Raw genomic sequence first — 237500 nt, 5'->3', positions numbered from 1 at the left:
TGATTGTAGAATGGCATTCTGAAAGAATTAACTCCAATTCTTATTGGTTTTGTTGAAAATAAGGTTATTTACTTGGACAAGAGTCATTTTGGAATTGTTTTATGGATAAGGGCGATTTTGGAACTGTTTGAAATGGACAAGGGGCATTTTGTACTTGCAACATTTTATTAGTGACAGAAAAGAACATAATGTTTAATACTAGTAATAATAATAATAATAATAATAATAATAATAATAATAATAATAATAATAATAATAATAATAATAATAATAATAATATTAAATAATCTATGTTATCTTGTTTAATGTATAAATACTGAAAAATAAAAACAATTTAGAAGCCTAAATAACAGAAATGTATACTTTGGTCACCTCCACTAAGGCAAAGAAGAAATGCCATCAACAAAATTAACACAAAATTAACGAAAAATGAATTTATCTATCTATCTATCTATCTATCTATCTATCTATCTATCTATCTATCTATCTATCTATCTATCTATCTATCTATCTATCTATCTATCTATCTATCTATCTATCTATCTATCTATCTATCTATCTATCTATCTATCTATCTGTCTGTCTGTCTGTCTGTCTGTCTGTCTGTCTGTCTGTCTGTCTGTCTGTCTGTCTGTCTGTCTGTCTGTCTGTCTGTCTGTCTGTCTGTCTGTCTGTCTGTTTATTTATTTGTTTACTTATTCTGGTGTAGTTAAGGCCATCAGACCTTCTCTTCCACAACACCAGGAATACAAATACAATAATAGAAATAAACAGAAGAAAAATACACTTACGAAGTAAAGCTACACAAGAAATAAAGAGAGAGAGAGAGAAAAAAAGCACTATAAACAAAGTAAAGCCACACAAAAATATACACAGGTTGCAGTCACACAAACTTTAAATGAGTGATTAAGTACCGTAATTAATTGTATCCTAACTAATTAAGTAACATAAACAAGAAAACTTGCAATTTTAATCTAGTTTAAAAAAAAAGAAAAAAGAAGATATATCAATACTTTTAGCAATACCTGAAAAACATTAACTAATACAAAAGTTTCCAATTTAATTTTGAATTGTGATAAAGTCCGGCAGTCCCTGACGTCATTACGTAACGAATTCCAGAGGCGAGGTATTTCTACAGTATAGGAAGATGAGTATAAAGAATGGAATACAATTCAGAATTTTGAGGGAGGTGGGATATGATGGTAGAGACTGGATTAATCTTGCTCAGGATAGGGACCAATGGCGGGCTTATGTGAGGGCGGTAATGAACCTCCGGGTTCCTTAAAAGCCAGTAAGTAAGTAAGCATAGTTATCTATTAATAGCAAAATAGCAAATAGCATTTGCATTGTCTCTAGCCATTGACAGTTTCAAGATCTCCCATGAAACCCCCCTCATTTTCATCTTCAGATAGCAACTCAACTTGAACATCACTGATAGTCTTAAGTTGTTTGTAAAATTTCAACTATTGCAAGTTAGCCCAGGCCTCTCCAAAGTGCAGGCTCACTAAGCGATGGACCCTTTCCCTTAAGCGATGGTGTCACTGCACCAGATACTCGCCTAGCCTCACTCTCAAAACTTGTAGATGGCTGCTATCGTTAATGCATATTCTTGATAAAAGCTATGAAAAACATAATAATTAATGCAATGATTAAACTGAAAATATGGGAACATGGGGCAGGACGGGGTAGTTAATGTTTGAATGTTTTTATCTAGTATCAAATAATGTAAATGTATGTGTTTTATGACATATATGCTTTTATTACACTGTAAACAAGTAAAAAAAAAATGCACTTCGAGTGAAATCCGGTAATTATAACCTTAAAATAAATTAGTTTTTCGAATGTGTGTTTTGCCTCGTTCTGCCCTACGTATGGGGCAAAATGGGGTATCTATTTTTTTTTATAATTAAATGGCAAAAGTGACAAAAATTATATACTGAAAGTGTGAATACTACAACATTTTACAAGTTTACTTGAGAAAAAGTCATTCGCAAAATACGCAAATGTGCGTGGCTTCCTCGTCTTCACTGTCTACTCCTGCGCAACAATTGTGAGCCCATTTCAGACATGATACGCATCTAATCCAACCTTCTTCTGACAAACAACAGAGCGAACAACCCATTACAGGAGGTGAAATTTAATTAAATATGACGTGGGGCAGGACGGGTACTGCCCTGTTATGTCCCACAGTCACAATTTCTAAGTTATGAGGTATTGACAGGAAAAATAACGCACGAAATTTAATAAAGTTTCGAAATTAAAAGCCAGGTAAGCACTCTATAATATGACATTAAAATAGATTATCTAAATGAATCTCATTTCTACTTACGTGTGACAAGAGAACACTTTAAAGTTGCAAATGAATGATACAATATGATGCAGCAACCGAATAACACACAACAGATGCAAAGAATGGCAGTAAGTGTTCTGTGATGATATACAGTATTTACATGAGTTAACGAAGTTCTAAAAAAAATTCGGTAGATTGCACTACTTGTTGGGAAGATAGAGGCTATAGCCCGTCCTGCCCCATATTCCCCTATGTGAGTAAAAATAAAGTACGGTAAGATAATTTTACTCTCTTATACTATAAATTACTATTTTGTACATTTATATAAATTCCTGTCCTTTTCTGCCACATTTAGTATTTCCTCGTCACAATTTAAAATCTAGGGAAAAACTGTCAACCAAAGCTGTTGTGTTATAAAAGGGTACGCTTTGCATTAATTTTAATTAAATTTTGAATTTTAAATTTTAACACAAACTTATAGAAGATCTTATATAGGATTAGTGCCTAAATACCTCGCATTAACCACATGTATTAAAAATCTTAAGATAAAATAACAGAGTACAAAAGGAAGCCTGTAATTCAGTTGCAGAAGTTATAAATTTTGTACCATTTCACAAGTATCATCCTCTGACTGGAATACTTAAGCAGATAACTAGCCATGATCAATTTGTAGCATCGCGATACTTTATAACATACTAATCTGATATTCACACGAATCCCTATAATCAGATATCAGGAGTGGGAATCCTTCACATGTCGAACAACACGAACTCTATGACATGTTGACCGTATTGACCTTTTGACGTTTATATTGTGACGCAGGCCTTTGAGTCGTTTTCTGAAGCTTATCTTGAGACGGGGCCTCCTGGAAGCGGAATTGAAGAATAATGAACAAGGAGTCTAAAAAGAGGTATAGAATGAAGATTGGAGAATGCTGGGTTTGCAGTGAAAGACCCGCCATTTGGCAGAACAATATATATATATATATATATATATATATATATATATATATATATATATATATACAGGGACACCATTTTATTTTTACCAACATTTCTAATATCAATGTGGCTATACCTTTGGATCAACGATTAAGAACCTGAAACACCGTTTGCTACCCCCTTCCACGACTGGAGTTCGATGATACTGGCGTAATATACCAACAAATCACTTTACTACGTATAGGAGGGAAGAAAAATTGTTCATCCATTTACATAAACTAGAAACTATCGCAATTTTGAGTCTGATAATTTTCATTAGGTTTTTGTTTAATCAAAATACAGTATAGTATTAACAATGAGTGTTTTTACTCACTAACTGAGCTTTCCATGCGGACGTATTCATTATGCAGTGTATATTATACTGTCTACAGCACATTAGCGTACAATATAGAGAATGAAGTTAAATTGAAAAATAATCATAATATGGATATTTAAACACATTTTTGAAAATGGTGGCCGTTCATTTCGATACAGGCTTCAGTTCTAATGTGCATATTATCGCACTATAGACTATTGTACGTAATTCAAATTACCAGGTTCGTACTTCGTATCAGTAACTCATGTTGAAATAATTCTGTACCTATTCTATAAAAGAGATCTTACGTACTGTAAATTCAATCTTCACTTCTGCCCGATCCGAAAAGATGAAATTACTCAGACATGCTACCTACTGTCCGTCCAAGTGGTTACTCGCAGCGTCGTAGAAAGGAAGGAAATCACGGGACAGTTAATTACTTAACGAGGCCGTTTTATTTAAGTAATTTTAAACAATTGTATGGGTATAATATTACGTAGACGTCCAATTCCTAACAGAAATTAATGTTCTCAGAAAAGAGCTACGACAGCTCAGCACTAGCATTTACAGAGAGGCGAGTACAAGCAGGTGGGGAAAATGGAAAATTATGCAATATTGAAAGCTCTTTGGTCACTGGAAAACGCGAACATATTTTTGGAACGTACTGTTTACTATGACCGTAAGGCTACTATGACTGCATATGCGCGGTCTTGGATCTGTGTGGAGGACGGTTGAACTTCATTAGTAGAAGGGGTGGGAGTGAACTGCATTAAAAAACTCAGGTACAATAAAAATTTAAGTGAAAATTAAATGATGTCCCTGTATATAGTATGTATATATATATATATATATATATATATATATATATATATATATATATATATATATATATATAGACTATATATGTATGTTTGTACGTACGTAAGTAATGTTGCAAAGAATTTATGGCCATTTTGTATAAAAAGTAAGGCGAATGGCAAAATCCCCAAGCCGCACTTTACAGGGTCACTTTTACGAATGAGTCCTGCTTGATATGTCTGAAAATCTGATCACCCTAGTCTGTGTGCGTGTCTCCGTGTGTATCTATTATCTATCAGCCTTTATTTATCTATCTTTATCTACCAACCTATCTGTCTATCTCTCTGTCTTTATGCCTATCAGAGGTCTGCATCGGACGTTTCCGCTCGAGCGCCAAGTAGTTCATAGCATAATCGATAGGTAGCTCACATGCATATGGGTAAAATTGTCGCGAGCGATAAATCCTCGAACGATATAAACCGAGCGTTAGACATTCGTTCTTGTTACAGTGATGAACTGTGTAGTAACATCATAGATGTTTATCATTTCAGAACTTTGCAGTGTTTAACTAACCTCTCCATACTACAACTACAAAACTTGCTTTAAAATGTAATATAAATGTTGTAGGTAAATGTCCTCCCCCCCTCCCCCCACAGGAGTGATTTTGTTTTTGCCATATATGATAGATGTTATTGGATGTAAATGTAATTATTATAAACGGAGAACGCAATCACGATAATGCAAGAAATGTATCAAGTTTTCTAGTAATAATAATAGCAATGTCTAATATAATTAGTGTATCAATCTTTGCGTCTGTAACAGTTGTGCAGCATGATTATTCGTTTTATTATATTTTCTGTGACGTTATCTCTGTACTAATATTGTTATTAATTTACTGCTATAAAATAATATTTTGTAAAACGTTTCTACATTGTCGCAGTATATAGGCGGAACACTATTTATAAAGAATATAATAAAGAATATAATTACAAAATAAACAAGAGAAATAGAAATAAAATAATACAAGCAATATAAAAAGAAGATACAGTAGTATTAACAAAATTTGAGACCGAATGAGCAGCGCTCGTGCTCGGTCGCAGTTCAGATGTAATATTAAAATAAAAAGAATAATAATAATAATAATAATAATAATAACAATAATAAAAATAAATAATTAAAATAAAATAGGAACTAAAATATAATGAAATGTATGGACCTATCACATTAGTATATGTGGTAAATCAAATATTGAATAATCATTAATTAGGAATAATAACTGTATATCGAAGTTTTTCATACTATTTTATTTATAACTTCATGTTACTGTTTGGTACGTTCCATTAGACGCTTGTCATAAACGCAGAAAATAAAGCCTTATTTTTACCGTGTGAGCAAAACATGTGTATCTTATCTGTCGCCTTCCATACAAGATGACCTTGTACTGTGCTTCTATTTATTACGAGCGTATCACGACCGATCTTACCTCATTCGAGCGTGCGACATTCGACCGAATTCAAGCGCGCGATGTAACTCCAATGCAGCACTCTGATGCCTATCTATCTACCAGTAATTGTTTTCTCTCTTCCTTCCTCTCGACCTTTCTTCTCCCCTCCCGTTGTGCCCTACTCGTGAGCCCTATGCCGCAGGATGGAGTCGCTGTCCCTGAACCTGCGGCTCCTGGAGCTGTCGGGCATCGTGGAGCCTCCCTTCGTCGCAGGCCACCGCTGGCGCAGGTCATTGTTTTCGCTCTACATGGCGACCTCTGTGCTCATTTTCGTGCCCGTGCTGCTGGGCGAGCTCCTGGCCTTCTACCACTTCTGGGGCGACCTCGTCGTCATCACCAACAACATGTTCACCATCGTCGGCAACCTCACCTTTTACGGCGAGGCCCTGTACATCATCGCGAGAAGAGCGGAGTTCATGCGTCTGGCGGGGCAGTTGCAGCACATGCTGGACAACATGCCCAGGTGTGGCACCCGCCCGGTTGTAGTAAAACTGCCTCTTTTCTGTAGACCAGGCAAGAGGAAAAGTGCCTCAATGTCCGCTCTCCTCTCCGCCCTTGTTCTATTTCCATCCACCATTTAGTAGTTAGATATTACTTATCTGTACTACGCTCGAACAAGTCCATCGTTCAAAGTTAATTATATCAGTGTCGGAATTGTGTCGTACGATAAGCCAGAAAAATACAACGATTGAGAACTTAAGTATATACTGTATTATGTTACCGTTAAAACCCGAAATCCGTCAAAACCAGTTTCAACTAGTAAAAACTAATTTAAAAAATGATAGATAGATAGATAGATAGATAGATAGATAGATAGATAGATAGATAGATAGATAGATAGATAGATAGATAGATAGATAGATGGATGGATGGATGGATGGATGGATGGATGGATGGATGGATGGATGGATGGATGGATGGATGGATGGATGGATGGATGGATGGATGGATGGATGGATGGATGGATGGATGGATGGATGGATGGATGGATAGATAGATAGATAGATAGATAGATAGATAGATAGATAGATAGATAGATAGATAGATAGATAGATAGATAGATAGATAGATAGATAGATAGATAGATAGATAGATAGATAGATAGATAGATAGATAGGTGGGTGGGTGGGTGGGTGGATGGATGGATGGATGGATGGATGGATGGATGGATGGATGGATGGATAGCGAGTTTTCGTGAGATTTAGAATCAATGATAGGTTAGGTTTGGTTTGTTTAGATTTTTAGTTTGTTTAGTGCTTTTAGCAAACAAAAACCTAAACAACCCAAACCTAACCTATCATTGATTCTAGATCTTACGAAAACTCGCTACCTACCTACCTACTTACATTTGCTTGAACTAGTTTTTACTAGTTGAAACTGGTTTTGACGGACTTCGGGTTTTAACGGGGAGCAAATTTTCGAAGCTGCCTTTCAAGCTGTAATCAAATAGGAATTATCGTATTTATTCGCTTATTACACCCCTCCCATATAAGACCTCCCCTCTACTTAAAGAGCAAAATTTAATATTACATATACAGCGTGATTGACGAGGATTTACCGCCACATACAGAGCTTATTTCAGATGACATTCTGAACAAAAAAGTCATGTAAACATGTGTCCTAATCTCAGTATTTTCAGAGTTTGTAAAATACCATTAGTCTTTAGTTGTAAGGGTAAAAGAATATTACAAATAGAGAATGAACTATTCAAAAGTACCATTTATTTAATTAGCCAGTATTCTGAAGCTAAAATGTGTTGCGAACTCCATAGTTGCTTCGTACAGATTTTTTTTTTTCGATTTTTAACTAGAAAATTACATTTTTCTTATGCATTTATTACAACAATTGTTGACTGTACATTAGAATGCAGAATTAAACTGTAAAATATCAAGTTCCTGAAGTCATATGATTTGTAACAATTGTTATAAGTGCGTAAGAATTATGCAATTTCTATTTAAAAATTGAACAACAAAATCTGTAGAAAGCAATAATTATTAACAACACAATTTTAGCTTCAGAACACTAGAAAATTAAATAAATTATACTTCTGAATAGTTCATTCTCTGTTTGTAATATTCTTTTGCCCTTAAAAAAAAGGTATTTTACAAACAACTTCAAATTTGTGTAACTCTGAAAATATTGAGATTAGGACACATGTTTATATAACATTTTTTGCTCAGAATATCTTTGAAAATAAGTTCCGTAAATGATGATAAATCCTCGTGAATCACCCTGTGTATACAGAATGAACCGTAAGTAATATAATAAAATTCATGAGATTATTCTTTGAGATATTTCAAACAAAAAGGTTTAAAACGATATCGCTTGTTTTTGTTTCATTTTCGAGATTTTTTTTTTCTTTTTTTGCTGTTATTTATACTCTCATTAAAATCTCTGGTTATATCGCGAGTTAATATTTTGGGTGAAATCCGTAGGCCTGTGTACTATTATTGACTACTAATTCTATTGTTGTGAACTAGTTGGCGTCTGTAGATGTATTACTAATTTGTTATGAATGTGCTTTCGGTGATGAATGAAGCATGTGATATTCAGGAATGTTGTGGCCCGAATTTCCTGGAATTTGCCTTACGGTTGAGGGAAAACCCTGAAAAACCTCAACCAGAAAATTCAACCCGACCGGAATCGAACCCGGGCCCTCTGCGTAAGAGACCATCATGCTGACTCCTACATCACATAGATGGTCAAAAATAATTTTATATGGAATATTTCATAGCGTGTTTTGTGAAAGCCATTGATTTAATTCCCAATATGCTCAGTCAATTTAAGAGAGCAGTGTATTATGATAATAAATGATTCAAAGAATTTTAATTTCGTCCTTTAAGGGGAGAGGATGGTATTTTTTGGTGAAAAATGAGTAAATTAAAAAAAAAATCTTTAAAATGCTCTGTGATATGTGTGAAATGCATAGCATAATATTTTGTGCGTATTTGTGACCTTATCAGATGCTGAGACGCCATTTTTAAAGTTCCTGCGTTATGGATTATTAAATCACTCGCCCCCTTTTATTGTTGTTTCCGGTAAATTCAATTTTCAAAATATATATATATATTTTTTTTCTTTAAAATTCTCTTTGATATGTGTGGAATGCATTGCATAACATTTCGTGAGTATTTGTGCCCTTATCGGATGTTGAGACGCCAAGTTTAAAAAACTTCCTGCGCTATGGATTTTTAAATCACTCGCCCCCTTTTATCGGTTTACGGTAACTTCATATTTTTGCTACATTGCCAGACAAAAATGGATATAACTTCTGAACTATTAAAGATAGATGCATGAAATTTATAACACACGTTCTTTAGACTATTAGGAAACTTTTCTCTTTAACATAATTTTGTTAATTGATTTCATTTTAAAAATACGTCCATTTGTTTGCAGGAAAGGAAATCAGAAAAGTGTTATTATATTTTAATTGTTTATTTTACAAACGTAGGGACTAATATCAAAATTCTCTTACAGACAGTTTGTAGAGCATGCTTTTGCAAGTACATTGCAAAAAACTGGATGAATCTATATTTAAAAATGGTTTAGATATATCACTTTTAGTAAAATCGTGCATTTTTTTTTCAAATCTGGGCCCCCAAATAATTTTTTTCTTTTTCAAAATATTTATTTTTGGTTGAGTTGCTACAGCTATGAGCTCTCTACATACAAAACATTAATATTTTACACCAAATAGGAAAAAAATTAAAAAAAATACCATCCTCTCCCCTTAAATGTGGAGAAATTTGAACCGAACAAATGTAACTTTTCGTTCTGCAAAGGAATTTTACAGTGCTCTGTATAAGTCCCTGTAGTACCCTGAGTTGATGTGAACCCCTGGTCATGATTCTTAAGACTTCCACCTCTCCAGGGCCGGTGCAAAGCAGATAGAAATAGTTGGGGCGGCCATGAGGCGCAGCAGGACCCTGACGTGGAGCATGGTCGTGGCGGTGTACATGGTGCCGTTCAGCTGGAGCGTGGCGCCGCTCTTCAGCATGCTGCTGTCCGGGGACGAAGACGTGCCGCAGGAGACACCGCTGGAGGCCGAGGACGACGTCGAGGAGTTCTGGAAGAGCCTCATCTCCATCATGTGGCTGCCCATCGACGCCACCAAGTCGCCAGTGAAGGAGCTGGTGTACGCGGGCCAGGCCTTCGTGTTCCTCATCACGGCCAGCTACTACACGTCCGTCAACACGGTGTTCGTGTCCTTCATCGTGCAAGTCACCGGCCAGTTCGAGGCCCTGCTCACGACCATCTCGGACATGGATCAGGCGGTGAGGGCCCAGATGGACGGTACTACTCGGGGCGTGGCTCTCAAATGGCTCGGCCGGAGCGAAGACCGCGACCCTCACGAGCTGCACCCGTATTTCGTGGACGTGATACGTCATCACCAGGCGATTATCACGTAAGTTTCTTAAATTTTGCTGATACAGCTACATATCCATAATCATTTTATTAATGTTTATGACTAGGAATATTATTTGATTACTCATACTTAGGGCCTGGATTTTAACCCTTAAATTGACAAAACTTCATTCCTCACACTAGTTTATTAAACCGTGTCGGACTGTAAACAAAACAACTATCGCAATATCCATATTTTTTATGTTGTGAAATATTATAGGTCAGTGGCGTAGCATGAAATTTTGAGCAGGGGAAGCTAACTCAAGTTGTCTTTCATGCAATATGAGAAAACGTATTACAAATATATATTCTTAAAATAAATAAATAGTAGTCAATGTCAAGTCAGCAGTCGAAGATTGGTTGGAACCTCGTAACACTAATAAGGCATGATCTCAAATGGTACGTACCATAGTAAAATATGATTCACGGTTTACACATATCTCTAACAAATAGACACGTGTCCACACCTGTGGAGTAACGGTCAGCGCGTCTGGCCGTGAAACTAGGTGGCCCGGGTTCGATTCCCGGTCGGGACAAGTTACCTGGTTGAGGTTTTTTCCGGGGTTTTCCCTCAACCCAATATGAGCAAATGCTGGGTAACTTTCGGTGCTGGACCCCGGACTCATTTCACCGGCATTGTCACCTTCATCTCATTCAGACGCTAAATAACCAAAGATGTTGATAAAGCGTCGTAAAATAACCTACTAAAGTAAAAAAAATAAATAGACACGTATACGTATAACATTAGCTCACTCCCTGTCATACACAATCACAATCACAACATTAACGGTCAATAGATACAGGATTAGTATCATTACGTAAGTATGCGTCTGTCTTTTGGTTGTGTCCTTCATTGACAGCAAGGGAGTCAGTCATTTGTTTTTTAGATCACACTTTTGTTCATAAGTCAGTCTTGATAATAGAATTGTCCTAAAAAATTCAAATAAATTGGTGTCAGGAATTGTTATTTCACTCATTATTTATTATATCAGCCACAATGCACATTAACACTTCAACTGAACACAACTGACGAAAAGGGATAACTCGGAAACTACTTATTTTCAATGTCAAAGCTAGCTTCTTGCGAGCCTTGCGACCAGGATAGTTTAGTTAGAAAGGGATGGAAAATCTGCGGGGTGGGTTACACAGAAGAATGAGTGTAAGAAACCAGTCTGCTTGAAAGCTGGTGTGTGCAGCCTTCTTGTTTACTGCTGCATCACAAATCATCCTGAGCTGCCGCATCACAATATTTAACGCGTAAATATAAATTCCATTAAAATTAATACATAATTTTATCCATAAACTCAGGTTTATTATGAAATTATTATTAACTGGAGAAGCTGAGCTTTTTAGCTTACATTGACGCTACGCCACTGTTATAGGTAGTAGTGCGAAATTTTAATTTTGCTACCAATTTTTTTCTCTTGTTCTATTAAAATTATAGCATATAGCCTTAACCTGTTGTATCCTATAGGATACCTAGAAATACAGAGTGGGTTAAAAGTAGCTTTCCCCAAACACTTTCTTGCATTTAATTTACATTTGACTACACATTCCTTTACAGATTCTGTTCAAAATGGAGGCCCTGTTTCTCGACACACAATTATCAACATTTATACACTGATTTACAGATGGCAGAACATAACTCACGATTTTCATTGATTTTCACGAATGACTGTTCGATCGGCTGTTGCAACTGATGTAGATCTTGCGGTATCTAAGCAAAACATCATTCTGCAAGATATCTCTCAGCGAAAAATCACATTTTGTCAGGTCGCATGATCTGGGTGGCCATTTTGTTATGCCACGACGGCCAATCCATTTATGGAATTATTGATTCAAGGAGTCCCTCACTCCTACACCAAAATGAGGTGGTGCTCCATCCTGTTTGTCATATCAACTGCATATCGGCAAAATGAGGGCTGTTTTAAAGACATGACAATGAAAAAAACAGTTGATGCACGAACATGATTGCCAACTCACCACTTGTTACACCAGCTATTCGTTTGTTCAAATTGTGATATTTGTATATGTGTACAAGTATGAAACCTAAGAACGAATATTGAGGAAAGCGACTTTTGACCCACCTTGTATTTAAAAAATGACCTAAAAGATGACTTTATGATCTTGAAATCAATGAAAAATGATACCTATAAAAAGAAACAAAATGACTCAAAATTACCTTTATTTTTAATTTTTTTTATTTTAGTACGTTATTTTACGACGCTTTATCAACAGCTTAGGTTATTTAGCGTCTGAATGAGATGAAGGTGATAATGCCGGGGTCCAACACCGAAAGTTACCCAGCATTTGCTCATATTGGAAAAAACCTCAACCAGGTAACTTGCCCCGACCGGGAATCGAACCCGGGCCACCTGGTTTCGCGACTAGACGCGCTAACCGTTACTCCACAGGTGTGGACGCTTTATTTTCATCTTCGTACATATTGATTTACATGTTGGTCGATGATGAATCTCTTTTCTGCTGCCACTTCCACATCACAAATTTTGCAGTACAGAATACTACGTTACTTGAAAATACAGTGTCACCGTACTCCGAAACAAACTGTTTTAATTTCGCGGAAGTACAGTATGCGCCAAAATAAACAGTAGGCCTACCTACTGAAATTCTCGCACTGATACTGCGCATGTACGTATCGTACCCATGGTGAAGTTTACAACACATTTTTAAAAAATGTCGCCGTCCGCTTGAATACACTTGGCCGCACGCTTGTGAACGGCACTCGTCGCTCTACAGCTACGGTTTGGCTACGGCGATCTTCGCCGACGATCATCGCTGGCGATCTTCGCTGGGATTCTGTCCCGTTGATTTGAATGTGCATGGTTTCTTTACGGCGATGAACGTCAACGAACGTCGCTGGGCTCGACGAACATCGTCGGCGTTTGCCTTGGAGGCAAAAACCTGGCGATCATCGCCGAGAAACCAATTGTAAAATTACAGTAGGTTATGAATTAAATCATTTAATAACATGTGATTTATAAGTACATCATACATACCATAATGGCGGTAAAACGGAAATCTTTCTGCAATTTCTTCGCTAATGAGGACGATATATTAATTGATTAAACACAAATCCCTGTTCGACATGAGCCAAAAAGAAGAATCAATGTAAACAATAACAAATCTATATTTTGCAATAACCAGAACTGTTAATATAATTGAGTAAAGTGATTCATAATTGAAGGACACACACGATGCGGCAGATTTAGCTTCTGAAGCAAAGTTTGAGTGTGAAATAGTAAGTGAAGTGGAATTCCGAGCAAAGGAAAGAAATAAAACAACCTCCTTCTCACATTATTTTTTTATTTGTAACATTATTTCCTAAATAAATGCTCCTAAATAAAAAAAATAACGCTGTAAAAAGTAAAAATAAAGTTTTTATATAATTGGTTTTTACCTTAAAGTTATGCTTATCTTTCAGCTGGGCTGATTGGTTTGTGAATAAATTTTGTGGGTAATTTTACAACATCATTTTCAATTGAACTTAAAACAAAATGAAATTGTTCGGGAGAAAGTCTGAAATATTCCTTAAAATTGGTGGGTTCATTTTCAAGTATTTATAAACATGACATTAACTACTTTAAAGATCCGTACTTGTTTTTCAAGGCAAAACTTATATTATAACGTTATCATATTGTCATCCACATATCAGCTGATCAGACATGGTCAACTATATAAAACAATAAACTATCCACCTACGAAGTTCGCCGATAAAGAAACCACTCTCTGACGATGACCGCTGGCGATATCAGTCGTCAGCGAAGTTCGTTCGACGAAGATCGTCGTAGCGAAACCGTAGCTTACGTAACTGCATCTTTGATTTCCGTAGCGCTCGCGCTGGCTGCTGACTGCACGCTGACCAAGATCACGCGTTCACAGCAATGCGTTCCAATAACGAAACGTAGGCCTAACTCTGTAAATATTGAGAATAGGACTCATGTTTATATGACATTTTTGCTCAGAATGTCTTCGGAAATAAGCTCCGTAAGGGACGGTAAATCTTCGTGAATTCATTCATTCATTCATTCATTCATTCATTCATTCATTCATTTTATTCCATAGATCTTACATGAGCAATGAAGCTTTAAGATGTGGAACAAGCCAACATTTTACAATATTAAAATTACAATTTTTACAAATTTTTATAGTTTTACAGGCGGCCGGGTAGCTCAGTTGGTAGAGCAGCTGGCTACGGACTGGAAGGTCCAGGGTTCGATCCCAGGTGGTGACAGGATTTTTTCTCGTTGCCAAACTTTCAGAACGGCCCCAAGGTTCACTCAGCCTTCTATAAAATTGAGTACCAAGTCTTTCCCGGGGGTAAAAGGCGGTCAGAGCGTGGTGCCGACCACACCACCTCATTCTAGTGCCGAGGTCATGGAAAGCATGGGGCTCTACCTCCATGCCCCCCCAAGTGCCTTCATGGCATGTTACGGGGATACCTTTACCTTTTTTTTTTTATAGTTTTACAATTTAGTAATTTTCTACAATTTTTGCAATTTTGTGTTTTTTTTTTTTTTTTGCGAGATGTAGTGAGATGAGATGAGGTCCGAGGATTCGCCAAAATATTACCCGGCATTTGCCTTTTGGTGGGGGGAAACCTCGGAAAAACCCAACCAGGTAATCAAATCAAAGGGGTTGATGCCAAGGACTCGCCATAGACCATCCGGCTTCAGTCCCACGGCTGTGGAAAACCTCGGAAGAAACCAAAGACCAAAGGGGGATCCAACCCAAGCCCGAACGCAGCTCCGGATCAGCAGCCCAGCGAGTCTGCCGACTGAGCTACATCGATGGCTCTACTAAAAGTGTACAATACATAGCCAATCAGATTAGTAAATTTACAAACGCAAATGATCATTCATAAGTTGAGCTACATGTATAATACAAAACAAGTTAATTAAATTTAAGGCATAAACAATTCAACCAGTTGTGATATACAGAAATTGATAATACATATCATGCAAACTACTTCAAATTACAAACACAAATAATTTATCAGTAGAGCTATATAGATTACTATTCAATTTAAAGCATATACAATTCATCGGCCAAAACTATACAAATATATACAATACAAAGTAGCATACGTTCATTAAGCTATACAAATTTGTGCAATTAATATCAAGTAGATTAATTCAATTTATAATCATAAACAATTCATCAGTTGAGCTATACATATTACCATTCAATTTACAGTAGGTCTATATACAATTCATCAGTAGAGCTACACACCCTGTATACCACTTACAATTAGTTCACTGAAGTCTTTTTCACTACACCTGAAATATAATAGACCTGATAATAATTTTTATTGTACAAATTACGCTTTCAGGAATAACTCCCTGTAAAGTTAATTTGAATAATTTTTCCCTCGAAATTATTCAAATTAACTTTACAGGGAGTTATTCTTGAAAGCATAATTTGCATAATACACGTCACTGTACGTAACAGAAAACCACAATTTAAAGTCACACAGAGTTAGTGTGCACTCAAATGTTGGTTGCTTGACTGTTGTCAGCCCACTTTGAGATCTGTGGATATAGAGGGATCGGTGTCGGGTAGAGTTCCCGGGTAGCTCAGTGGGACAGCGTTGGTACGTTTAACCAAAGGTCCCGGGTTCGATACCCGACCCCGGAACAATTTTTCCCTCGAAATTATTCACAATTTTTATTGTCATGTTATTGAAGTGTGGACTTTCCACCTTGCACAGGTTCTCTCGCCAGCTGAATGACGTGCTCAGTCCTCTTCTTCTCTTCTACTTCTTCAGCGCTCAGATCATGATGTGCGTCATGGCTTTCCAGATGGTGCTTGTGAGTCAAAGTATATTGCTATGCTGATAATTGTGTTCACAGAAATATATATAAAAATCATCATTAGTGCTATTATACAGGGTGTTTCAAAAATACGGGGCATAATTTCAGGTATGTATTTCCCACATGTAGACAATCAAAATAGTTCATTACAACATTTGTCCGGAAATGCTTCATTTCCGAGTTATGGCCTTCACAACATTGAAATTCACCGGAACGTTTTTCTTTCCGCAGGTCGTTGTCATTACAGAAGATGTTCAAAGTGTCCACCTCCTGCTTGAATACAGACCTCACATCGATGTCTCATTGACCTGCGAACACGATCCCAAACTCCAGGAGTATTGCGTATGTCCTCAGAACATACCACAATTCGATTCCGAAGGGATTCCAAATCAGACACAGGAGACGAATAAACCAATGATTTTAAATTGCCCCACAAGTAGAAATCGAGAGGGTTCAGATCAGGTGAGCGTGGAGGCCAAGCAGTTGGGCCACCTCTACCTATCCATCGATCAGGAAACCTTCGATCCAAGTACCGGCGAGCCGTACGGCTGAAGTGTGCAGGAGCGCCATCATGCAAGTACTGAATGTGTTGACGATTGATCAGTGGAGCGTCTTCTAAAACATGAGGTATGGTGTTTTCCAGGAAGTTTGTGTACGCCTGCCCCGTAAGTCTGTTTACAAGTAGACTACATGGGGTCCAACTAATCGATCACCAATGATACTGGCCCACATGTTGAGGGAGAACCGCACCTGGTGATGAGATGGAACAGTTGCACGTGGGTTTTCATACGCCCATACATGCTGATTGTGGAAATTTGTTATGCCATCTCGTGTGAACTGTGCTTCATACTAAGGCAGGAAAGTTCGGATTTACACCACACTGCTGCAAGAACCACTGACAGAACCTAACTCGTGCAGGGTAATCTGCTGGTGACAGGGCCTGTACACGTTGCAAATGATAAGGATACAATTGATACTCTTTCAACAGTCTCCAGACAATCGTATGAGGAACATTGACTTGCAACGCTACCTTTCGTGTGCTGATAGAAGGAGTAATGTTCACAGCCTCCAGAATCTCCTCCTGTACTTCCGGAGTTGTAGATCTTGGTCGTCCTGTCCCCTTCCCAAACCAGGAGAGTTAAATTTTCCATACTCGCACAGACGGTAATGGAGACGTACAAATGTCTTCCGATCTGGACATTGTCGCTGTGGGTACCTCTCCTGGTACAAACTACGAGCCAGCGCAGCATTGCCATCCGCCTTACCGTACATGAAGTGTATCTCTGCCACCTCTTGATTTGAATACATAACGCACAGTCTAACGCCTACACAACACTGAATGTAATCTTCGCCTCGGAATGAACTGTCAGAGTGCCCTCTTAATGTCTCCTTTGACGGCAACGACCTGCGGAAAGAAAAACGTTCCGGTGAATTTCAATGTTGTGAAGGCCATAACGCGGAAATAAAGCATTTCCGGACACATGTTGTAATGAACTATTTTGATTGTCTACATGTGGGAAATACATACCTGAAATTATGCCCCGTATTTTTTAAACATCCTGTATATATAAAAAAATCATCATTAGTGCTATTATATACAAGAAGTAGCTTACTTCTCAATTCTTACGAATTAGGTACCTATATATTTTATAGATGGGCCTAGTAATACAAATTTTGTCTACTATGACCGCAAACCTATTGTTATATACAGGTATAAACCGAGTTGTATACATTTTTCATCATTTAGCCCCTAATCGCAGTGAAGTTAGTGCTGTGTTTGTATACATTATACAGGGGAAAGATTATTAGGTAAGCTATAATAATAATAATAATAATAATAATAATAATAATAATAATAATAATAATAATAATAGGCCTAACAATAATAATAATTCTTTATTTATACTGGCAGAGTTAAGATCATAAGGCCTTCTCTTACACTCTACCAGGTCACAAAGTATACAAGCAGTTAAAATTTAACAAAAAGTTAAAGAACAGAATACTAACATATTACAAAAAAAATAATAATAGCATAATAAAATCGACACTAAACAACATGAAAATAATACAATAATAATAAAAAAATAAAGTAAAATAGAATGGAATATATAGTCCCGTCACTCTAATTTCCGGCAGCCAGTCACGTTGCAGATCGGCTACATTTAAACGTGTGCGTCTTGTGATTCGCTGATGAAGACGTTAAGCATTTCCTAAGGCTGGATAAATAATATAATCGCCCGCCATTTTGGCTCTTTCCTTGGCGTTCGCAGAAAGCACACGAGGAAGTTATTTGCCGTTCAATTAGTTGCTGAATTATAGTGCGTTTGATTTATTATCATAGGAGCTACGACATTATAATGTTTAACGGTGTGGCAAATAGATTCCTCGTCTGGTAGCTAGGCAACGAAAGAACCAGAATGGCGAAAGATACTACCTACTAGACTTTATAGAGCCTTCACTTGCGTAAGCAAAGAGGAGGAGTCACTCCGGCAATAACAGCGTCGCGACTATAGCAAAAGCAACTAATTTAGTACAAATGGTTAAAATGGAAAACGTAAGGTAGAATATAACAAAATGGAATGTAATAAAATAATAATAAAAAAGAAAAGAAATACGAATATTAAATAAAATTCACAATAAAAAAGGTTATGATAATAAATTCATCGGCTGATAAAGAGAAAAAAAGGGGAAAGGAAGGAAAGAAATATATAGCCTATATTTTTACAAAACTATCGCAGAGAAAAGGGCTTATAACTGAAAGGAATGTGAATTGAAAAAGTGCAATTTTAATTTATTTTTGAAACTAGACTATAGGCCTACTATAAAAATCTCGACTAGTGGCTCAAAGGAAGGGTTAGCTTAGCATCAGCCGAACATTGATTTCAGCGAGCAGACTTTATCTTTCTGTACTAAAATAGTTGTTATTCTTTTGCAGACATGGGGAGAACAAAACAACTTCCTCAAGTTTTTCTTCGGATTGCTCTGCGTTCTGATTGGTCCCTTCTTCTTCTGCTGGCAGGGCAACATCTTCATTGAAAAGGTCAGTAGGGACAGTAGTTCTGTTATGTCTCTTCAGTATTGGACACCACTGTCGTTATTTTCAGTTCTGAAATTAATTTTTATTAGTCGTAGCCTACTACGACTGAAGTTGGATTTGTGAACATACGTTGTGCAATCACAAAGTAATTTTAATCGAAGTGTACGAACTGCTGTCTAGCTTTTCGTTCCTACCAATGATTTCTGCAACCCATGAACGTTAAAATAGCGGAATTCTGTCTCAGTGAAATTTGGTGGTATTCCCAGAGCCTGAATGTGCAGAAGGCGGTGTACAACTGCGAGTGGTATGAGCGCTCGCAGGGCTTCAAGAAGTTGGTGTTGATGGTCATAACCAGGACTCAGCGCCCCGTCCAGTTCACAGCCGGGAAGCTCTACCTCGCCTCGCTCGAATCCTTTGCAAAGGTAAGCAGGAGAGCAGAATTTCTAAAGCTACTGTTGGCGAACCACTGTAAGCTTTAGTATGCAATTTGAAAGACATGTTGGTTCAGAAAAGTGTGAATACAATTAATAATTATATATAATAATAAATTTTCAGTCAAATACACTTTTCAATTTGTGAGGTCAGATAATCTGTTACATCACAATATTTAGTACGAAGTCACTAATATTTTCGACTTTAAAAAGTCATCTTCAGGTGCATGAGATGCAAACAATATTTAAAATAGGTGATAAGTTGATCTAGCAATTAATGACATGGTAAGTAATGCACGTACTGGCATTTACAATTATATAAATTTCGTGCCTCTTGAGGTAAACTGTATATGGTAAAGCTGAACACTGATGCTAGATTTTCGTATGTATATAAGACAAGGAGAAGGCACAGCATGATATTAACCTTATACAATATTAAGGCTAAGTATTTTCATTAGATCGTATCATTAAAATTAAATTTGTACAGTTTGATATTAACTATGTTAAAATGTTAAATATAATGTATAAATTTAAAGGAGATGGAGAAGCTGTGATGCAAATGCTGTTGGTGGGAGAGCACGCAGTCTAATTCGTCGTGGTGAATGCCATAGTTGTATAGTTGTTCAGTTGTTTGCATCCAGACAAGGAGGCGTGTTTCACCCGACATTGTATTATATATAATTATTAATTGTATTCACACTTTTCTGAACCGACATGTAACGTCGGGTGAAACACGCCTCCTTGTCTGGATGCAAACAACTGAACAACTATACAACTATGGCATTCACCACGACGAATTAGACTGCGTGCTCTCCCACCAACAGCATTTGCATCACAGCTTCTCCATCTCTTTTAAATTTATACATTATATTTAACATTTTAACATAGTTAATATCAAACTGTACAAATTTAATTTTAATGATACGATCTAATGAAAATATTTAGCCTTAATATTGTATAGGGGAGACTGTTGTACCTTTATTTTTATTTTTTATTTTTTTTTTTGGTAGGTTATTTTACGACGCTTTATCAACAGCTTAGGTTATTTAGCGTCTGAATGAGATGAAGGTGATAATGCCGGTGAAATGAGCCCGGGGTCCAGCACCGAACGTTACCCAGCATTTGCTCATATTGGGTTGAGGGAAAACCCCGGAAAAAACCTCAACCAGGTAACTTGCCCCGACCGGGAATCGAACCCGGGCCACCTGGTTTCGCGGCCAGACGTGCTATTGTACCTTTAAACACTTTTCACATTTTACTTTTTTTAATTTTGGGAAATGAAATTTTTAAATGAAAAAATGCTTGAAATAATTATTGAAGATTCCTTTACAACTTCCTGTATGTATTTTCCTGCTTTACAGATCTATTAAGGATGGAAAAAATAAAATGAAGAGAGATGTATTGTGTTCAAAGGTACAACAGGATCATGCACCTTGGAACATACCCTCTTGTAAGTTGGAACACATGCAATATAGGTGGGAATATAGCTGTAAAAACTGACAATCATATTTAAAATGTATTTTCATTCATAAACCAGAGCAGGCTTCTCTGATTGAGATTTTATTTCCTGGAGAAGCAATAACTGCTTCAACAGCTTTCTTCAAGGCTTCCGGATCAATTGGGGACCTCTTTAATTCCAGACTTACTTCGTGACATGACCTTAAAATAAAAGAAAAACAAAAACCGATACTATCGTGTAATTTGGAACATGTTCCATGGTACAAGATGTTTTGTGTTCAAAGGTACAACAGGGTGCACGTTTAAACAAATACGGCTCCGAAAACTAGAGAGTCAAATAAATCATGGAAATTAAAATATGTTATTACTCACCAGATGATAGGGAACACACCATACTTGAAAGATATTAACAAATGCAATCTGGTTTTGTGTTAAAAAACATACATCAATGAACGAAATGTTTACTTTTGGTACTAAAAAAACTTCTTTTCTCCACGGAACTCACACTTTGCAATAAATCAAACTGAAACTACGACCAGAGCTACTTAGCGGCTTTCTCTACAATCTACTTCAGTTTGAGTCCTCTAGGTAGCAGCAAAAATTAAAAAAACAAAAAATGTTCAAAAGTACACTATGCTAAAGGTACAACAGTCTCCCCTAAGGTTAATATGCTGTGCCTTCTCCTTGTCTTATATACACACGAAAATCTAGCATCAGTGTTCAGCTTTACCATGTACAGTTTACCTCAAGAGGCACGAAATTTATATAATTGTAAATGCCAGTACGTGCATTACTTACCATGTCATTAATTGCTAGATCAACTTATCACCTATTTTAAATATTGTTTGCATCTCATGCACTTGAAGATGACTTTTTAAAGTCGAAAATATTAGTGACTTCGTACTAAATATTGTGATGTAACAGATTATCTGACCTCACAAATTGAAAAATGTATTTGACTGAAAATTTATTATTATATATAATTATTAATTTAGTATGAAAATCAACGTTTACGTGAAAGTTATGTTTTATGTAGCGCCTATAGACATTCATTATGCGATTTATCTTTTTATAATATGGATGAGAAAGAATTGGGACAAGCCTGAACATTTTCTAGAGAGAGTTCATTGAGTTCACTTTATGTGGCAGTGAGTTCGCGAGATACAAGTTTCTTTTTTAAAAGCATGCGCATAAAATAGTTGCTAACCGCAGTTTTCGAGGCATGTTTTGCCCACCCGTCTCACCGCTCTTGAGGATCCAACTGATTTCGTGCTATATTTTTCGTATCGCTATTTTTGTTTGTTCAGAAGTTATAAGCGATCCTAAAAAGATTTTTTATATATTTTTATCGAGCAGTTGGTAACTTTCTGTGCCAAGTGCAAAGACGTAGTTCGACGTCAAGAAGGTTTTACAGGTGTTCACAAGTTATCATGCAATAGTTGTAACGACTGCTACATCGGAGAAACTGGGAGATCTTTTTTTAAAAACGATACAACGATCACATTACAGCTATAATCAAATCACACAATATATCCATTATTTATAACGATGATATCGTGCTTAGCACATCTGCTTTGTAATCGAGGTTTGAGGCTTGCACACGATTTCAAGTGTTGGCTGTTTGACAGGTTTTTCGTGGTTTCCCAAGTCCTCCAGGCAAATGTCGAGGTAGTACCCACCAATTATTACAAGGAGACAATAGGCGCCGACTTGTAAAATTTATTGGGGGTGCTCATTGAGAAAAGGAAAACCACATTCAAGTTTAATGTAATTTTGAACATAGTAATTCATTTCCCTTAGGAAACACGATATTTTATTTCTGTTTCAGATGCTGAATTCCGTTTACTACTACTTTGCAGTGTTGAAACAACTTCATGAGGAATGAAATCTCTGCTGCTAGTTAACATTACTCTAGTTCTTGTACTGGTGGCACATTACTAAAGAGCAACAGTATAGTTCCCGCAAATGTTCTTGGCGGATGTAAAATATACGAGAATATTATTTTAACAAATAAAGTAATAAATTATAAACCAGTTCATATGACTTATCCTAACCAATGTAATACTAAAATAGTTTACATGACATACATTTATTGTGTAAACGTTTTCACCTTTGAGGCATCTTCAGACATTGAGTAATACGATATCAAATAAAATGCATAAATATACACTGGAACATACAATGTTGCTGAAGTTATATAATCTAAAATATGTTGTATTATGTAGTTACAAATTAATCACAAATAAGTTCAAAGTGTTCAGTGCCAAACTGCATAAAATACTTACATAAATACACTTAAATTCTGTTTGTTTAAATTAATTGTAAAAACAATCGCTGTGTGTACACTTAATATTAAATACTAGCTGAAATCACCCGTCGTTGCCTGTGTTTTCCTTTCTGCTTCTATTTTTAATTAAACTGGTTGTTAGGCTTTTCGGAAATCTCGGAAATCCAACTACAGACAACCAAAACGAATTGTCTTTACTAAGCTTTCCTCATCCCTAAAAGATGAATCTTTCTATAGCGTTCACGTACTTGAAATAATGAGCTTCTTAGCCAAATGCCTGCCAGGGTTAACTCAATTTAATCACCTGTAGATCAGACATCGAAAAGAAAACATTTCGTCATGTGCCTTACGTTCAACTGCTTTTAATATATGTTTATTTATTTATTTATTTATTTATCTATTTATTTATATTCTGACGTAGTTAAGGCCATTAGGCCTTCTTCCACACTGCCAGAAATATGAATAAAATAATAGAAAATCAAATTATAAACAAAATAAAACCAAACGAAAATATAATACAGGCTACAGTCACACAACCTAGATTGTATAGATTTTGGCCTTCATGATGTATCAACAATTTTATTTCATGTCGTGTTATTTTTCCATGGCCTCATGGAAATCGATGTTGAATACAACAGACAATAATAAAGACTGTATAAGATTGCACTTTAATATTATACATCAATGTTTCATCTGTATTTATTTTTATTTTTTATCTTTCTAATTAATTTAACGTCCATTTGTCCGATTTTAATGTAGCCTATGTTCTTCTCCTGGTTACGAAGGTTAAATGTGGAAACTTAGACAAAACGGTCAAAGCGTGTAGATTTGTATAGAGTACATACATATATACATACATACATAGCCACATTGACTTTTATATATAAGATAATTATAAATGTAAAATATTAGATTAACTTCATTATGGCAACAACTACAAAATCATGAAAATATATTCTGACAATTAATATAATCGATTTAGGTTACGTCATAATTTTCTGTCCTCCTTCTACATACAACAGCATTTCTGTTTCTACTGATGTTTGAAACTATTGACCAATATGTAACGATATTTATAGTATGTATTTGTATAAAAGAGTACATTTTTAATCCATTGGCTTGCAGACTGAAGCATACCCATACAGTAAATCTAAGGGCCAAGAACTCTTGCGGAACACTATATCTTAAATTATGACCAATGGAGGTTCTTGAATTGTCAACTTTATAATGTTAGGCCAGTGTAGCAATGTATATGTTAAAGATTAAAAATAATATATAGTTAACAATCATCATTAGAATATGTAGCCTATCCATTGATCTATTTCAGCTTCGACGCCATTCCTTAAACTGTTCCTTCCAACTTGTATCTGGACGACCTACACGAGTGACCTACACGAGTGTGTTCAAGTAGCAGCAGCAGCAGTAGTAGTTCTCCACCTCAGCTGGTGTCTCAAGCCAGACAGAGAAACTAGAGGGGGTGAATTGCAGGAGACGCTATTCTGGTGTTACAAAGGAGTAATGCTTCCATATGGCTTCCATTCCTGGAATAGCTTTTGACTTCCTATTTTCAGTGAGCCGTGACCTGCAGGGTGCGAATTAAAGGGGAGGATGGGGAGGGGATTTCCCCCCTGTTGGAAAGTTATCACACAGACTGCTCAATATACCAATGAACCAACATGATTACAAAGAAGTGCTAAACACAATCAAATACATAGCACAAGAAAACTGATACAACCCCAACATAATAGATAACATAATACGAAAGACAAAACATAAGAATACAACACAAACACAAGAGCACAAAAAATATATCACACTAAAGCCCGGTTCAGACGGTGATGGATTCCAAGGTGGCTGCGTGGTCACTCACCGGAAGTAATGCGCTCTGGTGGCTCCGTGGATGGCTAGCTTGCAGGATTTCGAGGGTAGGTTCCTTGCTATTTTTCGTGATGGTTTGCAGGCTGGAAACCAAAGATGATCATATAATATCACCACTGAAACCATGTCGCCATGTTCGTTGTTTTCCAACTAAACCTGTTTTTTTTCTATATTCTTTAGTTTCTAAGAAACAATTAAATATCGGACTTTAGCTGTTTTGCACTTATGGCTTAATTATTTTATTACGACATTTACTACTGTTAATGTAGGACTTTGGTTGTTTTTCACTCACGGTTTAATTTCTTTTTGACCATGAGTGTTGGCAACAGATGAAGCAGCAGATGATTTTCCAATTTGAACTGTGAAAAGAGCCAGCTCCGTGGGAACAACTACCATGAATGAATGAATGAAATGAAATGCGCACAATGTGCATAGGACTTGTAGGTTAGTCTTTGCAGAAGTTTGTGAGCGAGGTTTTCCTTTCTCGGCAGTTTTCAACGTGATATCGTCCACATGGCTTCTGACACAGTGCACATACACATTCGTCGTTGGGTTCGTGGTATCTCTTGGTGGTACAGATCTTATGGTGAAAACCATGTACTGAGTAACGGGTCACTATGTGTCTCAGTTCGTAGTTTGTGTTTGCCCAGTCTCTGGTTATCATGGCGTCTGTTATGTAGAACTCGCTCCAGATGGCGTTCTTCTTTCCTCTGAGTACTTCCAGGGCTTTCTCGTATGCTGGGGTGTTCGGCATGCAGAGTTGTGTTCTAATATCTTCAATGAAGAAGCGTTCCTTCATTAGTTCGTATGTTAGTCTCGAGAGAGTTGTTCTTCCTACTCCTAGTACTCTTTTCATGAAGGATGAACAACTACCATCACCGTAGGCAACACGGGAGCCAGCCAGTCAGCACGCAGGCTACCAGAGCCTTCTGTAACTAAAGAAGGCTCTGAGGCTACCCATCCGCGGAGCCACCTTGGAATCCATCACAGAAACACCCACAGTCTGAACCAGGCTTTACATACGAAAACAAAAAACACACACAAGATTGCAACTTCATTCAAGAAACTAAATTACAACATTGCATACAGAACAAGTAATACTCTACAAAAACTTCTCAACACACAAACAAACAAGTACAACCACACAGGCGTATACAAACTCAAATGTAACACCTGCAACAACTTCTACATAGGACAGACAGGCAGATCATTTCAAACACGTTACAAATAACACATAACAGCCATTAAAAAATTGCAAAACACTTCCACATATGCAGAACACGTCACAAATGCTAAGCACACCTACAGAGACATCAACACAAACATGGAAATACTGCACATCCAACCAAAAAGCCAGAAACTCAACACACTAGAACAATATGAAATATACAGACACACAAAAAACACATCCAAATGAAATTCTCAACACACAACTCAATTTCAGAACACACACTTTTTGACTCCACATTACACTACACAAACACACCCCCACAGGAAACAAAACAAAAGGCGCCAAGACCAGCAATAACCAATTCTGAAGAAGGCCAATAGCAGGCCGAAACATGTTAACCAGGTACAGTTAAATTTACCACGAGAAAGACATATAATACTGTGAATTTTATTCGTAACAACAATGTAATTTATTCGTAACAACAATAATTCCTTTCTACAATTCACTTTAAACGCTCTCGTCAACAATAGGTTTTTCACTCAACACAGGATTCGTGATAGCACTCCACTGACGGCAATGACAATTTACTTGGACTATTACGAACAACAATGAACTGTTAATCTTAACTAATATTTACAAAGCACTATTTACAAATCAGAACTATCAGTTCTCAGTTCACAGTTCTTCTATCTCAGTCACTCGAGTTCACAGTATCTCGAACCACAGACCTTCAGAGACAGTTCACTGTACTCGAACTCAGGTCCCTCCAACTGCGGTCCACTGCACTCGAACTCAGGCCTTCGGATGCTGACGCAGTTGCGGACGCACACTCGAGTCGAACTCCGGTACACAAGACTGGCTTGCTTGCTCTGGCTTTCTCACTGACTGGCTGACTAATCAACTGAAAAACTGCTGTCGTTCCTTCGCGACCGTAATTTATAAGCGACGTAGCCTCGAAAGTTCGAATTCGCGAGTCTTCCACTTCGACGGATTTCTCGGCCTCTCTAGGCAAGCAGAAGATGCGCGCGCAAACTCCCTCTCCACTCTCTCGCCGCGCGCCGTCCCAAAGTGCTCCGCGCGATCTTCTCTCTTGCGGGACGCTGGTCGTGAGTTCGAATCTCACGTCGCTGTCACAATACATATTCCGAAATATTAATATCTGTGACCAGGATCGTATACAGGAGAGGATAGCAATGGCAAATGAAGCTTTTAACAGAAAAAGGCGCATCTTTTGCGGACTTCTGCAGAAAGGGCTTAAGAGAATAATGAAGTGCTTTGTGTGGTGTGTGGCGGCAGAAACATGGACACTACGACGAAGTGAAGAGAAACGACTAGAAGTGTTTGAAATGTGGATATAAAGAAGAATAGAACGTGTGAAATGGACAGACAGAATAAGAAATAGAAAAAATGGGCGAAGAAAGAATAATGCTCAATCATCAGGAAGAGAAATTTAAATTGGTTAGGTCACTGACCAAAAAGAAATTGCCTACTGAAGGATGAATTGGAATGGAAGGTATGATAAACGGAAGAAAAGTTCGGAGCAGAAGATATAAGATGATTCAGATAGGCTACCGTACTTTAGATAGCTACGATATAATTATGTAGTAGGTATGGATTGTATGCAGAGATGAGAAAGTGGAAAATAGGAAAGTTAGAATGTTTGCCGTGTATTGTGGGTCCCTATCACCACGGCATGGCGCGTCCTCAGGTTGCGGATAGAGGAGACGGCCTCCTGAGATTATATATATACCTTGGGGATTTAATTGAAGTGAATTTTTATGGCAGGCAGAGTATCTCATGCCCCCATGTTTTAAATTGCTATCAGTGCACTTCATTAGAACCAAGTACCCAGCCTCCTGATATGGAGGATAGTTGCGAATATATTGAATAAGCAGTCGTGGACAGCTGGTAAGGGATGGTCCTCCAGCTTGGGGGTTGGGCGAAGGGCTAACAACTCATCACCGCAAAAAACAGCTTGTTACGAATCCATACAATAAGATGGGCAGGGTATGTAGCACGTATGGGTGAATTCAGAAATGCATATAGAGTGTTAGTTGGGAGACCGAATAGAAAAAGACCTTTGGGGATGCCGAGACGTAAATGGGAGGATAATATTAAAATGGATTTGAGGGAAATGGGATATGATGATAGAGAGTGGATTAATCTTGCACAGAATGTTGGGTATGGAGTGAAAGACCTTTACTTAGGCAAAAACTATGAGTGAAATAAAAGTATTTCATATTTTCCTTTCTTCGAAAAAAATTGTTCCATCAGTGGGCGGTTACACCCATCTCGATATTTATGTTCTCTGATATAACTTTACGCCATCTAGTGAGATTACTTTTTAACAATGTGGCATCTGGTGACCAAATTTAGTACTATGTTGGGATATACACGGAAGTGTTCATTTTGGAGTGTAGTATCTTTACTTTTTCAAACACTCCACAGGTTTGTTGTGACGTAAAATCATCCGATGTTATACTTGCATTTCATTGGTTCCTTGTGCGTATGGTGATCAGTTACGAATTATCATGGCGGACCCAGGAGGGTGGTCAATAAACCAACAGCAAGAAATGTCGGATTTTGACAGCGCGAGTAATTTTACAGCGGGAGATGGATTTAATATCAGTGAACTTAGTGGTTTGGATGGTATGTAAGAGATTTTTTAGTCATATTTGTGTAGTATTAGTAAATTTATTTTGGCGTACGCCCACTCTTATGGATCGTCTGCTTATAATGCAGACCTATATGTGTAGCAATTTATGTAAACATGCATATGTATTCGTATTATTTTTTGTGAAAATAATATTGGGGTGTTAAGTACATTGTTCATTGATAATCCGTAACATATTATCTGGGGCACATATTTTTTTTGTTGGATTTCATAACCTATCGGTTGATGTAATGTCAAAATAATGTTTCGAAGCTCTCTCAATTCAGATTTTGAACCTATTATGCACGAATAACCGGGTTAGAAGATTTTAAATTGCATAATACTAATGAGTTTTAGTATTTTTGTTTTTTTAGATTCAATGATTCTGTACCAACTGCTCTGGTTGTGAATTTTTTTTTGTGTGTAATGGCTAAGCTATGACAATGAAGGCCACTTCCTAAAACAACCACCTGAAATTTTGTCAGGTTTGTCTCAGCCTAATTCGGAATGTAATTCTGTATGTATTTTGGGGAGGAGGTACGCTCTTATGACTATCGCTCTCAAACTCTCACTAGCTCTTAATGAAAACAATGAAATGCACAGGGACAAGTGATTGTAGGCTACTTCCATTGTGGTTAAATTAGTGGAACAAAATGAATCTGTGAAAGGTAAAATTTGAATGTATAAGTTAAATCATTAATTTATTGATTTAATAAATAGAACTACCTGTGCGCTAGTTTCTACGCGCTTATATAAAATAATATTATTTGCCACATACATTAACTTAATCCACTGATGACAGCTATCATATAAATAATCTCTACAAATGCATTTAATTAATATTATAACACCAGATAAACTACGGAATTTGTGAAGGACTGAAGTGTCCAGTGTATGGAAAATCACCATTAAAACCGAAGAAATTTACACCCCAGTCTCTGACAAAAACACGTCGTAAATCTGAGATAGTAAACACGAATAAGGTATGTACAAAACAGACATAACTTATGACTCAGTGGTTCTTTATGGATAATACCAAAATGAGTAGTGGTACGTCAGTGTCGAATCTAGATTATACTGATACTTGATGTAGATCAGTGTTTCCAATATTTTTAGCCTAATGCCCACTTGTGAGAATTGGAAGTTGTCCTTCTCCATGTAATAAACATGCTGAAATCGGCGATAATAACCTTAAAAGGATGTTATATTACATTATTTTATGGGCTTATTAATATAAACGAAGTACAATACAAGAATATAAAAAATACTAAATTTGCCCATACTTCTGATCAACTTACCTTCTCACATATCGCTGAAATGCTAAGTTGCCAGATTGATAATAGGTCTGTACCTTGTTTGAAATAAGAAATGATTACTAAATAACTGCACGTTTTAGTAGCTTAGCTTACAATTCTTATGAATTAAATTAAAAGATATTTAATGTGTATAAAAATAAGTCTAATTAAACGTAGGTACTGTAAAGTATTAAAATAAATTTAAGACCAGTTTGTTAAATATTTTGTTGTCTATATTGTTAGCATAAAGTTACCATTGTAACATCCATAAGGAAATCTAAGCATCCTTTTACCGTTCCCATAAGATTTTCACCCCCCTGTCCCGAAAAAAGAAAACTCCTCCTGGGATGAGGTTGGCCTACTACCCAGGTTAGGAAAGCCATTGAATTCTTATAGAACTTTGTGAAAATGGTAATGTAAGCGTTATTTACAGGAAATTCATGATATAAGTTGAATTTTTCTTTTTCCTTCCCCCCCCCCCCCCAATTCTCTAATTTCATTAACCCAGCAATATTCGAAGTGAGTATAATTTTGTTAGAATTTAGAAATAATTAATTCTTGATGAGTTAGCAGAAACTGTTGAGACGGCATTTAGTGTTAGTTGGTAGTAACGCCTTTCTGCCTTAAGGGGTTAGGTACAGCTTACAGCAGTAAAATTTTTGGAAATATTCAACATTTTTTCCCTCCATTATTGTATCTTGTACAGTAATGAAAAATAGTAGGGATGTGTAAAACACTGTCCTTCTGCTATATGAAAATATTTTTACGATTTAAAAAAATTATATATACCTCTATATATATATATATATATTTTTTTTTTTTCAAAATTCAAAATGGTAGCAGTTCACTGTGCAGTGAAGAAGCATTTCCCTCATAACTCATAAACTTGTTAACTTTTTCATGTTCTCTCTCTTTCATTTTATTGCTGAAACTCATGTTTACAATATCATACTGTTTCAACTACATTCATTAATAAATAATATATTTTTTTTTTATTTTGTGTTAGAAGAAATTTGACCATTTTATGAAATGAATTTATTTTTTATCAGACAATCCATCAAAGATAGAGAAGTGATCTTGCATCATATTGTAGATACGACATACATTAATACACACAAGAAATTTCATCACAGAATGTTGGGATAGTTTTTGAGTTATGTGGGAAACTCTTCATCATTACACAGTGAACTGAATTTTGGGGGGGGGGGATAATAATTCATTCATTCATTTATTTTATTCCATAGATCTTACATGAGCACTGAAGCTTTAAGATGTGGAACAAGTAAAAATTTTACAATTTTTACAAATGTTTACAGTTTTACAATTTAGTAATTTTCTACAATTTTTTACAATATTTTGGCGAGATGTAATGAGATGAGGTGAGGTCCGAGGATTCGCCAAAATATTACCCGGCATTTGTTTTTAAATCGTAAATATATATATATATATATATATATATATATATATATATATATATATATATATATATTTTTTTCGTGTAGCAGGACAGTGTTTTACACATATTAATTTTCATTATTGTACAAGATACAGTAATGGAGGAAAAAAATGTTGAATATTTTCAAAATTTTACTGCTGTAAGCTATACCTAACCCCTTAAGAGTACTGTGCCGAAACATCATTCAGAGCATTGTGAAGAATGTCGGGTAACGCAACCATGTGGACTTTGAGCCAATAAGAATCTCACCTCATTCCAATATGATTCTGTTTGTGTGTGTTGTCAGAACAGCATACCAGCTATGTCTAACCTAAAAGCAATGTTTGGGGTTTGAAACCTCCAGCCATAGTCATTAACTCCCACGACAGTTATCTGTTCAGTAAGTAATACACTATATGACCGGAGGTGGGAGGTACTTGTGCAAACCACGCAGATTACAAAAAAAAAATAATAATAATAATTGTAAATATGTGCACTTACGTTTGTATTGGTCTTTATTATGACAATATTTCAAGTTTGTCTACCTTCTGTACAGTACTTAATGTATTTAGTTTTGTCCTTTGCCATTACGAATACAACACTGCTACAAAATATAAGTTAAGTGTTCCACTCAACTAGAGGGTAAAGACTAATGTAATTTTTATCCTTTTTTTAGTACTGCTTATACTTTATAGTTTTATTCTTATAGACAACATAGGCCTAGTTTGTTAAACTTTTATTTTATTTTATCGACTTATTAATTAATTATTAGGCTACTATTTAAATATTTTATTGTAACAGCCTGTATACCTACTAAGTACACTAATTAGGCAGTTTAACATTTCCATAGCGCATACTGTAAGAACACCGATCGAAGACAGTTTTCAGTTTATAATACCCTTTAAACAATCGAGATGACTGATTGTCGACTGTGATACTTCATTGGGTGTTTGCTTTCTGCGGAGTCAGGACACGTGGCAGCCAGCCTGCTATGTATAGAACGGAGCGAGCGAGCGCGTCTATATCGTGACTCTCGATCAGTCATTCTTAATGAAATGCAGAGCTCTAATTCAGAGTCCAAAGAAGTCGTCACGTAAATTGGGAGAACTGAGAATCCTAACACTGTGCATCAACAGCCACTATATGGCTAAAAAATCGATATATTTACTCTTTACTGACCAGCACTACTTTTCGTGTGCCATTCTGTAGCCTACGTTATAATAAAATAAATACTGTCTGCGTGAAGTTAAATTTGCTGTACTTTACAAAATAGATGAATGACGTGCAGTGTTTTATGACATGGTTTATGTCCAGTACAGTTACTTCATTAATTAGCAACTGACAAGGGGGGATATACAGGTTTGAGCACTAAAAAATTAGGGAAATTAATTTTTTTTCTCAGCAACTAATGACTCTTTCACCATGCAATTTGTCATGCTCAGTATTCACTGCTTCTGCAATTATAGACTATTTTCATATTTACTCAAAATTTCATCATTATGCATACTTATCAAAACAAAAAAGTGGCCGTCATTGTGCACTGCTGTGCCGTTTTTATGGTGATGTCCACAAATATGAATATTTCTGAGCCATTCTTTTTTCTATTAATTTATTCCTGAATGTTGTTGTTGTTTTCTAATGCCAGGCGTTTGATATTAAAGTCATTTGACCTTTTACACTCCAATATTTTTCAAAGATATTATCATGGCCAGCCACTGAAGCACAGATTTTGAGGTGTTCCGAATCCATTTCTTGGTTTGAGTTGCACAATGGGCAGTTAGGGGACTGATATATTCCAATTCTATGTAGGAATTCATATTGGAGTGAAAATGGCAAGTTGTAGCCGATTTAAGTGAACACCATATTTTAACGTTTTGGTGGCTACTTCATTCACACACAACCCCCAGAATGTCTGGAGGACCACACCTGCTGTTGGTCGACGGGTCCACTGGACCTAGCTGGGAGATCTTGTTGATCACCAGCTTTCCCTCCTTAAGCCACTGAAGGACGATTTTAGTGCCATAGCAGGTCAGCACTAGGAACAGAAAAGTAGAAAGAGGAGGAAGGAAAGTGAAATGAACCCCTAGGCCTCGAATGCTCTAATGCCGTCGGGGTCGAAGAAAGTAAGAGTTCAGTCAGAGGCCTGGATAGGAAAGGGTAAAATTAGGTATTGGTTAGAGGAAAATTATACCAAATTCTGTCATTAACTCATCAAGCTGACCAGTGCTAATTGATGAGTAGCCCCTCCCTTTAGTTCAGCTTGTAAAATTATGCATACTAACAGCTGCACCACGGGAAGGTAGGGATGGGACATTGGGTATTTGTCCAGGTTGGTTCCTTAAAACCTTTAATGGGAAGGATTAATGGCTCTCCCCCCCTGTATCTGACAGATACCCTTTTGCAGCCATTCCTGAATGTCAAATGAACAATATGAACTACAATAGAAGTATTTTTTTTTTTTAATTTCTTATGAGAAGTTAAATTTTTTATGGTTTTAGGTAAAAAAAAGTTTTTAAATAAACTATAAATGTCACAACAATAATTGTAGTTCAGCTTGTTCACAAGTATATGAAAGACAGTTGCATGGAAAATTTTACTGCGGTCTTAAAGTCTTACCGAGTTATCACAAAAACGATTTTGAAAAATACAAGTTGCGGAAAATGAGCTTTAAATATGCCTTATGTGTGGAGAGCTAAATAAATGCACGCTTGCACGTTTATGGTCATATCTACCAAAATATTGCATATATTTTAAAAATTTCTTCACTGACATGAAGATAAATGTCCAATCTTTATATTAAAAGATTAATTGAAAAATTGCTTTTTTTTTTTTTTTTTTTACCCACAAACCTGTTTATCCTCAGTATCGATGTTACCTGATTCTTTTGTGCACACAAGTATTCTCATGGCTGCTTTTGCAAACTGTTATTGATATATTTGATTACATATAACTTTCTTTACATTCCAGATTTGATCACAAACTGCGAAAATGAGTTGTTTGCCAAAAACACTCATTTGTTCAATGACGAAGCCCTCCTCTCTCAGCTGGCAGATGACCCATTGGAAATTGAAGATGACGTTTCGTTTGACTTCCTTAATTTACCCAATACGCTGGAGTGCATGTCACAGCCACAGCAACCACCGCCTCCTCCTATACAACAACAGCAGCAGCAGCGCCATCATCAACAGCAGAATCACAAACAGGTCTTATCCAACCACTTTCTCACAAACTCTAATTCTGTTCAGCAAGTACCTCAGAAACCACCTATTGTACTGCAGTCACAGAAGCTTATTCAGACACTTCCCGCTCAGACTGTGCCGGCCTCTCTGACATCTCCTCAGAACACTCAAGAAAGTAATGTGCTGCCCTCTCCCATACAGCAGAGGGTCGCGGCACCTGTGGGCACAGTTGCTTCAAGCCCCACGACAATTCTGTTGCATTCGACGGGTTTGGCCCAGCCAGCACAACAGCACAACCAGAAAGCATCGGTAACGTTTGGAAATATTCAGACAACAGTAGGCGGTCAACAACAGATCAACCTGCAGGCCGCTCCTGCTACAGCAACCCTGCAGAATTCTCATGTACAGCTGCAGTTGCAGACCCTGAAACAGCGGCAGCAGGCTGTCAAACAGGCGCCTGTACAGAAGATACAGCAGCAGCAAAATCAGCTACTGACGTTGCAGAGCATGGGGCAGCTGCCAGCAGATAACATGCAGCAGGTAAAGTTCATCAAGTCATATCGATGACCAAGAAGTGACACCTCATATCTAAGAAAATGATCATTTATTATGTTCACAAAATTGGACAGTTAACCAATATTGTGTCCTAGAGTAATAGTAATGTATGTTACAAGAGCGGTATGTTGACGTTTTCATGTTCGAGGAAAAGATTAAAAAAGCTCAACTACGTTTCGCTTTTTCAATCTTTTCCTCGAACATGAAAACAAACATACCGCTCGTGTATCGTACATTATTTTGTGCGAAGATCGTTTATTACATACCTGAAAGACGAATTTCTAATTAGTTGCAATGAAATCTCCATCTTGGTTTCTGTTTAATGACGGCAACTTTAGAAAACAATAATATCTATACTCCAGCAGGCCGTGATACACGTCTATCTTTTTTTTCCCCCAGTCTATAAATGCAAACTTAAAACAAACGGTAAGGTTATGTAATGATTTATTTTTCATTTTAATATTTTAACAGTATTATTTATATAACATATTGCAGTAATAACATTGGCATCAGGAGTCTTGTTGATTTTTTCACGGCTTCCTTAATGTTACTTGTATCAGGAATACAATAGTTTTCGTGGAGTAGTAGACTTTACTTAATTTTCGCAAATATTTAAAAACAATAATTATTAACAGTGCAATTTAGGTGAAATTGCAGTGGTAAGTTTCCAATTTATAATTATTACTATGTTAAACGTCTCCAAAAATAATGTGTTAAAAGCCTAAAGCAGTAAAATGAATGTCGCACTTAAGCAGTAAGAAGAGGGAAATTGTTATGTGTGTTACGTTGGGAATACTGAATGTGGCATTTCACGCTTACCGCGTATTGGTTCTGTGCGGAAACAAGCAAATACGCACGATCTCTCACAAAAGATTTTGCAAAGCAGAAACAAATTCAAAGAGTTTTTGAGAAATTAATTTTTAAACCAGTTGTTTGGTTCACTTACAAATTTACAGGTACGAGGTTCTCTGAAATTCGCCTGTTTCTGTGAAAAAGTACATTTCCTGTTACATTTTCCTTGCCTGCCAGAATGCTAAAAACTTTTTTCTTGACCTTTCAGATGCAAATTTACTTAAGATTATCTATCCACAGTAATTAATTATTGATCTTTATATAAACACGTGTGCCGCCATGGTGGTCTATTGGCTAGAGCAGCCGCGGCGAAAATGCGACTCACGAGCACATTGTGGCTCGCAGTGCATTTCCCTTGCTTCCTACCTACAACTCCCACCCTTTCACTCACTGGAGTCAAACTCCATTCCATGTATATTTGTCTCTGACCTGCGAGTGGCGTATCGTCGCAATGTCTCTTTCGAAACCATTTACCTCTATAAAACAAAAGTTTCAAGTAGGATGGGAGGACGCATTTTTTGCTGACAATATAATGAGAATATTAAATGTATAATTTATTCACAAGTATTACTAGGAAAACGGTTGTGTAACATAAAACGGCATTATAAGTTACTACATGTTACTGATGAAACATTAAAAGGTTAAGTGTTGTTGTTATTATTATTATTATTATTATTATTATTATTATTATTATTATTATTATTATCATCATCATCGCTGTACGTCGATCCTTTTTCAGCAGATGTACGAATAATGCGGTTAGATCTTCAATTTAAATTCACATATTTACAGTGTGATGTTAAATGAAAGCTAGATGTAAGGACTTGACAAATATTGAACTTTTCAAATCTTTGGCAAAAAATAAATATTTGAAGCTTCGTTCTTTCGCTTGCTCTGTTGAAGCTATGTTCGCTACAACTTACGTTTGTGAAAAATTATTTTCAACAATGAAAATAGTAAAAATCAAATTTAGATCACGACTGACAGACAAATACCTTCGTGATCAACTACGACTGGCAGTAAGCGACATAATTCCTGATTTTGAAACTCTGCCGCAGAGACATTCTGAAGACAATTCATTTTAGGTTGTGATAATGTGTCCTATGTTTTTTTGTTCATTTCTTTCTTCGTTACACATACTAAACATTAGTTTGTAGCCTTGTACTGTATATAATTTTATTTAAGTGCTTGACGTAAGGAAAATGAAAATCCGTTAATAAGTCAGACAGTTGCTTCAATTCCCCTTTGGGTGTCCGCCTCCCTCCATAGGTGCTATGCACGTTGCAGCTTACACAGTGGCTCAGCGCACGATAGCATTTTCGCCACCGCTGGGCTAGAGTGTTGGACTTATAATCCTGTGGACCTGGGTTCTATCCCCAGTATATCTCCTTTTCATAACTTGTGGACTGGCTTTGATCCCCAGCATACTCTCTATTTATATCTAGTGTTGGGCAAGCCTCTGGGAGCTTCGGTTCTTCTGTGGCATCCCAACAAATCTACATCCTCATCCCATCTCATGTTTAGTGTAGATCAGCCTCTTATGGCACACTCTGGGCAATGACTGCTGGTAAATTGGTCTACACAACTGACTTCATATGAGTGAATGACCTAAAGTGAAATAGTCATTGCAGAAAGAATAATAATAACAATAATAGTAATAAACGCGCTTTTCACAGTTAATCCTGCTTGTTTTCTGGTCTAAGCTCAACTATTGCTTGTCAGATTGTCTTTAAATAAATAATTTCACTGAACTTTATTTATTTATTTTTTTTGGTGGTTTATTTACGACTATGGTTATCTAGCTTCTGAATGATATGAAGGTTATAATACCAACGAAATGAGTCCAGGATCCACTGCCGAAAGTTACCCAGCATTTGCTCTTAATGAGTTGAGGGAAAACACCAGGAAAAACCTCAACCAGGTAACTTGTCTCAACCAGGATTTGAACCCAGGCCCGCTGGTTTCATAGCCAGACTGCTAACCATTACTTCATTGCAGTAGACTCCACTGAAGTTAAATTAATTTCTTCCAGTTCTTCATTTTCTTAAAATAAATAGTCAATTGAGCCTGTGGTAAAGGATGGGGAGGGCCCATGTAAAACAATTGGTGTAATGGTACACATGGAAGCTGACGGGGTTTCAGTTGACTTCAGTTGAAATGATTTTGCTCCTTTTAAAGAAAAAATAAACAAACATTACAATATAAAAGCCATGTTGAATCTTTTGTACACTACTTTTAACACTTGAATATAAATAATTGATTAAATGGCGATCTTACTCGTGTTAATTATGTAAGCATGTGCGGCTTACAGCTGTTTCGGTGCTATTCGACACCATCCTCAGAGCCTAGGATGGCCAAATGACCAAAATTTCACCCGTACCTCCCCTGAAGTTATTTTGGAGGGTGAGGAATTACATACAAGACAAATTGCATAGAAATTAACTCTGGTAGATAACAGTATGGAAGGTCTGGAATTACAAAGACATTGAAAGATGCCTACAAGGAATGTCACTGAAAACATGGGCACTGGATTAGTCTAGTTAGTCGTCCTTGTAGTTAAAAAAAAAATGATTAAGAAAAGGTTAGTCTTCTGTTACTTTATATGAAAACAAATATATTGCCATGGTTTAAGAATTCACTTTGATCGTAGATTGCTGTTTGATCCTTCAGGTTCTAGTGCAAGCTCAGCTAATTAAATCAGAGCCTCAGCTGAGCCCTGCTACTGTGATGTACACAACTGCACCAGTGACAGGCGTGACGGCAACATCAAGTGGGAACCCAAACCCTGCACCACCTTCCATTCACACTCTTGTGAACACTGCTCATGGAGCAATATTGGCAACAGGTGAGAAAGAGCCAGGCTATATGTTGTGGCTAAACATAGTAAAAAAAAAATATGGAGTGCTCCTTTGAGGTCTTAAGACCCATTCAGAATGAAAATTAAACATAACCATAACATAAACACAGAAGTTTGCGCCCAGGCTACCAAGTGGGATCATTCACAATGATTCACACAAGCATTGACATAAACATTACTGTAACAACAGGTGAGAAAGAGCCAGGCTATATGTTGTGGGCTAAACATAGTAAAAAAAAATATGGAGTGCTCCTTTGAGGTCTTAAGACCCATTCAGAATGAAAATTAAACATAACCATAACATAAACACAGAAGTTTGCGCCCAGGCTACCAAGTGGGATCATTCACAATGATTCACACAAGCATTGACATAAACATTACTGTAAAACGCTAACATGAAAGATTGCAAACTCCAAACTTTCATGCTTATGCTTACATGATTTGCAAACAGAACACAATCGTGGAGCGCTGAAGTATACGACAGAATATGAGGAAATGGCGTCGTTATGTTTCCATGGTTACCAAGTATGTTTGCTGTTGTGTTTATGTTCCCATCATGAATGATGGTATGACTTCTTGATTTTACTGTAATGTTAAGTTAATGCTTACATTATGTTTAATTTTCATTGTGAATGAGCCTTTATATTTTATATTACTGATGCCGTTTGAATTGAAAGTTTGGTTAACTCCTCAGGCCACTTTGCCATATGCATATACACAGCTGTGTATAATCTTTTCGTTATAAGAATAATCCTACAGTAAACAATGCAGGCACGTGACTGAAGTGAGGCTTGATTGGCTGCAGCTTGGCACCAGTGATTCTCAGTAAGTGATTCTGCCCACTGTTACCTGCTAGACATTATGGAATGAAGTATAGGTAGACATGGCAGGCAACACTGAAAAGACTTCCACTGGATTCGAAAGAATGAGCAAAGGTGGAATATACTGTAAATCGCTTATTTTGCTTTGACTTCTCGAATTCATTGATGCCACAAATTCAGTGACTAAATTGAAAATTGAAAATTTTACTTCTTCTTGGGAATTGTGGATTGCTGGTGGAATAGGTGGCTTGGGTTTTTCAAGTGTTTTCTGGAAAACATATCTCCTTGTCTGGAAAGCTGGTTCAGTGGTCGTTAGAAAAAATTATTGGAGAGGAAAAAAAAGAAGATTTTTATGAAATATGAAAATTTCTTTGATGTTAATTTCATTCTACACATTATGAGAGAGGGAGGGAGAGAGAAAGAGAGATTTTTTTCTTGGCCAACATCAGCTTTCTCATTACCATATATTCCATAATGGGCTGGAATCCATTGGAGAACACCATGAATTGTTAAACTTCTTGTTCCCATACTGCTGGCACGAATGATTTAGAATATGAAATTTCATATTTTATGAGTTATTACTGATAGTATAAAGCTACGGTTTGTTTAGGGCAATCACAAGCCCTGGCGATGATCGTTAGTAAGTGGTTTCTTTGTCAGCATACGTCGCTGTCAATTCTCATTTGTTTTGCTGCCATAACTCGATTAATATTTCTACATGGCCTTCTCTAAATATCGATTATTGAACGTGCATGCGACAATGTGCGTCCTGAATTTGTTTCAGGGGCAACCTCCAGTGATCTGTGTCGCGTCGAACGATCTACATTTGCGATCATCGCTGTAAAGAAACCATGCACATTCATTTTATCTGCTAGCAACTCCAGGCAACAATCGCCAGTGATATGTGACCAGCGATGATCGGCGTAAACAAATCATGCTTAAAGTTGCTATAGTCCACTGTTCATTTAGGGATTCTTCCAACAAATTATTGAGAGAAATTCAAGTCAATCAAATGAATTCTGTAAAGATAGTAATAAATGGTGAACACAAAGAATTTGACTATGTTGTGAACACTGACTTCTATCCAACAATGGAATATAAATACATGGTCCCTGAGAATCAAATGTTGAATATAAAAGGAAGAAAACCTTTTATTCTTCGTTTTATTTTATTCATAAAAATAAATAATTCAAATCTATCCAGCTTATTTGTAAATATTGTAACTTTTAATACAAAACAATAATGTAACTTTTATTCAAAACAACAATAATTACTTCCTATAATTGAATGTAAACACTTCCGTCAACAACAGGATTTCCGCTCCACACAGTAACACAGTATTCGTTATTGCACTCCACAGACGACAATGACAATTTGCTTGGATTATTGAGAACAACAATGAACTGTGAATCTTAACTAATGTTCACAGAGCACTATTTACAAATCAGAACTGTCAGTTCTCAGTTCACAGTTCGTTTGCCTTGGCTAATTCTTCTAGCTCAGTCACTCGAGTTTACAGTATCTCGAACCCCAGACCTTCAGAGACAGTCCACTGAACTTCGAACTCAGGTCCCCCAACTGCGGTCCACTGCACTCAAACTCAGGACTTCGGACGCTCACATAGCTGCGGACACACTCAAGTCGAACTCCGGTCTCGAAGCTGGCTTCACTGCTACATAAGACTGGTTGGCTTGCTGTGCACCGACTATAACAACAACTGCTCAAGTTCACTCGCGTGTTGTAATTTATAACCAAACCATAGTTACGAGAAAGTACGATGCTCGAAATTTCTACTTCTACAGACTTCTGGACGATTCTGTTCGGGAGGGTTCGTCCCCCCCCCCCTTCACCTCGCACAGCGAAGCACCACCAGATTTGCGTCCTCCCTTTGCCTCGCGAAGTAGTGCACCTCCCCTTGCCCTCTTGGCATGCAGACTTCCCCTTACGTCTGCCACACCGAAGCGACCAACGTTTCGTCTCCCGCGCACCCTGTCGGACACGCGTTCGAATCCCGATGCAGCTGTCACAATATGATATTGCATATTAAAATATCACACACATACCTGCGTGCACACACGCAGTTTGTAAGGAGAGTGGGAGAAATGAACTATAAAAGATGATAAAAAAAATTGCCAACTTTCTAAGTGATAAGTGAACGATGTGAAAACATTGTTCTTGTCTCTTGTTATACTGTCCATTTTAATCAGAATAACTTGTTTAATATTAATCCCTATTACTCTCTCCTTGAATTATATTTGCATTGCAAGTTTACTTACTTCGTTGTATATGTAAATGACATTGTTCGTTTTCCAGGCATTCCTCTTGTGTTGGACGCAGATAAGCTGCCTATAAACAGGATTACTGCCATCACACCGCACACCAGAGAGCCCAAGGTGAAAGAAGGGAAGCGAAGTGCGCACAATGCAATTGAACGTCGCTATAGGACAAGCATCAATGATAAGATTGTTGAACTTAAGAACATGATAGTTGGAATTGATGCCAAGGTGTGTGTATTATGCTTTGTTGCTGTAGCATTTAGTGTTTTCGTAATGGAAGATAGGGATTATAAGATGTCTGTAGTTTGTAGCTGAGTAAGCCGTGACATCTGACAGATTTTACGAACTTTTTATTGTTTGGTTAAGTTTCCCCTATGACTTGTTTTCCCTTGTAATTATTTAAAGACATGGGGTGATATGCATAAAGTTTAGTATTACCTTTTACTTCGAGTGCACAAGATATGAAGTAGAAGTATATATTTCGTTTTGTATGCATAAACCTGATATTACTAATACTATGAAGTGTGTACTACATGGCTGTAGTATAAACTATCATGAGTATTCTATTATATTGATTATCGACAGTAATTCGAGTTCATCTGCGAGGATTCATTAATTTTCGCCTTCCATACATTTATGTTAATTTCTTGATGGGGAAAATTGATTTTCGTCCTTAAAATGTAATTAGTTTAACAAGAAAATGGGCAATTACAACGAAGTGGGAAATATAAAGAGAGCAAAGGAGAACAATTGCTGTTTCTTAAGCTACTAAAAGAATACCCAGCATTATTAAACAAGTTGCAAACTCCTGCAACCAGAAGTGATAAAGAAAAAGCCATCCAGGCTATGAAAGTTGAGGTGGAAGTTTACAGAGGAAAAAAAATTGACAAAAAGCAAATTATGAATAAAATAAATAACCTGGAAAGTAAAATAAAGTCGTAATCAGACGGGCCCAAAATGTTTTCTATATGTAAATTAAATATATTGTAAATACTTATAAGAATCATTTCACTAAAAATATAATATTTTAATAACCATAATAAAAATTAACTAACAGATAGAATTTCAGTTATCTCAAAATTATCATTTGAGCAGTCCATTACAAAAATTGATCATATGACATTTTTTATTTATTAAACCTAAATAATTTCTTATAATTACATTCTTTTTTTTTCTTTTGTATTCTTTCCCCATCAAGTATTAGGCTTAAAAGTCTGTTACATCTCTTAACAGTTGATCAGTCCAGCATTTTCTCGACCTACTAATTTATTTTCCTCCCCATTAGATGTTTTGGAGTAAATTTAGGACTCGTACTGCCATCCAATTTGTTAAAATGATTTACCCGTTTCTTTACACGCTTTTGTTTATTTCCCACTGCCAAAAACTGCTTACAAGAACAGACTATTTTACTAACAACTGAAAAATGTATTAAGATTTCTCATTGTTGTATATTTTTTGATACTGATTTCCAGTTAGGCATGGGAAACTATTTTAAGATGTCATCTGTGCTTTTTGCTTTCTATTGTCCATATGTTGTTATTTAGTCAATTGTCCGAAAACTGGTCTGGACCTCATAAGTGACACCATAAGACATTACTCATGAGACAACTAAGCCAGGAGAAAATGGAGTAGGGTGCCCAGTTCCTTTCCCCCTTCATTGCATACATCGCTGACTAGTAACATATTACAGTACGATTATTTAGTCCTGAAAGTCGCCAGCAATGTGTGCCTGGGTCAGGCGAGTCCATTTAGCAATGCCAAGGGGTGTTTGGGTTAGTCAGTCTCTTGCCTTCAGAGCGATCGGATGTCATGCATGCGGTAGAGTGGTATGTTTCTAGTACAGTTAAGCTGTAGTGTATTCCTTTACCGACCGCTCGCTTTTATCTCTACTCCGGAGCTCTCCCCACTACTCCTATTACTCTTTCGCGTCATCGAGCTATCAGGACTAAACAATCGGGCTGTACAACAATCAGACTTCAGATGTATAGTTTGGTTAGAATTAAGGTCAAACTAGTTTCTTGAGTGAAGTTATAATGTAATTTCTTCAATTAGTATGTAATCTTATTTTGTGTTTAACACTTTGTTTTAGAATTTCAATTCGATAAATTTTGCACAGTATTATTATCATTATTATTATTATTATTATTATTATTATTATTATTATTATTATTATTATTATTATTATTATTGAAATATAAGAATTGGAAATTTATCTTTTGAAGAGGTGGAGAAGTTCAAATATCTTGGAGCAAAAGTAACAAATATAAATGATACTCTGGAGGAAATTAAACACAGATTAAATATGGGAAATGCGTGTTATTATTCGGTTGAAAAGCTTTTATCATCCAGTCTGCTGTCAAAAAATCTGAAAGTTAGAATTTATAAAACAGTTACATTTCCGGTTGTTCTTTATGGTTGTGAAACTTGGACTCTCACTTTGAGAGAGGAACATAGGTTAAGGGTGTTTGAGAATAAGGTGCTTAGGAAAATATTTGGGGCTAAGAGGGATGAAGTTACAGGAGAATGGAGGAAGTTACACAACACATAACTGCACGCATTGTATTCTTCACCTGACATAATTAGGAACATTAAATCCAGACGTTTGAGATGGGCAGGGCATGTAGCACGTATGGGCGAATCCAGAAATGCATATAAAGTGTTAGTTGGGAGGCCGGAGGGAAAAAGACCTTTAGGGAGGCCGAGACGTAGATGGGAGGATAATATTAAAATGGATTTGAGGGAGGTGAGATATGATGATAGAGAATGGATTAATCTTGTTCAGGATAGGGACCAATGGCGGGCTTATGTGAGGGCGGCAATGAACCTCCGGGTTCCTTAAAAGCCAGTAAGTAAGTATTATTATTATTATTATTATTATTATTATTATTATTATTATTATTATGTTACTTACTTTTGTCTCAGATGTTTGAATTTGCGTTCTTGACAGCCCATTATGCCTATAGAGTATGATTTGAAGTTTTTATATCATATAGATTAATGCTTTTGTGAAAAGAAAATTTTTGATCATTATATCCATATTTAGGAACATTTTTTGTGATATTGTAGACCGTTTTCATAATTATAATTATGATGCTAGCAGTAAAAATTTAAAAATTTATTTGGTTATTGTTTCATTAATTACATTATAGCTATATTATAATGATGTGATAGACATTGACATTACTCTTTGATGCCACTGCCCTTTATTGGCGTTCCACTGGGGCTGATGTTCAGTATAGGTAGATTTGTTTGCATTTCATTACAGTCGTTTGAAATAAAGGTGACTGACAAGATTTTTTTATATATATATGTAGTGCTCACACTAAATTTTCTCATTTCAGCTTAATAAATCTGCAATCTTACGTAAAGCAATTGATTACATTCGCTACCTGCAGAATTCCAATGCAAAACTGAAACAGGAAAATATGACCTTAAAGATGGCAGCACAAAAGCCTCTAAAGGAACTTCTGACAGAACCGATGACAACAGAAGATATTCTGAAGCATGAGTGCTCAGGTCCCATTACTCCACCTCATTCTGATGAATCCTCCCCATCCTTGTCTCCACCACACTCAGATAGTTCGCTGCCACCATCGCCTGAAGATGCTTATTCAGAGGTGAGTTATTAATTAGTTCTAATTGGATTGTGTATTTTGTTTTTCTACTCTTGTCATGTCGTTTCACCTCTTAATTTTAAAGTTTTGCATAATGTAGATTTTGTTGTCTCAGCTTATATTTTCGTAAACCATCATTAAGTGCTTTGCTGTTATCAGAGAAACATTTGGTTTCCCACCTACAAAACTGCAAGAGAGCAACGTTGAAATACCGAGTGTGCGCTTAAAATGTTTACCATAAAGACAACGTGCCTTCTCTGCGTGACCTCGCTGTACCTTATGGCTAGTATTGGTCGTCTTGAGGCGGTGACTCACTCGTATCGATATGTATCAGTCTGTCTCTTCATTATAGATCGCTAAACGTGAAATATCTTGTGTGCATGCTTCATAATTCGACACTGTCTTCCGCTATGGCTCAATTGATATCTTTTCTGCGGATTCAGGTTCGATTCCCAGTAGGAATGTGATGTTAACATGGCGTTTACAGTGCCACAAAGGGTATTTATAAATAATGCATTTGTGAAATATTCATCTTGGAGAAGGTGTCGTCACAAATTTGTAAGACAGTTTCCAGGAGTTCATCCTCCAAGTAAACGTACAATTTATAAAATTGCTAAGAAATTTCGCGAAACCTGAAAAAAAAACGCCGTATTCTAACAGAGGAGAAATTAGACGAAACCGGTGCTCGATTAGAGGCTAGCCCTAGAAAATCTTTAAGACGTCTTGCTGCACAGTGTGGAATATCTAAAACAGCAGCTCATACTGCAACCAAACTGTTAAAATTAAAGCCTTATAAAATTAGGAATGTGCACAATTTAGAACCTCCAGACAGTCAAGCAAGAAAAGAATTTTGCAGGTGGTTTCAACAATCAGTTCATGACGGTTCTCTCGATCCAGGACTTAAATTTTTTACAGATGAAGCTTGGTTCACGTTACAAGGGCATGTAAATAGTAAAACAATAGGTATTGGAGTCAAGAAAATCCACACGATTTTCATGAACTTCCTCTACATGACAGTAAAATCGGAGTGTGGTGTGCGGTCAGTGCGAACAGAATTGTAGGACCAATCTTTTACGAAGAAACAATTAATTCAGACCGGTATGTTCGACTAATTTTAGAGATTTTACGCTGTGATAATGTGCCAAACCAAACCATTCTCTCCATTTATAATTTATATCAACAAAATGAAATTGCCATAAGAACTGAACGTGGAACTACTAGCTGGACTTCCATCAACCAAGGTGTTAGACAAGGGTGCGGTCTTTCCCCTCTGTTGTTTATTATATATATGAACCATATTTTATACATTTGGACGCAAAATCATCATGCTGGAATTCAAATTAATCGAAACACAGTTCTCGATACACTGTTTGCCGACGATCAGGTTATTATCGCTAAAACAGAGGATGCTTTACAAAGAGCCATTTATAATTTGCAAATAATCGCCTCAGATTTCAATATGGAAATCTCAAAAAAGAAAACAAAAGTCATGGCATTTTCGGGAGAGAACCCAATTCCAAGTAAGATCATGATAAATATTACTTTAATTGAACGTGTTAATTCATTTAACTATTTAGGTTATAACCTCTCTTACATCACTGATGAAGACATGTCGAACAAAATATCTAAATTTATAAAAATCACTGGCGTCATTAACGCCGTCTTCAAATCCTCCCATGCTCAGAAACATACAAGGCTAAAGGTATATAAAACACTAGCTCGACCGGTCCTCACTTACGGTAGCGAGGCATGGACAATCAGAAAAGCTGATGAGCAAAGGCTCACGACAGCGGAAATGAGGTTCATGAGACGAACAGCGGGATGCTCTTTGCTGGAACACCGTAAAAATGTGGACATATTGCAGGAACTAAAAATGGATCCTATAGTTAATTTTGTTCAACAATATCGACTTCAGTGGAAAAAACATGTCGAAAGGATGGATCGCACTAGATGGCCTAAAGAGATTCTTACTTATGTACCAAGAGGAAAGAGGAAATTGGGAAGACCACGAAAGCGCTGGCATGAGACCATAACAGATCCTGTAGGGTCTAATATGTGAAGGATATGATGATGATGATGATGATGATGATGATGATGATGATGTTCGACTAATCCTGACACCATTCTTCGAGCAACTGACTAAAGAAGAGAAATTACACGGACATTTCATGCAGGATAATGCCACGGCCCATACCGCCAACAATTCTATGGACGCATTTGCTGAAATCTTTGTTGAACGGGTCATTAGTCGAGGATTATGGCCTGCTCGTTCACCCGACTTAAATCCGTGTGATTTTTACTTATGGGGCATGTTAAAAGACAGGGTGTATGTGAACACCCCCCCCCCCCCCACTTTCAATGCACTGAAGGAGAATATTCGTGGAGAAATTAATGTCATTACGAGGGAGGATCTACAGCGAGTGTCCAACAACTTCTTCTCAAGGTGTTAGGCTTGTATTCGCACCAAGGGACAACACTTCGAAAACTAAGGTAGGTGCTTATAGCATCAAACACACATGAAATTTCCCAGAGAGTGTTGGTTATCTCCCGCATCCCGCTTCCATGCTAGCGCCGGAAAACTTGCTGAGTGAAGACCCTGTAGTATACTGTCGTGCCGGAGGGGGAGGGAGGCATTCGCTCGTGCGTGCACGCGATTTTTTAAGGGGAAAAAAGAAAACAAGCTGAAGAAAGAACTTCAAGATGTCATCAGCATAATAAAATTTTCTGTAGCGATATTTCGCCAGCATCTTTATGGAGTACACTCAATTTAAATTTTACTAGAGCTCTTTTTTTTTTTTACGGCCTAATCTCTTTTATTTTAATGTACCGAAGTACATACAATATTTCCATGCAGATATTCTGTGTCATCATACGATGAAAGAGTAATGGAATGGAGAAAAATTCTCTCCAGCACCGGGATTTGAACCCGGGTTTTCAGCTCTACGTGCTGTTGCTTTATCCACTAAGCCACACTTGATACCCACCCCGGCGTCGGACAGAATCGTCTCAGATTAAGTTCCAACTCTTGGGTTCCCTCTAGTGGCCGCCCTCTGCACTATGTCATAGATGTCTATGAACGTAGGACTGAAGTCCACACATGTGCTGAGGTGCACTCGTTATGAGTGACTAGTTGGCCGGGATTCGACGGAATAAGCACTGTCTTAAATCACGAAGTGATTTACGCATATCATATATATTATTTTAATGTACCGAAGTGCATATGATATTTCCATGCATATATTCTGCGTCATCATACGATGAAAGAGTAATGGAATGGAGAAAAATTCTCTCCAGCACCGGGATTTGAACCCGGGTTTTCAGCTCTACGTGCTGATGTTTTATCCACTAAGCCACACCGGATACCCACCCTGGCGTCGGACAGAATCGTCTCAGATTAAGTTCCAACTCTTGGGTTCCCTCTAGTGGCCGCCCTCTGCACTACGTCATAGATGTCTATGAACATAGGACTGAAGTCCACACATGTGCTGAGGTGCTGGAGAGAATTTTTCTCCGTTCCATTACTCTTCCATCCTAATCTCTTTTGTTTGAAACCTGTTCATATAATTTTTTATTTTAAATTTTATTGTGGACTATTCTTTGTCTCAAGGGAAACCCAAATTGTAGGGTCAGACTAATAAATGAAATAGTAGAACAAAGTTCTTTTCTTTGTTTTCGAAATCATAGTAATGAAATTTCATTCAACTGGTTTTCCTTTTTATACAAATTCGCTATGATAAAAATTTAACTATGTTCTCCAGCAGGGTAATATGTATTTTAATGGACATTATAAATAGTTGATTGCTTATCTTTCCAGATGAGAGATATAAAAGAGGAAGATGAGGACATGATGAGACTGAGTGTTGCCCAGAAAGGAATGGTGGACCACTCGAGACTGATGGTGTGCATCTTCATGTTTGCTGTGCTTGCGTTCAATCCTCTTGGAATAATTCTAAACAAATCTCTGGACACCGGTGGAGACTACTCAGCATCAGTTGTGGAAGGAAGAACTCTGCAACATGTAGACAGTGAGTACAAACACAAAGAATAGAGAATACACAGTCACTTATAACCATGTTATGTAACTGAGGGAGAAGGGAGGAGAAGCAAATTATTAGCCCACATAAAATAGAAGACTTGGAGGTATCTGCTTTGATTACTGCAGGGTTCTTTAATTAATTCGATTTAGAATTTTTTTGGTGATTGGTCTAGTGGTCAGAGTTTCTGGCTACAGTTAATAAGATCTTGGGTTCGATTTCCGATGAGAGCACGAGGATTTTTCCTTAAATATTGTTCTTGGTCTGAAATTTAGGTTAAGTCTAGATTTAAGACCTCTCCTGGCGCCTCATAATCATAATCATCCTGTCATATCAGGGCAGTGAAACTCTGCTTTTCGAGCACCCCCCAATGTTTTAAAAATTTTACACCAGCTTTTGTTTACAGACTTTGTTTTAGTGAACTTTTATCACAGTGTCCAAATTACTCATAAGTTTTTACTAACGGATCCCGAGTAAGTGATTGTGTTGGTTGTTCCTTTATTGCGAATGGACAGATATTTAAATATAAATTGAGCCAGTACACCAGTGTTTTTACCGCAGAATTATATGCTTTTTATAGAGTTTTATTGTTTTTAATTAGGCAACCCCGGGGTAGATTCCTTATCTGCTCCGACTCTCTAAGCGCCATTGAGTCCCTGCAGCGTCTGAATCCTGATGATCCGCTTGTGTTGAGAACCCAGGAACTTTTCCACGCTCTCCTAACCTCTGATTATGAGATTGGAGTAGTGTGGACTCCAGGTCATGTTGGCATTCCTGGAAACGAGGCAGCGGATGCTGCAGCAAGGGACGGTGCTATAAATGGGTCTGAGGTGTACTGGCGTGAGAGGTGGCAAGATATTAATAATTATTTGAAACATTCGTTATGGTGGCAATGAGAAGGCGAATGGTCTGCACAAGAGGGAAATAAATTACGAAGAATAAAGAATACTGTTCGCGTTTGGGATTCATCCACAAGAGTGTCACGACATGAAGTTTTACTCACCCGGTTGAGGATTGGCCACTGTCATCTGACGCATGGCCATCTCCTACGTGGCGAGCCTCAGCCGGAGTGTGATCTATGCCATGTTCCACTGATTGTGGAACATTTTTATTACAGTGTCGAAAATAAGACCGTGCCCGTCAGCAGTACGGAATTCGGCCGACGCTACGTGACGCTCTTGGAAATGATTTTAATTGTACAAGTGCAGTTCTGAGAGTTTTATCGAATACAGGACTTGACAAGGTGTTGTAGTTTTTAATGACCCATTTTACCTATCCTCCGGACTCTTTACATCCGGAGGTTACATTTTTTAGTGTACGATTTTAACAAATTTGACATTCGGACCTTTTACATCCGGGCATTTTATAAATGCGCCAGATAATTTATCTCTGGTGGCATTTGTTTTATTGTTTTGTTGTTTCTTTTTAAATACTACACAGGGTCTAAGAACTTCTCACTTTTATGGTTTTTATGCTTCACCTTGTTGAAACTGCATTTGTTTGCCTCGTTTTAACCGTGACAACGCTTTTTAGTTCTTTTAAGCATTCTGGTTATTGTATTGTGTTTGTGTTTAGTGAAAGATTTTAGACAAGGGCGCAAACAGCCATAGTAGCTGACGCATCCTTTTTAAACCCAACTAACTAACTCTAGCTCCCCAGCCTCAGAAGTGAGTTACACATAAGCCACTGCCAGGAGAGAAGACCAGTAATGTCTATAGACAACCTGGTGGAATTGGGCAGAGGATTACATATTTTTCTTTTACTTATTTCTCGCTTAACTATATTTATGGCTAGGTTAGGAGCTAATTTTGAATATGATTTAAAAAAGATTGTTGCCTGGTCTACTCTTAGACAGTTTGCTTTAGTAATAAATATTTTGTATATAATTTGTGTTCTTCTATTTTAGCCTTTTTCCTTTTATTAACTCCTGCATTGTTTAAGGCATTATTATTTATGTGTGCCAGTATTCATGGTAAATATGTGAGAATATTCGTTATTGTCTTGTTCTTTATAAAAATCACAACAAAAATGTTAAAAAATAAATATAATAATTATCTAATTGCATCATAATTACAAATAAATCATTTAATAAAAATTCCAATAAGATATTTAAATAATAAAAATACAAACCAGTCAAAATAAAATTTTAACAGACAAATTTATAGTTTATTTTAACCCTAACACAAACAAATAAAATAATTGAAATTACAAAAATATATTGAAGAGCTTATCCTGTTCATACAAAATAACAGCTTCAACAAGCAGATCTCGTGAACATAAAGATTCTGGACAGCAAAGAAATAGATGGCAAGACCGTCAGTAAACTGGACAGCTGTTAATTGACAAAACTAAAAGGAGGGGGGGAATTTTTTTGTTTCCTGACTTGCTGATTTACCGTTTGTCGAGGTTGTTTTAACTATAGTAGTTGAAACACAGTTAATTTGAATTTGTATGTTATGTTTTATATTTTATTAGAGCTTATCGTATTTATAATACAGTATACTCCCTATTATCCGTGTGTGGTTTATCTGGTTTGTGGATTACCCGTGCATGGCTTATGCTTGAACATAATTTATTACTTATTAGTATAAAGTGACAAGAAATCATTAAAAAATTATACTGGGCTTCAAATTCAAACAGTTAATGGTTTCCTGTTGGCAAAAGTAAATTTGTTTTCTACAGTCTTAAATTATAAATGAATTTTAATCTTAGTGTAAAATTATATATACCTATTGTATGTATTACAGTAAATATGAAGTTGAATATTTATTTTAAAGTATTTATTCACCTAATAGGTCTATATACTACTTGATACATGCAAAATAAACTTTCGTATTATCCATTTTTTCGCATTGTACGGGTACTTCTTCCTGATATTATTAACCCTGATAATCGAGAGTATACTGTATATGAAAGTTGTTTCTGAGTTTGACCCAAATTTACATGTAATGATGTTGACAGGTTCAGAATCCTATGGTGTTTGGCAGTGGGCAGGCTCCTCAGTATTTCTATGGATATTCAATTTCATAATTCTCGGTGGTTGCCTCATCAAAATGTTAGTGTATGGTGACCCGATAGTACCATCGAGATCAAAAGAATCTGTTGCGTTTTGGAGACACAGGAAACAAGCTGACTTCGATTTGTCCAAGGTACGACATAATTAATATATATTTCTGTAATTTTCCTTTGCGACCTGGATTTTTCTATATATTAAGTATTGTTACCTTCAACTGACGTTATTTTAGGGTGATCTTGCTGCTGGAAACCAAGAATTGAGGCGATGTCTGCAAGCATTTGGCCGGCCTTTGCCAGCATCAAAATTTGAATTGTTCTCAGCTACTGTTTGGCAGATAATACGCCAAACCTTACACAGGCTGTGGTTTGGGAAATGGTTGGCAAAACATACTGGAGGTTTTTTTGTTGATAGGTTGGTATAAAATTTTAAATGTGTTAATAAAGTGTTTTTTTTTTTTCCTCTCTTATATATTTCAAAGAAATTCGTTTTTCAATATTTTTTGAAGCATGACAAGGAGGGAAGCAATGATTTCAACAAAGGAGCTGTCACTTGTGTACCACCGTTTGCACCAGCTGCACCTGGTAAATGGTTCAACAGATGGACATTTCACTGGTCTGATGTTGGCATTCAGTGCAGTGAACATGGCTGAGGCTTCCACTCATCTCCTGTCAGCTGAGCAGCTTGCTGACATCTATGTGGCTGCAGCTTTACGTGTCAAAGAGTCCTGTCCATCATTTCTGCAGTTTTTTAACAGGTAACAAGACAGTTCTCAGTATTATTGAATAATTATTGTTGTTGACCAATGCTAAAGATCTTGTGGAATGATTTCTAATCTCTTATTATGTTTCCAATTTCTTCACTGTTTTTCTTATTTCTTTCGCTAGTCATTTTCCCTATTTTTTCTTTTCAATAACCAATTTCTGAAATTCACCGAAGTATGAAACACTTACAGTCTCTCTTCACAAAACAATAGTTTTGCAAGGGATTCTTTCACACTGTGAAATTCTTGGTAATGAGATAGCAGATTTCTTAGCAAAAAGGGCATAACGATCCAACAAGCGGTCAGCGCGTCTGGCTGCGAAACCAGGTGGCCCAGGTTCGATTCCCGGTCGGGGCAAGTTACCTGGTTGAGGTTTTTTCTGGGGTTTTCCCTCAACCCAAGATGAGTAAATGCTGGGTAACTTTCGGTGCTGGACCCCGGACTCATTTCACTGGCATTATCACCTTCATCTCATTCAGACGCTAAATAACCTAAGCTGTTGGTAAAGCGTCGTAAAATAACCTACTAAAAAAAATGATCCAACAAATTATAAATTCATGTTTATCGTTTCAGTCCTCAAAATTAATGATTAAGAAATTATCCAACAAGAAATACATGAGAGTGTAAATAAGCAATAGTATAGTTTATTAAACAATAAAAATGTAATTCCAGACTGTCCACAAATGAAAACTCTCGCAATTTTTCGATTACATACGGGACATGATTGTTTGGCTGCCCATCTATATAAAATAAATATTTTTCCTACTGCTAATTGTTTACTTTGTAAAGAGGATTATACTATAATGGATATGACACACCCCAAGAACTGTACAAATTTAACAGCTACATATCTGTCATTACAATACTGGGAAGCAAAAAGGCAAATGGAAGAACTCCAATATGCCGAGCATTAGCAACCAACCAACCTTTTTATGTTATCACATTCCATTGCTAATGATTCTCTATTGACTTCGCCCAGAAATCGTATTATTCTTTCTTGACAGCTTTTGCAACTTTTACAACACTTATAAATATCGTATTTCCTTCTCGTATTTAGGAAAACAGCTAATTTTCCATTGAGACTTCGAAGATACATAATAGATTATGCTTTCAGACATAGAACTAATTAATGTCACGTACTAGGTGCCATAAAGAGGTTATTTGTTCTGCAGCCATTTAGGAAGAGCTTGAGACGCATGCATTTGTTTACATGTGGAGTCTTCTTATACAAAATGAAGATGAAATTTAATATTTTAGTAGTCATAAAGCTAATATTGAATAGGCATGTACTGTCTGTCATTTGGATGGAGTTTCAGGGTCAAATGAGTCCGCATGGAAGTTGTGGTAGATAAAGATAATGTTGGAACAGATTTTCTGGAGCATTTCCACTTTCCTTGCTATTTACTATAGTCTACTTACTTACAAATGGCTTTTAAGGAACCCGCAGGTTCATTGCCGCCCTCACATAAGCCTGCAATCGGTCGCTATCATGCGCAAGATTAATCCAGTGTCTATCTTCATATCCAACCTCCCTCATATCCATTTTAATATTATCCTCCCATCTACGTCTCGGCCTCCCCAAAGGCCTTTTTCCCCTCTGGTCTCTCAACTAACACACTATATACATTTCTGGATTCGCCCATACGTGCTACATGCCGTGCCCATCTCAAACATCTGGATTTAATGTGAAGACTGTAGTCTACCTGTATTCAATTAGTATTTAATATAACAAAGTAATCTTGTCTATGCAGATGACGTGAATATGTTAGGAGAAAATACACAAACGGTTAGGGAAAACACACTGAAATTTTACTTGAAGCAAGTAAAGCGATCGGTTTGGAAGTAAATCCCGAAAAGACAAAGTATATGATTATGTCTCGTGACCAGAATATTGTACGAAATGGAAATATAAAAATTGGAGATTTATCCTTCGAAGAGGTGGAAAAATTCAAATATCTTGGAGCAACAGTAACAAATATAAATGACACTCGGGAGGAAATTAAACGCAGAATAAATATGGAAAATGCCTGTTATTATTCGGTTGAGAAGCTCTTATCATCCAGTCTGCTGTCAAAAAGTCTGAAAGTTAGAATTTATAAAACAGTTATATTACCGGTTCTTCTGTATGGTTGTGAAACTTGGACTCTCACTCTGAGAGAGGAACATAGGTTAAGGGTGTTTGAGAATAAGGTGCTTAGGAAAATATTTGGGGCTAAGCGGGATGAAGTTAAAGGAGAATGGAGAAAGTTACACAACGCAGAACTGCACGCATTGTATTCTTCACCTGACATAATTAGAAACTTAAAATCCAGACGTTTGAGATGGGCAGGGCATGTAGCACATATGGGCGAATTCAGAAATGCATATAGAGTGTTAGTTGGGAGACCGGAGGGAAAAAGACCTTTAGGGAGGCCGAGACGTAGATGGGAGGATAATATTAAAGTGGATTTGAGGGAGGTGGGATATGATGATAGAGACTGGATTAATCTTGCACAGGATAGGGACCGATGGCGGGCTTATGTAAGGGCAGCAATGAACCTTCGGGTTCCTTAAAAGCCATTTGTAAGTAAGTAAGTAATCTATAACTTAGGTGTGTAACCTTTCATTGGGAAAAACAAATGCATATAGATAATGAAACTATTTATCTTAAAATTGGTTGTGAATTAATCGAACAAGGTGCAAAAATTTCCTTTAAATGTTAAAGTAAAAATTGAGAAGCACAGTTTCATCTTTTGACATAGCGTACTCTCATTACAGGTTCTACTTGAGTCTTGCTCGGCACGTCTGTTTCAAAGGCTGCAGCCCAGTGCCCATGCGTTTGCAGTGGCTCTTCACTGCTTACGGACACCGGTTCTTTGTCTCTCATCGCTGGTCATACGGGTCTGTAACCCCATCTCTGTTCAGCAGTCTGGGTAGTCGGGCCGACCCTCTGTCCTACGTTATGCGTTGCTACCGCGAGCACTTGCTTGAGAGGGCCTTGCAGACTCTTGTTGCACCTGGTGGAAAACTGGACATCTACGATGAAGACCCTCTCAGAAGGACTCAGACCTCTGATGTGCTCACATATGTCCAGTTGCTCATGGAGAATGCTATTGCAACAGGAAATCAGAGTGAAGCATCACCAGCCTTGACGTCGACAAATATTCAAGTGGCAAGTAAGTGTGTGCATCTTATCTTTCTCCTACCAGTTAATTTTTTCTCTTCTACCATTGCTCGTAGTACGTCCACATATAATCGTCATTTTCATCTCCGGTTTATTGTGCCGTGTCTTTTTATAAAACAGGAATTGTAAGTTCAGCCTGCTTGTAAGGGATCACCATGTAAGATAGTGTTGGTGATATTATCGTGATAGTGGAGAATAACAAATAAGCGGAGTCTGTACATCGAATTTTGACAAAAAAATGAAATTTGGTTTTTATCGTTTTCCGATAGTTTAATGTGTGTAAAATGATATGATTTTATTTCTTCTTTTTGCTCTATCTTCAGGAAAAATAAAAATATAATTTGTAGTAATTCTTACTTACTTACTTACTTACAAATGGCTTTTAAGGATCCCGAAGGTTCATTGCCACCCTCACATAAGCCCGCCATCAGTCCCTATCCTGTGCAAGATTAATCCAGTCTCTATCATCATATCCCACCTCCCTCAAATCCATTTTAATATTATCCTCCCATCTACGTCTCGGCCTCCCTAAAGGTCTTTTTCCCTCCGGTCTCCCAACTAACACTCTATATGCATTTCTGGATTCGCCCATACGTGCTACATGCCCTGCCCATCTCAAATGTCTGGATTTTAAGTTCCTAATTATGTCAGGTGAAGAATACAATGCGTGCAGTTCTGTGTTGTGTAACTTTCTCCATTCTCCTGTAACGTCATCCCGTTTAGCCTCAAATATTTTCCTAAGCACCTTATTCTCAAACACCCTTAACCTATATTCCTCTCTCAGAGTGAGAGTCCAAGTTTCACAACCATACAGAAGAACCGGTAATATAACTGTTTTATAAATTCTAATTTTCAGATTTTTGGACAGCAGACTGGATGATAAGAGCTTCTCAGCCGAATAATAACATGCCCTATCTTTTTCTATATTTGTATCTTTTATAACTTATGAGATAAGTGTACCCGAAATTGAGGAATTTAACATTGTAAGATATGAAAACTATGATATACTCACCTCCTCATGATGTACCCTGGAAAAGTTTATAACAAACGGCTAAGTAGTCTATCACCTAAGCAGAAGCTTGTGCAGCTCTTTCATCTGTCAGCTTTGTGGATAGATACTGCGAGGCCAGAGAAAGAATGCAGCAGCAGTGTGACATCCTCTCCTTCGTAGTTTCACTTGCACATTGTTCACTTTATTTCGTTTTCTTTCATTTTAGTTTCTATCGCCATTGTACGTCCAATGACTCTAGTCAAGTGCCACTGCATTGAATAAAAAAAAAAGATATGAAAACTTTGACACCTTTTTTCTGCACTTATTTTTTGTGACATTTTTGCACTTTTCTCAAAAGGTATTGCATCCAGAAAGGTGAAATTAATATACATTATCAATGTGATGACATTTTACATAGTAGGCTAAAAAATTAATATTATTTCCTTCTTCAGGAAAAATAAGAATATAATTTGTAGCAATTCTTAATGCAAAAAAGTTACAAAATTTTTTTTTTTTTTTTCCGACCGCTCAGTGGAATTTTAAATTTATTAAACCAGTTGTATACATAAAGGTACGTTACATATGCCCTATTTTTTCTACATTTGTATCTGTTATAACTTCTGAGAAAAATGCATCCAAAATTGAGGAATTTAACATTGTAAGATATGGAAGTACACTCCCCTTAAATTTAAATTTAACTTAAATTGTTATTGTGCACTATCACGATAATATCATCGTCATTATCTTAATCATTCTTCTCTCTTCTGCAAACAAAAACACTTCTGAAGTCCACATTTTCTCCGAGCTTCGATTTATAATCAATTTCTTAATTAGTTTTGAAACTTTTATCATCGTGTTCTTGGTCCCATTTTTTTTTTTTCTTATTTTTTCATTTCGAAAACTAATTTGGCATGACACTTTTTTTGGAACAGTTATGTTTTCCCCTTGTAGTATCAATTCTGATACTTTTTTCCTTGTAATTTACTCACTTCAGTTCCTTGCATTCTTCTTAAATCACTTTGTGACGTCTTTTTTATGCTTTTTTTCCATGTAATTGAGGACCGGTTTTGCAAAACTTGCTAACTGCAAAATTTGCAAAATTGAGATTTTAATGGATTCGTTAACATTAGGCAGGCCTCTATATGATGTTCAAAGCGTCTTAGTAAAATTGGGTTATTTCTCTTCATTGTAGTGTGTCAAAGTGTGATCGTTTTTTCAAAACTTGCTTTCTGCTATAAGTGAGACATAAAGCAAAACTTGCTTACTATAGTGTTTTGTCTCTCCTGTAAAATTTAGTTTTTCAGTTAGCAAGTTTTGCAAAAACGGTCCTCAATTACTCAAGTTGCTTGCATTCTTCTTAAATCGTTTGTTGATGTAGTCTTTTTTTTTTTTTTTTTTCTTTCCTTGTAATTACTCCTCAAGTTGCTTGCATTCTTCTTAAATCTCTTGTTGACATAGTCTATTTTTCTGTTCTCTTTGTTAAAATTGTGGTAGTGTAGCAAGGTTTTAAATCTTTTCTTTTGTAATTGATTGTTTTGCACAGGTTCGGAGGATGAGCTGGCACATTGGTGGTCTGCAGTTGTGGGCGTGGCAGCTTACTGGTTGCTGGGAGAAGATACACAAGCAGAGCGTCTGTATCCGCGGGTGGAAACTCTTCCTGAGACTCTGAACAAACTGACGGATCCTCTCCCGCGTGCTGTGCTTGCAGCATTTAGGAGCAGGAGGGCTTCTCTCAGCTTGAGTAGACAGCGACCTGGGAACACTACCAGTAGCAAGGCTGTCCTGCGGCTGTGCAACACAGCAGGGCAGTATCTGGACGACAGTCTCACGTTCAGTAGCTGTAAGCAAGCCAGCAGCATGGTTCTGGTGAGTGTGTACATTTTCTTACTTTACGCAAAAAGGGACAGTAAATGAAATATCAGATTAGAAAGACCCATTTCCTTGTTGACTTAAATCCATTGTCATTAATAAATATTTCGAACTAAATTGTAACTTTGCTTATGTGCTTGCTTGTGTAGGAAGAGTACACAGGAAAAACAATCAGTCACAATTCTCTTGAGGGTGATGTCATCATCTAATTCAGTATATTATTGCATTGCTGTTTCTAATGAAAACTTAGGAAAGAATGACTATCCGTGGTGATAAATTCTCCTTTACCAGTTTTGATAAAAGAAGCACTGAAGTTTTCAGCCTTCTAGCCCATGGCCACAAGCAGTTCATTAGCTGGGAATCGCAAGCGCGTGCATGCCTCCGGAAAATAAATTGTTACAAATGTATGTGTGCAGATCTCACATTTCTAAATGCAGTAGTTTACAGATAATACATCAGGGAACAAGCCTATATTTTTTTCAGATTTTTAACTTGGCTATATAATATAGTAATTTTGCTTTGAAAAATAAATGATTAAAAAATTAGGCCAAATTTTTTATTTATTTGTGATAAGCCTAAAGTAATAAAAAGTGTTGTATTTAGTCTTTCAAATGCGCCAAACCGCAAATCTCAATTATATGTGGACACAGAGTTCCAAGTGAGTTTATGTAACAGTGCGCGCATAATTTGCGTAATTTCAAATAGTCATAACTACACAAATAATTAATAATTGTGAAAATAAAACAATACGGGTCTCCTTATTTGATGTCTGGAATTCATGAAAAAAAAATTCGACCATTTACGAGAAGGTCGTGTTTTATTGCTGTGCAATTTGACGTGGAATGACTCATTAGCTCTATGAGAGCTCTATAGTGTTTCTTTTCACCCTGTGACTCTCTATAGGGCTTTAATTTAATTTTTATTATTTTAATCGGGGTTTTTATTTCTTTTTTGTATTTATATGTGCTATCTGGTAGGATGGAAGAGAAGGCCTTATGGCCTTAATCCTGTGAGATTAAATAAATAAATAATATACTGAATTAGAGGATATCAGCCTTAAGAGAATTGTGTCTCTGATTGTTTTTGCTGTGTTGTCTTCATATGTATACTACCATACTCAAATATATAGAAATCATCACTTCTGAGCAATCCTGTTGTTACTGGCCCTGTATATATATTTGCTGTATAGATTATTGAAACTGAGCTTCTGTAAGGAAGACATTGGTGTACTGCACGAGGAGAATCTCTTGAAAGTGATCTTATTTTTAAGGAAATTTCATTTTAACATTTCAGGATTTCAATGTTATTGCCAATTTGTAATGTTATTTTGAGAGAGTAGCTCATGCATGACGAGGGGATGCTGTATTTTAATAAAACCAACACCATATTACAGCCCAACTTTTCATTTCAGCAGACCAACCAACTACAACACCAAATTACAACCTAACATTTCATTTCTGTAAAATCACATGCATATTCACTGTGTATTGTATTGTAGTGTATTGTATTTGATTGCCAACATTTACATCCATGTAATGTGGATCTCACAATTTTTGTATCCAGTGCCACAATTACGTTTATTACAGATATACCTTTTGCAGACTCTCTTATAATTTGACTTTATACCCCATTTAAATTGATCATTATTCCCACCTTTAAAAAACCTAACAACTTTATTTAGATCATTCATAATTGCCATTTTTACGACTTTGTTCTTGATTTTCAGTACACTTATATCGAACACACACTGTTTCTAATAATACTTGTTACTAAAACATACTATCCCATTGTCCAATAAGTTCATTATTATGTCTGTTTGTTGTGTGCATTTCATTTTTCAGATCTCACTAATTTTCTACATATTATACTTATTATCCTAGCTAGCCTCCTTCGCCAGACTCCTCACCTATTTTCAATTATCTCTATCTTTTACTTAACTTCCTATTACACTTCTCTAATTCATTCAGAATTGACACTTTTATCACTCTGTTCTTGATTTTCAGATCACTTAGACTATATCGAACACACACTGTTTCTAATAATACTTGATACTAAAACATATTACACCGTTGTCCAATATGCTCGTTATTGTGTCTGTTTCATGTGTACCTTTCATTTTCCGATCTCACTAATTTTCTACATCTTATACTTCGCCATCCTAGCTAGCCTCCTCCCCCATACTTCTTACCTATTTTATTACCTCTATAAAACTGCTCATCATTAGCAGAATGTCGTCTTTTGTAGTCAGATTACTTGATGACTCTTCTCCTGTTCTGGGTCCTGGATTAAACTCGTCATTCTTATTCTTCACTTCTCACCATTTCAGCTCTTGCACTCACAGGAACACTTTCACTTCTCCTCTCGGCACTGACCTTCCTTCCCACTAATCATATTCACTGTGTAGACTAAGGTTTATGCACAGTCTACTATATACAGTCGCGAAGCTTGAGGTGATTTTTTGCAAATCTCGCGATAAAGCGCTCCAAGCGGTTAGCAACCAGAAACAATAGACTGTCCACGGTCGACTTTGGACTGTGTCGTATTTCCATCGAGTGCTAGCTCGTTGTGTATTTCACATTGATGCTTGTGAAATGTTCGTTATTGGTTGTAATGGAAATGTTAATGGCTAAAATACAATAATTGGAATAATAATATTTTACTAGAGACATGGAAAAATTAAGTTTGTTTTAATGAAATGTATTGATCACGTTTTATTTTCAATTCTGGTGGGATTATTATTTCTTAGGCCTACTTTTTTTTTTTTTCAAAGGGTATGTTTTTAATTATAACTGTTAATTTTGTTGTTATTTTTATTTGTTGCTTTACTAGAGACGTAGAAAAAGTCTGTTACAATAAAAGATATTGATCACGTTTTATTTCCAATTCTGGTGTGATTATTTTTGCTTAACCTCATCCCACTTTGTTAACTACGTAAGCCTACACTACAAGTACCGGTACACGTAAGTTACTCCATTAATTCATACTTCCATTATTATTGTTGTAAAGGGAAATGAAAATTAATATTTATTGGTTTCATACTTAATTATCGCCGTAATCTTGAATGAGTGAAACGATTATAGTAAATTTCAGTTCGTTTTGCACAAACAAAAATTATATTAACCTATTTCTTGCAGGTATCTTCGAGTTTATGGTGGAATTTAATATACTTCATTAAAATAATAAATTAACTTTATGCATTTAATATTTCAATAATGGAAGGAAGCTGTTAATTTTTCCAAAAGAACACAACGAAAGTGTAACATATTTTGTCGTCTACTAGGAGACAGATCTGCGATGATGAGGCGATTGTAGCGATCCTAGTGGTGGGCAACTACCCATGTTTGCATTTTTACTACATATTGAGCTTCGTGACTGTATATAGTAGACTGTGGTTTATGGATACAATGAAGAAATCTTCTATAATTCGTGCATGGAAACAATTTCTACTCAGCCGCAATCTCATACCAGATAATCTAATGAATTCTGCTGTAGCAAATTTCCGTCTTCTGAAAGGACATGACTGTCTGGTAAAACACCTGCATAATGCATAAGATTGGCATTACTTCATCACCAAATTGTGTTCAGTGTGGAAGAGTTGAAGCCATGGACAGAAACAATCTAGTTAACTGTAAGGCTCTTTCGAACACTCCTAACATCTACAAAAAATTATTGGACTGCAAGACAGCTGATGGCCCCATTGCTAAGATAGCTGAGCATTGGATAACAACAATATCATCATCGTTTGTCTCAGAGTAAGCTGGTTACTGGGGTGCATTGTAGTTGCATTGCATGTGTTTGGGAAAATGCAATACTTCTGCAGTGCAACACCAGAGGTCAGTCCATGCAACTTCACGCAGCATTTGTGAGTGAAATGCCTTACGACTTAAAACTGTATAAAATATAGTATAAGATTTCATGCTGTTTAGACTAATGATAGTGCCTATTTACACTTGTAATGACTGTATTTTTGTTTTTTCAAAATAAATTTAGGATAAACATATTACACACCAACATTAAAAATAAAGATTAACAGAACATGAAATATTACATTATGTACCCATATAACTCTCCACAGATACACATCATGTACAGCATGGCCCACCGAAGTGGTGTGCAACTAGAAAATGGGTCACAGTCCTGACATCTATCCGCAATATGCGGAACCTGAATCACATAAAGTGAAGTGGGTAGGCATTAGACACATAAGACATAAATAGGTGTTTTAGAGTGCTATAAAACTCTTACTAACATTCATGTTTTCCATGAAACATGGACATATTTTAAAGTTTTTTAATTAATGCTTCAGGAACAAAACAGGCAATTATTCTAACATTCCAGGTCTGCTTATTAAATGGGTTGCCTGGATTCTTATATTAGGGGAGGTTCTTTTATGTGTCAGAAATCTAGGGCGTTTGCCTCCAGCTTTACTTCCATCCTGAAGGCAGCCATATGAAGGATTACTTCACATCCATTGCCCTCGGCTGGGTTTGAGCCTGTGAACCTTAGATTCAGGGGTTAGCATGGTACTTATTAGACGCCTAACACGCCACCCATTTTTTGCGTCGTGATGACTCCTGCAATATTTTTACCGATTTTAACTATGTTATCTTCATACTTTTATGCTGCACACAGGTTCTTTTAACCTTTTATTATATGCATAGATTCTGTATTTTAACATTTAGACTCTATATGAAGTTTAATCACTACAACCACTACGTCCTTAAGTGATTATTATCACATTATTCTGTGTTTGTACATTTATTCATGTAATACTGTTTTTAATTAATCTCCTACAATTTCATATCGTGCAATTCACCATATTTTATTATCTTGCCATTTATTTATGCTCAAAGCATTATTATATGCTAATAGACCTGAAGATGCCATTAATTGGCAAAAGTGCTAGTCATACTTAATTGTGTAATGACCTAATGTAATTCTTGTATTATTTCTTAGGTTAATAAGACAGTTATTGAAGGGTTATTATACTTATTTCATTTACTTATTAGACCACCATTGGTGACTCCCTTTGAATACCTATCACAAAAGAAACTGGGGTTGTCATGTGTTTTGTGGTTGACAAAGCAACAGTTTAGCAAGTTTCCTCTATCTATTTCAGTTCCATTATGGCTTTCATATCTCGTTAACTCTGAATTTCCATATTAATTGATGAATAACGTTAAATAACATCTACTCACTGACATCAATCTTTTTTTCCCCCTTTTACTTTTCTCCATTTTCTTCCTTTACCATTTGTAATTTTTTATTTACAGATTTTTTAGATATTGTAAATAGTTTCTTATAATAGTAATTAATTTTAAAAAAATATATGCCATATAATTTCACTAATATCACAAAGATTTCAAATTAAAATTTAAAAAGATACTGTTACAACATCTGATGCAAATTGCAGACTCCTTTATATAGTAGATGACAATAAAAAGAATCGTGAAGTGAGACGAATTTAACATTACAGGGATAGTGCATTTGAAACTCCTTCACCTAAATTTGTTGTATTTAAGTTTGTTATTGTTTCCGTTTCATTTTTAGACACTTGCAGAGGCTTTTATTACTGTACCTTTCTACTTGCATACATTGAAAGCAAAATGCTCTAGTGTGTCGTGTTTCTTATAACATTGCTGTACTGTGAGTGTGACGTGTTTTGCAGTTGGTGCAGCTTCTTGTGTGTGACTGGCTGTTGGAGACTAGAACTGCCATATGGGAGGAAGACTCGCAAGAGAATGATGGCTCAAGTCCTATTCCAGTCCCAAATGGCGTGCTGACTGGTTTCCAGCGTGATCTTTCATCGCTCAGACGTCTCACACAATATGTTTCAGTAAGATATCTTTGCTTTCTTGTGTACTAATGAACACTAACAACAGTGTCGTATGAAATGTTGTTTGTCAGATAATTGTAGCTTCCAAAGATATGAAAGTGAAAGCTTAATTTCTTCTGTAAAGATATCTGTGTTTTCGAAGTTACAATTATCTTGCTGAATTGAGTTACTTTGTAAATGAGACAGCAGAACTGGTTAAAAGTGTAGCTCAGTCGGCTAAGATGCTTGCCTGCCAATCCAGAGTTGCTCTCGGGCGCGAGTTCGATTCCCACTTGGCCTGATTACCTAGTTGGATTTTTTCCGAGGTTTTCCCCAACTGTAAGGCGAATGTCAGGTAATCTATGGCGAATCCTCGGCCTCATCTGGCGAAATATCTCGCTATCACCAATCCCATTGATGCTAAATAACCTAGTAGTTTATAGAGCGTTTTTAAATAACCAAGTTAAAGAAATTATTTTGGTTTATTTAAAAACGCTCAGTTAAAAGTTTTATACATAAAATTCCACAATAAAATAAAAAAGTTAAAAATAATATTTGTATTACCTAATAATGTTTGTTGTCAAAAATGGACACGATAGTACGAATGAAAAGTGCGAAATAGACGAGAAAATACGATTTGTATTACCTAATAATGTTTGTTGTCGAAAATGGACACGATATTACGAATGAAAAGTGCGAAATAGACGAGAAAACACGATTTATATTACCCAATAATGTTTGTTGTCAAAAATGGACATGATATTACGAATGAAAAGTACGAAATAGACGAGAAAACACGATTTGTATTACCTAATAATGTTTGTTGTCAAAAATGGACACGATATTACGAATGAAAAGTGCGAAATAGACGAGAAAACACGATTTGTATTACCTAATAATGTTTCGATTTGTATTACCTAATAATGTTTGTTGTCAAAAAGTGCGAAATAGACGAGAAAACACGATTTGTATTACCTAATAATGTTTGTTGTCAAAAAAGGACACGATATTACGAATGAAAAGTGCGAAATAGACGAATTAAAATTGCGAAATAGACGAGAAAACACGATTTGCATTACCTAATAATGTTTGTTGTCAAAAATGGACACGATATTACGAATGAAAAGTGCGAAATAGACGAGAGAACACGACTTGTATTACCTAATAATGTTTGTTGTCAAAAAAGGACACGATATTACGAATGAAAAGTGCGAAATAGACGAGGGAACACGATTTGTATTACCTAATAATGTTTGTTGTCAAAAAAGGACACGATATTACGAATGAAAAGTGCGAAATAGATGCGAAAACACGATTTGCATTACCTAATAATGTTTGTTGTCAAAAATGGACACGATATTACGAATGAAAAGTGCGAAATAGATGAGAAAACACGATTTGTATTACCTAATAATGTTTGTTGTCAAAAATGGACACGATATTACGAATGAAAATTGCGAAATAGACGAGAAAACACGATTTGTATTACCTAATAATGAATTTAAATACTATTATAGTCACAATCATGCCGTGGTATGAAAGAAAAATTTCTCAACTTCGAGCTGGAATCGAACCTGCGACTTCCTGTACTCCGGTCAGGCGCTCTACCACTGAGCTATCTACTGGGTGTTCATTTCAAAGTGTGTCATGACGTCACTGTTGTTGGGTCACCGATTTGAAGCGAGTTTCAGCTTATATGTTAGAGAAGTTGCCTATTATTTAAGGCATTCTTCAATCTGAACTTGAGAACATGTACGGTATAACTTGAACGTCGTAGCAACAGATGGCGGTCTGTACGGTCTGTGTGCTACCATAACCTCTTTCGAACTGTGTTTTGCGCCGGCAAGTCGTACGCAGGGTATTTGTTATCATCGGTTGCGTACGGTAACATTCCACAACACAAATCAAATGCTCCGTGTCCATGTTGACCGTCGAAGTTAATGTCAACAAATACGTAAGTAATCGTCTTAACCCTCTCCCCTTATCCCAACAGTACGTATTTCCAAACAGTTCACATTCCTGCCACTACCGGCGTTACCGTACGTATCGGCACGTACTCTTCAGAATGAACGCCGTACTTGCTAGCCAACTTCTCTGCCTCTTAGATGATACACCTGAGCTGCGGAAGTGTAGGAAGATTGAATTCTCTAGGCTCATCAGCTAGCCACATGACGGCATACAGCGAGCCAAGACACATTTTGAACTGAACACCCAGTAGTTCGTCTCACGCCAAAGGCTTGGAATTATCCTTTCATACTGGCGACCTAATAATGTTTGTTGTCAAAAATGGACACGATATTACGAATGAGAAGTGCGAAATAGACGAGAAAACACGAACCCGCAGTGATTGTTTCTGTCATATCTCGTAACATAAATATAGCATTAATTTAAATTTCTTTGAGTCTGGGTGTTTGCGTGCAAATAATGCACTGTAACATACAGTATAATGTACACCTCATTTTTAAGACGACATTTTGTCAAAAAGACGCGTAATAATCGCGTAAATACAGAATTGTATAAGCATAAAAAAACGTATAAACGAAAAACATATACTAACTGAAATAACTTAACATGGAAAGTATGGGAATGGTAAAGTCACCATCATTCTGCAGTAGCAGTTAAAACTGTTAAACCTGAATAGTAGATTGACATCAAATTGGACCTTCTTGCTTGTTTGTTTTACTTTCGAATTTTTGTTTGAAAACTGTACATTGTATTGATTTCTTGCAGTCTGCCCTACCGCGAGTGTTCTTGTATGAAGCTACAGCTCGTATGATGGCAGGAGCAGCCCCTGGGCGCACTCAGCAGCTGCTGGATCGTAGCTTGCGACACAGGCACAGCCGAACATCTCTTATCTGTGGAAAAGGTACTCTTACTAAAACCTAGTTTAGTTTCCTGGTTGAGGTTTTTTCTGAGTTTTCCCTCAACCCATAAAGAACAAATGGGTGACTTTCGGCAGTGGACCTCTGACTCATTTCGCTGGCATTATCACTTTCATTTCATTCAGACGCTAGATAACCTCAGCAGTTTATAAAGCATCGTAAAATAACCAATTAAAAATAGTATTTAGGCCCAGTTGCAGAAACACCGATCAAAATATGATTGGCAATCAAGGAGAGTTTGACTGGCCATCAGTTCTATTTCTGTTGCAGAAAGAACAATCAGTGTTTGATCGGAGATCAGTCTTCCATCAGATTTGATCAACAGATTTTTGCTGGTTAAGTCGCTGATCATCGATCAAGTAGGCTATTTATGTTGTTCTGTGTATAATGCAGTTACTGTAATGTATATAGTAAATAGTTATAGCATAACAATATTGTTTTCGACATAATGGATTCTTCTGATGAAGAAATTTTAGAATGAAAAAAATATTATTAAGAAGAAGGCGTTTCCGTGATAGACATGAATTGGTTTTCTGTGTAATGATAGAGAATTTGAGCAAAAATTTAGGTTAAGTAAGGATTCGTGTGTTTTGTTACTTTAAAAAATTGAAACAAATATATGCAGACAGACAAATCGAAACCTTCCACTTTCTCTTATGAACCAAGTTCTAATAATGCTGAGATTTTATGCTGTTGGAATTTTTCAGGCGGTCTTGGGTTATCTTTTTAGGGTCCACAAATCAACTAGCCTATTTGCCGAGTAGTTATGAATGTTACGTATGAAATTGCTTTGTTATGGCAGGGTCTCATAAATCCCCAAACTTCAAGCAGGGAACGATTTGAAATCCAGAGAGAATTTTCAGCCATGTCAGGATTTCCAAGAGTAGCCTAATATTGGTTGTATAGACTGCTCACATCCCCATCCAATCACCTGGTTGAAATGATGCCGAACTTTATCGAAATAGAAAAGGTTTCTTTTCTGTGAATATACAGGCAATATGTAGTCTACACTATCATTAAAATTCTGGAATGTTGTAGCCCGTTGGCAGGGTTCTACACACGACAACACAATATTTTTAATGAGTAGGTTACGAGCTCCATTTGTAAACAGAGAGATGGGAAATGGAATTATTTTGGGCTATGGAGGCTATGCATATTCCAATTTCTTGTCGACTCCCCTAGCAAATCCCACAACAGAAGCCCCCTCACGTTTTTTTTTTTTTTTTGCTTCATTTTTTTCACTATATTGTAGTCTATATACAAATAGAATCCGCCTGTTTCTACAAAAAAGCAACAAAACAGCAAAACATTCACTTGTTTCCCTAGTCACCGCCCACTTGATGCATTCGTTTCACGACTTTTAAAGAGCATCAAATTGGCTGTGGTTGCTAAATAGCGCTGTTGTCAAATGTATTTCTTTCTCAAATCAGCAATTAGTAAATTGAGACAAGTTGATTGGAGATTCACGTTTGTGCAACGCAATGAACAATCAAATAAATCAGACATCAACTGATTGGCGATCAGGGACTGATTTGATTTGCGTTTCTGCAACCGGGCCTTAGTATTTATTTATTTAACCTGGTAGAGATAAGGCTGTCAGGCCTTCTCTGCCCCTGTACCAGGGGATTATAACTATAATATGAAAAATACAATTACAATACAAATGAAAGTACGACAAGATTACCTGATTAATGAAAGCTAGACATTTTATCATAGAAGTTAAAAACAAAGAATATTTTTGTATTTACTGAATTACAAATTAAACCTACAATAACAAAATTCTATAGTGATGAAATTACCGGTTATTGAAATATTTTGTGATAGATTAAGAGAACTATTGTAGGACCATCGGATCTATGCCCCTTCAGCGCTGTCGTCGTCCTTGGAAAAGTTGACGCCTCTACTCACCCCATTCCTCCCGTTTCTCTCCCACTACGTCAAACAGCAGACCACGAACCTTGCCGAATAGGGATGTTGCCAAACTTCCGTCAAACAGTGTCATGTCTCTTGAATATTGCTTATAATAGTGTAAGGTTAATTATTACTTATTCATAATTTAATTTAAGTAGATCTAATGACGCTGATTGACTTATGCAAAATGCTATTACTTGCTTAATAATATTTCTTTCACCATTCCGTGCTACAGTATTCATGTTGAGTTGACAACACTGGACTGCAAGTGCAAATAAACTGTCCCGCAAGAAGGCTCAAAATTGTGAGTAGTGGGGGAGAGAAAGAGAGAGGGATAGAAAAGAGAAATAGGAATACAGGGAGAGAAATGAATTGCCGAGGGTGAAAAGGAATTAAGGTGCAGTTCGCATACCTTACTGGGGCACAGATCCGATGGTCGGACTGTATTTACAAGAAACCATGTCTGAACGAGTCTCAATTACTGACCAAGTGCCTAGTAAGTTTGCGTTTGAATTCAACTTTATTTCGACAGTCCCTGATGCTAGCAGGTAACGAATTCCAGAGTCTTGGCAGGGCTATTGTGAAAGAGGATGAGTATGAGGAGGTGCGATGGGATGGTATTGTTAGTATTGTTTCATGGCGAGAGCGTGTGTTCAGATCGTGGTGGGAAGAAAGGTAAGTGAAGCGAGACGACAGGTACGAAGGAATAGAAGAGTTCAAGATTTCGAAGAGAAGGAGAAGTAAATTTAAATTTCTTTTCTTATCTAGTTTAAGCCAACCTATTGTTTCCAGAGATGGGGTAATATGATCATACTTACGAACATTGCTTACAAAACGTACACACAAATTGCGAGCACGTTGAAGTTTCGTTTTGTTGTCGCTGGAAAGGTCAGTCAGTAAAATGTCAGCATAGTCAAAATAGGGAAATACAAGCGTCTGCACAAGGGACTTTTTTAAGCAAGAGGAAAGATAAACATTTATCCTTTTTAGCACATGGATAATAGAATATGCTTTTCTGCAGGTTTCTGTGATTTGCATGTCCCAGTTGAGTTTATTATCCATGTGAATGCCAAGATTTTATACCGAAGAACTGAAAGGGATATGCACTGTACTTACTTTAACGGGGGAAATGTCGAGGTGCTTTACAGCGTCGGTTTGCCGTTTGTGTCCTAATATAATTGCTTGTGTCTTTCCAGGATTGATATTAAGATGGAATTTCTTTGTCCATGTCATAATCGAGTCAATGTCTTCATTCAATTTGTCTATAGCGTCATTTATTCGGTCTAGGTGGGAAGAGATGTAGCATTGAAGGTCGTCAGCATACAAGTGATAGTTACAATGCTTTACAAGAGATGTAATATCATTGACATATATTGTGAACAACAGTGGTCCGAGTACCGAACCCTGTGGTATACCTGGTGTTATGTTAAGCCAGGAAGAGCTTCGATTCCCGGATACAACACATTGTTGCCACACCGGAAATATAATATAAGCACTGATCAAATAGCAGGTGTAATAATAAAGAAGCATTCGTGTGTGCAGCTGTTTTATTTACTTTTCAGACTGTACAAGCAATGATGCAAACCCTCTGCATGTTCCAGATAAAAACCAACAAGAAACTGGAGGCGAGAGAGAGCATGCCGCAGCCCTGTACATGGCATGCCGTCACCTGCCCACTCCACTGCTCTCCTCACCTGGCGAGCGTGTTGGCATGCTGGCAGAGGCTGCTAAAACCCTGGAGCGCATTGGTGATAGAAAACGACTTCAAGACTGCTACCGCCTCATGAAGTCCCTGGGAAGCAGTTCTGTTACAAACTGATATAACAAGAGTGAAGTTAGTTAGCATTGCAACGCTTCTCTTTGATAATAAAGAGATTTGAGAAAAGTACAGGGTGTGGCACACCAAAACAGTAGTAGGAGCAAGATCTTGCTTCCTAATTTTAGCTAGTCGACACTAAAAGTGTACATACATTATTGTATGCATTACAATAGGCATTTAGGATATCACGTAGAGGTGTAAGTCATCTCGAAACGAAATGTGGAAGGTGGTTGAAATATTCACGTTATGTGTAATTTAGATATTTCATCAAGTTGTAAAATTTGAATTTTTACTTTCATAAAAGAAAAACTTTTTTCTTTTGTTGTTTGTCTTTTATTAATTATACAGTCTTCCTTGGTGGTGTAGCAGCTGTTGTGCTGCCCCTGGTTCCAGTGTTCGTAGATTTCATCCTGGCTTATAGGTTTTATTCAGAACAAATTATAATAATGTGGGCTTCCTGGAAAAGTTGGTAACTCCATAGGAAAGCAACGATACTTGCCAACTTTTTCTTTATAAGTCCACAATAAAATGATTTCAAAGATTATAAAAATTGTAGAGAGATTAATATTAGTTTGCTGAATTCATTATATTAGATATATGCCCGAATAATAAATAAAAGAATCAGAACTATTTCTGAAAATCTACTAGAAGAAGAACAAAGCAGATTCTGTGTTTGTAGATATATAAACAGGTGTTCCAAAAAGGACAAGAATTTAACTAGAAGACGCATGTTGCATTCTTAGAATTTGAAGAGGCATTTGACAGAGTAAATATTGATAAGATATGAATGAACAAGGTTACCTACATCTGAAAGAAACGATAAAAAAACTTGTACAAAAATTCTAAAATAAGAAATACTATGGCGGGAATTAAAACAATATGTAATTATAAATAGGGGACAATGGTGGTGTTGGAGATTACCCACTCTTTGTAATATATAATTAATTACATTAAAATGGAAGGAAAATTTAAATGTAGAAATAAGTTAAACCAGCAAAGAATTTGTAATTTTATTGTTCAAGGCATACTTTTGATACAGAAATTGAAGATATACAACACCTCATATATGTCAGCAACTAAGTTATATTTGTGAAAAATACGGTATCAACATTTCTTTCAAAACAGTAATAGTTCGGGTACTGAATTTTTAGCATATACTTTCATCAAAATTAACATCTATTTTTTCTTAAATTTGCATCTACCTTTTTTTTCCCCCCCCCCTCTCCAAATTAGCACGTTTTTTCTCTCCCCCCCCCCCCCCCCCCAAAGGAAACTTTGTGCATTCTAGCTTTCACTTCTCAGAAGATAACATTGTGAATAGTTCAGTGTTTTTCTCCTTCATATTACATCGTCGTCTGAAACAACAGCACCATACTGCGATGAAACACATACTCTGTCAAAATTGTTGTTGTTCACAATACCTTGTAAACAACATTCTGAAAATGCTTTATTCTTCAACGTGGCAATTGCAGAATTTACAAAAAAAAAAAAAAACTGTCTTAGCATCTGAAGCATACAGTCCTGGAATGGAATATTGCTGAGCTCTTTCATAAGCAGTTAAAGTTATTCGCTCCATTTTACGAAGGAGCACGTGTCTCACAAGTTCAACCAACTCTGCCAATATAACTACAATAACTATCCAACTCTGCTGAGCTCTAAAAGCAAATGGCCGAGTAACTAATACGACACATTTTAGCCAAGCCCATATCGAATATAGAACTTGATAATCGATATTATGATATGTATATCAATTATCTGATCTTCATTATCAATATATGAAGTCTGTCAAATCAAGCGGACAATAGTAATTAATAATAAACTAAAACTCTAACATAATTTTTATTGATAATGAAAGTTTTAACATAAAACATTAATTTTAGTGCTGTGCATTTGTGGATTTTCAAACACCATGCATACATTTTAGCTTTCCATGCACCGCCACATCCACTCTACATCTGCGAACGTAGAAAGATAAAATGTATGCACTACAGAAGAGGATAGTTCTTCGTGGTTTTAAGCCATAATAATATTACCAATAAAATAAGAGTACATTGCTTTATTGAACTAAAAGTTACGAAGATGGTTTGTGTTAACTTGTGAAGTATTATTTATGTTTTTTTCTTTCAATATTTTTACAATGCTCTTTTGGAAAGAGAAGATGTACAGTAAGTGATTAATCAAATCTTTGTGTGGAAATGAATAATGTGTTCTCTCCATTGTATATATTTTAATACGTGGACTTTTCCTTCTTATATGTTGACATATTTATCACTTTGATTTTACTATACTGATACTAATTAAGAAATTAAGAACTTCATTGTGTATTCCCATCTGTCATTCCGGTCTAAGTAATGCTATGATAACATACTGATCATTTAATTTTTAATATCTGAATTACACACATTGATTATTTCTTAGAAGTGTACTTATAACGAAGAAAGGTAGAGTTGTATAAAGTTAATTTAAGTTTCATATCCAGTGCCTTTCAATTTGTGGTTCTGTGAACCAATAATATGATTCCAGTAAGGATTTAAATGTGTTGTTTTGTTTATGGAATTGTTAATATTTATATAGAACCTCTGTTCTTTGATTGTCAATTCCAAACACTATGCCTACATTTAAGAATATCTGACTTTGTTATTATTTTGTATGAATAAAATGTGCTCTCATATGCTTACTTACATCTTGTTTTGTTACTGCTTACATCTATTTGAAGAATGTATTTATACAGGGTGTATCTAAATTCAATACTCAAACTTACAGGGTGTTACAAGAGACCAAAACAAACTTCTTTTGCTGTGATCATGCCAGAGAATCAGTCCCATTCTGAGGCTTATTGTGTGGTTTCGTAACAAGCTGTTTTTTTACAGTGATGGGTTGTTAACCCTTCGCCCAACCCCCAAGCTGGAGGACCACCCCTTATCAGCTGTCCACAACTGCTTATTTAATATATTCGCAGCTACCCTCCATATCTGGAGGCCGTCTCCTTTATCCACAACCTGAAGACGTGCACATGTCTTGGTGATAGGAACCCACAATACATGGTTAAAAATTATTACTATTGTAACTTTTATTCAAAACAATAATGTAACTTTATTGTTTCAACAATAATCATTTTCTATAATTGAGTTTAAACATTCCGTCAACAATGGGATTTCCACTCCACACAGCAACACAGCATTCGTTGTTACACTCCACAGGCGACAATGACAATTCACTTGGATTATTGAGAACAACAGTGTACTGCTAATCGTAACTAATGTTCACAAAGCACTATTTACAAAACAGAATTGTCAGTTCTCAGTTCGTTGCCTTGGCTAGTTCTTCTAGCTCATTCACTCAAGTTCACAGTATATCAAACTCAAGCCTTCTAGAGACAGTCCACTGCACTCGAACTCAGGACTTCCGGGGACAGTCCACTGCACTCGAACTCAAGTCTTCCAGCTGCGTTGCTTCCGCCTGGACCCTCGCACAGTTGCGGATGCACACTAAAGTTGAACTCCGGTCTCGAAGCTGGTTTCACTGCTACACAAGACTGACTGGCTTGCTGACCAAAAACTGAACTGGCTCACTCCTTCTTCGCGTCTCCTATTTATCACTAAACCATAGTTTCGAGAAAGTACGATTTCGCGAGCAATCTACTGATGCCGAGAGGACGGCGCTTCCCGAAACTTCAATGGATTTCTCCCCGACTTCGCAGCTGCTTTACTTCCCCCTCTCTGCCGCGGCCCAGCGTGCCGTTGTTCCCCTTACGTCGCGCCACACCGCAGCGATCAACGTTTCGTCTCCCGCGCGCCCTGTCGGACGCGCGTTCGAATCCCGACGCAGCTCTCACACTATTAATTTATAATTAAATTCAACTGAAGGCCAGTGCTATATCAATTACGACCTTTCTGGTGTATATTTTAAAAGTTCGATAATCATAACATATGCTCCTGAAGACCTTCTATTTTTTAATGTTTCAAGGCCACCAATAGTATCCAATTCAGTTATCGTATGTAGTGCATAGTTAATATGTCTTTTCTACATTTGCATATAAATTTTATGATGTACCCTATAAGCCACTGTGCTAGGCTATTGTTGCTGTACTTCCGTCGAATTTAAATATTCCATTATCTAGCAGGCAAAATATTTTAGATCCATGAAAGTCATGTTTGATAGTGCTTATGTAATTGTGCCAGCTCGTATGTTTTAACTTTCTAACTTCTATTTTTTAAATGACGCTCTTGTGCTTATTCTGTATTTTATCCGCATCAGAGTTTGAAGTTATGGTTCTCTTAATATTTATAATTTCCTGGATTTCTTTGTTTCACTTTTGTGTACCTTATTTAGTTTTATTAATCCTCTAAAACTTCTCCCATTACTTTTAATAGTAAACTTTAAAGTCATAATATTTCTTATTTACATCCGTACTTATAGTTCTGTGATCGAAATACATTTTTTTTAAACAGGCTTGAAGAACTGGGCGACAATTGTGGCATTGCGTCACTCATCAGATACGTCACTCACCCCTTCCTTCCATCCCTGGGTCATTGACTTGGTAGGGGAGGGGATTTGTATTCTGTGTCTTATGTGATTGCGTATGGGCCACAGATACGTGATTCAATGCCAGTGGACTGTGGATGGGGAGCCAATGCTTTCCACCCTTCTCTCGCCAGTTCTGTATCCCTGGTTTAAATCATAATCAGCATAATCTTCCTTTAGTCTCCTGTTGTAGCAGGTGCATTTAAAACTTATTTTTGTAGCAGATGCATTTAAAACTTATTTTAGTTTCTAAAAGAATCCTTTTTTGTATACCCATTTACTTGATACTGGTATATTTATTAGAAAGCACCATAAAATAACAACTAACATTTTACAGCTTCTGTATACATGTGTGCTATTCACCTATGTGGACAGATTCGTAGAGGTGAGAATATATTGAGTTTTTAAACTCTTTTCTCTCGCTGTCCGGTTATTGTTGGGAATATTTTTATGGTGGAGATGAATATTGGTGATTCTAAATTTATTGGAATTAATACAATTCGTCGGAGATGTGCGTATCAGTTTTAAAATTGATTCTGGATTATCACATATCAGATTTTCCATTATTTGTTGTCCAACACAGGCATTTGTGCAGTGATGTATTCAGATACTGACCAGTAAAAGGTATCGGTAAGCAAATCATTCAAATTACGCACTTATATTTATTACCTATGTACTGTACTTTGTATTGAATGGCAGAAGTAACTCTGAAATGAACCATGGTAATGCAGTTCACTTCTATACCATGTAATGTGTCAAAACGTTGAAGTGAAGTTCCAACTTTATGGAGGAGTGTTTCCCCCCCCCCCTCCCCCCAGTACGTAGTACATAATTTTCGTGCTTTGTTTTAATAGATTTTTACAGGACACTGTTGTGTATGAATGAGGTGTGTAAGAGAAAATTTATATAATGATAATAATGCTTAATTTTTCTAGCAGAGTTAAGGCTGTGAGGCCTTCTCTTCCACGCAACCAGAGGATAAAAAGGAAATACATGATAATATGTTAGTACAACATAAAGTTAAAGGTATACCTAAATTCCAAGAGCTGATAGTGTCTAATGTAATATACAAAGAATAGTATGTAGTAACATACCACAGTAGAATTAATCTTTTTTTTTCTCCTCCATTGTATGATATGATTTTAATCTTCGAGCAATTTATCGGCGGGTGGGGGGGGGGGAAGTAATTTTGCTATGACAGGTTTTTCAGTACACAGTAGTTTGAACTTACGATCAGAGTCATGGTTTTTTATTTTATGACACTTTTTAAATTTCCCATAATTTAGTTTTGCAGTTACATGTAATTAAATACATGAGGTATTTTAGTGAAAGCAATTTTAAAATTTGTCCACAAGCATGAGATTCACAAATTGAAAAATCTGTGTCAATTAGCCCAAGATTCGTTAAAAAGCGGGAGATTGCATGTCAGGTGCTCTGAATTAGAAACAAATAATTTTTTATTCTAATGGACACATCGCATGTCACGAGAGAAAGTATCGAAATAGGATGCAGCGAGGATTGTCGTGAATGCAAATACGTTATACATATTTTTTTCTTCGAAGATGGTAATGATTTATGAGATGTAACCAGTTCTGATCTTCGTTACTTTTATGATCCTGAGAATTAAACTCGGAACCTGTATTATAATGGCTGAATATTAATAGGAATCTCTAGCAAATGTGTTACTATATTATATTTTTAATTCCGATTACACAAATTTAATGGACTCATATTATCCAATCGCGTCTCGAATGTACGTCAGCATTTTTATGTACAGTAGATAAAAATAATTTTTGTACATGCTTTCGTTATGTATTACAGTGCAATGTTCTAAGTTTATTTATAAGGATGGTTACGTCTATATGTTTAGACGGTTCATAAAGCACAATCTAAATGTTCCGTGCATAAAGGTAAAAATTAATGCAAAGCATTTTGATGACATGGCTAACTTGCTCTAAATATATGCAATGATCACACCATAATGCTTAACGTCACATCATTTCTGTCATCATGTTGTGTATACTGTTCCGTGCAGAGTAACCAACGTCATAGAAATGAATTATATTATAGAAAAATTAATAATCAAACATATATATGATAAGAGAGTCAACGAATATTAAAGTTTCAGAGTATATTTTAATTTCACTTCATTAAAGTTTAATTCTTAACATTTATTTATTATGTTTTGTGGCATATTTGAATGTATATATTAGCAGCAGTGGTACGATGTCAGAGACATCTTGCGAGTTACGTGGCAGCAAAATAAATGTTATCGGGTGCTATGTGCCGATGTTGTCAAATCGGGGTATCAATGGAGAAAAATCGTAGCAGTATATGTATCTGAAATCATCTGTGTTAATTTGATAGGATTTAATTTATTTTTTGTTAGTATGTCGTCGGTATATATTTTACTTGTTATCTGCGTTATTGTTGGTGTAAACAGCGATGAACATACTCATATAGTAAGTCTGACAATTTCTCAATGTTTGTTCATAAGAGGGCGTTTACAAAACTAGTTTTATATATTTTGCATGTAGTTTTTATTGTTTGTTACATTTTAATATGTAGTACTTTGGGTATTTGTTGTGTAGTATCCCCTTTGTTTGTTTTTTGCCGTCACTTCGGTGATACAATCTTCTGCCACATAAGTCGATATGAAGGGTTGACTGTCGTCAAGGGTGGACACGGTTTGACGTTACAGAAAGGGGCGTTTAGTTCTTAAATATGCTTATACATAATTTCATCGTATGCTGCGTACTCTTGTCCAGTCCAAGCTATGCCGTATTGCCCACCTACTTCAGAAATTAAGTACGTAAATTCTGAAAGAACACACAATTCTAGAGCTGCAGAGTGTGGGAAGTTTGTAATCTCAAAAACGTATATCAAATAAAAACTGTTTGATTAATCAATTTTCCAAAGGAATAAATGTGAGGAAAATGCAATTAAAGGTTATCTACGTCAACTTTGCATATAATATTCCTCATAGGCCTACGTGTTAAATATAAGCGAATTACAAACATAAATTGGGGTGATGCCTTGATAGGTCTAACAAGAGATTTGAGAATTTGTCATTTTACAGAATTAAGTGTATGATTTTCGATACCATTTTCAACTGGTAATGTCATCACACTTGACTTTTGATTTCTGTCAGTCTCAATTATTTTTCAGTTGATTGAGATTGTGGGAGTTTGATGGTCTTTCCCTGACGTATAAGATAGGGTGAAATTAATGAAAGTAAATGTATGAAAAACGCATAATAGTAAGTTAAATGGTACATTATTTTGATCTTTTTTTTTAAATAGGTCTACTACAGCATAGGTCTAAAATAATGTAGCTTGGGATTTTAGGGCAGTTATAAGACAGTTCTCCTGTTACGTTACCTGTTGTTACAAAGTAAGCAGAGTGAAACAAGTATGACATCATCATCAGTCATGTAGGCTACTTTATTGTCTTAGATAAAGAGATGCAGTTAATATAACTTACTTATACATTTTTCTAGGTTAGGTAAAGTGGGGCGTGTTCGGTTTAGGTTAGAGCTTTAGTTGGTACATAAAACACCTTTACGTTTCTTTTTTTTTTTTTTTTTTTTTTTTTTTTTTTTTTTTTTTTTTTGTTTATGTGTGTGTGTGTGTGTGTGCGTGCGTTTTTCTTTTTCTTTTTTAAAGTGCAATCCTTGCAGAAATTACAGGTGAAGAAACGTGATTTAAGGATATTTTGTGTGGATGCAGATCTTTTCCACCTACAGAATGAGATGCTCATAATTACATTGAAAAACTTGGCAATTGTTGTTGGTCCAATACCTAGACACTTGACAATGAAGTTGTTCGACATTTTACAGTATTTTTGTACGATGTTATCTTCTTGTAACAGTGCATCTTTTAATGTGTTCCATGTCAATCTCTTCATTTGCATCACGCAATACATAGTTGGATGTAGGGGAAATTCCTGTCTGTGCAAGTGCTTGCCAAACAATCATGATCTGTTATCAACCTGAACATTGCAACAGCAGATTTACATGGCTGTTGGGGGTTTATTCGGGGTTAGACAATTAAATTTCTCAGATTTTATCTTTTGTTCCATCCGAATTTTGTTGTTTCTGGGCAGATATGAATTTACTTTTGATTAGTTGTTTGATTATTTTACAAAAAAAAAAAAACTAGACCAAAAGAGGCGTAATTTTTTTTCAACAGTTGCATAGGCCTACTACGAATAGTATAGAGTAAACTAAGTACGTGGTTTTACCAGCGAATAGAGATTATAAAGAATGGACACTCCGCGTCGGTACCTTTGATGTAGACGGACTGATTTCAATGACCTTCAACCCAGCTAAAGCGTGAGATTCTGCTTTCTCCCTAGAGTTGGCGCTGACATCACACCAGCTAGCAGTCGACACAGCGGAAATATAACACATATAATTAATACATCTAGGTACATTATGTACTCAAATAAAATAAATTGGATCCATAAAATAATAAATCCTTCATTAACTTTATAATGGGAGTTGAGACGTTGACCCCAACAACAATTAACATATGTAATGATTTCATAGCACTGAAAATGGAAAAAAAAAAAAACTCTTACGAGAAGTAAAACAATATACCTATATTATATTATATACAACTATTAAACGAATTCGATACTTAATTTTATAATGTATTATATTATTTTATAATTCTATTCTCAATTATTATCTTAGCGTATGCTCGATTACACTACCTCTAGCGCTTGAAAGTGGAACTAACCGCTGGCGCACAGAGAAACAAAACACAGGAAAATTCGCTCAGTGTCCATTCTTTATAATCTCTATTCGCTGGTTTTACTTTCTGCCATCAATACTTTCCACAGAATGGCCTAGAACAATTCGCCTGTTGTGCATAGTAATGAATAGGTAAATATTGCTGCTATAATGGCATGTGTTGAATAGTCTTATAATGTAAGTATTTTAGTTTGTTCGAGAGGTCCAGATGCAAATTTCTGGACAGTGGGTGTTTGGGGGCCTGGACCACACCAGCAAGAAAGCATTTTTAGTGTCAGTGGTGATGGAGATTATTGTTTTATATTTAAATGTTGATCTGTTCACTTGTGGGTATGATGTCACAATATGATGGCGATACATGCATTAATTACTGCATACAAAAAGTGAGTAATTCTAGATTATTCTGTTGAAAGTGTTGGATGCTGGGAAGTAAAACCACATTTTTATTACTTTATTTGTAATACCGGTACATAATTGTTAAAGAAAAATGGTGCCTCCTTTATTCTAGCTCTTCTGTAGAATTACCAGTTGTTTTACAGAATAAATGGAAGTCTGTGATTAGATGGTTGTAAAATTTCAATGCCTTTTTCAGCCAAAACGTCAACTGTTCCATTTCCCTTTATATCACAATGGGAAGGAATCCACTTTAAACTGAATTTTTGCCTGTAGTTTGGTTAGATAATAGATCATTTTCTTACAATCTTGAATTTCAATTCCTTTTGTACTGCCTTCTGAGTGTTTATGTTGCAGAATTGTAAAAATGGGGGAAATCACATGACAATTGCTTAACAGTCCTTTTTTAAAATTATTTTATACAGTTGTATAATATTATGCAGACTTTCAATTCGCAAATATTTTCAGGAAAGAGTCCGGTCACTAGCCTTTACAGAGGGGCCAGCAGAAACGTGTAAGGGAAACTGGGATGTGACATAACCACTCGGATGGACAGTAGTAGTACAGTTGTGAAGTTATAGACCCTTGATCTGATAGTATGAGAGTATTTTGGAATTTATTTAATCTATATAAAGAGGTTTTGCAAAGATAGCAGCCACTTAGTCACTTGTAATGAGTGCACCTCTGCACATGTGTGGACATTGTGCCACTGTCATACATCTGTGACGCAGCGCATGAGGGTAGGCCACTAGAGGGAACCCAAGAGGTGGAACTTAAACTGAGAGGATTCGATCTGACATCGGAATGGGAATCCGGTGTGGCTTGATGGATATAGCATCAGCAAGTAGAGCTGAATACCCGGGTTCAAATCCTGGTGCCGGAGAGAATTTTTCTCCGTTCCACTCATCTTTCATCATATGATGACGCAGAATTTCTGCACGGAAATATCATATGTACTTCAGTACATCGTAATAATATATGATATGCGAAAAATAGTGATTTGAGACAGCACTTATTCCGTTGGATCCTGGCCACTTAGTCACTCGTAATGAGTGCACCTCTGCACATGTGTGGACATTGTGCCACTGTCATACATCTATGACGCAGTGCATAAGGGTAGGCCACTAGAGGGAACCCAAGTGGTGGAACTTAAACTGAGAGGATTCGATCCGACATCGGGATGGGAATCTGGTGGGGCTTGGTGGATATAGCGTCAGCATGTAGAGCTGAATACTCGGCTTCAAATCCTGGTGCCGGAGAGAATTTTTCTCCGTTCCACTCATCTTTCATCTTATGATGACGCTGAATTTCTGCACGGAAATATCATATATACTTCAGTACATCGTAATAATATATGATATGCGAAAAATAGTGATTTGAGACGGTGCTTATTCCGTCGGATCCTGGCCACTTAGTCACTCATAACGAGTGCACCTCTAAACATGTGTGGACATTGTCCCACTGTCATACATCTATGACGCAGTGCATGAGGGTAGGCCACTAGAGGGAACCCAGGTGGTGGAACTTAAACTGAGAGGATTCGATCCGACATCGGGATGGGAATCCGGTGTGGCTTAGTGGATAGTGTCAGCACATAGAGCTGAAATGAAGTACAGTGAAACCTCTCATTTACGGACATCGAAGGGACATAACAATCTGTCCGGATCTGGGAGGTGTCCTTTATTGGGAGGGAGACTCCCCATTTTAACAGAAAATTTATAATATTCGTTATGTATCCCTTCATGCTTTAAATGAAATGTATTACTGTAGTTTAATTCTAAATACAGTCTACTGTACTACAGTAAATTCTTTGCAACTTTGAACTACAGTAGATAAGACCGAAAAAGGAAAATACAGTACTGTGCCATGCAATTTTATTCTAGATCTACAGTTATGCATTACTGTAATTTACAGTTTTCAACTTAACCTTTACGCTCAGGTGCCAAGTCTCTTGAAACAGAAAAACTGATTGAAGTGAAGATAATAATCCTACTAATGCCATCATGTGTCGAATACAATTTCACGATCGCGGAAACCTTGAACCCATCAGACAGGTTAAATTTTATGATTCTGTTTATCCACCCGCTTCCAGCTAACAAGGGGTAGCTGGCTGGGCTAGTGGTAGCCTACGAAACTCTTATTGTCTTCTTTCATGTTAAGGAATTTAATTCTCAAAACTAAATTTTCCATTTTTGTAACACATTAGATCTTGAAATTCAAGTTCTGTCCGCAGTCAGGAGATAAAGCAAGCTTTAGGACTGTCAAACAGCTGTCCCTGTCCGTGTCTGAGAGTGTCCGTAAACGAGAGTTAAGTTTATCATTATTTCTATATTATTTCAGTTGGGACATAAAAATCTGTCCGTATATGAGGAGTGTCCGTATCTTGGGGGTGTCCGTAAGGAGAGGTTTCACTGTACTTGATTGAAGATCAGCACAGACATGACACTGTATCTGGATTACTCAGATGTCGGAATCAGTTACAAAAATTTCTTTAGTTATTTTCTTCATATAAAATTTGCAGTGTGAAACTTATGAGGTGCAATAGTTTCCCATTACAACTTGATGATTAGAATGATACTGTAGTTACGAATAAGTTACGGAAGTATGGAAGGAGAAATTAATATACTCTGAGAAAACTTCTGTTTTGCAACAAATTTCACCAGGAATTGGAGTATTATAACTAGAGACCGAATTTTAAAGGGAAAATTTTTCATCAGAAAAGGACAAAAAAAGGGGGGGGGAGTTATAGCCAAAAAAAAAAAGACTCGAAAAAGACTAGCTTATATTACTCCCCAAAAAACACTTCAGCACATTCATGGATATACATGGCACACACAATCTTACATTTATCTCTTCACAACATAAGGAAAGTGTTGTATTTGATATAGTCAAAAAAGGACTCTATTACTCCCTCAAAAGGGTGCTATTTTAATTGAATCACACTTCAGCACATTCATGTGTAGACATAGCACACACAAGCTATACTTATCACTTCACAACATAAGGAAAGTGTTGTGTTTGATCACATTAAACATTTCTATATGATTCTGCCTCTCTGAATGCAGAATGTCTTTATAAACAGAAAATGACAGCTCAGCATCAACTGAAACCAGATATTATTACGATGTACCGAAGTACATATGATATTTCCGTGCAGATATTCTGCGTCATCATATGATGAAGAATGAGCGGAAGGGAGAAAAATTCTCTCTGGCACCGGGATTTGAACCCGGGTTTTCAGCTCTACGTGCTGATGCCTGGAATCAGAAGAATAACGATATTTATTTTCGCTTGCTGAGGAAGTTATAGGCCTATCGGAAAAATATAGGAAAATTATCTAAATGTTTGCGATATTTTGTCAAAAAAGAACCAAAATAAGAGATGTTTTTAAAAAGGGAAGTCAAAACCACATAATTTGGTCGGTGGAAGATAGTTTTGAACATCGTAATTAATTATTTCATGTTTTGTGTTGAAATAAGAAAAAAGGGATTCACTTTATAAAATCCCGCCTCTAATTATAACACATTAATATTTAAGCAGACCAAGCTAGACTTGAGCTGTTCTGATTACTGGTTACAATTCAGTTATTTTGCGTGAAATCTTAATTGGCTAGTTTCGTTAGCCGAATCGTTGAGGTGTCCTTAAGTGCCAACATGACTTATTTATTATGTTCCTGAAAGATTTCTGCTATCATACTGTCTTGACAGCATAGTTAATGTATTCCGAGTTACGGCACAGTGACCTTCATTATACTTTTGTTACTATTGCCAGCTAAGCACATCGAAAGGAAACTGTAGATAAGGTGTACCAATGTAAAAACTGTGCTTGAAGATAAATCTGCCACATCAACATTAATTTCTATCAGTACATCATACTGCCCTATTTCTCATTTTTATTTTATGGAAGAGAGAAGTTCTAGAAACACGGAACCAGTTTGTTGTTTCTGCTTTTGATTAAGACTGCATAACACTCCATCTGTGAATGTTACTTGACAATTCAAATGACGTATAAAGAACATATCAAGAGAGACGGTGACTATATTTTGTCGTGTACTGAGGTGGCCAGGTACTTCATTTAACAACTTATAAACTGAATAGTATAGAGATTATTCACAATGGCTAGAGTTGAGAAGGTGGGAAGTTATATCCTATCCATCTAAATATAAAATAAATGTATGTTAATGAGATGTTTTTATTTTATTTTGTAATAATTTCGCAACCCCCTCAGCTCTTTACACAGCCCCCAGGCTTATTATTCATAAGAGTTTCTTTAGACTCATGGCTGGCTTCACCAAGCTTCAGTAAATCAATCCAAATGAAACATCAACTAGTGAACATTAATATATTTAACAATTCACTAAAATGCGAGCTGTTCACCAACCGAATTTTCTTAACATTTAGTGAACAGTAAGTAATGCTTCATTACGGATGAATGTGCCCAATGAATTTTTCATAACTATATCGCAACATTTTTATGAAACTACAGCCTCTTAGTTAGGAACCGAAGGAAAAAAGACCCTTGGGGAGGCCGAGACGTAGATGAGAGGATACTATTAAAGTGGATTTGAGGGAGGTGGGATATGATTGTAGAGACTGGATTATTCTTGCTCAGGTTAGTGACCAATGGCGGGCTTATGAGAGGGCGGCAATAAACCTCCGGGCTCCTTGAAAGCCATTTGTAAGTAAATACAGCCTACTATATCGCAAATCGTATAGAGCCCGATCGTAAACTCGTGGCACCAACATGCGCGAGCTTCTTTCTGAGGCTTCGGTTGTGTGCGGGCGACTGCTTTACTCATAGAGCGTACTGTTCAAACACACCCTCAGTATAGGTCGCGCCAGGGATTTTGGCAGATGGATTTTCTTAATGTGAACTGGAGAGCGGGTTCTCACCGCTGCAAGATCGGCTGTTATCTCTGTCGCAGTGGAATGGGTAGGACATAAGAGTAAACATGCACGCCCGAGTATTTGTGCACTCTGGACTGTCACCTCCAAAAACTAAACAAATATTACAGTAGTCTATATGTGTCTTTGGGATTCCCAAGAAACTTGTTCGATTAATTAAAATGTGTCTCAATGAAACTTACAGCACAGTCCGTATAGGCCAGTTTCTATCTGATGCTTTTCCAATTCACTGCGGGCTAAAGCAAGGAGATGCACTATCACCTTTACTTTTTAACTATATATATATATATATATATATATATATATATATATATATATATATATATATATATATATATATATGCGCAATGAAATGCTTTTTCCTTTTAATTAAGAATTAATTTAATTTAGAAAATGTAGGAGACGTATTGTAAAATCATTGCGAACGGAAGTCATTTACATTGATTAAAGGTATTCTTTGAGTAGGACTGTACCGTGGTGTGTTTCATAATAAGGATAATTGATATGAGCTGCTGTTATGAAAATATGAACGACTTCAGAATGTTATCGCATCTTTTTCTCGCAGCTTACACAAACAATATTGGCTCGCTTACTGGAAATGTCATCGAGGTCATCTGCCAAAATCGGTGCCTCCGACTTATAAGCCTCGTTCACACTTTTCAAGTAACTTGAATTCAAGTCACTTGATTCAACGAACTTGATAAGTATGTAAAGATTTAATATTACTAACAATAATATTTATGTACCATCAATTTTATATATATATAAAGGACACTTGAAACAACTTGAAGAGAGTTAACATCACTTGATAACTTGAATTGAAGGATAAAAGCGCGGTAATTTAAATTAACAGCTGTTTTAAGTTTTAAGAGCGTTAAATTAACAGCTTATTGTTTTTCCGTTTCACAAAACGTAAAAATAATAGGAAACAGCAGTAAGTGAAATAATGACCAAATATTTGAGTTTCTGAAGTTGTATAAAACTCACGAAGGCCTGTGATAGAAACTGCAGTTTCGTGACAGAAATGCAACGGAAACTGCGAAGGAAGAAAGAATTTATTGAAAAATTGAACAGCAGAGATTTCAACGTGGACACAGATGAGATATGAAAGAAAATTAAAAACCATTAAACTGTAGATAGAGAAGAAGTGAGGAAGATAAGAGGGATTAAGAAGAGTGTTGCTTGAAGAGATGACATTTATCGGTCGAAACTGGTATAGTTCAATGTGGATGATACATTTTTTTTTTTTTTTTTTGGGAACTGTGCTTCAAGATAATCATTTTCAATTTTAGTAAATCAGACCTGCTTGTATTTTATTACATTTACATGAAGAATTATTAAATTTGCTTGAAGATTTCACTTATTCTATTTGTAATGGTCAATGGCAGAACCATCTTCAGTTACAAGCCGGAGCATGGGTAGGTTTGGCAATGCTGAGTGGAGGCGGGCGGAGGCGAAATAAAGGCATGACGTTTGACGTTTTAGTGCTTTGATTTCGTTGTCATATGCACATTTTCGACATTAATTGATACAATACTAAGTGCATATGATCAAGTTTCAGTGTATTGATGTAGCCTACGTAATTTATTACGGAATCCGAAATGGTATTTTATTTGAGTTTCAGAATACCGCGCAAGTACTTGCATACAACAACTTATAACTTAAAAAAATTAAGGGAACGAATAGGTGAAATTACTAAATCTTACAGTTTTCATTTTTTTTCTCAAAGACCAAGGACACCAGAATAAAATTATGTGACACGTTTCCTTATTAAGATGAAATAAATGGCAGGAATTTTTCATCTTAATAAGGAAACGTGTCACATAATTTTATTCTAGTGTCCTTGGTATTTGAGAAAAAAAAATGAAAACTGTAAGATTTAGTAATTTCACCTATTCCTTCCCTTAAAAGCATACGTGTTTTTTATTGATGGTACAAGGGAAAATAAATACTTAAAGAAATGTTACTTGTACCAAAAATAAATAACATAACGACGTACTTTCGCAGTATCCTATTCTAATCAATAAACCATTATGTTGGTAGTAAATTGACAATGTTGTGCCGCTTTATGTTGTTATACCTCTGACGTAAAAAGGTCTAGGATATCATATACATTTTAATTTCATGTGATTACCTGTCGTGCTTTTCTATAAATATTTCAGATGCCCAGGAAGCCAGTTTTAGTTTTAATCTCGCCAGTCGCCATAACAATACTGGTATCTGTTATCCTAAACTGTTACAAATTTTCTAAAATACAATTTTAAATAGGCCAAGGCCAAGTATAAAGATCTATGAAAAAAATGAAGAAACATACCTTCAACATACGTAACAAAACACATCATTATCTATTAAGTATGTGCCAATTAGCGTAAACTCGGTGAATTTTAAATCTTGTAAATACGAATGAAAATAAATAATAATTTACTACAAAAGAAATAATATTAATAAACAAACCTTGAAAACCAACAAAGTGAGAGTATGCATCTACAAATATAGACAGTTCTGACGCTTAGCAGGCATTCCGAATCTTCAACAAAACTGCAACATTTATGGGATCACAAAACAGCTGTTTACAATGAACTTGAAAATCAATGCCGTAACTTTGATATAGCAGGCGAGACCCAACAATTTGGTTAGAATTCTGATTCACCACAAGTAAGAATATAAAAATGTAATTTATATAATATTTAATATTTAGAAGAATAAATTGTTCAATCATTTTGCCATTAATAATAATCGTAAAAATTGCCAAAGACTGCAGCCATATTTTCATATATTGTCTTGTTTTTATCGCCAACACACAGTTTATAATACATTAACAATTAACGTTTGTAGGATGGGTATTTTTCGGGCTAGAGGGCCGTGGTCTGTCTGTGTTACAACCAAACATTTCGCCGTGAAAGCCTATATTCTAAAATTAACGTTTGGTACGACCGCGAACATAATTCCATCGACACACACATATTGTAGCGTTAATTTACATTGAAAACAGGCATTAGCATAAACACGTGTTCTGGATAGTAGGCCTCCGTTTGACAGTTAATTACAGTGTTGCCGACGTATGGCTCCGGCTTGTAACTGAAGAAGGCTCTGTCAATGGTCGTGTATTTCGCTTACTAATCCAATTTCTAACCCATACTGAATAACGTGTCTTCCATTTCTTCAATATATTTATCATTTCCCTGGCACGGAGGCTTGCTACTATAGAAATTCCTAATTGCACAACATCCATCGTCGCCATTTTATCCTACATTAAAACAAAATAACTTGAATATGTCTGAACTGCGACTTGAATTCGAGTTACTTGAAAAGTATGAACGAGGCGTAAGACTTTCGGGGAGCTACTGGCGTAGCTCTGTCGGCTAAGGCGCTTGCCTGCCGATCTGGAGTTGCATTCGGGTGCCGGGTTGGATTCCCGCTTCGGCTGATTACCTGGTTGGGTTTTTTCCTCGGTCTCATCTCGCCATCACCAATCCCATCGACGCTAAATAATCTTGTAGTTGGTACAGCGTCGTTAAATAACCAAGTAAAAAAAAAAAAAGACTCTTGGGCGAGTCCATGTAAGTGGATGCCAATTCGTCTTTCGCGCAGGTGCCAGGAGTTTGCTATCGGGCTGTACCTGCTATATCATTTGCATGCAGCCCAACAATGAAACAGCGTGGTTACAAAATGTAGAAAATGGAGGGAAAAGTACTATGCTGCTGCTGCTGCTGATCAACAATGCTGCTACTACTGCTGCTATAGTCGCGACGCTGTTATTCCCGGCGTGACTCCTCCTCTTTGCTTACGTCTTAGGAAGTGAAGGCTCTATAAAGTCTAGGAGGTAGTATCGTTCGCCATTTTTGTTCTTTCGTTGCCGAGCTACCATACGAGGAATCTATTTGCCACACCGTTAAACATTATCATGTCGTAGCTCTTATGATAATAAATCAAACACACTGCAATTCAGCAAATAATTGAGCGGCAAATAACGTCTCAGTGTGCTTTCTGCGAACGCCAACGAAAGAGTCAAAATGGCGGGCGATTATATTAAGTATTTATCGAGCCTTAAGAAATGAATAACGTCTTCATAAGCGAATCACAAGACGCAAACGTTTAAATGTAGCCGACCTGCAACGCGATTGGCTGCCGGAAATTAGAGCGACGGGACTATAGCTATAATTATGGTGTTGTAATTATTGAATTCCTGATTCCAGTGGTCACCTCAGTTGAAGGAGGATGATACATGCAATAACTGCAATTTAGGTAGCCTATAGATAATATTCTAGAAACCTATTATCCAGAATGAAAAAAATTAAAGACTTATGAATTTACTGTACTGTGAAGTATAGCTGCAGAGCTGAAAGAAAGTAGACACTTGATACCTAATATGCTGTGTTAAATAACTATTTTCAAGGTAGATGTTCAGTGTGTGCGTGAATTTAATTCTAATAAATGGAAATTAATAAGCTTACATCAGTTAAGTTTTGTTATGTTTGAATGTACATTGTGCATTAATTTACTAATATTTCTTAGGTATGTAGTTACAATAACCACTTTCATGTGTTAAAATAAAACTAAGTTGTATATTACCTATTGACTAGTTTCAGCCGTTCTGATGATATTGTAATCTGTTATCAGTTAATTCTAAAATTTTGAGTACCACAATCTTCGTGACGCAGTATCTTTCGTAAAATTTTGTGTCATACAAATTTTTTAAATTATCGTTTATTAAGTTGTTATTGTCAGTTGCTCGTAACACAGTTTATTTTGGGTAATTTCCTATATTTAATTAATTACATTTATTAAATTGAATGTTCAAAATGTGTTCCATTGTTGGCTAGACAGTAATACATCTTTTTCGGAACTCCTCTGCATAGCATTGCCATAATATCAAAATCATACATAAATAACGTAAATCTAAACTTCGGCTTTTATTATCCTCTATCTTGTTTTACATTTTTAATTGCTTTATAATGCACAACCATAATATTCCTTAATATCTGGTGTTAAGGCCCATTCACAATGAAAATTAAACATAACGTAAACATTAACATAAGCACATAAACATATGCCACAAACTTAAGTAGCCAAGGCCCATTCACAATGAAAATTAAACATAACGTAAACATAACACGTGTGTGGAAACAAACATACCGAATCAACAAAACTACAGAATCTATTACATAAAAATGGAGAATTGCACAATGACTGACGATGTAGCTATTCAATTTATGTTTCTAATAACTACAATGGCATCAGTATATGGCTTTCAATACTTGAAATCAAAGAAACGGAGATGTAAAATAATCAACTTTTCGTCATATGATTCCATGTTGCGCGCCTAGCTATCATCACGGCCAATAGATCAAAATATTGCCTGTAGGCAAAGCCCATGAGATGTTAAACAAAAAGTGAAAACACGCTTTCCGCTTGTGTACTGTTTCCAAATCGCATAAACATAAGCATGAAAGTTTGGAGTTTGCAAACTTTCATGTTAACGTCTTATGATTAAGATTAAGTTTATGCTTATGTAATTCATTGTGAATGCTTTCATTAAATAACATGGACACAAGGTTTTATGCTTACGTTATGTTTATGTTTAATTTTCATTGTGAATGGGCCTTTACTATTACTGAAACAACCCGTAAACAACAACAGTCTTTGTAATGTTATTCTCTTCAGCGCTAATCAACAATAACAACAATCCAGGTTGCCAGGTGACGATAGAAAACAAAAGATGTGAGAAGAAATGAATGAGATGTATAAACAATTTAATACTCCTTTAAATTTGTTGTTGTTTTCTAATGCCAGGCGTTTGACAATAAAGTCATTTGACCTCTTGCACTCCAATATTTTTCAAAGATATTATCGTAGTCAGCCACTGAAGCACAGATTTTGAGGTGTTCCGAATCCATTTCTTGGTTTGAGTTGCACAATGGGCAGTTAGGGGACTGATATATTCCAATTCTATGCAGGTGTTTGGCCAAACAATCATGGCCTGTTGCCATTCTAAATGCACCTACAGACGATTTGTGTGGTAAATCGGGAATTAACTGTGGATTATGATGCAGAGAGTTCCATTTTTCCCTTGTAATTGTGTTATCAAATCCTGTTGTTTGAAGTCTAAGTATATAGATTTAATAAATCTTTTCACAGACTCTTTCAAATTTAAGTATCATTATAATGGTGCTATTTGAAATTTCAAAGATAGGATGAGGGGGTGAAACCTAAAATGCAATTACCACTGGTTTTAAACTTCCCCTTTAATGCCTAAATTAACGTGTTTTTTGTTTAAATTTAATTTAATTGAAATAATTATTTAGACTGGGAAGTTTTTAAATAAAACCCCTGTGTGTTAAATGTTCGCAGGTTTTGCTTCATTCGGCCTGTGGCCTTGTTTTGTACACACACCTACGCACATAAATGCCATTTTTAACACTTTAACACAAAGAACTGACGTAATTCTACAATCTACATTATTATACGTATGCAGTGTTATCATAATTTGATATTTAAAGAATGTGTTTTATTCATGGATCTTGTCATAGTTTTGCGATTAAGTAGGCTAATTATTCATACCCATTACATATACTTAGTTTTAAAGTTTCACTTTTAAAACGTACTTAATTTTTTCATTAATGTTACGTTTTAAGGTTGGAACAGTGTACAGTTTCTAAGCATTTATGGGGAAGTGGCCCATTTATTTGTTAAAGAAATATTCTCATTCGATTGGTAATCCTTCAGACAAATAAATCGTACCTCTTACAATAAATTATAATGAAGTTTTTAATAATAAGTTTGCAACACGAAGAAGATATAGGCCTATTATTTAAACCTATTAATTATTATTTTACATGGTGCAAAAAATGTGGGAGAAATGCTGAAAAATGCTGTAGATAGGAGATTGCAATAAAATAAGGGAAAATACTGCAAATCATGGGATATAAAGGAGAGTTGGTAACTCTATGTCTGATTAGCATTTCTAATGTACCTACGTGGATAGTTGGTCTTACTGACGTAAGCATTTGTTGTAAACTCTGCAATCAGCAAGTGATGTTAAAAGCGGATGACAGAAGATGATAATTATTACACATCTTCAAGGATGAATTTCCTGTAATAAGCAGTAGAAGATACAGTGTACTTGGATCATTATTCTGGGATTGGCTTTTTGTTCCTTGAAGATAAGAGCAGGCATTTAGTGCCACTGATATGTCAATAAATATTAGTTGTCAAGATAAAGTGGACAGTCAGTCATACAGCTCAAAGTCTTGCCACAAAATGTGAGTTGCAGTTGAGTGTGGTACCGTTTCATTTGGCCACTTTTATATTATGATTTATATATACATACATGTATACATAGTGTTTTGCCAAATGGCAGGTCTTTCACTGCAATCCCAGTATTCTCCAATCTTTCCTATTTTTGCCTTCCTTTTAGTCTCTGCATAATATGATCCATATATATCTTAATGTCATCAATCATCTAATATCTTCTTCTCTTGTTCACCATTCCTTCCAGTGCATCCTTCAGTAGGCAGTTTTTTCTCAGCTATATCCGAAATCTTTTACCATGGAAAAACTCATGCCATGTTTGCAGTTTTTCTTGGGAAAGATAAATGCAATAGCTTCCTATTTCTTTCCACACACTACTCTCGCTTTCGTATCTTAAAAGGTCCCAGGGGGCCCCAGCATGGAGGTGAGCAGAGTGGATTTGACTTGACTGAAATTCACAAGGGTTAAAGCCAATATCAGTTCTATCAGGGTTTTTAACCCAACAGAGATCGGGAAATGCATTATTTTTTTTAGACATCAATCATTAGACCTATAATTTAAGCTTATTTTCTTCCAAAACAACTCCAGTCTTTTTCTAAAAGTTTGTGTTATTGTGTATGTCATTTGAAAACTCGCTCAGTCTGTAGACCGGGGGATAGAAAAAGCTTGCTCAGTCCTTTCATAAAAATGGACTGAAAGTGTTTTGGGATCACACTCTTCAATTGTTGACTACGTGTATCAAATATGATTTTTATTTTTTCGCTATTCAGAGTTTCGGCACACCATTAGCCTAATGACTAGAGCTAGCTCTCCATGCTGGTAACCCAGATTCGAATCCTGGCAGGTCCAAATGGAATTTGTAGTGGAAAAGATGGTGCTTTGTGTTAGGTTTTTGCCGGATATTCCTGTTTCCCGTACCATCATTCCACCATTGCTCCATTAATGATGCGGTGCTGTGTAGTTTGCCTCCCAGGTGCACTAAGAGTAATGCCTATTGCAAAAAAGACTACAGCTTCGGCTCACTGTCTATAGATGGGGACACTTGGGTGAATGATATAAAGTTGGGCCTAAGTAATAAAGGTAAAGGTATCCCCGTAACATGCCATGAAGGCACTTGGGGGGGCATGGAGGTAGAGCCCCATGTTTTCCATGACCTCGGCACTAGAAGTTAGGCCTAAGTATCATTGGATTAAAAAACCTCTACAAATTTTCTAGAAGGAATAGTGATTGGGCATACAGAAACGTTCAGTTGTGAGAATTTTACAGAAATATACGTTTTCTGTTTGCTTGATACTGAAAAACCTTTTCACCATGCTGATTGCCCTTCTGTCCATCTAGCAATCTGTATATAGAAGGTTTCAAAATAAGTTTAATGTGTTGAGAGTAAGTAATATTCATCAAAAAAGTCTAATTAACATGGGCCCTAAAATTAATATTTTTGAAGAAACAAGTACTGTGAAATTGGTATTGTAACAGCAGCATATGTTCTTGTAATGTGAGCTCTTGCTCGTTTCTTTTGCAGTACAGTAAACAAAGGTCATTCATCATTCATTGAACCCATCATTCTGGAATTGGAACATAGGTACCCCCTAGTGGAGGTTTCTATACCTATAAGGAATTTAGTTACACTTACTTGCCACCAAGGGACAGAGGGAGTGAGTTCAAATGCCGCCTAGTATGCAACTAAGGTATTAGTAGGACGCGAGAGGAGAGAAATTTTGTCCAGAGGCTTGGAGGCCTTTAACATGCTGGAAAATTTCGACATGGAACACACAGTATAAAGACCCTCCCAGAGGACTTGCGCTCTGAATTTTTGTGTCCTGAACCAGCTTGCATCTAGAGGAGAGCACTTTACTCCTAGATCATTGAGGGAGACAAACTGTCGTGTTGGCGTGCCTGGGAGAAACCCAGGTGGGGAAAAAGGGATCGTATCATTCAAGGTTTTTGGTTGCCTCTAACAATAGTACTTATAAGAAAAGCCATCATGAACATAACAATTTAATAAAGTACAAACAAAGTAGAGAGAAAAGGAGTTACAAATATTATGTAAGTTAAGAGCTGTGAATACATAAGAATAACCCCAAGTAAGGGGATGGGGATGATAAAAAGATATTGAAAACTAAATTCTAATAACGGCATAAATTGCCGAAAGAGAGAGAAGAAATAACTAACATGGAATAAGAAGTGAAAAGATGGTAATATACACTAGGAGTGATCAAACACCCACAAGAAAGTACAGTTCCCCGTGGCACACAGGCTCTGATAAATCCAATAAAGTTCAACACTCCAACCTTTAGTTGAATGCCGGTACAAGTCTGTGTAGAATACACCGTCTCTGACTCACCAACTATCACCATTAATACCACCATAGACTCGAAGAAACTTCACTGCCGTATTAAGGATGTTAACCATCCGACACTGTCTTGAATATTGTAATTAACAGAGCTGGCCAGTGCTCTATTAGAGATGAAGCAGACCGTCACCGGGTCTATGCAACTGCAATCTGAAAAAGATGTTCTACTGATGATGCATCCCACGCATAACCAGAGTCGTTCCGATTCAACCAGGTGGGTCGACTCAACCCCGATGATGGTGAAGTGCAAACAACCGAGGAATCCTCCAGTAGAGGTTGGAGACTGGTCGTCCTCTCTCTGGCTCACTGTGAACAAGAGTCCCTCTCTCGAGGCCGCTGCCTAGCTCCTCTAGCAGACAGCACCAGGATAAAGAATAAAAGGAACAATGTAGCCACCATTATAACATAGAAATCCCCCGCAGCATGAACTACACTACAAAACGAAAGAGTAAATAGGCAGATATGAAAATACTGGTATTGAAAATTGAAATGGTATTCTTGTTTCTAGATGGCCTACCAGTTCTTTGATAGTCCTGATCGACTGTTCTGCATTGAATTGACAACACCACTTTGCCACATCTTTACTTCGCCACAAACATAATTTGCTGATTAATATAAGTTTGGGTTTCTCCTTTTGTATTTAGAAATCGAACGACAGAACGCACTTCAGACTTGGCAGAATTTGAAATCAACATGTTCATGTTATATGCACAAAGCAGACAAACAGGTCTAAAGATCGCAGTAAAGTGAGTGGAAGTATGGCTTAGCTTGGCTTTTCGAGTGCCAGATCCGGGACAAATGCTTACACTTAGGTTTACTTTGGCTCATTGTAGGTCCTATCTTATGTGATGATTGTTCCATTCCGACAGATTGCCTTGGTGACATTAGTGAATCCGATGCTCACAGGTGGGCCATCCCATCTTTACAGAGCAAGGTCCCATCTTCAGATGGGTACCTAGGCACAGAGCCCCAAGCCTTTCCTATATCAACATCAGAAACCCATATTATCCCCAAGAATTTACCCCAGCTTATTTTTAACTATTGTTGTTGTTTTCTAATGCCAGGCGTTTGACAATAAAGTCATTTGACCTCTTGCACTCCAATATTTTTCAAAGATATTATCATGGTCAGCCACTGAAGCACAGATTTTGAGGTGTTCCGAATCCATTTCTTGGTTTGAGTTGCACAATGGGCAGTTAGGGGACTGATATATTCCAATTCTATGTAGGTGTTTGGCCAAACAATCATGGCCTGTTGCCAATCTAAATGCAGCTACAGACGATTTTCGTGGTAAATTGGGAATCAACTGTGGATTATGATGCAGAGTGTTCCATTTTTTCCCTTCTGATTGTGTTATCAAATTTTGTTTGTTGAAGTCTAAGTATGTAGATTTAATAAATCTTTTCACAGAATAATATATAGATTTAGTAACAGGTCTGTAAGTAGCAGTGCTGCCCTTCTTTGCTAAAGCATCCACATTCTCGTTTCCCAGGATTCCACAATGGGATGGTATCCATTGGAATACAATTCTTTTATTGAGTGATATTAATTGAGAGAGCATTTTAGTTATTTCTGCTGTTTGAGATGAAGGTGTGTGTTTAGAGACTATTGTTTTTTAACTATTGTAGATGAATCTGTGTTTCACTGACTGATCATGATAATATCTTTGAAAAATATTGGAGTGCAAGAGGTCAAATGACTTTATTGTCAAATGCCTGGCATTAGAAAACAACAACAACTATTGTAGATGATAGGCTTAGATGAAATAAGGGTGAGGCAGAGAATATTAATAGTATGATAGAGGGAAATGTGATTACTCTGAGCAAGCCTTTCACAATGCCTGGTTTATGATAAAGTCCATCCTGGGGATCGAACCTCGGGTGCCGAAGATCCTGTGTGCTAGTGCTCGAATCTCAGTCACGGGTGCAAGTATGGCAGATGTGATAGTGTTGATTTTCTTTCCCCTCCCACCCAGGTTGTGTCCGTCATTTCTGGATATTCCTTGTATATTAGTAATTCTTTGCTTTCTAGTTGGATGTTGTCGATTGAAAGAAAGTGATATGCTGAATGTCTTTTTTGTTCCAGTATGAAGATGGTGAAGAAGTTGTGTTGTGGATGAACACAGTTGGGCCCTATCACAATCGTCAGGAAACGTATGCATACTTCTCTCTGCCATTCTGTGTGGGGACGAAGGAGAGCATCGGACATTACCATGAGACGCTCAGTGAGGCCCTCCAGGGAGTGGAGCTGGAGTTCAGTGGCTTGGATATCGAATTCAAAGGTGATAGACACATAGATTATTCATTTTTAGAGAAAATATTTCTCTCTTCCATACTTCAAGCTTTAGATTAATTATGGCCATTCACGTGTATTCTTCCAGTTTACTTTTGAATGGTGTTGACTTCTTTCCCTCATGGTTGTCAAACTCTTACTGTGTTGTTTTTCTCCACATATTTGATAGCATTAATAGCTACTTGATTTACAAGTTTTATTCAAACTGTTCATAATTCAGTTTCTAATTTGTTTTTGATTTTATCATATAGTGTTTTGATATTTTTAACATGAAACGTTTTTGCTCTAGTGGCAAATGAATAATATGTTAGAAAAATTTCAAAATATGACGACTCTTTCTTAGCAATGGATCATTCAGAAGAAACTCAGTAATTCCATTGTAAATATTTGTACAGATATATTGAATAAAGATATAAAGAAAAACAATCTTTAATAATATAACACAAAAATTACATTAAATTTATTTCTGTGTCGTATTAATAAAATATAAATGACACTCGGGAGGAAATTGAACCCAGAATAAATATGGGAAATGCCTGTTATTATTAGGTTGAGAAGCTTTTGTCATCTAGTCTGCTTTCAAAAAAGCTGAAAGTTAGAATTTTTAAAACAGTATATTACTGCTTGTTCTGTTTGGTTGTGAAACTTGGACTCTCACTTCGAGAGAGGAACAGAGATTAAGAGTGTTTGAGAATAAGGTTCTTAGGAAAATATTTGGGGCTAAGAGGGGTGAAGTTACAGGAGAATGGAGAAAGTTACACAACACAGAACTGCACATATTGTATTCTTCACATGACATAATTAGGAACATTAAATCCAGACGTTTGAGATGGGCAGGACATTTAACATGTATGGGCGAATCCAGAAATGCATATAGAGTGTTAGTTGGGAGGCAGAAGGGAAAGAGACCTTTGGGGAGGCCGAGACATAGATGGGAGTATAATATTAAAATGTATTCGAGGGAAGTGGGATATGATGATAGAGACTGGATTAATCTTGCTCAGGATAGGGACCAATGGCGGGCTTATGTGAGGGCGGGATTGAACCTCCGGGTTCCTTAAAAGCCATTAAGTAATTAGGTCATATTCATAATCCTTGTAAATAAGAATCTACTCGTAATTGTTAAAAATCTGAATGTCACTGTAACACATGTGTGTTTCACATTTACAGTGCTGAATAATTTATTATTGTATGTATGGTAATGTATTTATTTATAATTTGTCTTATGAAAATAATTAGTGGTGTCAGCTTTTTCGAACACGATTTCCAGCTTATTGCAGAATTTTAACTTGACAGCCCTGAATGTTGTATGGTGACATTAGGTGCCCTTGATTTTAAAAGTGGTTTGAAATGAATCTATGTTATAGCCCTGATCACAGATAAAAGATTGGTCACCCTAATTCACTTTCAAGACAATTTTCATCAGTTTCACTATGCTGCCATCTAGCAACTGCAACAGAAGTCACGTTCTAACCCTGATGGAATTACGTGGAGTAATAGTTTACAGCAGTACTTAGATCTAGCGGTTGTTGCAAAAAAATTCATTTTCGACAATGGACATCTGAGTGGTTATTCTCTTTTATCGCGTATGTTGCCATTTCATAACATGGGAATAGCCAATCTGATATATACGTGATCAGTAATAATTTCCATTTTGTAACTAATTTATTGGGTTCAGTTCTATAAGAATCACTCTGTATTATTTTTGTATTAAGTCAGCCATTCATTTACTTTCCTACTTGAAATTTAACGACCATTTAAAAATTCTTTTAGTGTTATGTTTTTCATATTCATATACATAGTAATTGCAATGTATATAACTTTATTGCAGCTGACATATCAAGCGCACCTTACTGTGAAATACAGTTGACTGAGGAAAAGCAGAAAGCTTTCACTTATGCAGTGAAAAATCATTATTGGTATCAGATGTACTTGGACGACCTTCCTGTTTGGGGTAAGCCATACAACTCTTATTTTTTAATTTTTTAATATTCTTACTGCAGAATTGAAGGGTACACGGGAATAACGATCAAGGTCCATTTTAGAAAGTTTCGAGAAAAACGAATTTTAAAGTTTAAGCACTTAATACTTTGTTATGTGTGTATCTAATAGAAATTGACGTAGTGGAATGTCAAGAACGATGATTTCTTATTACTAGCTAGACCACATGATAGTACTTCCTTTCCACTATAAGATAGCATTATTAACTCAATTTCGATTTTTGGTGGACCTTGATCGTTTTTCCCGTGTACCCTTCAATTGTGTGCAAAGTGATAGCAAGAATGAAAATTACACGAATTTGTGTACAGGCCATGAAAAGAAGGACCAGGTAAGGTAACAAGATACAGTAGAACCTCTGATATCCGTGGTAATGAAGGGGGTGGACTGAACGATTAATCGAAAAAATTGGTTAATCCGTACCATAAAATATTTTCCTGAATTGAGTGAATAATTCTTGAAATTTCATAATTTTCTCCGTAGTATTGTGTTTAACACACTAGGTAGTGGATTAGAAGTTCACTAATTTAAGTTCGGTTGTCAAGGAAGTGTTTTTAAGGGGCAAGGAAACTCCTTGTAATGGCTGTAAGTGGAAAGATAGGAATAGTAAAGGTCTCGTGTTGTTTTTTATTTATTTTAGTAAGTTATTTTACGACGCTTTATCAACATCTTAGGTTATTTAGCGTCTGAATGAGATGAAGGTGATAATGCCGGTGAAATGAGTCCGGGGTCCAACACCCAAAGTTACCCAGCATTTGCTCATATTGGGTTGAGGGAAAACCCCGGAAAAAACCTCAACCAGGTAACTTGCCCCGACCGGGATTCGAACCCGGGCCACCTGGTTTCATGGCTAGACACGCTGACCGTTACTCCACAGGTGCGGACATCTCATGTTGTAGATTTACATACTCTATACACTTTGTCCTTAATTTTTATTAAATCGCGGACAGTTATAGCATCAATCACGTATTCTCATCTGAGATGAGCCACAATTTCTCTTTCCCCAAATCATCATTTATATGCATTTTTCGATACTTATCACAAAAGTTTTCTTTTGACGCTCATGAAATACATTTTATATAGAAGTTGAACAGTACGGCAACTCGAATAATAGACTATACTGGGAGTTTAAAGGCTTGTAATAACACTCTTTAGAAAAAAATACGTACTAATATAACGTACAGTAGTACTTCATATGTTTCTGTAGCAAAAAAAAAAGAGTGAGCAAAAAACAGTCGGATAATCCATCAATCAGTTAATAGGATGTCAGATAATCGGGGTTTTACTATAGTATGTTATGCTTTGGCTTCAATAATATACTGTCTTGTTGTAGGAATTGTCGGTGAAATGGAGGACGATGAAGGCACTCCAACCTATTACATCTGGACACACAAAAAGTTTGACATTGGCTATAATGGCAAACAAATTGTTGATGTTAATTTAACATCAGAAAATAAAGTCAGACTGAAACTTGATGCAAAAATACCCTTCACTTATGAAGTGAACTGGAAGAAGAGCAGCATTAAGTTTGAAGACAGATTTGACAAATACTTGGATCCTAACTTTTTCCAACATAGGGTAAGTGAGGAGGAACATATTATTGGCTCTCACCTATTAACGTGTTTTAGGTGTGATTTTATAGCAAACATTACTATTGTATTTTTATGTGTTGAAGTTTCAGGGATTTTGCATTGAAAATTGCTTTCTGAATCAGGTGGGCCTGTAGCAAGCAATTAATGATAAGTTTTTTGATGAATATAGCTTTTTCCGTAGTTAAAATCCTTCAATAAACTAAGAATTCATACCGTGTGTATTTCAAACCACAGTACATAGGGAATTAACATTGCCATAACAAATCCATGTATAAAACATGTTGTTGTTGTTATCTAATGCTGGGCTTTGGCAACGAAGCCATTAGCGTTTGCTCTCCAATATTTCTCTGTGGTGGATTCATCAGGTAGAACTTCACAGGTTTGTAGATGATCTTCAGTCATTTCTTCTTCTTTGTTGCATAGAGGGCAATTTGGATTTGTGTAAATTCCTATTTTATTCAAGTGTTTGGCCAAATAATCGTGTTCTGTAAGCAGTCTGAATTTTGCTACTGCAGATTTACATGGGATTTCTGGAATAATTTCTAGCGTTTTTATTAAAATGCTCCATTTTTTATCTTTGGCTTTGGTACATAGTGCTTGGTTTTGCTTGATTTTATATTTATTTTTAATTAGTCTTTTGATGGATGTAAAAGGTAGGCTTGTATTTGTATTCTGAATTAAATTGGATCCTTTTTTGGCAAGAAAGTCAGCAGTTTCATTTCCAGCAATTCCGCAATGTGCAGGTATCCATTGCAATTGAATTCTTTTCTGTAGTTTTTGAAGTTGTTGGATCATTTTGTGACATTCTTTAATTTGGATTGACATCATTTTATATGAATTTATTGCATATAATGCTGCTTTAGAATCAGAGAGAATGACAGCATTTTGAAATTTATCTATTCTGTATAGTAGGTGTTGGAGTGAGATATGAATAGCCATTATTTCCGCATCAAAATTTGTTGTATGATGTCCTGCTGGTTGATAAAATGAGAATAACACACACGTAATTCCTGATCCTGAGTTGTTATTGATAGTAGACCCATCTGTGTAGATATGTAACCATTCTTCTGGTGGGTATCTATTGTTCACAGCTTCTAATGCCAGCGCTTTTAGTACAGGTTTGGAAGTTTCAGATTTTGTAACTGGTTCTTCTAAATCTAGCTGAATGTTAATTGGTTCGAAGGTTAGAGGGTTTTCTCTGCTTAAAATGTTTTCTTTAGATTTAGGGAGATTCAATTCTGTTTTTATTTCCGTGACTTTGGACAGGAAACTTGTTTGTGTTTTCAACTTGGTTGGTTGTAACGGTCTTTCTTCCCATTTTGTTGTTGTTAACCATAGCATTTATTAACCGTATAAAACGTTGACAGTGGAATTTCATGTAGCTGGCCATGTGTAATAAATTAGTAGGCCTTGTAGAAAAGAAGACCATCTACTGATTATTGCCAACTTAAATTGTTTGATGGCATTTATCTTGAAGGTTTATTGTCATGACCATTGCATTATTCCATTAGGAGGATTGCTTTTTCCTCTCTTGAGACTATTTAGAACTTCCTAGTTGATATCCATTCATTCTGGGAACAGATATTGTCTCTCACATTCTCAACTACCCTTAGCTTCCTTTCATCTCCTACCAGTACGTAGTTCTAGTAAACCTGATCACTATCATGTCGAGACTATAGTCCTCTGAGGTGGAGGCAGGAAAAAATGGTCGAAACTGTTTCAAAATACACATTTAGTTCATGAGACCAGGTCTTAATCCTTGATGACGATGATGACGACTATCATGATGTGAATATCAATAATACGGGAATTTTCAATCATTTATTGTGGTGTGGAATAATTAGTTTATTGAAAGACTTGGGTTTATTAGCAATTTTGTTTGAAATGCCCCCCCTCTTCACGTGTTTCAGATTCATTGGTTTAGTATCTTCAACAGCTTCATGATGGTGATCTTCTTGGTCGGCCTAGTGTCTATGATTCTTATGAGGACCTTGAGGAAAGACTATGCCCGCTACAGCAAGGATGAAGAGTTGGATGACATGGTATGTTCCACGAGTTATCATTTGAAGACAAGGGATGCTTTGACGTTTTTGAAAAATATTTTCTTCTTCGAGTAAACTGTATTTTTCTTTAATCAAGGAGGACAGAATTATCTTAAAACGTGCTTTCCAGAACTACAGTGTAGATGCTTAAATTATGTAAATGATTAGATAAAATTATCATTTTTATAATGTCGAAATTAATATAAGTTCTGAAAGTTTTTTATATTTTTGGATTAAATATAGATTGATAAAATCATTCTACATTGTTAAAATCATTTTAGGTTAAATTTGTATTGTTAAAACCAGTCTCATGAGTTCAAAACATACACATACACATTTTTCTTTCTTTGTCTTCCTTTTTTTTTTTTTTTGTCCCTTTTCTTTCTTTCCTTCAATTTTGCTTTTTCCTCTATTTTCTTCTTTTTCTGAACCTTTTCACTTCTTTTTTTTTCCTTTACCTTGTTTTCTCTCTTTTTATATTTCATTTGTAATTTTTTTGATTTTATTATTTTTTCATTCCTCATTCCTTCTCTTGTGTTTTTTCATTCGTCCTTTCTCCTCCTTTTCTTTTTCCCTTTTCTCCTCTCCACTTTTCCTTCTCTTCTTCCTTTTTTTCCAAACCAAAGGTGGAGGAACAATCCTCCAACCAGAATGGAGATATCGTGTGGTTAGCATGACGATTCCCCCTGCCATTATAGCTCTGGATTTTGCTATCTGTAGCTCCCCAAGTGCATCACGGTGTTGGAGGGGCACCAGTCCCATACACTGGCCGAAATTACATGAGAAAATTTCTTACCAGCACGAATTCCATAATGCGAGTCCTAGGCAGGTTGCCTTAGACCACGACGTAAGATTTATGATATCATACATAAATTTTATCATTGAATCTCGAAAGAAAGCTGAATGACATACAGTTCACTTAAATTAGATTATTCATCTGTACTAAATAATTTGTTTAATTGTTGCAACAAATAGAAAATACACTGAAACATAAGATCACATGGGTACAAATTCCTGGTAAACTAATGATCTCATTAGTCCAAAATTTTTATCAGATCTTATATATACATACAGCTGTAAGAAACTCACTTTTTACTTAATTTGAGAAAGATCTGTCGGTTTTGTAATTTTTAAAATAGAGTTTGAAAAAAATAATTTTTACAGCATGTAAAAAATTATGAAACTAACTTAATTTTCAAGTTATAAAAATGTTGTTCTTTCCTAATTCCAGGCGTTTGACAATAAAGTCATTTGACCTCTTGCACTCCAATATTTTTCAAAGATATTATCATGGTCAGCCACTGAAGCACAGATTTTGAGGTGTTCCGAATCCATTTCTTGGTTTGAGTTGCACAATGGGCAGATAGGGGACTGATATATTCCAATTCTATGCAGGTGTTTGGCCAAACAATCATGGCCTGTTGCCAATCTAAATGCAGCTACAGACGATTTGCGTGGTAAATCGGGAATTAACTGTGGATTATGATGCAGAGAGTTCCATTTTTTCCCTTGAGATTGTGTTATCAAATTTTGTTTGTTGAAGTCTAAGTATGTAGATTTAATAAAAAAAAAAACTGTGTTACACTATCACAAGGCAATATATAAGATCTGGTAAAAATTTGGGACCAATGGCATCATTAGTTTACCAAGAAAATATATCTATGTGATCTCATGTTTAAGAATATTTTCGATTTGTTGCAACAATTACACAAATTGTAAAGGACAAATCCCCATTCTGTACTTTTTTTTTTTTTTTTTTTTACTTGCCGAACCTTGGTTTCCACTTTCTATCACACCCTTTTTACCAATCCTAATCTCCCCTGTAAATTTTTCCGACTCATTTATTCCCTTCTTTTCTACATGAATCCTCTTTCTTGCACCTGTGTTCCTTATTTAATCTAATGATTAATGACATTCTCAGCTAAATTGAATGTTTCAAATAACATTAATAAAGCACTTTAAAGATCATTTATCAAATATCTCCAGATTATCAATGTGGACCTTAACCCTCTTAGTGGCGACTCTCTTTGCATTTACACAAGTGAACCGCTCCACTGAACCTTCCTCTACGCTCTTAGCACATCACAACAGTAGTCTTTGCCGTCTGGAGAATAGCAGCAAAATGGAAACTATATCATGATTAGTTCGTGACCAGAACCTCTAGCAAAATTATAAACTCATGATGTAATCGCGATTGGCACTCAAAGGGCTAAAACATAGAAATAACCAATATGAATTGCCCGTACAAATGAATTAAGTATGGAGACTCGATCATAGGTTCATAGCAGATTTTTTCATTCTCACTCTTGAATGTGGTGTTAACATGCTTGTGTGATACAGGAGCGGGACCTGGGTGACGAATATGGGTGGAAGCAGGTGCATGGTGATGTGTTCCGTCCTGCATCGCACGCGATGCTATTCTCAGCTCTGGTCGGTGCTGGCTACCAAGTCACCGTTGTCGTGCTCAGTGTGATAATCTTCGCCATCCTCGGAGAACTCTACACAGAGTGAGTTACTGACATGTTTAATTGCTGTTTCGATAATTATTGGTATTGGAAGCAAATGACAAAACCTCAATAATTCTTCGTAATATGTATGATAAGAACTTTCTTATGTTAAATTTTAACGTATCTTGTTAACATGTTTCGACCTATTTTCGGTCATCTTCGGAACTGGTCGTTGTTGGTCTTGGCGCCTCTTGTTTCCTGTGAGGGTGCGTTCGTAGTGTAGAGTCAAAGAGTGTGTGTGTTTTGAAATTGAGTTGTGTGTTGAGAATATCGTTGGGGTGTGTTTTCGTGTGTCTGTATATTTCATATTGTTCTCGTGTGTTTAGTTTCTGGCTTTTTGGTTGGATGTGTAGTATTTCCATGTCTGTGTTGATGATGTCTCTGTGGGTGTGGTTAGCATTTGTGATGTGTTCTGCATATGTGGAGGTGTTTTGTAATTTTGTTGTGGCTGTGGTGTGTTCTTTGTAACGTGTTTGAAATGATCTGCCTGTCTGTCCTATGTAGAAGTTGTTGCAGGTGTTACATTTGTGTTTGTATACGCCTGTGTGGTTGTATTTGTTTCTTTGTGTTGTTTGTGTGTTGAGATGTTTTTGTAGAGTGTTATTTGTTCTGTATGCAATGCTGTAATTTAATTTCTTGAATGAGGTTGCAATTTTATGTGTGTTTTTGTTTTCGTATGTTAGTGTGATGTATTTTTTGTGTTCTTGTGTTTAACACAAGAAAGTTCTTATCATACATATTCCGAAGTGATACAGTGTTAAAAGTTGTGTAATCAAGATGTATAATTCTTCGTAATTATTTTGTAACAATATATGCTAGGATTAGCAGCACATTGAGATTAAGAATGTTGTTGTTGTTGTTGTCTAGTGCGTTGCATTTGGCAATGAAGCCATTAGCAGTCGTGCTTTCCAATACTTTTGAACTGTAATTTCTTCGAGAGATTAAGAATGTGTTTCATGCTCTTTTGCTTGCAGGCGAGGTTCTCTGTTGAGCACAGCGATTTTTGTATATGCAGCCACATCACCCGTGAATGGGTACTTTGGAGGCAGCTTGTATGCTCGTATGGGCGGCAAGATATGGATACGTCAGATGCTGCTGTCTGCCTTCATGCTCCCAGCTCTAGTCTGTGGCACAGCCTTCTTTATCAACTTTATTGCTATTTATTACCATGCATCTCGGGCCATCCCCTTTGGGACCATGGTTAGTAACAACATTGAATATCCACGTTGTTCGTGTACATTTAACTGCACATGTTAAAGATTTAGAGCAGGCGTCTCAAGGCCAATGTATAAAAGTTGTTACAGAGAGCAAGTGTAGTCAGCTGAAGAGATAAGCACAATACCCAAAGACAGCAGATTGCTGATTCATGTCACACGCATGAGCGAGCTAAGTTGCAACTGTCGCGCGAGAAATTCGACAAAGCTGCACTTCTGAGTTGTACTGTCACAATAGACAGTTGCTTTCGGAAGGAATAAAATTTCTTGAGTAGTTTGCAGTAATAATAATAATAATAATAATAATAATAATAATAATAATAATAATAATAATATAATAATAATAATAATAATAATAATAATAAATTTATTTTCTAATTATACATTAATGAGTAAAAATAAATCTGAAGCATGAACAGCCATACATGTTACGTAATTATTTAAGCACAAGGAACTGGCCACCCTACCCCATTATCTCCTGGCATAGTTGCCTCTTAAGTGATGTCTTGTTGGTATCACTTGTGTGGTTCAGACCTTTCTTCAGACAGTTGACTAAACAACAACAATACTTCATTTCTAGTAAATGGTTTTTGGTATCTTTTTTTTTTTTGTTTAGTTTATACTATATTTAATAAAATAAAATTCAATTAAATAGTAATAATAAAATTACAATTAAACTTGTTTGTTGTTAAGGTATGTATTCTTACGATACGTCAATATTAATGTAATTATTACAATAATAGTTAAATAATATGTTTCGTAATGTTTTCAGTAATTAACAATAACCAAAACATCTTAGAAATTCACAATTAATTTAAATTAGAACTATTCCAATCTTAAATCTGGTCTCAAATTCTTTTCTCAAGTCCTTCAGTACTTCACTATATATGTTACACTGGTCTTGATTCAAATTAGGTAACAATTCTAGATTAATGAAGTGGTAAATTGACTCCCACAGTTTCACTTTCCATATGAAAGCTTTCATTTCTTCATATAATAAGGACATTCTTTCTCGGAGATGGACAAATCGTAGCGGTTGCAGATGTCTATTCAAAAATCGCGGTCAATGGCGTCATCCGGAGATACACGAACTGCTCCCGCATCTTGTTCCACTCTAACATTAAAAAAGAGAGAGGAGGAAGTGCTCCGAGAAGGCCCTATTGAGACGTCTGAATTAGAGATTTAGCATTATGCTACCAATATTCACACTGTGTTTATCGTTAATGCAGGTTTCTTGGTTTTTATATAGTGTTGTAGGTGAGATTTTTCAGTTTCTTCAATTGTCGAATCTTCAGAGAGAAGATACAGTACGCATATTACCCTACAAAATGCTATAAGTACCTAAAATTAACATCTAATGTCAATACTGTGAAAGTCACATATCCCATATTAGTGTAAAGTTGTTGAATGAGTTGTTAGTTTTTAGATTTGGGTATTTAAGTAAAAAGCCATGACAGCAGTCTCGTGGCTAGATTGCTGAACGAACTTATAATGCTGTGCACCTGGGTTCAATCCATCAGGAATGTGGATAATAAAAACATTTTTTTGAAAACATCACTGACTGAGGGAGAAGTGAAATATGTTGGTCATTTTAACAATTTGTATGAGAACCAAGAGAAATATGTTGTTATTTTCTAATGCCAGGCGTTTGACAATAAAGTCATTTGACCTCTTGCACTCCAATATTTTTCAAAGATATTATCATGGTCAGCCACTGAAGCACAGATTTTGAGGTGTTCCGAATCCATTTCTTGGTTTGAGTTGCACAATGGGCAGTTAGGGGACTGATATATTCAAATTCTATGCAGGTGTTTGGCCAAACAATCATGGCCTGTTGCAGTGGCGGCTCGTGGGTATTGAATTCAGGGGGGCAGCATACAAAAATAAACCAAGCAACTTACCTTATTTAAAGATTAGTTCCATGCGCCTTCTCTTGTAGGTCGCAAACTTTTTAATCATCTTCTTATTAAAATCCGATATGTTGTTTAACATAGTCTTTACAATGGAAAACATAGCTAATGCGGTCAGGCTCTCTTCTCTCATCGTATTTCTAAGATAGGATTTTACTCTCTTCAAACACGAAAAGAAACGTTCTGGTTCGGAAGTTGTCATTGGTATGGTGATAGCTATGCGTAGTAATTCCACAACTTCTGAGAATGAGGCCTGCAAGTTCTCAGATAGAAGAAACTGCACGACCTTGACTGCGTCACTGATATTTCTGAATTCTTGTCTCTGATACAACACATGGAGTTCCGTTTTTAGTTTGTCTTTGTCGAACATCAGAAAAAGCTTCACACATACATTTAGGTCATTTTCAGGAAATGAGCTTTTGTAGCATTCAAATTTTTCTTGATACAGAAGAGAATATAATATCAGATGATCTATGAACTGGAATCAGGTGTTAGCTTGTGTGATAATGAGGTCACACACTTCCTTGGCTGCCGCAACCCTTGTCTGAATCCCTTCGACCTTATGACACTTTTTAGGGTTTTCATTTTCACAGATCTCGCCGCTCAACTGTGCACTGTTCCCTAATGTCTGTATGGCATTAACAAAGCTTGATATGCAGAGTGGCCTCGGTAGCATAGTCGGTTGCGGGTTCGATCCCGGCCCAGGTCGATGGCATTTAAATGTGTTTAAATGAGACAGGCTCATGTTAGTAGACTTACTGGCATTTAAAAGAATCCTGTGGGACAAAATTCCGGCACACCGGCGACGCTGATATAACCCCTGCATTTGCGAGTGTCGTTAAATAAACCATAATTTAATTTTTATATGCAGATTTGAATCTTAGAAATATCTAACTGGCGATGTTGTAGTTGGTTGTATAATATATCTACATGATACATCAATTAAAAAAAAAAAAAACTGAGACAGAAATTGAATTCAGGATCTTCAAGAGTACGCACCAGGGCGCTTGCCTCATTTATTGTGATATTGTTAGATGTTTCAGATTCCATTATGGTTTGAAAACATTCTAGCAATGGCTCCTTCTTCTCATGAACAACATTTACTGTTCTTATTGTAAAACTCCATCTTGTTGCCCCAGCTGATAGAATTGTCTTTGAAACACATTAATCTAATACAGGCTGTGTGGAGATCGAGAGACGAAAGCAGGGATACTGGATAAATCAGCAAAAAATATGCGAGCCTTTGTATTTTGTTTAGCAGCTCTTTCCATTATGAGATTCAACTGATGGGCACTTAATTTCACATTTCTCCTGAATTGTTAAGGTACTGAACTGAATAGACAGTAAATATTGTACAGACTTAAACATTGTTGCACTTCTTATACTCACGACATTAAAGAAAATGCATTTAAAACTGCGTGCTACTGACAAGCTGCTGTAAATTTTGCAGCGCCTGGAAACTCTGGATTCACGTGAGGGGTAGCAGGGGGAGAGGTAAAACTAACGCGCAAAGCATCCGAGACGAGACTGGCAGCTCCAGGGGAGGAAGTGGCTTCACTCATAGTCCTTGTTTCTGGCTTTGCTCTGGCAGCACCAGGGGAGGAAGCGACTTCACTAACGATTGCGTGCATGTCAATGAGAGCAGAATTAAAAAAAATTCGAGCCGCTAAATGGAGACTGTATAATAAATGTATTTCATAACATAACATGAGACGAGCCACAAATGTCTGGGGGTGCTGCAGCTCCGCAGCCCCCCTTCGAAAGCTGCCTATGGCCTGTTGCCAATCTAAATGCAGCTACAGACGATTTTCGTGGTAAATCGGGAATTAACTGTGGATTATGATGCAGAGAGTTCCATTTTTTCCCTTGAGAGTTGGTCAGTGGGTCCATTGGATCTAGCTGGGAGATCTTGTTGATCACCAGCTTTCCCTCCTTAAGCCACTGGAGGCCGATTTTAGTGCCATAGCAGGTCAGCACTAGGAACAGAAAAGTAGGAAGGGTAGGAAGGAAAGTGAAATGAACCCCTAGGCCTCGAATGCTTAATGCCGTCGAGGTCGAAGAAAGTAAGAGTTCAGTCAGAGGACTGGATAGGAAAGGGAAAAGAGGGAATTAGGTATTGAATAGAGGAAAATTATACCAAATTCAGTCATTAACTCATCAAATTGACCAGTGCTAATTGATGAATAGCCCCTCCCTTTAGTTCAGCTCGTAAAATTATGCTTACTAACAGCTGCACCACGGGAAGGTAAGGATGGGACATTGGGTATTTGTCCAGGTTGGTTCCTTAAAGCCTTCAATGGGAAGGATTAATAGCTCTCCTCCCTGTATCTGACAGATACCCTTTTGCAGCAAGAGAAATATAAAAAAATATAGTGTTATCTAACAAAATATTATAACACTACAGTAAATTAAGCTTTTATCGCATTGTTGTAATATTATGAGTTGTTAGTTCTATTTGAGAAATTTCAGTATGTCGAATATCGTAAGTTTGTATGTCCAGATTGATTAGAAATAGGTGCTATAAAATGTTTTTAATGTTGAGCTTTGCTATAGAGGCATACTATATATATTTAGTAGTTTTTGTAGCAAGTGTAATTTCTTGTATAAACAGTAGACATAGGATTTATGTACACTAAAAGCTAAGAATGCCTTTAAGTGAATGTGTTCCATTGGGAATGTTTCTAGCCCTGATCGACAAGTCTCCGACATCTTAACAGTAGGTAAATGACATGAACTGGAGCCATGCGTATTGCAAACTACATGCTGATGTATAAGTGGTGGTTAAGACTGGTAATAGTATTAAACAAAATACTCTCGTGGTTCAGTTAACACAGAGTTTTTCTCTGGGATTTCCAGTTCCCCTGTGACATTGCAACAAATCCCCATCATCATATCATCTCATCACGGGTGTAGTGTAGACCAGCCTCTTATGGCGCACCCTGGACAATGACTCTGTCAGTAAATTGGTCTACACAACTGGCTTCATATGGGTGAATGACGAATAGTCAAGTACATGCCATCCATTCATAGTAGCCACCGGCGTGGCTCAGTCGGTTATGGCGCGTGCCTGCTGGTCTGAAGTTGCGCTCAGGCGCGGGTTCGATCCCCGCTTGGGCTGATTACCTGATTGGGATTTTTCTAAGGTTTTCCCCAACCGTAAGGTGAATGCCAGGTAATTTATGGTGAATCCTCGGCCTAATCTCGCCAAATACCATCTCGCTTCACCAATCTCATCGATGCTAAAATCCCGGGCCAGGTCGATGGCATTCAAGTGTGCTTAAATGCGACAGGCTCATGTCAGTAGATTTACTGGCATGTAAAAGAACTCCTGCGGGACAAAATTCCAGCACATCCGGCGACGCTGATATAACCTCTGCAGTTGCGAGGGTCGTTAAATAAAACATAACATAACATTCGACGTTAAATAACCTCGTAGTTGATACAGCGTCGTTAAATAACCAACTTAAAAAAACTCCATTCATAGTGTTCAGCCCAAGAGCAGGTCTTTCACTGCAAATCCAGCATTCTCCAGTCTTTCCTATTTTTTGCCTTCCTCTTAGTCTCCTCATGTGATCCATATAGCTTAATGTTGTCTATCATCTGATATCTTCTTCTCCCCGAACTCTTCTCCTGTTACCATATACTTAAGTAAATGTTTATGCTGTGTTGTGGAAGCTTTGTTGTGTGATGTAGCTGAAAGTGTCTCCTGTTCACCAGGTCGCTGTGACGTGCATTTGCATCTTTGTGATACTGCCACTGACTCTTGTGGGCACGGTGCTGGGACGCAACCTGGCAGGACAGCCAGACTTCCCATGCCGCATCAACGCAGTCCCACGCCCCATTCCTGAGAAGAAGTGGTTCATGGAGCCTGCAGTCATCGTTGTCCTTGGAGGAGTACTGCCTTTTGGCTCAATTTTCATTGAGATGTAGGTACCGCTAAAATAAGGTGATGTCAGCACCATTTCACCTCTCAACATGACTATTGCTTTTTTTTTTGTTTTAAATCTTAATCATTACGTTGATTTTTATTGCTTACCCAACAGGTGTGTGCTGTTAGTTGATAATGGTAGGGCTGGAGGATAATTTATTTTATTTTGTTATAATGGAAATTCAAATTCTAATTAATGTTTTGCATACCTTATACATAGAGGTGTGAAATTATAGCTTTTGTAGTTATAGCAAAAATGTTTAAAAAAAAAAAAAAAGCATTTTATAGCAGTAATTCTTTGAAGAAATAGCATTTATGTATGTATGTATGTATTCACACTGCAGTGGGTATTTACCCGGTGGCAGTGGTAACTAATTACACTCCATAATGACAATAATAAACTTATTAATTAAAAATACAATTAATAATAATACTAATAATTAATACTAACAATAATAATAATAATAACAACAACAACAACAGGGAATATACTAAATTAAATGAAACGATCACTTAAAATAACATTTGAAATAAATCTAATTTGTATCTTAAAATTAAGATCGAACTAAAACCCACGAGTATGATATGTTCATATCTGCACAAGTAGCTTTCAAATTACACTCATTTCGCTGTCAACTCACTCACTGCAATGGAACTACGACACATTTCACTGATTCTATCCTGAGTTCACTAACACTTCAAAAACATTTCACTGTTCAAATACTATGCACTGCCACTATAAACTATAAAGCTTCACTGACAGGAACACGTTTCACTTACACAGCACACTCCACTGACACGACATACTTCTTCACTGATACAACACACTTCACTGACACAACGTAATTCTTCACTGATACAACACTTCAATAACAACATATCATTTACACCCTTTAAATACTGTGTATAATTACCGTCTATTAGTAAGGTCCTTAAGCCTATTTTTAAATACATTTTTAGTTGTTGGTTATTAGCTCAGACCTGTTTTGTTATTTAACATATTGCAGAGGTGTTAATGAAAATAAGATATGTAATTGGTAATGGACATACCTGATTAATATTACAATGTTTAGTTAAGTTACTATAGTTTATGTGGCGGCCGGTTAGCCCAGTTGGTAGAGCAGCTGGCTACGGACTGGAAGGTCTGGGGTTCGACCCCAGGTGGTGGCAGGATTTTTTCTCGTTCCCAAACTTTCAGAACGGCCCCGAGGTTCACTCAGCCTCTTATAAAATTGAGTACCGGGTCTTTCCTGGAGATAAAAGGCGGTCAGAGCGTGGTGCCGACCACACCACCTCATTCTAGTGCCGAGGTCATGGAAAGCATGGGGCTCTACCTCCATGCCCCCCAAGTGCCTTCATGGCATGTTACGGGGATACCTTTACCTTTTTTACTATAGTTTATGTTGCCAAAAAAAAAAGGACAAAAACCAGTAAAAGGCATGTTTTAATGTGTGAGGCAGTTTTAATATTATTGCCAATCACCTGTGGGCACTTAATAGGTGGGACAAACATAATAGTTTCACTTAAAAAAAATACGGAAACACATTAAATATAAATAAATATACAATTAAACACTACTATCTGACCGGAGAACAGGAAGTCGCAGGTTCGATTCCCGCTCGAGGTTGTGAAATTTTTACGGGACACCAATAGAATATGTACCGGAATATGTTTACCTGGGACAAAACCTAGCATTCCACTACAACATAGAGAAAGAGGTGAAAAGAAGAATTGGACAAGCCTGGAAGAAATTCTGGAGCCTCAACTTCATTCTGAAAGACGCAACCCTGAAAACGAGTACAAAAGCGGAAGTGCTAGAAAAATGTGTGTTACCGGTACTGACATACAGCAGTCAAACCTGCTCATTAAACGGGAAGACAAAGCACATGATCCAAGTATGCCAGGGAAAAATGGAGAGGATGATATTGCGAGTATCTCTAAGGGACAAGATCCAGAACGAAGACATACGTAGAACCACAGGTTTGAAGGACGCAATGACATAGCAGAAGGGCTCAAATGACAATGGGGAGGCCACGTGGCGAGGATGCAGAGTACCAAATGGATATACAGAGCAACCATGTGGACCCCAGGACCGGCAAAAGGCGCGTAGGGAGACAGAAGACCAGATGGGCGGACTCATTCGTCAAACGAGCTGGTCACCAATGGACGAGACTAGCGAGGAACAGAGGAGAGTGGAAACAACAGGCACCGGGACGACAGCGATAGGAGGAGCACAGCATAAATGTAAATGCAGAAATACAGAGGAAGTGCCAGAACTGAAGCGAGCTGCAAATACAGACGCAACAACAGAACCAACAGTGATCAGTGAAAGTGCAATATAGTGCAAAATAGGTGCAAGTGCAAAAGTGAAGTGAAAAGAAAACGTACAAATCACACACAAAATGTTCAGTGAATACACTGTATTTGGAATAGCAACAAACCTGTGAAATACCCCAGAGCAACAAACACTCTCTACAAATAGCTAGCCTAGTGAGTGCCGGCACCCGCTACTAAGTGTGTGCTCGTAAAGCTACCCCACCTACCGGTGGGAGGCCTTAGTCCTCAAGGGATGTTATAGGCTAAATTCATTCATTCATATAAACAAAAAAAGGCCTGTGATAGGGAGTAGTATCTCGTCCAAAAACTGCCTGCATCAGCAACTGCCCTCATAGACCTTTTTATTTACAGACAGAAATATTGCTTAGGAGAGAGGTGGGGGTTTGTTATTTACTAGAATTTGGGCATATATTGTAAGAGATGTCGCAACATAAATGTAGCTTTTCGAGTCATATAATGGTAAATTTATAATATAAAAAATGATGATTGTTGGAGACTTGAATCTTCAACTAGTACTATTCACTTGTTTTGGAGGCCTGTGCCGTAATGATCTTCACTACTGAAACTGATAGTACCAGCTCAGCATCCTACGTTATTTTCCCTTTTGATATTCACTTCGATTGATTTTGTATTTATCAGTTTTATGATTTCACTCTTCAAAGGCTCTGATGTATAAAAAATCATCCCTCCAATTTGAAACATACTTGAAACTCCTAAACAATACAGTAAATTTAAACGGTTTTATTATTTGTCAACTTGTGAACTACAGCTTTGACGAGATAAGCATGCACATTATTATGTATCTGGAACTTATACAATTGTTTTTGACGTTTTCCTTGAAATCCATCAGTATTTTGTTGAAGTGCTTCCTGTTTCTCGTGTTTGGGTCTTCAGATAATGTTTCTTTTGTCTTTGTTGCAGGTACTTCATCTTCACGTCTTTCTGGGCGTACAAGATATACTATGTATATGGGTTCATGCTGCTCGTATTTATCATTTTGATGATTGTGACAGTGTGTGTCACCATTGTTTGCACGTATTTCTTACTAAATGCAGAAGACTATCGATGGTGAGTTAGTATGAAATATGATAAGCACTAATGTGCCATTTTAGCATTTAATCACTTTACTATTTTGGCTATTTCTCATATTCTTCTAAGCTCTTTTTGATTGTTTGATTTTCCATCAGCTAAATTATAAAAATAATTTTTCATGTGTCGTAAGTTCTTAGTTTATTAGTTTTTTTGTGTATACGAAATATAAGTACTGTAGTATTATGTTACTAAAATATCTATTTCGAAATGTTCATAAAATTACATCTTTTACCTCCCATGGCAGCAAAGAGTAGTGTTGCAGTATGCTGTCCGACCATCTGTGTACACAATTTTCTTTCAAAATGATGGGACAGATTTTGTTCATACTTGGTATTTGCTAGAGGTGGGTTGTGACAGCATTTTGCCATCATAGCTCTGGAAAATCGCTGTGGAGGCTAGCTCACAAACTGGGAACAGAAAGAACAACGAGAATGGAAGAAATTGTTAAAATAAACGTATTTAAATGTGAGCATTCACAGTTAACAAGAAGCTTGCTGCAGTCCGGGAACGGGAATGTAAGAATTGGCGAAGTTTTAACTTTGCTGTTCTTATTTCCGATCACAGCCTACTAGATTCATTCTGTTGTTATCCAAAAGCTATTTGGTCTTACATATTTTGCAGCATGGACACCGTGACATAATTTCTTGTCCATTCATTGCTTGTAACTAACACAGAAATTCAGTAAAATGACTCCATATATGCTATGTATACATGTGACCATTTTACCATGTAAATATTCCGTGCCTTAAATTTCGAAATTGATTAACCTGTATTTATGTTGGCTGGTTTGTATTCAGTAGAGAATTTCATTGGTAAAATAACATCAGAATGCATAATATCGACTTTATATAATATCATTATTGAGATACATATTGAATATACATAGCAATTTTTGTTCTCGGTTTATTGTGAATCAAAAATCTTCACATTCACGTTCTTCGTTTTCCATTCTCGTTACTGGTTTATTGTGGACCAGCCTTGATAGATAACGGAAATTTCACCACAGTGTAATTTTTGTATTTGGATAATTCTTGGAGATTGTGAATATCACGAGCTGACAGGTGTTTATGTTTATTGCTGTTCTGTGAGTTGAAATATTGGTGCGGTAAGGATTATATCAATACTGTAATATTGATTAGGCCAGGAGTGGCAAACTCGCATTGTAAATAGAGCAGTCTGCATAATAGCAACTGAGGTAAGGGGAGAGGCTAAGCTCTCTGTAAGTAACTGTTTCCTGGCCCTGGATTAGATGATATGCGATTAGCAGTGTTATTGTGATGTGTGGGCACTTATGACCAAGAATGTTCACGAATAATTTGGCGAATCATATACGTACATCAGCTATGAATTAAGTATTGGTCGGAGATGGCAATTTCTTGGAACTGTGATTTTCGAACCACAGTCACAGTCAGAACCAGCAACAAACCTGTCACAGCTACTAAATCACAGGCCTCCAAATCAAACCCCACTACTAGTATTTACAATTCCATTCATCAAATGTCGATGAATGTACTGTAAAATATAAATATTTTTGCAAAATTACGGAGGGTTTACTTGAAAAAGAAATAACACGAAATGATTGGATGCAGATTTGCAGAGATGGCTCTATTTTGAACAATGAAGGGGCTGGACAGTTTTTTTTTTTTTTTTTTCTGTGTATAAATTTTTATTATTGGAAAATAGATTTCGAGTCCACACCTGTGGAGTAACGGTTAGCACGTCTAGCCGTGAAACCAGGTGGCCCGGGTTCGATTCCCGGTCGGGGCAAGTTACCTGGTTGAGGTTTTTTCTGGGGTTTTCCCTCAACCCAATATGAGTAAATGCTGGGTAACTTTCGGTGCTGGACCCCGGACTTGTTTCACCAGCATTATCACCTTCATCTCATTCAGACGCTAAATAACCTAAGATGTTGACAAAGCGTCTTAAAATAACCTAAAATAAAAAAAAATAAAACAGATTTCGACAGCAAGTTTGAAGCTGTTTACACGTCACTCCAAAATGTGTTTGGATCTCAGTCCACTGTGGAATGAAATAGCTTGATATGTTAGGCCCCCCCCCCCCACCCAAAAAAAAAGAGGAATTTAAATTAAGATAACATCAAAATACTAAAACCATATGGGTCTATAAAAATGGATTATGAAAAAGAAAATTAGTGTCAATTATTACCCAGCACAATTTAACAGCCGAAAATAAAATTTTGCGAGAGGTTTGAAATTAATTTCTGGTCTAGTTAGGAAATATGTTGCAGCTTTATTCAGATTGCTCACTAGTCAGGATTGCCTAACTAATTAATAATTTTCATAGACTTAGTTCATTAATTTCTTCTAATTGCTACTTATGCACAAAAGAAGAAAATATGGATATGTAACACTTGACTAGCTTGTACGATGACAGTGTAAAGTAATCAGTATCATGTTATACATACATTGGTTCCTGGAAGAATACCCCCTCTTCCAGTACTTAATTTTATGACAGTCTTGTAGGCCATACAGTTATTTAGACAGTTATGACAGTAAAATCCTCTTCCTTCCATCTGGAATTGAACCCATGTCTTTCCAATCCGAAATTTATCTCGACTCTCTTCTAGAAGTAAGGTAATGCTATTTTCAGAAATAAAAGCATTATTTTAAGTTTCAAATATTTTGAAAATGAAATGTATTACAGCATTTATGACATTGAATATATATCACAGAAAATCTATTCATAAATGTATGATGAATACTGTTAGTAAGTGGAATTTTGTCATTGCATGAAATCAGATTCTGCTGTACGAATTGATTTTTATTGTAATTGTAATTGTAATTTCAATACTAATTGTAATTTTACTTGTAATTGTAAATTTAATATTAATTATAATTTTACTTGTAATTGTAATTGTAAATTTAATATTAATTGTAATTTTATTCTTCATATTATAGTTGTAATCCCCTGGTAAAGGGGCAGAGAAGACCTGACGGCCTTATCTCTACCAGGTTAAATAAATAAATACTAAGTACTAAAATACGAATCTTAACAAGTTGCTTCATTTGTTTCAGGCAATGGACAAGTTTCTTGGCTGCAGCTTCAACTTCTGGCTACGTCTACATGTATTCCTTTTACTATTTCTTCTTTAAAACTAAGTAAGTAGATACATATATTTTCACTAAAATTAACTTCTGCTCCTAGATTAGATGTAAGTAAAATTTCAAAAGTGGACCGTAGTAAACAAATTATGAGAGAGAGTATCTTCATGCAGCTAGTGCACACATCTTTATTATTCTAATGTCCTGTACAAATTCATAATTGAGGCATTCCCTGGAATAACAGCTTAATGTTTGTTACGTCGTTTTTCTATTTCCGCATGTATTGAACCCTTAATAACACATATCCCTGCTGACAAAATAATATTTCCCTCTAACAAACACAGCACCCTCTAGAAACATTTGAACATCGATCTGCACAATGCTGTTATACGAGATCTAAAATATTTAATGGTCTGTATCTCAAATTCAAGATTTTTGTAGTTAAGTTCTTGTTCCAGAGAACACCTCATTTTATTTCTTTGAAGCTTCTTCGCAATTTGGTTACTATCTCCATATGCCTCTGTTTTGTAATTCTTTCATCAGGTTTTTTTTTTCTCTAGCTTATTATGTCATCATCATCATCATCATCATCATCCTTGCATGTGGGCCTAATTTAAAATTTGGCGTGGAATTCTAGAACGAGGCATTCTGATGACATGTGATCTCCAGTTTTGTCTGTATTTCTGTAGATATTCCGTAATCGGTTCAATCTGCAGTTCTTTCATAATATCAAAATTTTAATGTGATCCATTCTCGTGTATCCCGCTGTACGACGCATGAATCTCATTTCTGCCGCCGTTAATCTTTGTGAATCAATATTATGAATCGTCCAAGCTTCACTACCAAAACAGAGTATAAGTCTGGCCAATATTTTATAAATTCTGGTGCGCGTGTGTTTTTGTACTAAGGTTGGTTTGAATATCTGATTAATTATCCACATTGCTCTGTTGAATATAATAATTTTCTCATTCATATCCTTTTCTTCTTCATATGAAATTTGGTAACCGAGATAACTACAATTTTTGACTTGTTCAATGATCTTATTAGTGATGCATATTTTGCTACAGACTGGTTCCTTTCCTAAAAAAGCCATCACTTAAGATTTGTCAGTTGAAATTTCCATATTGAAACTTTCTGCCATTTGATTAAAGTTGTAAACCAAGCATTGTAAATTATCTTCTGAAGTTGCCATAAACACAATAGGCCTATCATCAGCAAATAATAAAGTATCTTTTGGGACAAACGACTTATCGGTATACTTCCATGTGGTTTCAATCTCCATTCCTTAATAATGTGATTATTATTATTATGTCATCTTTCTTTAAACATATTTTTTTCTCCTTTTTATGATCTTCTGCTTCATCCCACTTTTAGATGGGTAATCTTCATGCTTTCATTGTGAAATGTATTCCAGATATCTTAATATATAAAATTGAATGTGGGTATGTATGTATGTATGTATGTATGTATATATGTGTGTGTGTGTGTGTTCTCTATACAAATCTACACGCTTTGACCGATATGTGCCAAAGTTTGCACATTTAACCTTCATAACCAGGAGAAGAACATAGGCTACATTAAAATTGTGCAAATGGAAGTTAAATTAATTCAATATATAAAAAATAAAAATAAATAGATCAAATATTCATGTATTATATTAAAATGCAAAATCTTCTACAGTCAATTGTTCTTTATTATTGCCTGTTGTATTCAACATAGACTTTCACGAGGCCTTGGAAATTTTAACACGAAATTAAATTACATTGTTGTTACACATCATGAAGGCTAAAACTAGATAATTCATGCAATAAGTATCTTTACGCAGTCCAGGACCGTATTATGAATTTCTCGATGCAGTTTTGTAGATAGTGAGCAGACTGTTTTATCCAATTGAATTCTAGAATTCTTTCAAACTACAAAAATTGCTACCACATAATTTACTTAATATTGAATAGCCATAGTAGACCTACTATTGCGAAATATTGACTCACCAAAATTATGCACTAACAAGAATTTGTGTCAAAAACTCATGCGAAACGTAATATGAGTGGCAGTATTAACTGGAAAAACGAAAGAAGATGATGTTTTTATCCCACGTATTGCTATTATAGCCAATCGATTTTAAGCAATTATTATAAGTTATAGTAATATTTGTGATAATATTACAATATTATAATATTGCAAGAATTATAGAAAAATATGATTTTCTGTTGTGGTAGTGTTCTACATTGCCTTCTCCAGGAGAGTGAATTCTGATGAGTATAGTCTCTGTTTCTGCAAAACACCCTGAAATCCATGTATTTGATAGAATCCATCCATTACAGATTGTAGTTTGGCCTTGAAGGAAATTAAATATATTGTGGGCAGAAAGGCTTAATAATGCATAATGCCGTGGTACGATAAATATTATCATCAATGACAATGTTAAATATCTTAAATATCCCTGTAGCATAAGGTCTTAATGTTGTTAAAACTCTATTCATAGGTGAGATGGAATTATTTCGATTAGTCAGTTTCTTTGGATATTAGTGGCACTTTCTTTAATATTCGTCACTAGGGAGGAGAAAACATAAGTAAATATGGTTCGTTTTGGTTTTATGTAGTTCCCTTGCCGAGGTCTCCGATAAGTCTAACAAACAGTTTATTTAGAAACAGACCAAAATTTAAAACCCGGGCAACGCCGGGTAATTTAAGCTAGTTGCTTTATAAAGAAGGAACAGAAAAATGACTTTATTGAGGGTCGACAACATTTTTTTCTGACAGTAAAAGAACGAAAGGGAATGAGAAAGTTATTGACATGGATCAATGCAGTATGTAAAGATTGGAATGTGGAGACTTGCTGAGCAGATATTGTGTGTTGGCAGGATGTACGGCCTGTTCCAGACAGCTTTCTACTTCGGCTACATGGCTCTATTCAGCTTGGCCCTCGGCATCATGTGCGGCACCGTGGGCTATGTGGGCACAAGTGTGTTTGTCCGGAAGATCTATTCAACGGTGAAGATAGACTAGACTGACACAGTGGTTTTAAAACTGACTTGAAGTAGGTGCGTGTGTCGGTGTTTTATGAAAGTTCAGGTTTTTATGATGGTGATTTCTCCGTGAGGTACCTAGTTTGTAACAATATGATGTTGTGTACAGAAGTGAATGCATAGGGAGTCGCGACAGTGGAGACCAAGATTAGTCGGGGAAAGTCTGTTTTTGTTATATATTATGATGAGCATAATCAAGGTTAAATTTCACTTTTTCCTCACGTAGAGGAAACGAGACAAAAGACTTTCGTTAGGTGATGCACAAATCTCTTGAGCTAGAAATTTGAAAAGGTCGTTGATGTATCGATAACTTGATTTGCAGATTTTTCTCGATTTCCACTTCATGTAAATATTTTTATGTTGTGTACTGTTTTAAGACCCAGTGGATGGTGAGAAATGGTAGAGTAAAACAGTGACTTTCAGTTTTTTATTTTGGAGATAAAAATAACTTTGTGAATAGAAGACGTGTTACTATGAAATAGAGGAAGTGGCTTTGTGTAAGATTTGAAGATGATGACTTTACTACGAGGTGCAGAGCTGAGACAGTGCTACTTGAAAGTTGCTGTTTCTTTGTTGTAAGTCTTTGTTTATCACCAAATTTTTCTGTTTGCATTAGCACAGTGTTTTTCTGATCTTTGGGCTGCAATCCATAACCTGAAATAATTTATTATACTGATTTTAGTGGCATTCTGTTCGTTTACATAGCATTCCTGTTAGAGGGAAATTGTCTGGTGATGAGCGAGAATAGTCATCTTGTAGCTTAATGATACATCATCTCCCTTGTGAGCAAAAGACTGCGTTTTATTTAAGCAGCCTGGACATTATTAAAGTTTCTCATCCTTAAAAATGTTCCTGTAGCAACAGCTGTGTATCATCCTGTAGGGAAGATTGGGTATCAACACGATAATGGCAAGCTGACCCTCCTCATCTCAGCCCATGTTATTCACGTTTCCACAGGAATAGGTTGATTTGTTAAAATATTTTCATATTTTCTGTATAAAGTGAAAACACTTGCAGATAACTTACTTATGATAGCATTAAGTAGTATAGAATTTTTTTTTTATGTAGACTTTCATAGTTGAAGAAATTTATATTTTCGTCCAGTAGTTTTGATATAGTAGAAAATTATGCATTTTGTTGTACTTTTATGAATTTCATGTGATTGAAGCATTCAATTTGCTATTGTTATTTTTCTGACAGACCAAGCATTGACTTTTCTAGTCTCAGAGAGTACTGAGTTAAAACTCGTACATTTTACTTATTTATAAGACAAACTGAAACGATAATTTCCATGAAAACGATTCTGTGTCCGGTCTAAACAAACTTTGTTCTGAACATGTACTGGTTACAAGTCACTTAATTGAATTATTTAATATATTAGCTGTAGAATTATGTGGAATGTCATCTTCCGAGGTAGAGTGAAATTTAAGAGTAATTAACCACAGTTTATCATTTGGTCCATTGGTCTAACCAAACTTTGTTCTGAACATGTACTGGTTTACAAGTCACTTAATTTAATTGTTTAATATATTAGCTGTAGAATTATGTGGAATGTCATCTTCCGAGGTAGAGTGAAATTTAAGAGTAATTAACCACAGTTTATCATTTGGTCCATTCTTTCTATATTCTCGGACATTCAGTTATTGCATATATTTCAGCTTGGAACACTAGCAAGCTGCCCAGGTTAAGGAATATCTTTCCCCTGGGGCCCAGCCCCCACATTTCAGCCCCACTAAGTTGATTCACTGTGCAGCCATTAGTATACCAGATGATGTTGCTCTTTGTTAACTCTCCTGATATCAAGGTTTTTTACAACTTACTACTACCAAAGAGGGTAATAAAATTACCCCCCCCCCCATCAAAATCATATACTGATCTTTGTTAAGCATTCGGAATATAAACAATGTATGTATTATGGACTATAGACTTACAAAAAATAAAAAAAATGTAAAATAATGAACCTATTTTTAAAAAGTCCTGTTCCACTTGTTGAAAACTTAGATATACAAAAATTAATGAACTTTAGATATGTTACCAGTGACACTACGAGGTAACATAGACAGTAAATTTAAATTCGCCTCCCTTCCGTTTCAAGTCAAATTGCTCAATGCTACTATATAGTTTTGACATAGTAGAAAACACATTTACAAGCGTTGAAAGTCACAGTACTATAGTCGTGTCGCTGTTATTTCCGGCATGACTCCTCCTCTTTGCTTACGTCTTAGGAAGTGAAAGCTCCATAAAGTCTAAGTCGGTAATATCGTTCGCCATTTTTGTTCTTTCGTTGCCGAGCTACCATACGAGGAATCTATTTGCTGCACCGTTAAACATTATCATGTCATAGGTCCTGTGATATAAAATCAAACGCACTGTAATTGAGCAAATAATTGAGCGGCAAATAACGTCCTCGTGTGTTTTCTACGAAAGCGGACGAAAGAGCCAAAATGGCGGGCGATAATATTAAGTATTTATCGAGCCTTAGGAAGTGAATTACATCATCACCAGCGAATGACAAGATGCACACATTTAAATGTAGCCGACCTGCAACGTGATTGGCTACCGGGAATAAGAGCGACGGGACTATGTAACATACACTGGAAATCATTTCAGTTAATTCTTTAAATTTAAATATATATATATATATATATATATATATATATATATATATATATATATATAACCAAGAGCATTTCAGAAACATTTGTTTATAGAAAAATAATAAAAAAAAAAGTTTTTTGAAGCTATACAAATAAATAAATAAAAATATAATACTAATAATAAATAAATTGAATTTTAGTTCTTTCTTGAAATTCAAATATTCGAGCGCCAACTATACTACAGTTAGCATCTTGGTAAGAGGCTCCATTAATAATTATTTCTAACATAAATTAGAAATCATTGGAAGTGCACTTTTAGGAAACCCATTGAGAATAAAAGGTCATGATAATATAAATAACAATATAAAAATTGTTATAAATAACACAAAATAAAATAATTTGGAAGCAGTCTAACTAAGAAATGAAAAAAAAATTAAGCTACAGGTTGAATTTTATATCCTGAAATTTTCACGACACAGTCTACCAAGGGGGGGAGGGGTAACAAGATCACCCTACATGAATAATGTGAATTACAACTTAAAGTAGTGTATGACGTGAGCTTTCCCGGCGTTTGATGTAGAATAACTCTTCTCAGGTTCTCAGCCAGGTGAGTTGGAGATTAGCTTCCAAGCTTTTGATGGCTAACTCTGCCATCTTATTCAGGGAATGAAGTGATGTGGGACCACATCGCATCACTTCATTCCCTGAAGAAGATGGCAGAGCTAGCCGTCGAAAGCTTGGAAGCTATTCTCCAACTCACCTGGCTGAGAACCTGAGAAGAGTTATTCAACATAAAGTAGATTAATTATGTATGTTATTCTCAATTCAGATTGTTAGTAGGCATATAGTGGACAAATACATGAAATTTAAAAAAGAAATATGGAGAAATGTGAAAATAAGATTGAAAAATTTTTAGTGGCGTAATCCTATTATCCCTCTTGATAGCAGGAGGGTTAACGGCATTTCACCTGATGACAATGTTATGGTTGCATCATACTGATATGATTCTTCATAAGCAATTTTCTCGTATATGTTGCATATTATCTTCTGCATGCCCTGATTTATGTATGGGTCTTAAGATTGTTACTTTAGATTGTCAATCTATCACAAATTGGAATTCTCTTGTGTTTCTTTTTTCATTTTATCAGTCTTTATCTGATTGCCTAGTAGTATGCATTCTCACATTATAGTCAAAATATTGTTAGTGGATATAGTTTAATTATTGGCGTCAAATGGAGAAGAGAACATGGAAGATGAAAAAATAGGATATTGTAATTATAAACATTTTACTTAAGGACACAGACTTGTAAATGAAATTGTCTTAAAATGGTTTGAATTATTCTGTAGTTTTTGTGAGTGTTTGAAGACACGAAACTGTAAGTTTGCAGAGAATTTGCACCACTATGCAAACTAAGCACCTCTCTTTCTTATATTTTTGCATTATTGTGGGTGTTGTTATTGTCAGACTATACAAAAATATATTTGAAGTTGGAACTGGTAGCAATGGCTTTTGGCTGGAATAATCAGTGAGGGGGTTGAGATGAAGAGGGTTTCAGAATAATTTCTGATGAATTTTCATACACTTAGATTCATTGAATTATAAAAAAAATTTCATAACACTTAGATTCATTGAATTATCAAACTTTGTACTTTACTGTGATTTCTTAAGGAATATATATATAGAAGTCTGTAGGAAAGGAAAACTGAAGTAGTTCTGCTTAGCGCAACTAGAGTGAAGAGATGGTCAGCATGAACCAGTGTGGTTGATGGTTGACTTCACACACTTTTCCTCATCCCTGTGATAGGTGGATGAGTGTTGCCCTCCCTCCAGTTCCTGTGTGAAACTGAACTGTATGTGCTGTGAACTCGTGAGAAGAAATGTCTTGTCATGTTTGTCAGGGGTAAGCAGGGTTGTCTTGAGACATGGCACGCTCTTGTTCTAAATATTAGTTGAAGTATTAATAATCAGCAATATAATGTTAACAACACTGAGCCGAATGTTGTTAGACTGATTCTGATATGCAAGATACTAACTAGCTAACCTTTAAATGTGTCCAAGACAAGTTTATTAGCCTACATTTTTGTATATTTTTTTAGTGTATATTGCTATATTGCTTCACTAAGGTCTGGATTTTTTTCTCAAGGCAAAAAGATGGTCTGACTAGTATGGATGTTGTTAAACTGAATATAGCATTTCATCAAAAGATAAATACTTTTGTAGTGCACTAGCCCTTAATTGTTTACACACACAAATTCCACAATTTTGGACGTCTGGCCAAAATCTACGGCTGACCAGTAGGATCCAGAATACAAAGCAGAGGTTAAATTAAAAAAATACAATATGATTGCGGAGAGAATATGGAACAATGATAATTTGAGTTCGGAGAAACATGAGATGAAAATACATTGAAGAGTATGAAATGAAGTAAAAAAAAAATTACATAGGCCCGGTTGCAGAAACACCGATCAAAATATGATTGGCAATCAAGGAGGGTTTGATTGGCCATCAGTTCTATTTCTGTTGCAGAAAGAACAATCAGTGTTTGATCGGAGATCAGTCTTCCATCAGATTTGATCAACAGATTTTTGCTGGTCAAGTCACTGATCATCGATCAAGTAGGCTATTTATGTTGTTCTGTTTGTAATGCAGTTACTGTAATTATATAGTAAATAGTTATAGCGTAACAATATTGTTTTCGACATAATGGATTCTTCTGATGAAGAAATTTTAGAATGAAAAAAAATATTATTAAGAAGAAGGCGTTTCCATGATGGACATGAATTGTCTTTATGTATAATGACAGAGAATTTGAGCAAAGATTTAGGTTAAGTAAGGATTCGTGTGTTTCGTTACTTTCAAAAATTGAAACAAATAGGCCTATATGCAGACAGACAAATCGAAACCTTTCACTTTCTCCTATTAACCAAGTTCTAATAATGCTGAGATTTTATGCTGTTGGAATTTTTCAGATGGTCTTGGGTTATCTTGTTAGGGTCCACAAATCAACTATTTGCCGAGTAGTTAGGAATGTTACGTATGAAATTGCTTTGTTATGGCAGGGTCTCATAAATCCCCAAACTTCAAACAGGGAACGATTTGAAATCCAGAGAGAATTTTCAGCCATGTCAGGATTTCCAAGAGTAGCCTAATATTGGTTGTACAGACTGCTCACATCCCCGTCCAATCACCTGGTTGAAATGATGCCGAACTTTATCGAAATAGAAAAGGTTTCTTTTCTGTGAATATACAGGCAATATGTAGTCTACACCATCATTGAAATTCTGGAATGTTGTAGCCCGTTGGCAGGGTTCTACACATGACAACACAATATTTTTAATGAGTAGGTTACGAGCTCCATTTGTAAACAGAGAGATGGGAAATGGAATTATTTTAGGTTATGGAGGCTATGCATATTCCAATTTCTTGTCGACTCCCCTAGCAAATCCCACAACAGAAGCCCCCTCACGTTTTTTTTTTCTTTTTGCTTAATTTTTTTTTCACTATATTGTAGTCTATATACAAATAGAATCCGGCTGTTTCCTTTCTACAAAAAGCAACAAACCAGCAAAACATTCACTTGTTTTCCTAGTCACCGCCCACTTGATGCATTCGTTTCGCGTCTTTTAAAGAGCATCAAATTGGCTGTGGTTGCTAAATAGCGCTGTTGTCAAATGTATTTCTTTCCCAAATCAGCAATTAGTAAATTGAGAGAAGTTGATTGGAGATTCACGTTTGTGCAACGCAACGAACAATCAAATAAATCAGACATCAACTGACTGGCGATCAGGGACTGATTTGATTTGCGTTTCTGCAACCGGGCCATAGTATTATACAAGTGATTGTGTAAAATGGATAATGAATCTCTCAATACCATTAGACAAATTTTGTTAATGTCCTCATTAGAAAATTTAAGAGAAAGGAGAATGGTTTTGGTTAATTTAAATGAAGTTCCCCTATCGCCAAAAATAAGTCCTTTCACTTCCCATGTATTATTATTCATTTTGTATCTCTCACTAAAGTGAGGAATACATGGGTTGTAAATAGACTTCTTTTCATCGTTAACGTTATTGGCTTGTTGATCATCCTTCTCAAAACGGACAGTGGGGTCAAGAATGAGGCTTCTTTGATCCCGGCTATAATGTCTGCTCTTCTCATTGACCCATTCTCAGCCAAGCAGTGCACTTCTTCGTAAACCTCCCCCTCGATTGTTCCTCAGTAGTTCTCCTTCAGGGCAATAACCCAAAACATGCCCAAGGGTTTCTCCATGGATACGATATATGTAATACAGCCCATTATACATTTGTAGGCCTAAAAAAAAATTATAACCCCCTAAGACCAAAAAAATATAATAGGTTTGGAATAGGTTGAAAATACAAAAAAATATGTCGCTTGTTTACTTATATTTGTTTAATTGGCAATTTATCTTTTGTTTGGTTTTAATAACAATTCCAGAAGGAATTTCGGTTTCTGCAAATCCTGGCATCATTTTCAACATAACAGAACATTGTTTATTAAATTCAGAGACTGGTAACTTAACAACAAAGAAATAATAGCGTCATGTATGGCCTCCTTCAGAATAATTTTTATTCTATGTATTCTTTTATACGGTCCCTAGATACCAAAACAAAACTCTCTAAACAAGACATACAAACACAAAGCAAATTTCTGACTTAAAATTCTTATCAAAAAGTTTCAATTTATTCAATAACAGATTAGTGCGCCACAAAATAATGTATGGATCTTTGGCGAAATTTCATGTTTAAACGTCAGGCCAAAGGCCCTCGGCAGCAACCCCATAGTTTTCGCTATAAACATCTTCATTTCGCTCTTGATACATAAATTACTGTTTAGTCTGTTTTGGTTACTGAGACACGAACCCCATTTTAAAACATGGATAGTTATTAACAATAATTTGGTGAAAATGATCTAGACTACGATATTTGACATTTTGAATTTAAATTATTGGTTATTGGGGCATATCTGTACAATCTATAAGGCATGTCAATCCCAATAAATGAATGTAAACTACCTCAACAGGGTTTTGACCTGTTTGTTTTCCAGATAATTTAAAAAAATTTGTATTGCTGTTTTTGTGGATCTTCCTATTAATCTTTTTTTCCCTTTGGCATGTAATCTTGCGCATTTGTTAGACATGCTTTCTATAAGTTGTTTTCATTTTCTATGATATTAATTTCCTACTTCAGTTACATTTTGCATTTTTTAGTTTTTCTTTTGTAGTACCTTAATTTATCTTCTTGTCCACTACTATACATATAACCTACCACATAGCTTAATATGATTTCGCGTAATTCTTTCGAGACGTAATGTACAAAGCACCACCGAGATGGAATATTTCTTATTATGTATCTTATGTAGAATGTAGCTACATGTCTTGGAATAGTTTTTACATGTAGTGCGTCTTTCAGTAACTGTAGTCTCGATTTGATAAACTCATCTTTGAACTATGGAAATGAATATAATTTGTGGTAGAATTCAGCTGCTTATAAGTTAAACATTTCTACAAACAGCAATTCATACACATTTCGATGACCCAGAACCAGACTGTTCCAAGTCCATTTTACATCCCCCCCCCCCCCCTCAGAAGAGCTATTTTAAGCTCCTGACATTCAAAGCTTAATGAAACAATTTGGAATAGTTCCATAGTAACCTTATGGAGAGGAATATTTACAATTTTGTTCGATTCATATATTCAGACAAGAACTGGAACACAATGAAACACAGATCTCTTTCTTATCAAAAATTGGACTTAGAACAGCCTGGTTCTCAGCCACTGATTTATTGACTACGATTGTACTCAGTTTAAAAATATCGTAGTTGTACAAATTTGTAAATGTCATATACTGTATTTACTCAGCTATGGGATTGCCTTTTTTTTCCTCTGTTTTTACTTTCGAAATTGGGGGAGAGTCCTATAGGCACTACCTTCGTGAAATGAATTAGTTTGGGTAGAGGGGGATTAAAAACAAGCTATTTTATTTTTATGCTACATAATATGAGATATCTAATTAAAATAAACCAAGTCTACATTTATGTAATCAATAAGTCACCGTTTCATGGTAAGTCTGCTAACATCCCACGCAGTAATAACTTCCGCGAAGATGCTATCATAATGTGGTGGATGGCCGTGGCCAGTAAATGAAGGAACACATGCAGGTTGTGTACAAAATAGCTACCTATAACATGAAAATCTTTGTTTTTAATACTGGTGGGTAATTATGTTCATGCTTCACAAAAATATTTAAGAAAGAGAAAAATAATATAGCATCTATTGTTGTTGGATCACAGGCTATCCTATGGTAAGGAATTCGTCAATTTCCAAGAATTTTGTATTTTGACTCTCAAAAATTAAGGGGGATACTGTAGGTGATGGGGTCCTATAACCAAGTAAATACGGTAGTTCTGTGAATTTCTATGGAATTTACAAAATGATTATAATTTAAAAATCGAATTGTTTTGTGATATAATTTCTTTAGCTTGCTTGTTAGGATTCTAGTGTCCGTCTAATCTTTGCCTCCTCAATCTCTTGATATAAACCTGTACACCAGTCCTGTTTCATACTGAACAGTACTGCTTCCTTGCTGAACAAACTGGGGAGTTTTCAAACCTCGTGTTTACAGGTAATTTCTCTGTTTCCTCTGTCAAAAAATCTGTTTCATTGTTAGTATATTTCTTGAATTTCCTTGAGGCATGATTGTCCAGACAGTTAATGTTGCAATTGTAGCTTTAAAGTACAGGGCTATTTATAAGTCTGTGAAACACTTTAAAAATTCATAATTGCTAACTACACAACGAATAACAAATGACTTTACACTAGAATAAAGAGAAACTATCCAAGTTTTGTTACATACCTCACAGATACTCAATGTTTCCACCTTTGTTAATACGGCATACATCCATGTGCTAAATCCATCTCGCCCCATACACGGTCCAGGATGTCACTGTTGACCAGAGCCACGGCAGCTGTAATCCAGTGGTGAAGTTCCTGGATATCAGCGGTGAGCAGAGGCACATAGACAGTATCCTTCACAAACCCCCACAAGAAAAAATTACACGGAGTTAAATCCGGTGATTGTGGTGGCCACTTCATTAACGCGTCATCTCGTCCTGTGTGGCAAATTTTGATTAAGATACTCTCGCACGTTGTTGTGATAGTGACAGAGAAATCCACCTTCCTGAGAGATGTAATCATTGCTGTCTTCATTCAGCTGAGACATCAGCCAGTTTTGTAACATGTCCAAGTAAATCATCCCAGTGACGGTGGGCTCTACAAATAAAAATGGCCCATACACCTTATTTTTCGAAATCACACAAAAGACATTCACCTTAGGTGAGTCTTGCACATGCTCTATGACTGCGCGAGAAATTTCAGTTCCCCATATGCGCACATTGTGACGATTCACTTTTCCAGAGAAATGAAAAGTTGCTTTGTCGCAATGAGTAAGTCAGCGAACAGTCTACTTCAAATCTTTGACGAAGTCCTTGCATATTCCAACATACAAAACGATTGCTCACGTTTAGTAAACTTCATTTATTGATAACGTCTGCCACCTAGCGATAAATCATGGCAAATAAGAGCGGACTTTTCTTATTAAAAAAACTTGGGGAGCTTCTCTCTCTATCGGCATGTCAGTTACCGTGATATGTTGCGTACTTTATTTGTTATTAAACTTTAAAATGTTTCACGGACTTAAGAATAACCCCATATTTAAAGGAAGGTTGTACAAGGTTTGTGGATGTGCCATGCCTTGACAGTAGCCCTGAACACAGGATTTGACAAAACAATTCTTCTCTAACATGTGAAGTTTACCATTTTATTGCAAAGTTTACATACCCTGCTTTAGAGATTCTTAAAAGTTTTATAGTTCAATGATGAGCCAAAACATTAAGACCAAAATTGACCTGGGCCACTATCTGGATTGTGGTCTGGGAACAACTCACAAGTTGATGAGAGTATTAATTTAAGCAGATAGAGTGTAACACATTCCTAGGTCTGCCAGTAACATTATTGAGTGTTATTTACTTATTATTTTTGCTTTATTTTGCTGGAATAATATATTTTTTTTCTCTTGTAGTGTGAATCAAGTCTATTTGACTCTGTACAGTATTTCTTCAGTTATACTTTTTTCTAAGGGAAACCATGAGCAGAATTGTATAACTGTAAACCATGTGTAAGTGATTTAAGAAATATATTTCATTGTAATTATCTTCAAAATTGTTGTAGTGAAGTTTTGTGATAGTGCAGGACCTTTTGTCCAGAAGTTGATGGATTGTTCCAAGCAAGATTATCCTCTAACAGTGGGAAATCCAGTTCTTCAAGCATATGTATTCAATCAAGAACAGAACAGCATTATGGCTTCAGTCTTGAAATTAATGAAGTGTTTCGATGGCATTATGATTGATGCTGGTCTGTATATTCGACTGATTTAAATCCATGTGAGATATGATGATATAGAAGGTCTGAAAGAAAATATCCAGCACGTGTTTGTGGATGGAAATCTTCGAGAAGTACATCAGATACTTCACAGTATCTTGATAAGACGCCAGATTTCTACCTAAGGAATGGGTTTCCAATTAAAACATCTTTCGTAGTAAGGTAAGACTTAATCTGAAAATAAAATTATGGTTTTTGTTTTTGTTAAATGCATCATCATCATCATCATCATCATCATCATCATCATCATCATCATCATCATCATCATCATCATCATCATCAAAGTTTTCTTGATCTTTCTAAAGTTCTATGTCTTTTCGGGATGTATAGTACAATTTGTTTGGGGATGTGATCCATTCCCTCAACATACTCCTACCTTTGATGTCTGTACCGATTTATGTATTGACTTCGCTTTATCAGGGCGAGATTCAGGATGGATCCATGCTCTTCGGCCTATTGTGCGTCTATACAGGGTGATTATGAACTATGGGAACAAATGTAAAGATTAATTTCTGGTCCTACAGAATATATGTTATGGTAACAATGATTATTAGAGAAGAAAAATTCGCTCTGGTGCCGGGGATCGAACTCGGGTCCTTGGTTCTATGTACCAAGTGCTCTAATCACTGAGCTACACCGAAGTTCAATCCACAGTACCGGATCGAATCTCTTTCCTCTAATGTTTTTCCCTTTGTCGCCCGACTCCAGGTTCGAATATATGTTGACATATTAAGTCAAGTGCCATTATGCAAGGAGCACACTCAACTGAGTGACTTGGTGGCCGGGATTCCACAGTAATATGCACTCTTGGGCGAAGAATCTATGTTGGAGTGTAAGATTTTGTTTCATCTTAAGCAGAAGATTTTGTTGCAGTTTTTGTTGAATTATCCTTCTACACAGACTTATTTACGTCAAAAAATAAACCAGTTCATCCTTTAGTGTGTCGGTGCTTTTTTCTTTTTTAGGAGAGCAAGTTTTACACGTTTTATGAAAGTAATACTTCTAATATAGTGTGATTCTGTCAGGAAACCCAAACATTCCTAATTTTTTAAAATTTTTATGTGGTTCCCTATGAAAATTGACGTGGACGAAGCTGTCAGCATTTATACTTTAGGCAGATCTTGTTTTATAATACCCCACGCACTTTTTTTCCGAAATATACAAATAAAAAATGCAGATAAAATTTATTTAATACCGGTACTTATTATTAAATGAACGACATTTGTTTTTAATTATTTTTAGTTTGTCATGAATACACTAATTGTTGAAAGTTTTATTTTTGTATTTTTTTCTTTTCCTCCTTTCAAAAAGAGGGGGGGGGGCGCACTTATTCGAGAAAATGTGGTAAGTACCATATATATTGCTTTCATAAGGAACCACAAAAAGAAAATAAAAATAGAAAGTTCTTGAAGAATGTTTGTTAAGTTACGTAGCGAGAGAATAACATTCCCACATCATTTCCTTTCTATAATAAAGTTAGCTAGTCTATTCTTACGTAATCGTATAATATTTAATTTGGCATTAACCCATTGTGTTCTGCCCCTCTGTGAGCTGTGTAACATTTTATAGTTCTTTTTCCGTCATTAAGTGTCTCGTAACCTGTGCAAACATGCAACACTTAATTACAGGATATATTTTCGTTAGAACTATTTAGTTGAATTTAAATGTAAATGTATAGTACTTTCTTTAGTCTAAACACATTACATGGCAAGAGATGCTTTAATGTGAATCTTCATTACAGGTGTGTTATTTAACATGTACTACAATGTCTGTAAGCATTATTGACATCTACAAAATAAACATGATGCCGAGCCATAATACAGCTGCCAGCTTCTTTAACAAGTGGTCATCAGTTTGATCCTCTGCATATGCTATGAAGTTTAATACTCTGTTATCGGGAAAATCTTTACTTACGTTTCTTAAAGGTATTTTCACGTTTAGTAATGTTTTAGATTGCATGAAAGGTGCTGGGCGACTCGTATTTGATTACTTTTCTGTAGAAATTTTAGTTTTGGGTTCGTAGATAAATTTCTTAATTTAAATTGAATAGACACTAACATGTTTATTTCTTAAAAACATGTATACACATACTGAGTCTCTTTTTTGAACTTTAGTATCACTAGAAGACTACTTTCATTCATATTTTTTCCTGGAAAAGACCAGTATTCAGTGGATATTACCAAGACCTTAATAGTACATTATGCAACGAGCCTATAATGGTAGTAATTAAGACGCGAGTATGTTTATGAAACGAGTGCAAGCGAGTTTCATAATTTTCATACGAGCGTCTTAATTACTACCATTCTATGCAAGTTTCATACGACTTTTTATGCTCGACCATATTTCTAACTTGAAACTATTCATAAGTATTCATGTTATTCTTATGTGACTGGGGAGCGGAACTGGCCTTGTGCAATATCTCGTAAATTGTGAGATGTGCGCAGACGCGAAAGTATTGATTTTTTTTCCGAGAAACGAATGTCATTGACCTTGATATAATCTAGAGTGTAAAATAAACATTAATCTTAATATAACCTTGAAATTGATTTAGACATTGAAAAACGAGATGACAAATTGAATTTATTTGAATATTATTTACAATTAACGCTAATTATTATAGTAACAGAACATAACCTTCTGCAACAGTATTGAATTTCCAGCCTCCGTGACGTTTCGGTAGTTGTCTTTCGATTGCATATCCGAGAATAATCGATACTTGCGCTTTCATATTGCTACAATGATGTTTTCTGATTGGTGGAACACCTGAACTTTAATGAATAGGTGTACTTTAATGAGGTCCATTAAAGGGTTGCTACCAGGTGTATAAATACTACATTTCGGCATGGTCGAGCATAAAATATGTTATGCAATTATTATAGAAATAAAAATAAATACAATATGCAATGCACACAAAACGCACTGACCAATGCAGACCAACACATAAAGTGAATCAGAAGCAAGCAAGAGGAAATAGAATCGGGAGCAGGGGTGTATTTCAGGCCTGGTGGGCCCTGGTCTCATGCCACTTAGCTATTCCCTCATTTAACCCATCTAACCCATAACGAAACACACACACATCAGTCCCGGGTGTGGTGTGGGAAGATATCGAAGATTGATCAGTCTTTTAATAGAATATCATGCTACACATTTCCGCAGTGATTCAATTAAACTTTGAGAGCCCATATAATATAACATCTGAAAGTGTGTATGCATTTTTCTGGACCCCACTGTATAAATCTACATTTTCGTGGACATCTTGTGCGACCCTATCGGAATCCTCCATTGGTTCGGGACCCATAAGATGATAATCGCTGCCATAATGTGTGTTGCGTTATTTGTTGTGGCATTGTATTCATCCGTAGAAAATATTAATGCCAATTTCTTTTATAATTTTGTATTCTGTCGTTTAAGTAAATTTGTAACTGTTGTCCCATATCCGATTCTTTAGGGCGCATCCAGCTACAGATCTCAGAAATCTCATTTCAGCTGTTTTCTATCATCTTTGTGTATATAATTTGTCCAATTTTCAGATCCGTACATTAACATAGACACAACTATGCCTTCGTAAAATTTAACATAGTATATTTCCTGCTTTTATTTTGACTTGTAACGCCTGTATTCAATCTACAAGTACATTAATAGAAACAAATGAAAGGGTTTGGTAGAACGGAAATTATACTGGTCACCATGGAAATACGTAATGAGATAGTGACCGATGTGAACGAGTCTATTCCTACACACAAAGAGAGCACATATACATAATCTAGTTAGAAGAGTTTATTATCCATGGAGGGGGAAGTTTTGCAATATATTAAAAAAAAAATGTTATTCAGTTGTGCTTGACTTGTAGGCATATGCGAAACAGACGCGTGCACAATACATGCTTATCTATACAAAGTTAATACAAGCTTGGTATTACATACATACAGATCAATAAATAATATTTACGGGATGTTTCCATGTGCTTATACAGAGCGTTCGCCTACGGGTGGGGCCAGGAAAGCGGCCTGCCTGCGGTGTCTCTTGCGGGAATCGTCTATCCGTAAGCTTCCGCTTTCTATACTATACTCCGTAGGGTTTTAATTTTAAAAGTTTAGCAGCAGTAAAGACATGTTTTTTGAAACACTAACTTCCTGTGAAACACGTCTTAGAGATTTATTAGGAGAGCGTGTAAATGATGCACTGATTTCATCAATTTTTTCTTCCGTCAATACTCTTTGTTTTCCCTTAGGAATTGTAGCATTTATCGACCCTGTTGTCCTTAATTTGTTAACAAGACGTCTAACAGTTTCTCTACCCTGGATTGCAGCACCCGGATATTTCACTTCACATTGCCTACGCACCTCTCTACATGACTCTGTTTTCACATAGGCCTCGTAAAAAAACTCTCTGTTCAAGCGTGAATTTTGCGTTTTGCATTGTTAACAAATTTTACACAACGCTGAATATTTAAGCAACTGTGTCAAGAAACTGCACTGTACGTGTTAAATACTGCAACATCTGGCTCACAACTGATAACTTGTCGACCTTGATTGTCGAGCGTGTCTCAACAACTGCGCGCACAAAGCGGCGTATCAGTACATGCAGGTTTTCCTGGCCTCACTCGTAGGCGAACGCTCTGTATATGCAATACATACACAGTACAAGTTCATCTTAATTATTGTCTGTGACTCAAAAACCATTCTTGTTTTCTTAATAGTGGGCTCTACATTGTGTTTTAATGCAATATTATTATTATTATTATTATTATTATTATTATTATTATTATTATTATTATTATTATTATTATTATTATTATTATTATTAGCCGTTGTTCATAGCATATTTTATTCCGTTCATTAGACACTTAAACCTTACAGCAAATTATTCTATTTATCTTATTCCAGCGATATAATGTCAGAGAGGTAGCTATAGTACACACAAAGAATGGCCAATGTAATTTTTTTTTACGAATTTAACATATGAGGTTTTGATAGAATGAGTTTTTTTTTTAATGTATTCTTTTATAAATTAAACAGCGATAAAGTAGTCCTTACGTCTTTAGAATTTTTACATTCACATTTACGGCAATGTATGGCGTGGTGCATAGATATCAGGGGCAGTCGTGCTTCTATCTCCACAATAGTAATTATACCGGTGTGTGCCTTGACGTTAATTTGTTAATTTTGAGAACCAAGTAAAGGTTTTATAATGTAATTAATTATCTCTGATTGAGTTTCTGCCTGATATTTGCATCTATTATCATGCAGTACATCTCACTTGACGATATGTGTCAGAGGAAGAACAATTATTTGTATGCATCTGAAGTCTGATGAGTGTGACATGTAGCTAATCGACGATGTATGCATTGGAGGGGGATAAGAACTGGCCACTCTGCCCATTATCTCCTGGCCTAGTTGCCTCATGAGTGATGCCTTATTGGTGTTACTTAAGAGGTTCAAATCTGTCTTCGGACAGTTGACTAAACAAACAATCTAATTAATAGTAGCGACTTGTTTCTTAATAGGAATTACAGTGGAGTTTCCATTATCGTCAACTCGTTCTACAAAACTGTGACAATTATCGAACCGACGACAACCGAATCATTTAGGCTAAACCCATGTTATAGCGACAGTTCTTTCCAAAAATGAAACTTATGTCTTTAGGTCTTAACTTGGAATAAAATTACGTATTACGCTGTCACTAAACTTGCTGTAATGCTGTGTAACAGTTTGTTAGATGTTTATCGCTCTTCTATGAATTGAATTTGATATACCGGTGCCATGTCTTATATCAACAATAGTGATTAGCGCGGCCTGTATACTGAAAACAAAACACTCTCTCAGCTGTTACCGCGATGTGTAGGCGCGTAAATTCGTCCAAGAATGTTTACGAATGGTTAAGTGAATCATTCGTGGAAGAATATAGCGAGTGCATACCTTCAGTACCGGTATCAACTTTAATCTTTTGAGTAGGACGAAAGTTAATTAGATTCCAGTTCAAGTAATCTTTTGACTTGTCTGGACTCTGGAACTGTTACATAGACTAATACTCATCAGTGTTGCCAACTGGACGGAAATTCCGTCAAAACTGACGGAATTTCAACGTAGCGGACGGGAAAAGAATGGCTTTGACGGGTGACGGATTTTCTGGCGGAAATTACTATTTACATTACCTTTTGACTTTTTGAGCTGCTGTCATTTTTAATTGTTTAATTTTTGGGAGATTTTACTTTTTCTTTGAACAGCCTTGCCCTTGCCGTACCATCTTACAGTCAACTCTGGATATAGTGAACTTGGTTATAGTGAACATTCGGCTATAGTGAACCTATATCGTTGGTCCTGACCTGCATACATTAAAAAGTACATTAATATTTCCGTTTATAATTAACCCTCACTTCGGTTATAGTGAACCTTGTATCCTGACAAATTCTTATTTGAAGTCAGACCTTCTTGTAAAAAATTGAAAGAATGTGTTGAAAACAACATTCTCAGTTTCTTACTCCTTTAGTCAAAGGACAAAGGTAGTTCCTAAACAATGAGCTGTACTGTAAATCCAGGCAACGCGTGACGACCTTACCTCACTCCACTGTCGAAGGGTTGACATTCTGTTCTCAGGCACTCTAATCTACTGTTATTTCTAATCCTCCGCCGTCAAAGGGTTGCCTTTCGTTCTTAGAAACATTTCCATTGTGACTAATAGCATCCAAACACGGAAAATGATATGGCCTTCTTTTATTAAAACGGGACGGACATTATATCCAGAACATAAATGAAGGTAAGATTTCGATGGTTTTCAAACTCCATCAACCCTCTTCCAGTTTCCATTAAGTGACCCAGGAAATTCCAAGGCTGAGTATGCAGTCACACCATAACAGCGTTTGTCATTTCTACCTGATCATTCTGTTTCTAGTGTTCCAACGGTGAATGTACTGTGTAAGAATGTCGAAGCGTAGTGTTTTCTTTGGAAGATAAGGCGAATATTATAAGTCACATTGAACGTAATCTTCCACAAGCGGATGTGGGTCGACAGCATAGTTTAAGTAAATCAACTGTGAGTAACAGCATACAGTATAATCCATTCCACAAAATGAAATATTTTATTTTCTTGTTCACAATTTCATGCATTTCTGTCATTTAAGGTTAGGGAGGAGACACTTCGGATATAGTGAACGAAATATGCAAGTCCGCAGAGGTTCACTATGTCCGGAGTTGACTGTATTTTTATTTTACTCAAGATTAATAAGTAAGTTGTGTTAAAATGTGCTTTTTATTTGTATATAGATATAGTGAATGGGCCTTACTATTTTTATTTAATTTTGACGGATTCTGACGGATTTCCAGGTGTTAGACTGACGGGGATACAAATTAGGTGTTGGCAACATTGATACTCATATACGTATTTCAGTCGCCATCGCTGAGTCACATATCGAGTATAGATGACGATTTGTCGGAGCTGTGATTTTGGAACTGTAGTCACAGTCGGAACCAGTGACAAACCTATCACAGCGACAAGATCACATCTTCAAATCACACCCCACCACTACTCCTCAATTAATTATATAGAATGAATTAGCATCTCTAAATATTGGCCTTCACACAATCATTATTAATGATAGTATCCCAGAATATCCGGATCCTCATCATTGAATCATTACTTGCCATAATTCTGTCTCTAAAACCTTACACGATCAGTAATACTGCCGTCATCTCCAAGTAATGATAATAGTGACAGTATTGTTGAACGTATAAGGTCCCCACAGTATATTATATCACTTTTGTGGCATTTTCCCAAGAAACTTTTTTCAGTATAGGCCTAAATTTGACCACATTACACCCTCGTTCAAATCTTTTTCCTGGCTGCAACTTAGTAACCGTAGAACACTTCATTCGCTGTCTCTTCTGTTTCGAATTCTCCACACTTCTACTCCAAATTATCTTCGTTCCCGGCTTAACTACTTATCCTCCAATCACAATCTAAACACCAGGTCACAGGAGAGCCAAATCCTAGCAATTCCTGCCCATAGAACATCCCACTATTCATCCTCTTTTACTATCTCAGTCCCCCGTGAATGGAATTCTCTACCTCAGAAGATTAGGGGCTGCCAGACAATAACCACTTTCAAGAAAACGCTAAACGATTTCTTACGAATGCAGTCAAATTGAAGTTATAATTGCGATCGAGTTTAATAACTTAATTTAATTTAGGTATGACTATCATTACTGGTCCGGGGTTCGATCCCAGGTGGTGACAGGATTTTTTCTCGTTGCCAAACTTTCAGAACGGCCCCGAGGTTCACTCAGCCTCCTATAAAATTGAGTACCGGGTCTTTCCCGGGGTAAAAGGCGGTCAGACCGTGGTGCATACCACACCACCTCATTCTAGTGCCGAGGTCATGGAAAGCATGAGGCTCTACCTCCATGCCCCCCAAGTGCCTTCATGGCATGTTACGGGGATACCTTTACCTATGACTATCATTACTATTATTATTATTATTATTATTATTATTATTATTATTATTATTATTATTATTATTATTATTATTATTATTATTACAGAATTATTTTATTGGTGTTGTGAAGATGAAAAGAATTGTCATTGTATTATATTAATGATGTATTATGTTGTTTTGTATTGTAGTATTGTATTGCTTGGAATTGTATTGTATTGTATTATGATATATTCATAGCATTGTAGTAATTTTCTATCATAGGCCTACAGGTTGAGTGGAAGAGAAGACCGAATGGCCTTAACTCTGCCAGTTAAAATAAACCATTATTTATTATTATTATTATTATTATTATTATTAACTTACATTAATTGGTGAAAAGTATATAGACTATATCGTCGGTTTCTTGGTAAAAGTGACCAAGTCACATTCCAAGGCTTCCAAGCATTATGAAAATTTAAGACATAATGTTATATTAAAAACTAGTAATATAGCACATTTATCTTCAAAATAACTTATTACTAACATCTAAAGAAGTACAGTTATCTTTGGATGGATCATTAAACCTTTAAATGCCTTTTCCCAACAATTTTACATTTTGGACTTGGTCACTTTTACCAAGAAACCGACGATATATGTAATCGTACGTTTTCTTAGGAACAGTTTGTCATTACACAATGAGATCGGCTTGAAAACGGAAAGCGCGTACGTGCTGTGGAAGACGACGGTCAGTGGCATTTGATTATGGCTGAAATTTGATACGCAGGCATTATAACCGTTTTCTGTCACAAATGTTTTTTAATGAAAGGCAGAGAAAAAGTGATAAATGGAATAATAATAAATTGCGGAGAAGTGGAGCTTCTGGTTCCCATATAGTCCGGCGAGGAAGCATTGACCGTGACGCACATTTTGCCAGGTCATCCTCCGCGCAGGCGCCCATCTGTTGTCATGACTACGGCGAGTGCATTTCCTCGCGGACGTCGCATCGGACAAGTGCAAAGAAGCAGCGGTCCGCACGGACCGCTTTGTGAACGCACTACGTTTGCTTTCTCATTGCGTCACACCGCGTTTAACTTCCTGGCCGAGCGGTATTTCGATATAAACATGTTTGTTATCCAATGCGCACGAAATCTAAGAACAGTTTAAATTTCCCGAACTTTTAATAGGCCTACATAAAGTTTTATTTCATCCTACTTTTGATTGTTATGGCAGGCTCTTCATTTTGTAACGGCCACATATTATTCTCCCATTTTCTCTTGTCACATACAGAGACTTGTTTAATGTGAAATATTTATGCTCTAGGGTGAAATGGATGAAATGTTACGGAAATTCAACATCTGACGTCACTTGCTTAGCAGCGGCAATGAGTTACAGTATTATGACATCACTTGCTTAGCAACGAATCAGACTCTTGCAGTGATACAGTGTTTGCTAGAGGGATGAATTTACTTTATTGGATGAATTTTATTATATTATATATTAATGAATTATATATATATTTTTTTTAGTTTGTTTGCTCCAATTTTAATATGGTTTATTTCGAAAAGTATGTACATCAAGGTTGCCAGATTCTCTTATCAGGAATAGCCTATATATATATATATATATATATATATATATATATATATATATATTTTATGCATCACCCTGTTGAAACTGCATTTGTGTACCTCGTTTTAATCGTGACAACGTTTTTTAGTTCTTTAAGCATTCTGATTATTGTATAGTTTCTGTTTAAAGAATTTTAGACAAGGGCGCAAATAGCCATAGATGCTGACGCGCCCTTTTTAAACCCCACTAACTGTAACTATATATATATATATATATATATATATATATAATAGCTATTCCTACGTCAAAAATATATTAAATCGTTGTTCCTGTAATAACTCCTATGTGACATATTTATCGATTTTCAGATTTTTGCTCTATTAAATAACTTAAATAGAGATACAGCAAATAATATCTCCTATATGTGATTATATTTCTTCGTTTCCAAAATGTAAGAATTCATAGTCTCCTATGTACGGCTGTCATAGGATGAATAAATGTGTTTTTTCTTCCTACTGAAAAATTTTATATTTTGCACATAGGAGTTGTTGCAGGAACAACGACGAAATACACGTTAGAAGAAAATGACATGCCGAGAAACATATACAAATGTTGACCGCCACCGTTTTTTAACGTAAGAATTCGAAATTCGAGGTTTTTAATGTACCATTTTTGGAATCGCTGTTTAACCGTACAAAATTGAATTGAAACGACAGTTCAATCTAACGGTGATAGGTTATATAACGGATAAGAAATAAAGGAACAATTACTTAGAATTTTGTATTTTTCGAAATACTGATCTGGAAAATGCCGTATTCGTGAGTAGCATGTTAGGGGTCGGTGACGCGCTTTGAGCTTTCTCTCGCTGTTGCGTCCGATTTGTGCGATCAGCGGAACTCGCTCGCTTTCCCTGCATGCCTGCCGTGATGGCTAATCTGCTTTCCCTCGGCAACAATAAGCTTTGTAATAATGAAGAACTAATAAGAGAGATCTGTAGTCAGGGGCTGTCATCTTTGCCAGTCTGAGATGCTATTGCATCCATTTATTATTATTATTATTATTATTATTATTATTATTATTATTATTATTATCGAAGTGTGTATCGGGCCGTTTTTCTCATGAATTTCATTTCGTTCGTAGTTAGTTATACGTCGAATAACTTCTTTCTTTTTTTTGTCAAAGTCGAGGCTTCTTATCCATAGACTATAGTAGGTCGTGCTAAAATGTTGTACTAAATTAGGTTTGAAAACTGAATTGATAATGCCGATAACTTTTACAAAATTGATTATTTTAGAATCGATATCCTTTCCTTTTTCATACGTGGTACAGTCATTAAGTTCTGACACTGACGCCTGAAGGGTAGGCACCCACAAGAATCTGGATGTCTCAGAAGATGCCGCGTGATACGGCGTACACTTAAACAGATCGACATCCTCCCTCAATATAGTCGCCGTTGGCCGCTATGTACGTCTGCCAACGTTGGTGTAGCTGCTGGAAGCACCGCTGAAAGATGTTGGCAGGAAGATGCCGTACGGCTTCTCTTGTGGCAGTCATGACCTTTTCGGCCGCATAAAAATTACGCCCTCGTAGGATTAATTTCATGAGGGGAAAGAGAAAAAAAATCGCATGGTGCGAGATCAGGTGAGTACGGAGGGTGTGGCAAAACAGCGACCTGTTGCCTTGCAAGTTCCTCTTGGACAAGGATGGAGCGATGTGCAGGGGCGTTGTCGTGTAGCAACAGCCAATTCTTCCTATGCCAAAGCTCAGGACGCTTACGACGAATTGAATTGCTAAAACGGCCAAGAATCTCTTTGTAGAGGATCTTGTCTACAGTTGCACCTTGTGGGATGAATTCTATGTGAACAATTCCATTTGAATAAAAAAAACTGTTAAAGCATCACATTGCCTTTTGACCTGTCTTGTTGCGGATTTTTCTGTCGTGGAAATAATGGCGTTTTCCAGGTGGCGGATTGTCGCTTCAGTTGCGGATCGTAAAGGAAACACCATGTTTCGTCTCCAGTTATGATCGGTTATAGCAGTTTCACCTAATTTCTGACAGAACGTGACGTTTGCCCGTTGCTCAAACTGCAACATACTCGAGTTCCGACGCGCGCATTCAAATCACCGTCACAACAAAGACCGTAGTTCTGCTTACAGTGCATGTACTCAACTGTCTCTTGTTGGGTCGAGAGACTAACTGACAAGGTATCATACCATGGCGCCACCTATGCGCTATAGTGCACCACAATGCCACTATGCGCTCAGTATTAGAACTTAATGACTGTACCACGTATGAAAGACGGTACCCTAAATAGGTAAATGTGTTCACTTGTTCTAGAATTCTGTTTTCAATACAGATTTTACTTCTTATTGGATATTTACCTTTAAACGCCATAACTTTTAACCTTTCTACATATTATAGTCTTTTGGAACTGTGTTTAATGAATATATTGACTTTTGGAGATCATCTTCTGAAGTGGCTAATAGAACCTGGCCATCTGCGAATAGGACTTTGTCTATTTTGGTCCGTCTGTTTATAGGAACATAGCCTCTGTTTGGGTTTTTGAAACACCATTTACATATCATAGAGTTCATGTAGATTGTAAAAGCAGAGGAGAAAGAGGACATCCCTGTCGTACACCTGAGTTAATAGTTTTAAAATCTGTTAGTTGATTATTTACTCTAACGGCAGTTTTTGTGTTCTTGTACATATTATAAACTTATTTATTTAACTAGCTAGCTAGTGAGTACAAATTAAATTTATAAAACAAAAATGTTTCTAGCCACTACCACCGTGTACGGTGTGGTCTTAGTCAATAATATAACATAAAATTTACAAGGACAGTTTACTAAATGCAGTAAGTAATTAAATTCAAACCAATAAACACAACACAAGAGCAAGAATAAAGAAGAAAGAGAAAAAGAGAGAAAAATACACATTTAATATAAATTGACAATCCGACAGAAGCCAGTGATATTCAATAAAAACATGAATATAGTCGACAGTAATAAAAGGTAAAAAAATACATTTGTTAATATTATAAATATCATGAATAATTTTACAAATTTCTCTTTTAAAAGCTTCAATTTTAAAATATTTCAAATTTGGAAAATGGTTTGTAATTTTATTATAAAGTCTTGGGCCGAAACTAGCACCATATTTAAGAGCTGCACTTGTATGATATTTAGGCTCAATTAATGGGAAAGTGGACTTTTGTCTTCGAGTACGATATCCATGTCGATTAGATTTATGTTTTATTTGATTTCTGTGGTAGTAAGTTAATAAACTATATTTATAAATTTCTTCAATAGTTAATACATTAAAATCTGTATAAATTAAATTTGTTGGGTAATCCATATTTTTGGCGAGACAAATTTTTATTAATCTTCTGTGTAATAAAATTAATGGATTAAGTACAGATGATGCTACAATTTATTATACCATATTGTATTAATGATTGTACCAAAGCTAAAAATATTATTCTGAATGCCTCCTTAGTGATAAAATTTCGAAGTATTATGAATTTATAAATTGTCTTTCTTATGCTTGTACACATGAAATCAATTTGTTCATCCCAACGTAAATGCTGGTCTACTTTTTTTTAAATTTTATTGGGTTATTTTACGACGCTGTATCAACACCTAGGTTATTTAGCGTCTGAATGAAATGAAAGTGATAATGCCGGTGAAACGAGTCCGGGGTCCAGCACCGAAAGTTATCCAGCATTTACTCGTATTGGGTTGAGGGAAAACCCCGGAAAAAACCTCAACCAAGTAACTTGCCCCGACCGGGATTCGAACCCGGGCCACCTGGTTTCGCAGCCAGACGCGCTGACCGTTACTCCACAGGTGTGGACTTCTGGTCTATAATAATTCCTAAATATTTAACTTGTGTGGAAGGTGTTAGATGTGGGCAATTACAATAATTATTTGTTAATTCATTACATGAAATATTATGTATTACTAAGTGATAATTATTCATAGGTGGAGGTAAACCTTTCGTAAATAGATTGTAATATTTTGTTTGGGATCTCGTTTTCTTTTAATATAATTAATATTTTTTTCTGTTTACTTACTTACTTACTGGCTTTTAAGGAACCCGGAGGTTCATTGCCGCCCTCACATAAGCCCGCCATCGGTCCCTATCCTGAGCAAGATTAATCCAGTCTCTACCATCATAACCCACCTCCCTCAAATCCATTTTAATATTATCTTCCCACCTACGTCTCGGCCTCCCCAAAGGTCTTTTTCCCTCCGTCCTCCCAACTAACACTCTATATGCATTTCTGGATTCGCCCATACGTGCTACATGTCCTGCCCATCTCAAACGTCTGGATTTTATGTTCATAATTATGTCAGGTGAAGAATACAATGCGTGAAGTTCTGTGTTGTGTAACTTTCTCCATTCTCCTGTAACTTCATCCCTCTTAGCCCCAAATATTTTCCTAAGAACCTTATTCTCAAACACCCTTAATTTTATTTCATTGCTGTGTATACTAGAAGAATCAAAGGAGCCTGCAGCACAATAATTAACTTCCATTTCATTTTCATGTGGCGGTGGGAGAATTATGAAAATATTCAACAAGAAAAAGTTATGGGCATAAATGGGTTAAAATGGATTTGAGGGAGATGGAATATGATGACAGAGAATGTTTAATTTGTCAAAAGCTTTTTTATAATCTATGAAAGCCGAATGTAGTTTGATGTTTATTATTATTATTATTATTATTATTATTATTATTATTATTATTATTATTATTACTACTACGGGTTTCAAAGAAGTGGGCTGTGAGGTTGCAAACTAGCTGGGTTCTGCGTCACGGAGATTTTCCCATGGGTCTATTAATTAATAGCAATCTGTTTGTTGAGCACACAGCTCGTTGTAGCCGGGAAGTCAAATATTGTTGACAGACTTGTCGTGTTTAATGGGCAGTGGGAGAAAACGGAACGGGTTTCGCCGCAGCAGTAAACCACTGTCACCCCACGCACCGCCTCCACGTAGAGCAAAAACGACTCAACGCAAGCACGAATACGACAACAAGACAGCCTCTATTACAATCCATTATATTGATCCACCGGTCCCGTCCAGTGTTCCTATCACTCAAACTACCAACTCCAACGACGAGTATGTTTAATTAATTATAGGATTAACGGAATATTGTATTGCATACAAAATACATTTCCAGATGTGATTTTTACAATAACGATCTTACTAATAAACCGTGTACAGTTTTTATACGAGACTTATGCAAAGTTGGGATAGAAAACGTTACTAATAAACCATGTATAAGTGATGGATGTATAAACAGCCTGTAACTATATAGTAGCCTCGTTTAATTATTAGGCAGCGGCATTACTTTTAAGATTTGTAGGTCTTTATTGCATGCACCGATAATAAAATGAAAATGCGACGTTGTCACGTCTTGTTTGTTGCTGCTATATATTAATATAACATGGAACAAGACATACTGCTAAAATTTGCAACTCTGGTTTATATATACACTCCGCGTGGAATATTGTAGCGGCCTTCAAAAGACTTGACGACAATGGTCAGCGCGACATAATTAAAATTATTGAAACTACAAAGCTTCCGTCCATACACTCCGCGTGGAGTATTAGAGCGGCCTTCAAAAGACTTGACGACAATGAATAGCACGACATAATTAAAATTATTGAAACTACAAAGCTTCCGTCCTCTTTGACACCACTAGCCTACTAATTGAACGTGGCTACTTTACATGAGAATTGCTTTGCAATAGTTATATACACGAAACCCCTTCTTTAAGCGTTGTATATAGAGAAAAAATGGCCGCCCCTCTAACAGCTGTTCGTATCGACTGTCATTTTATGATGGTGGCTGCCTTGTAACCACAGAAGAACAAACCAAAGGGCATAGAATAATTAGAATAGGCCCTAATATTGCTGTAGCTTGTACTCTTTGAACAAAATATAGTGTGGTAATCGATCAGAGCCAGTTGTACTATCGATACTTAACACGGCACACTAGAGCGCTCTACCGGATGCAATATAGAGAATCTCAGATATTCTATTACCTATCGTAATGACGAAACTATGACGTAGCTGTGTAACAGTTATACTGTTATACACGACGTATGTAGTGATTATTAATGAGGAATTTACACATGACTTATAAATGAGCTACTCATTGTATAAGTATAAGACAGTAAAACGTCTGTATATAGAGTTTTTATTTGTAAGACCGTAAGAATAAAAATGACTGTCATCATGAGCATGGAATTCTTTCTCATGTTTTACTCATTTCGCAAGTTCAGTTCATGTTATCATGCTGCAGACGATACTATACTTTCAAAAACATACATTGATTAAAGATTTATCTATGCACCAAATTAACGAGACTATTTTGCTCTTGTACTAATGCATCAAGGGAGTATAAGAATCTATTGAATTTTAACCAATCAAAGCTAATTATTAGTATTAACTGCAATCTTGTCGAAACAATCTTGTCGCACCTGATGCGCATTTGTTCAATATTTTGTCGCACTTGACTTTCAGATGTTGGCAGCCATGTTGTTATTACTCGTTGCTTGAATCAACCTGAAGCACTTGATAGTTTCTTCATCAGTTTTTTTTTTTTTTTTTTTTTTTTGTAATGACACAGAGAGTGGGAATAGAATCGCACTCAGGACTTGCAGTAGGACCACTGCAGCTCCGAGTCCAAAGTCAACACTGACTGCGATGAGCGTGTTTGCCGACCACTCCAGGCGGTGCGATCGGAACGGGACCCCTAAGAGATTCTGTGTTCTGTATTCTCTCACTCTCTTCTTCGTAGATACTTCATTTACGAGCTGTCAAAGAAATATGTCTTCGTGATTGCGTATCAAATTGTGCGATAGGGTACCGTATAGCTTTTCTCTGGTATGTAGGTGTTGCAAAATTGCGTTGTAATGTCAATGAGTAGGCGGATATTAATGATGTAAAATAATAATAGGCTAATAATAATAATAATAATAATAATAATAATAATAATAATAATAACAACAACACGAGGCGTGTTCAGAAACAATTACCGTTTACACATAGGCTAGCTCTTGCGTTTCGTCACGATCATCTCTTTGCGCATGCGCAGCGACTTCCTCTGTCCATTTGAGTGAAAATCATGTTATGTTTAAATTGTTTCCGTGTATTCGTGCGCCTTGTTTTCCACGAGCAAGGAAATCCGTTCACTGAACTCGATGCCAAACAATTTAAAATGAGATTTCGGTTACCGTAATTTGTAGTGGAAGAACTTTAACAATGGTTACGTCCTCAGTTACAACTACAAACAAAACGAAATCATGCTCTGCATCCAATGTTCTTAACTCTCCCCCCCCCCACGTATAGAGAAGCGTATTCAGGAGGCGGTGAGTTATTTTATTGGGTTATTTTACGACGCTGTATCAACATCTAGGTTATTTAGCGTCTGAATGATATGAAGGTGATAATGCCGGTGAAATGAGTCCGGGGTCCAGCACCGAAAGTTACCCAGCATTTGCTCATATTGGGTTGAGGGAAAACCCCGGAAAAAACCTCAACCAGGTAACTGGCCCCGACCGGGATTCGAACCCGGGCCACCTGGTTTCGCAGCCAGACGCGCTGACCGTTACTCCACAGGTGTGGACTAGGAGGCGGTGATGATTAGTTTTCTCTCTCATTGGCGAAACAGTTGAAAATCGACTGGCTTTACAAACGAATTTCGTTCAGGTTTCGCGATGTTGCTATTTATGTTATTTCAAATAAATCGATTAGTATTAAAATGTTCGTAAGTTAATTTTATACAATATTATGTAGACACTAACCTCGAGTTACTTACCAATGTTCAGTTAAAAATAACCTGTAATTAGTGACCTAAGTATGGACACGTGCTTGCACAATGCCCCAAAGGCGAACTGCTGATCAATGCTAGACACCATCGTGTACGACATGCTTTGGCGACATCGTTAAAAACTTTAAATTGGGAGATTCATGAGGAAGTACATTGTGTATCATCAGATGGTTCTTTTAGACGGGCAGACATTATTGCTATCAACGGACGCTTAAAACGGGCTCTTGTTCTTGACCCTACTATCCGTTTCGAAAGAAACCTAAATCAGGCCACCGAAGTTGATATTGAGAAGAAGTCTATATATGATCCTTGTCTGCCGTATCTTTCTCAAAAGTACAACGTCCCTCTTAAACAACGGTCCGTCATTGGTTTGCTGTTTGGCAGTAGAGGTTCTATTACAAAATTCACATGGAATTATCTTAAGGAACTTCACATTCCTTTTGATTATGTAATGTCTATTCTTATAAATATTATCAAGGATTCTCTTCAAATATTACATCATCATCTCTATTTTAATTAATGAACTTATATTTGCCTTCACCAATTAACTTTCTTTTTTATTTAATATATCACATCACATTATATTGTACATGTTTATTGTATTCAGGACCCTTGTGGTCACTCAAATTCTTTGCGCTGATGTCTATAATTTAGAAATTTTAGAAATTTAGAACACTTTAACTTTTACTACATCACTTTCAGTAACGTATGTTTGGCAACGCTGTTATCACACGCGTGGTTCAACCTAAGACCCGACTACCGCAGAACCTAAGGACAGTTATCTCGTAAAAAAAAAAAAAAACAGGGTTCAAGCCACAACCGCATTTGTCGCATTTTGCTACTCGACTTCTAAAAATGCAACAAACTTTGAATGTAAATGTGCAAAAATGCGACAACCACATTGGACTTCAGAAACGGAGATGGTAATGGAGAAAATTAAATCATAAATTTTGAATTAATCTGAGTTTAAATGAAATGCTAATGGGCAATGTTCAAAGAGGTACTGAGCAATAGATGTTCAAGAATTGATTTCAAAGAATTGATGCAATTCATGTAAGTTAAGTGAACAATTTCTTCTAATCGATTTATATAATTCCATCGCATACTATAAATTGTGAGCGAGGATTTAGTTGCATAAATCTTGTAAAAACTGGAATTAGAAACCGCTTTTCAGTAAAAAGAGTTAGCACACTGCTAACAATAAATGTTGAAGGCCTACTAGTAAAGAATTTCAATGTTTAGAGTGCCCATAAAATAACGTATTTTAATGTGATGTAAATTCAGCAGTAATTGATTCTAAACACACCTACGTCTAATGATTTACTTACATAAGTACGTCTAGAGTGTAGTAAGATGGATTGAAAGTATTAAAACTCCAAGAAACAAATCACACAACTTTATGTTTATGCATACTTTATTAATTTTATATTTCTGCACAGTTATTTATAATATTACACAAACATTTCGGAATTTGCACAAATATAATTTTCATTTGTGCATATTTGCGACAATTACTCCTTTTCTAGCGTAAATCCGAAAAAAAACTATGATGTTGACATTAATTATATATGACCGCGTCCACAGGGATGTATGTATGCATTCGAAGGCAAATGTTACTGTATTTACTGTTATGTTGCAATTTTTTTTCTAGAAACGATGTCGATTTTCCACTAAATGAAGCGTCGGCTGGAACAACGTTATAAGTTACATTTGGTAAAATTTACAGGAGCTGCAAAAATGTGTACACGTACAACGTTGTTCTTATAGGGTAGCAAACGTTTGAGTGGACAAATTTCACGTACCGCATTGATTGACAGTTACAAGCCAAAGAGTATAGCAAGGTAACATGGCATACAACATTATTACACGGAAACACGCCGAATGAAAATATTGTAACTTACAACGTTGTTCCAGCCGACGCGACGCTTCAAATAAAAAGAATTAACGAAAAATGTCAGAGGAAAATTCTGTTTCTTTAGACTGTGACGCTACTGTCATTGAATATTTTCCACTCTGTATAATAATAATAATAATAATAATAATAATAATAATAATAATAATAATAATAATAATAATAATAATAATAATAATATGGTTGTGAAACTTGGACTCTCACTCTGATAGAGGAACATAGGTTAAGGGTGTTTGAGAATAAGGTGCTTAGGAAAATATTTGGGGCTAAGCAGGATGAAGTTACAGGAGAATGGAGAAAGTTGCACAACACAGAACTGCACGCATTGTATTCTTCACCTGACATAATTAGGAACTTAAAATCCAGACGTTTGAGATGGGTAGGACATGTAGCACGTATGGGCGAATCCAGAAATGCATATAGAGTGTTAGTTGGGAGACCGGAGGGAAAAAGACCTTTAGGGAGGCCGAGACGTAGATGGGAGGATAATATTAAAATGGATTTGAGGGAGGTGGGGTGTGATGATAGAGACTGGATTAATCTTGCACAGGATAGGGACCGTTGGCGGGCTTATGTGAGGGCGGCAATGAACCTCCGGGTTCCTTAAAAGCCATTTGTAAGTAAGTAAGTAATAATAATAATAATAATAATAATAATAATAATAATAATAATAATAATAATAATAATAATAATATGGTTGTGAAACTTGGACTCTCACTCTGAGAGAGGAACATAGGTTAAGGCTGTTTGAGAATAAGGTGCTTAGGAAAATATTTGGGGCTAAGCAGGATGAAGTTACAGGAGAATGGAGAAAGTTGCACAACACAGAACTGCACGCATTGTATTCTTCACCTGACATAATTAGGAACTTAAAATCCAGACGTTTGAGATGGGTAGGACATGTAGCACGTATGGGCGAATCCAGAAATGCATATAGAGTGTTAGTTGGGAGACCGGAGGGAAAAAGACCTTTAGGGAGGCCGAGACGTAGATGGGAGGATAATATTAAAATGGATTTGAGGGAGGTGGGGTGTGATGATAGAGACTGGATTAATCTTGCACAGGATAGGGACCGATGGCGGGCTTGTGTGAGGGCGGCAATGAACCTTCGGGTTCCTTAAAAGCCATTTGTAAGTAATAATAATAATAATAATAATAATAATAATAATAATAATAATAATAATAATAATAATAATAATAATTCAAAACCACCCAGCATCACTTTACGGACAGTGTATATTAACCTTATTTTATTGGTGTTGTGAAGATAAAAAAATTGTCATTGTATTATATTAATTGTGTATTATATTGTCTTGTATTGTAGTATTTTATTGCTTTGAATTGTATTGTATTAATTATGTTATACTCATAGCATTGTAGTAATTTATCTATCATACTGGTTGGGTGTTAGAGAAGGCCGAATGGCCTTAACTCTGCCAGTTAAAATAAACCTTATTATTATTATTATTATTATTATTATTATTATTATTATTATTATTATTCGAAGTCGGTACTAACTCTTCAGGACACAAGGCCGTCACTGAGTTCATGTGGTTTTTCATAATGCTAATCCCATCGTACGTTACTCTGTCGCGCTGTCAATAGGTTTATGAACATTAAAACGTGCCAGAATAACTGGCTTTGTTTGATCAAACTCCTGTAAATGAAGTCAGCATGTCTCTCCTCCGCTTCGGTGATTTAGACTCACGGAATGGAGTTTTCGACATTGAGATGTCCTTACGCGGTATGCGTCTACCAAATATGGTAAAAATTTGTTGACCGATGTGGGCTGAATCACACTGACGCAGTTTGGAAGGCCGCAGATGATGGGACAGCGTTGATTTGTGGATATTGCCGGAAGTCCGTCACCCCAATTAACTGCGCCTTGGTGTGTGTGGCCGCCGTAACTCGCGGCCGAACATAAAACTGTCTTCCTCGCAACAATTGACGATCAGTTCGTAATTAACACATCTCGGTAATTATTTGCAAGCTGCAGCGTCACACCAGCCTCCATTGTCTTCGTGTTCGCCGTCTGTATATTTTGGCCCTGGAAAAATAGAAGGAGAAACAAAGTGTAGTGTAAACTTAGGTACTTATACATTTTCGTTAGGCGAATACGAAGTATAAGGAAAAGTAACCTACTGTGATGCTACAAAAAGTCCACTACGAAATTTTCTAGAAAATTACCTTTGTGCGAGATCGTGCGTATTTGCTTGTTTTCCCGCACAGAACCAATACGCGGTAAGTGTGAAATACCACATTCAGTATTCCCAACCTAACACACATAACAATTTCCCTCTTCTTACCGCTTAAGCGCGTCATTCATTTTACTGCTTTAGGCTTTTAACATATTATTTTTAGAGACGTTTAACATAATAATAATAATTATAAATTGGAAACTTACCACTGCAATTTCACCTAAATTGCAATGTTAATTATTGTTTTTAAATATTTGCAAAAATTAAGTAAAGCCCACTACTCCACGAAACTTATTGCATTCCTGATACAAGTAACATTAAGGAAGCCGTGAAAAAATCAACGAGATTCCAGATGCCGATGTTATTACTGCAATATGTTATATAAATAATATTGTTAAAATATTGAAATGAAAAATAAATCATTACATAACCTTACCGTTTGAGTTCGCATTTATAGACTGGGGGGGGGGGGGGAAAGACAGACGTATATCACGGCCTGCTGGAGTATAGTAAACATAGAAAACATTTTACAGCAACAATGTTGAAGAAAGATATTTTGGTGTTCCGAAGTTGGCGTCATTAAACAGAAACCAACATGGAGATTTCATTGCAACTAATTAGAAATTCGTCTTTCAGGTATGTAATAAACGATCTTCGCACAAAATAATGTACGATACACGAGCGGTATGTTTGTTTTCATGTTCTGGGAAATTAAAAAAGCTCAACTACGTTTCGCTTTTTCAATCTTTTCCTCGACCAGGAAAACGTCAACATACCGCTCTTGTAACGTATATTACTATTGTGCGAGATCGTGCGTTTTTGCTTGTTTTCCGCACAGAACCAATACGCGGTAAGTTTGAAATACCACATTCAGTATTCCCAACCTAACACACATAACAATTTCCCTCTTCTTACCGCTTAAGCGCGACATTCATTTTACTGCTTTAGGCTTTTAACATATTACTTTTAGAGACGTTTAACATAATAATAATTTTAAATTGGAAACTTACCACTGCAATTTCACCTAAATTGCAATGTTAATTATTGTTTTTAAATATTTGCAAAAATTAAGTAAAGCCCACTACTCCAAGAAACTTATTGCATTCCTGATACAAGTAACATTAAGGAAGTCGTGAAAAAATCAACGAGATTCCAGATGCCGATGTTATTACTGCAATATGTTATATAAATAATATTGTTAAAATATTAAAATGAAAAATAAATCATTACATAACCTTACCGTTTGTTTTAAGTTCGCATTTATAGACTGGGGGGAAAAAAAGACAGACGTATATCACGGCCTGCTGGAGTATAGTAAACATAGAAAACATTTTACAGCAACAATGTTGAAGAAAGATATTTTGGTGTTCCGAAGTTGGCGTCATTAAACAGAAACCAACATGGAGATTTCATTGCAACTAATTAGAAATTCGTCTTTCAGGTATGTAATAAACGATCTTCGCACAAAATAATGTACAATACACGAGCGGTATGTTTGTTTTCATGTTCTGGGAAATTAAAAAAGCTCAACTACGTTTCGCTTTTTCAATCTTTTCCTCCACCAGGAAAACGTCAACATACCGCTCTTGTAACGTATATTACTATTGTGCGAGATCGTGCGTATTTGCTTGTTTTCCGCACAGAACCAATACGCGGTAAGTGTGAAATACCACATTCAGTATTCCCAACGTAACACACATAACAATTTCCCTCTTCTTACCGCTTAAGCGCGACATTCATTTTACTGCTTTAGGCTTTTAACATATTATTTTTAGAGACGTTTAACATGATAATAATTATAAATTGGAAACTTACCACTGCAATTTCACCTAAATTGCAATGTTAATTATTGTTTTTAAATATTGGCAAAAATTAAGTAAAGTCTACTACTCCACGAAACTTATTGCATTCCTGATAGAAGTAACATTAAGGAAGCCGTGAAAAAATCAAGAAGATTCCAGATGCCGATGTTATTACTGCAATATGTTATATAAATAATATTGTTAAAATATTAAAATGAAAAATAAATCATTACGTAACCTTACCGTTTGTTTTAAGTTCGCATTTATAGACTGGGGGAAAAAAAAGACAGACGTATATCACGGCCTGCTGGAGTATAGTAAACACAGAAAACATTTTATAGCAACAATGTTGAAGAAAGAGATTTTGGTTTTCCGAAGTTGCCGTCATTAAACAGAAACCAACATGGAGATTTCATTGCAAATAATTAGAAATTCGTCTTTCAGGTATGTAATAAACGATCTTCGCACAAAATAATGTACGATACACGAACGGTATGTTTGTTTTCATGTTCTCGGAAATTAAAAAATCTCAACTACGTTTCGCTTTTTCAATCTTTTCCTCGATCATGAAAATGTCAACATACCGCTCTTGTAACGTATATTACTATTTCAACCTCCTTGATACCGAAAAAAAAAAGAAAGGTTTTTGGTCATATCGTCTACCTGTGGACAGCTTTTTTTAAAATTGTTAACATTTAGTATATAGGCCTACTATACGAGTCAATTTAACAGGAAATAATGTTCATGGAATTCTAGATCATATATGTAACACATAGGTCATCGCTATGTTAAAATCGGCAGCACTTTGAAGAGCACAACCTCCAGGATCTCCACCCGTCCGCCGTAAACGAACACGTGATGGGGCGTACTGGAATTGGTTCCCAAATCTGCGAATCGGTTCCCAGTTCGTCCCAGAGCTATACCCGAGTTGGTTCCAGGTTGATTTCATCTGTGTACTGCAGTTGGTTCCCGCGCTAGACCAAGCGAGAAAACATTTCCCTTTCCATTTTATACAGACTTAGGACTGTCAACTGCTGTCTACGGTAGTAGGCTGGTTAAAAAGTTTTGTGCATGGCTGACAAGCTCCGTCGAATAACTTCATAATTTTATTTCTCTACTGGTAAAAATTTGTAACAAACGTGTCCTGTACTTCCACTGCCACTACTCTGCTTGTCACTGAAACTTATGATCGGTATTTATATTTTAACGTAGATGAAGCCATGGGTCATGATCGATTATTATAGGTGTCGTTATAGGCAATAACAAATGCCTCATCTTGTTGTTGATATTTGAACACTGCCACTACTGTGCTACATGATAGATTAACATCCCCGTCCCACACGGCCATGGAACCTACTCGCGTTGTTGATATTTGATGGGCAACATGTTACATCCATAATTTGAGCATGTGGAACCTACTAGCGTTGTTGATATTTTAACATGGGGAACCTACTCGCTTTGTTGATATTTTAACATGGGAACCTACTCGCGTTGTTGATATTTTAACATGGGAACCTACTAGCGTTGTTGATATTTTAACATGGGGAACCTACTCGCTTTGTTGATATTTTAACATGGGAACCTACTCGCGTTGTTGATATTTTAACATGGGAACCTACTCGCGTTGTTGATATTTTAACATGGGGAACCTACTCGCGTTGTTGATATTTTAACATGGGAACCTACTCGCGTTGTTGATATTTTAATATGGGGAACCTACTCGCGTTGTTGATATTTTAATATGGGGAACCTACTCGCGTTGTTGATATTTTAACATGGGAACCTACTCGCGTTGTTGATATTTTAACATGGGAACCTACTCGCGTTGTTGATATTTTAATATGGGAACCTACTCGCGTTGTTGATATTTTAACATGGGAACCTACTCGCGTTGTTGATGTTTTAACATGGGAACCTACTCGCGTTGTTGATATTTTAACATGGGAACCTACTTGCGTTGTTGATATTTTAACATGGGAACCTACTCGCGTTGTTGATATTTTAACATGGGAACCTACTTACGTTGTTGATATTTTAACATGGGGAACCTACTCGCGTTGTTGATATTTTAACGTGGGAACCTACTCGCGTTGTTGATATTTTAACATGGGAACCTACTCGCGTTGTTGATATTTTAACATGGGAACCTACTCGCGTTGTTGATATTTTAACATGGGGAACCTACTCGCGTTGTTGATATTTTAATATGGGAACCTACTCGCGTTATTGATATTTTAACATGGGGAACCTACTCGCGTTGTTGATATTTTAACATGGGAACCTACTCGCGTTGTTGATATTTTAACATGGGAACCTACTCGCGTTGTTGATATTTTAACATGGGGAACCTACTCGCGTTGTTGATGTTTTAACATGGGAACCTACTCGCGTTGTTGATATTTTAACATGGGAACCTACTCACGTTGTTGATATTTTAACATGGGGAACCTACTCACGTTGTTGATATTTTAACATGTGGAACCTACTAGTGTTGTTGATATTTTAACATGGTGAACCTACTCGCGTTGTTGATATTTTAACATGGGGAACCTACTCACGTTGTTGATATGTTGTTTGGGAACCAACTGAAGAACAGCGACGAGATGGCAGTACAGTCGCTAATGCAATTCAAATGGGAATTATGACGTGACTCCTTATGTAACAACTAGATGGCAGCGTAGTAAACCTGACAAAAGTTGTTAACTTCAAAGCCTATAAGGCCGACCTATCTGGGTTATATATGATCTAGGATGGAATATAATTAATAATGATAAGTAGAGAAACGCCATTTCGTAGCACTCTGTAAAATCATTCGGATAACCTAGAAAATGAAAGAGAACCAGTTCCACTGAGCTGCACGGTAAAGTACTAATTTAATTCAATTTTAATTACATTTTGATTCAGAGAAAATAGGCCTACTCTTATTTTACGAAAACACTTGTAAAAAAAAGAAGAGTGCTTTCCATGCACCAAAAATGCGGTAGACTAAAAGTGGAATAAAAATTAGTATTTTATGTGGTCAAAATTTGTGAAACAACAGTTGAAGTACACATTACCTTGGCTCACTGGAGCTGTTTGCTTTCATTTTCTAGGCTATTAGAGTTATTTCTACGAAGTGCTAAGAAATGGTGTGCTTATCATTTTACCGTAGCAAATATTAATTACTTTATTTGAATGATCAGTTATAAAACATTTTCCTGGAAGAAATTAATTATACGTAATATGCATGGAGAATCAGAAGTCTGGAATCACTTCATTATGTCTGATATTGTGAATATAGATGTTACATTTATTATACGAATGAATCAACCAATTATACACATAAGTGTAACACTTAGCCATCTTGAAAGCCGCCATATTATATACAACTTTGGAATTTATCTCTAAATCGTGTACATTTGTGACAAAACCAATGTATACATCTGTATTAAAAATTTTAATATAATTATATTTTTATAGGTATACAGGCTTACTAATAAAAACTTTTGTTCTATACTTATTCAGTGAATAGGTCGTTTATAAATTGTGTGTAAATTTCTGACTAATATTAATCAATATACATCTTGTATAACATTACAACTGTTAAAGAACTACGTCATAATTTCCTCATTAATTTATTACGAAAGGTAACATAATAACTGAGATTCTTTATTGCATCCGGTAGTGTGCGCTAGTGCCGTGCTAAGTATCGATACTACAACGGAAGTTTCATTTCTTGTTCTGTGGTTACAAGGCAACCGTCATAAAATGACAATCGATTCGAACAGCTGTTAGAGAGACTGCCATTTTTTCTCTGTGTACAATGCTTAAACAGGGAGTTTCGTGGTATAACTACTGCAAAGCAATACCCATGTATAGTTACACCACAGTCTAGTATATACAGTCACGAAGCTCAATACTTACGAAATATGCATCCATAGACAGTTTAGAAGTTGCTAACCACTAGGATCGGTACTATCGTCTCATTACAGACAATGCGAAATAGTGCCGGCACAGTCTATTGTTCCTAGTACCCTCACAACTAAAGCTTCGTGACTGTATATACTAGACTGTGGTTATACGCTGCTTATAAATTCATCGTTTATTAACAACGTCTTCTACCCCAACTCTGTATAAATCTCGTATAAAAATTATACACGGTTTGTTAGCAATTCAATTCAATTCAATTTATTTGGCCATTAGACATACAGTTTTAGGCTTCGTCAGAATACATTGAAACACATATAAATACATTTTAAAAAACACTAATAAAAGAAACAGTAAAATTTAAATAATACAATGAAAACATGAAATAATTTGAAACTTTTAAATTAAAGAAAACTAACTAAATTGCAATTAAACTTATTTATTAAAATACAATTTCATACAAATTTGTGTTGAAAAACTCAGCAACAGAATAAAAAGGATTATTTAATAACCAATTGTAAAATCTAGTTTTGAAGCTATTGATTGGTAATTTATAATATTGACTTGGGAGCTTATTATATAATTTCATCCCCATAATTAAAAAGTTTGTGTTGCTCTTGTATAATCTACAATATGGAATATTAATTTGTTCACTATTTCTAATTTCATGATCATGTATATTGGCCACTAATGAGTAATTGTCGATATTTTGTCGAGTGTAAAGTACTAGATCATATATATACAAATTTATTATTGTTAAAATCCGTGATTGTCTGAAAAGTGGCCGACAATGTTCCAGATAGTTTGCTTTACATAAAATTCTAGTGGCTTTCTTTTGTAAAATCAAGACGCTTCCAATTTTGGTTCCATTTCCCCAGAAAATTAGGGCATATCGGTTTATCGACTGAAAGAAAGAAAAGTAGGCACATCTTAAATGATTTTGAGAAACGCAAGTCGTTAATTTCTTTAACAAATATAAAACTCTTGATAGCTTTGTGCATATGTATTCGATGTGCATATCAGTAGGACTGATAGAATATATTATGGAAGTCAATTTTACACAGTCTAGTATATACAGTCACGAAGCTCAATACGTAGTAAATATGCATCCATAGATAGTTTCTAACCACTAGGATCGCTAATATCGCCTCAGTACAGGCAATGCGAAATAGTACCGGCACAGTCTATTGTTCCTAGCACCCTCACAACTAAAGCTTCATGACTATTTATACTAGACTGTGGTTACACGCTGCTTATACATACATCTTTTATTAGCAATGTCTTCTTCCCCAACTCTGTATAAGTCTCGTATAAAAATTATGCACGGCTTTTTAGTAAGACTGATAGAATATACTATGGAAGTTAAACTGAATGATTGTATCATACGAATTTGCATAACTGATTGTGCTGTGTGGTTGTGCCTTGAAAAGACATTTAATTCACGAAACTGACTGCGTCATGTAAATTCAAGAAACAGTTTAAACCTGGCTGCATGTTGTTGTAGGTCAGCTGGCCGAGTGACTCAGTGTTTGTCGATGGCTAAAACCTGCGTCATCTGTGGCAGAAGATGTGGACCATCACGCTTCGGTGCTGGAGTCGTACGTGGTGACTTACAAGGGCGTGAAGGCGCATACAGGACTGAGAAGCCCTTACATCAACTTCGTAAAATTTGATCCTCATTTCACTTATTTCTTTATTGGTTCTGTTCCTCTCTCTCTCTTAGATTTTTCTTTCTTTTTTCTTTTCTTTTTTCCTTCCTTTGTTTTACTTTTATTCTTCTTTCCTCTCTTATTATTATTATTATTATTATTATTATTATTATTATTATTATTATTATTATTATTATTATTATTATTATTATTACATACCTACTTTACAAATGACTTTGGGCTACTTACATGGTTTAAATTTTTAAGAGATTTTCCTTAACCGTAAGGAGAATGTCGAGTAATCTATGACGATTCCTCGGCCTCATCTCGCCAAATACCAACTCGCTACTACCAATTCCTTCGATAATGAATACCTTGCAGTTAATACGGCGTCGTTAAATAACCGATTAAAACATCCCTTTTCAACTTGAAAATGTACACAGACGATGATAAGATGATATCACAAAGACAATCTATCAGTGGTGGAATGAGAATGACGAAGGCAACAGAAACAGTTGAAGAAAACCTCTATCACGTCACTTTTGTCCGCCACAAATCTCATAAAATTCTTTCTGGGATTGAACCTTCGTCGTCTTTGACAAGTAGTCTTCAGCTATATTGGCTGCTATTGGGTCGCATGAAATTTATTTGAAATCAGCCAAAATACAGATAAGGAATAGAAAAATTGTGTGGAATCCAGATCTACTTCACTTTCTTATGAGGCTTCAACATCATGCTTTGAAGTCTCGATTTTAGAGTTGTAAAAATTGACCATGTGAGCATGCACTGGACCATGATTGGATGTTAAGAAATTGAGGGCTGCACGCCACTGAAGGGGATCCCCCTTGTGCGGCGGATGTGGTTGGAGCTAATTGGTGACGCGTGCACGGAAGTGTAGTCACAAAGGCAGCCACTCACCTGAACACTTGCAACAAGGGAGGAATTTGTAAGCACTCACCTAACTACCGACACGCGTGGCTATTTGGTTATTTAATTAGTACAGCCAGGCGTGATGTTTGTGAATTGGAAACCCAATAATATTTGTGTAGGCCTAACCTCTGTGCATATCACAGCTTGATATTCTCTTGAAGGCAGGCGTCGTGCTGATTCCACAAGCGCGCCTAGTGTAAGGTATACTGTATAATCAGGGTAACTTGAAGATCAGGACGAAAAGGGGAAGAATCAGGAAAAAAAATTAGGATGGTAAGGGGAGAAAGAAGCTAAATGGAGATGAGTAAGGTGGACGAGTAGAAAGAGAAATTATAAGAAAAAGGAAGACGAGTAGTAGCAGAAAGTGAAGTAAAATTAGAAATAGGAAATTTACGACGAATTATAAGAAAGAAAAAAAGGGATTAGAGGAGAAATACGTATGAGAACGATAAATTACAAAAGGAAACAAATTAGAAGAAAAAAGAAGAACGACAAAAATATATTTAAAGAAAAGGGCAAACAATTAGAAGAAAAAACGAGAAGGAAAAAAAATAGAAAAAGGAAAGGAATAGGACAAAAATTAGAAGAAGAAAAAGAAGAAGAATAGGAGATCTAGCAGGACATAAATTAGAAGAAGAACAGAAGTAGAAAGCATATCAAAAATGTAGAAGAAAAGGGGAAATAGGACAAAAAATTAGAAGAAGAAGAAAACGAGAAGTAGAAGGGCAAAAATTAGGAGAAGAACAAAAATTGGGAAAAGAAAACAAGAAGTAGGACAAAAAATTAGAAGTAGAAAACTAAATGTAGGAAAGGGACAAAAATTAGAAAAAAAAAGATAAATAGATCGTTAAATAGAAGAAAACGACAAATATGAAGGAGCAGAAATTAGAAGAGAAATAGAAGTACATAGGAGGACGAAAATTAGAAGAAAAGGAGATAGAAAAGTAGCAGAAAGACAAGATTTAAAAGAATAAATGTAGAAGTAGGGAAAGGACAACATTAGAAGAGAAAATGAGAGAAAAGAAAAATAGAAGAAAATGAGAAAGAAGGGATATAGGAGAACAAAACATTACAAGAAGGAAAGAAGAGATGAAATAGAAGGGAATGAGTAATAGTAAGACAATAATGAGAAATATGAGAATAGAGAAGGGACGAGAAATTAGAATAAATATAAAATGAGAAAATTATAAGTACATAAGAGAATAATGTTAAGAATAAGATATTAAAACAATAAACGTGGAAAGAGAAAGACTACAAGAACAAGATGGATGAGAAAGAAGAACGGTACATGAAGAGGAAGAGAAAATGGGTTGTGAAAGGGGAAAGAGAAGAGAGGATAATTTATTAGAGGGAAAGGAAAAGAGATTGAGGACAAAAAATAGCGAGAAATTGTGAAAAACAAAGTATACAAGATTACAAAGTAATAAAAAAGGCAGAAAGACAAAATATTGTTCATCTGATGCAGTAAAAACTGGCTACCTTCTGGTTCTTACAGCTTCTACCTCCAAGGATTGGATAATCTATCAATAGAATCCTCACGTTCATGGCCATAAACATTGCCAATAGGCCATATCAGATAGCTATTGTATTATTTTACATTTTCGAAATAGATCCATAAAAGTTCACTATTTTCAACAATAATACGAAATTCCAAAACCCTTTATTGCACAGTAAAATTGTTTGCCAATATAACCTCGATCTATAATTTATGAAATTCACATTCTCTAATTCTATTAACATTCAAAATCATTCATGAAGCGATAAAGGCTTTATTTGTATACGATCCTTATAGGCACGAAATTGCTTTTCCGATACTTTATCCACACCGAAATCTTAATTACTTTATGAAGCACCCGGTACCGGCAGCGCGTGCTGCTGTTTTAATTCCATTGTTATTGTGGCGACCATCTGATTAATAATGATATATGAACGTGTTCTAAATTTCAAATGAGTTGAGACGTTCGGGTCGATGTGTGTTGAAATTCGCCCGCGGGTGTCCCTCCACCAGACCATGACGGACGCGCAGGGGTGTCAGATCTGCTCGCTGAACTGCATCGGGTTTGTTGTATGCAGCATATCTTAAATTTATGTATGTGATGGCCGAATGCCATATCTTGCCGGTCATGCTGTTTACAATTTAGTCTGGTTTATTATTATTATTATTATTATTATTATTATTATTATTATTATTATTATTATTATTATTATTATTAGTATGAAATTATTGCGGATCATCAGTGTGGTTTCACGCGTAATAGATCGACTATTGATCAGATTTTTTCTATTCGACAGATATTGGAGAAAAAATGGGAGAATAAGGGTACAGTGCATCAGTTATTCATAGATTTCAAACAGGCGTATGACTCAGTTAAGAGAGAAGTTTTATATAATATTCTTATTGAATTTGGTATTCCCAAGAAACTAGTTCGATTAATTAAAATGTGTCTTAGTGAAACTTACAGCAGAGTCCGTATAGGTCAATTTCTATCTGATGCTCTTCCAATTCACTGCGGGCTAAAGCAGGGAGATGCACTATCACCTTTACTTTTTAACTTTGCTCTAGAATATGCCATGAGGAAAGTTCAGGATAACACAGAGGGTTTGGAATTGAACGGGTTACATCAGCTTCTTGTCTATGCGGATGACGTGAATATGTTAGGAAAAAATCCACAAACGATTAGGGAAAACGCGGAAATTCTACTTGAAGCAAGTAAAGTGATAGGGTTGGAAGTAAATCCCGAAAAGACTAAGTATATGATTATGTCTCGTGATCAGAATATTGTACGAAATGGAAATAAAAAAATTGGAGATTTATCCTTCGAAGAGGTGGAAAAATTCAAATATCTTGGAGCAACAGTAACAAATATAAATGGCACTCGGGAGGAAATTAAACGCAGACTAAATATGGGAAATGCCTGTTATTATTCGGTTGAGAAGCTTTTATCATCCAGTCTGCTGTCAAAAAATCTGAAAGTTAGAATTTATAAAACAGTTATATTACCGGTTGTTCTGTATGGTTGTGAAACTTGGACTCTTACTTTGAGAGAGGAGCATAGGTTAAGGGTGATTGAGAATAAGGTTATTAGGAAAATATTTGGGGCTAAGCGGGATGAAGTTACAGGAGAATGGAGAAAGTTACACAACACAGAGCTGCACTCATTGTATACTTCACCTGACATAATTAGGAACATTAAATCCAGACTTTGAGATGGGCAGGGCATGTAGCACGTATGGGCGAATCCAGAAATGCATATAGAGTGTTAGTTGGCAGGCCGGAGGGAAAAGACCTCTAGGGAGGCCGAGACGTACTGTAGATGGGAAGATAATATAAAAATGGATTTGAGGGAGGTGGGATATGATGATGGAGACTGGATTAATCTTGCTCAGGATAGGGACCAATGGCGGGCTTATGTGAGGGCGGCAATGAACCTCCGGGTTCCTTAAAAGCCAGTAAGTAAGTATTATTATTACTACTACTACTACTACTACTACTACTACTACTACTACTATTATTATTATTATTATTATTATTATTATTAGTACTACTACTACTACTATTATTAGTACTACTACTACTATTATTATTATTATTATTATTATTAATTATTTTTGTTTTATGTTTTTTGTTATATTTGTGCTGAACTGTAATTGGCCACTGGCTGTTGTACAGCACATTAAATAAATAAATAAATAAATAAATAAATAAATAAATAAATAAATAAATAAATAAATAAATAAATTATTATTAGTACTATTATTATTATTATTATTATTATTATTATTATTATTATTATTATTATTAGTACTACTACTACTACTACTATTATTATTATTATTATTATTATTATTATTATTATTATTATTATTATTAGTACTACTACTACTACTATTATTATTATTATTAGTACTACTACTACTACTACTACTACTACTACTACTACTACTATTATTATTATTATTATTATTATTATTATTATTAGTATTATTATTATTATTCCATGTTGAATCTTTCGTACACTACTTTTAACACTTGAATATAAATAATTGATTAAATGGCGATCTTACTCGTGTTAATGTAAGCATGTATGGCTTACATCTGTTTCGGTGTTACTTGACACCATCCTCAGAGCCTACTAGATCTCGGCACTATCTCAACTTCGCTGCCTATTGTGTGGGTGCGTTCGTGTGATGAAGAGTTGTGTCAAATAGTGTGTGTTTAGAAATTGATCTGTGTGTTGAGAATTTGATTAGGGTGTGTTTTTGTGTGTCTGTATATTTCGTATTGTTCTAGTGTGTTTAGTTTTTGGTTTTGGTTTGTATGTGTAGGATTTCCATGTCTGTATTTATGTTATTGTATGTGTGGTTAGCATTAGTTACGTGTTCGGCATATGTAGATGTATTGTGTCCTCTGGTTATTGCTTTAATGTGTTCTTTGTATCGAGTTTGGAACGATCTGCCTGTCTGTCCACTGTAGAGACTGTCGCAACTATTGCATGTGAGTTTGTATACGCCTGTGTGGTTGTATTTATTTGTTTGTGTTGTTTGTGTGTTGAGATGTCTTTGTAGTGTGTTTACTGTTCTGTATGCTATGTTGTATTTCTGTTTTCTGAATGAGGATGCGATCTTGTGTGTGTTTTTGTTTTCGTATGTTAGTGTGATGTATTTCTTGTGTTCTTGTGTTTGTGTTGTGTTTTGTGTGTTTTTATGTTTGTTGAGTTTTTGTTTTGTCTTCCTTATGATGTTGCCTATTAGGTTTGGGTTGTAACCATATAATCATTTATTATTATTATTATTATTATTATTATTATTATTATTATTATTATTATTATTATTATTATTATACTAAGAGCAAGAGACAAGACAAATTTTTATAGTTTTATTTTCCAGAATTTCAACACTACCGACAGAGCGATTCTGTGTACAACCACAGTCTAGTATATACAGTCACGAAGCTCAATACGTAGTAAATATGCATCCATAGATAGTTGCTAACCACTAGGATCGCTAATATCGCCTCATTACAGACAAGCGAAATAATACCGGCACAGTCTATTGTTTCTAGCACCCTCACAACTCAAGCTTCGTGACTGTATATAATAGACTGTGGTACAACTGTCTACCAAACTTCCTGAACAATTTAATTTACGGTATACTCTGGAGCAGGTTTTTCTTAGTGCGCAGTCATACACAATTGAAGACTGCACATAAGAATGTTTGTGCGAGATCGTGCGTATTTGCTTGCTTTCCGCACAAAACCAATACGCGGTAAGTGTGAAATACCACATTCAGTATTCCCAACGTAACACACATAACAATTTCCCTATTCTTACCGCTTAAGCGCCATATTCATTTTACTGCTTTAGGCTTTTAACATATTATTTTTAGAGACGTTTAACATAGTAATAATTATAAATTGGAAACTTACCACTGCAATTTCACCTAAATTGCACTGTTAATTTTTGTTTTTAAATATTTGCAAAAATTCAGTAAACTCTACTACTCCACTAAAGTTATTGCATTCGTGATGCAAATAACATTAAGGAAGCCGTGAAAAAATGAACAAGATTCCAGATGCCGATGTTATTACTGCAATATGTTACATAAATGATTTTGTTAAAATAATAAAATGAAAAATAAATCATTACATAACCTTACCGTTTGTTTTAAGTTCGTTTATAGACTGGGGAAAAAAAGACAGACGTATATCACGGCCTGCTGCAATATAGTAAACACAGAAAACATTTTATAGCAACAATGTTGAAGAGAGATATTTTTGTTTTCCAAAATTGCCGTCATTGAACAGAAACCAACATGGAGATTTCATTGCAACTAATTAGAAATTCGTCTTTCAGGTATGTAATAAACGATCTTCGCACAAAATAATGTACGATATACGAGCGGTATGTTTGTTTTCATGTTCTCGGATATTAAAAAAGCTCAACTACGTTTCGCTTTTTCAATCTTTTCCTCGAACAAGAGAACATCAACATACCGCTCTTGTAACGCATATTACTATTTAAGTGTCAGTATCTTTGAAAATTATTTTTTCAAAAACGCAGTCTAAGTCCCTAACTCAGTCCAGTAGAAAAGAAGGTAAGTCCCATTGTAATTTATTTAGGCCCTAGTTTTTCCCATAGAAGTACAAAATGCATGATATTACATTAATAGTTGCACAAGAAAGCCCTATTTTCTAGAGGTTCTTTTATTTAGCACTTAGTATTTTTTATGCCCAGTCTTCAATTTGTGCAGTAATAAAAACATACATCAGTCTTCTCTTCTCTTCTCTTCTCTTCTCTTCTCTTCTCTTCTCTTCTCTTCTCTTCTCTTCTCTTCTCTTCTCTTCTCTTCTCTTCTCTTCTCTTCTCTTCTCTTCTCTTCTCTTCTCTTCTCTTCTCTTCTCTTCTCTTCTCTTCTCTTCTCTTCTTCTAGCCTCTCCTCTCCTCTCCCATCCCCTCCCCTCCCACCCCTCTCCCCTCCTACCCTCTCCCCTCCATCCCCTCTCCTCTCCTCTCCTCTCCTCTCCTCTCCTCTCCTCTCCTCTCCTCTCCTCTCCTCTCCTCTCCTCTCCTCTCCTCTCCTCTCCTCTCCTCTCCTTCGTAATATCCATGTGTCTGCGCCATACAGTGCTACACTCCACACAAAGCACTTCACTAGCCTCTTTCTTATTTCTTTTTCCTGAGGTCTGCAAAAGATCCCTGTTTTTGTATTAAAAGCTTCCTTTGCAATTGAATCGGTTTTTTGAGAAACCCCATAAGTCAAATTTTAATAAAATTGAGTCTATTGCTAATTCCTATTCTATAAGGATAGATACACAATTTTGTAGAAAAATACCGCAAGTCAAATAGTTTTTCTGTTGTGATATGTGCGCTTGAAAATTAGGTTTCGTGAAGGCTCATAAGTCAGTGACAAGGCTGACACAGAATGAACAAAACTGTAGCCTAAGCTGTTGTGTTTGGTAAATTAATTATTTTGTGTCTGAATTTTGGATTTGTTAGAATAATGTTATCTTTTATGTGATGTATTATTGTATTAGATTATTTCATGCAGAAATTTGTTATTTATGTCCTCAGTGACATTTCATACAGGTTAGAGTAAAATTTGTTCACATGAAGCAAAAATTATGAAGTCAGTTCCTAAATACTGGTTTTGAGAATCAAATTCATGTTATTTTTTAACCAAATTTTCAATTATTTCATGAAATAAAGAGATTATTTTGTTAAATCTTTACCAAATTTTGAGAAACCCCATAAGTCAAACAATTTCAAACATGAATACTGAATCATACTTTATTTTAAAATATTTTTTTGCATACAGAAATATTTGTTATTTCAGACATTCCAATTCTTAACTCATGTATTTCTTTTAAACAGTTTTTTTGTTTTCCCCCAAAACTTTGTATTTCGTGACTTAAGGGGTGTCTAAAAAAACCGATTCAATTGCTGACCTCCTTTCGACAGTAGAAATTTATGTCTTTGTTAAAAAAAAAACACACACACACACATACAGAAAATAGTGATGAACTCGAAATTGGCTCACATGATTATTTTTAGATGAAGAAGTAAATTAAACATGTTGAGCAGTAAACTCCTATATTCCCAGTCCTTGAGAACTTAATAAGACAAGTATACGTATGAAGAATTATTTACACTTTCGTTGCAAATATCATCTTGTACAACAAAAATTAAAAACAATAATTTGAGTCACTTTCGCCAGTTTGTGTGGTTTTATTTCAAATAAAGACATATTAATTTCTACTAAGTCCCAATAGCGTCCAAGTATAGTCACTATTTTTAGTCAAGAGCACCTCATTATTATAGGACTTGTATCCCTTGCCATATACATTTCTTACGCATTAGTGAACCAAAACAAAGTCTGATATATTCTAACATCCATGTTACTTTTAAAAGTTGGTTTTATGAAAAGGAAAATGATGATAGCCTATAATTATTGCAATATTTATCAGGTAAATACATTTAAAGCTGCAATTAATTAAGAATATAATTTTAGTTTTCAGATGCTTTTATCATATATTATAATTTAATTTAATTGCTCATATGAGAAAATGAATATGATTGTGAATATTCACGGTTAACCGTAAGTAATGTCGTTAATTTCAGGGGGTTATTCTTTGAAATATTTCAAACAAATACGTTTAATACAATTTTGCTCGTTTTTGCTTCCTTTTCGAGATAATAGTTATTTATGGTACTTGTGAGATAAGTGCATCTTTATTGCACGGTGGAAAGATTTAAGCACGAGGCGTCAGCCAAGTGCTTAAATTACACGGGCATGTAGCACGTATGGGAAATCCAGAAACGCATATAGAGCGTTAGTTGGAAGACCGGAGGGAAAAAGACCTTTGGGTAGACCGAGACCTAGATGGGAGGATAATATTAAAATGGATTTGAGGGAGGTGGGATATGATGATAGAGACTGGATTAATCTTGCTCAGGATAGGGACCGATGGCGGGCTTATGTGAGGGCGGCAATGAACCTCCGGGTTCCTTAAAAGCCAGTAATTAATTAATTAATTAATTGATTAATTAATTAATTAATTAATTACTCACTCCTACTTTCTGTAGCAGAACAGGAACAACTTGTAAGTCAAGGACTCAACTTCGCATCAAAAGTTTTCAGTAGTTTAAAATTGATTGCCGCTGCTTTCACACCCAAGGAATCGTCAGAGGAGTGGAGGAGCATTAATGTGGGACCTAATTACGAAGGTGGGGGGGGTGGTAGTGGACTATCTTCTGCGATATTAATAACACGTTGGGGCCGGTAGCGGAACTGGGCGACACTCGGAATTTTCTGTGGGGGGAGAACCAAGAGGAATGTCTGGTTCAGTTGGTGCGAAAATGGCTCATCGTACACATCGTGTGCCTGACCTCTACAGGTGCAATTGAGTGGCGATGCACAAGGGCTCTGGAACTGACCTCGTGTACCTAACTCCTTATTCCAACACACGCAACGAACAACAATGGACAGAAACCAATGTCGTAACTTAATTTCTTCTTCTTTTTCATCTGTCTGCAACAGTGTGTTTATTTTCCTATGTCTGAATTGATTTACATCAAATTTTGTTTCATGTTCCTGAACAATATTTCCCCCTTTACAAAGTTGGGCTTTATTTTGATGTAGTTTTAGATATTCCAACTCGTGTGTTCAAGCGGAAAGTTTCTAACGTCCCTGAATTTCATGCTCATTCCTTCTTTAGGGACGTAAACAAAGAAGCGAGTGACAGAAAATGATGTGTAATATTTCATCAAATAAGAAAGATAAATTGACTGATTATAGTACATTATGTAACGAGCCTATAATGGTAGTAATTAAGACGCGAGTATGTTTGTTTATGAAACGAGCGCAAGCGAGTTTCATAATTTTCATACGAGCGTCTTAATTACCATTATAGGCAAGTTTCATACGACTTTTTATGCTCTACCATATTTCTAACTTCAAATTATTCATAAATATTCATGTTATGGTTATGTAAGTGAGGAGCGGAACTGACCTGAATTGTGAGATGTTCGCAGACGCGAAAGTATTGATTTTTTCCGAGAAACGAATGTCTTGACCTTGATATAATCTAGAGAATAACATGAAGATTAGTCTTGATATAACCTGGAAATTGATTTAGAATTGAAAAACGAGATGACAAATTGAATTTATTTGAATATTATTTACAATTAACGCTAATAATTATAGTAACAGAACATAACCTTCTGCGACAGTATTGGATTTCCAGCCTCCGTGACTTTTCGCTAATTGTCTTTCGGTTGCGTATCCGAGAATAATCGATATTTGCGGTTTTATAATGGTACAATGGCGATTTATCATTCGCTGAAAAACTGAATTATAATGAATAGGTGTACTTTAATGAGGCGCATTAAAGGGCTACTACCAGGTGTATAATTACTACATTTCGGCATTGTCGAGCATAATAAATGTATTAATTTTGTCAGTAATTGTAAATTGTTTAGGTTTTATAGTTTCTTTCATTGCGATATCGTATTGCGACTGTTTGTTGGGATGCATTGTTGACACATTTGGTTTCCATTTTTCTGCATTCCACTGACCAGTCCGTGGGCATGTTACCTTTGGAATTTTGCCTATCTTCTACCCATCAGTCCACACCTGTGGAGTAACGGTTAACGCGTCTGCCCGCGAAACCAGGTGGCCCGGGTTCGATTCGTCGGGGCAAATTACCTGGTTGAGGTTTTACCGGGGTTTTCCCTCAACCCAATATGAGCAAATGCTGGGTAACTTTCGGTGCTGGACCCTGACTCATTTCACGGGCATTATCACCTTCATCTCATTCTGACGCTAAATAACCTGAGATGTTGATAAAGCGTCGTAAAATAACCTACTAAAATAAAAAAAATCCATACCATACTATATGCTTTTTATTCATTCATTCATTCATTCAGTGTTCTGTTCAAGGACAGGTCTTTCACTGCAAACCCAGCATTCTCCAACATGTCCTATTTTCTACCTTTCTCTTTGTCTCGTCATATGATCCATATATCTTAATGTCGTCCATCATCTCATATCTTCTTCTGCCCCAAACTCTTCTCCCGTTCACCTTTCTTTCCAGTGCAGCCTTCAGAAGGAAGTTTCTTCTCAGTCAGTGACCCAACCAATTCCTTTTCCTCTTCCTGATCAATTTCAGAATCATTCTTTCTTTACCCACTCTTTCTAGCACAGCATAAATGATTTATAAATATATAAACATGTTTCATGTTACCCTCGGAATTTTATTCAATTTTCCACCCATAATCCATACCACATTATATTATAGTGTTGATTGTGAGAATGATTTATAAATTTATAAAAATATCTTACATGTTCGCCTCGGAATTTTATCAGTTTTACGCCCATATTATTCAAATAGCCAGTAAAAGAGTAGGCCTATAGACTAGATTTTAGTGAGTCTCATATATAATAAGCATTAATGGTTTTCCCTCGGGGTGATTGAATATGGTGAGAGAGTATAAAGTACCCTTATTCTTGTGCTTAAATTGTTGCGGAAATGTAGGCGTTTTCTCATACTATACTCCCTCAAAAATTGATCCTAAACTTGAAGATTACATTGTAAGCCCTTAGTGACTTTGTCTATGAATTTGGAATTGTCTTTCTTCATTGTATGTTTTTGATAACATAATGTTCATACAAGAATTTGTTTCTGTGATAACACTTTACATTTTCATGAGATTTGAAATAACTATAACCTAACTGTTTCTAAATGTAGATTGTCCAAGGTTTGTAATAGCCATTTTGTTGTAGATGTAAAACTTTTTAATAAAATTCCTCTCAACATTAGAAATATTAAAAATAATGGTAAAGTTTTTAAAAGCTAAATTAAAAGATATGCTTTTTAGCAAAAAAAATTGCACAGTACAGGAATGTAATTTTAACTAATTTGTATGTAAATAGTTTTAACTTTGAAGAAGCCTATTGTGATTTTGTATTACTTAATGGATTTTATGCTCGACCATGCCGAAATGTAGTAATTATACACCTGGTAGCAGACCTTTAATGCATGTCATTAAAGTACACCTACTCATTAAAGGTCAGGTCTTTCAGCCAATGACGACTCAGGTTACAACTGTTCAGCCAATGACGGGTCAGCTTTCTACCGTTATAAAGCAGCAAGTATCGATTATTCTCGGATATGCAATCGAAAGAGAATTAGCGAAAAGTCACGGAGGCTGGAAATCCAATACTGTCGCAGAAGGTTATGTTCTGTTACTATAATAATTAGCGTTAATTGTAAATAATAATATTCAAATAAATTCAATTTGTCATCTCGTTTTTCAATCTCTAATTTAATTTCAATGTTATCTCTGTAGGGTCTTATGGCCTAGCAAGGTCAATGTGAACATCTGTTCCTCCGAAAAAATCAATACTTTCGCGTCTGCGCACATCTCACAACATACGGGACATTGCTAAAAAATTAATAATATCAAGTTATAAATATGGTCGAGCATAAAAAGTCGTATGAAACTCGCTTGCGCTCGTTTCATAAATATCCATACTCACTTCTTAATTACCTTCATTATAGGCTCGTTGCATAATGTACTATTTAAATAAACTAATCTAAACTTTAATAAGGGAATAATCTACAGTAATGAAGAAAAGAAACGAAGGAACAAAGAACTAAATAAATCGTTCAACACAGCTACAAAAGAAAGGAAGGAAGAAAGAAGAGAGGAAGAAGATGAAGTTGAATTAATCAGTAAATTAATCAATGTACTTGAATGCAAAATCATGAAATAAAGAAATTAATAAATAAGCAAAGTACAGGGTCATTATTGGGAACCGCATGGTTTTTAAATAACGAGAACTCTGTCAATTTTGAACCAAACTTTTATTTATTATTACCAATATATTCCGTAAGGTATGCAATTTGAAACATGTACACAAGAACTTCAGCGTTTGAAAATTACATCGCTAAGATGGCGTCCTTCCACCTGACCACAACGTTGAAGACGTTCCTCGAAGCTTCGCACTGAATTTTCTAACATTGCTCTAGGAATGCCGTTCATTTCTCAGCGAATAGGTTCTTTAAGTTGCGGCATGGTGCGCGGCTTGTTAATGTAGACTCAAGATTTTAAAAATCCCCATAGAAAAAAAAATCAGGAATTGAAAGGTCCGGGGAACGGGAAGGCCAAGTGGCATCAAACCTAAAGATTTCGTCAATGATCCCGTCGTGTTGACATTGTTTATCCAACGCAGGATTGTGTTGCGATCAGGGATCGCGCCGTGCCACGCAGCTTTGAAATGGATACGAAAGTCTCGTTGGGTCTGAATGACTGATTTCCTGTTTGAGTGAAAGCGTCGCATAACGAAGGCACGATATACAAGGTTCCACATCTCGCGTGGAACTTAAACTGCATGCTCTCCCCTCCACAGCGCCACCTACCCAACTCCCCCACCTATCAATATTCTCCGTGTACTACCCAAGTCAAAAACATTCGGTTCCAGGTGATGACTCTGTAGATGTTAATATTCATAAATACTGTATATTCTGCTACAATACATGATTAAGTATGTAGCTAAATAGAAAAAAAATCGTGATAGGCTGTATGGGAGACAGAGCTGCACGTTTTATGCATGAATACGTCGCTGGTAGAATTGCTGTTAAGGTAAACGTCAGCAGTGACAACATCTCTCCTTTCCAGATACAATGGAAGCCCAGTTTATCTTCGCTGTGAAGGGACTCCAGGAAGTAGCCAATTGAAATTAAACATGTCGGTTGCAATAGTAACCATCACGTTCTGTCGTTTGTTAACCAGTCCCTATACGCCAGCTCTCATTTGCGTTGCATTTTTTCTCTTCACTCAATTTCATTCGCGAATTTTCCCAATTTAACTTGACTACTGATTATTGCCCAATTGACATTGTAGCCTGGTTCGTTACGAATCGTTTGACGCCTCTATGAATATTCTATCGCTTCGCATTCTCTAGTTACACTGTCTCGGCTGCCGCGCGACTCACCAATTCGTGCAACTTCCCGCGTATCGCTAGACATCACCTTCTCCAATTGAAAATCACGTTGGATACAATGATCCTTCATCTGTCGATCGCTGTTTACTTTATTGGAATATTTTGTAGTTTAAAAATTATAGACACGACAAAAATAATCTGAAAATGTGTCGGTCGATTTTCTGGAATGGCACCCGAACTTAAGTATTCACGTCAAAAATGGTAAATTTAGTAAATTTTCAGTAAAGGATACTGTCGATTTATTTGCCAAGATGAGGTATTTAATTTCTTTTTTATAATCGTCATTTATTCGACATCAGAAATGACAAATTCAGCTGTTACAGTATCTATAAGCAGTAGACACGTTAGCCACGAGTGGGCACTGCTAACGTTATGGTACAGCACATTACGAAGGCTATGCTATAGGGGTGTAGGACGATTCAAGTCACCATGATCTATCTGTTCCAACGAGCTTGCCTCAAACTTCTGCTCATCCTGGTTATGACGGGAGTGCAGAATCATACGCGAACTACCTCTCAGCACAAAGTAAATAATTAAGAAGAGTCAGGAGATCACCCTAATGAATTCGATAGTGTATCCAAAAAGTTGATGAATTTGAAAAAAAATGCCTCAAACGTATTTGTACTTGGAAGAAACCTTTGCTGTAACTATGATCAGAGCGCTTTCGTAAACAGTTGAATACTATTGCAAGCCCTAGATACTGGCCGTCACTAAAAATCTAGAAGGCCTCTGTTTCATTCTGTGGAAATGGCGATGTGAGTTAGACGTGTTTGGTAATCGCGCATAAGTTTGGTGTTTTGGAAGACGTAGTTGTGTAAATATGGTATCCAGAATGAAGCAGTCATCTACTGAATGTAAGTAATATGAACTCTAAAAGTTCAAGTTTATTGTGATTGTATGAAGTTATGTAGTCTAATGCAGGATTATGGGTAGAATTAGCAAGGAAACATTCTGTGGTATACCGCTATTATCGAATTTAATATATGTAGATCATTGGAAAGAATGAGTCATATAATGTAGCATCAGTATTTATATTGTGATACAATATTTGTTAAGAAAATTGATAGACCTAATAAGCAATAAATAGTGATACAAACTTAAAGCCCCAGCACATATTTTAGGAGCTGAATATTATTAGTACTTAATTAAATTGCGCCAATTGACAAAACTTCTCGATTTCCAATCTTCTCGCCATCCTAACTTTCTCTTGATTCTGTTTTTCATTTAGATCTTCGTTATAGGTTAGCTATTGGAAAATATTGTGTAAAAATGTTCGACAGTTTGTTTTTTGGCGGATACTTAGAGAAGCTTATATTTGAACGGAAAGTACCAGGAGATCTTTCTGTTATGGACCAACCGATGCATTTATTCTTGCGGAATGAAGTATAACATTTTCCCGTTGTACTACATTTTTTTCTAATTGCAATATTTAACTAATTATGCAAGTTTATAATATTAGACGTTTTGAAACTTTGCTGGATGGGGAGGAGGGGGTTTATAAGTACACAGTACAGCTCAAGCGGGTACAAACATACCGGTACAGATGCTCTTCTAATGCAGGAGCGGACCATGATAATACTGTTGTTTACATAAAACGAGCAGCAAATACAAACGTTCAATCTCATTATTAGAACATTATGGAAAGTTTACATTTTATGTAACAATATTGCTGCATTTTTTATTGTACGTCTAAAAAATAAACAATAATAATTTTCTGCATGAAATCACACGAACTTTTTTTCTAATGCAAAATTTTTCTCTCTCCTTCTTCCGTAAAGCAGTATCATTTTTAAACAAATTTCTGATTGTGTGATTTTCTAAATATCGTTGAGAAACTAGGCGTACTACAAAAGTTCGCCGATAAGGTAACCTTCTTTGAGGAAAGCGTTGACGGTATATCTTTCTTGTCTCACTTGAATTACGACGACTTTCTCCATAAATTACTAATATATGATATTCCTAAACTGTAAATGACATTGTAAGTTATTTATTGAATACCCTGTACTGAATTGTCATCCGTTCTGCAGTAGACCTATGGACAGGGAGCTTGAACTCAGCTGACTCGTACTTACGTCTGTGGAGAGTACTGCCTGCTGAACACGTTGCCACGTCTCTCACGCCATAATTTAACAAATTTAAGCATGCACTTTTATTTAATTTACGAAAACGTAATAGAACACACAAATATTTAAACTGATATTAACTTAACTCTTTGATAGATATACCTACCTAATTTTACTAACGATAAGTTATAAGCAGTATAACGCAAATAAAATAAGAAAATAAATAGTTTTTTTCCTGGGAAAACTATCAAGTTTGTTGTATGGGCATTTTTTGACCCTGTAGACCGTCCCCGACGACTGTGAAAAGGACGGCACTTATACACCTTACTCTGTATATTGTAGGCTATATGAACGCGAACATGTCCATACGATAGCTGCATTTCAGCGTTTCCGCGTTGCTGATTCTACGCATCGAAATTAAGTTCCACAGACACGGCTGACACTGACTACAAAGCCATCTCGATGATAGTATATTGGTGGGATTGGGGATTCTTTTTGCGGCCTCGCATTTAAGTAATATGAGGAAATTTCAATTTTATGTACGTTTATAGATTTCGGTATTTATGAAGACGAGAGATTTGATTTCTATGTTTGTCCATTCCCGAAATTTTATGTTATGTTATTTTCAATGCAATTACAGGTGTTACTCGTATGGGACGTTAATAAAAGTAGAATGTTGCATATCGAAATATTGTATTTTAAGCGCAGTTCATATTCTTGTTTATATGAATTACGTATCATCTGATACGTCTGTGTCTCAATTTTAAGCTGCATATATGTTTTGCAGACTTCAATTTTTAAACAAATGTTGATCTATAAGCTGCATACATGTTTCTGCAGGCTTTAACTCCAAATACTTTTATGTATTAATTTTTGAGACCTCATGAAGGTTTAACTGTCATATATATGTATGTATGTATGTATATATATATATATATATATATATATGAAAGACTGTTCATAAGTCAAATCTTACTTGTTTTTTCTTATCATTGTATTTTTATATCCTCACGTCATGTACCTTAACACATTTCGATGTTACTTGTCCATCTATGCCTTTATATGAAAAGCTTAATATCACGCAAGTCTGACCTGAAGATGCTATTATAATAGCGAAAGCGCTAGTCAAAGATACGTTAATGTAACCTATGTAATATTTTGTATTTTGAATAGACAGTTATTGAAGGACTTTTGATATTTATTTCTTTATCATCTGATAGCTAAGGAAGACTTTGAAGTTAAAATTGCAAAGTAGTATGCAAATGTAAAGATAATTCAATTCTTGGTAAGTGAATATGTTCATAGCGTGCCCAAGTTTGCATATGAGGCGTTCAGAAGTCAACATGATTAACTCCACTTTTGGTTATTTCAGAGTTTCTAAGTTGGTAATGTATTAAATTGACCATATTTTCAGTGGTCAAAGTGATTAACTCCATAGTTTAGTTAGTAAAAAGCCCACAGAATGCAATATTATTCTTGACTACAACACAGAATCAATTGTGTGTATTCAACTTTAACCTTGAATATCTCAAAATCTTTGGAAAAGGAGTTAATCATGTTGACTTCTGAACGCCTCATATTACAATATATGCTGTTCACATCTTTTTTGCACGGGGTGTGTTTACAAGCCACAGTTTAAAGAGAGTGACGTATAGTGGGCTATGCTGTATGTCCGTGTGGATACCTGCAAATCTGGAGGAGGAAAAAAAACTGTAGTGAACCAGAGCGTTAAGGGACAATACTATGAACATTTTTACTCTATTAGATGACTCATAGGTTACATAGGAATATAATATTATCGTACGAATTGTACTATGTAAAAAGGCATATCGCGAAGAACAATTTTACTCTGTAAGTCGTAAGCTAATGGAGGAATTGCATGAATTGTGAAGGGATTAATAAAATTCTCACTGGGAAAACATTAATTATTAATGTAGACCGAATGGTAGGAAAAAGTGCCTAGACAGCTGATAAATGAGTAGTCTATACCTTTAAGTAATAAACAATTTAATAAGTTAATAAACCATACGAAATAAGAGTGAAATAAGAAAAATATTCTGAACTCAATAAAATTACAGTAATTATTTACACAGGAAAATATTGTAAAGAATACACCTACATTAGGCAAGTGCATAAGATGGCTACAACACGACATAACTACTGGGTGTTCAGTTCAAAGTGTGTCATGTCTCGCTGTATGCCGTCACGTGGCTAGTCGATGAGCCTAGAGAATTCAATCTTCCTACATTTCCGCAGATGTGTATTACTTATCTGCTAGAGAAGTTGCCTAGCAAGTACGGCGTTCATTCAGAAGAGTACTTACCGATACGTACGGTAACGCCGGTAGTGGCAGGAATGTGAACTGTTTCGAAACATGTACTGAGGTGAGTTTTTTCTTACTGTCGGAATATGGGGAGAGGGTTAAGACGATTACTTACGTATTTGTTGACATTAACTTCGACGGTCAACATGGACACGGAGCATTTGATTTGTATTGTGGAATGTTGCCGTACGCAACCGATGATAACAAATACCCTGCGTACGACTTGGCCGCGCAAAACACAGTTCGAAAGAGGTTATGGTGGCACACAGACCGTACAGACCGCCATCTGTTGCTACGACGTTCAAGTTATACCGTACACGTTCTCAAGTTCGGACTGAACGCCTTGATTAATAGGCAACTTCTCTGACACAAAAGCTGAAACTCGCTTCAAATCGCTGACTCATCAACAGTGACGTCATGACACACTTTGAAATGAACACCCAGTACATTAAAGATAATATATTCAAATATATAACAAAATACAAAAAGAAAACTATCAAAGAATTTCTGTTTAAACAAAATTGTTTTTATCAAACGGGGAAATATCTGTAGTATAATGAGTAAAGCTCGGAACTTGGGGACTTATGTGTCGTGTGCACGAGTAAGGTTACAGGTACAACGTACACATTGTTCACGCTGCAAGTGCTCAGGGGCAGTCGCGTGTACTAAGAAAGTGATCACATCGAATGACAGGAAGACGGACGAGGAAACTGTGTCGTGTCGAAGCCAATGACATTCAGAGAATTACAGGTAAACGGTCTGTTTGAGAAATTAGAAAATACGTGTTATTAGAATGGGTATTATGGGCCTAGAAGTTTGAAAATACATTTTTAAAATTTTAGGTACAGAATTTCGTGGAGGACTTCGGAGGAGATACATTATTTTCTTCGAATGGAAAGTTTATATTTTGTACGTTGTGCCACACATAAACTAGAGGTTGGAAACGGTGAAATACATTGCAGTCCCTTAAATCTGTGGAAAATTTGTCCACAGCCATGGAACAAGTCGTAGAGGGACCTGCCCTAGTAGTGGCACACAAATTGAAAACTATTTTCGAGAAAAATTTGGGATATGCTTATCTTTCTCAGATAGCTAGCAACTACTGAAAATCGAATAGAAAACAGTAACAGTGAAAAACATTCAGTATTTTAAGTTTGTTCCCGTCACTTCATGTGAAGTGGAAATAAGTTTTTCTCGTTTCAAATCATGTTTAACTAATAGGCGAAGAAGTTATGGGTTCGAAAATCTTCGAATTTACGTAGTCATATACTGTAATAAAATGTATAGAGCAGAACAGTAAATTTGATATATTTCTCGTCTTTATTTTCATTATACATATGCTTTAGAATTACGTGTTTCAACCTACCATAATACTATCAATACGTTGTTACAGCCAGAAACTACTTTTATAGCAGGCCTAACTGTACCTCCGTGCTGGAAGCGGGAGTTGTTGACATGGAAGTCCAGTCGCTTAGCCACGTGCAAAGGCACAAGTCCCCAAGTTCCGAGCTTTGATAATGAGTAATACAATTTATAATTTAAAATCTAACACTAAACAAGATGAAATCCTCGCTGTCGAGCCACGACACATAGAACTGAAAGGTCGAGCCTATCGCCAATTTCGCTCCTATTTAAGTACGTTTTCTTTTTGGATTTTGGCCTTTCATGTATGTCTTCGTTATTTTCGTATTTTGTCGTCCTATTGAATTGCAGTGCAATATATCGAGGACATCATACCAGAAGGGCGTATCAACAAATGCAGCGTTATTGAAATATTTTAATGGAATCTATTTACTCCTGGTTGAGTGTTAGAGAAGGCCGTATGGCCTTAACTCTGCCAGGTTAAATCAATCATTAATAATAATAATAATAATAATAATAATAATAAAAGCTGATACAATTTTACTAATATTTAAAGAACACTAATAAAAAATTTATACAGTCATAACAAGCACAAGTTATTTATGTTTGAAAACAAATAATATAATAATATTTTATTTATTTATACTGGTAGAGTTAAGGCCAGAGGGACTTTTCTTACATTCTACCAGGTCACAAAGTACTTACTTACTTATGGTTTTTAAGGAACCTGGAGGTTCATTGCCGCCATCGGTCCCTATCCTGTACAAGATTAATTCAGTCTCTATCATTTTATCTCACCTCTCTTAAATTTACTTTAATATTATCCTCCCATCTACGTCTCGGCCTCTCCAAAGGTCTTTTTCCCTCCGGCCTCCCAACTAACACTCTATATGCATTTCTGGATTCGCCCATACGTGCTACATGCTCTGCCCATCTCAAGCGTCTGGATTTAATGTTCCTAATTATGTCAGGTGAAGAATACAATGCGTGCAGTTCTGCGTTGTGTAACTTTCTCTATTCTCCTGTAACTTCATCCCTCTTATCCCCAAATATTTTCCTAAGAACTTTATTCTCAAACACCCTTAACCTTTATTCCTCTCTCAAAATAAGAGTCCAAGTTTCACAACCATAAAGAACAACCGGTAATATAACTGTTTTATAAATTCTAACTTTCAGATTTTTTGAGAGCAGATTGGACGACAAAAGCTTCTCAACCGAATAATATCAAACATTTCACATATTTATTCTGCGTTCAATTTCTTCCCGAGTCTCACTTCTTATTACTGTTGATCCAAGATGAATTTTTCCACTTCTTCGAAGGATAAATTTCCAATTTTTATATTTCCATTTCGTACTATGTTCTGGTCACGAGACATAATCTTTTTTCGAATGTACTTCCAAACTTATCATTTTACTTGCTTGAAGTAAAATTGCCGTGTTTTCCCTAATAGTTTGTGGATTTTCTCCTATCTTATTAAGCATTAATAAGAATTAATTACATTTTGAAAATATGATAACGATGGCTACTAATTTATGAACGTCTCTTGATGTGTATATTCATTGAAAGCTTCAGAGAGAATAATTTCATGTCAAAGCTCGTAGCAGGACATCCATCGGTTAAACCTCGCAAGAACCAGTTCGTAGTAAATATTAATTCAACAAGGTGGGCCATGCAGGCATGCCTGACATCTTTATATGCCTACAGCTTTGGCAGTCCGATGCTTTCTTAATCAACTTCGCTTGGCTAAAAAAACGTTGTGACTTTTCAGTCCTCTCATCGGACGGCAAACAAACGTTAATCCAAACGAAACCCATTCGCATTATACGCCTGTCCTTTGTCAAATGCAGCTTTATTCCTGTTGCCGTTTGCTGCGACCGTGATTATTGATGTTGGGCCTATGTCACTTCACGTTTGCATTACTTTTTCTTAGGCCTATATGCACAATTCTTCCTACGAGTCACTCTTCAGTATTGACGTAGAAATTCAGAACGGGTTCGATCCCCGGCGCCGGAACGAATTTTTCTCCTCTAATAGTCATTGTTATCATAACAGATAAATTCTGTAGGATCAAAAATTAATCTTTACGTAAATCATATAAGGAAGTTAAAATGTTCACACAATTGAAGACCTCCCAGGAATAAGGATGTAACCAACAAAACTGTAGGCTAATTCATGTTTCAGGAGAAATTAAAATAATTTAAAGGGCATATTTCCGCTATACTGGAGAATTTCCACGGTAGCTTTGAACCGTGCAGTTACGTTTACCACCAAATTTAACTACATACACAATGTTGCCAACATAAGAACATGATTTTGGTCTGTGGTGTCGTTAGAAGGAGAAATTTGTTTCTTTTTCTCTCTACCTCCTTCGTTCTGAACATTACTGGGAGATAGCACCACTGTTACTTTCATCTATTGCAATGACAGGTCTTACAGCGATCTCCAGTTACTAACAGCATGGTCATCAAAATTGTGTGTCCATTTTATCTCGAACTAAAATCTCTCTCGCATTTTCTTTTGTTTCATCACGGCCAAATGGATTTATCTCTTCGGTATCGATGTTCCTAGTCGGTCATGGCCTTTATGACAGTTTTTGTTTCGTAATATTGATAGACGGTAATATAATTAAAGCGATGAATAATTTCATGGCCCCTAAAAGTTTATTTTTATTTTTTCGTAAAAGGCTAGGTATTTTGTCTAGGCCACAAATAAAACTGCAACGCGGTCATAATTACGTACTTAATGCTTTGGTGAACATTAACCGGAAATTTACTTTCCGTTATTTAAATGATATTCCGTGAACCACACCTTTTTCCTCTTTATTTCGTTGTCATACCCTACTTTAAGATCTTACTACATAAGCATTTTCTTTTAGTGCATTCAAAACATCGTCGTTGTAGCCTACTGCATAAATCGTGCACTTGACTAATAGAGTGATTTATTTAAGACTTTAGTCGCGAATTTCACTACCACCATTTCGATTGCCTTATGTTTGACACGGCTCGGTACGGCCCGGTGACTAGTGGCCAGCGAGTAACGTCGACTATCGACATTGCTCTGCCGTGTGTATTATCCAGTTGTTCCACGTAATAATTTATTTTTATCAATAAATGCTCCAAAATTACTTTTTCCACCTACATCACATATTTCAAGAATCTGATGTTACATCGTTTTTCCGGAGAGGTCTTCAATTTTGTAACGGCCCAAGCTAGTAAACTTCGGTATATTTGACAATACTAACTTATACTAAAATGAATCAGGTACTCAGAACTTAAGAATAATGAAATTGTACCAGCAAACTTTTGAAGTAAATTGAATAGATTTTTCTTCACTCGAAGTCCATTTTTATTTTCCACAATTATCTTTCTAGCGATATTTTTTAGATGATGGCCGACACTCATTTGACCTTGAATATCTCTTGCTTCTTTGACCATTTCTTTCTTTCTTTCTTTCTTTCTTGCTTCCCTTTTCCTACTTGCAGATTTTATTTGTAGTTCTCAGGCTTGACATTATTTTAAAGTGCCTGTCCTATACCGTACAGATAATGCTGCAATAAAAATGTTAAATGCTTTAAAAGAATGTCGTTAAAGTAGATATAAATAGTTGGTTTGTTTACCACACAGTTGATCTCGATCTCATCTACTTTTGAATCTATAATTTCGAAATACGTTTCTGCTTAATTTGTCTTACGTTTTACCCTTGTGTTCCAGCAAATCTATGGTATAAGGTCTGTAATAAGTTTGTCTTAAGGGTATATTTTATACTCGTAGCACTTCTATTGCATATTACGATTAATTTTTATTGTATTCTGTTATGTTTAAGGAAAGTATGAGAGTTTAGTTAATAAAGTTACAGTTTGTCATATATACTAATAATAAATCTGTAGCCAAAATTTTTCTGGTAATTTTCGATTTTCCAAAAATAATTGATGTTAACATGTATAATTAATCACCCTGAAACCGAAAATAGCTTTTTTGAAATTTTTGTTTGTGTCTGTCTGTCTGTCTGGATGTTTGTTACCTTTTCACGCAATAATGGCTGAACGGATTTCGATGAAAATTGGAATATAAATTACGTTTGCTGTAACTTAGATTTTAGGCTATATGACATTCAAAATACCTTATTTAATAGGGGGGTTATAAGGGGGCCTGAATTAAATAAATCGAAATATCTCGCTTATTATTGATTTTTGTGAAATATGTTACATAACAAAAGTTTCTTTAAACATGATTTCCGATACGTTTTATTCTTTGCAAAATTTTGATAGGACTGATATTTAATGAGATAAATGACTTTTAAAATTAAAATACAACGCCATCTAAGGCGGTGTAATGAAATGAAAACAAATGACTTCGTCTGTAAGGGGCCTTGGGCAACAACAATCGAAAGCTATGAAACATAGCCTACAGAGAATGTTTTTTGTGTTTGTATGAAGTAATATCGGAAGCTAAATTAACCGATTTGTATAATTATTATTTCACCATTGCAAAGTGTAGTTTCTCTAGATGGACATAATGCTGTAATGTTATTACAGTAACTTCTGAGTGAATTGAGGACAGGTAAGATTAAAATAGCTTCTTATGCACAGAAAACTTGATAGGCTATTCTGTAAATAACAAGAGTTTCTTTAAAAATTTTTTCCGATAAGTTTTTTTCTATGCAAAATTTTGATAGGACTGATATTTAAGGATATACAAGACTTTTAAAATAACAATACAATACATTTTCACCGCCGCCTCGGATTATAGCGTTGTTGTTCCTGCAGTAACTCCTATGTGCAAAATATAAAATTTTTAGTAGGAAGAAAAAACACATTTATTCATTCCGTGGCAACGGTACATACGAGATCGTGAATTCTTACATTTTCGAAAGAAAGAAATATAATTACATATCACTATATATGCTGTATCACTATTTAAGTTATTTTAAGGGTTCAGAACCATAGTGGGCTAAGCGCCATTTACTGAATACGTAGAAAACAAGGGTTAAAATTAAGTTATTACCATAATTGAATGGAAACATATAGCAAGTAATATAAAGTATACATATTAAAACTAAAAGATAATTATGTGAATCTTCATTAAACTATGATTGCATGTAATAACAATTAAGAAACATGTTAAAGAAATTGTCATTGCACCAAATGAGTGGTCTCTGGATCAAAATGATCACATTAAGTAACATATTAAACGATCTATCCTTCTATCAAACACGAATGTTCCCTGGATCAAATGTCATATTTTAATTATGTAATTACTTTATATTTATTTCTAACGGGTGCAGCGGAGCGCACGGGTACGGCTAGTAGTTTAATAAATAATAATTCTGAATTTATAGGATTCGTTAATAAATTTGCCATAGTCCATAAATTGTTCAATTTTTCCATGGGTACGATTGTATGCAATATAGCCCATTATTTCTTTGCGGGCCTAAAAAACTTTTGTAGGGCGAAAAAATGTTGTTTATTTACTTATAATTACATTTATTTAATTGGCAACAACTTATCTTCAGCTTGTTTGGCTTTAATAACAACTCCAGAAGGAATTTTGGTTTCAACAGATCCCGACATCATTTCCAACATGACAGAACATTGTTTATTTAATTCAGAGTCTGGTAACTTAACAACAAAGAAGTAATAGCATCATGCATGACCTCCCTCAATGAATAATTTTTATTCTATGTACGTATTTTTTTCTAGTATACACAGTCCCTAGATACCAAAACAAAACACGCTAAACAAGACATACAAACACATAAAGGGAATTTCTAACTTAAAACTCTTATCAAAAAGTTATAATTTATTGAATTATGGACTAGTGCTCCATGAATCTTTGCCGAAATTTCATGTTTAAACCTCGGGCCACTTGCACCCTCTGGTCAGAGGCCCTCAGAAGCAACCCCGTGCCCTCTCTATAAACATCTTCATTCCGCACTTGATACATAAATTACTATTGTAACGAGAAAGTTTTGCAGTAGTTGCTCTATCGTCCCTGAACGACACTCCAAAGCTGAGATATGGCAAGCACACAGTGGAGTGGAATTCTAAACCGGAAGCTGTCGGTTGAGCCGCTGTTGCGCCGAGCTACACTTCCTGGCACGTGGCTATTTAACCCGTACAGGTGAAGCACACGAAGGGGAGGGTAATTATTATTAAAGAAATTATGGAAGAAAGGCTTTTCGACGAAATCTTGGATCTTGGCGGGCTTTTCTTTTCCTTCCTGGCCTCGACGCTAGCGTCTTTTGTGCTGTTGCACACGCCAGCCGGAGTTGGAGTCTTGCTTATTCTTATGCAGTTCGCTTATTTTTTTTTCAGTGTCTCGAAATTGCCTCAAGTTTTAACCCCTTCCAAGGAAAACGCACTTTCTTCTGGCCCTTAAGCAAAGGTCAGTTTCCTGGTCATTGCACTGTCTGATTTAGGAATTGGTAGTCTTAATTGTAGATAATTCACCTGACGGATAGAAAGAGCACTTATGGGAATGAATTCTTCCGGCTATGTACGTTTCCATATTATTAGCGAAATTTGGGAAAATTTCCTGTTCCTTTTAGTAGAAATTTCCTGTATGATTCCAAATTTTCCGCAACTTTGTAGACTGTTGATCTTCCCAAACAGATCATTCTTTTATTCCACTTGCATATAAACAAGCTTCCACGCTTACCTCAATAAATGAGCACAGATGAAGACTTCACTAGGATAAAACATGCCTGTTCCATCTGAATACAAGCCAGGTTCGATTTCAGGCAAAGCGAATACAAATTTAACGTACAATACAGAAATATTCTAGGTTCCATCGAAATTCCTGTATTGTTTGGGATCACTTGTTGTGTCAGTTTGACTCTGTGACTGGGTGCAGATTCCTTACTTAGATGTAGGACAGAAATTCAGCCAAGATACTTTCGCGAATTGTTACTTTCGTGAAAATGAGGCTTGTGTATGACGAAACCGGAAGACAGGTGCCTGATTTTCCGGTTGTTTTTGTGGAAAGGACTGGACTGTTCCGAAGTGATGTCAGCTGTTTGCTTGTTATTCTGTTTACACCTCTGTGGGGATCGCGGGTCAGTAGGCCCCAGGTTGAACGACATTAGATTATTCAAGGACGGTCCTGCGTAAGGGGACTTCGAGTACTGGAAGAGTTCAAGTAACTGCTATCACACCTGCTACCTGAAATCTATGATAGAACTGACGGCTGCAGACTTTGCTTGTGTAGAATTCTGAGGTTAACAGCCATCTCACACAGTCTCATCACTATGCGGTTTTAGAACTCTTTTATTTGTAAAGGACATGAATTGTATGTATGTATTTATTCACACTGCAATGGGTATATACCCGGTGGCAGGGGTAACTACTTACTCAATAATGACAATAATAAACACAATTAATAAAGAATACAATTAATAATAATACTAATAATTAATACTAGCAATAATTAATAATAATGATGATAATAATAATAATAATAATAATAATAATAATAATAATAATAATAATAATAATAATAATAATAATAATAATAATAGGGAACATTCTAAATTAAATGAAGCACGAAAACTTAAAATAACATTTAAAGTAAATCTAATTTGTATCTTAAATCTAAGTTCGAACTAAAACCCACGAGTATGATATGTTCATATCTGCAAAAGTACCTTTCAACACTACACTCATTTCGCTGTCAACTCACTCACTGCACCGGAACTACGACACATTTCACTGATTCTATCCTGATTTCACTAACACTTCAAAAACATTTCACTGTTCAAATACTTTGCACTGCCACTATAAACTATAAAGCTTCACTGACAGGAACACGTTTCACTGACACAACACACTCCACTGACACAACACTGATACAACACTTCAATAACAAAATATCATTTACACCCTTTAAATACTGTGTATAATTACCGTCTATTAGTAAAGTCCTTAAGCCTATTTTTAAATAAATTTTTGGTTGTTGGTAAAGCCTTTAGTAAGTCTGCAGGTAAAGCATTTCAATCTCATATATATTTTTAAAAATAAATTATTTGATTCTTAATTAGATGGGGAAGATACTGTAAATGGTTTGATCAAGAAATATCTTTTAAGTTTTTTTGAGACATCTAAATACTTTGTTAAATATTTAACATGTCGTTAAAGCAGTTTAACAGTAAACTTAACAGAAGAGATGTTTCATCAACTATTGTTACTGCTAACATCATGTTAAATCCAATGTTAAATTAACATTGCATACTCCAGCAAACATGTTATAGTGCAAATCATGGCTGTCAGCGAACTTAATGGCCCGGTTCCTTCAACCTTTGATAAATTATAACAGAGTGTTATTCCATTTCTACTGTAAACTTAGCAGTTGAAGCATTTCTTCAACTACTGTTAGTAGTAACAGGCTGTTAAAACCTATGTTAATTTGACTGCTCAATTTCATGCAGTTAAATCATTTAACTCTCTGTTAGCATAGAAGTATCCAATATGGCTGATGCGTTAGATGCTGAACTTACATATCTGGATTATTTAGTAAACAGAGCGGATGATTTCTGTGATTTGACAGACCAGAAGTTCATACAAAGGTACAGGCTATTTTCTGACTAGCCTTACTTTTCGTTTTCAACGTAGATCCGTTTGTTTGTTGATTCTCATTAATTGGTTTATACTGCGAAATAATTTCCAGCAGAAGATTTCCTTCGAACGAAGAGAAATTAGTCCCACGATTTCTATTTTTTTTATTTAAATTCAAATATACAGAATAAAGAAATATAATTACAAAACAAACAAAGAGAAATACAAATAAAATAATACAAGCAATATAAAAAGAAGATACAATATTTGTTCCAGTGTTTTCCATTTCATAACAGCAATACCAATACGCCGCTCCACGCTATTGTGATACAGACGAGGAAAGAAGCAGAAATCAAACTTGAGAGAATAGAAAGACTTCTATCCTCTCTGAATCAAACAACGGAAACAAGAGAGAATCGCAATTGTCAGAGTTCAGAAAACAGAAGTGAGCCTATACTTGGTTATAGGTTATGGTTAAACTCTAGAATCTCTGGTCCTAACAGAGTTAACAAACAGAATGTTAAAATGTGAAATGTAAAGTTGAAGAAACGCAATATTTTTAACAGCAATTCATACTTTTAACTTACAGTTAATTAACGCTATGTTAGGTGCATTTTAACAAAGATTGAAGAAACCGGGCTAATATGTTACAAGTTGCATCATTATTATATGAATATATATTATTTCGACATTATTGAAACCCAGGAAAACATATTGTAGATTTATCAGAAAGTAAATTTCTTGAGCGACATAGAGTTTCAAAGTGTGTAGCAATTAAAGTGGTACAAAAAATTAAAGAGATGTTAAAATATTCCATGTTTCTTTTACTCGATTTTCGTTAGTATCTGATACTTCCACAATGTAGAATCGTCGGTTTCTTGGTAAAAGTGACCAAGTCACATTCCAAGGCTTCCAAGTATTATTGAAATTTAAGACATAATTTTATATTAAGAACTAAAAATATAGCACATTTACCTTCAAAATAATTTACTGCTAACATCTAAAGTAGTACAGTCATTTTTGGATGCATCATTAAACCTTTAAATGCCTTTTCCCAACAATTTTGCATTTTTGACTTGGTCACTTTTACCAAGAAACCGACGAAATACATTTGCCGCTAAAACAAATGACTACACAACAACTAGAGGCACATTCGGAAAACTTTCATACAATCACTGCCTCGTTGATTCTTGTTAAATTGCTCTTAACATCATGTTACCTAACAAAATACGTCAAATGGTTGGTGAAAATGATTACACTAACAGGATGTTTAATTGTTAACATGCCGTTAGCGTTATTTTAACAAAGCAAGGTGAAACTGGCCCTACATTTAGTTTACTTACAAAACTAACTTACAACTAAATTTATAAGCAATTCCACTTTTTGATTGGAAAGATTATGTATCTTTTGATTATTTTCCACTACTTTCAGCCATTAGCATTGCAATAATACTAAAAAAAACAATCACGATCGTCACCGAGATAATTAACTCAGACGGTAATGTTTGAGACTCGCATTCGGGAGGTCCTGAGTTCAAACCCTGTAGTCGATGATTTTTCATGGTTTCCCTCAGTCACAAAAGGCAAATTTCGGATTGAAAATTTACATACCATGATTCATCACCGCCTCAGTCACCAATATCATAAACATTACCGTAATCAAAATCTAAATTAGTATTATGAACACAAGCCATCTACAACGCACAATAGAAATAGGAACTCAACAGTACTAAAAACTGCCTACTGGTATACCCATAGATCCTAAATACGCGATATAACTATAGATGGTAAAGCGTGTATAAATAAACATAAAAATAGTTATTTATGGTACTTGTGAGGTAAGTGCATCTTTATTGCGCGAGTGGAAAGATTTAAGCACGAGGCGTCATCCTCGTGCTTAAAACACGAGCGCAATAAAGATCACGCTCACAAGTACCACACGTAATTTTATCCATGACCATAACGAAAAATTCTGTTTTATAAAAGAAAATATGTTGAAAATAAGTCCTCATATAATCACATACCATGGCATGGATTTTTAGAATCGATACGTGTACTAGGTAGGTTATGATGTAGGAGGCCATGATTAGTGAAGAATGGTATCTAAGGCGTTGGATAAATAACAAATTATAATAAATTATATCATTTTAATACATATTTTTTTCTTTTTAAACGTGTATTTTCGTCTTTTTTAAGTTTCAGGGATTATTTAGAAGTGTTCACGGAACTAATGTGATTAAAATAATTTCACATTTTACTTCTGTAAACTTAAGAGGAATATTAAAACGTAATTTATCATCGTGTCTGTTTAGCTCAGTTGATTAACGCGTGTTGTTTTAAAATTTTAAAATCCTATAAACCCAACTTCGCAGGTTCAAGTCTCCTCGCATCCCAAAAGGTAAATTATTACAAAGTTAAAAAAAAAATACATATTACAGTAGATATGGATGTAATGCACAAATTACGACGTAGTAGATAGAGAAAATAGAAGGAGATTGAGTGTATGTATATTTAAGAAATGGTAATAAAGAAGTAGAGGTAGTGACATCTAGTAACTAATAAGTTACTGCCCGTGCCTCACTTCTTAAGCTGTTTCTTTGAGGGGCGAGACGCAGAGGGGGGGAGTAGGAGGTGCTGGGTACCGCATGTGCCTACTACCCTACGTTCAACACATCGGCCTTTTCAGGATTCCTTTCTTCAGCTATGGAGCAAGATCAGCCATGGACAAGCGAATGTATAGGCTATACCCTCACAAAACAGATAATGTCCTCATCAATTCCTGTAACTAAACACTAATACCTGTGGTACACTACAGTCTCTACTTGAGATTATCGACCTAATCGCGATTACGGTTGTCATGTGTTCACATCCGTAAACTCTTTCCTCTACGGTAGTGTTTCTCAAACTTTTTCCACCGCGAAACCCCTTTTAATCTAAAGTGTAACTGCGGAATCATTGTAATATTTTATTAGTATTTAATAATTAACAGACAAGTGAAAGCTAGTGTCTCAATAAGTCTGTTCAGTGGGACGAATGTATTTGCTTTTTAAGCCTACAATATGGTTTTATGGCGGAAAGTTGTAGTCTCATTTCTACTGTACTTCTGCATTTTGTCTTTTCGATATTTTGTTTTAGTGAACACATACGCAGAGAATCCAGTGATGAAAGTGATTAGTATTATGGGTATTTTCCGTTTTAGATGTTCATTAAACATATTATTATTACGCATATTCTTGGATTATTACTTACTTCCTTACAAATGGCTTTTAAGGAACCCGAAGGTTCATTGCCGCCCTCACATAAGCCCGCCATCGGCCCCTATCCTGTGCAAGATTAATCCAGTCTCTATCATCATACCCCACCTCCCTCAAATCCATTTTAATATTATCCTCCCATCTACGTCTCGGCCTCCCTAAAGGTCTTTTTCCCTCCGGTCTCCCAACTAACACTCTATATGCATTTCTGGATTCGCCCATACGTGCTACATGTCCTGCCCATCTCAAACGTCTGGATTTAATGTTCCTAATTATGTCAGGTGAAGAATACAATGCGTGCAGTTCTGCGTTGTGTAACTTTCTCCATTCTCCTGTAACTTCATCCCGCTTAGGCCCAAATATTTTCCTTAGCACCTTATTCTCAAACACCCTGAACCTATGTTCCTCTCTCAGAGTGAGAGTCCAAGTTTCACAACCATACAAAAGAACCGGTAATATAACTGTTTTATAAATTCTAACTTTCAGATTTTTCGACAGCAGACTGGATGATAAGAGCTTCTCAACCGAATAATAACACGCATTTCCCATATTTATTCTGCGTTTAATTTCCTCCCGAGTGTCATTTATATTTGTTACTGTTGCTCCAAGATATTTGAATATTTCCACCTCTTCGAAGGATAAATCTCCAATTTTTATATTTCCATTTCGTACAATATTCTGGTCACGAGACATAATCATATACTTTGTCTTTTCGGGATTTACTTCCAAACCGATCGCTCTACTTGCTTCAAGTAAAATTTCCGTGTTTTCCCTAATCGTTTGTGTATTTTCTCCTAACATACTCACGTCATCCGCATAGACAAGAAGCTGATGTAACCCGTTCAATTCCAAACCCTGCCTGTTATCCTGAACTTTCCTAATGGCATATTCTAGCGCGAAGTTAAAAAGTAAAGGTGATAGTGCATCTCCCTGCTTTAGCCCGCAGTGAATTGGAAAAGCATCAGATAGAAACTGATCTATACGGACTCTGCTATATGTTTCACTGAGACACATTTTAATTAATCGAACTAGTTTCTTGGGAATACCAAATTCAATAAGAATATCATATAATACTTCCCTCTTAACCGAGTCATAAGCCTTTTTGAAATCTATGAATAACTGATGTACTGTACCCTTATACTCCCATTTTTTCTCCATTATCTGTCGAATACAAAAAATCTGATCAATAGTCGATCTATTACGCCGAAAACCGCACTGATGATCCCCAATAATTTCATCTACGTACGGAGTTAATCTTCTCAAAAGAATATTGGACAAAATTTTGTACGACGTCAACAAAAGTGATATTCCTCGAAAGTTACCACAGTTGGTTTTGTCCCCCTTTTTAAAAATAGGTACAATTATGGACTCCTTCCATTGTTACTATTATTATTATTGTTATTATTATTATTATTATTATTATTATTATTATTATTATTATTATCATCGGTGGTTTCATGTTATTATTGATTCATATTTTCGTAACATATATTTTTATAGTATCCACTAAGTATAAAATAGCCACCGGAGCATCTCAGTCGGCTAAGGCGCTTGCCTATCGATCCTGAGTTGCGCTCGAGCGCGGGTTCGATTCCCGCTAGGCTGATTATCTGGTTGGATTTTCCCCCCGAGGTTTTCCCCAACCGTAAGGCGAATGTCAGGTAATCTTTGGCGAATCCCCGACCTTATCTCGCCAAATACCATTTCGCTATCATCAATCCCATCGATGCAAAATAACCTAGTAGTTGATACAATGTCGTTAAATAACCAAGTAAAAAAGTATAAAATAAAATTTAAAATCACATAGGGTTCACGGAACCCCGTAACATACTTTGAGAAATGCTGTCCTATGGTAATTCAGCAGTTGTCTAGACTGAACGAAGAGTGGCCTAGTGTGTATGTACATGTTAGGAAATCGCCATCAGAGATAATAGCGATAGTGGTAACCAAGATTAGTGTCTCCAGTATTATAAACAGTAAAGACCCCTGCAATGGCATAGGATAATGTTTCTAGAACATGTAATATGCTGCCGTGCCGCCACGCTGCAGCTGCCGTGCCGGTCCGAGCAGACCTAAGAGGCATGGTTATAAGCACTAGGGAGCTCTCGGTTTAGGACGTGAGACAGGGGCAGTATATTAACTTCTTGAGTAATAGTTGAATGGAAAAGTATACTTGTGTACCCGGGTACTAGGAAAATACTAATGAACTGTGAGGTAAAGTCTTTATCTCACTAGTGGAATAAAGTAATGTTGAATAAAAGCCTACTTTACAAACGCAAAAGTATTTAGTAAAGGTATGTTTTTCGTTATGGTCATGGATAAATACCGATTATCTTCTTTTCGCATGTAGCATTACCAACAATAATGCATTACGGTTCAACTTAATCGAGATTTGTAACACAAGTTACAGTTAAAATCCCAGTCCACTCTTCTCTACTCTCTTCTAATTACTGTCAACATTTTGAATCATGGATGAAGAAGTCAGAACATACTAACATTGTAAATAATGATTTATGTATATTTACTCTTGCTAAGGAGACCGTGGATGATTTATGAACTCAAATCAGTACGTCGCTTAAACTCATTCTGTTACTATGGAAACGAATTCAGCGACCGGCGGTCAACAACGCTCATTTGTTGTGTTCCCTGTTGCACGTTAGGGTCTTTTTTCTCTCCTCAGCAGCGCAGGCAACTGTTCTCCGTTGCGCAGCATGTTTTTTGTGGTAGGGATCCTCCTGTATTGTAGCGCAAGGCACCAGCTGATCGCCGGCCGGCAGCTTGCGCTCCTCGCAGTCAAGTGTCCCCCTTGCGTCGAGGCACGCGACCCCTGTTGCACGAATTTGCATGCGAATGCCTCGTACATGTTCCTAGATTCCGATAATCCCCGTGTAAGAGGCAGTTGTCACTGCTACCGCCAACATTTATGGATCTTACGATGATATCAGTTTGAGCTTATAAATTTAAACATTTGTCTTGCAGTCCAATACAATAAACATTAGCAATGATATATGATTCATAAATGAAATTGCGTAATCAAGTGTAGTTACAATAATTTATCCTTTACATTCACGTTTATTGTTTATATGAACTTAAACCGATCACTTTGAATTAAAATGACATAACTGCGATGTAGTTACTGTGCTTAAGGTGAGATTTGTATTCATAATAATAATAATAATAATAATAATAATAATAATAATAATAATAATAATAATAATAATAATAATAATAATCTATATATATAATTTGAACTGGTAATAGAAATTACGGGAAAACGGCTGAACGGATTTTAATAAATGGCCCCTCATTTTGAAGCTTGGAACCCAAAGTTTTTCGGAAAAGTAGTAGTTTTCAGTGAAATGTCAATTTTCCTACATAATTTTCCTATTTTCCAAAATCCATCTGTTGTCAGTTTTGAGAACTAATTTTATTGAATCACGGCCGACTTGATTGAATTTCAGAACAAAACACACACTACAATAAACAATAGGCTATTACACGAAGGCCATGACCTGCAAGATTGCCGACATATTTAGAGCTCAATTCAATTTGATATTAAAAACTGATTCTGCAGTGTACGTGTATAATTTTCTGAGTACAGCTGTGTATTGGATATTCAAATCTACGAAACTTGAGGTGGTTTGATGACATTATTACCATTAGAAATCAAATATTATTATAGTTAATATCATGATGCGTCTATTCTTCATTAATTGTACATAATATTTATGCTATATTGATGACATGAAAGTGAAACGTTTTGAGGTTATGTAAGTAAATGTAGAGAATATCTTAATTTAGATCTTCATTTCTATAATTTACTGAGTGACTACTATATATAACTACAAAACTTAAGTAAGATAATAATATTGTTATTAAAATCAAATATTTTTATACTTATTAACCCAGTGGGGTTGGGTCTTTTTCACATACTTAATGGCGGTGTAGCGTAGATATTGATATGTATCATTGCCTTCAGTATTGGCTCGAGAGAGCGCAAAAATTACAGTTCCTAAGGAAGGATAAAAAGGTATTACTTACTGATAAAATAAGAGGCCTAGAAAATGTTGTAGTCTCCAGATCATTTCAGCAAGATCTCTTAGTAGGATAAAATGATTTTACGCTCTACATTTCAAGTTCTACATGCAGCAGCTATACGAAAATGCTATTGTTCGAAAGCTTAGCAAACCTGACATTTTTTTAACTTTTGCCTACAATCCACAATGACCTGAAATAGCTACTGCTATCGTCCTGACATTGATACTTGCGTTTTCACATTGAAACTCAAAAACTGAAGTTGGATAGGTTCAAGAAAAAGTATTTGGCCTAAAAAAATTCATTCGGAGGGAGTATGTTTCATTATTATAGAAGCAAATAACTATCAAAAAGACAAATATTCTTCATTGAAAATAAATCTGAAAAATTTTTATTTGAACGTCTGACGAACTTAGTTTGCAGCAGCAATTGCTGCACAAGCCACTAGTAATAATAATAATAATAATAATAATAATAATAATAATAATAATAATAATAATAGTTTTATTTTCCCTGGCAGAGTTAAGGCCATTAGGCCTTCTCTTCCACTCAACCAGGATAAAATCACATACAAAAAAATACATACCGGTATACAAATATTAACTTAAAATAATAATAAACATAATTAAGTAAAAAAGAGAGATTGAATACATATACACGATCAGTATTAACTTTAAAATAACAATAATAAAGTCGTACACTTAGGAATAAAAAGAGGTTACTTGAAGGAAAAACTGAATGAGGTAGAAACAAATAGTAAGAATAAAAACATTCGAGATTTATGTCAGGGTATAAAGGAATTTAAGAACGGATATCAGCCAAGTGTAAACGTGATCAAGGATGAGAATGGTGACTTGCTTGCAGACTCTCCATCAATCCTAAACAGATGGAACAACTATTTTGCGCAACTACTAAATGTACATTGGCCAAATAGAAATGATCGGGACGAAATTGAAATACAAACTGCTGAGCCATTTATACCCGAACCCACGCTTTCAGAAGTCGAAATTGCGATAGAAAATCTGAAAAAGTACAAGTCTCCATCGCTCAAATTCCAGTAGAATTAATACAAGAGGGTGGAAGTGCATTATATAGCGAAATTTATAAACTTGTAGTTGCTATTTGGGAAAAGGAAATTGTACCAGAACAATGGAAGGAGTCCATAATTGTACCTATTTTTAAAAAGGGGGACAAAACCAACTGTGGTAACTTTCGAGGAATATCACTTTTGTTGACGTCGTACAAAATTTTGTCCAATATTCTTTTGAGAAGATTAACTCCGTACGTAGATGAAATTATTTGGGATCATCAGTGCGGTTTTCGGCGTAATAGATCGACTATTGATCAGATTTTTTGTATTCGACAGATAATGGAGAAAAAATGGGAGTATAAGGATACAATACATCAGTTATTCATAGATTTCAAAAAGGCATATGACTCGGTTAAGAGGGAAGTATTATATGATATTCTTATTGAATTTGGTATTCCCAAGAAACTAGTTCGATTAATTAAAATGTGTCTCAGTGAAACATACAGCAGAGTTCGTATAGGTCGTTTCTATCTGATGCTTTTCCAATTCACTGCGGGCTAAAGCAGGGAGATGCACTATCACCTTCACTTTTTAACTTCGCTCTAGAATACGCCATTATGAAAGTTCAGGATAACAGGCAGGGTTTGGAATTGAACGGGTTACATCAGCTTCTTGTCTATGCAGATGACGTGAATATGTTAGGAGAAAATACACAAACGATTAGGGAAAACACGGAAATTTTACTTGAAGCAAGTAAAGCGATCGGTTTGGAAGTAAATCCCGAAAAGACGAAGTATATGATTATGTCTCGTGACCAGAATATTGTACGAAATGGAAATATAAAAATTGGAGATTTATCCTTCAAAGAGGTGAAAAAATTCAAATACCTTGGAGCAACAGTAACAAATATAAATGACACTCGGGAGGAAATTAAACGTAGAATAAATATGGGAAATGCGTGTTATTATTCGGTTGAGAAGCTCTTATCAACTAGTCTGCTGTCCAAAAATCTGAAAGTTAGAATTTATAAAACAGTTATATTACCGGTTCTTCTGTATGGTTGTGAAGCTTGGATTCTCACTCTGAGAGAGGAACATAGGTTAAGGGTATTTGAAAATAAGGTGTTTAGGAAAATATTTGGGGCTAAGCGAGATGAAGCTACAGGAGAATGGAGAAAGTTACACAACACAGAACTGCACGCATTGTATTCTTCACCTGACATAATTAGGAACATTAAATCCAGACGTTTGAGATGGGCAGGGCATGTAGCACGTATGGGCGAATCCAGAAATGCATATAGAGTGTTAGTTGGGAGACCGGAGGGAAAAAGACCTTAAGGGAGGCCGAGACGTAGATGGGAGGATAATATTAAAAAGGATTTGAGGGAGGTGGGGTGTGATGATAGAGACTGGATTAATCTTGCACAGGATAGGGACCGATGGCGGGCTTATGTGAGGGCGGCAATGAACCTTCGGGTTCCTTAAAAGCCATTTGTAAGTAAGTATATGATAAAAAGAGACTGAATACATAATCTCAAACAGGAAAATACATCTAGTATACAATATTAACTTAAAAAAAAAGAATTAATACATATGAATATAATCTCACAACTAAAGGAATAGTACAATTAGTATGATCAGCACAGCACGTGTTACATTGAGACAATGACAATTACCTAGATATAAGTGTTAATGGAAAAATAAAGTAATGACTGTGTAAAATAATAATAATAATAATAATAATAATAATAATAATAATAATAATAATAATAATAATAATAAATAAAAATGATACCTAAACCCAATTCTTTGCATTTAAAATACGAGTATATCTAAACAACCTAATTTTAAACAACTGAGGACTAAGACTACCCCTAATTTCCAGCGGCAGCGAATTCCATGAGCGGGCCATGGCTATTGAGAAAGAACTTGAGTACAGAGACGTCTGATGACGTGGTATTGATAGCAACAGATTGTGCTGTGAACGTGTATTACGATTATGATGTGAAGCTAGAAGAGTAAACCGAGAGGCAAGGTAGTAGGGTGTGGAATCATGTATAATTCGATATAGCAGGCAAAGAGAATGTACTAAACGTCTAGCTTGCAAGCGGAGCCAGGAGAGTCGTAGAAAATATTCCGATATTTGATCATGTCGGCGGATATTGAAAATAAATCGGACGCAGACATTATGTACACGTTGAAGTTTTTGAGAAAGTTCAGTTTTTTTAATGCTTATGAATCCGCCTCCTAGTTATTTTCACAGCACATTTAGGCAAAATCGTGTGTAGAGTGTTGGCCTGTGTCAAACTATTCAAGAAGTGCAGATGTCGCAGTAAGAACCCCTTTCAGTTTCGTCAATGGCTGTAAAGCCATCTTTAGACTACACTTTACACGACTAAAAGCGGTAAATAACCATTTTTTACGACTTTACAGTTACTGACATGGGTATTTTATTTCTTTTGAATGATATTTTAACATTGTTGCGATCTCCGCTTCCTCGTGCTGACTCACGGCCGCTTTGTGCAGTGTTGGGCTCAGAGCGTGGGTCTCAGATTTAAGTGCTCTATGATTACGCGGACTCGCAGTTCTTTAAATGTGTTGATTACGATGCAAACTGCAGAGTCTTCTTCTAGTATGAGAGGGCAATGCTTGACTTTGCGTCCCAAATGTAACACGACTGCACCAAACTTCATTACCTTTAATTTTATAAGGCCCGGTTTCATCAACAGGGGTTACAACTTAATCTCGTATTTTACAGTTTCAACTCTGAGTTTGACTAAAATTCGGTTTCATCAACAGAAGTTATATTTAACACAAGATTAAGTTAACACCTTTTCTTTTGCAGCCCCGTTAAATGGTTAACTCGTTGCTACAAACGAAAAGGCTGCTGTAAATGATGTTTGTGCGAGATCGTGCGTATTTGCTTGTTTTCCGCACAGAACCAATACGCGGTAAGTGTGAAATACCACATTCAGTATTCCCAACGTAACACACATAACAATTTCCCTCTTCTTACCGCCGCACTTCGATTATTGTGACGTTTTGTTAAGTGACCTAAGTTCTGAATTGTCAGTCAAGTTACAGCGAGCTCAGAATATGTGCGTCAGATACGTGTGCAACATCCGACGATATGATCACATATCACCGTCCTTCGCAAGTCTCTCGTGGCTCCGACTTAAAGAACGCAGAACTTTACACTCTTTGTCTTTACTCTTTCGAATTCTGCACACCACAACACCAAATTACCTTTCGTCTCGTTTCTCTTATCTATACTCTAACCACGACGTAAATACCAGATCACTTATCTGTGGCACGCTAAGTATACCTCTTCATAGAACATCTTGTTATTCATCATCTTTTACAGTATCCACCTCGCGTCAATGGAATTCCTTGTCACAAAGTATTAGGGGCTGCAAGACAATAAACACCTTTAAGAACAGCTTAAAAGATAACCTTATTAGCATTTCACTCCAATCATACTGATTTAAACTATCACTGACTACATTGTTACTTTTTTCTTTAGACATCATCCTGATTGTGCTGTATTTTAATTGTCTCGTAATAATCTCTTTCTATTATCTAATATTATTTGAAATATATTAACATGCTATGTATTTTAGTTTAATTCTGCTACACAGTTTATTTCAGTGTTTAATTAATAGTTCATAGTATTTTGTTGTTTAATTTGTAAATAACTTTTGTATACATGTAACTCTCATCTAAATCAAATTGTTGGATTCTTTGTAAGTTCATGCATATGTATATACACTTTTTGCTGGTTGAGTGGAAGAGAAGGCCTTACGGCCTTAACTCTGCCAGCTAAAATAAATCATTATTATTATTATTATTATTATTATTATTATTATTATTATTATTATTATTATTATTATTATTAAGCGCGACATTCATTTTACTGCTTTAGGCTTTTAACATATTATTTTTAGAGACGTTTAACATAGTAATAATTATAAATTGGAAACTTACCACTGCAATTTCACCTAAATTGCAATGTTAATTATTGTTTTTAAATATTTGCAAAAATTAAGTAAAGTCTACTACTCCACGAAACTTATTGCATTCCTGATACAAGTAACATTAAGGGAGCCGTGAAAAAATCAACGAGATTCCAGATGCCGATGTTATTACTGCAATATGTTATATAAATAATATTGTTAAAATATTAAAATGAAAAATAAATCATTACATAACCTTACCGTTTGTTTTAAGTTCGCATATATAGACTGGGGGGAAAAAAAGACAGAAGTATATCACGGCCTGCTGGAGTATAGATATTTTTGTTTTCTAAAGTTGCCGTCATTAAACAGAAACCAAGATGGAGATTTCATTGCAACTAATTAAAAATTCGTCTTTCAGGTACGTAATAAACGATCTTCGCACAAAATAATGTACGATACACGAGCGGTATGTTTGTTTTCATGTTCTCGGAAATTAAAAAAGCTCAACTACGTTTCGCTTTTTCAATCTTTTCCTCGAACGTGAAAACGTCAACATACCGCTCTTGTAACGTATATTACTATTGTGCGAGATCGTGCGTATTTGCTTGGTTTCCGCACAAAACCAATCCATGGAAAGACTAAAATTCCACATCCAGTATTCCCAACCTAACACACACAACAATTTCCCTCTTCTTACCGCTTAAGTGACATATTGATTTTACTGCTTTAGGCTTTTAACATATTATATTTAGAGACGTTCAATATAGTAATAATTATAAATTAGAAACTTACCATTGCAATTTCACCTAAATTGCACTTGTTAATTATTGTTTTTAAATATTTGCAAAAATTAAGTAAACTCTACAAATGCACTAAAGTTACTGCATTCGTGATGCAAATAACATTAAGGCAGCCGTGAAAAAATCATCAAGATTCCAGACTCATCATAGACTGGGGGAAAAAAGACAGGCGTATATCACGGCCTACTGGAGTATAGTAAACACAGAAAACATTTCAAAGTAACAATGTTGAAGATAGATATGTTTGTTTTGCAAATTTTCCGTCATTGAACAGAAACCAAGATGGAGATTTCATTGCAACTAATTAGAAATTCCTCTTTCAGGTATGTAATAAACGATCTTCGCACAAAATAATGTACGATACACGAGCGGTATGTTTTCTTTCAATTCTCGGAAATTAAAAAAGTGCATTTTTAAAGACATGCGACAACCTAGATTCTGAAATGTTCTGAGCATGATATATACTAGCTCAGTATAATTATCAGCCCGAGAATTTCTTAAAAACCTAGTTGACACTAGTACAAATGTGTCCCAAGCTTCGAGTTCAAGATCACTCAGTTTTGACCTGAACGTAGTGTCACACATCATAATTTAAAATGTAAAATGTTATCATCATCATCAAATGCTCTTCCGATTAGGCTGTTGGGCCTGTTCCGTCTCCTGGATTCAGCTGGTCCCTCCAACGCTTCTTCGGTCTGCCGATGTTTCTCCTTCCTTTGGTGTGTAGTTTAGGATATTTTGTGGTATTCTTTCTGGGGGCATTCTGATCACATGGTCGTACCAATTTCTTCTGTATGTATCTAAAATTGTAGTTATGTTTTGTAGTTTTAATATGTTGTGAATGTCTTCGTTTCTTTGGTGATCAAGAAGTGTATAACCTGCTAGTGGCCTTAGGAGTCGCATCTCTGCTGCTTCTAGTCTTCTGATCTGCTGTGAGGTGAGTGTCCAAGTTTCGGAACCATATAATAGTGTTGGTACGATTAGTGTTTTGTAAAATTTTAAAACAGTCTCAGTTCTAACCTTCTTCAACAGTGTTCTTTTAGTAGTGCTTATGAGTTGCTGGTATTTAGCCATTTTATTGTCAAAATTCTTAGGGGAAATGTGAGAGAGGTTGCAACCTAAACAATCAAAAGAGTTAACTTGTTCTAATATATGATTATCTACAACTATTTTTGATCTGATGGAATTTTACCTAGAGAAGCCAAAACCTTGGCTTTTTTTTTTTTTTGTTGAAAATTTCAAATTATATGTTTTCGAAAGTTTTTCTGATTTGTATATTGCTCTTTGCATATTATCTTCCGAGTCGGCAACTACGATTTGGTCATCTGCTAACAGCAATGTGTCTAAGGTTGTATCATTTAGCAAATAATGTGTGTTCAATTGTTCTTTCCATTCCCTGGTCAACTCATCTACATATAAATTAAATAATAGTTTGAGAATAAGGTGCTTAGGAAAATATTTGGGGCTAAGAGGGATGAAGTTACAGGAGAATGGAGAAAGTTAGCAGAACTGCACGCATTGTATTCTTCACCTGCATAATTAGGAACATTAAATCCAGACGTTTGAGATGGGCAGGGCATGTAACACCTATGGGCGAATCCAGAAATGCATATAGTGTGTTAGTTGGGAGGCCGGAGGGAAAAAGAACTTTAGGGAGGCCGAGACATAGATGGGAAGATAATATTAAAATGGATTTGAGGGAGGTGGAATATGATGATAGAGAATGGATTAATCTTGCACAGGATAGGGACCGCTGGCGGGCTTATGTGAGGGCGGCAATGAACCTTCGGGTTCCTTAAAAGCCATTTGTAAGTAAGTAAGGAAGCAGTGATAGTAGGTGTAGATGACATAATAATAATAATAATAATAATAATAATAATAATAATAATAATAATAATAATAATGATAATAATAATAATTATGATGATGATAATAATAATAATAATAATACTTACTTACTTACCTACTTACTGGCTTTTAAGGAACCCGGAGGTTCATTGCCGCCCTCACATAAGCCCGCCATTGGTCCCTATCCTGAGATAGATTAATCCATTCTCTATCATATCCCACCTCCCTCAAATACATTTTAATATTATCTTCCCATCTGCGTCTCGGTCTCCCTAAAGGTCTTTTTCCCTCCGGCCTCCCAACTAACACTCTATATGCATTTCTGGATTCGCCCATACGTGCTACATAATAATAAGCTTAATAATAATAGTAATAATAATAATAATAATAATAATAATAATAATATAAATTACCAGCATAGTTTCACATTAACAGAGGAGAGTTATTTAATAACACATTTATCAAATCTTAAGCGATAAAAGTGCTGAAAGTGTGTAATCAAGATGTATATTATTATTATTATTATTATTACTATTATTATTATTATTATTATTATTATTATTATTGGCCTTGTGCTGTTGTTTTGCACGTTAATATTCTAAATAAATAAATAAATAAATAAATAAATAAATAAATAAATAAATAAATAAATAAATAAATAAATAAATAAATAAATAAATAAATAATTATTTTAGCTGGCAGTCTCTTTCACTCAACCAGCAAATTGAGAATAAGTGTAGAAGGAGGAATACAATGAACTCACAACTTGTAGGCTACCTTATACGTAGACATAAAATCATAGGTCTGTCATAGTCTTGCCGTAAGAAAACGTAAATAGAGAAACGATCTGGAGTAAGCTGGTAAACCTTGTTAGTGGCCATTAAACGCGTGCCTGCATCTCAAAGCAATTACACCGACAGTAGAGGTGCGTGTGGATCTGTCAGCAGCGCCCGAGGCCCGTTCGGAAGTCCGTGCTCTACTCCAAGATGGGTCGGTGGAGGGGATGCCGGTGGGCCGGGTGTCTGCCGGATGGCGGCAAGCTGGACTCCGAGGGGTTGTGATGTATGTGCCCCCCTCCCACACGTCCCCCAATATTAACATCCAATTATAAGAATAAAAACGAAGATGATCCCTCATTGGTTCGCATTTCCGAGCACGTGACTCCGGTGGACAAGAACAGTTGCAAAATAAGTCTTCTTTTTTCGGTAGGGTTTGTTTACGAGGTTTTCCTCGGAGGGTTGTACAAGCAGTCGATGACACAGACGTGTTCGCCGGGCCGCGCAGAGCATCTGCCGAGCAACTGACTGTGCAATACTGAGTCACGATGTGGCTTTGATATAATTGAGGGTACCGTAAATACAGCGTCCAGCTTCACACGTTTCTTGGGCGAAAAGTCATGTGGATCTTCATTGCCTCTCTGCTTCGCAGCTCCGTCGGAAAAGGACGTTTCTTGCATTCCTTTGAGCCGGGCCATCGTCTCTAGAAATTGCGTTCGCAGGAATCTGCAGTCGGAGATCATTTACGAGTGCCGTGGGGTTATTGTGATCTGTCCTCGGATGTATGAAGTGTGACGAATAACTTTAAGTGACCAGCCCGTACTTGACATTTTGCAAATCTGGATGTTATCGGTGTCAAAAACTGGATGTAACTTAGGGTGGGCTCTGTGTTTAAAGTGCAGCAACTCAGCTATAAAACTTGTCACTCTGGTACTGTTAGAAAAAAAAGAAGTGATGTTATTGCTAAGTAACAGTTTTGTTATGGCAGGATCTTAAGACAGTAAAAGAAATCAATTAACTCTAATGATTAAATCTGCAGACGTCAAGAAAAGAAATGATTAGGAATTGCTGTAGGATTGCGAATTTTGTGATTTTAAGTGACTTGAATCAGTATTTAAATTACGTATTTTTTGATACTGACTTGTGACATTTGTGGTTTATGAAACTGGACGTACTTACAGTGGTATTTATAAGCCTGGAACATTAGAATTCAACACAAATGATACTGTCAAAGAAATTAAAGTGAAATGATTGTGAAGTAACAATATTCTGGCTACACAAAAAAATAAATTAAATAACATCTGAACTTGTTAAACTAAGTTTAAAAGAAGCCTGAATTATTAGATAACGGTTATGGGGACGCTCGTATGTGATGAATTTGTGAAGTGACAATTGCAGGAATATCAAAAGCAGTGACATATTATGACTTTGTGACACGTGGCAAATCAGGGTGAATCTGAAGAAGTGATATAGCCGTGAAGTGAAAACCCATCACCAGCATTAAAATAGTGGAGTTGTGCCTCGAGCTGATGAGGTGATTCCCGCGTCATGCGGGCCAGTTCTGCCGTATGGAGCTGAAGATGGACGCCGAGGGCGCAGCCGGGGATTCCGGTGCGATGCTCCTGCGGCGGATGCCGGGGCCCTACGCCTACCCGCACCCAGCCGAAGACGTCTTCCCGCCGGGGCGCTCCCTCGCCCCCACCTCTCCAGTCCCGGGGCCCGCCGAAGACGACGTGAGATTGTACTCTGCGCTGGAGAGCCTGAGAGCACCGGCTTCCAGCCCCGCCCGGATCCTGGGGGCCAGCGAGGACTTCCCCCGCCGCTACGGAGATCCGACGGATGGACTGTACCGCTACGGCGTCGCCTCCGACACGGCGGATGCGGACTTCTACCGCGCCCAGGAAGACAAGTACAAGGGCCTCTATCTGTACGACCTGTCGACACATGGCAGTGCAGGCCATGAAAGCAATAACAACATGGTTTATCGGCAGGACATCGTGTGGGACGCTTCAGTGTCGCCTCCAGTGGGTAGTCTGATACCGTCACGAGTCATAATGCCACCCCGGGACGTCGGGCCCCAGGGAAGCCTACCTCACTCGGGGGTAGCGCCCCCCACACATCTCCACCTACAACGTAGCCGCAGATTCTCTTCGTCGAGGGGGGCGCCCCGCGGTGGTGGGCGCAGGCGGGGCGCTCTGGGCTGTCAGGGCGCCGATCGGGCACCCTCGCCGACTATCGTGAAGAAGAGACGCCTGGCAGCGAACGCCAGGGAACGACGTCGCATGAACGGACTGAACGAGGCGTTCGACCGACTCAGGGAGGTGATACCGTCGCTGGGCGAGGACCACAAGTTGTCAAAGTTCGAGACCTTGCAGATGGCACAGACTTATATCGCGGCGTTGTGCGACCTCCTGGACCGTGGTAAACGGTGACTAATAGCGTATGAGCGAAGTGAAGTGTTCGTTTCTTGAAATAAGTGTAGGAGATGTTTCTGTGACCACTGTGAAAACTTTCAATAACATTACCGAATTGGCATGCTGATGAAAGAAAGTCTTTTCTTTTTATATGAAGTCTTCAGTCGTATTAAATCGTATTTCTCTGCTCTATAAGATTACAACCCTTTCGCCTCCACGCCGTCCGGTTTCGTAACATCAATGTAACTTACGTTTTCTTTCATATCTTACCGTAAGATTAAGAAGTTGAATATAAAATGAAATTGAAATTACAGGAAAGGATGTTTGTTTAATTAGTTTTCTGACGAAAGATAACGAAATTTAATTTATAAAAATGACGTAGTACATAAAAATTACGGGAATGGTGAAAACCATATTGATCGTTAATTTCCTAGAAACACATTTTAAACATACTTTATTGAGAATTAATAACGCGTCGACACCAAATTCTGACACATGTGATGAAAGAATTACAATTTTCAAAATATCCTCCCCATTTTCTTTTCTAGTAATTTGTGAAACTGAGCTTTTATTATGCCTCGTACTTTGAGTTCAGGAAACTAGAGACTTATGTGTAAGAAATTTTCGTATCTTGAATTTTGAACTACTGTTTGTACACAATTCATAGTAAATTCAGTTACTTTCGATCTTGAAACAGGTAATTCTATCGGTATTAATGCCCTAAAACATAGTGTATGAAAACTTCTGTTTTTTTGCATATGTTTAATTACGTAGTTAGAAATAAAAATATTTATATTATTTTATTTCCAGTACGGTATATTTATTGAAGCTAAAAGTTACGTAATGGGAATCGAGTTGGTAATGGGCGCAGTAACAGTCGAATAATAAAAACTGATTGATTTAAATTTATACATCACTATTATTCTTTCGGAATTCTCGGCGAAATCGAAAATTAGTTCTTAATACGAAGATTACATTAAAAAGTTGAATGTTTAAGAGAGACGTTTAAAAAAAAAATCGTCTGTAAGAAATACGAGTAAAATTAAATTTCAGTTTCGAGGCTTCAGAAATTTCCTAAGTAAACTATGCATCTGGGAATGGAAAGCGTAGTGTATTCCTTCTGATGAGATTTCACTGTAATTCAGTCAATAATTTCTAACAAAAGGAACAGGGCTCAGATTCTCGGAAGATGGCGTGAGATATTAATTTGTGTACTACAACTAGATCCACCTACTTTTGAACAAGTTTCTACTCATGTCATTCTTATTTCACTATTTTTTTTTTTTTTTTGTTATTCAGATATTGTGTTTACTAAATAGCGCGTGGGTTTTAAAAAAAGGGTTAAGTAAGGAACTACTCGTGACTCTAGTATGAAAATTTCTTACGTCAAAATGTAAAATATATAAGATAAATTGATGTGCAACTCCGATGAAAACAATCGCTACGAAATGCTGTTATTTAATAAGCCTATTAAGAATCCAATGAAATTCAGAGGTGAGAGAAAATATAATACGAAAATAAGTGTGCACGGTACCTCTATTTACTTACAGTATTAATTAAATTACAGATTCTTCCCATATCAGTTATTTCTCCTTTCCGTTATGTCCTGTATTTGAGAAACATTTTTGTGTAATATGGTTGGCTGTTGTTTTAAATGTGTGTTCGAAAATATTTTGTTATCCTAGTCCTTAACGAAATGAATACATGTTTATTTCATCTCAGTATTTTAATTTTTATACGAGCTTAATATGTTTTTATTTATTTTTAATACGTAGTAAAACAAACACTATTAATTTTATCAACAGTGTTGTGAAATGTACACATTTGGTGTAAAGAAAATGCTCCTGTTTCAAGTTAATTACCAAAGATCATGAAATGCGTGATATTTTCAGCTATCTGAAGCTCTTTATTTTCATTTCGTTTTGAAGAATGTAGTAGGAGATGAAATAGGGAAAATGATAAATAATTTACCGCATAAAATTCGCGCCAACTCTTCGCAACTTGTTAATTATTTAGTGTATAGTTGATTAATTGACTTGGTAGTGTCTTGTTTTAACAATGGGAGAAGTTGGTGGGATGAGGCACGCATGCGCTTATCAACTGCCGGAAATGAGATAAGCAAGCAAATAGACATTATTTCTTATTGTATAGTTTGTTATACTTGCCGCATTCATTATTTAAATAATTAATTTTACTTATAATGAAATGAAACGATATCACGTTATATTTTCGTATCGAAATAAAGTATATTTACACCTTAACACATCGCGTGACTTCTTTAATGTTAGAATCCTGTCTTGACCCTTCCTTGTGTTCAATAAATTGTTTGTGACCCTCGGAATTAATGTAACATAGCATAAGCAGACGTAATGAGAGAAAAGGAAGCGCTCACTGATATCTAAAGTAAGTTTACATGTTACTTCAATAATTATTCCTTTTTTTGGTGTTGTAGTCCAGCTGTGTAAAACAGAAACCGGATTTTAAATCGATGTATGTTAATGAAATTCTGTGAAATTTATTGAGAGAGTATTGGTCATAATCATAACAAAGATTTATACGCAAAATGCGTGTTGAAGTCGACATCTTTATTGTAATTGATTGTGCGCAAATATCATATTTCTCTGTAAAAATATTATAGGCTTATATATATATATATATATATATATATATATATATATATATATAATTATGAGAATTAAAAATTTTACACTTGAGTCTTCTGAAAATCATTACATTACAGGGATATTTTGTTTAGCTTTAGTTATTACCGAAGAAGGAAATTAGTTTAATTAGACTACATTCTAAATAAATTTGGAATCCCTAATCTTATAGCTTCTTTAATGTGTTGGAAAATTCGGTAACATCTTCTGACGTTGAAAATTTATATTTTATAAATCATTGCCCAGCTATTATGAGATAAATTTCACAGTAATTTCCTTTAGGTACATAGAGCTATTGCAATTGCAGCATAATTTATATTACAATTTACAGTCGACAATGCGATCGTCCAGTTCAAAAGTGCGACAACTAAAAAATTGCCACTTTTTAGTTATTTATACTACTGAAAACCCCTTTCGGAGCTCTTTCCGATTCAGTATTGAGACGTCATATTTAGGCTACAGCCAAAAAGAAGAAAAACTAAATAAACTGCTTTAGAAATAATTATAACTATGAACTTTACTAATTCGAATTGTATTAATAATGAACTGGAAGAATGTAATATACTCGTCCTGAATACTGACTCATTTCTAATTGTCGTGGTTATGAACCAGAACTCTGTTCCTTTCTAAGAGATTTATTTGAAACTTTTAACTGAAGATATTTCAAAACTTGTTTTTTTGAGTTGTCGCACTTTTGAACTAGACTATCGAATGCGACAGGCTCAAGTCAGTAGATTTACTTGCATGTAAAAAATTCCTGCGGGACAAAATTCCGGCACACCGGCGAAGCTGATATAACCTCGCCAGTTGCGAGCGTCGTTAAATAAAACATAATTTACAATTTAAATCCGTTATAATTTTGTTTCACACACATGTTTCAGCACATTGTACGTAAATTTACATTCATATTTCAGAACTTGTTTTTAAATACTTAACAGAAGTCTAGTAATAATAAAATTATTCTGTTATGAACATTCAAAATAGTTTTGTTTTCTATTTGTGACCGCATAATCTAATACAGATCTACAATTGCTAAGAAACATAGAACTGACAATAAAATTGAGACTTGCGGATGAAGAAGTAATTTATGATGAACCTGTGAATTGCAAGCATATAAATTAATTTAATGCTAATATTGTTATGCAATGTAATACTTTTGTCATTAAGCTATATACAGGCAATAGAAGTGTCAAATATACAAACTTCCGTACTATATAACAACATACTATATATTCTTAATCTTCGTATTTCAAAACTCGTCAGTAAAAAAAGAATACACCTATAACTATCGTGTTTTAAAACATTTAAAATTCAAGTAATTTATGTAACATCATAAAACATATTATAGGCCTACTGCATTAAAAACTTATAATTAGCCTATATATTGTTTTTAAAATCTAAAAACTCATCAATTGAATATAAAGGATTTAAAACTGGCCATTTATGAATTCTTGATTTAAATGCAACAATATTTAGTAATTTTAAATTATCAGGCAATTTATTGTATAATTTTTGGCCAAGTTATAGTTGATTATTTTGAGTTATACTCAACCTGAAATATGGAAGATGAACTTTATTCCTAAGCCTTGTTTTATAACTGTGTTGGTCACTTCTTAAACTAAAATGATCTAAGGAATTATGCATTAAAATTAAAACATCCAAAATATATAAATTACACACTGTTTAAATACCATAATCTACAATGGTCTAGATCATTACAGTTTTTTTTTTAAATTCGAATTACACTCTTCTCGAATATGCACGAGTCAATAGAATAAACTTCATTCTTGAATAATTTATACCTAAATGGTGTACACAAGAATATGTCGTCTGTATTAAGTTTATGTTAAATGATCCACATTTCTATTGCAGACTGTCCATGCTAGAGTTTTATCACACAGAGAATTTGCAAGTGTTTCAGTACCGTAATTCCACTAAAATATGACTAAAATTCAAACCTTTCTTGTTGAATTAATATATTTAAAATTTTAACAAATGATTGCAGTTCACTTGATATATTCTCATCAAAGGAAATTAAATCTGGAACGATTATATGAAATTTCTGTTAATGTAAGGTAGATTTTCTCAGACAACTGCCGATTACTTTGGCAGTTTCAATCTACCATTCTTCTGTTACAACTATAGGCCTATTATGATCGCATGTCTCTGAATATCCTCTACACAGCTCAAAGAGAACGTTAAGTAAAGGAACGAACGAACGAAAGAATGCATGAATGAATGAATGAAGAATGAAGGAAAGAAAGAAAAAAGAAAGAAAGAAAGAATGAGTGAATGAATAAATGAATAAGTAAATAAACGAATAAGTAAATAAACCAACGAATAAATAAATAAACAAATGAACAAGTAAAATAAATAAATAAATAAATAAATAAATAAATAAATAAATAAATAAATAAATGAGTAAGTAAATAAATAAGCGAATAAGTAAATAAATAAACGAATAAGTAAATAAATAAACGAATAAGTAAATAAATAAACAAATAAGTTAATAAACCAACGAATAAATAAATAAACAAATGAACAAGTAAAATAAATAAATAAACAAATGAACAAGTAAAATAAATAAATAAACAAATGAACAAGTAAAATAAATAAATAAACAAATGAACAAGTAAAATAAATAAATAAATAAATAAATAAATAAATAGAGTAAATAAATAAATAAATGAGTAAGTAAATAAATAAGCGAATAAGTAAATAAATAAACGAATAAGTAAATAAATAAACAAATAAGTTAATAAACCAACGAATAAATAAACAAATGAACAAGTAAAATAAATAAACAAACAAATGAACAAGTAAAATAAATAAATAAACAAATGAACAAGTAAAATAAATAAATAAATAAATAAATAAATAAATAAATAAATAAATAAATAAATAAATAAATGAGTAAGTAAATAAATAAATGAGTAAGTCAATAAATAAACGAATAAGTAAATAAACCAACGAATAAATAAATAAACAAATGAACAAGTAAAATAAATAAATAAACAAATGAACAAGTAAAATAAATAAATAAATAAATAAATAAATAAATAAATAAATAAATAAATAAATAAATAAATAAATAAATGAGTAAGTAAATAAATAAGCGAATAAGTAAATAAATAAACGAATAAGTAAATAAATAAACGAATAAGTAAATAAACCAACGAATAAATAAATAAACAAATGAACAAGTGAAATAAATAAATAAACAAATGAACAAGTAAAATAACTATATAAATAAATAAATAAATAAATGAGTAAGTAAATAAATAAATGAGTAAGTAAATAAATAAGCGAATAAGTAAATAAATAAACGAATAAGTAAATAAACAAATAAGCAAAAAAGGAAATAAATAAGAAAACGAATAAGTAAATAAACGATTAAGTAAATAAATAAATAATTAAATAAATAAATAAGTAAATAAATAAAAAATAAATTAATAAGTAAATACGTAAAAGAATAAGTGAATAAATAAACGAATAAATAAGTGAAGGAATAAGTAAATAAATAAACGAATAAGTAAATGAATGAATAAATAACTAACGAATAAGTAAATAAATTAACGAATGAATAAATAAATAAATAAATAACTAAATAAATAAATAAATAATTACTGCAAGAAAATGTCTTAACGTATTCTTTAGGATAGTTTAGAAACCTAAGCTAATTAACAATTTTGCTCTAAATATGATTAATAATTTTAGGAAATAGACCTATGGGCCTAATATTGTTTAGGATTTGAAATTTTATATTATGCAGAATATTGCCATTTTAAATTTTCTACGGAGTTCCAGTAGAAAGAGAAAATTACAAATTAAATGGTGAAGCTCAAATAAAATTGGTTCGTGTCTAACTTGCAACGTAATTCATAAGCCAGAAATTTGTAAAGTAAGCTATGAATTTAATTAGAACATCATTGTCATCAAATAGCAGTCTCGCGAAATGCTACGTAACATCGGAATGCATTACTTCAGCAGAGATTTGAATGCAATTTCGAACTTGTATCGACATTCGCGGTGGAACAGGTGGCCTCAGAGACCCACCTGTTCTCTGTGAATTGTAATGAAGAATCCCTCGGATACTGCTGGTCTTGTATCCCGCGATTCCATCTTTATGTTTGCAGGCTGCCATTAATTATGCAACTGTGAATATAGGCACGTAGCGTGCCTTTTGTATCGCGCTATCACATAATATTTGTCAGAATAATTGACTAAACAGCTTGCTCGCTTCTATCTTAGAATTTAATGTTGCAGACGTCCGGTGCACAGAAACGCGATGTTCCCGAACGAATTACTCTAGTTACAGAAAGTTTCTCTACCCACATTTCTGACTATGTCAAACATTTTCAAAACTTACAGAACTAGGGTTTTCATTTTACTTGAAGTAAGAGCTCTGCATATTTGGAAGGTAAGGAAGTTACTCAGAGCTAAAATTAAGATAGATGACAACATTTCAGAACAGATCTTCATATATAAAGAATTAAGGAGTGTTATCCCAAAACTCTCTCAGTCAATTTGGTTATTTTTATGATTTATATGCTACATATATCTGTATATATAATTTGAACTGGCAATGGAAATTACGGGAAAACGGCTGAACGGATTTTAATGAATGACCCGTCATTTTGAAGCTTCGCATCCAAGAGTTTTCAGAAAAATTAGTAACTTCCAGTGAAGCGTTAGTTTTCCCACACAATTTTCCTATTTTCCAAAATCCATCTTTCGTCATTTTTGAGAACTAATTGCATTTCAGTATAAAACAAAACACACATTACAATAAACAATAGGCTATTATACTATGGCCATGACCTACAGGATTGCTGACATATTTAGAGTTCAAATTCAATTGGTTATTACAAACTTCAAGACTTACTAAAAATAATTTACAGGTCTGATTCTGCGGTAATTTTCTGACTACAGCTACAAAACTTGAGGTGGTTTGATGACATTATTATCATTAGAAATGAAATTTTATTATAGTTAATACCATGATGTGACTATTTTTCATTAATTAGGCCTATACATATTAATGCTATATTGATGATATGAAAGTGAAACGTTTTGGAGTTATGTAAGTACATGTAAAATATATTTTAAATTAGATCTTCACTTATATAATATACTGAGTGGCGGCTCCTATAGTATAACTACAAATAATAATATTATTATTAAAAATAGAATATTTTTATAGTTATTAATCAAATGGGGTTGGGTCTTTTTCATATACTTAATGGCGGTGTGCTGTAGATATTTATATGCGTCGTTCTCTTCAGTATTGGCTCGAGAGCGCGCAAAAATTACAGTTCCTAAGGAAAAACCAAAAGGTATTACTTACTGATAAAATAAGAAGCCTACAAAATTATGTAGTCTCCCGAACCCTATCATTTCAGCAAGATCTCTTAGCAGGATAAAATGATTTTACCCTCTACATTTCAAGTTCTACATGCAGCAGCTATACCAAGATGCTATGTCTATTGTTCGAAAGCATAGCAAACCTGACATTTTTTTTAACTTTCACCTACAATCCACAATGATCTGAAATAGCTATTGCTTTACTCCCACATGAAAAATCCACTGATCATCCTGACATTGTTACTTGCGTTTTCGCGTTGAAACTCAAAAACTGAAGGTGGATGGGTAGGTTCAAGAAAAAATATTTAGCATAAAAACCCATTGGGAGGGAGTATGTTTCATTATTACGGAAGCAAATAACTTTCAAAATGTCTGGTAGGCCTATTCTTCATGGAAAATAAATGAGAAACATTTTTATTTGAACGTCTAATGAACTTAGTTTGAAGCATTTGCTGCACAAGCCACTAGTATAATATATATAAAATTATGTTTGGACCTCTTATCATTATATTTTAAGTTTTTCTTCCAAAACAACTCCAGTCCTTGTCTAAAAGTTTGTGTTATTGTGCATGTCATTTGAAAACACGCTTAGTTCATAGACCTGTGGATAAAAAAAAAAAAAACTATCCCAGTCCTTTCATGAAAATGAACTTAACGCATTTTGAGATCACATTCTTCAATTATTACATTAATTCATGTTCCAGATTGCCCTTCCATTCCCCGGACGTCTGGAGTTTGTTCTCGCTTCTGTATGTAATAAATTTAGGAATGCTTACGGGTATTTCTTTTCTGAGTGAAAAATATACTGATACTGCTTCAATCCATTTTAAACTGATTTAATTTTATTTACAATGTTACGTATCTCACTTTTTTAAACTTCAATGTTACAGCTTCAGTTTTATCCTTTTCCTTGTTTTTCATGTTTCTGAACCATAGAAAAACACTGGATTTGCTAAGGTTTTACAGAATTTAAGGCTAAATTTATAGAACAGGGAAATTAATATATGTCTACTTTGGATGTCATGTGTCACGTACTGTATGGCCAATGGACGAGCCATATCGGAAGCAGGTCGCTGCTGTAAGTTTGTTATCAGTTTATGGTTAATTACAGACCTACCAACTTTCATACATACATAATGCGCGAATCACCCGCAATTAGCTCACGACTTCCGCTATGGCATAACTTTAATGTATAATGCTATGTTTTCGTCCCATTGTCATTATTATTATTATTATTATTATTATTATTATTATTATTATTATTATTATTATTATTATTATTATTATTATTAAAGGATATCTCAACTTCCGTATTCCATCTCTCGTAAGTTGCCAGATCTGATATCACATATTCTGCAATAACTCCTATGTGACATATTTATCGAATTTCAGATTTTTGCTCTATTAAATAACTTAAATAGTAATACAACAAATAATAAAATCTACCATATATATATATAATTTGAACTGGTAATGGAAATTACGGGAAAACGGCTGAACGGATTTTAATAAATGATCCGTCATTTTGAAACTTGGAACCCAAAGTTTTTCAGAAAAATAGTAGTTTTCAGTGAAATGTCAATTTTTCAACATAATTTTCCTATTTTCCAAAATCCATCTGTCGTCAGTTTTGAGAACTAGCTAATTGCATTTCAGAATAAAACAAAACACACATACAGTAAACAATATTACACGAAGACCATGATCTGCAAGAATGCTGACATATTTTGTGCTCAAATTAAATTGGTTATTAAAAATTTAACTTACTAAAAATAATTTACAGGTTCGATTCTGTGGTGTGTAATTTTCTGGGTACAGCTGTGTATTGGATATTAAAAACTACAAAACTTGAGGTGGTTTGATGACATTATTACCATTAGAAATGAAATATTATTGTAGTTAATGCCATGATGTGACTATTTTTCATTAATTATACATATTAATGCTATATTGATGATATGAAAGTGAAACATTTTGGGGTTATATAAGTAGATGTAGAGAATAACTTAAATTAGATTTTGATTTCTATATTTTACAGAGTGGCGGCTATATAGTATATATAGTATATGTTACTGAAAGCTATAAAACTTACGTAAGATAATAATATTATTAAAAATTAATATTTTTATAGTTATTAATCAAGTGAGGTTGGGTCTTTTTCATATAGTTAATGGCGGTGTGGTGTAGATATGCGTGGTTCTCTTCAGTATTGGCTCGAGAGATAGTAGCCTATCTTTCGTTATTATGGAAGCAAATAACTTTCAGAATGTCTGGTATTCTTCATTGAAAATAAATCTGAAAAATGTTTATTTGAACGTCTAATGAACTTAGTTTGCAGCATTTGCTGCACAAGCCGCTAGTATAATTATATTTCGTTCTTTCGAAAATGTAAGAATTCACAGTCTCCTATGCCATAGGATGAATTTAATGTGTTTTTTCTTCCTACTGAAAAATTTCATATTTTGCACATAGGAATTATTGCAGGAACAACGACGATATACGATAGGCCTACGTATCTGTGTGCACTATGACCGGCGATATGCTTTTATGAAGTTACAACAGAAGGGCATAGGATTGGAGAGATGATGTGCCCACTTCGGGGCGCGATAGACCCGCTCTGGTTGAACAATAAAATTTCACTGCTAGACGTATGGATTTAACCAAAGGATTCAAACGGAAGTGCTATGAGTTATCGCCGAATACGAGACGCTTCCTCGAGCGATGTTGGAACATCTTTGAGATTCTCCGGGCCCGTTAATATGTAAATTGCAGGAAAGCCGAGGGGGCAGCTGTTGCGGGGGTCGTCGGCAATGCAGCACGCTGCCCCCCCGGGCACGTGCCTAGTGCGTGCGAGAAGACAGTTTGATATCTTTTAATTACGGAGTTCGTGTGATCTGCCGTAGATAGCACGATGTCATTTCGGACAAGGCATCAGACGCACTGAGATCTAATCTTAGATTACAGGAACTTAAACAAAAACAGTTCTCGATGGTAAAGCTGAAGAACTCGGCAACATTTTCATTGCAATTAATTCACTGGTATTCTAGCGAATTTCTTGCTTAATTGTGAATGTTTTTGTATCTATTATCTCTATTTTATTCTAGGCACTAAAATGTTCTGTAATAATAAAAGAATAAAAACAATATATTGTAGGCCTATTACTGTAATGATAAGGGATATAAGAATAGGAAGAAAAAAAGCGACTTCACGCGTTTTGTAACATTAGTAATTTATTTAATAATTTATTTATTTAATCTGACAGGATTAAGGCCATAAGGCCTTCTATTCCATCCTACCAGATAGCACATATAAATACAAAAAAAAATACAAACACTGATGAAAATAATACAAATTAAGTTAAAGCCCTGTAGAGGGTCAACAGAATCAAAAGAACACTATAGAGCTCTCATCGAGCTAATACAAGAAAAAAGAAAGAAAACAGAGATAGCAATGATGATATTGATAACTGACAATAATAATAATAATAATAATAATAATAATAATAATAATAATAATAATAATAACAATAATAATAATTTTCAATTTTACAACAGCATAGTTACAATATTTACTATATGTCATGGGTTAAGGTGAAGTTGCACAAACTAACATGTATTCAACAAGCAATTCCACGAACTAGAATGTGATTTTTCAGGCTTTTTTTAAATATTTCCAGTGATATTTCGTGATATTTCCGTTTGGAGTTCATTTTCGTAAATTGTATTTTAAGACATGCATAAATTGAATGTTTTCCTATGCACACAAATAAGATGAAATTTCCTTTTCTAAATTATACACGAAAGGCATTTTATAAACCCTAAAATTGAATTGTTTATGAATTATGTGATTTAATAGGTAGATACATACAGAATTATTCTGTAGAACATGAACTATCTATAAATATATCATAATAATTTATATTCTTATTTTTCTGTATAAGTGGTTCATAATTAGACAAGTGTTTTCCTTTTTTCGTCATGTAAGCAGTAGCATTTGAAATCGTACTTTTGAAGGGACAGTTGTAGAACTAATTGCTTCTGTGGATGTTAAACCCACTCTTAACAAGAGGGTTTTGAAGTGATGGCTATTAATCCTTGCAGGAAGAACAATCGGAAATTATTCATCCTACTTGCTTCCATTTTCGTGCACTACGCAAGTTTACTTCGATGATTCTTCTGTGCTTGAGTAAAGGTTCAAATACAGTATAGCCAGATCACAACATAAAGTAGGAATCATTTTATTTGGGCAATACTATTTCTTAGGAAGTCTTTTTTCTTTTGTTAGGAACTACTTAGTTTCATCTGACAGTTACGTAATAAAAATTAACGACAAAAAAATTTGTTCCGATCTACACTAAGTTGCGATTGTGTGTTGTTAATATTCGTAAATAAATTCCATTAATTATTTAGCAGGAAATTTCTCGCTAATAATCCATAAATAGATGGATGGATAGATAGGTAGGTAGATAGATAGGTAGGTAGGTAGATAGATAGATAGATAGATAGATAGATAGATAGATAGATAGATAGATAGATAGATAGATAGATAGATAGATAGATAGATAGATAGATAGATAGATAGATAGATAGATAGATAGATAGATAGATAGATAGATAGATAGATAGATAGATAGATAGATAGATAGATAGATAGATAGATAGATAGATAGATAGATAGATAGATAGATAGATAGATAGATAGATAGATAGATAGATAGATAGATAGATAGATAGATAGATAGATAGATAGATAGATAGATAGATAGATAGATAGATAGATAGATAGATAGATAGATAGATAGATAGATAGATAGATAGATTAAAAAAACTAAATAAGTAAATAAATGATGAATGAGTAAATAATAAATAACTAAATAGCTAAATAACTAATGGGACCAGTGCTTTTCATAATATACACAGTGAACAATTAAGTATGGAATATTGTTAATAACTTCTTAAATTTTAATTTAAAAAAAAAAGTTGTAGGCCTATACAAACCTGTTGGAGATAAACCATACAATATTATGCCAGTGTTCGAAAAGAGATATTCAAACATACAGGGTGCGACAGTACACTAACTTTTTTAAATGACACCTTATATTAAAATTTACATATTCCGAATCTCCATTAAATGTTACATAAGAATGCGTAGAAACTTTACCCATTCTCCTGTTTCTTGTCTCTTAACTGTTCATTAAACTTGTTTCGTGGGCTTAAAACTTGAAACAAATAAGTAGGCTCTATGTAAAATCATGTTGAACAAGTCATAAAACTGAACAGAACATTATGACTACGTAAACTTTATCACAGATGCTCAAAATGAGAACCATTCACAGCAAAAAAATATCCCAGTCTTTGCCTTCCTAACAGTTACATGACTGTTCTGTTCCAACTCATATCTACAATGCGCCACCTGAGTTTTCCAAGTTCCATTTATATAACATACTGCGCTTGCTCAGTGCTTACTGACTGGAACTTGGGTAATTCAGGTGGCCCGAATTTTGTTTCTGGGTCTGTACAAAGCAACTACGAAAATAGTAATATGCGTTATGCGTTACAAGAGCGGTATGTTGATGTTTTCATGTTCGAGGAAAAGATTGCAAAAGCGAAACGTAGTTGAGCTTTTTTAATTTCCGAGAACATGAAAACAAACATACCGCTCGTGTATCGTACATTATTTTGTGCGAAGATCGTTTATTACATACCTGACAGAGGAATTTCTAATTAGTTGCAATGAAATCTCCATCTTGGTTTCTGTTCAATGACGGCAACTTTTAAAAACAAAAATATCTATCTTCAAATTGTTGCTATAAAATGTTTTCTGTGTTTACTATATTCCAGCAGGCCGTGATATACGACTGTCTTTTTTTTCCCCCCAGTCTATAAATGCGAACTTAAAACAAACGGTAATGTTATGTAATGATTTATTTTTCATTTTAATATTTTAACAATATTATTTATATAAGATATTGCAGTAATAACACCGGCATCTGGAATCGTGTTGATTTTTTCACGGCTTCCTTAATGTTACTTGCATTACAAATGCAGTAACTTTTGTGGTGTTGTAGAGTTTACTTAATTTTTGCAAATATTTAAAAACCATAATTAACAGTGCAATTTAGGTGAAATTGCAGTGATAAGTTTCCAATTTATAATTATTACTATGTTAAACGTCTCTAAAAATAATATGTTAAAAGCCTAAAGCATTAAAATGAATATGGCGCTTAAGCGGTAAGAAGAGGGAAATTGTTATGTGTGTTACGTTGGGAATACTGAATGTGGTATTTCACACTTACCGCGTATTGGTTTTGTGCGGAAAGCAAGGAAATACGCACGATCTCGCACAAATGTCTCTTATTTGTGCCACTGCTCCATTATCACCATGGAAACTCGCCGAATCTGGATAATCTCTGCTGTATAAATAAGATATTAAATAATTAAATTTACTGTTAACTTATATTGGTAACATTAAATCCAGACGTTTGAGATGGGTAGGGCATGTAGCACGTATGGACGAATCCAGAAATGCATATAATGTTAGTTGGGAGACCGGAGGGAAAAAGACTTTTGGGGAGGACGAGACGTAGACGGGAGGATAATATTAAAATGGATTTGAGGGAGGTGGGATATGATGATAGAGAGTGGATTAATCTTAAAAGCCATTCGTAAGCAAGTTAACTTATATTGGTTTACAGGAGCATACTGCAAATGTGGATGAGAGAGGCTGTAGAGTTTTTGTGTGTCCCTGAATAGTAGAAGACTTTCCTTTTTGTCGACTTCACATTATGATGCGTGGCGTGAATTCCGTATGAGATTTCATGCATGGATAGCTGTGATGAAGTTTTGCTTTTCATTTCATGTCGTCATAATATTGTGAAACGCCTTCTGATCTGATATAGCGTACAGTTCTGGAAAGTGCCTTTGATAGTAGACACTACTTCAAATAGTGGTTCCAAGTAATGCAGTATGATGTGTTAAAGGAGATAAAAGTGACAAGTATTGTTAGGAATTTTGGAATCGTCATCTCCACTATTCCACCGAACGATATAGCTAAAAATAAAGTCAGCTGTTTTGAACTGACTCGTAAATTATTATTTCTTCGTACTATTTATTATATCTTTATTAATTTATAACCATAATTTATATTACAATAGAATTTTAGTTGTGAATTTAATGTAAAAATGTAAAAACATGTACTGAATACTATAAGTGTAGCGGATCAGATAATAAATACTAAAAGAGAAGCAGAAGTCGCTTCATAAAATAGCCGTACCTTCTGTTCCATAAATGTGCACACTACCGCCTTATATTAAGTCTAGGACTTATTAATATTGTTTGCCTTCGGAGATTTTTCTATGTGTTATTCTGTTGGTTAAGTGAAAGAGAAGGCCTTACGGCCTTAACTCTGCCAGCTAAAATAAAGTATTATTATTATTATTATTATTATTATTATTAATGTGCCATAGAAGTTACAAAAGATTCATAAAATATAATGCTGACTGCCTAATTCTGTGGTCGGGAGGAAAAAGGTCTTAAGTAAAAATTTTTAAACTCCTCAGGAGAGCAGTAGAAAATTGAAATTGTGTCAATTATAGAGTTTTTTAATTAAGAGGTTTTTCATGGATATTATTTATATTGCTTCTAAAATAGATAATGTTGCTCATTTAACAATTTTCTTGATATTTCCAAAAATAGCCACACTTAAGCCTTTTAAGACTAGAACCCAAACTGAGTAGAAGAGACTATGTAAACATAGACCTTTTTCATGTCAAAATAAATTAGAAATGTAAATTATTAGGAATGGAAAATCGATCTTAAACAGTTATAGGACTGTTTACCCTGGTGCTTAGAGTTTTAAAAGGAAAGGGCATCAGTATGTGATAAAATGGCTAAAATACAAGTTACAGTAGACCTTTTTAATAGGGAAGCATGGAAAGTAAACATGTGATGGTTTGTAAGGAATAAAGTATTAAATATTCTTAAGTCCTTTATTCTCTGTGTGCTCGATTCAAAACGTACTTAGGACATTTGGTAATGCTCTATAAATACAGTCAGGAGTGTTATTTGACTTTATCCGTTTTACCAGATTGCAGAGAATTGTTTCCGCTTTCAGAATATATAAAAATTTCATTTTCACAAAAAATTGACTTAAGACCTTTTTTCTCCCGGCCACAGAATTTATTTCTTCAGTTTTATGAAAGAAATATACAATTCTCTTGCTTCTGTGCCTGGAGAGCCATACCTCGGCCGAGTAGGGGTCATCCAAGAAAACTTTTCAGTGAAACAGCAATAAGAGCAAACAAAAGAGAAGTTTAAAATTTACTAGGAGAACTTAGTGCGGAAGAAATTTACTTCGCTGCAGAATCAACTGGATCACAGGCCTACTTTTCAGTGTATTGTCAGTGCGCAGTGAGATGTTTTGAGTAGGTTTTGAACTAATTATAATTCGCAAGTGGGATGCGACGGCAGTTCGGGGGCTAGGCCTATCAGATACAAGTAAAGATTTGAGCAGAAAGGAAGACAGAAATATGTTAACGAAAATTTATTCATGATTTCATTAGTTTCTCTTCAAATTCATAAGAATGAGCCTGTAAAAATAATCATGTAGCAAAATTTTCGGGCATCTTCTACGAGATTCTGCATATTCATTAAATTCCTCTTCCAGAAAGAAACATTACAATTAATCAGAGAAAAGACAGATAAGGCTCAACAGCAAATGAATATTCTGAAACTTACCAAGATGTTCACCCTAACAGAGAACAAAACGTCTAAGAAATATTATATTTGGGGTGCACTGCCCAGAGATTTGAATAAAGACCCTGCGACGAAGGACACGAACATTGCGGACACCAACACTTACAGGGTCGATTTCTAAAACGAGGTCTAGACCACGACCATGGCTTTAAACTGCGTTTGGATTTATAAAACGAGGTCTTTTTCATTTTTCTGGGTCACGGCTTGAAATCATGGTCTGACGCAGAGACCACGACTGGGGCAGGTTTCAAACCACGTCTTCATGTATAAAAGATGGCGGTAGTAGATCAGCTGGATGATTATCAAAGGAAAATTTGTGTCTATGGGTATTAAATCTCCGGATTAGTGTGATCAGAGAGAGGAATAATCCTTTCTAACTATATAACGACGATAAGTTCAGGCGAATATTTCGATTTTCGAAGGAATCAACGCAAAATTGAGCAAGAATGCTAAATAATAATCTGCAACGAAATGCAAGAGGCGGCGGGTTGACAATTATTTTACACCTTCTTGTTACTTTGAGGGAAGTAAGATATAATATTTTAAATTTAATTATACCTTTATGCCTATAAGACGATATAACTTAATTCTTAGTCTTTACAGTAGTTTTGGACATTTTATTCAATACTCGAAAATGATGCGGGCCTACAAGAATATGAAGCAAACGTGATTTTGTTTTCTTATTTTAAGTTTTATGCTATTAGGACTTTCCCCGTAGTATTATATGTGAAAATAGAACCATATTATATTTTAGTTTCAATTTAAATTTTAATAAAGTTAATATTTAGGTTATTCATTCCTTAGAACCAGGTTTTCAGGTAGTTAATGTTGGTACTAGTTATGAACAAATGATAAACTATAACAAAAATGCTCGATTTTTATTTGGGCAATATCATTCTGGTACCTAAAAATCCGTTCCCTATTAAATACTAAGTAATGCTGGTATTTTAAACGCACATATATTCTGTAAATTAGTAAATGCAACAATACCTTAGCTGAGAAAAAAAGAATGTGACTTACTGCAATTCAATAAAAATATTAATCTCGATGTTCATTTCTTTCTAATATCGACTTTTTACAAGAATAAAAATCGATTCTAAACTGCGTTGCCATATATAAAACTCACGAACCTCGGTTTCTTATCAAGCCATGTCTCAACTTCGTTTTAGAAATCGCATAAGGATTCAGATCTCGATCGCGGTTCAAAAGCCGAGGTTTGGAACCACGATTTCGTCCGTGTTTTAGAAATCGACCCTCAGTTTCTGCCTCTCCATACTTCTCGCCAGGATTCGTTGTTTCGAATATCTTCTATTTATCGCCTTCAGATTTAGAGATAAAAAAAATGTCTTACCAGGGGTGAAGCTGACAAATCGAAGTGTGAATCCAGGAAGAAAATAATTAGAGAAAAATTCCAAAGTGAAATGGATATTCTGACTGATAGAATGAAACTTGGATGTGGGACCACTAATGACAGGAATACGGCAAGAAGATTTTTCAAAATGCCACCCAAAGCACTAACACAACAGGGATACATGAAGAATTTATCCAGCGATTCTATGTGATTCTGCAAACATTATCGTGTAGATCTGACATAAATGTGGATGCATTCCAACAATTCACAACATATACCATGAATTCAACAGGATAAGGTAGGCCCTACATACAGAGGTGTGAAAATTATTAGAATAATCTTAATTTGAAAGGTTTTCTAATAGTTCCTTCACAAATATTAATTGAATTGATGAAATGTTAAATGTTATATTTTATTTAACGACGCTCGCAACTGCAGAGGTTATATCAGCGTCGCCGGATGTGCCGGAATTTTGTCCCGCAGGAGTTCTTTCACATGCCAGTAAATCTACTGACATGAGCCTGTCGCATTTAAGCACACTTAAATGCCATCGACCTAGCCCGGGATCGAACCCGCAACCTTGGGCATAGAAGGCCAGCGCTATATCAACTCGCCAACCAGATCGACGAATTGATGAATATTGGTATATATTACTATACTGATGTAGGATATATTTACTACTAACAATGCCGGAAAGCATTGTTGTACATTGGTATTTTTCTTATTTTACAATTGTTATGGGAATTCAGAAATTATTATATTATGTTGGCGGAATTGGAAACACAAAAAATTATATGCACAAAACAGATGTATACGTTCATTTGAACCTTCACAACAATGTAAACGCAAAGAACAATTTGTTTAAAGCATTTCTTAATTAATTTTTGATGTTTCCAATTCCGCCAACATAATATAATAATTTCTGAATTCCCATAACAATTGTAAAATAAGAAAAATACCAATGTACAACAATGCTTTCCGATATTGTTAGTAGTAAATATATCCTACATCAGTATAGTAATATTATATCCAATATTCATCAATTCAATGAATATTTGTGAAGGAACTATTAAAAAACCTTTAAAATTAAGATTATTCTAATAATTTTCACACCTCTGTATTTTATATAAGATTTTTCATATATTCATTTCTATTGATAGTTACTACCTATAATTTTGTTTAATTGCACCCCTACAAACAGGCAGTTTTTCTTAGTATAAATGTAGGCCTACTGTACACAAATCGAACATGCTACCTCTAAGTTCTGCATAACATTTCATGAAAATATGTTAGATATGAAAGAGGTTATTCATTTTATCTAAATTCACCCCCTATGAGAGTGTAGTTCCCCTAACATAAACTTAATCAGAGTTTGTACTCAAATGAAATACGATGCGGTACCTTTAAGTTCTGCATAAAGTTTCGTGAAAATAGATAGGAGAAATTTTATTAATTTTGTTTAAATACGTCCTCTATGAAGGGGTAGTTCCTCTTACACAAACGTAATCAAAGTTTGTACACAAATAAAATATGCTACCTTAAAGTTCTGTATAAAATTTCATGAAAGTATGTTAGATAGAAAAGAAGGTATTGATTTTGTGTAAATTCATCCCCTATAAAGGGGTAGTTTCTCTTACAAAAACGTAACCAGAGTTTGTCCTGAAATCAAATACGTTACCCTGGAGTTCTGCATAAAGTTTAATGAAAATCTGTTGAATAGGAGAGAAGTTATTAATTTTTTTCAACTAGATTAAGAAAATTGCACACTTTGCTGCGCGGAGATACGATGAATACAGTGTGTCTGGGACGGTGACGATGACCAAAACTCGACAACTGCGACGACAGATTAAGTAAACTACGTCAGTGACAAAATGTGTTAACAATGACGCAATGTCACGCTGATGACGATGGCAGTAACAAGAATGACGACAATGCTGAGGAAGTTGATTTTTCTTGAATTTTTATTTCTTCGCAACAGTAGCGGCCCGCGGTTACAAAGGTTGGCAGTTCTGCATGAAAAGTAGTGTATTTAGCAAACGCATGCTGTTTATTGCATCTAAATCGGATAACGCGTGTAATTACAGCCCCTTCTCGAAGTTGACTGTGCACCCGAAATTGTACTCCAACCATCCGTGCGCTACACCTCTCCCACCTGGTACAACTAGTCACGTAGTGGAGATGTGCCCCACATGCTTTTCTAGTTTTTTAAGTCAAATTAACTAAATCCTTCACTCCGGTGTTTGTCCATGTATTTTCTCATCTAAACAGAATTACACGGCTGGGGGAGAAAGCGTTTTCATGAGCGCAGCAAAAAAAACCAATCGTTTCCATTACACATTTCGGTATTAAAATGACTAGTAGGCTACATGATTTCCTCGACTTTTTCCAGGAAATTCAATATTTAAATTTTGTGTAGGACGTCCTAATTTCTTGAGTTAACATGCAATTTCTCTTTTAATTTCGAAAAGGGTTGGTCGATTAGGTTTTCATTTCATTCATTTTTAATATAAAATATTTCCTTAGACACACTGACTAATCACATCACACCACCCACAGTACTATAATACATGGAACTGTAATGATATACAGTAGTCCAGAAGCCTGTGTGTTCTAACGCAGGTCATAAAGAGATGAGGGTGTTGGCTGTTCTTTTGTATATTCGGAGAGAGCTGCTTCGGTTGCAGCTCTAATGCAGTCTTATGGGACGGTGAAGAAAACCAGTTTTCTGCTGCCGACTACCCTACGTTGAACTTCAGGAACTGCCGATCACAGATCCGAAAAGTACACTACAGCTAAAATTCTCGAGCAGTTCAAGGCTCCTACAGACAGTAAAATCTCGAATCGAAGGAGAATGAATTGGAAAAATAAATGAAACAGTGAAGTATAAAAGCACGTTTTACATTTTTAATTTTTTCAGGTCCATTTAAATGGCGGTTCTGCAGTTCTTATTGTAGAGCCGCCCCTGTTTCGCAAGCAACTTGACTGCATTGTTGTACTGTGCAGTCTTTCTCTTTGTGAAGCAAGTTGGCTGAAGGGACGCGTGTGTAGAGTAGTGAATGAATACATTTACTGGACCCGTACACCTGGCGCGGGCAACATTGAGCTTTCTATAAATTTTCAAGCTGACTGAACTAACACTCTTAAATGGTTGTACTGTGAAATAGATACCGAGTAATGGCGCCATAAGAAATGCTGTCCGCTGTAATTAGACGAGCTGTGCTGTTATATATTCTAATACGCATCCTTTGTCGCAGGTTGCTCATTTGTTGAACTGCAGAATTAATTGAGATCGAGTCAATAGACCCGCTTTTCTGATATAGGTTACTTCATTTTAGTTTAATGCTATGGAAGATTTAGAGCACAAGGACTTTCGTAGTTCTCTCTGATGCCAACATAGACGAATCCTCATGTTCATAGCAAGAAAAAATGTATTTTTTCCTTCTCCTTTTGATTTCCCCCCCCTTTTTTTTCTTTCTATCATTCTCCCTCTCTCTCTCTCTCTCTCTCTCTCTCTCTGTTCTACAGTCCCGAGTTACGTCTTAGGGCCGAATTCATAGTCAACACTTATCGTAAGGAAACACTGAAGCAGTTGCTTATAATAATGTGAGTTTTATTTACTAACAACAATGTAACTTTATTATCTCAACAATAACTATTCTTCACTCTCTACAATTTAACTTCACTCCCGTCAACAATGGGATTTGCTCTCCGCGCAGCAACACAGCGTTCGTTATTGCACTCCACAAACGACAATGACATTTACTTTGACTATTACGAACAACAATGAACTGTTAATTTTAACTAATATTTACAAAGCACTATTTACAAATCAGAACTGTCAGTTCTCAGTTCACAGTTCTTCTAGCTCAGTCACTCGAGTCCACAGTATCTCGAACCACAGACCTTCAGAGACAGTCCACTGTACTCGAACTCAGGTCCCTCCAACTGCGGTCCACTGCACTCGAACTCAGGCCTTCGGATGCTGACACAGTTGCGGACGCACACTCAAGTCGAACTCCGGTACACAAGACTGGCTGGCTTGGTCTGTTCACTGGCTTACTGACTGAACTAATCGTGAATCACATTGTCCGAGTTCCCTCGCGTTTCTTCTTTTATAACCACAGCGACGTAGCCTGGAAAGTTCGAATTCGCGATTTTTCCACGTCGACGGACTTCTCGGCCTCTCTAGGCAAGCAGAAGATGCGCGCGCAAACTCCCTCGCCGCGTAGGCCCTTTCCCCTCTCTTCTCCCCGCCGCGCGCCGTCCCTCAGTGCTCCGTGGAGCCCGCGCGATCTGCTCTCTTGCGGGACGCTGGTCGTGAGTTCGAATGTCACGTCGCTGTCACAATAATTTCCAATTCATAAATCCCACTGAAGTGAACACTTATTCAAATAAGGTAGCTTGTCAGTTTACTCAAGTATTTCCTCATATGCATTGTATTCAGCTGATTCGGTATACAATAGATGATGATTATGATTTAATTTAATTTATTGAGTTCTGTAATTAAAATGAAAATGAGTTTCGGCAAGCAAAAGATATATCAGAGATATGGAAAACCCTTTAGAGATGTATAATGATCAACAATTTAAGAGGAGATACCGTTCCAGCAAGAACACTGTTGTGAATATTCTGGTGTCTCTAATTTAAATTCACAATACAACCATGAGGCTTACCGATTTCGCCACTGCTGGAAGTACTGGTTGCTTTGAGATTTTATGATACAGCAGCATTTCAGGTAGATTTAAGTGACTTTTTTTTTCGAAAAGTTTTCACGTCCCAACAAAGTGTTACTTGCATTTTTGTTTGTATTCTACCCAAGGAATAAGCTGTTAAAATTTGCGTAAGTATATCATTTCCACTTTGTTTAGCATAAAAATAACTGAAAAATAAATGAAAATGATTTACTTACAGGAATATTTCTGGAGTTTGCATTAAACTCAACTGTAATTTTGAAGGCGCTGGAAAACAATTGAATGTAGGAAAGCGCTCACGTCTAGCCATGTTGCCATATTTCTTTCGATGTCAAGGGAATGCTCAGGGCATATGAATGAGTAGCGTCTCTGCAATACGATCTGAAATAAGTGCTAAGGAAATGCTCATTACTTAAGTGTTTCCTCATTTTATAAGTGAAGACTATGAATTCGACCCTTAAAGTCTGAATTACTCCTCAACCTAGGACTAAACAACATCCTTTGACCCGAAGATAGCGACACCACAGGTTTCTCGATTCACCAAAGCGCCATCTATTCGAGAGAGTTACACTTCCTGATGTGCCGTAGTCCACTGTAGAAGCCCCCACGGTTCCCTGAGATTTGTGCAGCTCCCCCAGGCAGATGGCACCCATAGGCGAATCCTGGAACCACAACCGCTACGAACCCCTGCACGACCTAATACTACGTACATGAAATTGAAGTTAATGTCGGCCTATGTGACGCAGTTGGTGCCTGAGGTTGCGAGTTCGATCCCAGATGGCCTTTAAATGTGCTTAAATGCGACAGGCTCACGTCAGTAGATTTACTGGCATGTGAAAGAACTCATGCGGTACTCCGGCGACGCTGATATAACCTTGACAGTTGCTAGCGTCGTTAAATAAACGATATTTTTTGAAGTTAATGAAGGCGAAATGAGACCGAGGTCCAACGCCGAAAGTTATCCAGGAATTTTACTTTCAGTGGTTGAATGAAAACCTCGGAAAAGAACCTAAACCAGGTAACTTGTCTCAATCAGTATTTGAACCCGGGCCCGCTCGTTTCACGGTCAGGCAAGTCAACTGTTACTCGACAGCAGTGGTCTAAATATATGATATACTTTATGTTGATGAAAGTTGACATTTTTGTTGGAATAACCATGTTTTCAGTTCAAATAGTAGATGTATATGGGTATATTATTTTTTCGACGACAGTCTTTCTCTATATATGATTTTTACTTACTAGCTTCTGCCATAGGTAAACTGGATTGTATATCACGTCTGTGTACTGGTGACAAAAAAACTCAAGGTTAAGTTGATTTCAATCAGTTACTTTATCTGTGCGCGTCAACATAAACTATATTATTATGATGTACCGAAGTACATATGATATTTCCGTGCAGAAATTCTGCGTCATCATATGTTGAAGGATGAGTGGAACAGAGAAAAATTCTCTCCGGCACCGGGATTTGAACCCGGGTTTTCAGCTCTACGTGCTGACGCTCTATCCACTAAGCCATATCGAATTTCCATCCCGATGTCGGATTGAATCCTCTCAGTTTAAGTTCCACTTCTTGGGTTCCCTCTAGTAGCCTACCCTCATGCACTGCGTTATAGACGTATGACAGTGGCACAATGTCCATACATCCTTCATCCTTCATCACATGATGTCGCAGAATTTCTGCACGGAAATATCATATGTACTTCGGTAATCATAAAATGCGAAAAATAATCACTTAGTGATTTAAGATGGCGCTTACTCCGTCGGATCCCGGCCAGTTAGTCATAACGAGTGCACCTCTGCACATGTATCGACATTGTGCCACTGTCATACGTCTATGACGCAGTGCATGAGGGTAGGCCACTAGAGGGAACCCAAGAGGTGGAACTTAAACTGAGAGGATTCAATCCGACATCGGGATGGGAATTCGGTGTGGCTTAGTGGATAGAGGTCAGCACGTAGAGCTGAAAACCCGGGTTCAAATCCCGGTGCCGGAGAGAATTTTTCTCTGTTCCACTCATCCTTCATAAATAAACTAGTAGTTTTGTCTGAACAAATTTAACATTGTAAAATTTATTCCTTTGCAGAACGAAAAGATAGATTTTGTTAGGATCAAAATTCTGCACATTTTAAGGTCAAAACTAAAATTCTTTCAATAATTTATTTATCATAGTACACTGCTGTCTTAAATTAACTGAGCGTATTGAGATTTAAGTCGATGGCTTTCCCAAAACACGCTATGAAATGTTCCATACAAAACAATTTTTATCTCGAATAGGAAGGAAAAAGGAGCAACTTTTGTGCGAGATCGTGCGTATTTGCTTGTTTTCCGCACAGAACCAATACGCGGTAAGTGTGAAATACCACATTCAGTATTCCCAACGTAACACACACAATTTCCCTCTTCTTACCGCTTAAGCGCGACATTCATTTTACTGCTTTAGGCTTTTAACATATTATTTTAGAGACGTTTAACATAGTAATAATTATAAATTGGAAACTTACCACTGCAATTTCACCTAAATTGCAATGTTAATTATTGTTTTTAAATATTTGCAAAAATTAAGTAAAGTCTACTACTCCACGAAACTTATTGCATTCCTGATACAAGTAACATTATGGAAGCCGTGAAAAAATCAACTAGATTCCAGTTGCCGATGTTATTACTGCAATATATTATATAAATAATATTGTTAAAATATTAAAATGAAAAATAAATCATTACATAACCTTACCGTTTGTTTTAAGTTCGCATTTATAGAGTGGGAAAAAAAAAAGACAGACGTATATCACGGCCTGCTGGAGTATAGTAAACACAGAAAACATTTTATAGCAACAATGTTGAAGAAAGATATTTTGATGTTGTGAAGTTGCCGTCATTAAACAGAAACCAACATGGAGATTTCATTGCAACTAATTAGAAATTCGTCTTTCAGGTATGTAATAAACGGTCTTCGCACAAAATAATGTACGATACACGAGCGGTATGTTTGTTTTCATGTTCTCGGAAATTAAAAAAGCTCAACTACGTTTCGCTTTTTCAATCTTTTCCTCGACCATGAAAACGTTAACATACCGCTCTTGTAACGCATATTACTATTTCGTTTGAAGTATTATGTCAAAGAATAACCCCCTGAAATTAATGATATCACTTAGGTTACGGTTCATTCTGTATGTTATGTTTTGATTAACAGTTCAATTGAGTAAGCTGTAAGCAGTAATATAATTTTGGAACTTGACAAAGGAATTGAAATGAACTTTTAATGGGAGTATAATTATATCTCATCTTCGTGATAACTCTAGTTTTCGATAGTGTTCTATGTGTTTTTAACACAGCCTCTCACCACCTGCGAAGAGCGAAGACTGCCGGTCAGAAAGACCGTCCTTTCTGTAGGCCTACTACAAAATTTGTCGAAATATTCGTGTTGTTGTGGACTATAGCATTGCTCAGCAACGACGACAAATCAGCTCTGCATCGTCTGGTTTTAGTTTTATTTACTGCCTGCGTAGAAAACGGTGGATGTCTTAAAGAAAGGAAGAAAACAAAGGACTAGGGGAGGGCGGAAGGAAGAAAGGAAGTAGTAGTCGAGATTGAAACAAGAGATAGCATTATAAATAATCCATAATAATTGTGGCGTGCGTGGCATTGTGTGTGTAGGCTGTGTGTGCTATTGTAAGATGTAAAAATGTTGTAGATGTAGAACCGTCTGAATCTTTTAAAGAAAGAGCGGAAACTAGGGCGCGTGCGCGATAATGACATGCTGTTTGCATGTGCGTGCGTGCGTGTACGAGACTTGGTCTCTAAACTCACTCGACGGACTCCTTGAGTGACCTAATGGATGTGTTACCGTGCGTCAGCAGATCCATGAGCAAATCACTGCGACTCTTAGGTCTAGTGGTTTATAGGAATGTAAGGAATTTGTGGGGACAGAAGTGCTGTACATAACAGGCCCTGTCCACTACAAATCCTAATGATTTCCTCTGCGAAAACCTGGCGCACAAGCTGGCTTATTTTTGTGTGGACTGCCGCCAGAACTGTGGAGTGCAAGTGGACAACCACCCCATACCACAACAGATGGGCGCAATTGTTTACCTCTATGGGTTGTGAATATTAGTCTGTAAAATTATATCAGCTTGT

The 237500-nt window shown here is 35.8% G+C and overlaps 4 protein-coding genes across 4 annotated transcripts; all 4 read left to right on the top strand.

The window, feature by feature from the left end:
- Positions 1 to 5908: 5908 nt before the first annotated feature.
- Positions 5909 to 23300, top strand: LOC138714708 (odorant receptor 10-like). Its single transcript, XM_069846780.1, has 6 exons — positions 5909 to 6351; positions 9760 to 10293; positions 16021 to 16120; positions 19059 to 19163; positions 19427 to 19582; positions 22878 to 23300. The coding sequence occupies exons 1-6, from the start codon at positions 6032 to 6034 to the stop codon at positions 22932 to 22934; spliced, it is 1272 nt and encodes a 423-aa protein (XP_069702881.1). The 5' UTR covers positions 5909 to 6031; the 3' UTR covers positions 22935 to 23300.
- Positions 23301 to 28878: 5578 nt separating this feature from the next.
- SREBP (Sterol regulatory element binding protein) lies at positions 28879 to 74863 on the top strand. Its single transcript, XM_069846797.1, has 14 exons — positions 28879 to 29034; positions 34736 to 35487; positions 39025 to 39199; positions 42346 to 42536; positions 45650 to 45925; positions 49737 to 49947; positions 52918 to 53105; positions 53202 to 53383; positions 53478 to 53726; positions 56490 to 56887; positions 59430 to 59752; positions 65424 to 65591; positions 68301 to 68436; positions 71965 to 74863. The coding sequence occupies exons 1-14, from the start codon at positions 28917 to 28919 to the stop codon at positions 72180 to 72182; spliced, it is 3585 nt and encodes a 1194-aa protein (XP_069702898.1). The 5' UTR covers positions 28879 to 28916; the 3' UTR covers positions 72183 to 74863.
- A 4087-nt stretch (positions 74864 to 78950) lies between these two features.
- TM9SF3 (transmembrane 9 superfamily protein member 3) lies at positions 78951 to 134197 on the top strand. The gene is made up of 12 exons (XM_069846779.1): positions 78951 to 79168; positions 98449 to 98644; positions 100487 to 100609; positions 101987 to 102231; positions 104156 to 104287; positions 106628 to 106794; positions 107769 to 107994; positions 113636 to 113844; positions 117105 to 117251; positions 120311 to 120394; positions 123202 to 128408; positions 129790 to 134197. The coding sequence occupies exons 1-11, from the start codon at positions 79097 to 79099 to the stop codon at positions 123344 to 123346; spliced, it is 1746 nt and encodes a 581-aa protein (XP_069702880.1). The 5' UTR covers positions 78951 to 79096; the 3' UTR covers positions 123347 to 128408; positions 129790 to 134197.
- A 74422-nt stretch (positions 134198 to 208619) lies between these two features.
- LOC138715621 (uncharacterized) lies at positions 208620 to 212794 on the top strand. Its single transcript, XM_069848693.1, has one exon. It carries the CDS (start codon positions 209701 to 209703, stop codon positions 210562 to 210564), a length of 864 nt encoding a protein of 287 aa, XP_069704794.1. The 5' UTR covers positions 208620 to 209700; the 3' UTR covers positions 210565 to 212794.
- Positions 212795 to 237500: the final 24706 nt, after the last annotated feature.

The sequence above is a fragment of the Periplaneta americana genome, chromosome 15 (assembly GCF_040183065.1).
Source record: "Periplaneta americana isolate PAMFEO1 chromosome 15, P.americana_PAMFEO1_priV1, whole genome shotgun sequence".
Classification (NCBI taxonomy): Eukaryota; Metazoa; Arthropoda; class Insecta; order Blattodea; family Blattidae; genus Periplaneta; species Periplaneta americana.
The sequence above is the reverse complement of the archived record's forward strand: the minus strand, read 5'-3'. Positions and strand labels throughout refer to the sequence as shown.

Excerpts from the sequence above, each read along its gene's own strand:
- LOC138714708 (XM_069846780.1), top strand. The coding sequence starts at position 6,032 with ATGGAGTCGCTGTCCCTGAACCTGCGGCTCCTGGAGCTGTCGGGCATC. Across the intron at positions 16,121-19,058 it reads TGGCTTTCCAGATGGTGCTT|ACATGGGGAGAACAAAACAA; the intron begins GTGAGTCAAAGT and ends ATTCTTTTGCAG. Across the intron at positions 19,164-19,426 it reads GCAACATCTTCATTGAAAAG|AGCCTGAATGTGCAGAAGGC; the intron begins GTCAGTAGGGAC and ends TGGTATTCCCAG.
- SREBP (XM_069846797.1), top strand. The coding sequence starts at position 28,917 with ATGGCGGACCCAGGAGGGTGGTCAATAAACCAACAGCAAGAAATGTCG. Across the intron at positions 45,926-49,736 it reads CTGAAGATGCTTATTCAGAG|ATGAGAGATATAAAAGAGGA; the intron begins GTGAGTTATTAA and ends TTATCTTTCCAG. Across the intron at positions 53,384-53,477 it reads GGAGGTTTTTTTGTTGATAG|CATGACAAGGAGGGAAGCAA; the intron begins GTTGGTATAAAA and ends TATTTTTTGAAG.
- TM9SF3 (XM_069846779.1), top strand. The coding sequence starts at position 79,097 with ATGTCGTCGGTATATATTTTACTTGTTATCTGCGTTATTGTTGGTGTA. Across the intron at positions 104,288-106,627 it reads ATGAAGAGTTGGATGACATG|GAGCGGGACCTGGGTGACGA; the intron begins GTATGTTCCACG and ends TGTGTGATACAG. Across the intron at positions 106,795-107,768 it reads CTCGGAGAACTCTACACAGA|GCGAGGTTCTCTGTTGAGCA; the intron begins GTGAGTTACTGA and ends TTTTGCTTGCAG.
- LOC138715621 (XM_069848693.1), top strand. The coding sequence starts at position 209,701 with ATGGAGCTGAAGATGGACGCCGAGGGCGCAGCCGGGGATTCCGGTGCG.